Raw genomic sequence first — 225,218 nt, 5'->3', positions numbered from 1 at the left:
TCTTAATAGTCCTGGTAGTTACGCTACTTACTTTGTTTGAACATTTCTCTCACCTGTCTGGAATGTTCCTGCTGTGCAAACATCTATTAGGTGTTAGTAGTGGGAGGCAAGAGCATTCCTTAACACTTCTCATGCTTTTGGGTGCTCTGTTGATCACAGTGCTATTTACGTGGTGGTGATTTCACCTTCATTTGGATCTGTGGAAAGACACAGAATAACTCATTGCTGATACTACCTAAATCCATCCCATCCCCACATGAGGTGATGCATTCACCTTGTTGCAGCAGCCTGATTAATGTGGGTGGTCCTGACTGGCAGCCACCGCAGCAGTGTCCGCACAGAAAGGAAAGTGGGTTCTGCCTCTTGCAGCTCCACTCATGCTCCAGAGAAAGAAGCCCCATCGACTGAGTTTGCCTTCGGTTCCGGAAGGAATTACTCCCATGGTTGTGTGCGGGTTTCCAGAAGCAGTTTGGACAAGAGCAGGCGGACCTGGCCCTGCCGTGGGGCAGGTTGTAGGCCGGATGTTCTCTCAACAATCTCTTTTGGCAGAGTTTTCTATTAAAATCTGGCTCAAATCCATCTCCAGGGCTGGATGAGAGCCAGCAGAGAGGTGGGACGAGCCCCTTCCTTCTGCCAGGCTCTTGTTAGGACAAAGGATATTAGAGAAAGCAGAGCAGGTGCTTTATCACACTGAGGCTTCAGACAAGTTGGAAATCCCACATGAAACATCCCTGCTGCGTATCCCATGTTGTTCCATTGGCTGGACCTCGGGTGTTTCCTGCAGCGTTGCCCTTTGTGCTCCTGAAAACCCTCCAGGAGTTGTTTTTCTGCCTCTCCGGTAAAAGCAGCTGCCATGAGCACTGCTGGGGGCTTTCCAGTAGTTTCCCTACGCATGCTTTGGCTTTTTGGCATCCCAAATCACAGGGGTACAGTCCCAGCTCTCCCACAGCTTAAATCCGGTCCCAAGCCTTCACCCATGGCCCCCATTACCTCGGAGGGAAGGGCTGGTGATACATCTTGTAATGGAAGAAAGAAACAAATTGGCATTAAAAGCCATCAGGACCTCATGTAGGGAAATGACAGGACTGGCACAGACAGCTTGGGCAGCGCAGCCAATGCAACATCACTGGGGGAAGAATGGCCTAAATTTCTTCCATAAACCAAATGCTCCTCAAGTGGAAACCAGAGGAGGAACACTCACAGGGAAGTACTCGGTTGCGGAATTCTGCCTGACATTTGTTTCTAAGCACAAATCAAATCCCTTTACGGAGGCGGAATCTCCTCATTCCATCTCGGTTGCACTGCGTTTCCTAAACCGGCTGATGCCACACAAGTGTCCAAATGTCAGCCTCCTCTGTCAAATGCCATCTTCCCACCTCCTCTTCGGAGGCTGTCTTTGCAGCCTTTCCCACAGCCGTCTTGCCACATGCTGTCAGAAGTAGCTGTGAAGATGAGGCAGTAGATAGACTTGCTTAAGAACTCTCAGGATGAAGCATCCTTTCCTTGAAGCAAAACCCTCGCTAGATGAATATGTAATAACCTTCACTAACATTAGTAACTCGTGATGACTTCTTTATGTGCAAGTCCATAGATGGTATGTTCTTTCTACCAGCCACAAATAGACTTTCTCTACCCATCCCCCTCTTAGCTGTTTCAGCCACTGCGGCCATTAGGGAAGGAGGCACACGTCAAGGAGGAGCCCAGGGCTTAAACCCTTGTTCCTCATGGACCGAATCACCTGAAGCACAAGTGAGCATCTACACACAGGCGCTGTACTCACTGCTCTGCTTGGGGATTGCCCAGCAGCTACTGGGGCACAGCGAAGCATCATCTGAAGCGCATCCTTCAGCTGGATATCTGGATGAAGGAATTCAAACCACTGCACTTGTGGTTCCAGTGCAGTCCCACGATGTCAGGATTCGGAATACACCATAAGTGCTGCTCCAAGGAGAAACCACATTCACTGTAGGTTCACTGTAAAACAAAGTGAACCTACTGTAAAATGAAGCCTTAAAGGCTTTCCTGAAACAGAAACCGAGTTGTTTCTGTTGTGCTCCTGTTTGTGATCAAAGCGCAATTCACAGCCAGGAACAGCGCTGGTTCTCAGAAGTCAGATAACCTGATACCATCTGTAGATTTCCTTTGGCACGCACAGAAAAGGGGGTTCCATAGGGCAGTCATAAAGAGGAATAAGGAATTTGCTGTTCCCAGAAACCGGTGGTACAAGTGGCACCTCCTCACTGCCTGCCCCCTTAAACAGCAGCAAATGAGCACACAGGCACCCACTGTGCTTCACTCCCAGATTTTGCCAGGTTTTGTGACCTAAGCCCATTTGGAATTGCTTTTCCATCAGGGCACCACAATGACCTGTGAGATACCAAGGGTTATTCCTGCCCTATTGAAACACTGCTCCTCTGACACGAACAAGGCTTATTTTAACATGAGGTGGTTGCAGTTATGTGTGATGCCCACGTGAATGGAACACCACCCTTTCAACCGAAGAGCTTGGCTTTGGAGACGAAAGCAAGGGGAAGGACAAACACTGAATCCAAAGCAAGTGATCCCACGCAGCCCCATCCTCGGCAACGATTAAGCTCTCCCGTGTCTGCACCCACATCCTCAGCGTGGTGGAAACTCTGACAGCTCATCCCCGGGCCACGAGGAGAGGCAGGATCGTGGGACAGGCTTCACCACAGCCTGAGGACCTCGGAACTGCCCTGGGAGCACAAGTGCTGTGTCAGAGGGCAGGGGAGCTCTGTAACCAAGAGGTGCTGAGTCATAGCCTCGGTTGTTCCTGCGTGATGCCCTGGCAGTCACAAGAAACTGGGTGAAGGAACTTGGGTTTGATCTTGCCAGAGCTGAGGTGTTCTTTCAGGTTCAGAGTCATGAAGTGGGGAATGTACTCTCCTTATCTCCCAGATTTCCTAATAAATACTCCGTGTCTGAACTTCTGGGAAGACCAAAGTCCAATAAATCAATCACTTCCCCAGCTCCAGTATCGCAGGAGGAGGTACGGAGACAGAAACAGAAACCAGCATTAGGCCATCTGTACAGTCTCACTGAGGCTCAACCAGCTCAACCTGAGCTCTGCAAACCCCTTACCTAGTCCCTTACACCACATGGTTGAAAGCATCCTGAAGTCCGCAGGTCTGAGACTCAGCAGCAGCACCCAACGCACATCCTCACTGAGCTCACATCCTCACAGCCCTAGCTGGTAAGTCATAGAATCATAGAACAGCTAGGGTTGGAAAGGACCTTAAGATTGTCTTGTTCCAGCCCCTGCCATGAAAGTCATCATTCCCTGCACTTCCATAGAAAAAGGACCCAGTCTCCCTGCTCCACTCCCTTCTATTGCAGCTAAATCATGGCACAGCTGGGAAGGCTCCAGACTGAGCACTGGATACTGCTGACACCCAATGTGTTGCCTGCTGGATGCTCTTCTTGAGCAGGGATAAGGGACACAGCACACAACAACCAGAGCCCAGATTCTCCCCCATATCCAGGTGACACTACGAGGTCTCTGATTCCCAATGCTCTTTAGTCAGGCACAACAAGCTGCTCCTGCTCTCTCCCTAAAGGCTGTGTAAGATGGAAAAGGCCATTGTTTTGAAAGGGAAAGCAGACGGTTTTGTCGGGAAACCTGTTTTATATTGTCCCTGATGACAATACCTAACGCACTTGTGGCTCTAAACAGCCAGAGGGTTGGTAAGGACGTTATGGTGTAGTCACTGCAAGCTTCCTGACCGGGTTTCCCAGGACACTGATGCAAGACGAAGGGCATCAGAGGGTTTAGGGGTACATTCCGCTTGTATCCAGGCTAAGAGGAGGCAGTGCCAGGCGGAGCGTTACAGGCCAAGTACCTCGGGAGCAGACTCAGGGGAGGCAAACAAAGGCTGAACAAACAGAAGCGTGCTTCAGACGTGACCCCAATGCTCTGTGGATTCCCATAAGGGACTTTCTAAGCCTCTGAGGGCAAACCCAAACTCTTCTGTAAAGGGCAGCTTGGAAGCAAAGGCTGGGAATAAGCGATAATGCCCGTGCTGAGCTCTGTAATGGCCGCAAGAATCATAGAATCATAAAGTAGGGTTGGAAAGGACCTGAAGATCATCCAGTTCCAACCTCCCTGCCATGGGCAGGGACACCTCACACTAAACCATGGCACCCAAGGCTTCATCCAACCTGGCCTTGAACACCGCCAGGGATGGAGCATTCACAACCTCCCTGGGCAACCCATTCCAGTGCCTCACCACCCTCACAGGAAAGAATTTCCTCCTGAGATCCAATCTAAACTTCCCCTGTTTCAGTTTGAACCCGTTACCCCTTGTCCTGTCACTACAGTCCCTGACAAAGAGACCCTCCCCAGCATCCCTATAGGCTCCCTTCAGATACTGGAAGGCTGCTATGGCGTCTCCACGCAGCTTCTCTTCTCCAGGCTGAACAGCCCCAACTTCCTCAGCCTGTCTTCATACAGGAGGTGCTCCAGTCCCCTGATCATCCTTGTGGCCTCCTCTGGACTTGTTCCAGCAGTTCCATGTCCTTTTCATGTTGAGGACACCAGAACTGCACACAATGCTCCAGGTGAGGTCTCACAGGAGCAGAGTAGAGGGGCAGCATCACGGCGTCGGAGGCTCTGTTAAACAGGGCAATGCCACGCTCCTGTTTCTTTAGCTCCCTCTTTAACCGCTGGCTGGGTGCTATGGCAGTGGCTGAGCAGGTCTGCTGGGGGTGAGACTGCCAGGTCACTGCGTCTGCTCGGGGCTCAAAGGCTCCGTCTCCTCCTCCCACCTCACTCTGCCTTTGACAAGCGGGACCTTGCAAGCTCATCGCATTTTACAGTGGGGAAAGAAGGGCCTCAGCACAGGGAGGGAGGGAAATGGGGGTGCATGACCCCGCAGCACACACTGCACCCTGACTGATATTGACAAACTAAACCGTTTCCTTTCCGTTCGCGCTGTTCACCGGGGTTTGCACATCTTCAGCTACAGAATTCACTGGTCGAGCTCTGGGTTTGGCCAACATGAGGCAAAAAAAGGTCTCGTTTCACGACGCGAAATAGAAGAGATGAGGAGGCAGAGCTGCACCCAGCCCTGGCCGGATGCAGGTTAACGGTTAGGAGCCACGCTCAGCCCAAGAGTCCATCCCCTTACCTGGCACATGGAGCTGACAGCATCCCACTGCCTGGGCCTTGGCTCCCGGTTTCCCTGCATCCAACCAGCTCAGGCTGGGCGCTGGCCACGTCTGCTGTGCCTCTGGTTGCTCTTTGGCACATCCCAAAGCTCTCAGGAAGCTCCTTGCAAAAGGAGGGAACAGAAACCACAAACTGAGGAGGGGAGGAAACAAAGGCAGGGGGTGAGGGGAGATCCCATGGGAAGAAAAGCAAGGCTGGTGGCACCAGAGCTCGGCCTTAGCGCGTTGAGAGGGGACCCACCATGAGCACAACGGCCGAGCCCATTGGCCTGGTGCAGCCGTGGGCTCGCTGGTGCCATGGAGCAGCTCAGGGCATCTCGGTCCCGGTGTTCTGTACCAACAGGGATTCAACTTCTTCTGCTCCTGCTCGTTTTGGGGCTTCACCCCCCGAAAGCCACGGGAGGCTCGGACAGAACGCACTTGGAGACCTTCTGCAGCAAAGGAGGGCTGGAAAATCACAGCGGGGTGAGGGAAAGCCGGTGCTGCAGCACAGCAGAGCCGGGGCCATCCCAGCAGCATCACCAGTGCCACCGGTGGCTGTGGCAATGGCTTTGTCCTGAGCCGGGGGCCCTCTCTCGGGTCACTGTCACCCCAGTCCAGCTGAGCACAGCGTGGTTTGCCCTGGGTGCTTCAGCTCCTTCTCCGCTCCTGCTCGTGGGCATTTTGACCTCCTCAGCCTCCCCTCTGCTTCCCCACTGCAGCTGGTGCTCTCCATCTGCCCATCCTTGGGCCTGTGCAGACCCAGCACGTGCGGAGCACAGGATGAGGCCCAGATCAGCAGAAGGAAACCCACAATCAGAGGACAAAGAGAAGGTCAAATTGGTGCCTTTCTGGAGTGGTGACGGGCGAATGCAGCCACGTTCAGTGCGTGTTACACCACGCAATGTCCAAGCAATGCGGGTGGGCAGGGGGTGAAGGACCCGCACCTCCAAAGTAAAACCATGGGTAAATGTGCAGGCAGAGAGGGAATTTACCTGTCCTGTGCCTGCGCTGTAACCCAGCACCACGGTGGCCGGGCTCTGCTGCAGAGAGCAGGATTGAGCCTGCACCGGTCGCATCCCCTCTGCATCCCTGGAAAATTCCCATTTTGGTTTGCTCCAGCAATCCCGGCTCCTCGCCGGGTCAAGGCATGAGCCAGCTCCCTATGACCTCACCAGGAAAGCTCACACCGGTTCCTTAATCCCGTGTTCATCAGGTACCTATGACGCATCCCGTGTTCACCATTCCAGCCCCCCGGCGCTGGCTCCGCGCACGCCACCTTCTCACTGCGCCGCAGCGTGCCCGAGCGGCTCCCGCGTGGATCGAGGCGGCTCCCGAGGGTGGTTTGATGGGATGGGGAAGTCCTGACTCATCCCCACACCCGGCTGCAGCCGCAGGCACCGAGGCAGCCCCCGGCACAGACATCACCGGGTTGCGTTGGCTCTGCTGGGTTGTTTCTTGCCCCGGTCCTAGGTATTGAACACAGAGGGAAGCACGGCTCAGGCAGCACCGTGGGCTCGGTGCTGATGGCACTGGGAGCATCATCCTCTGTGTCCTATGTAAACGCTGCCACAGAGCTGCCCCTCAGGCACAGCTCACAGGGGAAGCAGCCAGTACAGGGATCAGGAAGCTGCCGACTGTTCCTCTTCTCCCTCCTGCCTTTGGAAGCTTCCCTATAAACCAAAGGGGGCTTTATCCTCTTCACCCTTTCAACCAATTACCCTTATGATCCCCCCCCAGGTCGAGCTGTGGCTGCTGCTGTGGTCCAGGTGGGAGCTGGTGGGGAATTGCTGCCCTCCAGGATGCTGTTCCAGCAAAGCCCGGTTCCTGGAAGCGGAGCAGGATGCTCGTGCCGGGCCGTTTGGATGCTCTCATAAAGGTCCACATTTACAAGAAGGATTCCCTGCTGTCCCATTGTCCGCGAGGCCAGGCAAGGAGAAACCTCGCTGTGCGGAGATCCCAGCCAACTCAGCGCAAGGGAATCCGGTTTGGGAGGAGACCGTGGATAATGGGAGCAGGAAGACCTGGAGGGGGGTCTGGCCCTGCTGATAAGGAGCCTACAGCCAGGCCCAGTGCCCAGAGCACCACCGGGTGCCTGGAAAGCCCCCGCAGGGATGCTCCGACCGCCTGTGCTGGGTTGTACAACGCCAGCACCCAGCTCGCACTGAGCCGTCGCCGGGTCAAAGTGACCCCGGCAGAGCGAGACAACGGCTGCAGCTCCTGGATAAGGCAGCTCAAGGGCAGAGCCGAGCGCTGGAAAGCGGAGTTATGGACCCCCCTCCGGTGGGATTTCAAGGCCAGGCTTGGGAAAGCCGCAGGGGCATTGTCAGGATCCGTCCTGCTCAGGGCACAGGTGGGAACAAGGGGTCCCCGCTGCTGCTTTTCAGCCTTTTGCTTCTCTGCCCCTTGGGTGAACCAACCCAGGACAGTGTCAGGATCCCTGCATTGCTCCATCCCCAGAGCCCAAAGCTGGGGTGAGACCGTTGCCAGCCTGGGATCCCCAGGTCCTGCCTGCAGCACCGGGGCAAACAGTGCAAACCCAGGGCTCCAGAGGGAGCAGCGGGGATGCTGCCCCCAGGATCAGCCCCATTCATCCAGCCTGCCGTGGATGAAGAGCTCCTTGCAGCAGGAAGAGCCTGTGCTGTGTCTATGGGCAGCAAGGGGAGGTTAAAATCCCCTCTTGTGCTTGGTTATGTTCATCTTCCTCTTGGGGCGGAGGGGGGGGAAGTGTGGGGCACTTCCACACAGCCCGTGTTTGGCAGTGCTTGAAATAGCTCGTAACAGGGGAACACTCCTCTGTCAAAGCACAGACTGTTCCTGGCAGCTGCTCACATAAAAAAGAGCTATAAAACCCCAGCCAAGCCCATTCCAGGCACCCATGGAAGCGCTGGCTCAATCACTGCTGCTAGGCTGGGAAAGGAGCGAGAGCATCACCCTTGGGGACGTCCCTAAGCCACATCCACAAGGCATCAAAAGCCCTGCCTGCAGCCAGCATCAGTGCCCCAGGGCACAGCTCTCGGCTGAGCGAGCACCTCTTTTGCTTGCTGCAGGGTCTGGGGACAGCCCTGGTGCTCCGGGTGACGCATTCGGGTTGCCACTGGTGGCAAATCCCAACGCGGTCGGGGTACATCCTGCTGCTCACACGCAGTCATGCTGAGGCTGATGGAGCTGATGTCACGGTGATGGTGCGTGGTCATGGGGTGAAGCACGGGCAAAGAGAGGGCAAGGGTGAGTGGAGGGAGAAGAGGATGGGTTGGGACATGCAGCAGCATCTTTCTCCTCCAAATGAGACCAGGAAAGGACTCTGGTACCAGAGAATCGTATAATAAAATAACTTCTTTGGCTTGTTTCTTTGGCAAGCTTCTGAGCATTGATTCCTTTGCACTCTAAACATCCATTTCTTTAGAAAACATGGTATAAAACTAGGTAGTTTAGAAATAACTTTAAGGCCAGCAGTGACTTCAGGAGCATCCTACACCCGACGTGCCTCAGAGCAAAGTCCCTTCTCAAAACCCATGACGAGTGACTCCTCCATGGGAAAACCTGTTAAATAACTAAAGAAACCCCATCAAAACCAGACCCCCACATCTAAAACAAAGCCAGGCAGGTTTCTGCCCCGGGACAAATGAGCCTGTCCGCAAGCTTCCCTTCTGATACAGCATTGACCCTTGCTGGGGATGGCAAACCCATGGCCAGCACCCCGCTGGAGCCGCGCTGGCCACCGGCACAGGGATGCTGCTGCTCCCAGCATCCCGGCCCAGAGGCAGTGCTGCAGAGCAGGACCCATCGCGTGTCCCCAAGGCTGCCCTTGGGGTTTGGAAAGATCAATAAATTAACAAAGCCACAGACCCAAAAATCAAACCAGAAACCACCCGGAAAGTCCGGTTCGTGTTCTCAGCGCAGGAGGAAGCGCTCGCGGACCTGCTCCTCGATGGAGTGCAGCTTGGCAGTCCTCAGCGCCCGCAGCAGCTCCTTGGTGACCGGGTTCCCCTCTTTGAGGTGGGTGAGGAAAGCCCTGAACTTCTCCTGCATGGCCGCCCGGGTGCCCAGCGCCTGCATCCTCGGTGGGTGCTCCAGGATCTGCTGCAGGCGCTTCAGCTTCCTGGTGGGGATGTTCTGGTACGCCACGAAGTCTATCATGGCTTGCTCACAGTCGTCATCGCCTGGAGCTGCTGGGAGGAAAGCATCCAGAGGTTAGGGGGAACAGCAGGGGAGCAGGTCCCAGCCCTGGCCTCAGGGAGGTGGGAGATGCCCCATCAGCATTCAGGGTCAGGTTGGATTTGTCACTGAGCAACCTGGAATGTTGCGGATGTCCCTGCTCGGTGCATGGGGATGGGATGGACTTTCAAGGTCCCTTCCAACCCGAAGGAGTGAATGATTCCACGATGTGGTCCTCACCTGGGCATCGCTCTCCAGCCACAGCTGGGACTGGGAGCCCCGTGATGAGGCCAGCCAGGAAACGCATCTCTCCCCACCCATCTTCCAGATTTGGGAGGGTGTTTTAGCTCCCAGGACCGCATACATGATGCGAGCACGAGCCGGGACCACCTACTCTGCCCATGCCCAAGGATGCAGCAGCATCTGGCTCACAGCGGCTGCATCCTCGGCCAAAGCCAGGGCTTGCGGTGCTGGCAGCGTGCGGTGGAACCAGTGGGTCAGAATGGGCACTGTGCAAGTGGAAAAAGTGAGGTTGGAAGGAAAAAGAATGAGGAAAGCACCGAACACGACACCATTAAGCGGTCAAGGCCGATCTCTGCGGCTCGCTGCCCTGAGAGGCTGGCGCCAGCCCTCGCTGCAGCCTGCGTTTCCCAGCAGCAGCCCATCCTATGCAGAGCCGTTGGATAACAGCTTGTTTCGAAAGGGCCTGTAAACTTGAAACCACCCCGTGCAGCTTTTCCCTGCTCCTCTCTGCGCCGGGAGCAGTGGAAAAGGGGAACTCCAGAGAGCCGGAGCTCACCGCAGTCTGTTCAAACCTGCTCTTCGCCCCGACAGCTTTTCCCATGCGGGTTTTTTTACACCTCGAGGCAGGACCAAGCCCAAGCTCAGCCCCATTTGGAGCTTTTGGAGCAGCTCTGTCCCCGTCGAGGCGCTGTTGGAGTGCACCCAACGAGGGATGAATTCGGAGTGTTCAAGAGAGCGAAGCCAAACCATTCCTGAGTCAGGTAGAGACAAGCCCAGTTTCATGCCATTGTAAACTGGGAATGGTTTCATGGGTCACAGCAGGGGTTGGTCATAGAATCATAGAATGGTTTGGGTTGGAAAGGACCTCAAGATCATCCAGTTCCAACCCCCCCGCCATGGGCAGGGACACCTCACACTAAACCATCCCACCCAAGGCTTCATCCAACCTGGCCTTGAACACCGCCAGGGATGGAGCACTCACAACCTCCCTGGGCAACCCATTCCAGTGCCTCAGCACCCTCACAGGAAAGAATTTCCTCCTTCACCCAGATTCCCTCCTCCGCACTCAGGTCTGTGTGGAAGCGGGGCATTCCAATGCTCCCTGTTGGAGCAGGGAGGTGCCCGCACTGCTCCCAGGTGGAATTGTGCTGAACCAGGGCTATAAATACACCCCGGCTCCACGGCTGACGCTGCTCTCCTCCAGAAATAGCTGGAGGCCAGGCTGGCCATGGGCGCTGCTGCCTGATCAGCATCACACGTGCTGCTGCTGCTGCTCCCGCCTGCCTGCATCCCGCTGATGACAGAGCATCCCAGCTCCCGGCCCCAGTGGGATCACGCTCCTGGCACGGAGCTCGTGGCATGAGACAGGCTCCGTGGGGAGGAATGTCTGCGTTGGCAGTGCCAGGAGAGGATGGAAAGGGAAGAGCTCCTCTCGCATGCTCAAGCATCAATAGCTTTCCATAGAATAACGGAATACCAGGTCGGAAGTGACCTCCTGGATCATCTGGTTCAACCTTCCATGGCAAAGAAAGCTTTTGTTGAAGCTCTTCTTGATGGAAGAAAGTTCTTTATCCTGGAACAACCGCCCCAGGGATGCAGTGGAGTCCCTGGAGGATTCTGGGACACGGCTGGATGCGGTGCTGGATAACCTCCTCCAGGCTCCTATTCCCACAGCAGGTTGGACCAGATGAACTTCCAAAGTCCCTTCCAGCCTGCTCCATCCCGGCACTCCAGGACTGATTGGTTTGGGAAGTTCAAGGGGCAGGTTCACTGCCACCCAGGTCAGCCACGTGGAGTTTGTGCCCCGTGTATCCTGGTTGATGTCGGGGGGGGGTTGGAGCAGCTGCCTGCATCCTCTCACCCTTGGGATGGTTTTCAGCCCCTTCCTCATCCCCTCGCTGGTTGGGGTGCACATTACAAAGCACCCCCGGAGCCAGCCCATCGCTCTCCCCTGCTCTTTGCTCTATGCTTTAGCCAAGAAAGGCTGGCCCAGATGATCCTTGAGGTCTCTCCCAGCCTGGGATTCTATGATCCGTGCCCACCGGCCTTCAGCCTCCAGCATAATCACAGTGACACAGCGGACACCACATCTCTAGCACCTAACAGATCAAAAGCCACCCCATGCTCAGCTCCAAAGAACCTGGGATGCTGCTCCAATGAACCTGGGATGCTGCTCCAATGAACCTGGGATGCTGTTCCAATGAACCTGGGATGCTGCTCCAATGAACCTGGGATGCTGCTCCATTCAACCTGCACGAGACAACGCTGTGGCCATAGCAAAAGCTCCTGGAAAACAGGCTCAAAGCCTGGGAGAAGTGGGAATGCCAAAGGAGAAGAGCCATGCCAGGAGCAGAGCTGGGCACCTCAGTGCTTCGAACTGAGCCTGTTTACATGACCCAGACCACTGGGTATTGCTGTGAGCTACCAGTTAGAGCTGAATGGCTGCCAAAACTGCCCTTGCATCCCAGAATCCGCAGTTATCCCGGTTTCTGGTAAGAACTGATGGGATTTCACTGCCAGTTCTTTGTTGTCTCTGATCAAAGAGCCTGCATGGGCTCCGGATGAGCCCTGCACCCTGCCCTTGCCCTAAAGGACCAGCCCTGAAGGTGGAAGAAGGCAGGCAGACTGGATTCTACCCATTATTATGACTACTTATGGGTCGCTCCATACTTTTACCAGCTGTTTCACCTCATTTGCCATCTAAGGAGGAAAAAAGCCTCCAGAGAGCTCACTCTCACCCTGGCAGCATCACAGGCCCGGCATCCCCACAGAGCCCCAGCTCACCTGGTCCCTGTGTGCTGTTGCCCCTCTCCTGCCCGCAGGAGGTGCAGAGGGTGTCGTGGTACTGGTTGCCCTCCACGTTGACCACCTTGCCCTGCTGCTCGCAGTCCTGGTGGGGCTGGCACGGCTCCGTGCTGGAGGTGGAGGAAGAGAAGAAGCCGCGGGGGCAGGCGCTGCAGCGGGTGTTCTCAAAGGGGGTACCTGTGAATGGGGAGGGAAGGGGAGGTCAGCCTGGGGTGAGGAGCGGGTAAGGAGCAGGGGATGATGCCAGCAGGGTGCCTGGCATCACTGAGCATGGGGGGGGGATAACGGAGCAATCATTTCTTCCCCAGAGCAATCACTGCCTGCAGTCACTGCCTGCAGCTCCCCTGGAAGCGTGTGCAAAGAGCAGCGTTTGAATCTCCCACCCCAAAGCACTTGGCGCATGCTGATGAATGGGCACCGGTGCCCAGAGACAGGAGGAGAACCCGTCTGCCGCCGAGGAGAGCCGCGGCCCGGGCCGGAGGCACCCGATGGGTGCCGGAGCCGGGTGCCAAAGCAGCCTTTGATTCACAGCGGAGTCAGGAGGCTCCCGGCCAAGTGAAAGTAAAAGGCAGGCAGGAGGTGAAAGCTGCTGCTTCCCACCCGGGCTCGGGGCCAGACCCACTTCTGTGTCACAGGGACAGGGCCACGCGAGCCCGATTGCACCAGGGCACGTTCCTTGGGAGATGGGAATGGTGCTGACAGCGGCAGGGCTCACAGCCCTTGCGCCTGCTCTTCATCCACCCAGTTCAGAACGGGGGTTCTACCTTGTCACAACCCATAGCTTTGGCTTTACCAGAGTCCCAGCCAACGATCCCAGCGCTCAGGTCTGTATTTGCAAATAGGAAAGCCAAAATAAAGCCTGTGCCCCACCAAAGGATCTGCACATGGATCAAAGCACCCATCCAACCCGTGCTGCAGGGAGCCCATCATCCCCACCCAGGCACCGCCACTCCCAGCTCTGCCTGCTCACGCCGTGTGCTGGGTCCTCGCTGGGTGTTCAGGGGTCTGGGCTGCGGCATCGTTCCCAATGCAAAGCCATTAGTGAAAAACGAGTAAAGCCCACCAAAAATCCAGCTTCTCCTCCTAGGGCATGAGCCCACATGGAGCTGCTGGAACGAGGCCAGAGGAGGCCACGAGGATGCCCAGGGGCTGGAGCCCCGTATGGAGACAGGCTGAGGAAGTTGGGGCTGCTCAGCCTGGAGAAGAGAAGGCTGCGTGGGGACCTCAGAGCAGCCTTCCAGTACCTGAAGGGGGCCTATAGGGATGCTGGGGAGGGACTCTTTGTCAGGGACTGTAGTGACAGGACAAGGGGTAACGGGTTCAAACTGAAACAGGGGAAGTTTAGACTGGATCTAAGGAGGAAATTCTTTCCTGTGAGGGTGCTGAGGCACTGGAATGGGTTGCCCAGGGAGGTTGTGAGTGCTCCATCCCTGGCGGTGTTCAAGGCCAGGTTGGACAGAGCCTCGGGTGCCCTGGTTTAGTGTGAGGTGTCCCTGCCCATGGCAGGGGGGTTGGAACTGGATGATCTTGAGGTCCTTTCCAACCCTGACTATTCTATGGTTCTGTGATTCTATAGGTCTCATTTGGCTCCTCAGTCCTACAGCCACATTTGATGGTTCATTCCAAGGGGCTTCCCCGCATCACTTGCAGACCTACTTCACCTCTCCTGCATTGCTGCATTCTGTACAGTCGCATCCCACAGCATAGTTCTAAGCATCACCCGAAGACCACAGGTATTTCTCCTCTGGCTTGGGAGCCTGGAGCGCTTCAGCACACATGGAAGGACTTCAAAAGCCTCCACATTAAAGCAAGGTAATGCTGGTTGTGCCACTGCTGCCCACGCTGGTTTATTATTGTTACACCAGGCTGTGGTTGGGGCAGAGCCTGGTCCTGGGTGAGAAAGAAACCGCTCGCAGGCAACTTGTAGGTTTAGAAAGCTTGGATGGGGACAACCAAGGGACAGGGGGAATTTGTGCTGGGGACCCACTGGAGAAATAACCCCCCTAAACGGCCCTGTGATGTACACCGCCCCAGGGGATGGAGTCTTGGAGTCAGGAGTCTCCCCAAGGCATGAATCAAAGCAAGGCTGATTCGATGCTCTCGGAACCACGTTTTGGACGCAGCCTCTCCAAACGGCTCAGTGAAACCCACAGACCCCAGCCCTTGAGGTACCCAAACCCACCAGCCCTGCCCTGGCCTCACCAGAACCTTTCCCAGCCTGGATTATCAGCAGCAGGGGGCTGACGGAGGAGCAGGAGCTGCTCAGACCTTTGCACCCATGGTGAGCACTGGCAGGGTGATCTGCTGCTGCGGGATGGGGGGATCCCAGCTCTGCAAGGAACCGGGATCACCGCGTCCCGCCCGAGTGTGGTGCTGGGGGATATCAGAGGCTTTCAAAGCAAAAACAGGGGGCAAAAAAGCAAAGAATGACTCCTTTGAGAAGAAGCCAGGAGCAGTTTCAGGCACCAGCAAGGACAGCAGCGCACCAGTGAGCGAGAAGAGAGTAACTCAGGCTGTGGGCTATAGAAAGAGCTGCTCTATTCCCCTCTGATTTTCAGCTCCAGCAGAGATGTGGGGATGTGGCAAGAGCCCCAGGAGCACACACACAGAGGCACTCACCCAGCTTCTCCACGCCGAAGCCCGGCGGACACTTGGAATGCCGGGTGCAGAATTCCATCTCGGAGTAGTACCCATCCTGGCACTGGCAGACGCGGTTGTGGGTGGCGTTGCACTGCTGCACCTCCACCTGCCTCTCCCCGCAGAAGACGTTGCAGTAGCGGCACTTCTCCAGGTAGTTCCAGTACTGTGTGTAGTGCAAATCCGGGCAGGGCTCGCACCGCGTCGGCCTGTCCCTGGTGCAGTGCTGTGCCACGAAGGTCCCCGGCGGGCACTGCCGGCACGTGAGCTGCTTGTTGGATGCAGCATCTCTCCATTGGTAAACGGGTTGGGAGCTGCAGCCGAGCCGGGCCAGGAGGAGGAGGAGAGGGGCGAACATCCACTGCAGCAAAGACAGCACAGAGAGAGCCCTTAGTGCATCCTTCCGTAGGGGAAGAAGCAACAAAGGTGACTGCTGAATCGCAGAGGCGGTCACTGGTGTTAGGTACAACGAATTGCTCTCCCAGCCCCAGGGGTAAAGCAACAGCTGTACCAGGGACCAGATGCTGCCCTCCATTGCTTCCCCATCACCCTCCTCTTGCCACTCCAGGTGACAAAGCATCCTTCCCAAACGATGCTTCCCAAGCCCGTTTCACCACGCCTTCACAACCCAATTGCCTTCACAACCCAATTGCCCTCTCTCAGTGCTAAAAGCAGCTCCAGCACATTCCCCTCTTTTCATCCCAGTCAATTCCCCACCATCTGGGGTAAGCAAAACCTTTGCAGACGTTTCCCAAACAGCAGACGCACTGCGTGCTCCAGAGGGACTCCCGATGCTTTCGACATCCAGATGCTCCGTATGAGACCAGAGAAACCCAGAGCCGCCTTCATCCCCCCTTCTCAGAGCACGCGTGCCCAGACTTCAGAGCAGACGGTGCCTTACCTTGGATGGGTGCCTTAAATCCGGCACGTGGCGGGATGACTGCATAGCACCGAGGGCTTCCGAGCGCCTGGGGAGGCACAGCGGGGTCCTCAGAGGCTGGCGCTGGCTCCGAGGGCAGCGGCTGGGCTCCGCGGCAGCACTGCCGATCCCTCCTGCTTCGGAACGGAAAGAGCGAGAAGGGCAGTCAGGAAACGCTGCATTTCCCCGCCTGCAGCCCAGGGACCCTCCCTCCGAGGACGGCACCGGCTCTCCCCGGCCCGGGCACCGCAGCAGCCTCTTGCAGCGCGGCTGTGAACCGGCTCTTCGGCGAGAGCCTGCGGCCGAGCTCCTGCCGCCCGCATCGCGCTCGGAAGAGGCGAATCAGCCCCGGAGCAGGCGGGACCCGCACGCTGCGGCCAAGGAGGGAGCAGAAACGGGCCCATCCCACCGCATCCCGTCCCACACCCCCACCCCATCGCATCCCATCCCTCACCGTGCGCGCTGCGCCGATCCCCTGCGCCCGGCGGCACCTTTATTGCCTCAGCCCACGGGAAAGACCCTACTTGCGCAAGCGGCCGCGACGCCCCGGCCTCCCCCCCCAAAACACACACCCCGCTCCCCTGCGGCCCCACAGCTGCCCGCTCGCTGCCTGCGCTCCCTTCCTGCCGGCACTCACAGGCAGCAGCGGCCGGATCTGCTCCGCAGCGATGCGGGGAGGGTTGGATGCGGCTTTCGCTGGGGAGCGGCGGGGAAATTCCCCCGAGCACGCTCTGTTCCCTGTAAACGTTAAATAACTTCCCAGTAACGGCGCTTGGCTCTGATGGGGGCACCTTTTGCCCCCCCAGCCTCAGCCGCAGCGCAGAGGGGCCGGTTCTGAGAACAGCACAGACCCCCCCCCCCGCCCCAAGCCCCGTCCTGCGGCCGCACACCGCGGGGCACCGACCCCGCTGGAGCAGCCCCGCTCCGGGGGGTTGGCAGCGGGATTCCCGCAGGATTCCTTCAGGCATCAGAGCCTCAACTTTCTCCTTTCGGGAGCGCTGAGGACATCACCCGAGTTCCCTCTCGCGGGCTAACACCATCCAGGAGCTGGTGTCAATAGCACAGGTGATAGCTTTCCATAAATCCTGGACCCCAATTTGCAGTGGAAGCTGAATTCAGCCTCACAGGTACGTGCTTATCGGAGCAGGAGTGCATTTAGCAGTGCCTCTGCTTAAGTACATCAGCCGCACGTACCTTGGCTCCTGCCCTGGCTCCCCGGATTCCCTCTGAAGGCAAGGAAATAATCCAAGGGCTCCTCCATGAAGCGCTCCATGTGCTGGGAAGGCACCACTCGTGTCCAACCGTCCCAGCTCCAATCCCTCTGTGCCACAAGGGGAAGGAGGAAAAAGCACAGAATTCATCTGCTCTTCAGTGTAATAGCAGGAGAGCTCTGCAGTGAGCCTGAAAACCAGCCAGGCACCATTGCTCCCATCAGGAATGGGGCAAAGAAGGGGAAAGCTGCAGCCAGTTCCAAATAGCTAAAATAGTTCAGCTTTTTCCTTGGTTTTAACCTTGCCAGTCAGTGGAAGAGAAGGAAAAAGACCTACAGAGAAGTCACAGTCTGACACAGGGCACTCAGCTGGGGAATGGGATGGGGTTTGTACTGCACCCCCTTAGTGCCATGGCTTGCCACCTTCAGCTGTGAAAAGGGCAGGAGAGTGAGATGTGATCACAGACTCACAGTGAATGGCTTGGGTTGAAGGGACCTTAAAGCTCCTCCAGCTCCAACCCCTGCCCCGGGCAGGGACCCCTTCCACTGGAGCAGCTTGCTCCAAGCCCCTGTGTCCAACCTGGCCTTGAGCACTGCCAGGGATGGGGCAGCCACAGCTTCTCTGGGCACCCTGTGCCAGCGCCTCAGCACCCTCACAGGGAAGAGCTTGTGCCTAAGAGCTCAGCTCAGCCTCCCCTCCCCATTCCCCACACGTAGAACTGCACAAACGTTAGGTTTGTGAAAGTCTGGGCTCTGCTGTGTGTTGGGAGCCCCAACCCCACAAGTGGCCACCTTTGCATCTGTCAGAGCTGTTACAGATGCGACCGAGCTGTGGGCCTGGACTGCAATCCCATAGAGCAGGATGCGTCTCCTTTCCGAGACCTGGGCTCCTGCTGCCCTCATCTCTCAACTTTCAGTGTTCCCAGATGCTCTTTTCACACTTGTTCCCCCCAGCTGCAGTCACATCCATCACATTAATACTACCCCATATACACAGCCCAGGCACAAACACCTTGTTTATACCCAGAAGCTGCCTTGCAGGTGTCCTGAAGAGCAGGATGTGATGTACCTCGAGCTGGGCATGGGGAAACAGAGAGCTCACCCCCACCAGCAACCCCAAGGATGCAGCAGCATCTCCCTCTCCGAGGGGCTCTGAACAGGCATTCGGGAATGGTCAAAACCAGAGCACGCACCCAAAACTGAAATGCAGAGTCTCTGGGAAGGCAAAGGAGTAACAATGAGGAGGTGAGAGGATGGGGAGGGTTACATTACAACGAGTTAACATCTGAGCATGTTAACACCAGAACCAGCCTCTCACCTCCAGCTCTCAGTCACTGCATCTGCAGCCAGTGAATCCCTTGGACTTCACTATTAACCCTGCGAAAGAGCAAACCAAAGTTACAAAGGAAGAAAACCAAACCCCGTTTTCTGTACCCAGAGGCAGAAATAAACCCTGACGGTCAGAAGGAATCCAAAGCTTCCTCCCCTGCCAAGCTCAGTTTCTACCCATCACAGCCAAAGGAAAACCTCTATCAGGAGTCAAAGGGGGCTGACAGCACAACCTGGGCTGTGTTTAGCTGTGCTCAGGTGAAGGGCTGGTTTGCACAGGCCACTCTGCAGTGGGTTTTAGCTTTCCTGCTGGTTTATCCCCATCACTCATAGCTCTGCAGATGCGTAACACTCTTTGACATCATCCCCGAGCTAAGGACCTCTGGGGCTTCGCATCATCACTGTGCATCATCCCCAAACCAAATGAACCACTTGATCTCCCTGGGACTGGGCAGGCCCTCTTGAGGGTATCTCTTCGGGGTGAAACTTGCCCTTAGCCTGAGTCAAGCCCAAAGCCCTGCACCACAGCCCCCCCACCCCAGGCAAAGACTCTCCCCAACCACACCAATGGTTCAGAGCACCCCAGGGTGCCGCAGCAGCACATTGCCTTTCCTGGCAGGCACAAAGCTCATCTCGGTGTTCCTAGCACGGATTTCACGTGGCTCTTTTGCCTGTTCATCAGCCCAGCTGCTGACACATCCGGACTTTTCCAAGAAGCTGCAACAGAAATCGGGTCATCCAGGCCTTCTGCAAACATGTGAGTCGGCTGAAGTGATGAACAGTCACACTGGGATGCTCATAGGAGGGTTACTGAAAGAGGTGATCCGAATGGCTTCGTTTCTCCTCTGTCACCCTCAGCATTCTGCTTAGACCAAAGGCAAACCACCAAAGGACACCTGCCTTTGTGCTCCCCTTGTAAAGGAGCCCGCAACATCTCCAGAGCAAATGGAGGAGGCACATCCTGGGTGGCACCTTCCCATGCGGTGGGGCCCCGCTGTAGGCTGAGGCACTCCTGTATCATACAGAGTCAAATAGACTGGTTTGGGTTGGAAGGGACCTTAAAGCTCATTCAGCTCCAACCCCTGCCACTGGCAGGGACACCTTCCACTGGAGCAGCTTGCTCCAAGCCCCATCCAACCTGGCCTAGTATCCAAAGCAGTATCCCAGTGAGGGTAACCACTGGGATGGATGCAATACACTGGGAAACTTGAAGTAAGCAGCAACTCAGCATGAAACCATCATTAAAACCATCAATTGATTTTGGTCTGAGGTTAATAATGATGAAGATTTGTCTGATTTGTATAATTTGAGACTGAAATATCCCATTAATGGGACTAAGGGGCTTCCCTGGGCACCCTCTGCCTCCCAGAGTCTAGCACAGCAACCACCTTTGATTCACCTCTTTCTGTCCTTTTACTTGCCCAACAAACCCCTTAGAATGGGTTCGCACCAGAAAGCCCCAACTCAACCCTCTCCCGACTCCGACCCGCAGAGGTAGCTCAGGGAAGGCATTCAGCATCGCATCCCCATGGCTCCGATCTCCCTGCCCCACGCGGAGCAGCGCTTCAGCCTCCCAAGAGCTTCGTGCTCTTCCAAAGCACTCTGGCAAAATCACGAATAGCCATGGAAAAACACTGAAAAGCAGAGAATTGCTCACGGATCCCAGAGGGGGATCGTCTCCTTCCCGATAGAGCAGCCCCTTTGTTGGTTTTGGTCCCTTTCCCAAGCCTATGCGGGGGGAAAAACAGTGGGAAAAGCTTTTCAAATGACACACCACTGAAACGGGAAGCAGTATTCCAGGTAGAGTCATAGCATTGCAAGGCAAAGGCAACAAAGAGAGATTAAGACCCACTCCCTCCATGATCTGGAACTCATGCGTCATTTGCTTCCCCACACCAGCAAGGAGTGTCCCTGATCGGTTTTCCTCTCTCCGAGTGTTGGGTTCTTTGGATCAGTTCCTCTGACCACTTGGAGCAACGTAGGCTTTAATGAGACAACCCCGGTCCTCGTTGCCTTCATACATAACACACCATCTGCCTCTCCCACCTGTAAATTCAACTGGGTTTCAGGAGGACAGAGGACTGCCATGGGTGACACATCCTGATGACCCGCTCCTGGACCCCTTTTCTTCAAGGCTTCCTTGGAAGCAGCTTTATTGCCGGGATGAGGGGAGGAAGCAGCACTCTAAACACATTTAGGAGCATCCTGAGGTCAGGAAAGATGCGGTGACGTTTGTCATTACGAGGATCTCAACGTTTTCTTGGAAGATGGGGAGAGGAAACGTGGTCCACTGGGAGCACAGTGCTCAGATACGGCGCAGAAGCTGGAATGCTAGGAATGGGAAGGGTGACCCCAGGTTGGATAACGCTGCTGCTGGGGGTTGGCCATAAACCAGGGAAGGATGCCTCAGCACAACCACTCTCCTAACAGGCAATGGAATGGCTGTTTAGTGACACCAAGTGATCTGCAAGGGTAGATCTGAAAGGACCTGAGACCTGCCCTCAGGTTCACAATTCCTTTGGGTTTACAGCAAACCTTGGCCAAGGACAGTCCCATATAGCAGCCTATCTGCTCATCACAGGCTGTTATATGGGATTGTCCTGGCCAGTGATGAGCAGATAGGCTGCTATATGGGATTGTCCTGGCCAATCTGCTCATCACTGGTCAGGACAATCCCATATAGCAGCCTATCTGCTCATCACTGGCCGGGGTTGCAGCAGCTTGCCTTTTGTTTTAAACGGATGGGCACAACCTCATCAAACCTCACCAAGACAGGTCAGGAACGACAGAGCTGTTAAACCCTGCTATTACAACTAGAGCTAAGTGACGAGCAGGTAAGCCAAAGGACAACCCCCTGCAGGCTGGATGCTCTCCCATCCAGACCTATACGCATCTGCATCCACCCATCCTACCCGAGAGAGCCTGGCAGCAGGGATGCAGGCTGCGGAGCTGCTGCGGTGCACTCCCCACCGCGCCAGGAAACAGCAACAAATCCAGAGCAATTCCAAATGAATTCCACAGGAGATTCACTGATGGGGATATTGCGGCATTTCAGAGCTTGGGGTCAGTTAGCGGAGGCACAGTCCCAGGTAGGAACGGTCTCCAGAACTGAACGCGCTCCAGCAGCAAGGGAAAAGCACAGGTAGGAAACTATTCCAGCTGAGGGGAAAAAGCATGGAATAATGTTTGTCCCATCAGATCACACGTACCTCTGTAAGCATCTCATTTAGTCTGGCTGGATCCAACAGCATCCCTGCAGCCCATGGCAGATGATTTCCAACAGGCAAACCTGAACAACGCCATCATTTCGCTGCCTCTGGATGTGCTCAAAGCTCATGTCCCGTGCTGGGGTTTCCCTCCAGTGGCACAAGCAGAAGCTGCAGCTCTCCTCAGGGAGAGATCTTCGCACAACAGGCAAGGCACTGAACTGTCTTTACCATTAAACAGCGTTTCCCTGCTCCCAGCCTGCACTCAGCACCCAGCCCTTCCCCTTCCATTGCCTGCCCAGGCTGAGAACTGAAACCCAGCATCCAAGAGCTGGGATCTGCTCAGAAGTAACTGTGAGGCTCCATCCCACAAAGAGAATCCAAATCCCTCCAAAGCCACCAATTGCAAAGCATCGGCATCGGCCAGCGCTGCTCCCCCTTTGAGCATCTTTTTCTCTATAGGAGCTTCTGTAATGCTCTATTAGCTGCTGTGCTGGTTAAAAACAGCAAAGGGAACTAATGATGAAGACCACTCAGGGCATAACCTGCAGAAATGCAACCTCAACAGGACCCCCCCTACCGACAAATCAAATCAGGCACCTTTCAGGAGGAGCTTTGGTTTTGGGGAACAAAGCTGCCTTCCATGATCCTGGCCTGACTTCACTCCAAATGTGGCATTCCCACCATCAAACCCAATGCAGTCTGCACGCTACAACACTCCATGTCCATTTGAAGAGCAAGCATTTAACACTATTGCTTCCTTGAGACCATATTTGCTGGAAGACTCACACAGCCGATCATTCACAGTCTAGGAGGTTCCTCGAGTGCATTGATGATAACTTCTTAATGCAAATGGTGGACGTACCAACTAGGAGAGCAGCGCTGCTAGATTTAGTACTCGCCAACAAGGAGGGTTTGGTCGAAGTGGTGACGGTCAATGGCAGCCTTGGCTGCAGTGACCATGAGATGGTGGAGTTTAGGATCCTGTGTGGGAGGAATAGAATACCTAGCAAAGCCACAGTTCTGGATTTCCGAAGGGCCGACTTTGGCCTCTTCAGTCAACTGCTAAGGGAAGTCTCATAGGAAAGGGTACTAGGCGGTAAAGGGGCTCAGGATAGTTGGTTAGCATTCAAGGACCGCTTCTTCCAAGCTCAGGATCGGAGCGTCCCAGTGAGTAGGAAATCAAGTAAGGGATCTAGGAGACCGGCGTGGTTAAACAAGGAGCTGCTGGGCAAACTCAAGTGGAAAAGGAGAATCTATGGATTATGGAAGGAGGGGCTGGCCCCTTGGGAGGAATATAGGACAGTTGTTAGAGGATGTAGGGAGGCAATTAGGACAGCTAAGGCCTCCTTGGAACTCAATCTTGCTAGTCGGGTTAAGGACAATAGAAAGGGCTTCTTCAAATACATAGCAAATAAAACTAAAACAAGAGGCAATATAGGCCCACTGCTGAACGAGGTGGGTGCCCTGGAGACAGAGGATATAAAGAAGGCAGAGGTGCTGAATGCCTTCTTTGCCTCTGTCTTTACTCCTGCAGACTCTCGCCGAGGGCCCCGGATTTCTATAGCCCCAGAAGGAGTCAGGACAAAGGAGGAGTTTGCTTTGGTAGATGAGGATTGGGTTAGGGATCAGCTATGCAAACTGGACATCTGTAAATCGATGGGTCCGGATGGAATGCACCCACGGGTGCTGAGGGAGCTGGCGGAGGTCATTGCTAGGCCACTTTCCATCATCTTTGGTAAGTCGTGGGAGACGGAAGAGGTGCCTGAGGATTGGCGGATGGCAAAGGTCACACCAATCTATAAGAAGGGCAAGAAGGAGGACCCGGGTAATTATAGACCGGTCAGCCTTACCTCCATCCCTGGAAAGGTGATGGAACAACTTATTCTTGACTCCATCACTAGGCATATCAAGGATGAGGGGGTCATTAAGAACAGCCAACATGGTTTTATGAGGGGGAAGTCATGTATGACCAACCTTATAGCCTTCTATGAGGAAGTGACTAGGTGGAGGGATGATGGTAGAGCGGTAGATGTGGTTTTTCTTGATTTCAGTAAGGCATTTGATACTGTCTCCCACAGCATCCTCATAGATAAGCTAAGGAAGTGTGGGCTTGACGATCAAGTAGTGAGGTGGATCGAGAACTGGTTGAAAGGAAGAAGGCAGAGAGTTGTGGTCAATGGCGCAGAATCTAGCTGGAGGTCTGTGACTAGTGGAGTTCCTCAGGGGTCGGTGCTGGGACCGGTGCTGTTTAATATTTTCATCAATGACCTGGATGAGGGAACTGAGTGCACCCTCAGCAAGTTTGCTGATGACACAAAACTGGGAGGAGTGGCTGACACACCAGAGGACTGTGCTGCCATTCAGCGAGACCTGGACAGGCTGGAGAGTTGGGCGGGGAGAAACTTGATGAAATTTAACAAGGGCAAGTGTAGAGTCTTGCATCTGGGGAAGAACAACCCCATGGACCAGTACAGGTTGGGGGGTGACCTGCTGGAAAGTAGCGAAGGGGAAAGGGACCTGGGGGTCCTGGTGGATAGGAGGATGACCATGAGCCAGCAATGTGCTCTTGTGGCCAAGAAGGCAAATGGCATCTTAGGGTGCATTAGAAAGGGAGTGGTTAGTAGGTCAAGAGAGGTTCTCCTCCCCCTGTACTCAGCCTTGGTGAAGCCGCATCTGGAATATTGCGTCCAGTTCTGGGCCCCTCTGTTCAAGAAGGACAGGGAATTGCTTGAAGGAGTCCAGCGCAGAGCCACAAAGATGATAAAGGGAGGGGAACATCTCCCTTATGAGGAGAGGCTGAGGGAGCTGGGTCTCTTTAGCTTGGAGAAGAGGAGACTGAGGGGTGACCTCATCAGTCTTTACAAATATGTAAAGGGTAGGTGTCAGGGTGATGGAGCTAGGCTTTTTTCAGTGATATCCAGTGATAGGACAAGGGGCAATGGGTGTAAACTGGAACATAGGAAGTTCCACGTTAACATCAGGAAGAACTTCTTTACTGTAAGAGTGACAGAGCACTGGAACAGGTTGCCCAGGGGGGTTGTGGAGTCTCCTACATTGGAGATATTCAAGGCCCGCCTGGACAAGTTCCTGTGTGATGTACTGTAGGTTACCCTGCTCTTGTGGGGGCGTTGGACTAGATGATCTTTTGAGGTCCCTTCCAACCCTTGGGATTCTGTGATTCTGTGATTGATCCAAACAGGCTGCTGTTCAGTTCTACACATAGAATCATAGAATAGTTCGGGTTGGAAAGGACCTTAAGATCATCCAGTTCCAACATCTACACATACATAGACTGTGCTGTAATTTGTCCTACCTACATTTCAAATCTCTAGTGCTTCCTCTGCATCATTTAGTCTTGTCTTCAGGAGCTAAACCCCTATGAGTGGTGGATATGCAGACAGAAGGTAAAATTCAGACACAGATTTAAATGTCAGGATATACGTTAGCCCCAAATGACCTTAATTCCTGTATAAATAGTTGTTATTTCTAATTATAAGCTTATAAAGTACAGAAAGTTCTCATTTCACATAAACCCACCACTTTTCTTGTTCTGCAGAAAGCCCAGACCTGGATACAAGCACACATTTACCCAGCACTTCAGTGCATAAGAGGCACAGTATCTCTTGTTGTTTCCATGTCCAACGGATTCCAAGCTGGAAAAAGAAACGTCTCAATGAGGACCAATATCCAGCAACTACAAGATGTGGACACCAGGTTTGAATTCTATAACCAGGGGAAATAAGAACCTTTAAAGTTTCTGTTAATAACTGATAACACAATCACAAGCTGCATTTTAACAGTTTTCCCAACTTCCCATTGTCTGGAATCCCCCTGCAGCGGAGCAAAACCACCCCTGGAACTAGTGAAGAACATATTCTTTGAGCTGTGTGGTGTCTCTGTCATCACAGAACTCATCACCAAGGGAGAATCCAATCCTTTGCTCCTCTTTGTCAAACAGCAACAGCCAAGTGTCAAAACCCCCATGGTATAAAACCTTTCCCCTTCCTCCCTGAAGAGCCATTGGGCTCCAGGCCCAATGGGTTTATACCTAATAAAAATGACAATTTTTTCTTTAAATCAAACAAAACCCAATAAAAATGGTTTATTTGGAGTTTGATTTACAGCAGCCACTGAACATTGAAGTGATACAACAGCTCGGGTTAACCCCTTGTACTCACTACTCAGAGAGAGGAACTATTTAAGGAACTTTCTTTTAACCCATTTAACTTGATTTACTTGAAGGTTTGAAACTGGTTTGTTCCTTTCCCTCCTTGGGAATTAAGCATCAGATAACACAACACAATGGAAATACCAGCCCCAAGCAGGAAATAAAACCTCTTTAAAGGCACGTTTCAGAACTCAAAGCATGGTGGAAGGAGTTTGGGCTTTGGTGCGCACAGCAGATGCAAAAGGGGGGTGTTTCTGTTCATTATCCAACACTGGATTGTGTGTAAATCACCCCTTCGGCATCTTCTGCTATGGAGACAGCAGCTGCTGCCAACCACCAAAGGGTGACCGTGAATCACTTCTTCCAAGAACACCACGGTGGTGAATGGGTGGTTTGGCCTCCCCATGTGCCAGCTCCATTCCATCCCAGTGCTACTGCTCAGGGATTTTCCAGGAGCTGGGATTACCTGCAGGGCCCATGAATAACAGCCACCTCCGGGGCATAAAACTTCAGTTTAAGCACGGCCACAGTTACGATTTACAACCTGAAATAAGAAATAAAGCTTCTTCGTTCCAACAGGGAACAACATTCGGCTTTGTCTCCTGCCAGTGGTTGTGGAGAGACCTTTCAGCCTCGATCACCTCTGTAGGAGGAAATGGTACATGTTGGTGCACACCGGGTAGTGCAGAGCCAAGGATCAAAGACATTTAAATGAACCTTCCTCTGGCTTCTGTTCAGACAGAGAACCTGAGTGCACTGATTTCTCTTTGCCAAGTACTTGACCTTTCAGGGAGATTAAGACCAGAAGAAAGCACGGAGCAATCGCTGCTTCTTCACATCACAGCAGCAGAATGGGCACTTCTTTGCTGTCTAAATAAACAGAAGAACAAAACACACAGGTAAATACGTTAGATTTCTCCATCACAGTTGCAAGGGTCCGATATGAACCAGAAGCCACACTGGTCACTTCGCAGTCCCCAGGATACCGTAATCTGCTGTTTCTCAGCCTGGAGAAGGCTGCATGGAGACCTCAGAGCAGCCTTCCAGTATCTGAAGGGGGCCTATAGGGATGCTGGGGAGGGACTCTTCATTGACAGGACAAGGGGTAACAGGTTCAAACTGAAACAGGGGAAGTTTAGGTTGGATTTAAGGAGGAAGTTCTTTACTGTCAGGGTGGTGAGGCACTGGAATGGGTTGCCCAGGGAGGTTGTGAATGCTCCATCTCTGGCAGTGTTCAAGGCCAGGTTGGATGAAGCCTTGGGTGGGATGGTTTAGTGTGAGGTGTCCCTGCCCATGGCAGGGGGGTTGGAACTGGATGATCTTCAGGTCCTTTCCAACCCTGACTATTCTATGGTTCTATGATTCTAAATGCAGTGTCACCCTGCAGGTGTTTAATTACTAGTAATGAAAGGAAGAAGAACACCTCCCAGTGAAGTGGCAACAAACTTCACAGCAGTTGCCTTCATTAATTGCAGCTATGACATAGCTGGAAGGCTAAAATACCGGAATGAGGAAATACAGAGCCTGCAGGAGCTGTTGTGAAGCATAAATGTTCTTCTTGCTAGTAAAATCCCGTAAAATGGCTGAGGACTTCCCTGAACTCCTGCTTCCTCTTGCACAGATGAGGAGGAAACAACCTCCTGGGTACACCCAGCTATCGGTGATACATGTGACCATGACCACGAGTTTTGTAAGGGAACCAAGGACATTCATTTCTTCATACCAACCCCACACCTTTCCTCAGTTACCAGCAGAAGACCTGGGGACATGAGGCAACTGTTTCTCCAGCCAGGTTTCAGTTTGCTTCTTCACTCAGCTTCAAGTTTAAAGGCTGCTCTTTGGCCATTTGACCTGCAGATAGAACTCAACCATTCTTTTTATAGCTTGCACATCACTGGTAAAACTAAAATGCCCATTTTAAAAGTGAGATGGTGAAAGTATATCTAATTGAATCTCTGTGAGAAAAGTGCCTCTGTAGGCTAAAATGATGGTTACCCACATCAGGGGCACTGTGCAGGCTTCCCAGGGGCACTGTGCAGGCTTCCCAATGGGATGGAAGTTAAATCTCTGCAACAGAACACCGGCTCAGGCACTTGTATTTTGACTCTAGAAACTAATGGATGGAGGGAGAGGAAAAAACTCAGCTTCACCTCCCAGGAGGCAGTGATTTGTCAAAGAGCTCTGAATATTCTAAATGTAAGAAGTAATTGTGAAATCTCACACTGTTTGCCCATATTACAGATGGTCCAAATGAGAATAACACGTCTCAAAAAAGAGTATGAGTAAATAATGCCCTTAAGCACTGGAAAGCAGCAGCAGACCTCTGCACAGAAAACTCAAGCCAAAAGCAGCATACGCTGGTACAGTCTCTGCAAGGCTTCTCCATAGACACTGACCCAAGATGCACCAGCACTGATCCCTCTAACACCCCTCCAGCGGCAGGGAATTCTGTCTGCTCCTCCGAAAGCTTCCAAAATCATTCACCACTAAGGTATGTCAATAAAAGAAATCGGAAAAGAGCCATAATGTGCAAAGCCCAAATCACCGCAGTTTGAGTGACAGGCTGTTAGTCACTTCCTCATAGGCCAACACGCACCAAAGTGCTTTGGAGCCGAAGAAACACAGTGAGTAACGTGTTAGCAAACACGAGATGAGTTTTCCAAGCCAGCCCAGGCAGGGGTGACAAAGCCCAAGGGCATCTGATGAGTTCCAAGCTCAGACATAAGAAACAGGGTGGCTCACTTCCTGATAAAGGCACCCCAGTCACAAACACAGCCCTTGCCACCGCTCAGCTGCACGCTCAACCAACACACAGGCAGGAATGCAGATGGAAGTGAAGGAGATGGCTCTTCTGGGACTGGTTTCAGAGAAACAGGGAATAACCTCCTTCCTGTCTGCAATCCTGTGCTGTCAACCAGGCTGCTCTTCCTTCCTATCTGCATGGCTAGCAGAGATAAGTTGTGCCTCATCACTAGGAGATGTGTCTGCATCAGGCATCAAGAAATAGCCCAAACTAGAAGACATCTGACCTTCCATTAACTGCATTACACTTAAATCATATCACAAGCACGCTAACATTAGTGAATCCTGAGAACCATTCACCACTACAAAGGTCTGTCATAGGTGTAGGTGACAAAGACCACACAGCTTCATGCTCCCCACAACAAAGGCTACAGAACATCCATCATGTTGAGCCTTGAGGACTCCTTGGACAGCAGAGCAAGAAGTCTCAGCTGGTGAGAAGATGCTTCTTACATCCCCCACGCCCAACAGGTTGCTGTTCAAAGCATAAGAATAAAGCCCCAGTTTTAGAAATAAGGCCTTTGGTGTCCGTTGTCTATGGAGGCAAATGGGTGACAGCATTGGTGAGACTCCAAAGGTGCACTTACAAAAGGCAGGGTATCCATGGGGCATTTGAGAACTGGGAGAGTGTTTTGCTTGTCCTTTTTAAGCAAGTGGGGCATTAAACTGAACTAGCAAGAAGCAGGTTCAATGTGACAATAGAAAATGATGTGGTTTTCACATAGTGGGGCTGGACTAAATGACCTTTAAAGGTCTCTTGATTCTATAACACTTGGCTATGCTGTAGAAGTACTCCTGCAGGGCATGGATGACACATCCCTTTGTGTTCAAAACGCATCAGAGTTCTTGTGCTGCAAACAGCTTCAGGGCTGAGATCTCACCTGCCAGAACCATGGTTCGTGCTTGCCATGTTCTTTTATCCCTTCCTAGTGATCCTCTTCTGGCCACTGTCAGAGACAGAAGGCTTGGGCTAGCCCAACCTTTCCTCTGACTCAGTAAGCCTGCTATTATGTTGTGATTATTCACCTCAAACTACATCTGCCTTCCCTGATCTTCCCAATTTATAAGAGTGAATGCAGCTCGCGGGGCTGTGGGGTGCTACCACAAAGCACAGCTCTGACTCGCCTTGCTAAGAAAAACACAGATACTTTCTTTCCTCTGCCATCACCTCGTACAACGTGGGATGAAGTTTCACTGTAACTTAGCAAGATTATTCGGGTAAGCGGCAAGTATGGAAGTCATTAACATCTAATGACCCATCGGGAATGACTCATTTCCCCAAATATCATTTTGTATTGGATATCTGAATAGAACAGTTGGAAAGGACCCAACATTAATCATCCATTCCAACCACCTGACCACTTCAAGGCTGAACAAACGTTAGGGCATGTTCTAATGGGCATCAGCCACCTCTCCAAAAGGCCTGTTCCAGTGTTTGACCACCCTCGTGTTATCAGTGGGATCAGTTACATCCTCTTGCCTAAATCCACCAATTTACTCAGCCAGGAAAACCAAAGGAGAGGATAACACAGGAGATACTTGAGCATGAACTTAGGATATACATTCGTAGAATCATTCAGGTTGGAAAATACTCTTAAGACCATAGAGTCCAGTGGTTAACTCAGCACTGCCAAGTCCACCACTAAAGCGTGTCCCTAAGGATGGTGACTCTACCACTTCCCTGGGCGGCCTGTTCCTGATTTGCCTCATTTCATGGCAGTGTTTTACAGTAGGTTTTTAGATGGGAAAGATTATAAAACTAAGCAAGAGAAAACCAAACCCTAAAATAAAGCTTCAGATGCAGGAAAACCACCCAGGTTGACTCCACAGCTCATTGCCTGCATAGCTGTAGGCAGGGAAACACGTGGAGGCAGCTCGGAATGAAACGCAGAGGTTTAAACCCCACGGCTTAAGGCAGAGGTCTGCCTCCAATCACCCTGCAGAACACGTGGAAGATCATGAAACAAGTGGGAAAACTTCCATCGGGGTTCGGATGTTACCCCTGTAAAGAGGAATTCTGTTCCCAGGGCTGCCCACGTGGCTCTCAAAAGCACAAAGTTCGCCTGCAGTTTCAGGGCAGAGTGAAACCAATAAATGAGATCACCTGGAAGAACTGCTCCCAGCAGGCTCTGCAGCAGACGAAGTCACATCGTGGACACTGAAAAGGCACATCACCCTCACATCGGCAGCTGGGGCAGAAGTATCTCCCTAGAACAGAGAGAGGAGGAGCAGGGAGAAGGGGAAAGAGAAAGAGAGGGAGGAAATGACTTCATTCCTGTACTTTCACTGTAATCACCTGGGACATGCTCATTCATCCACATTTCCAGTGTAGCCCAGAAAACAGATACCACGAACTACCTCACCAGTGCAGTACCTGCCTTGCTACACCTGCCTTTCACATACCTCAGTTAGCCTTTGGTGCTTCACATCCCCATTTAGAAGCTGAGGTGACATCCTCGCCTTACAAGGAAGTTGGAGAAAGATCCCCAAGTTCTCAGGAAACTCTGATACCATTGTGATAAAAACAATGAAGTGCTTTGAGAGGACATACGCTAGTGGCCTAAAGTACAACTTCTACATAGCAAACCCCACGAATCATCACTGCACCTGAGCAGATACAGGCGTCATTTCATAGAGCATTAGCAGGATTCTCATTTCTTTGTCTTCATTTCTGCATGTTAAGGAATTGCATCCAAAAAAAAAAAAAATCTCACCTATACCTACCATTCTCTGGCTCCAAGACTTGGGGAAAGAACGGCTTGGGTACAGACTTTGTGGGTGCTCTTATTCTAATGACTTCTCCTCTGGTCTCTAACAATTCACATCGGTTTTTCCGGTTAAAGTACGAGGGAATGTTCTTCTGACTTCTCCTCGGTGCCTCAGAAGTGCCTGGATCTGGGTTTTAAAGGAGATAATCAGCATACAAAGCAGTGCAGCACAGAACACAAACCCCAGGCTCTACAAAGCACAATTAGAGGTAAGTTCTCATTACACAAGAAGAAAACCACCCTTTGAATAACTATTTGTTAATGCTATACTGCTCGGTAACAGAAGTTTCTGATACCAACACATGCTTTACAACTGAAAGGGACGCTTTATATAGGAACAGCTCTGTGGAAATGCTTCTTGACAGCGCAGATCTCCATCCATACCTGCTCCCAACCCCACCTCGGTGCACAAATTCTGCCTTCACCCATAACACACTTCACAGTTTAAAGAAGGTGTCACTAGACCTGATTTTTCTCATTTCCTTGCACTTCCCATCTCACATTGCCTTCTACCTTACACCTCTTGAGTATTCAAAGAATTCAGACATGGCAAATTGCCCTGATCTTCCTTTCCACACCTCGTGCAGGGACACTACCCACCATAATCAAACCCAACATGCTGCTTGTGAATTGACAACGTTCATTCCCAACCTTGGATGTGGCTGCTTCCTCCCGCAGTGATGCAGTTCTCCACACCCGATTCACTCCATGCCTGCAGCGTCTCTCGGCACTCTTGCTTACGACGGGCCATTTCAGGCAAATTCGCACACAGGTCTTCAATAATATCTTTGTGATGAGGACGCACAAACATCTGAACTCCTGTGCAGAAGAAAACAGAGTCAAATGCATCGGGAAATAAATGCCTGGCCATAGAAGACTCCTTGCTTTGGAGGGGAGAAACTCTTTGGAAGCTAAACAGAACCAGCCATATTGTTCAGCATCCCCAGGCTGGTAGAACATTCCTGGTTTCGTGGCTTTTATAACTATGGGGTTTTCCTTACTAGGAGCCAGATGAGTACTGAAAATAATCCCAACTTCCCCTGAAGTTCTTCTGTTCTCTACAGCCAAGCACAAACACCTGACTCAGCCCTTCACCTGAAACCTGGCCTAGCGACATCAGGTGTACACACAACACCCAAAAAGCCTTTCTCAGAAGGGTGGCTTGTTCTGCTGTTGACAACAGCAAGATTCACAACACAGAATACAGGAACTCTGAAAAGCCCCAGCTGTGACTTGCTGCCCAGAACAGGCTATTCCACCACAAAGTCTTCTGAGGTCTTTACCAGGCAAATTCTTTGACACTGACTCCCTGCCTGTGAGCAGGAATGCACAGGGGGAGATTGTGACTCACAGTGCCACCCAGTTCATTCCCCTCCCACTCTTTGTTATGGCAGGACTAATGTGAGTAGTTAATGCAGCAGAAGAAAACCTCTTCTTTAAAACCATGGAGACTCTGACATCTATTCGAGGGCAGTGTTACACTTATTGGTATTTCCTGAAGACACAAAACGAAACAGCATCAGCATTTCCCAGCATACGGCCTGCAGCATTTCCTGCAGAGGAGTTCACACCAGAGACACGGGAGCAGGTAGAACCGAAGTGTTACACAGCACAAGACACGTCCATCACAGCCATCGAGACCAGCATGCAGGGGCCGTCAAGACCAGCATGCAGAGGCCGTCAAGACCAGCATTTAACCATTCTTCAACAATAAAGCCCAATTTTAAATTCTGAACACTTACAGCTTCCTAAATGTTTTCATCATTAAACCCATGAAAGGAAAAAAACCTAACCCAACCCACTCCTGAGAAAGTAAGTGTTGGCTTGAAAGATTACTATGATCAATAAAGGTACTAAATTATGACACAGTCCTAGAACTACTCCCAGATAAAGTGAATTGAAAGAGTGATTGCTTATCCTAAAACCAGGAAGTGATCTAAGACCTTAGCACCAGTAGAGCAATCAATGGTCATGAGAATACAATTGAGTCAGTTCAACAGCCAGCACTGTCGAAACAGCAACCGCTTGTAGTAACTAAGGAGAACAAAAGGTAATGAAATCATCTGACTGAAGTTAGCTTAACCGAGGGTTGGGATGGGAATTACTGAGGTCTTATCTCAGCTTTTCAATAGCCAGTTTCTAAGTGAACAAACAGAGATTAAGACTTCATAACCTTGACTTTTTTTTTTCCCCTCTCTGAACATAGGGTCTTTTCCAACCTATCTCATTCTATGATCTTTCCTGCTGCTCCACTTACCTGCTTTGCTGAAGTGAAGCTTACAAATGCCACAAGTTTTTCCTAAGAGCAGAGACCTTGCAAACTAATGACCAGCAAAAGGTCATTGCTGACATGAGATCGCAGCACCTACATCTTATTTTCAACTAAATACAAGTGATTTTTAAAACATCCCTTACTTTGCAGTAAACCAATGTGTTCTGGCTTTTCAGTGGCGAGGTTTGCTAACACCATTGCCAGAGCACCGTATCTATCCGTCTTCTGGTAAACTAGCAGAGCATCATGGAAACAGCGGTAACTGTTTTCGCCCAGAGCCATCCTTATTTCATTGAGGTAGGTGGCCTCGAGGACCTCCTGGTCATGTCTTGTAGAGCTCGAAGCTTCTGCAGTGTCTTCCCTTGGAGCTTGACCAGCAGTGCGCCCTGAGAGACAAAGCACACGTGTGAGCAGGGCTTGGGGAGGACCTGAGCCACTCCTTTGTGTCAACTTCTCATTCAGAAGGGGGTTCCTGGACCACTGTGAAGTGGTAACTCCAACACCACCTGCACAGCCACACACCTCCCCTCTGACATGACCTTGAGCAGAGCCAGTGCCTGTGCCTGGAAATGGAGCAAATCGAGTTCAGGGATGGCTTTTAGCATTGTCTGGAGGGGCTTTTTTCGACTTTTTACATGGAGAAACATGTCAGATGGTCACTAGAGAATGAGGAGAAGGTGACACAAAGACACTGCGCATGGAAGTCAGCAATAAATCAGGGTAAGTAACCTGCTGAGAGCAATTAAAGACTAGATTTGTCACCTCTTATTAAGAGAGGAGACAAGGCATGTCTGCATCTGCCTGTGTCTGTGGTGTTTCCCAACAGGAAAACAGCATCAAAAAACTGAAATGACACACAAGACAGCACAAGAGCAACGTAGGAGGACAACAGAAGTGAGGGGCAGCTGTGAACCTCATGCTAAACTCCAAGCAGACTGCTATTCAAAACATCGGTCTTTGATTTCTGACACATTTTAGAGGAAAAAGCTCTGGTTTGCATATTACAGGCATGCAAATACAGATTACTTATATGCTAAGAAACTGATTGAAATTAAACAGCCCCATCTTTTGCCATTTAGATCTCTATTCTTCACTAAAGGACCTTTTAAAGACGTCAAAGAAGGCAGTTTTAAAAGATGGGCTTAGGTCTGTTTCCTGAAAGAGGAAAAACCATGGGTGTGAATTTTACCATCAGTATCTCCTACTGCATATCTAACAGCTGACACTGTCACAGGAGCATACTCCTGTGGGCAGCAGAAGGTACACACACATTCACTGCTATTATCTTCTCATTTACTTCTAGTGGAAACAAGCTTCCGCGAGAACCAATCTCAGGATAAGGTGGCTTGGTTCAAATGCTCTTACCACAGAAAAGAAAACAGGAAATCAAAGCAAAATAAGCACCATGGCTTCAGGCACGGAAAGCTTTTAAAGCCTTCCACGAAACAGCAGCTTTCTGGTTCTTTTCTGAAAAGAAAGGATTAGCCTTTGCCTGTTCTTTGCCCTCTGAAGAGAGACTTCTGAGCTGCCCAACTGCCCTACTACTCATGGCCTTATAAATACAAGAAATTCCCAGCTGTTCTCAGGAAGATGTGTGATCAACTCACAACTGAGCCTTTGACTTCCTACATAAACACTGGACTGGAGGTCAGAGGGAATACGTGCAATCTGCAGGATACGCTTGCTGGTCTCTGTTTCTACAGAAAAAGAGCGTCCAATACCAAACCAAAACTGTTTTCTTCTTCATACCTGGACTCACACTGACCTCATCTAAAATTACATTCCTTAAATGGCTCCCTCACAAACCACGGACAAGCAGGAAGCTTGTGCTTAACTCACCCTTCCCTCCCTGACACATGCCAGCTCAGTCCTCAGTGCAAACTTCTGGCTTCAGCTGGTTTCTTTCCTATCGACCTGGCTTTAATTTAATGGCTTTTATGGTTCATTTGGTACAACCCTTGCTGAAAATGCTGAACTACCATCACTTCTACCTACAACAGAGAGCTCTCTGCTAGGTGAGCACAAAAGACATTGGTTCCCACCAGGAGGACTTAGTGACAACATCAAACATAACATGTTACCTTGCGACTGTGGTTTTATTTAACATGAAGTTACCTGCACTACACAGCCATGTTAGCAAGTGGAAACCTCCCTGGTTCAGTTGGAGCTCAGTATCTAGCTCAGCACATGAGTCCTTCCAGAAGGTCATTTCCTGCTGACTCTCTTCTTCTTCTGTTAAATCAACCCAGTGCATTAGCAGTGAACATTGGAACAATAAACACAGAATGGTGCATTTCAGAGTGCCAAGCTATGCAGAGAACACCTGAAGATGCAGGTGCATTCCTCTGATATGAGGGGCTGAGCTAACACCCTCCTTTACTCAGGGCTTTATTGTTCCAGGGTTTCAAAGAAACCTCACAAGCTCTGTGAGGACATGATTACCCTCTGTTCACAATTCTGGTGGCACTATGTGGGTAGCAACAGTGACGCACACAAAGATCTTAAATCCACAGACTAGATTCATGATTAAAATAGATCTTTAATTCCTTTTTGATATAAAATGGGCATCATACAGTATGGTAACTGTGCAGTAACCAATGCTTAGGCTCTCTGTATGCTCATGGGAAGGCAGGCAAGAGGATCATTCAGAGCAAAGACTTAGCTGAATATTGATTAAACTAAATTGGCTTCCATCCTTGCACTGCTACACATTAGACACATCTTGCTCTTACAGTTGGGTAATGGCCATCAAATGATGCAGCTGCCTGGTGCTGAAACAGGCTTCTCACCTACGTTCTGGGCTAGGATGTCTTGCTCTTCCAATGGGAGGCTGTGCTCAGGTTTGTAGCCACAGCCCTCTCCAGTCAGATTGGAACACGCTTCATCAAACTGTTTCTTATGATGAGGTCGAATAAACTGGTAAAAGTCTTTCATTGGAGAGAAGGAAGAGATGGGCAAAAGAGGGGAAAAAAGGAGAAAAATTAGTCCACAATAGGTAGCAAATGCCACAGGAGCCTACAATGGTAGTACTTCTAGGTCAGGTAGCATGGAGATAAATGGGGATATAAAGTAATGGATGTTCATGATTATCATCCTGCTTGATCTGTACTTCAAATCTAAACCACCTCTAAAGTACCCAAGTCTATTTAAAAGACAAAGGTCACATAAGGACACTGGGGAAGCCATCGTACCTCGTAACAAGACATGATTTTCTTCATCCTCTATAAAGAGAGCACTCATTTGGGACAACACGGCAAGGAAGTCGTCTCTTATCTTGTAGTTCTGAAGAGCCGTAGAGAAGAGCTTATAGCTCTCTTGGCTTAGGGTCTTCTTCACTGTTGCCAAGTACGATGCTGCTCGGGCCCTCTTATTCTCTGTCGGGTTGGGTTTCTTTTCAGCTTGCTGTGAAGACAGGAAAACATCTCAGGAAATAGCATGACCTGAGGAGTTATTCCCACAGGAATTCAAATGGAAGCAATATATGAACAATTCTGGGAGCACACAGAACAATGAATACCTTCATCTACCACGTTACTGTGTCTTGCAATTATGGTACTCACCCTCGTATCCATGTGTTATTGCACCCTCATAAAACCCACACCCCAGTTGCAGTGCCACAGAATAAACACCAGTCTAACTGGCCTACCTCCTGCAAATGCCCAATTGACAAACATCTGTCTCTGAAACAGGAGATACAAAGAACAGAATACAGTTCCTCTAAGACATTTCTTGAGGACACTATACACATGAGCAAGCCAAATTACCCTCTTGTATTGGGAAGCATCTTCAGCAATCATAAGCAGCAGGGACTTGAAAAAGATTCAGAACAACCTCTCTTTTATGGAAGTACCTGTGCATTACAATGTGCCCAGACACACATAAAAGCCATGAGACTCTTGTGACAAGTCTTCATGACAAAAACCAGCATCAATGAGGCAATCTGTTGAGGCACATGCATATTATTTTCCCAGCTGATTATTATAGTTCTAAATCCTTCTGACATCTGCAAGCATTCATTCCCTCACAGAAAAGAGATGCTTTTCACCTTCCCTACTGACAGAACTGAGTGCTTCAGAGGACTATTCCTAGAGAAGGCAGCCAAGTCTCATTGCACAACGCTATTCTTAGGAGAAGGCTTAATAAGAGAAATGGCATTTACACCAAACCTTTGAGGGCTAGACTGACTCATCATGACACCAGGTAGCAACACTGCCAACACAACCTTCTGCAATGAACCTGCTCCCTTACTTACACCTTGGTGATTATCAGCTCCAGGGTCTGTGATGACTTCTATCAGTTTCGCCTGCTGGCGGGTTTGGGAGGCTGCCAGCAACCAACGCCACGGCAGCACCTTGGACAACTGGCTGGCACCACCACAACCACCACGGGGATGCTCATGAGTTTACCAGCAGCTGGATTTGGTGAGTGCTGTAGGTCCCTTCCAACTGACCTGTTCTGTTATATCCCAATCCAAAAAGACTAAAACCACCCATCACACCCAGTCAATGGGAGAAGATGCTGCTCACAAGGCAGCCAATGCCAGAAAAGAATTCTTTCCACCCACCAGCCCTACCTGGACCTGTGCTTGATTGGGTCTGTGATGTCTGGACTTGAGAAAGAGCATGACAGGAAGACTTCAGCTGTGCATTGATGACTATTTATGGTTGGGAAGAAAGACACAGCTGTTCGGGAATCAGTCATCTGTCCGCCTGGAAATTTCCAATTCAAATTAAAGCACTCTACAGAACAAAAGGGATGACATAGACACATGGAAACACATACTGTATTGCTGACGAGCTTTATCTTCTTCCTTCCTCCTTTCTGCTCATCTGCCAGCCTCTTCTCATGCTGAATGGAAAGTGTTGACAGACGCTGCGCCTGTGAAGTTGAAAAGAAAAGAAGAAAGGACAGAAGAAAACCTTTATAATATTATTATCATAGAACCATAGAATAGTTTGGGTTAGAAAGGACCTTAAAGATCATCCATTTCCAACCCCCTGCCATGGGCAGGGACACCCCCCACTAAACCATGCCACCCAAGGCTTCATCCAACCTGGCCTTGAACACTGTCAGGGATGGAGCATTCACAACCTCCCTGGGCAACCCATTCCAGTGCCTCAGCACCCTAACAGGAAAGAATTTCTTCCTTTGAATTCTCCATTGAATTCAGCCATTTCCAGTGGTAAAGTTTGTGACACCATTCCAGAAAGTGAAACAAGTCCACCTTATTGCAACAGAGCCTGCAAGACACACGTGTTTCTGGAAGGTGACCGCTTACTGGACAAGTGAGAAAGAGAAACCAAAACTGAGCAAGCTAAAGACAAAGTTTGTCTTGAAGGTGCAGGTTCCAGCAAAGCTGGATTTACAGTTGCCTGTCTCAGGGTAGCCCTGGAGTGTGCACACATCTGTGTGAGACTGATGCCTCATATGCCCCTTCCTGCAAGTACTCATCTGCTAAAGAAAACCTCTCTCTCAAGCTTCTGGGGTGCTGAGAAGGGAAACCTAAGCAGCCTTGCAGAAAACATCAGGGCAGATGAGACAGTAGCAGAAACACTCATGGCTTGACAAGCTCCTTTAGCACCTCCCATCCCCTGGAACAACGACCTGCATCTGTACTGCAGGGACTGGGAATAGTGGTGTATCCCTCTGAAAGAGAAGTGAGCAGTCATAAGCCAGAGGAGTGGAACTGCTTAACAGCCATCCCTCCAATATCAAATCAAGCCAGAATCAACCACATCAAAACCAATTCAACTAACACAAGAAACTGTGGGATCACCTCGTAATGTCAGCTGGTTTCTACGTATCTGTTGAGAAAGCAGGTATGTGAAGTGATTTACCTCTCTGCTGTTGCCTAATAAGGGGATTTCATAGCAAGTATGGGACTATCAGTGCATTTACAGAACAGAGTTGCTCATTTGTGAGAGGAGCCAGTGAAATGTAACAGCAGCCCCACGCGCCACTGACTTCTGTCTATTCAGATCCTAAAGCTTCAGAGTCAAATTAACTACAACTAAACCAGCAATACTGAAAGTGAGCAAACCCTTAAGGAAATACCCTCAGATTTGCCATTTGTACAGTCAGCTGCTGATACTCAAATACAACCTTCAGCGCACCCATAATGCAGCAAGGATGTGGAATTCTAGACAAGCCTGGCCATGATTTAAGTGCACATATAAATATATTTAAGCACTAACAGAATGAAGAATTGGAATAGAAGCAAGAAATTAAGATATTTATGATACATCAGTAAGTCAGAAAAGCTATCAAAACCATCTTCTTAATCCTGGACTACGTAATAGCATGATCCCGAAGAAAGAAGGCTTCTAAAAGACAAGTTTCCACAAGGCCTTTCTCAATGGAAAAGGGATCAAAAGGAGCTGTCAAATCATTCTCTAAATGGACTGAGGAACTAGTTCTTGTAGTTTGATTTTTTTGAGAGGACTAATGCTTCTTTTCCTGTTTTTCACCCCAGCAAAGTGTTTCAGAATGACAGCAGCTGAGTTTCCTTACTGGGGGAACAAGGGCACAGCATAACCTTGATAAAAGAACAAATGGTAACACAAGACACTACCATGGGTGGTGAAGGGAGATACAAAGCACAGCAACCCCATTACCAGTCCAAATCTAGCGCTGATTAAAACCAGCTCAATGCTGCACTCTGAATGGAAGCTGCTCCCTCAGAGGCACTCACTGCATGTCTCAGGGCTCCGCTCCCCACATCTCCAGTGCCAGAGGTCATTGATTTCGGTGCAGCACGGGGTGACCCCACAGTTCTCTGCAGCCACAGAGAAGAGTAACACTGAATCCAGACAGTGGAGATGAGCTGCCTCCCTGCCAAGCCCTTAGGCCCATCAACTTCTCTGTCTTATGGAAATGCTGCGCTATGTCAACAGCTGTGTGTTAACCACATATTGCAGCCGAGTTACCAAAGCCCTGAAGATGTGCCAGGCTTTCCAAAGAACAACTTCTGGTGCTGACATTGTTGTAAGCATGGGTGATGGAGCCATTTCTCACTCAGCTGCAGACAAGTTCAATGCTCATTAACCTTGTTTGCTTCCCCAAGCTTGTACCTCCCCCTCCGTCTAGTCCACAGCTCCAGCCATCTCCCTTAGACCTCCTCAGATATTCTCCAGATACCTCCACATTTCCCCCCAAGGCATTCTTCTCCTAAGCAAACCTCTTAGGTATGTTGCAGTAGGCATTCCTGGAGGCCATATGCTGGGTCATCAGCCAAACTGAGCCTGCAAGCCAGCCCTGCAACACTCCTGCTCATGGTAGCACGTAAGAGAGCTGCAGACAGGGATTTTGGGAAAGTGAGAACACCACAGCCTAACCACCACTGTACTAAAAACACCAATCCAAGAGGAAAGAAAACAGCACAGAAGCGGCTTTGCTGATCTTAATGGAGTAGAGGTCTTCTGGTTCAGATAAAATATCCTGTAAGCCTACAATATCCATTCTCTGAGTTAAAGCAAAGATTTCTAATCTGAAAGTGCCATTTCTAATCCCTCACCCTTTCTGAAATCCAGTATCTGGTCACAGCCCAAGTGCTGACACAGACTGCACCCAGGAGGAGCCGTGTAGCTACCCCCTCTCTCCTCTAAGAGCAATCTGCTCTCCAGAGAGCACGGTTAACTCCAGGAATCTATGTGGTCAGCAGCCATGGAGCACACCACAAGTATGTATTGTTGGTCATCCAGACTGTGGCAAGGAAACCCTTTGATTAAGCTTAATTATGAGAACTTGCTGCTACCAGTGCTGATTAGTGAGTTTCTCTTAAAAGAGGGTTGAACTGGTACTCTTCAAATCGATGCCAAACTCATTTCATTTCAGAACCTACAATTTTCACTTAGAAGCAAGCGTTTTGCTTTGCCATTACCTTTTCCTCTCCTGACGAGTCACTCTCCTCCTCTGTACCTTCGCTGCTCTTCTCACTGCGCTCCAACGCATCCAAGAGCCCGATACGTGGTCTTCTAGGCGAGACGAGCTTTGGTTCGTATTCCATACACAGGCTGGATGCTCCATCTCCACTTGCTGGCATCATAGCATGAGAGATGACAAATTAACATTCCATGTTGTTTCTTTTGTTTTCTTTGCCTTAGTAATAGCTCAGAATCTCATGTAGCAACCTACACAGATGTGTTGGCTCATTTCATCTCCCCCACCTTGCAAAACTTACATGACTTGGTAAGACAACTGTTTTGGTTAATTACCCCTCACATTGCTCAAGCATTTGTTACCAAAATGTGGTGGACTTCTCTCAAACTATTCCTTCAGTGATGGTCATATTTAACCTCAAAATAGCTCATGATCAATGGAAAAATTCTTACTGCAACAGTAATCTGTGTTTAACTACTTTAGCTTTATAGATTCCCAAAACCTCAGTTCCTGTGTTTAAGAGATTCTGGCATGAAATATGGTTTATTATTTTTAAGCAGAACAAGGTTTTTTTGAGGCTACAATTCTCACAGTGTCAATACCTACAAGAAACAGTCACCCTCAGGTCCCACAAATACATATTCTCACTAACCAGGATCCAGGTGTATTTGGCTTCAAGTATCAGAATGTTGAGCTGTAGGTCAAGTTCGTATCAATTTGCTACTTCTAAAAGGCATTCTCTTCAAAATGTATTTGCACTACTTCGTGAAATGACTTCAACAGTCAGCTACTAAGAAGAGTCCTTTTGAGAAGGAAGTATATGACACTATACATTGAAGAAATCAGTACAAGAGGCTCTTTAGCCAAAACTGTGATTACACGGGTGGTTTGATGTCACAGCAAATGCAACTGAAAAACGTGTGTCAAGAGGCAATGCAGCTTCTTCCCTTTACCTCCAGCCACACGCTGCAGCCCATCCTTTGAGATGGGTCTACCAGTCACATGGATGAAAGGTGAATTGGTTCAGCAAGCTCACCTGCTTGCTCTCGGTTGCACAACAGATGGATTCAAATCAAGAGAAGAAGCACAAGCACAGGGTTGGAAACTGGGGGAGAAAAAGCAATGCCTTTGGACAGCCTGCAGTCACACTGGCTTCCATGTAATGTGAAATCACCCTCATGGTCACCTATAATGGCCTTGGAACTACAGTTTTAAACACAACTTCATTGTTCTGTTCCAAACCATCAACCAGTCTAGAGCAGAACATTCCCAAAGAATAACTGACATGGGAACTCTTCGTACTCTGGCATGAGCTAACCACAAATCTTGATAAGCTTCTTTGTTCCAAGGTAAATGCCAGCTTTCCGTTTTCTTAAGACAGATTACTGTGAAAGAGCTATTTGTATAACAGGATGGAAGACAGACATATGAAAGTCAGCGTTAGTCAGACACGGACTTCAGTTGTTATCTTTTAAAGAATGACATTACATCAATCTCCTGCGCTGCAGGATGGCTTTTCAAGCCCCATCTGCCTCTTTGCTCTATAGTTGCAACTGGTTCCCCCTTTTTCTCATACCAAGCTCTGTCCCCTCTGACCAGACTTTTTACATCACTCTTTGAGCCCTCCTTGCTTTCTCTCCCATTCCAGTTTCTAGTCTCTAGCTCCTTCCTTTTTTGTTTCAGTTTAAGACAGAAAAGTACATCTGCGAGGACCTACACCTACCTTTTCTTTTCCTCTGCAAACTGGGAACATGGTCATCCAAGTATTTGGCCTTTTTCAGGCAGAGGATCTGTTCAGATGAAGTAGATGGTACCGCATCGCTTTCTCTTTGGGAACCAGCAGAGCCAGAAGGGCCTTGTGGCAGGGGTAGGGGCATCTGAAAACAGTATATGAAGTGTTAGAGCACACAAAAGCTACTCTTCCACACCACTTCCTTTGCAGCCAGAAACCTCAGCAACAACCTAAAGACATCTCCTTTTTCCCCAGATAATCCTGAACAAGACTGATGAATGAAGTGTGGTAGGCAGGCTTAGCACTAAGTGACCTGTGTAACAGAAAAAGGGCCATGATGCTGCTAAAGAACAATTGCTTCCAAACACTATCCTGGCAACAGAGCTCCTATGGCAAAGCTTTTTGGGTTGTGGTTCTTATCGTACCATGAAACTCCCATTTATGATCAGAAAAGATCATCGAGTCACCCACTACCATCCATCTGTAACTTAGTATTCTGAACAACTTCTATTTGGCCAAAGCATCTTCCAGGAAGTCATCTAGGGTTGTATGTGAAATTGTGTTTGTTTTAATCTTATTCTCTGGGACAGAGAATTCCCCATTCTGTCTTCCATCCCACTTCTTGCTATGACTTTCTCCAGTCAGTTAGAAAGTCTTTTTTACAACATTACTTTTTAAAATCAAGGAACTAATACAGAAAAAAAAGGTTTCTTAATGCAAAGAGAAAAGCCGTATCGGTAAAGATGACCCAGTGATGAACTGCATGAATACTGATGGGTCTATCTCACACTCTATGCCTTTGATTTATATTTAAGGGTTATTTATATTATTTATATTTAAGGGTTATTATTTATATATTATTTATATTTAAGGGTTATTATTTATATATTATTTATATTTAAGGGTTATTATATTATTATTATAATAATAATTATTATTATTCAACTCAGCTTTGATTTATATTTAAGGGTTTGACGATTCTTCCACACATACGCCCTCTCCCTGTGTACGAAACAGAAAGCTTGTTGATGCTAACATCAGCACCAGTATTTGCACACCATCCCATAAAAGCTCTGTTTGGAAGGAAGTGGGAAAGGAAGTTATTTTTGTGATCTAGCCTAATGAGTTGCCCAGCATGACAACACATCCTGTCCCAGCTCACTCTTGGAGAAAAACGAGGCATCTCTCTTTTCCCATAAATCTTCCAGTGCTTGGAAGTGACAAATTACTCCATCGCATGTCTCACCTGGCTCAGTATTCCCGATTTCCAACACTATCAAGAAGATTTATGGAGGTTTTTTTTTTTTTCAAAGACACTTACAACTTCTTGAGCAACACGGTAGAAGATGGAGACACTTCTGACTGCATGCCCAAAGTTGTCATAGACATTCACGTAGGGGCGGACCCACGAAGGCAGCTTGCCTCTCACATTACCAGTTGTGAACCTGTGTAAGATTGGAAAAGAGGAGAATGATTTGCCACATTGGCCTAAATGAATTAAACAAGCGCTTGATCAGGGTCCAAAAGGACAAAGGAGGAGCAGCAAGACAACAACAGATTGAAACAGTGCCATAAATATGATGGGGTGATGAGTTCACTCAGGAGGAAATGGATTTGTTGAGACCACAGAATAGTGAGGGCTGGAAAGGACATTAAGATCATCCAGTTCCAACCCCCTGCCACAGGCAGGGACACCTTGTCCAACCATGTGCCCACTGTCTCCAGCTGAGCTTCAGCATTGAAGGCAACCAATTAAACTTCTGTTGCTTATGATATACATACTATATTAATTGATATTAATGGATACAAATGCAATATAATATTACTATAATATCTATTATATAGTTTCAGTAATACAATCTCTTCTTCTCACAAAATACTGCAGTGCTGGCAACTGCCTTCTCAAGTGAGAGACGGAGAAAATGCAAACCCAGAAGTTATTATCCATAACTTCCAGCAGCATTACAAACAGGAATTCAATAAATTGGCTTATTCTGCATTAATACCATTAACCTCTTCCTGCAGCTCTAAAACCAGTATATTTTGGGAGCAGAGGATCAGAATCTCATTACTTTCCTAAAGCAGTGCAGTATTTATACAGCCAATTATTTAAAATAATTGAATTACTTATGAACCATAGCCTGCTCCAAACAGTAACATCAGCAATTTACATACAAGATAAAGGATAAATACAGGGATATAAAGATGTTGATGAATGTTTATGCTCTAGAGCCCAGGATTCACCTTTCATCACAAAGGAAGATAGCACCATAGTCCTGGCGATGTCTGATGACCCTGCCAATAGCCTGGTTAACAGCCCGGGAAGCTTGCTGGTTGTACCACTCCCGCCCAGACAGATACTGCAGTAGGTGGGAGGAAGAAGTAACATTAATTGCCAGGTAAAATGTGTTCTATGAGCTGTACAGTCACTATTTCTACAGAAATAATAAATCACAGCCAACAAGATCTACTGACAAATCTCTGGAAGCCTAGGAAAACCAAAACAAGGTTGACTTGAACATTACCTGACTTATGGCACACAGCATACTCAAATACAGAATCACAGAGGGGATCGTAAGGCTCATCCAACTCCAACCCCTGCCATGGGCAGGGACCCCTTCCACTGGAGCAGCTTGCTCCAAGCCCCTGTGTCCAGCCTGGCCTTGAGCACTGCCAGGGATGGGGCAGCCACAGCTTCTCTGGGCACCCTGTGCCAGCGCCTCAGCACCCTCACAGGGAAGAGCTTCTGCCTAAGAGCTCATCTCAGTCTCTCCTTGGGCAGGTTAAAGCCATTCCCCCCTGTCCTGTAACATACATACTCTTGTAAAAACCCAAAGCAGACAGCACAGGTAACTACTCCTGCCCACTCTCTGGATGAAGCAATTCCCATAGAAAGATGGACGGATAATACAAATACGAAGAGTTTGACTGAGACCTTAATTATACCAGTTTTTAGTCTCTATTTGATTGACACCATGCCACTGGAGAAAGAATTCAGAACCCTTAACATTATCTAACTAAATGTGACTGCATTTGTGACAACCTCCCCAGGTTCTTTGACTCTTTGACATTCAAGGTCCCACAAGGCTGAGAGGATAACAAAAGCCAAAATCCATAGAGACGAGAGGGAGAAACAACACACAAAGCTGCAAACAGCCAGCAGTGAAACTCTGCCCAGTATCACCTGTGAACCTGTCCCATGTCTTCTCATCTCATCCAGGAACTGCATCTTCAAAACAACCCTGGGCTCCATCCGAGGAGGAAACGGGAGCCCGGTAATGATGACTCCCCGGCCATTTCTGTCTGCGAAGTCCAAGCCCTCGCTGGCCTGAGGAGACAGTGCTTCCCGTTATCAACAGGATTTGAAGTGGTGTCTCAGAGCAATTCAGGCTTTTCCCCCCATTAAATTTAATCCCTAGCCAAGTGTATCATATGAATATGATATGCATGGTTTCAACTAGATTTTTTTTTCCTTTTGATATCAGGACTTTAAACTTCTCCTTTTCCTCCAGGAGGCCCTGACAAAGCATATCCTCAGCCAACACGATCAATGAACAGCTGTATTCAGATGTCTGAGATATCAGTCAATACCTCTAAACCTCCCACAGCCTGAATTGCTAACAAGACATAGGAACGTGATAAAACCTTTTCTGACATTAAAAATGAACAGAATCGTTTCAAAGCAATAATGGAAAGCTACCAGAAATCTGGCTTAGAAGTGAGTTTTGGAGCTTTTGACAACACAGGTCTTTTGGTTTATCTTCTCAAACAGTTCCAGTTTTGTAGTCATACAATTAACTCTTTGACCTCAACAAGCTAAACAGTCTGCCCTTCAACTGCACATTACTGCAAAGCATGATCTCTCCACAGACCCGATTCCTCTCAGGGTAATACACTGCTGTTGGAAGGATGGGAATATCCAGCTGAGAGTCCTACCACAGAGAGCCCCGTTTTTCCTTCACTGATCTGACAGCCACTCTGGAGGCTGGGACTGAAGGTTCAAAGAAAAACTCTTGGTAAGCAGCAGCAAAAAGGCTTTAAGAGTGATCTGTGATTCTGCAAATATTCCCACTGATAAGCATAAACCCATTTATCAGCACTGCAAAGTGCAAAGGAAAAGCCAAATGGACTTGAAGTTAATGTAAATGTTTTAAAGCCAAGCAATAATTCTGGTTTTCAGCAGCGTTGTTCTAACATGTTTCATTACAAATGTTTCCTTTAGTTCTCCTCCCAGACAGTTGTTCTCATCTAATGAGCTGAGTTTTCAGTGAGCAGCAAAGAGGAAATGCAAGTGCGATGATGCTCCTCCCATTTAAGGAACTCAAAGACATATTTCTTTAATAAAGACATGAATGAGGCATACATAAACTTGATATCATTTTGAAAAGGCTTCAGGGCGTTCTACTTCTTTTAGTTTAATCTCCCCACATGTAATTACAGTCAAGTAATAGAAATGTACTGAAATCCGTATGATCTTTTCCCCATCAACTACATAATCTGAACTCAGATGAAACAAGTTCTCAGTTACGTTACCTTCCCCCGACATACTGCCAAAAAAGCAGCCCCATTGGACTTGGGACAGACAACTCTATTATAGTAGGCATCTATTACCTAAAAGGTAAACAAGTTTAAGCAAGAGCAGGAATGTTATCACCCTTTGCCTAAGCAGAAAGCTGTATTAGCTAAATTTGACTTGCACACCGAGATGTAAAATGTGATGAATTTAGTATCCTTTTCTTTACTTTTATTAACTGCAAGTGTGAGAAGCCACTTGCTCAGCAAAACCATCACTGCGAAACCTAGAACACATCTGGGTAAGCATAGAAGATTCATGTCAGATACTTCTGATAAGAAGGCGAAACACGGACTGTTGTGTGGTTCTGCCCATCCTTGAGGAAAAGGGCAAACTGGGAAAGCAATCCAAGGATATCACTTACTCTAAGAAGCAAACTGAATGGCTATAAATAAGCAAGATGACACTGCTCAGCTCCTTAGCACCCAAAGCATGACAAGCTGGGAGGAAACGTCCTGCGGGACATTAAGAGATGCTGACTGGTGAAGTGACTCCAGGATCCTAGTTTTCTAGTTATCGTTATCCTAGGATAACAGTTTGTCCTAAAATCAATTTTATCCCAGGATAAAATTTGGGTTTCAAACCCAAACACATCTCGGGGAAGGTATTTAAGCATAAAAAGTTTCTGAAAGCGTTACAGGTATGTAAAGCAAATAACCCACCTCTGAAAAGCTCCCTTTGTTCCTGGGCTCCACAAACATTGACTTCACTTCTTCTATTCTGCTAGCAAAATCATGCTCCTGATAAACAGATCATGAACACATCAGAAACAGCCACGTAAGCACACACCAGGGGAGACAGTGCATTAAGATCCTTTGGGGTTTGGTTGCTGCAATGCCGCATTTCAATGTAGTGTGATCAAAATAAAAGAAGCCTGAGCTGGGCTTTTAATTACCAGATTTTATAATTAACTTAGTAACGAAGAACTTTTAATGAGCATGGTTAGACAGCATAAGGACAAACTGTCTGACCTAGGTAACCAAACACCTAATAAAGGCAGAGCAATGAGCATACTCTCCAATATTCCAGGCTTTTATCCATGACAGGATACGATGAAAAGAACACCAACAGTCCATCCGGCACAACTCGCACCAAGTTACCTGCAGTGAGATAGATAAATGAGTAGCTGAAGGAAGACTGCAGAGGCAAAGTAACAGCATGGCTCCTTCCAAAAACTCTCCTACTTTCCTGACACCAATATTCATGTACTAGAAGTTGCTTCACATTTATAAACCAATTCAATAATCTTGTCATGAAGGTATAAACCTAAATACAGATGCCTAACTAGCTTTCTAAAGTGTAGTGTTAACAGGATAAAACATATGAGCTACACCAAACACTACATCATCTGTCACAGTGTCCCTTGTGACAGCAGGACCTAGTTTTAGATCATTTTCTCCCCTGCAGTCTGAACACTCAAAGTAATGATGAGGTGCCACAGGACTGCTTTCAAGAGTTTCCTGGTCACATAGAATACACTTTTCTAGTCAGACAGACTTAGAGCAGACTTGACACAGCTCCTTTAAAAGCACCACAAGAAACTGCACTGACTTCTTGTGATGCTCAATTGCCCTGGCGAAGGATGCCCTGCTGCTTCATCGCCGTGCATCTGCGCCACCTTCTGACAGTGTTTAGGGACCACATTTTTGACCCAAACAGAAACACCTGACAATAAAATAACTCCTAATTTGGAAACATTAAACCTAGGATTCAGACACAATTACAGTGACAGCAGCCAGCTGCCTGGGCAAACAGCAGTACACAGAACCAGAGAGCAGTTAGTAACACAATGCAATCCTTTACCTTTCTCTGCCTTACCAAGTCGTCTTTAGTATTTCTCCTTTTGGGATGCATATAAAATGCCATGCAACAACCCATTTGAAATCCACACACTTCACTTACCAAGTGTTTTCCCCAGAGAAGATAAATAATCCTCCGAAAACCTACGAGGAAAAATCAAGTAGCAGAAATGTACTTCCTTTTCTAGGTATTTCACACATATTGACGCATCTGGTGTATTTCACACTTGTGATATTCATCTCCTGCAGCATATCCGTGCTTAAAACTGCTCTCCTTCCTGTGGCAAGCACCCACAGTAAGGACACAAAACTTGTAAAATGTTGACTACACATAACTATTAAATATTCTTATTAGCACTGCAGATGACCCAAATTTGAGGAGTATCAAAGCATAACAAATAGAAATAGGCAGCATCTGAGCTCTATGATTAATACTAATAATTAAAGGCTCTGCCTGCCAACAAAGTCTGGAGATGCTGCCAAGCCTGACTAACACTACAACTGTTTAAATGAACTATTGATGAATCAGGTGTGGTGAAGCTGCCAGGCAAAAAAGGGTGAATCTGGTTACTGTGGTTATTACTTACCTGTGGCATAATGCAAATCACTTTTGGGTTGACTGAAAAAGTACTGCCCTGCAATGAGGAGTACTTCTGTGCCTTCCAGCCCTGACTGACAACTCGCCTGGCCTCTCATGCCTTTATGGTTCTTTCTTTCTTGTGCCTTGTAGTTCTGGGTGCTGTTTTCCCTGGAAACTTACATATGCAGGGATAAAACCGAAGGTATTTATTTTTATAAGCCCTAAAGACACCAGTATCACCATACAGACACTGTCAAAACACAGCACCTGCTGTGAATTCCCTTCCTGCAAAAAAGCAGGTGCTCCAGGTCTCAGGAGGGGGATCCCCAACCTTCTCCCTTCAATAGATAGCATCTTCAATGAAATACACTGAAACAGCACATGAAGCTTCTGTAAGTGAAAAACCAGTCTGAGGGGTTTCCAGTCTGCTTATTCTGTCAAATCAATTACAATTGCCCAGTCCTTTTCCAGTTGTGTGGAACATCTGGCATTCCTCCACTCTGATTTGGTGGGGTTTTTCCCAGTAACAGCTCTTGGAGATCTATTTTTCTGTATCCCTAAAAATGAGTAAGGCAGGCGTGCAGCAGGGTAAGTCATGGAATTCTCAGCCAGTGCTTTCTCTCTGATGTTGAAATTGAGACAGATTGAAGAATGATGGGAAGAAAGCTAAATGGGAGAACAAGCACATCCGACACAGAGAACCGATTCTCATTTCAAAACGCTACAGAAGGATTGCATCCCTAAACACGGTTCTAGCATCCGTGTGATGCCTCTCTTTAGTAACTGCAGAGAACTGGCAAGCAGAGAGCCTTCTGACAAGTGCATCAAAGCATGCCTTCTGAAACTGTGCGCAGAGATGCCAAAGAGATCATCACATTGCACAAGAAAGTCAATACACAAAGAAGGGAGGTTTGGCCTTCTCTGCTGGCACCAGAAGTACCAAACACCAGAAAGACACAAGCAAAATGATGAAATACTAGAGAAAAGCACGAGAAGTTATGATGAAAAGCTTGTTGACAAACATGTGGATACATTTTCCTTAAGAAGGCAATGCAGAGGTAAAAGAGAGGGTAGTCAATAAGGACTTCAGTGCAACTCAATGCTCTGCCATTTAATGTCTTCCAGCCCTCCAGCTCTCAGTTTTAACACCAGTAGTTAAAGGGTGGTGTTACTCAGCACAGTGCTTATCCAGGTAAAGAGCTACAGAGACCACTTATTTCAGGAGCATCCTCCTGTAAGCAGAACGCAAAGTGTCAGAACACAAGACATCAAGTCAGAATTCCACATGGAAGTTCGTTACCTTCTTTCATAGGTAGAAGTCAGCACAGTTCCATCAGGTCCCTTAGAAATGATCCCAACCCAGAGCTGGTGTTTATCGATAACATGTGGATTCTCCAAGCGAACAGGAAAAGGGCTAGAGAAACAGGAAAGTGAGATCCCAGACACACTCATTATGTGATTCCCTCCTCGTTGCCAGCCCCAAACACTCAAAAATCCAGATATAAAATGTAAAATCACGAGAGCAGATTGTGCATTACCTGTTCCCACGTCTCGGTACTTACATCTGCATTTCCATTGTAAATGATGAGAGGGGGGAGAGTGTCCCACTAGTAAGGATAATTGTCCTGACTCCTTGACGAACAAGCTCATGCATGCTGTATCCAGGGCTGAAACACCAATAGCTTAAGGTCTTTTCTGTATCAAATAAAGAGAAAACATTAAGAAGCAAGTCTGTTAGTGGTAAAATTGGAGTATGACACTCAAATAGCACATTCCATCTGAACTCCTGAAAGTAAGCTGGCCAGCAGCTGAAGGTAAGGTTCCAGACACACGGCATGTTCTGCTTTGGTCCATCCCAGATTTTATTGCTATGCCCATTCAAAATACAGTTTTAAAAGGTCATTGCTGCATCACACCTTAAATAGATTATACTTTTAATCAGAGGGTGGTTAAAGACAGAGCATCAAATCTCATTGTTACAGGCAGGTTGAGCAGACAAAACTACTCGGTCCTCAATCCACCGATTCACTTCCTGCTGTCAAGGATAACTGGAAGGGGAAGCATGGTACAAGAAGCGTAGAATACTGGGATAAAGGACAAATGACTGAAGTTGGTAAAATATCTCTCTACTCCTGCTCTTGCTTGAAAAGAGAAGAACCCCTTCTCCATCAGGAATTTCCAACACCCTTTCACCTAAACATTCCATTTTCTCTGTAGTCAACTTCCAAACCTTTCAACTCCTGCTCAAATCTTTTATGCGGTATGGATATAGATGTGTGACACTGTCTGGCATGCTATAAATTATCAACAGAGAGAACAAAGAAAACCGGATATATCACACCAGCCTTTCACTGTTCAGCTTCTAGTCATACCACTGTTGGTCTTGCTGAAAACTGAGATGGTCGATGAAACAATCACCTATGCTGACAACAAGATCAGACAAATAAAAACAATAGCTTTTGGTTCTGATTCTGTTTTGCACAATTAGTTTCAGTAACATATATGTATGCATCATGTACATGTCTTTTACGTGCCCATCCTTCATTACAAGATAGGCTTTCCAAAAGGAGCTGTCAGTTTCAGGAAATCCCCACTGACATGTGCCCAGTGAGTCACTGCTTAGAATTACAAGAGAACACCTATCTTTATCTAAAGTTTTATCTTTCATCTCATGTGGGCAAATCCATCCAGATGGTGTCTAGATTCCAGAAAAAAAAAAAAAAAATCATATTCCAAAATTTGGCAGAACCCGCATCTTCAATTCACACTGAGAATTGGTGCAAGTTAGTTAGGATCTGTGGAGGAACAGGCCAACGTCTACACACAGGAGCAAAGTCACTTATGTCAGGAGCCTAAGAAATTTCAGCATCTGTAGAGAATGATGCTTGAGCGAGTAACTTCCATAAAGCCCTTTGGAAACAGCCATTCCTGAAGGGTTTGCACGATTTCCATACAATCTGCTATGCCTCTACAGGGAACTGGAGACTTGCTCAGTCTGGTCTGGCCTCTTCTAGGTTTGCACACAGCGCAAGCCTCAACCATATGTCTGTTGCATGAGGACTTCCAAATACTGGTTTTATTTGAAAAGGGAATATATTGGTATGTGCCTACTAAATCCCCAAAGAATCCTGTGACTGCTTTGTATTGGGTTTGTGTCTAAATCCTCCAAAGCATGTAATAAACCTGAAGTGTTTCTATCGGCCTCCTCCTGCACATGTTTAACAAAACCTACTCAGAATTACTGCTGTGACTTCAAGCTCCAGTTGAGCAATACCTCAGGAAAACAATACTGGCAGAGTACCAAGCAGCACAGATCTTTGGGGGAACACTTCAGGGGACATTAGGTTACAACCCACTAAATTCATGGAAATTCATTCTCCAAAAAGTGTTATTTTTGGCCTTAAGAAAAGGACTGCCACGAACCCCATATTTACATTCTCAAGAGCATTTAACTGAGTAATTAAGTAGATAGTTATGAGGCAAGGTAATTACAAAGATCTTTGGAGAGAGTGCTCTTCTAAGAAGGCTTAAGGAAAGGGATGTGCATCTGTCTTCTCTAATCAGAAAGTGGTTTGTTTTCCACCTAACTGTACTTGTTCAAAAAGCATCAGAAAGAAGGAGTCTTGGAGCCAAACAAAGCCAAGCTCAGTGCTGCCTTACAGGAGCCTTAGGATAAGCCTTTAATTCAGGAGCCAAGTTTTAATTCTAAATACGTTGTTTTGAAGCACGGTGATATTGAGGTAGTCCCAGACACTAAGTTCTGCAGAGCATAAGGAAAAAATAGATGGGAGGACAGAGTCAAGGAAAGGGACAAATCTCAGATGAAGATATATATATATACACACATATACAAACACACTATACAGACACATATATACACACTATATAGATATATATACACTATATATAGATACATATATACACTATATACATATATACATACACTATATATAGATACATATATACACTATATATAGATATATATACACACTATATAGATACATACACTATATATATATAGATGTATATACATACTATATAGAAGTATAATTGAGACTGAAACTATCAAGAAGTGACAACATGCTCTGAAGAACTTAGGGAGTTGCACAAAAAGAGATCATATCTCAGAGGAGGTTAACAGTGCCCTCAGGGTATTACCTGGCTTGGCATTTTTCTGGCTAAGAATTCCTGTTCTGAAGCGTTATTTCTCTGGCTTATCGTCTGGCTTATCGTCTTCCTTACGGAGCTTCAGAATGAGCCAACCTATTTTAACTCCTCCGCTATTTATGAGAAAAAGGTAATTACAGCCTTAGCAACACTGCGTTTGTGCTGAACACATCACAGCTGCACAGGCAAATTTAGCTGGTATGACAATAACAGAACATTCTATGAACCTCAGCATCAATCCCGAAGGGGGATTTCCCATTCTTGGGCTGGTCTAAATATTTTCTCTACTCCAATCCAAGCAACCATTCCATAATGGAGGCGATTTTCTTTCACTGGAATAACTGCACTAGAAACTGTGCTTGGAAACATAAAACTGCAGAGGAACACCCTAAACAACCCTAGAATTCTTCAAACGTAAAGTCCCAAAGCCTTAAAAACCTACCCTGCTCTGGAGAAAGCGAGCTCTGGGGCAACACTAATACTCTAAGTCTCTGCATCTTATAGAATATGACCAAAAAAGCACCCTACAACCAAACCACCCACTGGTTCTCTGCTAACTAAGTGGAGGAAAAACCAAAATCTCTCCTAGTCCCACATCTACAGATGGTTTTACCTTGGACCATGGCAACAAGGCATACTAATCATGCGGTTAAGACTTTCCAGCTCTATGAGTAGGAACACTACTGTGCTATCTGGGTTTTAAATACTTCTTTTACATATAGACAGATCTGAAGTGTGCCTTCACGGAGTTATTGTTCAGCCCTTTATTTCTCAGTAGTTTTTAACATTTAAGATAACACAAGTGGTGTCTCACTCAGAATCCTACAACGAGGACCCCTCTGTTCACAGATGTGAAGTGATGAAGATCCGGATACCTTCAGATGTTCGCTCTTATTTGAATCAGAAAGGAGCAGCCGAGTAGTTTGCAACCCAGCTTTCGACTGAGCCTCCCCAAGACCGAGCCCCGTACCTTTCTTTGTAGATGATGAATTCCATAGATCTGTCCTTTGTTTCTTCTTCTGATTACTGTCATCCAGGTGAATATGCACCTGAGCAAAAAGAACAGAAGCATTTCTGGAGGTGGCAACAGAAATGAACCAGCACTTCATCCCTCAAAAAGGCTTGCCCATGCTAACGACAGTAACATAATTAGTGTCATTTTCACAGTGTTACTAAGGCTGTGTTATTACATGCCTGTCTTTCCTATTTTGTTTCCAGTCTTTCATAACATATCTAACACAAAGCAATTCAATCAGCCATTCTGAGTCAGTTTATGGAAGCAGCTTTTCATGGGCTGCCCTAAGCAAAGAATCCAGTTCTTTGGGTCTTGTCCACCAGAATAAAACACCCAGACTAGGAAAAAAGATATACTGTTGTGTTAGAAAGACTCGATTCATTGGGCAACAGAAATAGTGTCTTGGACTTAACATGAAAGCTGCCATTTATCTAAAATAGATCTTTTCCTAAAGTTCATTATATCACAGCCTATAGGTCTCAAACTCTAATTTAAAGGACTGGCTGGGGGAGGTTCAGTGGCTCTGCTGCACGTGTTTGGTAACAGGCTAAAGTCAAGAGAAGAGGTTATTGGAAGAACATACCAACTCTTGCATAATACGCAGTATCAAAGTTTTCAGTGATTCACATTCACTGCAGTTTGCCAATTTCGAGTTTCTTTAAAAAGAAGCTCCCCTTTTTCCTTGGAATCTCAACTAACCACACGGATAGCCTTGGATGCACTAAGCACAGGCATTAAATGCCAGAAAGGAAGGATGTAGAACACAAAGCATCCCATACCTTGTAGTATTTAGATATCGACTGATGTAGCCGGAAATCTTCTGCACCTTCTGGAGGATCGATGGTGAATACAGTCTGGGAAATGGATGGAAGCAAATGGAAAGATTTAATAACCGTTCCCAGCAAAACCCCCAGCAGAGCTTTGCACCAAGAAGCATCTCCATAAAAGTTACTACTGGAATAACTTCAAATAGATCTCCTTGCTCCTCTTACTCAATACAAAGAATCTTGCATGAATATATCTTTACACGCAATTCCTGCTAACCATACGGCTTTCTCATTGTTCCAACAAACACAAGCCAGTATCTCAATACATTCAAACTACACAGATGACATTATTCATGCTCTTTCTGACTTCTGGCTGCGCTTAAACACAAACTACACACTCACGAGATCACAGTCACACCCAACTGTAAAAGAACTTTCCCAATGCCCTTAAAGTTTCAGGCATGACACACTAAAATCATAATGCTTTCCTTAGAAAATAAACAGATGAAGTTATAATCATATCTAGGTGCCCAGCTATCAAATTAAAAGCTTCTATGAACACTTCAGAGTATTGCTTCTTGCCCTTTCCTGTACGTGATGCCTATGATTAAGGGTGATGCTCTTTTACACGCTTGGCCTTCCAGAGCCACTTCAGTGAGAACAGCTGTGCTTCTCAAGTATTTATAACTCCTGATAATGTTTCTAAACAAGATTTCTTCAGACTTTTAAAAGGAATTAGCTAAGCTCAGAAGAGCATCAGCTGCGTGCAGCAAGAAAGATGTTCTCCACCCATCAAAACACAAGCATAACTCCTGTCATGATATTAATGTCTGAAAAATAGCCAGAGAGAGGGTAAATGAGGATATTTTAATAAAGGTTCTTCTAAAGGAAGAAAACAATATTACCTTAAAACCAGCTTGTTTCCATTATTAAGTCTTGGCATTTAACCAATTTTAAATTATAAAGATGACCCTTTATAATAATAAAAGATCCACAACCAAGCTCAGACAGCAAGTTAATCCTTAGATGAAAAAGGATTATACTGAACAACTGATACGTGCAAGAATATTGAGAAAGGGAATGAATGAGTTCAATTATTGCTGCCAAATGCAGAGCTGGATGCTTTTCAGATGAAGTGAATTGGTACGTTCTTGCTCATTTTTGCTTTTAAATAGATTTTACTCTCCTCCTGCCTGTGTGTCCATTGTTTTTCACCTTTTGACATCCCAGTGCTTCCTAGAAGCACAGATTACATTTGCAAGCAGCATGTATTCCAGAAGAAATCTCTCTTGTCATCAAGGATCTCTGAAAGAGGCTGGCAGCTGATCTATTACGCAGGCTACCAGTGAGGAGAACAAAATCAGAGCACTCTACAAAGAGAGTGAACATTGCCAGCCAAGACAGACTTTATTTTATAGAAATTCCAGACTTTAATGCCATGGAATTTTCTTGCATCAGTGGCTAAATGACAACTTTTAATAAAAAAAAAAAAAAAGGAAATAATCAAAGACAGAAAAGCAATGATTAACACACATTAAAGTGTCATCCTTATTATCACCCACTTCCTAAAGATGGGGGGGGGAAGAGATCTTTTTGATCCAAAAAACACCCACAAGTATTTGGGAAGGTCTCACTCAACGTCAGGAAAAGGTCTAATTCAATCTGACACCCAGTAACCGAGGCCAAGACGATGCTCTGTAATCAGCCGATTCTGGGAATAGTGAGTTTAATCCCAAGGGCCAGCAAGTTTTCCAGTATGTGACACTATGGCTGAGATGCTCTTTTGCTTGAACTTTGAGCTGTCCAAACCTCACTGCCTTTCTGAGACTTACTGAAGAATCTTAGAGCTTTAGTCAGCTTCAGAGGGCACTTCAGGCCACTGGCCCATTGTACCTTCTGATTTTATGGGACCCATAATCAATGTTTTGCAGATGCATACCAGGAAGAGGACTGATGGCACCATGAGGATACCCACAAGTGGCCATAAGTTCTTGTTTTACACATTCCTTATTTAATGAAATGAATAAAATACATTTGAATTATACTTTGTTTGGGTTTTATTCCCTTTGGCCAGTCCTGTTATTCCACACGCTCTCGTATTCCCAAACATTGCTGTTAGGAAGTGAACAGCTCCATAAGCCAGCTCCACCTTGTGGAGGTTAAAACCAGACAAGTTGAAATCGAGCATCTCCAAAAGGGATATCAGAACTGTAAAACAACCTGGGTAAAACCCAAGTAGAACATCCCATTAAGCAGCAGCTTTCTCCTCAAAACCCCACCGTCTTCCATCACTGCACAAGTGTACATACAGTCAAAAGTAAAATGGATCCAATGTCTTTCCATACTTTTTAAACCAATTCTTCCATCCTTCAGGTGCATATAGAAGCAGCATTAATGATTTACCTGGATAATACCCAAGAGTTTATGCAATCCAGATGTATTGACAAATATCCCAGGGCCTAGAGAGAGTAACACAATTACTTTTACAACACACACCTACATCCATTTGTATATATCCATCCCTCATCTGAGCAGCACAACACTGAATACAATGACTTGAAAATATCTGAAACAAGTAAATTCTTTCCAGTTTTCCACCATTATTCAATGAGAAATGTTAAAAGTGGCATTCCAAAGGCAGCTTCATGCCTCTGATGTGTTGGGAAGCTGTCACCAAGACAATTACATAAACTTAAGACTCTTCTACATTAAAAGTAGAAAGCAGCTAAAGAAAAGAGAGATAAGCACACTTGAACTGTTCAGTTACTCTTCCAAAAGCTCATACAACTAACATTAGCCTCATTAAAATAGAACAGAAAACTGACTACTTATACAGAGAGCCAAAACTAACCTTTGCCATTGCTATAAACAGCCCTTTACAATGACTTCCGAGCTTCTAGCACAAGTAAGCCAGTGACTACAGAGGAGCACTTAAAAGAACATGCAAAATACACTGATGATGAGAATCCAACCTTACAGCAAGTCTTTATGAAAAGACACAGGTCCTGAGGGTCAGATTTTAGCTTTTAAAAGCTTTATCATTTAAATCTTTAAGAAGCCTTTCTCCTCGTCTCCCCAAACAATGCAGAATTCCACTTCCCTGCATTACAGAGAGAAGTCTGAACCAACTATCAAATTCACACTTACGGCCTGAAAGATACTGCAAAATCTGCTCCAGTGAATCCAGGAGTGAGGATTTAGTCTGGAATGTTATTTGGGCCTTGGCAAACAGGTCAAAGATGTAGCTGCAATGCACAAATTAAAAGCACAAATGGGAAAAGACTAAATAACAGTGGGCACAATCACTGCTACTCTTTTATGACAACAATTTCACCATCTAATAGCAAAACTTGTTCTTGTCTCCATGAGAAAGAAGAATTTACAGGAAAAAAGAAGTATTTGATTGTAAATAGCAGACAATATTGATGCAACAAAGCGCACTGACCACATCCTGCACATCGACCACGATTTCTCTACAACACACATGAATTTAGAAACAGATCTCACGCTATTTCATTATTTTGTCTACAACATACAATATGCTTTAGGTTAGAAATAGATTTACAGAGCTCTGAGGTACCTCAAGCCAAATCACTGCAGCACTCTGTTTAAATCACGATGCAAAACTGGAAGCAGGCCTCTGAGGGGCTTCTTCCAGCTCAGGATACATGACAGCTATAAACAGAGCATGGGATTCTCCACTCTTGAAACAGGAAGTTCCACCAGAAATAAGGATTATAACGGGAAGGGGATTTCAGGAAACCCAGAGCCTTGAAGAAACACTACTCCCAGAAACTGCAGTAGTGCTGCCTATCCCAACAGCTGACTCAGTTGCACAGGGTCAGGGATATTAACAATTACATTAACAAGAAGACATTTACCTTCCCTCTTTGGTGACTCCACTATCATTCGGTGGCAGCTCCACTGCATCAATGGCACTTTCAAGCTGAAGAAGAATTTCTTTAAGAGAACCAAAAGGGAAAAAAGATGGAATTCACAGAAATTCATTTCTGGGACAAATCCAAGCTGCTTTTTCAAATGCACTTTATTACTAAGGCTGTTATCAAAGGCAGCAGCCCAGCTGCTTGATTCTGTAAACGAATCAGAACCACTTTCCTTGGTCTCACCTCTACATATTCATATTTAACTTCAAGAACTTCCATGACCTCAATTCTTGGATAAGCTCAAGTCATCAGCTAAATGTTAAACTCTTCTCTATAGATGGAGAAAGTTGTTCTTAGAAATGCTTTGTAAGCATGAGCCAGCTCGAGCTCTTGCTATTAACATAAGTAGCATCATGGTCTTACAGCAGTGATGCAATTAATGCAATTGCAGCACATCACCAACATCAGAAACCAAGGGAACTTCTAGCAAGAAAGGAAGCAACGCATTCATCTGCTACATCACTCATCTTCTTGGGAAAATACTATAATTAAACATTCCACAGCATGCTCAGAACAAAAGAGACAACTTAAACTTCCGTGGATTATTCAGTTATGAGCAATGTCTGCAGAAATGCTACAGGAACCCAATTTACAGTTGTTTGCCTTCTGAAACGGTTTCAACAACAATTTTCAAGGACACAGAAAACAATCTTACTCTTTATCTTTGCTATATCCTCAAGTTCCATGTTCAGGCCTGTTGATGAAAGGAAAGATATCAAAGAGGATGTTTCATTTCTCTTTCATTCCCAGTTTCTTTATGCTTTTGCAAAAAGTATGGATATGAAGGCTAGAACTGTGTATATGGAAGAACATATTCTGTATTCTGCTCACTGTTCCCTTTCATGACCCTTATGTCACATTTGTTTGGCCAAATGTTTTCATGTTTGTCTGGCAGTGATAACTAAACAATAATGAATGTCCTAAAAACAATGGTTTGGGCAGGAAGGGACCTTAAAGTTCATTCAGTTCCAACCCCTGCCCCGGGCAGGGACCCCTTCCACTGGAGCAGCTTGCTCCAAGCCCCTGTGCCCACCCTGGCCTTGAGCACTGCCAGGGATGAGGCAGCCACAGCTTCTCTGGGCACCCTGTGCCAGCTCCTCAGCACCCTCATAGTGAAGACCTTTTTCGCAGTATCTAATTTAATCTCCCTCTTTCAGCTCAAAGCCACTCAGAAAAGTTACTTTCCAGTTCTCGGTAGCGACACCTATAATCCCAGTGAAACAATGGTTTGTGGTTGACAACACACCTGAAGAGGCCAACTCCATATTGAACTCAGCATTTACTTCATTCTGCTGAACCACTTTGGCTTGTTCTTCCAGTACAACATTGACAGCATCTATTGCCGAAGCCAAATCGTAAGGTGTCAAGTCAAAAGAAGATGACTCCTCGCACAACTTCTCCTGAAATATAAGGAACAGAAGCATCATTTGGAGTGCTCAGGGTGCTCCATGCTCACGCAGCTTCACAGGTGATGAAGTCCCGATGACCAAACTTGATTTCATTTCTGACCTCCAGCTCAGGCCAGAGGCCATTTTATGAACACCGAAAGTGCAGCACCATGCACAGCACTCAACAGCTGATGCAGCTGAGCTTCAAGAATGGATCTTTCATGATTTCTTTCACCTGGAAGAGAACTCTCCAAACAAGACAAGCAGCACCCTCATGAGGTGCTAAAGGTGGAGATCCACCTTCAGGAGGAAACTATCACCTTGTAAGAAGTCATGGTAGTGTCAAAGGACTGTGAATTTAACTACAAAGCTTTAACTGTCACAGAACCAAGAAACGTCCATGATAATGAACACTGACAACAAGGAGCTGAGCACAGATTTTACAGACTGTTTGCAAGAGGGCAAAGGTCCCTTCTCTCTGGATGAAGCCTGAGAAATGGCAACAGACCACAAACAACTCACCACATTGTGAGCTTCATCAAGTATCACCACAGTCCCCCTCAGGTCCAAGTTGTGCGCTTTGCGGCTCTGAAGATGAAAAAAGGAATGAGACACCTTATTGCAATAACTTCCCCCCTAGCCCCCACCCAAAGCCAGGAATTGCTTCCAAGAGAGATATCCAAACTCTACTGAAAAAGTTTATTCTTTATGGGCCATACTTCAAAACTAATCAAACCCCAGGTCTTTCAGAACCACAGAGGATGCCATTTTGTGGGGTTCTCTGAAGTTCTTTCCCTCCAGTTTTTCCTTGAGGCCTTGGTGGTTTTATAGAATTAGCCTTGCAGAATGGGGTGCCTTTTGTTGTTTGGCAGGTATGTGAATACTGCAAAAAACTTTTTAGTTTATTCTTTCTTAGTTTTGAAGTATGGCCCATAATGGGTTCACTGCGCATCAGTTCTTCACAGCTCACCCACTAAAAGCCAACATAAGGCAAACAGAAGAACAACTGCATTTAAAAGCAAATACATGCATTACCTTTGAGTCTAGCAAATAGTTGTAAGGCATAAAAATAATATCTGCTTGCTGCTTCAGGCTTCGAGAGAGATAATAAGGACAAGCTCTGTTTAAAAAAGAAGTACAAACTATAAAGTAAGACTTGCAGTAATATCAAGAGGGCATTCGACATTCACAGGATTTCATATGCTCAAGGGTTTCCAATCAACTTAAGGAGCTGAAGCTGGCATGTCTAATTTTAGGGCAGGTGGTTACCTCTATTCACAGAAGCAAAAGTATAGAAAATACTATCCGTGCAGCTCAACAAAACAAAGGAAGAATAAATAAATGGAGGAAAGTGGCATTTCATTACTGCATTTTCATTTCACCCCTTTAGGCTACACGCAGATGCTGCACTAAACTATTCCATCCCAGCAAATCAGTCCTCTCAGATCCGAAACAGAACTGCAGTATCCTTTGTCACGGCAGTTGATGTCGGTAGCCTCTGCTCAAGTGAGAAGTAAAACACTGGTGAGCCTGACTCTGACCTGATTCAGTCTTTACACAACAAGGATTGAAATAAATGGCTGTATGACAAAAACTGCAGCAACAGAAGTTTGGTGTATGCCTGATTTTGTTGGAAGCTGTCTCTGTGCCATATTTATCTGCTTCACTTTGCTCTCATCACTGTTCTACTCCTTTAGTGTTTGCCAAGTTCATACCGAGGTATTAATGAAAATGAGCAGAGGAATGGTTTCCACTATTTTCAGAAGTGGGGAGAAATGTCAGAGGGGATCATTCACCTGAGCTTGCTTCCCTTCTTAACCAAGTCTTCGATATCCATGATTGAGTTCATCAGATCTTTCTCTGTACTCTTTTCTGTGAAAAATGAAGTTACAACCACAAGCTTAGGTAAAGGGACCAGAGGACTTCTTGTTTCCCTGACCATCACACTCATCCACTTCCCAGCATTTCATTCTTGAAAGGCAACAACATAGAGCAAAAACCACACACACACAAGAAACTCACCCAAACTTCTGTACCCACCAGGCAAATCTCTCCCTCTCCAAAAAGCAGGGCTTTACTTCCACACCAAACTCACCTTCCACATTGCTATAGAAATGACAAGCACGAGCCATCACTTTTTTCTTGCACATGTAGATCTGTAAAACAATGTATTTTAGACAAGATTAGCAGAGCCTGAAGCATGTTAAGGAGTGAAGAGCTGTCGGTTTTCTGTAACACCAGTTAATGAATAAATGCTAATCATGGTTCTTCCGTTTTAAAATGATGTGTTCCTCTGCCCACCCTAAAAGTAAGGCTCTCTGCAACAGGACCCCTCCACATCCTCACTGTTCATGCTTTATAAGCTCTGATCTCACCTGCATGTGGTTGTTCTCCATGCGCTTCACTTCAGGATGGATGCAAAGTTGGTCTCTGGAACCCAAAACACACATCTTGGGCCTGTTCAAACAGAATGCACAAAACCGAAGGTAAAAGTCAGACAAGAAAGAAAACCAGAGTTGTACGTGTCTAGATTGGGTGGAATATATCACAAGTGAAAGGTTCAGGAGAAGTAAGTGAGCCCAAACCAAGGGTGAGAACCAGAAGCAGTAAGTTAGTCTGTAACAGCTATGTGCGTTATCTGACTTCATGGAACTGCGTTTCTCCTGGTAGCAGTGGGTGGCAACAAGCAGCAGTTTACAGCAGGAGGCAGTGAGCAGCAGCTTCTGTCACTCACTCTGAAATCTGGGTTCTGTCGTGACAGTTGAGCCAATCAGCTGGGGCCCGTCACCCCTGACAAGCTACTTCAAGCTGGCTGAGATTTCCAGAGTAAGGTTATGACAGGAACTAATGCACTACGAACATTTGCAATGGGTTTTTGTTGCCTATTACAAGGCTGTATCTGTACAAGAAACACATAAACAAATGACTACTGCCAGCTCAAAGAGCTCAGACAACACACTGGTACATCAACGGCTGGAAACTGAGACATCGGTACAGCAAAGCCACGGAGTTCTCCATAGATCGACATCAGCCTAAGGAATGAGGTTTTGCAAAGGCTTCCCACTGCCTTAAAGAAACGCCCCAGGGAAAGAAAAAAGGTAAGTTAGAACTAAATGTGCAAAGAACCAAAACCAGACCAAATTCAGGCAATTCTACGTTTAAAGGAAATAAGAGAAGCTGTGGAAAAACCCAAACCCAACAACACCGAAATCCAGGTCCTACACACGCACATTAAGAGAGCTCCATTTCACTGGGGATCATTTTTTCATACATGCAGCCACATAAACCGAAACAATAGCTAAATCAGATGGGTTTCTCCACCTCGTCTTTGAATAGGAACATTATCCTAAATCATATTTACCTGTAGACTGTGTTCTTTAACTCGTTAATGACCTGTGTAAGTTGGGAGTGAGTTCTGGAGGCATAAATTATTTTAGGGACGTCAGTGTAATAAGCTGCCAAAAAGTGGAGAGAAAAAAAAAGGCAGAAAACCATTATTAACACCGGAAGAAGAACTGGAGATATTATTAGATATTATTAGCTTCCTTTCCCAGCTGGTACTATGGTAACAGCTTGGCTGGTAGAGGCAGCAAGAAATTCTGTCACCTAACTATTCACACACAAAAAATGAGCTGAATGAGTTTCTAATGTTCTAAGAAACAACCAAAACCACATAAGAACACTTAAAAACTATGGAATGATGAAGCTGTGCTTCAGCTGCTAAACAACAGCTCCATGGCTTTTACAAGCACACAGTTATTACAGAAGATAGATAAATGCAAATGTTCATTAACATTCCTGCATGGCCCCTGCTGAGGATGAGAATGACACCACTTACTTGAGATATCATCATCGGGGGCAACGTTGCCCCAGGATGACTCTGGGAAGAGTTCCACCCCACTCAGTCGCTGCGCAATCTTGCGGGCTGAGATGGCATCTTTATAGTGCTCCTGCCAAGCCAGGGTGGAACACAGCAGGCAAAGGGTCTTCCCTGTGCCTGTGGGGCTCTCCAAGACACCATTTACCTTCTTGAAGAGAAAACAAAAAGGGAGTAACTGAGTAACTCAGAGATTCACAGTGGTACTTAGTTATCACCTGGGTTTAAACCATGATACACAGTGATCCGGATGCTGGGATCAAGTGTAGCCTGATGATGTTTGCAATGGTACCAAACTGAGTGGGGAAGAGGACACTTCGGAAGGGAGAGCAACCGTGGGGATGACCTGATCCAAGGACTGGGCAGCCACGTGAGGAAAGGCTGAGAGAGCTGAGCTTTTTCAGACTAGAGCAGAAAAGGCTCGGGGGGGGCCTTATTGCATGTTCCAGCATTTAAAGGGTGGCTACAAAAATGGAGATTCCCTTTTTGCAGGGAGTCAATGGAGGAGGGGTCATGGGCACAGGTTACTCCTGAAGAGATCCTGGTTGGATACTAGAGGAACTTCTCACACTGAGACAATCGGTCACTGGAATAATAATAACCTCCCTAGGGAAGCGGTAGATTCCCCAGTGTTGGACACTTTTAGGATTCAAATGGACAGGGTGCTGGGACATCTGGCCTAGGTCACGCTTTTCCCAGCAAGGTTGGACCAGATGACCTCCGAGGTCCTTTCCAACCTGGGACTTGAGGATTCTGTGATCCTATGAAACGCCAGGGAGCAAAGCACAAGCTGTGTGAGCACAAGGGCTGCTTGCTTTGCTTCCTAAGTGAGGCAGAAGCATCCCATCTGCGCTTCCAGTGAGTGCCATCTGCATACATCTGGGTTTCAGTAACTAAAGAGTAAAACGGAGGTAAAAGAAGGTCAGCGAGAACTTGGCCAGAGGAAAAGCAAATTGTGACGACGTCCTTTTAGAGACGTTATTTGTTGTGGTTGGAAACGGAACACCGCGAGCAACGGAACCAAACTGCCACAGGGCGTGCTCACCTTCTGCAGGCACTCCAGCACCTTGGCCATGTAGGCTTCCTGGCAGGCATAGGGCTGGAAGGGGAAGTCCACCGTGATGCCGTTCAGCTTTATCCTGGGCATGCTGCCCTGGGAGCACCTGCAAGGCAGCGGGACCCGCGGTTCACCCTGCCCCGCGGGGGGGCGCAGAGCGAGAAACCGGGACCGGGACCGGGGGGGGGGGGTGTGGTTCGTGTGCACGACAAAACACCCAAAGACCGCGTCTTCATCTCGTGTTTCGGGACGGCCCCGGTGGACCCGGGCGGGAGCCTCACAGGCACCCGGCGCCCGTCACCGAGGGCCCCCCGCGCCGCTCCGGGGCGGCGCTCATGCGGGCCCCCCGCCCGCCCCGTCGGACGCAACGAGCGCTCACCTCCCGCTCCGCCGTTCGCAAGCCTCCCGCCAAGATCACGTGGCCGCTTCCTGCCGCCTCACGCGAGAACTTATGTTCCGTCGGCCGCTCTCGCGAGAGCTGCGGCGTTGCCATGGAGATGGGGTGCGGCGGCGGGGCCCAGCATGGCGGCGGGGAGCTGGGGGTTGGAGCTGCTGTTGTGGAGGCCCGAGCGGCACCGGGCAGGAGGGGAGCGAGTCCGGGGGGGTCAGCAGAGACAGAGGATTGGCGTTTTGGTTGCTAAAAGCAGCAAAGCGGCTGCAAGGATGCTGGAGAGGGGCTCTCCATCAGGGACTGGAGTGACAGGACAAGGGATGATGGGTTCAGACTGAAACAAGGGAGATCTAGGTTGGATCTATGGCAGAAGCTCTTCCCTGTGAGGGTGCTGAGGCGCTGGCACAGGGTGCCCAGAGAAGCTGTGGCTGCCCCATCCCTGGCAGTGCTCAAGGCCAGGTTGGACACAGGGGCTTGGAGCAAGCTGCTCCAGTGGAAGGGGTCCCTGCCCGTGGCAGGGGTTGGAGCTGGAGGAGCTTTAAGGTCCTTTCCAGCCTAAACCATTCCATGGTTCCTAAAGCCTTTCTGCCCTGTTTGGGCCCCTGGAGCGTCTCTCTTCAGAACGGCTCAAGTGGGATGAGTGACCAGCAGTGCCCTGACCAGGATTTGTCTCCAGGTCACTGCTGTGCTTTGTGCTGCGCGTTGCTGCCCTTCAGCACTGCTGCCTAAGGAGGAGGCAAAGCACTGCAGCGTTCGTTGTTGAAACTCAGCTTGGAAGGTACAAGGGTTTCTGTGTCCTTAACACTGAGCCTTGTAGCATCTGCATTCAGAACAATGGCTCTTGTTAGGGGTGAATGTGCAGCCCCTTTGTTCCATGCTTTCCCTCAATGTGATTCTTGCAGCTTTCAGCTCCCATGCGGTGTCGAGGCCGGGAGCAGCCGCATCGGTATTTCAGTTGCTGGTTCCGGATGTGTTGTGGTGAGCCCTGAGCTGCTCTGGGCTGGTGAAAACGCAAAAGGGTTTTAATAAATGGGTCGCCGTTGGCTTCCCCAAACCCCATCGTATGCAGTTAGATGAGGAAGACACGAAGACAAAATACGCGCATCTCTATGTACTTTCTATTACTTGTGAGATCTCACCTGGAGCATTGTGTGCAGTTCTGGTGTCCTCAACATAAAAAGGACATGGAAATGTTGGAACAAGTCCAGAGGAGGCCACAAGGATGCTCAGGGGCTGGAGCACCTCCCGTATGAAGACAGGCTGAGGAAGTTGGGGCTGTTCAGCCTGGAGAAGAGAAGGCTGCGTGGAGACCTCAGAGCAGCTTCCAGTACCTGAAGGGGGCCTATAGAGATGCAGGGATGGACTCTTCATTAGGGACTGTAGTGACAGGACAACGGGTAACGGGTTCAAACTGAAACAGGGGAAGTTTAGATTGGATCTCAGGAGGAAATTCTTTCCTGTTAGGGTGGTGAGGCACTGGAATGGGTTGCCCAGGGAGGTTGTGAATGCTCCATCCCTGGCAGTTTTCAAGGCCAGGTTGGATGAAGCCTTGGGTGGGATGGTTTAGTGTGAGGTGTCCCTGCCCATGGCAGGGGGGTTGGAACTGAATGATCTTCAGGTCCTTTCCAACCCTGACTATTCTATGATTCTATTACTGCATCTCACACCGTTCGATGGTGACCACATAGATGTAGACCAGGACGTGGCTTGTTTTATGCTAACTTGAAGATGCATTTATTCCCAGCGAGCTGCACAGCTTGTTCCTATGTAGGAGTGTTCTGATATCTAAAGAAAAATAACTATTGAAAGGAATATATGGAATCTGTTCTCAAACTTCTGGGACATTGCAGGTGTTGGGATAGGGGAGCTTATGGATGTTGCTGTTGGGTCACCAGCCTTTAAGCGCCTTGAGCTGAACTTGCCCGGATTGCAAACTGCCTTTAACTGTAGCAGCTGGGCTTGAGAGCACCGAGTTATTCCTCTGGATCTTCCTGGCGCTCCATGCAGAACGTGACAGCTGATTTTGCTCCTGTTTCTGCCTGTGGACTCTTTAACTTGACACCAGGTGCGTGAGATGAAGCTGCAAAAGAAACGGCTTTGTAAAGGTTGTAAAGTGAGAGCGTGGGATGAGGTATTTGTAGTGGAGGATAAAGGTTTAAAGCTCCTAAATACATGGAACACTCTGTCATTATTTCCTGTGAATGCCCCTTTCCTTCATTGAAGGATAACACCGTAGTGTGTCACATCAGATTATTTTAACGTATTTAAGTGACGATTGAAGCAGCGTTACCTCTGTGAGAGGCGAGCTGGAAGGTTACCAGACCCAAAGAGGCAGTGTGAGTCAGCAACACACCGGTGTCCAGCAGCAAACGTGACTCAGCGCCGGCTGAGTGCTCCTTACCCTCCGGGAGGGTTCTTCTCTGCACCACTTACCTTAGGTGACCAGGGCTGCAGCATCGGCATCGGTGAGGCTTCGTCAGCACCATGTGCCAGTTCCTTCTGAGAACAGGGGAAACTGAATTTGTGAGTTTAAAGGGGAATATCTATCTCTTATTAAGGTTGCAAAAGAATTGGGGAGGTTTACTGAAGATACAGCTTCTGCTTAGGTCGGCATACAGACCTGCTAAATAAAGGTGTTGGTCTTAGAGCTGGGTTGTTGTTGTGGCATTTGTGTCCCTAGGATGAACCTTGAGTTACTGTAAGGATAGAGTTTGGAGAGCGAGGAAGAGAAAGAAGAGGAAGGGATCAAAAGAAAATTGTCAGAGCAGCACAGAGGATTGGAGCACAAGAAGCACACTTGTAATTACCTTTTGGGACTGCAACCACATCCAGCTCCAACCCCTGCCCCGGGCAGGGACCCCTTCCACTGGAGCAGCTTGCTCCAAGCCCCTGTGTCCAACCTGGCCTTGAGCACTGCCAGGAATGGGGCAGCCACAGCTTCTCTGGGCACCCTGTGCCAGCGCCTCAGCACCCTCACAGGGAAGAGCTTCTGCCTAAGAGCTCATCTCAGTCTCCCCTCGGGCACGTTCAAGCCATTCCCCTTGGCCTGTCCCTACAGGCCCTTGTCCAAAGCCCCTCTCCAGGTTTCTTGTAGCCCTTTCAGGTATAGTAAGGCTGCTCTAATGAGGAGGGTGGTCTTGAACCATGCACACTTCAGCCTGCTAGCTTTAAGATAACCTTTCAAACCTGAAAGATTCAACCCAAGGAGAAAGTACAGGGTGTTGCAGCTACAAAAGAAGCCTTGGACAGAACTGGGAGCAGTCAGGGGTAATAAAAAAGCTCCAAACATGCACTGAAGATTTGTGGATAGTGTTAACATTAGTCTGAATTAGACCTATTTTCTATAATATGTCTTCATTTATATACACCATTGTAGGAATAGGCCACACGGAGATTGGGGAAAAAATAAGGAAAATCTCTGTCTTTTTCACTGAATTTAGTAGTCGCTGCCAGGGCCAAGGCAGAGCACCAGCAGCTACACACACAACCTCTAGTTCCCTGCAGCACTGGGATTGTTTGGGAGTGTCTGCATTGCAGCGTGCTGGGAGATTCAGGATGTTCCTGAGCAGAGGGGACACGCAGCAGCAGGATAACACCAGGGCCTGTGGGGGGGATTCCAGACCCTGAGGTGGGCTCAGTGCAGCTGTGTGGCATAGGGACTGCAAAGGGTCCCTTGGTCCCAAAGGTGTGTGTGATGCTCTGCAGGCACAGATGCACTGGTCCCTAGCAACAGCCGCTAATGGATATTATAGAAATGATAAAAAACAGAATAGAGAAGGAAAAAAAAAGAGGTTCTGGTGCCTGCAGATGGGGAGAAGAAACCCAGAGCAGCCCCACTGACATCAGAAGGCTCCTTTCTGCTCTTCCTCCTCTACTTTTACAGCAGTTTCCACCCCAAAAACTGCAGCCCTTTTTGTGCCCCGGTGCAAAAACATAGATATCTAAAGATGCTGAGCCTGCCTGGGATCCTTCCTCCCCTTGCTGTCTGCCTAAAGCTGCTGCAAGGTTTGGGGTGTGTGTTTTTCACCTCAGCCTAAGCTAAGGCAGAGCCCAGCCCTGGCCCTGCAGGTGGGCACCACCTTGGAGTGGATGGTTTAAAACAAAAAAAAAAACCACCCTTATTTCTGCTTATTTTTGCTTTCAGCAAAGGAAAAAGCCCATTGAGAGCAGAGAAGAAAGGAAGAGGAGGAAAAAGCATCTTCCATCAGCGCTGGGCTGGGTGTGTCTCTGCCCCCCCCTTGCTGGGTCTGGGTTTCTGGCAGGCATCTTTGCCTGGGAGGGATCTGCTGTCAGAGCCACCCAGGAAAGGAGGCCCGATCCACTCATTAATATTCCAAACTAGTGACCCTTCTTCTTCTTCCCAGCCCTTCCCTTTCTGTGGGCTCTCCCTGCCGCGGATGGCTGCAGCCCCCTCCAGCTGAGCCGATCCTCCCTCCCCGCAGCATTGCAGCACCTCCGCAGCTCCCTGCGCTCCTGCTCCTGCAGCACCCGCTCTGCTCCGCCGCAGCAGCATGGCCAGCACCGTCTCAGGTAGGACAGGCATCTTTTAGGGTGCTCAGCATCGATGCTCTTCTAGAACCATCAAGGTTTTGAGAGGGTTTTCGTGTTATTCTGTGGGTTTGGGGTGGTTTTTTCCCCTGTGTGTTTCAGGGGAGTTCTCTGAGGAGGAGGCAGCGGGTATGGCAGCATTGTTCCCCTTCCTCCCCCATACACACACCCCTCTGATGCAAGATAGCAGGTGGGCTTTTTATTTTAATATGAATACACATGTGATAAACTTGCCACTGTAAAATATTGCTGCCGTTCCATTGTGCTGCAGGAGGATGCTGCTGCCTGATGGTTATTTGTTATCTCTGTATCGTGATACAGCTGGGTTTCCCCTGAGAACCGTTTATATGCTGTGTAGCTGGATGCAGAGAAATGAGAAATCACATTTTGTTTTGTGAGGAGCTCGTATTGCCTAAAGGGGAAATGGAAAAGAAAGACACAGACAAGAGACTGACTGCAATACCCTAGAAAATCCCCCAAACCCAAATCCTGGATGGGTTTCTGTGTATTCCCCGGGCTTCCCATCCATGGATTTCTTCCGCAGCTCCCATTTCTGCCTTAGAAGGTGCTGTAGGGGAGCGGTCCTCTGATGGCGTTGGGAGAAATGAAATGCTGCAAGGGAAGCCCTTCCTCCCTCCTGCAGCAGTGATGGGAATGGCAACGCGGCTGCCCAGCAGCCTGGGGCTGGGCTGCAGGATGGCAGTCTGCCCTCGGGATGCTGCGCTGCTTCGGTCCAGCCGGTCCCTAAAGACCTGGCTTGTCCCTTTTAGCTGGAAAAGAGGGGTTCAAATGGCTGGAATTGGGAATGGGGGTGAAGGAGAAGAAAAGCCTGCAGTGGTACAATGAACGGTGGGTGGGTTTGGTGGGGTTAGAGGGTTCTTTTCTTGAAAATACCCAAGTTTCCTCTTGGAATTCTGAATTCTGCAGTGTATAAAGAGGAGCTTGGGTGGGGGAAGGTAAATCCTGGAGGGCTGGGCTGGAGGACTTGAACAGGAGCTGCAGACAAAAAGGAAAAGCAAGCAGTGCTTTGTGCCCCCCCAGGCAGGGAACGAGCCAGGAGGAGACCAAGCAACACTTCTTGCTTCCTTCCCTGGCCTTTGCCTTGATTCCTGCTGTGCATTTTCTATCCCTTTCTCCTTTTAAAAGACTGATAGACACAGGGGAGAGAAGGACAGAGAGATGGAGGGGTGTGGGGGATGTGTGAGGATGCAGCTGATCCTGACCCTGAGTGGGCTTTGCATGCAATGGAGGATGATAAAGCAGCGCTGTAAAAACGTGTCTCTGATGGAAAAGCTCTGGTTATTGAACACGTTTCTGTAAGGATCTGTGTCTTGGTGAACGTGAGCAGCGGTGCCCACACGGGAGGTCCCACCCATCCTCCTGCCTTCTCTATGGAGCAGGATTGGACCTTGTTTGCAGGGTGGGGTGGGAGGGAACGGCTCAGCCTCACCAGCCATCTAACCCAAGGTTGCATCGAACTTGAGATGGACGAGGGTGAAACACATGGAGGTGTAATGTGCATTATCCAGCTGGTGCATTCTCACCCTCCCAACCTACTGCATATTTCATCTTCCCAAAGATGCAGTTTTGCTGTCAAAGGAGACTTAGGATCAGGAAGAAGGGTGTGTTTTAGGGAAACCACACTCCTTATGGCTCAGATCAAGTAGGGAAACAGTTCCAAGGGGTAGGAAGTCATGAGAAACCAGTGGCGTGGCAGGAGAAAGGAGAATAGGGCAGTGTTTGCCAAGGGGGGAGCAGGGCTGAGCCTCGCCCAGCTGCCTGAGGGGGATCAGCTCCCCATCACCTATGGCACTTCAGAGAGAGACATGGAACAGCAGGAGAAAAAGGTGAGCAAATCCATCCATTAAGGATGGAGTCTTATTGGCTTTCTTTCTTATTTCCTTCTTTCTTCACAGCAAAAGCAAATCCGTGCCGAGGGGAGAGCAGCTGCAGTGTCTGCAGCTGATGCCCAGGGGCTCATCCCCCTGGGGAGGATATTGGGTTTGTTCAAACACACACATCCCGGGGATGAAAAGAAAGGGGGAGCAGCCCCTGTCTTGTCTCCCCACCACCACGGGGGCTGTGGCTGGGTGTTGGTGGCTGCTGTGGGTGCAGGAGCAGTGGGTCGGCAGCACATGCTCAGTGCAGGCTCAGCTGCGGTGCTGGCCTTGCTGCCGGGCAGCCCTTGCAGGGCAGAGCCCTCACACCTCCTCCCTGAGCATCCTCACCAGGCTTTGTGCCTTTGTACCCCATCAGAACTGTGTCTGGTTGGATCCTGTGGGGCTGTGTAACCTTCCCCATCATTTGTAGGCATCTGGGTTGAACAGAGACAGGAGGTTATGAAATGATGCGGTAAGGTGACAGCCTCGAGGGCTTTTCTCTGACAGTGGCACGTCTGAGAAGGTGGAGCCAAGAGCCAAGAGGAAACACTGGTTTGTCATTTCTGGCCTCACGAATGGGCATGGTGAATGTGCTGTGACAGAGCCTGAGAGTTTCCCTGCCTACACTGAAGAGTTGTGTGACTTTGTGCAGGTCTGGGTTACCCCTGCAGTCCCTTTTCTGGATGGTATTGGTGTGCACCCAATGGCATTGACCTGTGCTGACACTTCTGAAGATTCAGAGTCTTTTCTGTCAAGCTCTCCATCTTTCTATTCTCAAGAAAATCACTGTTTTCTTCTTCTTCAGGTGTTGATGGAGTCTGTATGGCCTTAGAAATGTACGGTGCTTTTATCGGGATTTCAGTTTTACAAGCCAAAAGAATCTATTGTAGGCACTTTATAGATATAAAAAATATATCATTTTTATATGTTTTGTTATAGAAAGCATATTAGCACTGTATCCAAATGAGGGATCTAAATCCTTAGGTAATACTTGTTCTTTGTAAAACATAAATCATATCTTCCCTGATGGCACCATGTACTCTGTGAGGATCAGGACAAGGCTCCTGTCTTTGTCTCATGAACTGTGGCCTTACCCGGTCCCCAGCTCCTCTGTGGCTCTTTGTCTTATCCAAACCAACCTGTATGAAGTTATGTTTGCACAACCACTCTGGGGCATCTGCCTCCATTTGGCTTCTTCATCTGCCTTCTCAAGCACCCCAGGCCATGCTTCCCTCCTCCTTGACAATCCCCTCCCAGCCCAGGGTCTCTGCAGCACAACCTGGGCCCTTCTCTCTTCCTGAGCCCATGGAAGACGAGATTCCCAGGTTATTTTCCAGAGAGCAGCCCACATGTTCCAGAGCTCCACCTTGAGTGATTTGCTAATCCACTGGCTGTGCTTAGCGCGGTTGATGTGTTCACAAGCTGCCAATGAAACCCAGAGGGGAGGGAACCAGTGGCTGGAAGCTGTTCCTGGGTGATAGTTTAGCAGATGCCTGACAGAAGGCAGAGTAAAGCCACGCATCTGCCTGCTCCCATGGATGATTCCACATGAGCCCACAGTTAACTTCTGGGCCTCGGATCTCATGGTGAGATGGTGAATGGCATCAGTGGGGGGCACAACTGCTGAGCTGAAGGAAGCCCACGAGTGTTTTCTGGTGGTGTGAGCTCGGCTGATGTGGTTTTTGGAAGTTGGGGAGCAAGAAGAGGGAGGTGAATTAGACTGAAGTGAAGGTCTGGCCCTTGCTTTTAGCATTAGGTGAGAACATTTGGAGTCTGCTGTTCTCACAAGGCTTATCAAGCCTATGGTTGCTTTGGTTGTGTATGTGGCACTGCAGTCTTTGTGCTGATGGACCTGGTTCCCCGTCTCTGCAGCTTCTCCACCTTCTGTTTGTGCTTTAGTGACATTTATAATTGGGCTATTCTCATTATTTCAGGATATATTATTCTTTATGGAAGCAATTATTTCTTCACCAAAGTTATCTTTGCAAACCAAATTATCTTCTTGTAACAACCTTCCTTTGACCTTGCTATCAGACACAGCACATCCAGCCTCATCCATTGAAATTGCCTGAATTCACATAAATGAGTCCTGCTGTGCCTCTGGTTCATTACGAATGACTCAGTATCAGTGTTGTGCTTCAATGGCTTCGCTCTGTTTTGCTGGATGTCATTTACCACTGAACAAAAAGCCAGGCTGCTCAAGCAGTCTGTGGCTTAATTTTATCTGGTGAGGAAGCAGAGAAGAAAAGCTTTCATGATTAATAGGTGCTGATCCCACTCTCCAGACACATCACGATTGGGAAGATGGTTCCCGTTGCTTCTGTGCCCTTCCCCGGTGCATCTCCTGCACTGGAGCTGCTCTGGAAGCCGCTGGGTAGGGTCCTTGGGGGGTTAACATGGAGATAAACGCTTGACATGGATAAATGCTGTATATAGAGCTCATGCGAAGCAGCAGGGATCTGGATGTGCAGTATGTACTGTGCAGCACTAGAGGGAGCACAGGGAAGGAGTCATTGGAGGGAAAGGAAGCTGGGAGCATCCCTACCCTCCTGGGGAACGGTAATCAGCCTTCTTGCCCTTGCAACAGGGAGAAAGTAGTTTTGTCCACACAACGTGAATAGCACAGAGAAAGGTTAGATGAAAAAGCTTCCTACAGATGAATTGTTGCTTGGTGTGTGCAATGCAATATGAGCAGAGCAGGACACGACTGTGCAGATTCCAGGGCATAAGTATTCAGAAATGCTGAGGATCTGACTGCATCTTTTTAGGTAGGATTGTAGCTTAATCATAGAATCACAGAATCCCAGCCTGGTTTGAGTTGAAGAGACCTAAAAGCTCCAAACCCACTGCCACGGGCAGGGACCCCTTCCACTGGAGCAGCTTGCTCCAAGCCCCTGTGTCCAGCCTGGCCTTGAGCACTGCCAGGGATGGGGCAGCCACAGCTTCTCTGGGCACCCTGTGCCAGCGCCTCAGCACCCTCCCAGGGAAGAGCTTCTGCCTAAGAGCTCAGCTCAGTCTCCCCTCGGGCACGTTCAAGCCATTCCCCTTGGCCTGTCCTTACAGGCCCTTGTCCAAAGCCCCTCTCCAGCTTTCTTATCGACCCCTTTTGTTATTGGAAGGTACCTAATTTTCTGTAACTCCTGCAGTTTATTAACTTCTTAATTTATACAGCTCCAGTATTTGTGATGTTCCACCCCAGTTCTAATACAAAAGCAGTGAAGCGTTATGACTTAGTGGTGAAGAAGATACCAGAGTGAATGAACCTTCTACTAATCCTTCTGTTGCAGTGTTTGCCTAAACAGAAACATGAAGTATCAGTAATTCACACCTGGGTGAGCAGCCTGGCCCAGTACTCTACGCATCAGCAAGACAACGCTCTTGTTGCACCTCTGAGACCCAAGTGATGCATTGGCATGAAGTCCCTCAGGAACTGAGTCAGCCTTTCTAATTCATACACATACACAATATTTGCTCCGTGTAAGCTGAATTTTTACTGAATTAGCAAAAGTAAAAATGCAAATAGATGCTTACATAAGAAGTTCAGCATTTCCTGTCTAATTGTTCTTAAAATATGTACCTTTGGGCACTGGAAGACACACAGTCTTTCCTGGAAGGGACTTGTTGGCCACGTCATTTTCTGTCCAGTCAGCTATCTCGTATCTGGGTTCCAGGGTTTTGTCCACTGGCATAAATATGTTCTCAAAACCTTCTATCTATTGCAAACATGAGTGCAGACACTTCTGAAGTATGTTTTAGCGCTGAGGTTTGCAGTGCTGATCTTGTACCCCTGAGAGTTTTGAGCATGCTCCTTCTGATGCAGCTGTGCTTGAGACATGGCCTTGCTTCAGGAGATCTTCGGTTTGATCTTCATTGACACAGTCTCCTAAATAGCGAGCTGGGGGTTATGTTTCTGACTTTTATTTCCCGAATCAGAGGATCTGCTTCTCTTTACGGGATGCTTTTTCTTATTTTAGCCTCTTAACAGAGTGCTGGACATAGGTACCTCCTATTGCCTGTCATGGAGTGAGTCACATCAAAAGCATGTGAGGGCAAGGGCATCACTGTGGCTGTTTCTGTGTCCCAGGGGTGTAACCTCCTGGACTGGGGGGATCAGGGTCCATCTGTTTCTGGGGGCATGGATCAGGGTGATTTCTGCTGGGGTCGGTTCTTCCTTTTCCTCATGCTGGACCCCAGCTTGGGGGTTTCCCCGGGGGTGGTGCTGAACGGACAGCTCCGGGCCGGGCCCGCGGACCCCCCCGGTACCGGCCGGGGGTCCTCGTCTGTTGCTGCCATTCCCGTTCATCACACGTTGTCTCTGCTGCTTCTTCCTCCTCAGGGAAGGACCCCTCACACTCCTCCACTGCTCCAGCACGGGCTTCTCTCTTCATGGGGCCACAGGTCCTGCTCCAGCGCAGGCTTCTATGGGGTTACAGCCTCCTTCGGGCATCCCCCTGCTCCAGTGTGGGGTTCTCCATGGGCTGCAGGTGGGGATCTGCTCCACTGTGGACCTCCATGGGCTGTCTCGCCATGGTCTGCACCACAGGCTGTAGGGGAATCTCTTCTCCGGTGCCTGAAGCATCTCCTCCTCCTCCTGCTTCCCATACCATGGGATCTGCCGGGCTGTTTCTCTTCCATATTCTCCATCCTCTCCCTGGCTGCAATTGGTCCTGTGCAGCAACTTTTCCCTTTACTTAAATTTGTTATCGCAGAAGTGCTACCATCACCACTGATGGGCTCAGCCTTGATCAGCAGTGGGTCTCTCTTGGAGCTGGCTGCATTAGGTCTGTCAGATGCAGGGAAGCTTTCTAGTAGCTTCTCACAAAAGCCACCCCTTTGGCCCCCTGCTACCAGAACCTTGCCATGCAAACCCAATGGCTCTTTGGGATCTTCCCCCACTCATGTCCAGGCCCCTGCAGCTCCCAGCCCTGTTCCCCAGCCCTGTGCCCACATGCAGCTAATTGCATCTGATGGCTGGCTCCAGTGTCGGGAGGAGGATGAGCAGCACTTGCACAGCTCATTAAAGCGCTGCCGCAGCTCAGTGGAGCCGTCTCCTTTTGTCCTCTCCCTCCTTTTCATTCTAATTGACAGCAAGGGATGGTCAGTTTGCTCTGCAGAAGGGAAAGCGGGGCAGGGAAGATCCCAATGGACTGGAGGCAGCTGTGAAAGCACTACAGCAGCCCTCCTGAAAGGCAGGGACCACTGCAGCATCCACTCATCTGCACCTAGGACCATGAAATCAGCATTGGGCAGACCTACTGGCATCCAAGTAATGAAATACACAGCACTGTGCTCAGTACCGAGTGCTAGGAGATGATTAAATGAGTCGGGAGTTTGACACATCTCTTAACGTCTTGGTTTCACCCAGGAGCAGACATAATGGTGGATCAAGGACCTCAGGTTTATATTAAATGATGATGTCTCTCATTTAGTGCAGGGGACCCTCCTCAGGGCTCTTGGCAGCACAGCGTGAGGCACATTAGCTTCCTGCTGCACACTGCAATGTGTAGCACGATGCAGCACTCTCTGAGGCTCTCTAAATACTTTTTATCATTAAGAACAGCATCACAGATGTCCTGCTCTGTGGCTGGCACTGCTGATGTAAATGTTCCTGTTTGGTTTGTGTTTAACAGCAGGACTGGGCAGGGTGTTAAAACCAGTGTGGAGCAAGCTAAAAAAGTGATGAGTAAAGATCTGAGCTTCAGGGACTGTCGTTAGCAAAGGGAGGGTGTTAACTGGGATGAGTGCCTCGGGGGAAAAACAAGTCCAAGTTCTGAAGCAGGCATGTGAACCCAGCCTAGTAGCTGCAGGAAGGCAGAGGAGACGATCTGAAAGATGTTCCTGAGTGGCACGGAGGATGATGCTTCTTTCAAAGTCATTCTGTTTAATGGCTCTTCCTATCACTTAGTTCTGAGGATTTCCCTACCCTGGCCTGTGGAGGGTTTTGCTATGCAGGTGGCTTGGGCAGCCAGGCTGCAGGGTCCCTCTGGCTGGAGGTGGGAACTGGAGCTGGGTAAGGAAGGGGCAAACCAAGGCCAGAAGCACAAGGACATGCGGGAAACTCGGGGGCCAAGGTAGAGCAGGGGAATGCTGTGCCCTGTGGTGCCAGCAGGAGGAAGGGCAGCACAAGGATGCTTAGGACAGGTTTAGCAGGACACCCAGCAGTGAAGGCTGTCCCCGTGTGCCTGGGTGCTCCCAAAGACTCAGCCCAGGGCAGAGGCAGCAGCCCCCACTGCCGAGCCTCAGGTACTGACCTGCACCGTAGCAGTGATGCTGTGAAGGCTACACTCATGATAAAGACCATGACAGCCTTGACAGAGCACTCTGTGTTATCGAGTCCTATTCTGAGGCTGTCAGGTGTGTGCTATCTGTTCACTGTCTTAATGTGCGAAACTCCAAAGATACAAGGTGAGGTTTGCCCCAGAAACAGACCCACCACGAGCTGTGGGTGCTGCTGATCACTGAGCCCCAGGAATGAGATGCAAACTGGAGAGCTCCCAGCCTGGAGAGATCGTGTGTCCCCCCCTCCTTTGCAGAAGGTTGTGGGAATGGCATTTCCTGTGACTGCAGACCAGTATCGAGCTCTGCCTGCGGGGGCCAAGGTGGTGACAGAATGCGCTGCTCTGCTTCTGCAGGGAAGGAGGAACCTCGGGAAGCTGGTTCCAGCACGTCCCCCGTCAGCAGCACCCTGAACCATTTCTGCACCCAAATGCCCACGTTGTTCTCCACGTTGCTGCCTCTTCTCCCTGCTGGCAGAACTGCTGAACTGTGAAATATTCCTGACTTGCCAGGGGTTAAGCAATGTTTCCAGGCATTGCTGGGCATCACTTCACCTCTGAGCCTGCAAGTGGGATGGAGGAAGGGTCTGTCCTGGTATGGTAACTGCACAGGCTGCAGCATTTCAGCTCCATTGGAAGGAAAATCCTGCACTCGCACCTTTAGCGGTGCTAAATCCCTGCTGCATGTCTTCCCATGGCATTCGCCACCCTGGCAGCTAATTTGATCCACCCTAGAACAGATGCTCCTTGGGCACCTTTTTGCAAGCTACGGCAGCCTGGAAAAGCCCCCATAGAGTCTGGTAGCTACGAATGGGTTTCCTTGTGTCTACTTGCTTCACTTCTCCATGAAAAAGAGCTGCCCCTGCCATTAGACTCTGTTCTCATTGCTCCTTTGTCTTTTTCAGCCTACAAGGAGAAAATGAAGGAGCTGTCTCTGCTCTCCCTCATCTGCTCCTGTTTCCACACCCAGCCCCATCCTAACACCATCTACCAGTATGGAGGTACGTACCTGCAGGCAACATGGGAGCTCATCCCAGAGGAACAATCCATGTCTCAGCCTGGGATCCTGCTGTTCAGTCTCCTTTCACAGTGCATTTTATTAACCTTAGATGTATTTTCCCAACTGCCAGCTTGCAGGGTCTGCCTGCTTCAAACTGGGGTGGTATCCAAGGGGTTAGCAGCAATAGGGCCTTCCTGTACTTATGCTGTGAATCTTAACTATTGCATTGACATGGGGGGATGAAGCTGATCACTAATGGAGAAACTCTGGGGATAGAACAAAATCACCAAGGTCAGGACATGGGAACCCCTAATTCCTGTGCGAAGAGCTCGGTGCCCTCAGGTAGATGCTCTCCTGAGTGTCACAGATCCACAGAGTCTCTGTTTTTCCCCCTGCAAAGATATGGAGGTGAAGCAGCTGGATAAGAGGGCATCAGGCCAGAGCTTCGAAGTGATCCTGAAGTCCCCTTCAGATTTATCTCCTGAGAGCCCGATCCTCTCCTCCCCCCCCAAGAAGAAGGACCTGTCCCTGGAGGAGCTGCAGAGGAGGCTGGAGGCTGCAGAGGAGAGGAGGAAGGTAATGAGACATCCTGCAGCAGCAGCCTGATGGGTCCTGATTGCACCAAACCCCACAACCGGCTCAGCAGGACCGATCTAAGATGGGTGGGGAGAGTGTTCTTACACTTAGCACCATATCCCACTGTAAACTGTCGGGTGAGACGTGGGGTCATGGAGTGAGGTTCTGCAGCCTGGTTGAGGCAGGGAATTAGACCCCATCACCATCCTCCTCCTGTTCCTAAAACCACACACTATGGGGCCTCTCAGTCCTCAGAACTTCTGCCTAAGAGCTCATCTCAGTCTCCCCTCGGGCAGGTTCAAGCCATTCCCCTTGGCCTGTCCCTACATCCCTTGTCCAAAGGCCCCTCTCCAGGTTTCCTGCAGCCCCTTTAGGCACTGGAGCTGCTCTAAGGTCTCCGGTTAAGGAACCTTCTCTTCTCCAGGCTGAACAACAAACGAGGTGACCCTGTGCCCACCCACATTTCACCTCAGTTTTGCATCTCGTGCTCACCCAGCGCATCGAGCTCCACAGACATTGCCCCATGGCAGGAAAAAGGGCCCAAAGCATCTACCAAGCAAGAGCATTATGGGATGGAGGGGGGTGGCGTAGTGGTTTTGAGCGCAGGAGATGGTCAGGAAGCCCCTCTGGGGAGTCAAGAGGCTGGAAGAGCCTCTCGGGTTGCTTTATGGCTCTCCTGATGCCTTGCCCTGGCAGACCCAGGAGGCTCAGGTGCTGAAGCAGCTGGCGGAGAAGCGGGAACACGAGCGGGAAGTGCTGCACAAGGCGCTGGAGGAGAACAACAACTTCAGCCGCCTGGCCGAGGAGAAGCTCAACTACAAGATGGAGCTGAGCAGGGAGATCCGTGAAGCACATCTGGCTGCCTTGAGGGAGCGGCTCCGCGAGAAGGCGAGTGCAGTGCCCCGGGAGAGGGCTGCGGGTGATTCCCAAGGGCTGGAATTGGGGGTCTGGTCCCTGCAGGGTTGTCGCAGTGTGATGGGCACAGGGGAACAGGCGTTTCACTGCTGGTGGAGCAGAAATAGGCGGGATGTATCCTTAAACTCAATGGAGAAAATACTATCTTGCTGATAAGCACAAACTCAAAGGCACAGGATCAGGCCCATCCCATGCCCATGGGCTGCATGGAGAGAGGGCTTTGCAGAAGAGGGGATGTGAACATGTTCAGTGTCAGTTCCCATCACCTTCAGGCTCCTGCAGATGCGCTGCTTTGCTCCTTGCAGGCATAACCCGCAGCCCTCCTGGTGTGTCAGATGGGAAAGTGGTCTCTTCTTTTGTTTGATGCAAACCCAGTGTGCAGGAGAGAAGGGAAACAGAGATCTCCCAAGCAGACAGTATCATCCTGGTGTCGTCTCTCCCATCTCTGCAGGAACTGCACGCAGCTGAGGTCCGCAGGAACAAGGAACAGCGGGAGGAGATCTCTGGATAAAGGGCTTTTCTACACATCTAGCACCTGATTCCTGATTAACAAACCAACCAATCGACCAACCAACACATTTGATTTTGTTTGTCTAGATGCGACCTTCGATCCTCCATCCTTCCCCCCCCACTCCCCTGGTGTTCGTCCCCCAGCTACACGCTTCTCTATCTCTGCATCCTTAATGTCAGTACTTGTGAGGATTCACAGATCATAGGGACCTCTAAGCAGAATAGCAACTAGTTCACATGAAATAGAGAATCAATCGATCGATCAGTCAATCAAACAGCTTCTTTGGAGGGTTTTGTCCTTTTTTAAAAACCAATATTTCTTAAACTGATGTAAAAAGAAGAATTCATAAGATATTAATAAATTCAACCAGCAGTGTCACAGAGATACGGATTTCTTATCCGGGGCTTTTACTCCTCTTGGTGTTTGCTCTGAGCCAAATAGCAGTTTCAGACTAAGTGGTAATTTCTGTGTGTGAGGTGGAATAGGGAAGAGCCCCGTGTTTGCCAGTGGTAGGAGAGAGGAATGAGAGGGATGGATGGTGCAGGAGCCGTGGTGTGCAGAACCCCCCAGCTCTTGGCTGCATCTGGAGCCAGCCCAGGCAGGCAGTGACCCAACGTCCTCATCTTTGCATGGTCCTTTGGTAGCCCGTGAGGAAGGAGGTGAGGGTCTCTGCCCAGAGCTGGTTGGCAGCACAAGGAGCCAGTGGACTGAGCCACCCTCTCCCCACAGAGCAGGGACTGAGAGGTCTTGGCCAGGCAGCCTGGGAGACCCACAGATGACGATCGCATCCCCAAATCCATGGGAGCCCTGGCAGAGGGTGCTCGGTCTGCAGGTCTCCAGTGCTCCCACAGCATGAGATTTCAGTCCAGTAGGAAAGCAAATCCAATAGAGAGGGTGCGTGGTTGTGAAATAGCCTTTCAGTGAACAGAATCATCCTCTTTCCCTTTCCAAAGATGTGTAGGACTCTTCAGTGCCGTTAGGAGGCAGGACACACCAGCTGCCCGGTACCTCCAGACCCGTGGCTTCAGATGAGGTGGAGCTAAGGGGGAGCAATTCCACAGTAAGGGCAAAGAGATGTCCCCACACTAGTTCCTTGTCTAACTTTAGCTTTTCCAGACCTATTTATAAGACAAAATTGTCTCTTAATGGAGGTAGGGATGAGCAGAGAACGTGTGAGCATGCCAGTGATGTCTGATGTAGATAGGTGATGGACTTCCTCATCTTCCAGTGTCACAGCTTATGGAGGTAGCCAAGGCCCCAGCAGCCACCATGCACTGCAAGGGACCCTGTGCCGAGACCCACAGACCTGCTCACCCTGCCCCAGCCTGGAGAATCTAAATGGAGATGTTGCATCTGGAAAGCAGGGAATGGCCACCTTCCGCAAGGACACAGTGCTCAGGATGCAGCCCTGCTGGAGCACGGCCCTGCCGCAGCTTTTGCAGAGGATTCAGTGGAAGCTGCTTCCCTCTGAGGCACAAGGTAAAAGAATTCCCACTCTGAGCAGTGCTCGAGGTCACTGGGTTGTTAGTTCCTAAAGGGAACAGGGCAGCGGTTGGGTCCCTCCATCCCGGCTGCCCTCGCAGACCCTGGAATAAACCAAAGGGGCATCCACGGCACTGAGATGTGCAATTGTTCATAACCGGTGTCCTCTGCTGTGCCTCCAAAGAGCCGCTCTGGGCACGGGATGCAGGGTGCTTGGGGAATGGTTTAAGCAAACAAGGGGCGCAGCCTGGGGCTCCCCGGGGCTGTGCTCTGCTGGAAGCGATGAGGAGCTAGAGCAGAGGAAGGGTTTGCCCAGGGAATAACGATCCCATCGCCCCTCTGAGAATGGAATTATTGCTGGGTCTGGTCAGAAGCTGAAGTTTCTGCCTCCCCTGTGCTTTAATCAGGTAAAGAATCGATTTCAGCCTGGGGTAGGCACCAGGCAGGCACAGAAACCCCATGGAAAGCCAAAGAGAAGAAACCCCGGGGCTCTTTGCTAATCTCCCCAGGATTCCCAGCTGGATTTGGCAGGGATCCCTCAATGGCCAGAGTGTGATGGTAGGGAATTCTGCTCCTAAAAGGAAGGGCTACCGTATTCCCATACCCTCCGCCTGGGCCGGGGAGGGGACAGGACTGTTAGAAAGCCCCAGTGCTGTCAGTGACTAAAAGCAAATCATAGGATTTAGAGCAAAGAGGGCAAAGGGAAGGAAACTGAGGGTTGAATTTCTTAACAGTAGCTAATGATCAGTTTATAGTAGCAGCTGTCTTAGATGAGCATCATTGTAGAGCGGCATCACCTCCAGCATCACCTCATCGCGTAGTGGCAAGAACTTCTAAAGTGTTGAAAAACAAATGCTAATAATTTAAGAGTAATTTAAACAAAACTGTTTGTGTGTCAGAAATGGTTGAAGCTGTCAAGTGTCTGTGTCCCTGGTGGGACCTCAGAAGGTATCTGCGAGATATTAACCCTGTCCTACTGTGGTGCTGAGTGTTTGCTTGGTGTGTAATTCTGACCTGAGGCTTGTTGTAAATACTGTTTTTAGTACTATGATTATGATGATTATGATGATTATTATTACCAGAAATGTTGTACTCATGAGCAGGGGTTTAAAACAAGAGAAACGACCGGTCCCACTCTCTCCTGGGGGCTCAGATGGAGTCGGATGAGGGCTGGCTGATGGCGCGGGCAGGGCAGGATGCTGGACCACGGAGCCGGAGGCAGCTGAGTCCTGCGGGCAGGGCGGTGGGAGCAGGGACAGGCTGCTCCTCAGGAAGGGCTGAGCGGTGGAACAGAGGTGATGCTTCAGTTCTAGTACATATGGTTTAGGGTAAACCCAAAGCTCCCGGTGCGAGGGGTCCCGGCTGTGCCCAGGGGAAGCAGGAGGAGCCAATGAGGTTTGGTGCGAGCCGGAGGAGAAGTGGTTGATGGTGGCTTGTGCTGGTGAGAGCCATCCCCCTGAGCCTCCATTGACTCTCTGGGCTCAGTTCCTGCCTGGATCTCCCACCTCAGCCCTTTGCGCTTCCCCCTGCTTCCTGGAGGCCAGCCTGGATCTCAGGCAGGGACTGATTCTTGCAATAGCTTTGCCTGGCAAAAAGTAATCCCATGGGAAACGCACAGGAGAGTGGCCTGGCACACGGTGTGAGCATGGGAAACTCATTCGTTTCCCCTCCGCCGGGCCGGTGCTGTGAGGGACAGCGGATGCGGCTGGAAAACGTGTTCCTACAGGGATGCACAAGGAGAGGTTTGCACCGGTAACGTCAGGTACCTGCTGCCGAGATGCGTTGTGCCAAGGAAACCACCTCATCCATAGGAGAGGCAGAGCGATGTTTGCCCGGTGCAGATGCACGTGACAGGGATTTAGGGAGCTCGGCGTTTGTCCAGGGCCACTGGACGCTATCAGGGAAATGTGTGATTGCTTTGGCTGCACCAGTGCCCACGGCTGGGGCTCTGTGCCCGACTGGCAGCACGTGCCATGGGCAGGGATCACGGTTGTTCCATGCCTTTCCATATCCCAGGGTTGTTAATGGTTGTGTGCAGCAGCATACTTCACACCTCAGTTGAGACTAATCAAGTATCCTCATTAACATCCTTACTGCCCCAGCCTCCCTCATTCCCGGCCCATTCCCATGTACTGCGGTTGTGGACACGGCATGAACCCCCCCCCATTCCCAGGACCACCTTGCTTATGATAAAGGCTTGAAGTTCTCCCTTGATTCCCATAGATGTTTATAATCAAGCTTTGTAACTCGGCAGCCCCCTTTCTGCAGCAACACATGGACACGAGACTTTGTGCCTGGTAGGGAGAGCATCCTCGAGGCGGGCGGCAGCATCCCTGCCTGGACCACGAAGGTGAGGGAGCAAAGAGATGGTGACAGTTTATTCCATGCATGCGTATACCTTCCAAAGAGCACTCCTGGAGAAGGGCCTCTCATTTGGGCAGAGAAGCTGAAGCTGAATGAGCTCCCAGTTGAGCAAAGAGCTCAGCTCTCTCTGTAAATGGGTGCTATCAAGGATGCTGCTTCTAGACTGAGCCTATTCCTTGTCTTCTTTCCGAGTCATTACAACCCCTCGCTGTAACCCAGACCTTTGAGCTGACCTCCCAGGGATGGCGGCACTTCACTGCATGCATCCCACCCGGGGGGTCGGTTGGTATCGCTGCTCCCTTTCCACTGTAGCCTTCAGCTTGCTTGCTTTTGCTTAGCCCGGCGTGACTCCGGCCTTGGCTCTGCAGAGCCTGCCTCCTGGGGTTCCTGGTATTCCCTCCCTCGCCGTGGCTGCGCACACAGACGCAGATGTGGAAAGGAGATGTGCACATACACCCTTCACGCCACTTGAAATGAGTCAGGGAATGGCTGTTTACGGTGCTAGAGATTTCTTACTGCCCATGCTAGGGATGAGAGGACAAAGCAAGACCAATGAGCTCCACCTTTGTAGTCAGTTGTCTTTAAGTAAAGCAGAAGAGGGGCACTGGCCAGTGGTTGAGTGCTCCAGGGTCCCCAAGGAAGCAGCGGGACCCACTGTGGCATCCCAGCACCCCTGGGCCTCAGCTTCCCCATCCCATGACAAGGGGACACTGATGCTGGACCACGGGAGAGCCACCGCATCCAAACAGCTCTGAGAATGGGAAGTCTCAAAGGACGGGGTCGCGGTTCACAATTGGCCACCCCAGGAGGAACCAACCGGCCCACAGCCACAGGCAGAGGATTGGGAGGCTGAGCTGTAACCCCAGGGCTCAGCACCCCAGGCAGGATTCACACCTTTGCGGGGTGGGAGCTGGCGCGGGGTCGTGGAAGGGCTTTCCATCCCTCACAGAGCCTTGTCCGGTTCCCTTTGGTCAACCACGTGCATTTCATTGTCAACCTGAGGTTGTTGTTGTGCAAAAGAAGTGATTATGAAACAAAGAAAAAAGGAAATAAAGTTGGTACGAAACCTGCGTCCATCTCTCTCCATCGCTTGGTTTAGTCCCGAGGCTTCTCTTTGTATTGTGAGAATACCAATAAACTGCATTAAATGGAAAACTGACCTCAAGGTTGGACAAAACGGACTCTGAGCACCTCTCTGCTAAATGAGTTCTTTGCCCCCAGCGTAAAGGCCCAGGGACACACAGTTTCTCACTGCTTTCATAGGAAAAACATCAGCAAGTGCTTAAAGGAGGGTGCTGACATCCCTTACGGAAAGGGGAGGGAATGCCAAGCCTTTACAGAGGAGGACTGAAAAGCTGTAAGGCAAAAGCTGTAAGGCAATTGCAGACACAATAAACCCAGATCTGGAAAACGTGCGCTTCTGTTTTAAAAGAAGCTTTTGCTGCCGGAGCTTTTCCCAAGAAACAAACTCCAGCACAAACAGGAATTCTATTTTTGCAGCGTGCCCTTCCTGATTTTAGAGATAAACCCCTAACTGCAAACGCAGCATCGCTCGCTTTTCCTCTGAGGTTTCCTACAGACACTGACCTGGGCTCTTAAGACTGGACTGGGTAAAGCAAAGCCTCCGCATTTGGCTTAGGAAACACAATCCTCGGTGCCAGGAAATTCAAGGTGTCTTAGAGACACCAAGCGCGGTCACCCTCTAACCAGTTAATTCAGGTCAGATCCTTCGTCCCCTTGTGAGCTGAAGGATAAAAAGGCAGAGGAATGGGATGTGTCGGGAAGAGGCGGATGGGTGTTGCAGTGATGCTCCCACCACCCTCAGCCTCTGCCCACATGTGCAACCCTGCGGGGCCCAGCTCCCACAGGCAGCACCGAGAGGGTTTAGGCTCGATGCTGAAGCTTGGAGCAGATTTGTAGCGCCCACCAAAATGCTTCTTCAAGCATCAAAACCAGGCCAAGGAAGCAAAATATCATCAGGAACTCTTGGAGCAATCCCTACAAAGCATCAGAACCCTACAAAGCATCAGATCCCTACAACGCATCAGATCCCTACAACGCATCAGATCCCTACAACGCATCAGATCCCTACAACGCATCAGATCCCTACAACGCATCAGATCCCTACAACGCATCAGATCCCTACAACACATCAGATCCCTACAAAGCATCGTTGTCCCATGTCTGAGTGAGGGGAAGGTAAATGCAAAAGCACATCTGGGCAGGCCAAAACCAGCAGAGGTTTTCGCAGAGTACTTTACTAAAGGTTTAACCATGCTGAGGCTGCTCTCCCTCAGCAACGCGCCTGGCACTAAGGCTGTGAGCGAGTCCCATCAGCTGATAAAGGAGCTGTGAGCAGATAAGGTGCCAGGAGATGAATTTCTCCTGCTGTGGGTGCTGGGGAGGTTCCTGTTGCTGGTGCCTGGTAGCAAAAGCAAGGGTTTGCTTTGCAAGAGGCCACAGGCTGATGGAAACCGGAGCAGGGCAGCATCGCTGTGGGTTTGCTGCCTTCTTACCCTCTTTATAACCCCTCTGCCGTCAGGCTCTGGTTACGGTGGGAGAGGGAGCTTTTATTTGCCCCATCTGGCCCTATGTAGGTCACAAGGATGGAGCTGCCTGTGTAGGTCCATAGGGAGCTGATGACCACGGTGCTGGCTTCCATGGCAAAGAGCATCACCCTTTCCAGTGGGTGAACTGACATCGCTGGTTACTGCTGGTTATCTTGGAGAAGGAAAAGAAACACAGCTCCTTGTGAGGCATCACTTGTATTAGCTGGGGTAAACTGGAAAGCAAAAAGGAACAGGAAGGAAACAGAGCTGGCAGATGGTTGGATTGCATGGGGAGGATGGGAAAAGATAAGAGGCTTGGGACAAATAAGCATTAAATAAATCACTACAAATCAATCCGCTTCGTTAGAAACTGCTATGAAAAATGCCACCGAGCAGATCAGAGACGCACCTGAACGCCAGGCAGAGAAAGCCACTTGTCAAGGAGGTGTGAAAAGCTGCTGGATCTAAACCACATGGGGAGCGTTTCAAAGAGGGATTCACAACTCTTCGGGTCCCTGGTCTGGCTCTTCCTGTCTCAGAACGTGTTAACCACCCACTTGCAGAAGAAGGGAGATGTGGCAAGAGCGTGCGAGAAGTGTGTGTGTCCCCCCCCCAACAAATCACTGCAGCCTCTCAAAGCCTGGACCCCCGTGGGCACAGCTCACAGGGCAGAAATGACACCAAACCCCATGAGAGCTGCAGGCAGCCAGGGGGAACCCAGCGAGCAGAGTATATATACTCTCATATACATACAGAGCACTGCATATATGCTCTATATACTCACATATATGCTCATATATACTATATACAGCATGGTATATAGTGCTGAAACGCAGCATGTCTTGGGTGCAGCAACTCGGGGACGGCTCCCGAGCTCTGCAGTGAGCAGGAAAATCCCTGATGCGGGGTCCAACGGCAGCACTGGGGTGTTCTACAGGGCCCATACACATCACAGCCCCTGGGTACCACTGTGCAGCCCCGCTCCAATCGCACCGCTCAGTGCCTTAAAGGCCTTTGAACGTGGCACCCGACTAAGAGTTCACATAAAAGGGCAGCTCAGGTAGGAGGGAGGCGTCCCCCCAAGTGCAAAACACGCTCTTTTATCTCCTCTTCTGTAATTTATTGCTGATAAGGACAGCAAAAGAGTCCCCAGAGAACATCGTTCAGGTTTTATTACACCTTTCCAACCAAGTGAAAGCAACGCTGCCATCCTGGCTGCAAACAGAGTGAATCCGGATGCCTGAAGCTCTCCCTTCAGGGACGGAGGGGATGGAAGGTCGCCTGGATGCGTCCTGGCAGGCTCCAGCCTGGCTGCTCCACGATGTGTGCCCACCGCCGGCCACAAACCCCTCGGCCACCCCAAAACACACCGTGCCCGGCAGCACACACAGGACCCAAAGCTGCTCCTTGTCCCAAAGCCACGCTCAAGCCCAGCTCCGCACCCCCAAACCGCACACACACACACACACACACACAGGCCCCATCCGCACACACGCACCCGTCGGGTCGGGCCGGGTCGGGCCGGGCCGGGTCCGGTCGGGTCGGGTCAGGCCGGGTCCGGTCAGGCCGGGTCCGGTCGGGTCGGGTCGGGTCCGGTCGGGTCGGGTCGGGTCCGGTCGGGTCGGGTCGGGCCGGGCCGGGCGCACGCTGCTCCCGTGGCAGGGGTCCCTGCCCGCAGCAGGGGCTGGAGCTCGGTGGGCTTTAAGGGCCCCTCAACGCGGCCCAGCCTGTGCGGGGCCGCCCAGCCCCGCGCTGCGCTGGGGCCCGGGGGCGGCACCCGGGGGGCCCCCGGGGCTGAGGGGCGCACACGGGACCCCGGGGCGCGCTCGGGCCGCACCGCGAGGCGCCGGCCCCGCACGGCCCGGACCAGGCGATGCGCACGGAGGGGGGGGGGGGGGGACAGACACGGGACACACGCAGGGGACCCCCCCAAAACACGGGCACACCCCCCCCCAGGGAGCGAACACCGTCGCCCCGTCCGCGCGCATGCGCACGGCGCCGGCCCGGTACCTATTTCCCAGCCAGCGCGGGCCGCGGCGCCCTCGCCAAATAAGTGCCGGGAGCCGGGCCGGGCCGTGCGCATGCGCAGCGGGGCCGAGAGTCGCGCGCGGCGGAGCCCCGTTTCCCTCCCCCCCCCACCCCCCCTTCCCCTCACACCCCGGCCCCGCCGCCCTCCTCCTCCTCCTCCTCCTCCTCCTCCCTCCCTCCCTCCGGCCCCGGCCCGCACCCACCGCCCAGCCCGAGCGGCGGCCGCCGGAGCCGGCAGCGGGGCCCGGGGAACGCCGGCCTCAAGGTAAGCGCTGGGCCTTGGCGCCGCCCGCCGCGGGGCCTCCGTACGCGCCGTCCGGCCGCAGGGTCCCTGCGGAGCGTCAGGACGTTACGGCAGCGGCAGGAGACGGCGGCGGCGGCAGCGCCCGGCCGCCCCCCCCTCCCCTCTCCTCCCCTCCTCCTCCTCCTCCTCCCCCTCCTCCTCCTCCTCCTCCCTCCCGCGCTCCCGGCGCTGCCAGCGTGAACGCGCCCACGCGCACCCCCCCCCCCCCGCACCCCTGTTCCTTCCCCCCCCCCCCCCGCCTGCCTCGCGACCGGCGCCGCCACCGGGAGGTGGGGGGGGGGGAAGGAGCACACCGTGTCCGGCCCTTACAGCACCGAGCGGGGCACCCCGGGATTATCCCTCCCCCCCGTGCACCCCCGGTCTGGGCATCCCCCCCCCCCCCCCGTGTGTGCTTTCATTTCCCCCCCGTGCTCTCCCACTTTGGGCATCCCCCCCCCCATGTGCTTTCATTTCCCCCCCCGTGCTCCCCCGCTCTGGGCATCCCCCCTGTGCACCCCACACACCTCCCCCCAATCCGCACCCCCTTGCACTCTCTTGCAGCCCCTTGTGTTTTCTGTGCACCCTCACACCCACTCCCCAACCGCCCTGTGCACCCGCTGCACCCCAGTGGAGCCCCCTCCCCACGTAGCTCCCTCCCCATGCACCCCCTTCTGCACACAGCCTGCATCCCTTCTCCCCATCCATCCCCTTCCTGCGACCCCCATGCAGCCGTGCCCCCCCACCCCGCTCTGTGCCTTCCTCCACTGACAGCGCACCCCAAACTCTCTCCTCTCTCTCCCCCCCCCACAATGTCTCCTGCAGCCGCTGAGCCTCGCTCAGCACCACCCCATGTGCACCGGGGGGCTGCAGAGCCCTGGGTGAGCCGGGTGCTCCCTGCCCTGTTCCCCCTCCCTGCACCCCACTGCTGGTCGTTGCTGGTGTTCTCAGCCTGGTTTCAGGCCATCCCAGACTGGTTCCTGCCTGGAGGCATGTGAGTGTTTGGGCAGTTGAAGCCTTCCCATGGTGCTGGTGGGATGCCTGGAGCATCCTGAAACCAGGCACCGGGATAGAGGCCGTTGCGGGTGATGCTGTGGCTGCAGGAAGGGTTTTATCCCAAAAGGAAAGATGGATGTAGGGATGGAGCAGGAAGGAAAAGCACAGTGCTTGAACCGTGCCATGCATTGCATCGTTCACCAACTGCAGCACCCAGCACAGGCTTTTATCCCGATACAGGGAGTGAAGGGACTGGGAGCAGCTTGTGCCCTACAGCCCGCCCGGTCCTGCAGTGGTTCAGATGCTGCTTTGTAGCAAACGCATTTGGTTTCTCTCCCCTTGCCCTCAGTCCAGCTTGTTCCTTGCTCCTGCAAACACTGCAGCTCTTGTTGGCTGCTTCGCCTTTAGCTTGGCTGGGATAAACCCTGTGGCCTCCGTGCAGGAGAAGAGCATCCTGTGGGTCAGGCTGGAGTCTCTGCAGGACAGGAATTGTGTTGCAGAGTCACACCAGACACGTCAGGTCCCTGCATGGCTCTGATGGTGGCTGGGGAGGGTAATGGGAGCCGAAGGACTCTGTGTGTGGATGGGCAGACCTGGCCGTGGGGAGCACTTGATGAGCTGAAGGCTCCCTGTCTCTATCGGGGCTGCGCTGGTGCTGTGGGTGCTATGTGTGATGTGCTGGTGTGATGTGATGGTGCTAAGGGAGATGTTTTGGGGTCACCTACCTCTCCATACCTGAGCATGCGTGTGCTCTCTGGTGTGAGGGGTTAATGCAGGCATAGTTCACTCATGGAACAGGGCTGAAGGTCCCATTGGAAGCTGATCTGCAAAGTTTTATGCCTCTAAGTACTGAATTTTATGCTAATTTTATTGTGCTATCCTCATGACGTTAACAACAGCAGGGGTGTTTGGAGGGTGCTTATACACGCATGTGTTCCTAAAGGATATTTATTTCCCTTTCTGCCCTCTCCTATTGCTTAAATGGCTTAAAACCTGCTTTCCATTCCAGAGTCACCTGGAATTCCTGGGGAAGCAGGCCCGCGGGTGAGCTGGCAGCAGAGGCGGGCGATGGCATCCCTGAGCAGCGGGGCTTCCCCCGTGTGTCGCGCTGTGCTCCGGGTGCGGAGGCTGCAGCGGTGGGGATGGAGCACAACCATGAGTGCAGGAAGGTGCACGGCTCCTTGTGCCTGCAGTTAACCAGGATTTGAGGTTTCCCCCCAGGTTCTTCTTGCACATGAAGCACAGGACGTGCAGGGTTTCAAGCACTGAAATCTAGTGCTGGTTTATCGCACCTTGATTTGGTGTTCAGGTGTCACATTGTGGTGCAGGCTTGCAGGGCTGTTTGAGTTTGAATCTTTTTGTATGTGTGACTTTGGAGGAGGGGACAGTCCCAATTTCTGCCATGGAGGAGGCAGTGATGAGCTCCTGAAACCCTTCCAAGGCAGTTTGGAATACATTTGGAAGCACACCTTCAAACTGAGTATCTTCAGAGAGCTTCTGGTGAAGGCCGGGACCAGTTTTTTGCTTCGCGTCTGCTCCCACACTTTGTCCCTCACCACCTGTGGTCCCTTACTGTGCCCATCACCTTCACCCAGCCTGCAGTGGCTGCTGGATTACAAGCCTTCCGTCATCCCTCCTCTTGGGATGGAGCAGTGGGGGATTTGCTAATCCCTTCTCTTTCAGAGCACAGATTCCCTGCAGCCTCCTCTCCCCTTACTCCCACCGCACTGATGGTCCTTCCATGACTGATTTTAGCAGGGAGACCTCTTGACAATGGGGTTTCCCTTCATGTTTCCACAGGCAGAGACCTCGTGATGGCAACTCCGGATGTCAGTGTTCACATGGAGGAGGTGGTGGTGGTGACAACGCCTGACGCGGTGGATGGAGGCAGCGTGGAAGAGGTGAAGACAGTGCTGGTCACCACCAACCTGTCCCAGCACAGGTAAGAGACACGGCTGGTGTTCACCGGGGTGATGGGCTGGGAGCCCTCCCACCCTGGTTGTGCTGAGCAGGGCTGGGTGTGTTTAATCCCCTGCTCCTTCCTCCTGCATCACTTCTCACAGCGGGGACCTCAGTGATGCCTGGGCAGACTCTGGTTCCTTGTTAGGTTCTCATTGATGCTCTCTGGATGGTGGGGATGAAAGGCTCCCTTCTTTGCTTCCTGCCCCATGGTAACTTCCTTAGCTCCCTCAGTGGAGAGGCAGCCAGATGTGAAACTTGGGATGTGGCTTTGGATGTAGAATGGTTTCTGGTTTTAATGTGGCTCTGAGCCTTTGCAGACCCCTGGGCAGCAGTGTGGTGTTGGCCAGGAACACAGAGGCTCGCTCAAGCAGTTTGGTTTCCTTTCTCTCTTATTTCCCCTCCTGTTTTTCTCTGGAAACCTTTTCTCATCCTCTCTTGGATGTTCCGTGAATGGTCGGGAGCCATTCAGCCCTACACAGCAGAGAGAGGATGAATTTTACTTAGTTGCAGCACGGTGGAGCGTATCTTAGCAGGCTCCAAGAGATTCCCTGGGTTTTTTCCATGCATCTCTCTGGAGAAGAGCTGGTGGGCAGGCTCCTTGCTCCCCCATGCTCCAGGACAGTAGCAGGTTGATGGGAATGATGTGGATCTTGGGCTCATGGAGCAAAACCTGCCCAACTCCTGTTGTGCCAGCTGCTGGGACTCCCCTCACAAAGCAGGGCTGTGGGGCTGGTGGGGGGCAGCAGGAGCCACCAATGGCCTCTCCATAGCCTTGGACAGCAGCACTGCCTCCCTCTCCCTCTGTTTCCTCTTTGCAGCCCCAGCTGGTGTGGGAAAAGTGGCTGCAAGCAGAGGCTGGGATTCCTCTGCTTTGGCTCAGTCACTGCTCACACGGACAGAGGGCTTTCAACTTGTCTTATGTGGTACTTAGAAACCAAGCTCAGCTTGGGGGCTGCCTCCTCCTTTCTAGTGCTCCTTTGGGTAGGGTTTTGCTATTTAAAAAAAAAGGGATTATGCAACCAATGGTGAAGAGCTTAATTAGTTCATGTGTTCTTAAGATTGACTGGAAAAGGCAGAGGGGAGTGGGAAAACAGTAACAACCAGCAAGAAGCTTTTCTCTTTCGTCTGCGATTGGAAGGGGTCTGTCCTTGAGGCTCTAATGAGGTGCTTGTGTTCCTGAGCAGCGTTCCCAGTGCAGGTTTCTGGTGGAGGCTTTGTTTTCTCCCTCAAGGTTCCAGGCAAGGCAGGAGTGGAGGAGACAGGGGACAAGCCCACTGCTTCATCAGCACACACTCTCTCCTCTTCCATCTGGCTGATGGATCCTCCCGGGGAGGAAGATGAGAGCCATCCTCCCCTGGCTTCGTCATGGCAACCAGCAAAGGCAGGACCAGCTTGGTGGGATGCACTGCTGGGGCCTGGGAGGTGTTTGAGTCTTCTCCTGCTCTTCCATCTGCCTCAGTCTGTCCCTCTGGAATGGGATGGGGGAAGCAGGGTGGAGAAACTCACCCTTCTTTTGTGGTTTTCTCTTCCCCACCCAATTACATCTCCGTAGCAGGCACAGGCTGCTTTTCATACAAGCTGTAGAAGCTTGTTTCTCTCTGGAGGATGGGGTGGCACATGTGGGCTGGGTTATTTATCCCAATCCAGTCATGCCTTTTGGTTACTTTTTGGAGTGATGTGGATGTGATGGAGTCCTGGAGGAAGCTCCATTTCAGGTGCTGGCTTTCTGCTGGGGTTTTTCTTCTGGGTAAGTCAGTGGAGGTTTTTGATCTGGTGGGAGATCAGAGTCAGGGAGTGCGGGGCTTTACACATCAGATGTGGCTGCTGCCTTTTGTCACCCTGCTGGAGTGGAACTGCTGGCTTTTCTCCAGATGCACTTGGAGAAATGCAAGAACCATGCAGCAAACTGAGGAAGAAAACCCAGGTTACAATTCTTCCCTTTTTCTCATGTCAAGTTGCTACCTCTAACACTCACCCATGTCCAAATGCCCATCACCTTTCCCTCCTCGGGGTCTGTGTGTTAGGGCAGGGGCAGTGTGATGTCCCACCGGGCCTTTGAAGCAACATCCCCCGAGTTACTCACCCAGGGAGGCTGAGCTCTGCCCACACCGATGCCCTTATCTCGGTGCTGCTCCTTACCAGGTACCTGCTCTGCAACTGGCAAGGGAAGGGTGCTTTGAAGCTGCAGTTCCACCCTAGCTGTGTGTTAGGAGGCGAGGATGGAAAAACCAGTTGCTCCTGAATTTGTTTGTCCCTGTGGCACCACAGGTGGGGAGTGTGGTTGCCAGTGAGTCACTAGGTCCAATCTTTTAATTCATGTGGTACCAAACCAGGGTAGATTTCAGGTTTGTTTTCTCCTTGCAGTCTTCCTTGGGAATTTTATGTGCTGAAGTATGTGAAGAGTTAACTGTTGCTTCCTCCCCACTCTTCCAGGACAAGCTTGCTACAGTAATTGGACATCTTCCATAGCAAAACCAAATCTTAAAACAGATCAGGAATGGTCCCTGCTGAGAGTTGGCTGTGATGCACAGGTTGGATCATATGGGTATCAGCATGGGACACCTTCCACTGAAGCAGCTTGCTCCAAGCCCCTGTGTCCAACCTGGTCTTGAGCACTGCCAGGGATGGGGCAGCCACAGCTTCTCTGGGCAACCTGTGCCAGCGCCTCAGCACCCTCACAGGGAAGAGCTTCTGCCTAAGAGCTCATCTCAGTCTCCCCTCGGGCAGGTTCAAGCCATTCCACTTGGCCTGTCCCTACAGACCCTTGTCCCAGGCCCCTCTCCAGGTTTCCTGTAGCCCCTTTAGGCACTGGGGCTGCTCTAAGGTCTCCCTGGAGCCTTCTTCTGCAGGCTGAACAAGCCCTAATAGCCACGTACTAGTTACTAATGCATGGAGTATATCGGGTATATCAAGTTGAAAGAGGCTCAGAGGTTTATCATGAGGGTCTATAGCTCCTATTATCTCTGCTCTTGGATCTGCTGTTTTAGGGTTTGCCAAACTCCTTTGTAGTGTGTTTGCAGCTCTTTGAGGTTCCGCTCTGGGAGCATCCCATGTACCAGGGGATTCAGGCAGTCCATTGCCCTGGCAGCAGCAGCGTGTTTCACACATGTTTGTTCTGGGGAGTTGTTCTCAAGCAAAGTTGCCGGAGGCTGGCAGCAACTTCTGAGCAAGGGGCTGTGCTGACAGCATCCCTCAACAGCAGCTCCCGCTGCACTGGAGGCTGCTCGCTGGGGCTGGGATTAAAAGGGAGGCAAGGCAGAGCCAGCCGGGCTGCTGGCAGCGGTCCTGCTGCAGGGCTCTTCATCTCTGTCTGGAAGACTGGAGCTGAGCCTCTCAAAACCAGAGGTGACTTCAAGCTCATGGGAAAATGCAGTGTGAGTGGCTCAGAGCAGTGTCTCCATGGGGCACTGACGTGGGGGTGGCATTTCCGTGTGGCTTAACTCTGTTTCTCTGACTTTCTTACCAGTGGTGACATAAATGAAGACACATTGGAGACTGAAAATGCAGCTGCTGCAGCTGCTGCCGCCTTTACAGCCTCCACGCATCTGAAGGAAGCAGTCCTAGGTAGGTGTAGCCCCTTGGTTGAACTGTGCCAGCTCCACCACCCCTACGTGGCACAACCCTGTGCTGGTGCTGCTGGTAGGGTCCAGCTGCTGGGGATGCTCTCTTGGGGTACCAGGGATGCTCTCCCCAGCACCCAGGGGAGCCCAGGAGGTGCAGGGGCTGGCAGCTGCTGGCTGGGCTGCTGCTGCCCTCTCCTGGTGCAGGATGAGTCCCTGAGCCTGGCTGTTGCTCCTGGCTCCTGCACATCTAGTTCATGGTGGGGATCTCAGCTTTGCAGCAAGCTCACTGGATTTGCTTACCAGTGAATTTAATGAGCAAAGATTGCGGCCAGCTGGGCTGGAGTTGACTTGAAACAGTTTAAAACCAAGGGTGACTTTGTAATTACCCAAACAGCCAATTCCTTTTATCAGGAACTGATCTTTTTTCCATCCCTGGCTGCTGATTTCTCACATTTCACATGCTCAGCTGCAGCCAAATCCACCTGGGCTGTTTTGCCTGAGAAATGGGAGTGGTTGGGTGCTTTGGTAGCCAAGTGCAAGTGAGCGGTGGCCACAAACCCCATTGCACCTGACCATGCACTGAGTACACGTGTGGTTTTTAATGCTGAGCTTTAAAACTGCTTTATCATTGCATGTGTTGGGTGGTGAATCGCGGGCTGTGACTCATGTTCCGTTTTGATCTGTCCTGTCCACTGTTCCCTGTGAGAAGTGAAGATGGCTGAAGATGAGGACAGTTTGGAGGCAGAGATTGTCTACCCCATCACCTGCGGGGACAGCAAAGCCAACCTCATCTGGAGAAAGTTTGTGTGCCCAGGGATCAATGTGAAGTGTGTGCAGGTGAGAATGAAACCCTGCGGTGCTGGACTGGTGCCTTCCCTTGCCTGTGTTGCCAGCTCACCTGGCTTGTCCTGGTTTTGATGAGCTTTGGTGAGCTGCTTCACATCACAACCATGTCATGGTGGGAAAGGAGGAAGTTTTGGTACTGTGGGACCTGATACTTGTCTCTTCAGCCAAGTTGAGCAGTCCTGGTTGGAGAGATGCGGCTTCAATTCAACTGCATTATTGGAAAGATTGGGAAAACTGGGCACTTCCAGTGTCTGCTCTGTTTGAAAGTTGAAGAGTTTATAGGTAGGGGGCCAAGTGAACAGCTTCTGCTGTGCCCTGGATAACTCGTGGTTAAAATTTGCATGAATTCAGGACCATACCATGGGTGAGGCGTTGCTGGCATTTGTACATGAACTAAACAATACCCTGCTGAGGGAGCCTCTCTTCTGGGCTCTGTTGGAAAAGGGCTTTCCAAAGGTCCTTGCCATTCATAAGAGATGGTCTTTTCCATCCCCAAGGCAGAGGACAAGTCCTGCTGCAGCTAATGTTGCTGCTGCCTAAAATCACTCTTCTCTCTGCACTGAAACCCATATATGTTCAGAGAAGCAGTTTCTCCTGTACTAATGATGAGTAAGCTCCATGCCAGTCAACATGAGCATTGAAAAGAGGAGGCCTGGACTTGGGAAATCATTAGAGATGGGCTTTATAGCAACTCTTTAGAAGACTGCCTGATTCTTCCCAATGTTGAACCCTTTTAAGATTCAGCTGGACAGGCTGCTGGGCCGTCTGGTTAAGATCACGCTTTGTCAAGAAGCTTGGACAAGATGATCCTTGAGGTCCCTTCCAACGTGGTGTGCTATGATTCTGCAGGTTGCCTTTAGGGCAGCGCATGGGTTCAGGCACAGCTGGGTGTGTAGGGCAGTAAAAGGAGGTGGAAGAGCTGGCTGCTGATACAGTGTGTGCCAACTCCCTGCAGCTGGTTTTCGGTGGAAGTGGGTGTGAGCTGTGAGAGAGGCCAGAGGTTTCCCTGATAGCGATGGTTGTGCGCGGTAGCAGGAGGCCAAAGACCACTTGGGCTCCTCCTTCCTTCACTCATTGTGGAATGTAGAGTGCTCCTGGACTGGAACATCCCCAGCGACAGCCTGGGTTTCACTGTGAGCCTGCTCATGAGTGGAGCATGGGCAGGTCACTGCTGTTCATGGCAGTTTGCACAAGCTATGGGGTGTTTTTCCTGCCTGGGCTTGGTCATGCAGCAAATTCCTCTGCTCCACACCCTCCCAAAGCCTTGGCTTTGAGCAGCTGTTCACCAGCCATCCATGAAAGCAGTATTTGGCTTTAATAATGTTCTCTAAGGTGGGGAAGTGTGCGTCAGCCATCTGGTTTGGTGGTATTCCTTAAACAGCACGTGGAGGCTGTGATGTGGCTGCACCCCACTGCTGGGCATCAGGAAATGCCATCGGGGCATCCCGAGCTGTGGACTCCTGCTCGCAGGGCAGCACTTTGGCTGGTTTATGGCTTGTGACACTGATGTTGCACTTCTGCCCTTTGCAGTTTGACGATCACCTCATTAGTCCCAAGGAGTTTGTCCACTTGGCGGGCAAGTCTACCCTGAAGGATTGGAAGCGGGCGATTCGGATGAATGGGATCATGCTCCGGTTTGTATCCACAGAGGAGCAGTGGAGGCTTCTTCTTCCTGGGGGATAACGGTGGGGTAGAACAGAGCCTTTGGCACAGTTGTTGCGCTGCTGATGGAGCAAAGGCACCACTGGATGTTTGTCTTAACAGCCTGGCCCCAAGTGTGGTCTGTCCAATGGTTTCGCTTTATCCTTGTGCCTAGGGAATAGTTTGGGGTAAGAAGCATTTCCCCAGTCCTTTTAGGGCTTGAACCACATCAAGTTCCCAGCTGGCATAAAACCATTGAAGATTTTAATGGCTTGTGGTGGTTAGGCTGTGCTGTCTACAGGTTCTCCATGTCACCCATCAAAAGGAAGTCTGTCGGTCATCCACCAACACTCCCATTGTAGCATGTCTGCTTCATGTTGCTTCCCTTTTTTTCTGCACCGAGGAATTACTTAAGGCTTATTTATGCAAGCATTTCTCTTCTCTAGACTTAACTACAGTAATGTAATTCTTCTATGGTCTTCATGAGCACCAGCCTGAGACCGTGGTTTAATTAAAGTCTGGCTCTTGTTGCAGGCAGGATACAAAAGCATCACCTCTTTCCCTGGGAGTTGCTGGTGGGTTTGCACTCATCTCACAGGGTGACATTGCCTTCGCCTTCATTCTTCTGCTTCAATGCAGACATCTCCCATATTCCTTCTAAGCAGCTTTTGCTCCACGTAGATTTTGCATAATAGGCTTATACTTGCTTTGGCAAGGCAGGTCTTTCAAGGGAAAAACTTCATGAGGAATGTGTGGAGGCAAACCCATGAGAGCAAATCTTGGGAAGCTCAGGTTGTTGTTGGCTGGCAAAGCCTGGGGATGCTTTGGAGACAACGTGCTTACTGGGAAGATGTCATACACCGATGTCGCAACCTCCTCTGCTTAAGCTGAGAGGCCTTATTTGAGCTTATAAATAGGGTTATGCCCCATCTATTTTTGAGGTGTAGAGCCAAAAAGGGAAGGAGGAGACTTTGTGCTGTCTCACCCTGAGCTGAGATTTCACCCACCCTTCTGCTGGAAGCTGCAGGTGTGCACAGGGGGAAGGTGCTGGTGGAACCAGTCTGGGACCTTCTTTTCTTCATCCCTCAAGAAGCCAGGAGCTCATCAGTCCCAGCAAGGGAAATTCACTCTGTTGCCCCTGCCTGCTCTCCTGGCTTTTGCTTTTCATCTGGAACTTGGAGAAGTTTGGGGGTGAAGGCTGCCAGGAGCTGCATCTCGGAGCTCTCTGCTCCTGCTGATGTGCCTGTCCCTGTGCTTGCTCCCTGTCTTTCAGGAAGATCATGGACTCAGGAGAGCTGGATTTCTACCAGCACACAAAGGTCTGTTCCAACACGTGTCGGAGCACCAAAATCGACCTGACTGGAGCCAGGGTGTCCTTGACCAGCCAGACGTCAACTGAGTACATCCCTCTCACTCCCGCCTCTGCGGATGGTACGTCCAGCCGTTCGTCACCTCCAAAACAGGGGCACTGAAGCACTAAAGCACAAAAATGCTGCCTAACCAACTGCCCATACTGTTGCCTCTTCCTGGCTTTGTGGGTTGGTTCATCCTCTGCTTCCTTTCCCTGCTCTGTTGCAGGATTCCCCATAGCAGAGCAGTTGGTAGAGCATCTCAGCAGAGGTGCAGTAACTCACCTAGTTGCTCTGTAACACTGCATGATCCAAAGAGCTGTCCTGCCTTACCCCTAACTGTGTAACTGAAGCAGAAGACTGCAGTTAGTCTGTAAGAGAACAATAGTGGTTGCTCTATGAAGTTCCCTTCTTTCCTTGGAACTGTGTCTGTAGGGCTCATCCCGGGAAGCAGGGGTCAGCTTGGCTTCTCCTGCCATGCAGGGCGCCAGAGCAGGAGTCCCTCCTCCTTCCAGCAATAACTTGACTTCTGGAACAATTTAGAGGTTTTCATTTAGGGCTCCCTGGCTGCTCTGTCTGATGAGAGATTAAAGAGAACTAGGGGATACAATAGAGTCTTATTTCAATCCACGCTCATCTATGCAGTTCATAAAACTGGATTTAAATGCTGTTGTGGCTGCGCAGCTGTAGACCTAACTTTAATTTTACCTATAATTACAGGCAGCTTTATTATTGGAAAGCTTTCTAATTTCTAAGTGCTTCTACGTTTCTTAACTCCTATTGCTTCGGAGCCCCCAAGGAGCCCCACACCCCATGCTCCTCATGGTGTCTGGGAGGAGAGCAAGGACAGAGTGAGCCCCTAGGGACCACGGCCTGGGGTTGTGGTGGGGATGCTGGTGCCAATGCATGATGCAGCCTGTCCAAGCCTCCTCTTAGACATGGACATCTGCTTGCTAAAGGGGAGATGCTTCCCAGGCTGCTGGGCTGTGCTGGAATAACCAGAGCCCTGAAGGCTGCAGGGTAAAGGAGTCAGAGTAATTGGGTTTAATGGCAGCGGCTGAGCATTAAACTCTCTGCAGCACTGTGGGTCTCTGGCCACATTCCCATTCATCCCGCTTCTGCCACGGCTCAAATGACGCTGGTTCCCTTGGCTCCGTGGTAACAAAATCCCTGAGATTTGGCAGAGCTGGAGGGAAGGGGGGAGCCCCCCTGCATGCCATGGGAGGATGCTCTCCCCTTCCAGGCTTTAGAAACCCTCCAGACATCCCAGTCCTACAAACTCAGTAAAACAAAAGGATAGCCAAAAGGAACGAAGAGTCTAAATCTGTTTGACTTTTGCCCTAAGCAGTTCCTGTGTGTGTGCAGGGACTGGGAGGGAAGTGTTGCTCGTGGGCATGTGTTCTTGTGCAAGGGTTGCAGAAGTAACCCCTGGGGTGCTGCACTCCACTGTGGAAAAAATAACTAGTGCTGGCACAGCAACCATGCACGTCTCGTTCAGCTCTGAGAGCTCTGGTCAAATAGAAATGAAAAGGAGAAGTCACAGGAGTGAGGGAGGCAATGCTTCCCTTGGAAAGAGCCCGTGAAGAACACAGGAAAATCAGGATTTGGGGTTTTTTCTTCTCTTCTTTTGCTATTGGTTGCAGTGAACGGATCCCCAGCTACGATTACCATAGAAACATGTGAGGATGCCAGCGACTGGAGCACCAGCATTGGAGGTACTGCTTAGGATCTGCAGAGGATGGAGGAGATGTAGGGAAAGAGGGAAACAGCAGGGCTGAGGCGCAGGATTCCTCTTGCTGGAGCAGCTCTGCTTGAGGATCCACTGGGATTATCCGGTTGCTGCTTACAGGCACATACTGCTGTGTTACATCCTGCCTGTGTGAGGTGTGACTGCGGCATTGTCTTGGGATGAAGTTTTCCTCAGCACTAAGATGTCAAAGCAAAGGCCAAATGCTTGGTGTGGCTCTAGGGGAAAAACAAAACGAAATCAGAGGAGTCATAAAATCCTTCTTGATGCTCTGGTGCTTTCTGAGCAGTTGTAGCATCGGTGTCCTCTTTGTGTGTGCCAGAGGATGGGGAAGGCAGGTCCTTTTCCAGCTGCCCCTCCTTGGGCTTTGCCCCAGTACCCTGTGCCTGCAGCCAAGCAGGTCTTCACCCTTAGTGGGGCCAGAAGGGGAACCCAGAGCAGATTACTGTTAAAACCCCTGTGAGGCTTTTGAGGTTCTCTCTTGCTTTCTCTTTCTCCAGATGACACCTTTGCTTTCTGGCGAGGCCTGAAGGACACGGGGCTGCTGGAAGAAGTGATCCAGGAGTTCCACCAGGAGCTGGTGGAGACCATGAAGGGCTTGCAGCAGCGAGCACAAGATCCACCACTGCAGCTTGGTGGTAAGGGCCTGGGCATGGCCCAGGGTCATTTCAGGACAGGGGCCTGTGGGTTTTTCTCCTCTGGGATATCTGGTGGCACTGCAGGGACATAGTTTTCATCACAAGTAAATCCCACTTCTGGCTGCTCCCCAGGCAGGCTCTTGGCTGCACTCGGGGATGCTTCAGGTGGCCTCAATTCTCCAGTTCCCTGTGCCTGGGGATTCCAGTCTGCTGGCTCTGGGTCTGGACAAGCGCTTGGCTTGGGAGCTGAGGTGGAATTTAAGCCTTTAGAATAACGATGCAGCAACCAGCTACTGTGCCAGCAGATTCCTTATCACCGCTGCTAAGCAGGAGAGGACTGTTTATACTCTAGTGACCTCTTGCACTTTCTCATGACTTCTGTCCTCTTCCCCAGCCTCCTGTGTTACCCTCCATCAGCTTTTGGCTGTCTCAGCTGAATGTCTTCGCTGTCATGTGGCTTTTTACCAAGCTGCAAACTAATTTGCACGGGGAATTTTTGCTTCACTCAAAGGTCTCTGTCTTGTTTTTAAGATGCTGTTTTACTCAACAATGTAGTCCAGAACTTCGGGATGCTGGATCTGGTCAAGAAGGTCCTGGCCAGCCACAAGTGTCAGATGGATCGCTCGAGGGAGCAGTACACACGGGATTTAGCAGGTAAGTACAAGGACGTGGGGGTCATGTTAAAGCTGGTGCATGGTAAACCAGCCGTGGTGGGACTGGCACTGCCATATCCCTGCTGCTGATCCCTCTTCCCTCTGCAGCTCTGGAGCAGCAGTGTGACGAGCACCGCAAGCGAGCGAAGGAGCTGAAGCACAAAGCACAGCATCTCAACAACGTCCTGATGACCCTCACACCTGTCTCTGTCCCCGCGCCTTTGAAACGTCCCAGGCTGACCAGGGCCACCTCCGGCCCCGCTGCCATCACCTCCCAGGTGCTGTCGCAGCCGGCACAGCTCGCTGTCACCCCCGGCGTGCCCGTCTCCCAGCTCGCCAACCTCCCTCTCGGCAAAGTGGTCTCGACCCTCCAACCCCCGGTGCTGGGGAAGAGCCCATCCCAGCCTCCTGCCACCAGCTCCCCGGCCTCCCCGCTGCTGGGGGGGTACACGGTGCTGGCCTCCGCCGGCTCCACCTTCCCGGGAACGGTGGAGATCCACCCGGACGCTTCCAACCTGACGGTGCTGAGCACGGCCGCCGTGCAGGACGGCAGCACGGTTGTGAAGGTGGTGAGCCCCTTCCAGCTGCTCACGCTGCCGGGACTCGGCACAACCATCCAGAACGTGACTCAAATGGCTCCCAGCGGGAGCACGGTTGTGACTGTCCCCTCCGGTGCCACCGAGGCCACCGGGGATGACCACGCCGCCGCCACCATCGAGGTGAGCGCAGTGGCTGATGAGGCGGAGCAGAAGTGAAGGGGGGACGTGCCTGGAGGGACGCTGGCCGTGCTCTGGGTGGAACTTGCCTTCTCTCTGGCTGCGCTGTGGGACGAGGAGCGGTGTAACGAGGGGCAGGGGTTAAGGAGACTCAGGGCAGCTCAACATCGGTAACCAGGGGCAGGTCAGAGGGAAGGAGGGGGAGGAAAGATGCCTGGAGAAGGGAAAGGTGGAAGTGCCCTGTTTGGAGGAGAGAAAAGAAACCAAAAGCTTACTTCTGTATAAAGCTTTCTTCCCCTGTTCTCTTGCGATAGTTACTCTGCTCTGGCTCATCAGCCCTGCCTCATCTGCAGGCGGACCTGGAGCAGTGTCCATTGAGGAGCAGGGATGCAGGGCAGGGAGAAGGAGGTAGCAGAAGGAGGAGCAGGCGAAGCACTGAGCAGGCACCGATCTGGCTGCTGTGGACTGATGGGAGCCAGGGAAATGCTGCTCCCCATCCCTAAGGGCTGCAGGGAGGGAGAGGGGACGCCGGGAGCGGGTTGTCCATCAGGAGCAGGAAGAGGCTGTGCATGGCAGCACGGGCGCAAGCCCTGGGAGCTTGGCTTCTGCGTGTGACGCTGGCTTGGGGTGGCAGGAACAAGTGGGAGCTTGTGATGGTGGTCACGATGCATTGCCCAGCTCTGCTGGGGGAAGGAAGGAGGGAGAGAAACGCGGAGAGCCGGAGGAGCTGTAACTTGTGAGGATTTAGGGGCTCGCTCTTGTTTTCTCTAAAAATCCATTCTTGGGGATTTTTTTATGCAAACAGCAGTTTTTAAGCAAAGCCCTTTGTGAAGGATGTGCTGGGAGATGGAAACATTGGCTGTGCGGAGCTCAGCTCGACAGCGCTCCAAGGACCTTGCACTTAAGAGTGCAGGAGCAGGCTGGTCCCCAGCATCTTGTTGGGGTGCCTCATCCCATGGGAGCCGGGTGCTGCCGTTCCCTCCCTGCTGGATTTGAGCAGCTATTTTGGAGCGGGGGTGGTCGATCCCCGGGACTTCTTCCACCCTTTAACTCGCTGCGTGTCTCAGGGCCCCGTTCCAGGGCCCACGTGTGGCTGCAGCGATGCTCACGCTGCCTCCGGCGGGCAGGAGTCGGGTGCTGGATGTGCTGGGGTCTCTGCCCGCTCGCGCCGGCGGCAGCAGCGATAAGAGGTCGCTTCGGTGAGCTAATAAATATTTTTGTGAAGAGAATGTTGCTGCTTTCATGTGTTCCGGCGCTGCAATGGGGGTATAGGACAGGACAGAGCACGCTGAGAATGCGCACGTTACCGTCCACATGTGCGCGAGGATGCTCGGGATCCTTTGGATGATGCCCTAAATGCTTTGAGGGCACATTGTGATGCTCTTGCTGCGTGTGAGGTGTTTAAGGAGTGTCTGGGTCGGGAGGCATTGCTGTGTCTGGGGGGAGTTGGGTCTGAAGCTGGCCTGGTGATGCACTGGGAAGGATGGAACCTGGGGGCGGAAAGCCTGGGTTTGTTACAGGGAGACGAGCAGAGTTTGTTAGCAGAGGACGATTCTCCTGTTGGAAGAAAAACCCCTTGGCACGGGTACAGACCCTGGCAAACACATGAACTGAAGTGATTTTGGTGCTGTCTCTGGGAGCGCTTTCATCCCAAACGTGTTCGTGCAATAAGGGTTTTATTTTGGTTTTCTTTGCAGATGATGCTTTTAATTTCAGGAACCGGGACGGTCGGAAGCGTGGCGGAGCAGCAACCCCATGGAGATCATCGTGGCTGAGGGATGGGGCAGCCTGTGCCAGTGTCCCACCATCCTCAGGGCTTTCAGGAGTTTGCATGGAATGAGTTTTGTTCTCGATTCCATCCCTGGTGAGATGGATGTGGTCGTCAGGAACAGGAATGTTGTGAAGGGAGCGGTGCCTGCAGTTGGAAAAGATGCTGGGGTGAGGTGGGTGAAGCAGGAGGGTGTCTCTGTCCAGCCTGCCCTTGTGCCCACTGACCACCACTGGTCCAGCCTGTGCATCCCCAGGCCATGGTGGATGCTGTCAGCCGCGGAGTCTTCCTGGAGGTAATTCAGGAGTCTCTATAAAAGCTGGGGTTTAGGGATTCTGCATCTGCTCTGCTTCAGGGATGCTCGGATCACTTTAGGTTTCCTTTTCCACCCTTTGCCTGGGATGTGAATGTGGGTGGATACAGCAGCATCCTGGGAAGAAAGCATCCTGGGAAAGAAACGTCCCTGCAGCAGTGCCTACACCAACATCCATATCCTGAAACGGAGCAGGAGGCGGTGGGGTGCTTGTGGCACTCAATAGTGCCTCCATCCCCAACACAAGCAGCAAACTGGGTACCAGGCACCCACTGCCGTGCTGCCCATAGGGTCCCATTGCAAAGTACCAAATTTAGCGTGGACATTAAGCCGAGATGAGTGATTTGGGCGAACCGGGCTGTCCTTGGAGTGCCCCCAGCACAGGCAGGGTGTGCATGGGGCTGGGGAGCCCCAAACGTGGCTCCGAAGTCTGGTTTTCCATGGCACGGCTGCAGCCAGTGCTGGTTACACCTCCTCAAGCTGTGTTCAGAAGAGTTCTGACGCGTGATCAGCAGGAAGAGGTGTGTTCCTCTAGGGTGTTAGGTTCTGTTTTGTTTTGGCTGAGCCTGAACCCAGGACTTGCAGCCCTCAAAGAGCCCTGCCTAAACAGAGGCTTTTCCCTCCCTGCTTCCTGCTGTTAAGGTATCAGTGTCTTTTCTCCCTCTTATCTTTGTACCTGGGACAGCCTTAGACCAAGGAACTGTAAAGGGTTGTGGTCACCATGAGCCTCGAGCCTCTCCAGTGCAAGCAGTGGTGCTGAGCTGGATCTGGGGGTGCATTTCTACCCCAAAGCCCCAGTTCCTGCACTGTGACAGTGAGTGAAGGTCCCTCTGGTCACAGGGTTGCTGTCCCCAGCAGCGCCAGGCACTAGAATGCATTGGTTCACCTGCCCACCTCTTGAGAGCTGTGGGTTGAGCATCCTGCACCAGCCATCTCTGTTTAGGACAAACCCATCCAGGTTATCCAGCGGCTCTGGGTTGGGAGGAGATGGCCAGGTTTGAATGGGAATATGGCTGGAGGGATCTCCTGGCTCGTCTTTATGGATACCAGAGAGTGGGCATCTGGCAGGGGAATGAATTCAGGTTTGTGGCATCCCCGTGTTGGTGTGCGCAGTGATGGGGTTGTGGCAGTGGGCAGCGAGTGCCAGGGCAGAGCAGGCAGCAGCTCTTCCCTGGCTCCATGCCCCTTTACCTGCTCCGGAGCCTATAGATCACTTCCCTAGTGGGGCATTCCCAGCATGGATGTCCTTTGCCCTGCAAGGCAAGGCTCCCTGGGGATGTCAACAGTTCTCCAAGTAATAAAAGCTCTTCGGGCAGATTAGGGCTGGGGCAATCCTCCCCTCCCTTTGCAGCACCTTTTGGGGAAGCCCCATATCCCTGGAGAGATGAGCTGGGATGCTCTGGGATGCCCTGGCAGCGGCTGTACCGATCCTGAGCGAGCTGCGGTGCTTCCCTGCTCTGTGGAGGGCATCTGGGTGCTTGTAGGGCTGTTGGTAACTCGTGGTAGGGCTGAGGCTTGTGGGGAAAGCAAGGGGAAGTCACCTGCAGCAAGCTCTCAGCAGGGGTTGTCAGTTACCGTGTGGGTCACTGGCGTTGGGCTGATGCAGCAGGGATGGGACCATTGCAAGATGCTCTGGTCAGGGTACGTGTCCCATGGTGTGCACGGCTGCTGTCTCCTGGTTCTCCAGCCCAGGTTTCAGCAGTAGGAGTGAAGCATCACTACTGAAGCACGGCAAGCGCATCCCACCTGCAGATCAGAGGGAGGGTCACCCCATGGCACTGACAGCAGCGCTGAGATCTGGGGCTCTGCTGGGGAGCCTCCAAGCCCTGTTCTCCCCAAGGGGGCTGCACTGCCACGGACCTGGGGTGGGCTCCCAGAGCTGCAGTGGGGGGTCGGGCACCCCACAACTGGAGCATTGGGGTACATCCCAGTGGGTCAACTGGTGTGTGAGCCGGGGGGCCCTGGGGCCTGCTCCGCCGGTCTGGTGCTGCCTTCAGGGCTTTTCAGCCGTGCTTCCCTTTTCCTCCCCATCACGGGGCCGGGCAGCATCCCGGGGGGAGCCAGGGCTGCTCCGTTTGCAGCCGCGTGTGCAGGACTCGCATCCACAACTTACGTAAGGGCTGCGGATGCCTCGTGCCAAGTCCCTGTTTTCCCTGGATTCTGTGGCGATGGGGGCACGACCGGTTGCGTTTTCTCCTCCAGGCCCCCTCGGAAGCATCCGGCAGCATTTGGGGAGGCTCCCGCTGCATCCCTCCGGCAGCGGTGCAGGCAGAGCCGCGCCGTGGTCCTGCCTGTGCTGCTGCCGAGGACCGGTTCCTCTGGGCTGCTTTAGGGGGGTTACCAGGGCAGGAGATGCTCCAGCATCCTCATGGGGAGCCCTCCCGGGGCCCAGCTTGGCCTCGGACCGTCACCCAGCAGCGTGCCCGGGGTTGGAGGAGCTGCAGCCGAGGCAGGGCAGCAGCGAGGGCTTCATGGGGTAAACGCGCTCCCCCCCCGCCCCGCCCCGTGGCTGTTGACGGCATCGCTGCAGGAATGGAAACCAAAACTCGGGGCTTGCCCTCGCGGTGCGTCCGAAACGAGCAAATCCCGGGTTTCGGCTCTCCCCCGCCCCGACGCGGTCGCTGCGGTGACGCGGCGCTGCCTCCTCCCCGCTCCGGGCACGGGGCAGCAGAGCCCGGCTCCTCCCTGGGCTGCTTCCCGGCCCCTGTCGCCTTCGCACGCGTGCTGGAGGCCGTACGTGAGGCAGTGAAAGCCGTTTGCTGCTGCAGCTGCGGGGGAACATCCCGCCCGTAGAACTCCATCCATCCCCCCCGGAAAACACGAGCAAAGCCCCGGGGCCGGGGCGAGCCCGGCTCTGACGCCGTGAGGGGGTTTAGGGGTGCTTTGTTTCTGGTTCTTGCTGCTGCCTGGGCTGTTACAGAGGCGTTTGCTGTGGTTTAGAGTCAGTGCTGGGGACAGGGAGGTTTCTGCCCGCACTAAACCCGGGGCCAGGCTCCGTCGCTGTTGCGCGTCCCGGTGCCTGTGCTCACTTCCTGAGCTGATGCCTTCCCTTTGGCCTCACTTGGCTGTGGAGCTGCATCTTCAGAGAGGCAGGGACCGCTCCTTTCCGGGGCAGGGACGGGGCTCCTGCGCTGCCCCAGCTGAGCAGCTCCCATGGCAGCAGTGAGGGAAAAGCTGGGAAGCGCCTTCCCGAGCACGAAAGCCGATGTGGGGGCTCCATGGGGTCACCTCCGGCTGTGAGGCTGAGCCACCCGCTTGCTCCTGGCCGACAAAACACGGAGCAGATCATGGTCCTGCTGCTGGGAGCTGGCGCGGCCTCGGCTCCACCAGTGACAGGGCCTCTGATGCCTGGACCAGGCGGGTTTGCTGCCCATAGGCAGCCGGTTCCTATGGCTGCCCATTGCTCCGGCGGTGTCCATCCGGTGCCTCCAGGCCTGGGCATCCCTGATGAGAAGCCCCTCTCCCTTGGGGCACCCTGGGGTGATGCTGGATGGGGGCAAGTTGGGGGCTCCCTCCAAGGCTCCCAATGGGTGCAACCACATGGAGCTGGAAGGTGGAAAGCATCATTTGACAGACATGCCAGGAAATGGTCCCTGCCCTCCTTCCCCCTCCACTCCTGGCTCCTCCGTGCTTCCTCCTCCTGCTCCAAGGACGACCTTTCTTTTCCCCTGCTGACGCTGCCTTTGGGTCGGGGCATGGTGTCACCAAGCCTGAAGTGCTCCTCCCTCAATGGAAGGATTCAACAGCATTGCTGCCAGTGGGAAAACTTCACCTTGGGTGCGTGCAACCTTTCACAGCCACTTGTGGCAGGAGGTGTGTTAGTTTTGTGCTGCTGCGTTCCAGGGTGTGCAGGAATGAGGATAACATTATTAGGGGAGGCTGGGACCTGGCTGCATTGCTGGGCACAGCCTCTGCTCTACAGGTCTGTGCTTTCTGAGGCCTCATGCCCAGGCTCTGCCATAGCTCCAGTGCTGTGGTGTGGTCCTGGGGCTGGAGGGGAGTTAGAGGAACCTCCTGGGCCTTTTGCTTGGATGTGTATGTTCTGGGGGGGGGCTTGGGCTGCTGCACTTCCCATCCACCCGTGTGTGTCACCCTCAAATTGACACCACCACCACTTGTGCCATGCTAGGGCTGTGCTGAGCTGCTGCAGGACTGGCTCAGGGGGCTGCGACGGGGTGATGCTGGAGGGATGAGGAGGCCCCTGCATCCAGGGAGCTCAGCATCGGGTGATGCTGCTGGTGCAGTGTCCTGCAGGCGGGGATGCAGGTCTTGCCACCAGAGGTGGGGGTGCTGCAGCCCCGCACAGAGCACGGAGCCAGCTCACCTCGGGGCACCCTCGTCGCCACCAGGCTCCTTTGGGGGCTGGTGTTGATGGGTTTTGGCTTGAGGTTGGACTTTGTCAACCGGGAGTACCTTGGCTGGGCAGCAAACGGAAAACGAAAGTGATGCTGATGAACGGAAAGGAAACCAGCGCGGGGCCCCTCCCGGAAGCCCTATTTAAGCGGAGGCTCAGCCGCTGCCGGGTTGGAGACCGGGGGACCGGGACCGTCGCTGCTCCGCTTCGTCTCCGCTTTGCTACCCCCGGAGCCGGCGCCGAGCGCTGGAAGAGACCGAGCGCGGGTGAGCAGCAGCGGCGGCGGGGCAGGACCGGGATGCGCGGTGGGGGGGGGAAGACCAGGGTGGGAAACCGGTACCCCCGGGGTGGGGGGGGGACAGAGCTGGTCCCGGTGGCAGCGGGTGCGGGCAGCGCTGCCCTCGCCCAACGCCGGCTCCCCGCGCCCCTCCGCCGCCCGGTGCCGGTACCGGCTCCCCCCGGTGCCCGCGGGCGGGGCGAGGCGGAGCCGCCGTGATGCAATTTCCGCGAAGTCCGGCCCCGGTTTGAATGCGGGGAGGCCCCAGAAACGAAACCGCCGGCGGCGGCGAGACCCCGGCCCCCCCCCCCCCCCCCTCCCCCGAGGCGGCGGCGGTGAGAGCGGCGCGGGGGGCTCCGGTGGACCGGGGCGGCGGGGAGGGGGGGATCGGCGCTCCCGGTAGCCCTGCAACGGGCTCTGGGGAGCTGCACGGCGCGGGGGGCTCCGGGGGGCTCATCCCGGTCCTGCCCCGGCTCGCAGCATCCCTGCGCCGTGGGGGGGGGGGGTGGGTCACGGTGTTGGGGTGCGCAGCCCCGGGCAGGGGGACAAGGAGCATCCCAGCAGCGCTGCCGTAACGGGGGATGCGGGTGGGAGCTCCCAGTATAAAGTGAACTTTTTATACTGGGGTAATGGGAATGCGGTAGTGAGGGGAGAGGTGCCTGGGCAGCGGCGTCACGGTGTCACTTGGCAGCAGCCAGCACGGTGCCAGCTCCCTGGGTGGGACGCAGTGATGAATTGTGTTGATGGATAAGACTGGGGCGAGGAGAGGCCGCGGGAGTCTCTAAGGTTGCTTTTGCCCAGGAGGCAAATACCAAAGGGGGTGCGATTTTCGTGCAGCCAAATAACTGGAGGTGATGGGGTGGCACCAGCGGTGCCAAACCCCTCCAGCCCTCCTGGTCGCTGATGGGGAGCTGGGGGATGCTGCACTGGTCCCACATCGCTGCTCCCAGTGCTCACACTTGAGAGAGCAAAAACTCCCCAAGTCCCAGCTCCGGTGCTCGGCAGGGCCCAGTAACCGGGTCCTATCCCTGGGTGCCAGTCCCCGTCCCAGCACTGTGACCCCCTCACCGGCTCTGATCGAGGGGCACTTGGCTTACTCCAGCGTAGCGTTGCCTAATCCCTGTTAATCATTAAGCAGGCAGGACCTGACAAAAGGCCGCTGGGATGGCGGCAGGAGCCGAGCGGCAGCGCTCGGTCATGGGGAGCGTTCCTCCGCCACGGCCACGCTTCCACTCGCCATTCCCGGGGCGATGTGGTTATTCCTGGTGCCAGCGCGGGCCTGGGGATGGTGGTGGGACACGGCACGGCCTGGCCCTCACCTGGAGCATCTTCCTGAGGGCGATGGTGTGGGTCGGGTCGGGTTGGTTTGTAGGGAGGCTGCAGCGGGTGCTTGTGGCTGTGTTGGTGCCTGCTGAGGGCAAGTGCAATTGGAGGAGACGGGGCTGTGCTTGGTGAGAGGTGGGTGTACAATAAACACCCACAGTGACTTGTTTCACCCATCAGTGGGTGCAAGTAGCTTTGAACACCAGGCTGGGCTGTTCAGGACCGCTGGGAAGAGGTTGCTTTGCTTGAAAGGTGCAGAATTCAGCTTGCAGACCATGGCTGGTCAATTGTGAGCTCAATCGGCTCCCACTTTCCTCCGGGCTCTTGGATTTTGCCCTGTTGATATCAGAGGTTTGTTATCAGGAAGACAGCCGTCCCCTGGTACACCTCCCCACGCTTCCTTGTGCCTGCATCATTCCTCCACCCCGGCCTGGACTGCAAAAGCTCCCGTAGCTTTTCCCCCTTTCTTTCCTGGTAGAAGATGGTTGTAGAGAGGAAGAGGCTTTAAGTTAACTTCAGTGCTGGTGCTGTGCGGAGACTTTAAGAGGGGTTTGCACTTCCCCTTCCTCTTCCCTCCCACCTCCAGCCCCAGAGCGTGTCCTGGCAGCTTGCTCCACATCCAAGGCTTTCTTCGACAAAATAAACAGCAAGGGAATTGACCCTTTGAAGGCGGAATGCTCCCTCTTGGCTTTAGCAAGCTGGGATGTCCTGCCTAGGCATGAATGCCAGCAAGAGCCCAGCTCTCCCGTATGGTCCTTATGTAGTTCTTAGAGCTTTTAACCATCAGGCCAGCGTTGTCGCTGCTGCAGGACTGCTCCTCCTCTGGGCCCTGTGGCTGTGGACGCACCGGGACCAGGAAGCTCGGCTCCTGCTCCATGGAGCTGAGTGCCAGCGGCCAGATTCCATCCTCTCTTTGTGTGCTACCGAGGTATTTTGGAGTTGTGCAACATCTGTGCAGCTGGTGACAAATCCGGGCCCTGAGGGCCTTTCCCAGGAGGGCTTGTCCTAAGGAAGAGAATTCCAGAGGAAGGAAGGTGAAGCTGCTGTTGGAGGGAAACTGCAGTGTTCCCCAGGCTGCAGATGTTAGCCCTGGTTCAGCTGGGAGTGTGCTGCTCCCCCCTGCTAGGTCCAAAGGAGCTGAAACGTACCCCAAAAGGTGCAGGGGTCTCCCTCCTGCCCGCAGCCAGGCACGGGGTGTGCTCAGGACAGACCATGTCCCCCCAAACCTCTGCCTCGGATCCCAGGGCCAGGGGTTTGGCAGGAGCAGCCTCGGATGCAGGATCTGCATCCCCAGTGCTGTGTTGCCTTTGTGGTCTCACTGGGGACGAGTGGAGCATCCCTTGGGAAGCATTCACAGTGTCCCACTCCGCCCCCTGCCTCTTTACTGTTTAGAGCCGCTCTCTTATGATTTGGTTGTTTCCCAAGTTATCTCGGTGCAAAGCATCTTCTTTATCTTTTTAAGGGGGATGGCTGTAACCTGCCCGCTTGGCTGGGGCTTTGGGCCTGGGTACCCACAGGATGCAGCGCAGGGGTGAGGATGCTGCCTGAGCAGGCCCGCGCTGGTCCCTGCAGATGCTGCAGGTCTGGTCAGTTCCTAGCTAAGAGGCCAGGCAGAGCCAGGGCAGGCCCATGCTGCCCATCACACTGCTGCCTGCATGGGAATGCTGCAAGTAAAGGTTTGGAAGCAACGGCACAGAGATGGGGGGGGGGGGGATTTAGGTCTCGGCGTGGCCCAGTGATCCAAACCATGGCATAGGAAGTGGCAGTGCTGCTATAAGGCAGCTCGCCAAAACAGACACCACAATCGTGCCCAGCGCCAGGCCCGCTGCCAGGCCTTGGGAGATAAGGAGGGCTGGTGTTTACCCACCGAGCGCGTGTCCAAGTTACGGAGCAGTGGAGGAGTAGGATTAGGTGATTTCTCCATCGCTTGGCAGCAGTTGGGTGCTGTGGTGCTGGGATGCGATGTGAGGGGCTCGCTAAGGATGAGCTGGGAGGGTGGGTGATGCTGTGGCTGCTTCCCCCTTCGGTCCTGGCTCTGTGTTTGCTGCCTGGAGCTTCAGCCGGAGCAGCAGCTTCAGCACTGGCCAAGTTGGACGGGGCTCAGAGCAAGCCGCTGTAGTGGAAGGTGTCCCTGCCTGCGACAGGGGCTGGAGCTGGAGGAGCTTTCCCACACCAACCAGGCTGTGGTTCTGTGCATTAAAGGTGAGCTGGGTTTCTGCAGGAGCAGCGCAGTTCACCCCCTGCAGCTGCGAATGCTGCTCTTCCCTGTGTCACTGGGGAGCTGCTCCTTGGAGCCTGCGGGTCAGAGCTGGAGGCGGATGCTCGGCACGAGGCTGGTGGCTTTCCTTGGCCGCACACCCTGCCCACAGACCTGCCCCAGCGTGCTCCCTGCATGGCCCAGCCACAGAGCCCTGCAGCAGCATTCCCAGGGATGCTCCTGGCCTCCGGTTACCCAGGAAACTGCCCCAGTGCGGCCGGGGAGGGCAGGGAGCAGCGAGTCCCCTTCCTCCCCTTCCTCCCCTTCCTCCCCACGGGGCCAGGGCTCTCCTGGCTGGGTGGTTACCGAGATGCCGGCAGGTCCCGGTTCCAGCCTGCCAGTCCCTGGCCTCGGGTGCTGCATCCGAGGAGCGAAGAGGGCGGCTGCTTCGTTACTGAATCCCAGTTAAACCTTCCCTTCGTGCCACAGGGGAGAACGGGCTGGGGCTTGGAGCTGGCTTTGTCCCGCTCGGTGCGGAGCTGCCGGCATGGACCCAGGGAATAAAGCAAGGAAAAGAAAGTTGGCAGGAGCCGGCCGGGGCGGGGGAGCCGCCGGGAGAGGGAAGAGGAAATCGGACGGTGTGGTCGGGGAGGAGGTTGATGGGGACCGTGCCGGGGCCTTGGGGACAGGCTCCTGTGCTGGGTGGTAAACGCTGATGGGCTGCGGCGCACCCAGGACCGAGCTGAGCCCCGTGGGGAGCCCTCACTGCTCAGCTGCGGGACGTGGTCCCCTGGGACCTGTGCTGGTGGGTGAAGGGAGCTGGGTGATAAGGAGGGGGCAGACCCAGGCGCTTGGGTGCTGATGGTGCGTGCTGGGTTTGGGTGCTGGGTGAGGCTCGTGGCTGCTCGGTGGTGAGCGGGGCAGGGCTGTGCGCAGCCAGGGACCTGCTGATGCTTCCTGCTAAGTCTCTTGTTCCTCGTTTCTTTGCCAGGCTTTGTGACCCCGTACCAATGGCTGGCAGGTACGTAGCGAGCTAGGACACGGCCGCCCCATGGCACCTCCTCCCCCTGGCATCGCCTGCTAGGAGCTTCCCACCGTCAAGTTTTGCTCCACTGGACCCAACGCTGAGGATGCCGACGGCGAACGGCCCCGCGGTGCCGCTGGGCAAGCTCCAGCAGGAGCTGGAGCTGTGCCTGGTGTGCTCCAAGTGCAGCGTGAAGGAAAACGAGATCACCTACCACCTGCGGGAGGTGGAGCACAAGTGCATGTACGAGATCCTGCTGGCGCGCTGCCGCGGCCGCCGCGGCTCGGCGTGGAGGAAGGTGTCCCGGCGGCCGGGCTTCCCCACACCGGCGCGCTACGCCGTGTGCCGGTACTACGTGATGGGGCTGGGCTGCTGCAAGCACAAGAGCCAGTGCACCTTCGCCTGGAGCCCCGAGGAGGCCGCGGTGTGGAACTTCGAGCGAGAGCAGCAGCTGGAGCGGCGCTGGCTGAAGGCGGCCGTGCTGCAGGCGCAGCTCGGGGGTCCCCCCGCTGCCACCGCGCACCCCGCGGCCGGCGCGGCTGCCGACATCGCCAGCGAGTTCGGGGGGTGCTTCCAGGAGATCTGCCGGCGGTGCTTCTTCAGCTGCCCGCAGCGCATCGCGACCGGCGGCCAGGGCCGGCTCTGCGGCACGCACCGCGCCTGGGACCCGCTGCTGGTGCACGTGGTGTCGGACAGCCGGAGGAAGCAGCAGTACACGGCCGTCCGGCCCTGCCCCGAGTTCATGTCCACCTTCAGCTACTGCCGCTTCGTGTGCAGGGGCCAGCCCTGCAAGCACAGCCCGCAGCGCTGCCAGTACGCGCACAGCGACGTGGAGATGGCCGTGTGGCAGGCGGAGAGGGAGCGCGGCTTGCTCCGCTCCGAGCTGCTGCCGGCCGCGGGGAGAGACGGCGGCGGCGCCGGGGGCGAGCCAGCGGCAGCCGCGGCGGTGCACTTGTACTGCCGGTTCTGCATGGTGACCTTCGGCTCGCAGGAGAGCTTCGAGAGCCACTGCTTGTCCGTGGAGCACTTGCAGATGCTCTCGGCGGACACCTCGGTGCAATGGGCGCACCGCGCGCCGCCGCTCGGGCTCACCAAGTTCTCGCTGTGCAGCAGGTAAGGCACGCACGAGGTGCAGCGGGGAAGGGGGGACGGGGGCTGGCTCCATGAGGACCCCCATGGAGCACCCGGGACACCTCTCTCCTGGCAGAGTGGACGTGTGTGAAATGGGGAATAGCTGCACCAAGGCGCATTCCGTTGAGGAGCTGCAGGAGTGGATCCAAAGGGTGAAGGTTGCCGTGAAGAAAAAGAAGCAAGCGCTCAAGGAAGGGCTCTTGTCCTACCAGGACCGGCTCATTGCTGAGTATAAGACGTGCTCCAACGAGGTGTTGATTGTGAGTCGTGGCCAGGGTGGGAGTGGGGTGATCTGGCACATCACAGGAAGCCTCTTGTGTGAGAGCATCACCGGCATAACGGTGATGCAGAAGGGGGTGTTGTGATAGGATGGGGGGCGATGGTTTTAAACTGAAAGAAGGGAGATTCAGGCTGGATACGAGGAGGAAACGTTTTACAATGAGGGTGGTAAAACCCTGGCACAGGTTGTCCAGAGGTGGTGGATGCACCATACCTGGAGACACCCAAGGCCAGGCTGGATGTGGTTCTGAGCGACCTGATCGTGTTGAAGATGTCCCTGCTCATTGCAGAGAACCTTTGAAGGTCCCTTCCAACCCAAACCATTCTATGCTTCTGTGTGGCATCCCCTTTTGAGAAGGGCCTGCTCAGGGTACTTGGCCACGCTGCTGTGAGTCCTTTTGTGCCCCAAGGCTGCTGCATGGGGACACCGAGCAGAGGATGAGGACTGAGCATGCGGATTTACCAAGAGTCCCCTCCGGGGGGGATGCAGGATGAAGTCAAGGGATGCAGCTGGCCCCAGGGAGGGCTCTGCAGTGGGTCCCTGAGGGGCTGCCTTCAGTCTCACTCCTCTTGTGCCTCCCCTACAGATGTCTGAGCACGTCGAGGGTGTCAGGGTGGTGTGTGAGCAGCCCCTGCTCGTGCAGCTGGAGGACAGGCGGATGAAATACCAGTGGCAGTTCCGGGTGCACTCCCAGGTAAGGCCAGCACAGCGGGAGGCTGTGAGCCGCTGCCAGCACCTGCTCCTCCGCACAGCCCCGGGGCCTTGGGGGATGTTTGGGTTAATTCTGGTTTCTGGAAGGGGCACCGGGGTTGGGATTTGGGGCTGCCCCAATGAGGACGCGTGGTGGGGATGCGGGAGCAGCTCAGGCGTGGGTGGTGGCTGAGCTGCGGCCCTGTGCGAGGGACGCAGCCGCTGTGCCTCCTGTCTCACCTCGTGGCTGCTCTCATCACCTCCCACGTGTCCTCACAAGTAACAAGGATCAGCTCCTTTCCTGCCCTGGATTTTGTGGGTGTTGAGGGCGAGAGCCTGGCTCTAGCTCTCCTCTCCAACCCCAACGCTTCCTCTTGACAGCAGACTGGCTCGATTGCCATAGAACTGAAAGCTGAGGTTCCTTAAGACCTCAGAATAATTGCTGTGGGGTTGCACGAGGAAAAAAAACCTCCTTTAAGGAGAATTTCAGGGGCTCTGTAGGTCCAGCATAGCAGCAGCTTCCAGTAGGAGAAGCTCATCCGCCGCTGGGCTTCTCCCATGGGCTGCCCTCACCGCATCCCTGTCTCCTCCTCGCCTGGCAGATGCCTCTGCAGCACGTGGCACTCCTGAAGAGGGAACCCGGAGTCAGCTTCTACCTCTCTGGGAATGGGCTTTCCCGGGGCCTCCACTACATCCGTGGGGAGCACGTGGCCAGGCTGCCCACCTCGCCGCCCACGGCGCTGGTGGAGGTCTGCATGGAGAGCTGCACGCTGGGCGTCTTCGAGCAGTGGGTGGTGTTCGACTTCGGCAGCCGCCCCGTGCTCATACAGAAGGTGAAGGCGAAGGTGGGCCGGCGGGATGCCCCCCAGCACATCCCCAGCAGCAGGGAGAGCAGCCGCGTCGTCAACTTCGTCCGATGGGATAGGGGCAACCGCATCATCGTTCCCAGCGTGACGAGGACTGCTGAAGACGTGGTTCTGCTGGCCAAGTACAAGCCTCCTGCTCTGGCGCTGGAATACCAACGGGAGGGTGGTGCAGCCGTTCCCATCACCCGACTCAACTATCGGGAGAGGATGCACAACTTCCTTTTCCGCGAGGAAGAAGCTGAGCAAGCTCTGATTGCCAAGTAAGTGCCAGGTTTGGATCCGGAGGGGGTCCTCGTGGCTGTGGACCAAAGGCCCGTTGCTACCCTTTGGGGCTGTGCTGCTACTGAAGTCTCATCTCTTCTGGGTTGGGTCCTGAGGCATCTTCCCAGGAAAGCGGAAACCTGCCGAGAAAGATGGCTGGTTGGGTACTGATAGCAGGGGAAGGGCTGGGTCTTGTCCTGTGGCCGTGGGTTAGCTCGAAGCACAGCTTCTGTCTCTGCGTGCCCAGGGGCCAGCAGACCCTGCGTGGGTGCAGGTGGCAATCCCCTCTCCGCAGTGGGGAGGGCGGTTGCTGAGCTCAGGGGCTGGTTCTCCGCTGTTCACGCGGGTGTTTCCTCCTTGCAGACTCAACCTGCGGGTTGTCGTCTCGCTGACCCCCATGCTGCAGAGCCTCTCCATGGGGATGAAGTTTGCCCTCTCTGGGGAGCTGTTTGCTGAAGTGCCTACCCCTTACAACCTCTCGCCGGACACAGACGAGGGGTATCTGCTGAGCAGGTCTGTGCCCACTGCTTTGCTGGCACTTGACCCACCCGCAGACAATCGGGTTTACGAGGTTAATGTGGAGCACAAAGCCACCACGGAGAAGACCATCTGGCTGCAGATACCGAAGAGGTGCTGCTCAGAGCTGGAATTCCAGCCAAACACGTCCCACAAAGTGGAAATCCAGTTCCAAATCGACCAGCTGCTCTTCCGGCAGTGGCACCAGGCTGTGGACCGTCTGCTGGATGAGAAGCTGGTCCTGCCTGACGTCGCCAGTTGCTCTATCCCCTACTCTCTTGGCTCACCGCAGAAAGGGAACAGCAAGCAGAAACTCGCCATCTCCTTGATCACAGGCCAGACAATCAGCAGCCGGCAGGTCCCACCTCTTCTCATCTATGGCCCTTTCGGCACAGGGAAGACGTTCACCTTGGCCATGGCCACCATTGAGATCCTCAAGCGGCCCAACACACGGGTGCTCATCTGCACGCACACTAACAGGTCAGCAGGGGTGAGGGAAGAGGCAACCAGAGCTGTGAGCCAGGTCCAAGCGAGCTGGTCTGTTGCTTGCCTGGCGGGATGAGAGGGAGCCAGGGTGGATGAGATGGAGCCGAGCTGCCCTTCCTTTAGTATTCATTTCAGTTACTTGTTTAAATAAGTTCATTTTTATTTGATATGCCTTCAACTGCTGTAGCACTTCCTGCTAGGAAGAAGCCTGGCATGGGTGGAAGCCTTTGTGGAAGAGACAACATGTTCCTGCCTCATTATAAAATGGGGATAGACAGTTCTTTCTAGTCCTTGCTGTACACTGGAAGCAGTTGGAAGCTGTTGGCTGACCCTGCTGGGATAACACGGTGCCCTGCTTGCCCCTGGGGACCGTTGTGCTCTGTGCACACGCCAGTCTTTGACTTTTCCAGGGAGACTTTGGGGAAGAGGAAATGCAGGTCCACTGTGACTGCCGTTGATTCTGCCCTGGGAGAAAGCAGGGCAAGACTTAAAATGAGAGCAGTTGTGCTCAAAAAGTGTCCACATCCGGTCCCGCAGGCTGGTACCGCCTTCGTTTGCCATGTATAATAGATGGGTGGCTGCTAGTCTTAGCCTCTTTCAGGCTGTCTGCTTGCACTGAAGCTTCTTCTGCAGATCCTGTATCACCCTCCTGGGCTGTCAGAGGGGAGCTCTGTGTGACCTGGCCCTGGAGAGCAGCAGGGCCACAGGTTTTGTGGAGCACAGCGCATCGAAAGATGCCCTAGTCTGAACTGTCAGCTTCTGGTTCAAACCATACTCAAAATAGGCTTGGAATTGGTGGCTGCATGAACAGCACCTTCTCCATGCCTATGTGAATATCTCCTGGGATGAGAATATTGTCAGCCAAATCTGGGAAGAGTTTGGGTGTGTATTGGTGAGTGCCGAGATAGCGCATTGGGATGATGGTCACAGCATTTGGGAACAAGCCCTTGATGGTTTCCCCTCTTGTTCCCCTCCAGTGCTGCTGACATCTACATCCGGGAGTACTTCCATAACTACGTGACCAACGGGCATCCATGGGCTGTTCCCTTGAGGATTATATCCACCGACCGTCCCATCAACCTGACCGACCCCATCACGCAGATGTACTGCTGCCTCTCTCCAGACCAGCGCTCCTTCCGGCACCCCACGCAGGCAGAGATCGACAGGCACCACATCATTATTACCACCTCCATGTTATCCAAGAACTTGAAGGTTCCCCCAGGCTACTTCACCCACATCATGATTGACGAGGCTGCTCAGATGCTGGAGTGTGAAGCTTTGGTTCCACTCTCCTATGCTACTTTTGAGACCCGGATTGTCCTTGCTGGGGACCACATGCAGATCACCCCAAAGCTGTTCTCTGTTGGAGGGGGACAATCTGCTGATCACACTCTGTTAAACCGACTCTTCCAGTTCTACCAGAGAGAGAAGCATGAGGTTGCCATGAAGAGCAGGATCATCTTCAATGCGAATTATCGTTCCACTGCAGGCATCATTGAGTTTGTTTCCAAGCACTTTTACGTTGGCAAAGGCAATGCTATCACAGCCAGTGGGAACATCCCACCGCATCCCGAAATATACCCACTCATGTTTTGCCATGTGTCTGGTGTGGCTGAAAGGGATATGTCCATGATTTCTTGGCACAACACCTCTGAGATAATACAAGTGATTGAGAAGGTGAAGGAGATCTATCGGAGGTGGCCGGATGAGTGGGGTGTCCGAGATCTGAAGAGCATCTGTGTGGTCTCCCATGGGATGCAGGTATGAAGGAGAGCCACATGTTCCCCACTTGAAGGGGCTGCACATGCACTGCTGACCATGCTATGAACACTCCCTGGTGAATGCTGGACTCTATTTGTGATAAACCCATCCCTCGTGCTAGTGAAAACGAGGAAGCTGGGGTCTTGCATGCCACCAGTGGCTTTTTGCGGTGCTCCCCATTTGGATAGCATGTCATGGGTGCTCAGAGCAGGGCTGCCTCATGGTGGCATGGTTTAGTTGAAGGTTTCTTTCAGCATCTTGGGATTGCTCGGAAGGAAGAAGTTCTTTCCTGTCAGGGTGCTGAGGCACTGGAATGGGCTGCCCAGGGAGGTTGTGAGTGCTCCATCCCTGACAGTGTTCAAGACCAGGTTGCATGGAGCCTTGGGTGCCATGGTTTAGTGTGAGGTGTCCCTGCCCATGGCAGGGGGTTGGAACTGGATGATCGTCAGGTCCTTTCCAACCCAAACTGTTCTAGGATTCTATGATCTTCTGGGCAGGTTGACTATGGGGCAGGCTCTGGGCACTGGGGACAGCCCAGGACGTGTGGCTGTTATGGAGTAACTTGCTTGGGGAGCCTGCAGCTGAGAAGGGTGAGGGACCTTGGTGCTGGATGGGGACATTTCTGAGCTGGAACCGTGCTCAGCTGCGCCTCTTTCTTTCTCACCAGGTTTCTGCAACAAGGCAAGAGCTGAGGAAAAAGCAGCTGCAAGACGTGGTGGTAGAAAACTATGAAAACCTGCCAGGTTTGTGTCCAGGGCAGCAGCTGGTCAGGCCTGGCCGCGTTTGAGCTCTTCCGTGGGCTCTTTCGCAGTCATGTTGGGCGACAGGAGAGTCTGCAGCAGCTACAGCCGCTGTCAAGGGCAGAGGGAAGGGATGCTGGGTACCTACAGTCTGCAGCAGCTACAGCCACTGTGTCAAGGGCAGAGATGCCGGGTAGCTACAGTCTGCAGCAGCTACAGCCACTGTGTCAAGGGCAGAGATGCTGGGTAGCTACAGTCTGCAGCAGCTACAGCCGCTGTGTCAAGGGCAGAGATGCCGGGTAGCTACAGTCTGCAGCAGCTACAGCTGCTGGCAAGGGCAGAGGGAAGGGATGCTGGGTAGCTACAGTCTGCAGCAGCTACAGCCGCTGTGTCAAGGGCAGAGATGCCGGGTAGCTACAGTCTGCAGCAGCTACAGCCGCTGTGTCAAGGGCAGAGATGCTGGGTAGCTACAGTCTGCAGCAGCTACAGCCGCTGTGTCAAGGGCAGAGATGCCGGGTAGCTACAGTCTGCAGCAGCTACAGCCGCTGCCAAGGGCAGAGGGAAGGGGTGCTGGGTAGCTACAGTCTGCAGCAGCTACAGCCGCTGTGTCAAGGGCAGAGATGCCGGGTAGCTACAGTCTGCAGCAGCTACAGCCGCTGTGTCAAGGGCAGAGATGCTGGGTAGCTACAGTCTGCAGCAGCTACAGCCGCTGTGTCAAGGGCAGAGATGCCGGGTAGCTACAGTCTGCAGCAGCTACAGCCGCTGCCAAGGGCAGAGGGAAGGGGTGCTGGGCCGTTAGCAGAGGTCTTTCCAGCATCTCCATGTTGTCCTCATTAAAACGGAAAACACGGGCTGACCCCATGGCAAAATACCTCCCTGGGAGGCTGCGTGTGGTGCTTTGAGGCAGAGCTCCTCTCCCTGTGGCTCTGCCAGCACCACAGCCCAGGGAATGGTGGTTAGGAGGGTGCCTGGAAATCCTTTGGCTGATTTCCATCCCCTTCTGGCTGGGAATTCTTTGATTTCGCCTTAGTGAATAAGATTTCCCACTGAAGTCAATCTGCACCCAGCTCCTCTCGGATGCAGGCCCTTGCTTTGTGGGAGGGTGAAAACCCCCTAAGTGAGATCCCAGGGACTTGGGCATGTGTGAATCATGTGAAGCCTCAGTGGGAGAGGCTGATGAGGGAAGGGAATTGAAACCAGGATGGGCTGTGGGTACCGGTCACAGCAGAAATCCCAGAGCAGCTCAGTGAAGGAGGAGGCTGCTGCTCTGATGATGGGAGAGGGACAGGGCTCGGTTTGTCCTCAAGGCTTGAGTTTCTGATTCATCCATGGATTTATTATTATTATCTCTTTATTGTGCAGCCGGGACTCCTCGTGGTGAGAATAACCAACCCCTGGGGTGTGTTTCCGACCTCCACACCCTTTCTTTGCAGCCTCTTCCCAGCTCTGAAGTCACCAGGGTGCCTCTCGCTGTTTGTCCTTTGTCCTTGAGGGGAGAGGGATTCTTGGCACTGCTCTTGTTCCCCTCGGTGCCCTGAGGAATCTGGGATTCACAGAAAACCCTGTGCTTGCGAGGAGGGGCTGGGGGGGGCTGCTCCATGGGCTGCCCCAGTGCCTTTCTCCCGTCTCCAGGCACGCGGGTGGTGATGGCCTCGTGGTGTCCATCCCGGTTCATGCCTGGCGGCCCTCACGATCCCCAAGAGCTGCTTGGTCACATCGGGTCACTCCCATGACTCAGCCCATGGCCACGTAACGCAGCGTAGATGGGCAGGATCTCCTCTGTTGAGGTCCCGTGAGTGACTTCTCCCTTGTCCCCTCCGGTGCAGGGCGGGAGTTCCGGGTCATCATCATCAGCACGGTGCACACCAGCGAGAGCCTGCGCTCCTTGGCCTCCCACCACCTCGAGTTCTTCAACGAAGCCAGAGTGCTCAACACGATCATGACCCGGGCACAGTCGCTGGTTGTTGCGGTGGGGGATGCGGTGGCCTTGTGCTCCCATGGGCAGTGCAGCAAGATCTGGAAGCGTTTCATCCAGGAGTGCATTGAGAAGGAGAGCATCTTCCCAGAGGAGCTGACAATGGCCCAGATCAAACAGGCTGCGTGCGACAAGGAGAGCTGGAGCAGGAGGAGCCCGGAGAGGGATGAGGATGACAGCGACACGGATTCCTGGAGCTCTGAGGCTGAGAGCATGAATCCCGACGATCCCATCCTCCAGGAGCTCTTAGATGAGAGCAAGAACGTGCTGGTGACGGTGTCTGAAGAAGGGCTGCTGAATGTGAAGTCTGAGGCTCCAAGCCTGCGGGAAGACAGGCAGGAGTACGTCAGCTTCTCTTCTCAGGTGATGCAGGAGTACCTGCACATGCACCCCAAAATGTACAAGAGGTGCGAGCTGGTCAAAGAAGGGTTTGACAGAGCCTCTGCCTTCACCCTCAACGACTCCCCTGCCATGACCATTCAGATCAAAGGCAGAGTTCACTGTGGAACTGCTTTCACCGGGGATGAGGTGCTGGTGGAAATGCTGCAGAGCAGCACATCTGACAGCGGCAGCCACCGTCCGCAGGGGAAGGTGGTGGGCATCCTAAAGCGCGGGGACAGGGAGCGCACCTTCATCTGCATGATGGATGAATTTGACCCCCGCGTGATGATACCCATCGACCCCACGGTCACCAAGATATTCGTCCCAGGGCTGAAAGAGAAACCCAACGTCATTCCCATCCGCAGGCTTGTCAATGGGAAGTACAGGGTGGTCAGCTGCGAGAAGATCAGCCCGGAGATGAGGAGATGCCAGTTGTTCTGCGTCCAGGTTATCTCCTGGCGGGAAGGGTTTTACTACCCTCTAGGGATAATAACGGAGATTATGCATGCAGCACTGACTTTGGAGGAAGGCTTAGAGATCCTCGGCTTAGAGTATGGGCTGGAGAAGAAATACCCAGGTGCTGTCACCAAGGAGGCAGCCAGGTACCTCTCCAGCAGCAAACTGAGCTTCAGCAAGGAAAATCTGAAGGACTGCCGGAGTTACCTGACCTTCACCGTTGACCCCGAGGGTGCCAAGGATCTGGATGACGCTATCAGTGTCAGGGATCTTGGGCATCACTATGAGATTGGCATCCACATTGCAGATGTAGCTGGCATCGTTCCCAAAGGCAGTGCCTTGGACCTGGAAGCAAAGAAGCGGGGGGTCACCTACTACGCTCCCAACCAGGAGCCTCTGTGCATGTTCCCGCCCCACATTAGCCAAGACGTCTGCAGCCTCCTGCCGCAGAAGGACCGTCGGGTGATCTCCTTGTTTGTCACCATAGAAAAGGGGACTGATGAGATGCTAAAGGAAGTCTTCGCCCTCTCCGTGATCCGCTCGGACAAGCGGCTGTCCTACGAAGAGGCGGAGCTCTTCATTAAGGACCACTACAAGGGGGCAGCAGGGGCCCTCTCTTTCCATACCCTGGAGGACTGCGTAGCCGTGGCTTATCACTTCTCCAGGATCCATCGGAAGTTTCGGCTGCAGGAGGACTGTTTCTATGACCGGCTGGACGAGGAAAGCTCCCCGGGGAACAGGGGGTCCCATCAGATGATAGAGGAGTTAATGATCATGTTCAACAGTTTTGTGGCCGAGTTCCTCACCAACCAGGAGGACACCAGAAGTGTCACTCCTCTCCGGTGTCAGTGCGAGCCGAACCCTCAGCAGTTAACACACATGAAAAACAAGTACAGCCACATGCTCCCTTTGTCCATCCACCTCTCGCACCACCTGGGAGAGGTGGCTCCTGCCCAAGACTCCTGTAGGAACATGGAGTTCAGCCTCCTGGTCCCCATCTGGGAGCACCTGCAGTCAGCCGCCACTGTCCGTGACTTCCAGAAGATGCTGGACCTCATTGCTACTGATGACATCCACCCAGAGCTGGCCCCGGTGGCCCTGGAGTTCAGGAGGCTGCTCAGCCGCTCCTATTTCAGTCGCTCCAACTCCACCGTGCAGTCGAAAGCGGGCCATTACTCCCTGCACGTGGACTCGTACACGTGGGCTTCCTCTCCCATCCGTCGGTACGTGGATGTCGTGGTCCAGCGGCACCTTCACTCCGTGCTCGGCAATAAGCCCATCGCCTATTCTTCGGACGACATTGAGTTTCTCTGCCACGACTTCAACAGGAAGAATTCCCAGGCGGTGATGTATGAGAAGAGAGCCCGCTGCCTGCAGATGACCACCCAGCTGAAGGCTCAGGTGCTGCAGAAAGTGGCCTTCGTGGTGGATGTCGAAGGGGTGAACAAATACTTTAAAGTCCTGTTTCCGTTGAACAAAGAGAGTCTCCCAGATCCCCAGGTCATTAACTACAGGTCTCTCCAGCTGATAGAGCAGCCCACGTTCATGCAGCAGCAGGGCAGCATCAGGCTGACGTGGAAGAGGAGGGTGTACTCTGCGGAGAAGATGAAGGAGCACAGCCTGCGGGAAGGCCGCCTCCTCAACCGCAATGTCACCCTCTTGGGCGCCCAGACGTGGCAAGAGGTGCTTGCAGCCATCAGGAGCGAGGATTTTCAGAAGGCTGCCTCCCTCCTTCAGAAGAGCAAGGACCTGTGCCAGAGGGTCATGGGCTGGGTACAGAAGAGCCGGTGCTCGCACTACGTGGAGCTCTGCCTGGAGCTGAAAGCTGGTGACACGCTGCAGCTCCAGCTCACCACTGATGTCTACCGGGGCTTCCTGGTGCCCTTTGTGCAGTTGTGGTGTGTGGCACCGGGGTTCGATGTCTGCCTGCAGCACACGGAGAAGCCGATCGATTGCTTCTCTGCCTACGCCACGCTGCCGTCCAAAGACAAGTACAAGAACGCAGCGGAGTATAACAAGGTGTGGATGCTGATGAGTGCCATGGAGTCCGCTTCGTGTGCCGTGGCTGAAAACGACTCCATTGTCCTCCACGATGTCAAAATAACCTGGGCAGAGCAAAGGACAAGCAAAGGGCAGCTGCAGGGGAGCTTCCTCCTCAACAAAACGTGTTTGGAGGAGTGCTCCATCGAAGTGGACTTCAGCCACTGTTACTTGTGCATTCGTTTGGGGGGGCTGAAGCTTCAAAGAGATGAGGAGAGCCTTAGCCACAGCCTCCAGAACCTGACTTTCCTTAACAAGGGCAGGTCAGAGAGCAAACTTGTGGTTGATCCAGATACCTACACGTGGGTGGCTCACGGGGTGACCGAAGAGTTCAGCGACGAGGAGAAGTCGGACAGGTCGACCCAGCATACGATGAACTTTTACATCCACTATATGTCTATGGAGAACATCCCTGCGGAAATCTTGGAGGCCTCTGCCAGGTTCACAGTGGAGCTCATCCCAAAGATGCTGCCAGACGTGTAAGTGTGCTCAGTGGTTGTGCTCTGGTGAACGTGTCCATGCGGAGCAGCGGCTTCCTGCAGGACTCCTTAGCTGCATCCACACAAGGCTTTGCTTGCCGTTGTGGCTGGTCCCCTGACAAATCCAGATGGCCGCTCGCTCTTCTGGCTGACCTTGAGAATGGGGAGATAGGGGAAATTTCCCCCGGCATCTGTTTCTAGTGGGTTGCTGCAGTGTGTGCCATAAAATGCAGTGGGAAACACTGGGTCAGGGTTTGCTTACAAGTGCTCCCTGATTTCCCAATCGTTCCCCTTTGTTGTTGCTGTGAAGTGAGATCTGCTCTTGTTGAAGCCAAGCTGATGTCTACTTCGCCCTTCTCTGCACACAGCATGGGCTCTATGTGCCCGTGACCGCTCCACCTTCATCAGGACCAAATGCGTTTCCTTTTGTAGTGTGAATTTTAGGAAATAATTGGAAGCGAATCCAATAAAATGGGGCAGGCCACAATAAAACGGAGCTGGGACGGAAGCTGTGCTCCTTGCTCTCAGCATCTTTACAAGCTCAGCTCTTCAGACAGTTGAGAAATAGTCCCAGATGCAAAAGAGCAGAATAACAGTTGGTTTGGTTTAAGTTCTTTATGGAAGGATTTAATGCAACACCATAGCAGAGAGAAAAGGATAAACAGGGCAGTTGTACAAAGCTGTGTGCTAGTTGTCAGTAGTTTATGCAATGTTCCATTCATTCTCACTTTGCCCTGTCAGACGGAAAGAGAAGGCAATCTGGAAGCTCAACTATGCCTCTGAGCTCGCTAAAAGCATCGCCCTTGGCCACGAACCTCCTAAAAGAGGTAGGTGCAAATATTCACCTTTCTTACCCTGTGGCTGCTTGCTTCTGGCCAGCCTCTGGGGGTCATTGCCATTGGGGTTACACTCCCAGAGCAGGAGGTTTCCCTGGGAAGGGGAGGAGAGGAGCTGCTGGCCTGGCAGAGGGAAGGTAATAGGGAATGCCCTGCGGAGAGTGGCACGCGTGATGTTTTAATCCCCCGGGCTCACAGAGAAGGCTCGTGGGCAAGAACATCTTGGCACGGGACAAGGATTCTTTTTGGGTGGTCTTGTAAATGGGGCACGCTCGGTACCTGCTGCATCCCCCTGTTGAATCACCCGTGTGTGTCTCCAGTAACCCTCTCTAAACTTGTTCTCTTGGCTCTTTGCTGTAACAGTGGCAACGTCCAAAATCCTGCAGCAAAAATCCTTTGATATCCCTGGCAGCAAGAGGAAGCTGAACGAGAGTCAGAACCAGGCTATTCTGAATGCTCTGAGGAAGCCCTTCACGCTCATCCAAGGCCCACCAGGTAAGGCTGGGGGGACAGCACAGCTATGTTGTTATGAGAGACAGGTTCATCTGCTGCTTTCCATAGGACCTTTGGCTACAGGAGGAGGTAGCGTGGGTTGGCATCACCCAGAGCTGTTCAAGGCAAACCCCACAGTTCTTGGTTTTATTTCATGGCTGATCATCCAGATGCTGGTCTAGAGCGTGGGTGTCATGGTTAAAGTGTTCTCACAACCTCCTTGTTTTTGTAGGCACAGGGAAAACCGTTGTTGGAACTCGAATTGTCTACTGGTTCCATAAGCTGAATGAGGATAGCGTTGAGAAGGAGAAAATACTACCTGCTGATGAAGGAATGGCCAAGGGGAGAAAGTGCATCTTGTACTGTGGCCCATCCAACAAGTCTGTTGATGTTGTTGCCGGTAACTGTTGGTTTCAAGCTCCTCAAGTGGCTGTACTGGTGGGAAGGAGAACATGTGGCTGTGAGCAGGGGTAGGGGGACAGAAAGCAGGGCTGGTCCTTACAGAAGACCAGAGGTGAGGACCAGAGAAGGTGAGGTTGATGAGTGAGGCTTGGGGAGAAGAGGGCACCTCACCGGCCATGAGCTTTCTGAGCATCACCAGTGCCTGGTGCTGTCTGAGCAGACCTGTTCTCTCTCCCCAGAGATGCTGCTGAAGATGAAGAGCCTGAAACCACTGAGGGTCTATGGGGAGGCCATTGAGGCGATGGAATACCCGTACCCAGGGAGCAACCGGCACCTCTACCGCAAAGCCCTGCGGGATGCAAAACCAAAATATGAGCTCAGGTAGGACCTCGTGGCCCTGCAGGCTCTGAGGGTGCTGGGGAGGGATGTGTTCTGCACTGGTAAAGCTCAACAAGCCAGAACAGATGTGGTTTCCCGCTGTGGAGCAGCATTATTAACCTGCTTCGTAATTATTTTTTCCACGTTGGAGGTGGATAGTCTAATGCAGGAGCTGGTCAGGAAGGCCAGGTTGTTGAAAAGATCCTAGAGTTTTCACCTTTTGGTTTTGAATGGCTCTAAAAGTCACTGAGTTTATAGAATCCAGGACTCCCAGACTGGTTTGTGTTGAAGGGACCTGAAAGTTCAACCAGTCCCAACCCCTGCCACGGGCAGGGACCCCTTCCACTGGAGCAGCTTGCTCCAAGCCCCTGTGTCCAACCTGGCCTTGAGCACTGCCAGGGATGGGGCAGCCACAGCTTCTCTGGGCACCCTGTGCCAGCGCCTCAGCACCCTCCCAGGGAAGAGCTTCTGCCTCAGAGCTTCATTCCTCCTTGCTACTGCTGAAGAAAAGTGGGTGCATGTTGTGTCCTCAAGGGTGAACTGCGAGGTCTGTAGAGATGGGACAGTCTGGCTGTGACTGTTTTAGCTAATGGGGTTTCTCTACGTAGCAGGTGAGGTCTGCTTCAGTGTAGAGATCACTCGGGTCTGCGTTGGGGGAAGTTATTTATATGCTGGCTCTTTATGCAGTGAAATAATCCTGCACCACCGCATCCGCCGGCCACCCAACCCTTACTGGCGGGAGATCTGCAACTTCGACTCCCGCATGAAGAAAGAGGAGCAGATAACAGAAGAGGAAACCAAGAAGTGAGTAGAGAGCCTGGTGAGAGGTGGCTGACGCTGGCCATGTCCCACCCCTCAGGCACTGCCTGCTGCGCAGCGCTCATCCATCTCTTGCCCCTGTGAGAAGAGGTTTGGGCTGTGCCTGCTGAGGCTCAGCTGACACAAGCTCATGGACGGGGGGAAACTCAGCGGGTTTGTCCTGGCTTATGGAAGCCAAGGACACTTCTGCTCTGGTGCTGTTGTCCATCTGGACCAAAAGCCCTATTATGTGTTTGAGACACGTGCATCCTCCGCCATAAGCCCAAGTAGGTTTCCTACAGCATCCATCCAAAACCCTTCTGTGGGTGCACCAGCTCGCTCCAGGGAAGGAGATGGAGCCGTAATCATTTAGGAAAGCATAGCCTCTGCCTGGTTCCTGCAAGAGGAGCCTTCAGCTGTGGTCCTTATGCATAACCTGGTGTCTTCTGCATCGACCACCAGGTACAAAATCCTGCTGTCGGCTGCTCGTATGTACGAGCTGAGACGACACGATGTCATCCTGTGCACGTGCTCCGCCGCATCTGCCCCCTCCCTGGAGCAGCTCAATGTCAAGCAGATAGTCATCGATGAGTGTGCCATGTCCACGGAGCCCGAGACCCTCATCCCCTTGGTCAGCCACCGCCACGCTGAGAAGGTAAGTCCCCTCCAAAGATGTGCCTTTAGGAGGAGCTGCTCAGGGCTCTCAAACCTCTGCATTACTTCCACCCCTTACCACGCTGCTCTTCCAAGTTCTCCCAGGTTTTAAGGTTGTTCTTGGTAGTATCTGTGATGGTTTATCAGTGTTTCAGCCTGGTTCTTCCTTACAGGGTGGGTATCACTCCTACCAAAAATGTCCTCACGCACTGGAATGGGTTGCCCAGGGGAGTTGTGAATGCTCCATCCCTGACAGTGTTCAAGGCCAGGTTGGACAGAGCCTTGGGTGACCTGGTTTAGTGTGAGGTGTCCCTGCCTGTGGCAGGGAGGTTGAAAGTAGATCTTGGGGTCCTTTCCAACCCAAGCTGCTCGATGATTCTATGTACAACGTATTAACGTGACAAGAAGCATAGAGCAGGTCTCAGTGGGCTCACTAGATGATGTCGTTCTCCTGTCAGATGGGATCAAGACTCTGCATTATCCGGGTCAGGATCTGTATGTAATGCCCATCGCGCTCTTTGCTTGAGTTTGCTGTCACCATAACATAAATAGGTAGCAACAAATGTCTGCGTACAAGCAGCCTTTTAAAGGGCTGGTTGCCTTCAGCAGTGCCTCCACCCTCACAGCTGAGGTATCCACTCTTCTCTCCAGGTCGTTTTGCTTGGGGATCACAAACAACTGCGGCCTGTGGTCAACAACGACGTCTGCAAGACCCTTGGCATGGAGACATCTCTTTTTGAGCGCTACCGCAATCAGGCGTACATGCTGGACATGCAGTACCGCATGGTGAGCTCCTCCGGCGCGTTTCCTTCTTGCCAGCTTCAGCACAATGGCACTGCAGGCACAACCTGCCCAGAAAGATGCTGCGGGTTGAGGAGTTCCTTGGGGTTTCTCACCTCAGTTTCTCCCCTTTTCTCTACCAGCACAAAAGCATTTGCAAGTTCCCATCGCAGGAGTTTTATGACATGAGGCTGAAAACGTGCCCCCAGCTCTTCCGTGAGCCCAGTGTCTTCTACCACAAGGATAACAGCTGCTGCCCCATCATCTTCGGGCACGTGGAGGGGAAGGAGCAGAGCCTCATGATTTCTACTGAGGAAGGAAATGAGAACTCTAAAGCAAACCTGGAGGAAGTGGAGCAGGCGGTGAGGAGGGTCCTGGGGCACTGCTGGAGATGCAAAAGCAGGGGTTGTTGTGCAGGGATCATGAAGGGACGATGAGTAGCCATATAGGATAGAGATCAATGGGGTGCAAGTGTCCGCCTCGGGTCTGGAGCACACCAGGATGCCCCTGCCCAGAGGCTGATACAGGGAAGGGTGACCCAGGGCAGGGGCAGCAGCACAGCCAGGCACCATCAGTGCTCTGGGGTCAGGGTGCTGGAACGTTGGGTCCCTCTGGCCACCGCTCCCAGGTGAGGAAGACCCTGGTCTCCCCAGGTGAGGCTAGCGAAGCAGCTGACACTAGATGGCACCATCCGGCCGGAGAGCATCGCCATCCTGAGCCCCTACAACGCTCAGGTGTCCGAGATCAGCAAGAGCCTCCAGAAGGAGAGGATCCGCGGGGTGACCGTCTGCACCATCATGAAGAGTCAAGGTGAGGCTGGCAGGAGAGGGGAGGGCTGGTTCTGTTCTCTCCTGCCTTCCCGAGGACTGAAGAAACACCTCACAGAAAGGGTCTTTGAGCAAATCTTACACCAGGGTCATTTCAGCCGTGGAGGAAGCATCCCTGGGCCCGATTTCTGCACAATTTGTGATTATAACAAATCCTTTGGAAGACTTCAGAGTGCTCAAACAGGGTGAGATTGATGAAGATGCGAAGGCGGAGGATGCCTGATGGGGTGTTCAAGAGCTGCTCTCTGCGGAGAGCAACGGTCAGGAGCCTGCTGGCCTCCCAAGCTGGAGAAACCCAAAGGGTGGCAGCAGTTTTGTGGGTCTCGTTGTAGAGACCCAAGTGTTTTGTAGGGTTTAGGGGTGGCCGGATGCTTCCTTCTACAAACCCATGGTTCAATTCCGCTTTCTAGGAAGCGAGTGGAGATACGTGATCCTGTCGACTGTGCGCTCCCGTCCCCGGGCAGAGATTGACAGGAAGCCCACCAAGAGCTGGCAGAAGAAGTACCTGGGGTTTGTCACTGACCCAAACCAGGTCAACGTCGGCATCACGCGAGCTCGGGAAGGACTCTGCATTTTAGGTGGGTCTCTTGGAAGTGAGCACAGGCCCACGGGGAAACAGGGTGCTAGTGTGAGACATCGCTGCCCAGGCACGGGGCTGGAGCTGGATGATCTTCAGGTCCTTTCCATCCCAAACCATTTTATGATGAAGGGGTGGAGGTCCAGACTAGTACAACTGATGGCCTTGCTTTATTCTTTTAGGTGTCTGTGGGTTTGAAAGCGGTGCGTGTGGGCAATCTGGGAAGTGGAGATCGTGCACGGCTCATACGCAATGTGTACTATTGCTTTTTCTCACCCTCTGGTTGGGAGCACATGGTTTCTGTCGCTCGCAGGCTGGAGCAATCTCCTAACAGAATTTGGCTGCTTAGTTCCCTCCTAATCACGAGCAGGCTGCGATGTGTAGGGAAGCTGCTCACAGAGATGACAGCTCGGAAAAGGGAGCTGGGATCTTGCAGAGCTCTGGCTCAAGGAGGTGTCCCTATGAGTTACCCAGCACCATTAGGCTACAAGGGTCAGACAGGAGTTTCCATTGCTGGTGTGTGATGTTGTTCAAGCCTCTTCTGGCCACTAACCTGCTGCCCCCCCGCTTTGTGCCACCAGGAAACCGGTACCTCCTGGAGTGCAACCCTTTGTGGAGGAGACTGCTCCAGCATTACAGGCAGCAAAACTGCTACACCGCAGGCCATGGCATCTTAGTCATGAAGACTTCAGCCTTCCACCGGTGAGGATGGGCTGTACCTCCACGAGCTCCTCCCTCTCTACCTGAACTGCGTTACGTGTGCCTTGGGAAGGACGGGATCTTTCCATTATTGAATCACCCATGGAGCCAGATGCCGTGTGCAGGACGTTTCCTGCACAGCCACAGCTCCACTTCAGTGCATGTTTGGCACCTTGGGGTGTTTAAATCAGCGCAACCTTGGATAGGAACTTTCAGCTCCAGCAAACCAAAAACCATTGGAAACGGATGGATGGGGATGTGACTTGATCGCTGGTGATGCTGGTTTTTAACCAGAAGATGCTCAGCGGAGCCTCCATCCTACCTGCCAGCGTTAGCTGTGCTTTGGGGACCAAATACTCAATCCATTCGCCGAGGGTGGAATTCCTGCGTGCAACGGAGCCACGCAGCAATGTGCTGTTTGCCATAGGGGACCAAAGCTTCTGAGTGCTACCACTCCTTTGGAAACCAAGGCCAGGGGATTTTTAAGGCTTCTCGTTTCTCAAAGCAGAAAACCAACGTGTTTTGTTTTATCGTTGTTTTTAAGTGAAGGAGGAAAGCAAAGCGAGAACCGTGTTCTGCTCTTTGTGCAGCTGAAACGCTGTTCTCTGACCGTGTAAATACCACAGAGCCAAGGCCGAGTTGGTTTTGTAAATAGATCTACTTCTTCTTTGTACAAAGGAGGTCGTCCTCAACAGAGTAACGTTAATGAAAAGCAAGGACCTCTTCTTCCAGGAAATGCTGGCATTTGTAAGCGTATTTTAACCTCTTCTGGGTTCCATTTGGGATCTCCTCCTGGGGGATACCCCCCCCCCTTTTCCTACCCCACGTTTTTTTAAAGCTGCTTTTAATTTATTGACTTTTTAACCCTGTGAATTTGTTTCACAGTTTTATGGCCTGAGTTTTTAAGGGCGGTGATGGAGAACTGGTCAATGCGCCCGCAGCTTACGTGTGTATCATGTACTTTTGTTGTGCGTAGCCAAACTGCTGTGAACTGGAAGCTGCGATTCACGAGGGCAGGCTGCTCTCGCCCGGGAGCGTGTGGCTGACACCGGTGTAGAGCTCTCTGCTGAATCACGGAGCTGCTTTTCGAAGCACGGTAGTTTGGAGGGAAGGGGGCTTTTATCCCATTTCAGTCCTGAATGTATGAAGTGCCTGCCTCAGCTCTGCCCAAGACCACGCGCGTGGCTGTCTCTGGATGTGGGATGGAGCCAAGGTGAAATCATGGTTGTTTTAGACCAAGTCTATACAGTGCTGGGAGCTGAGTCCGCCTTGGTACAAGCGAGGGGTGCCCAGGACTTCACAGCACCACAGCCGGGATGAATTCTGTCCTGTGCGTGCAACCGAATATGTAGCATGGCTCTTTCCAGTGTGGAGGAATGTGCAATAAGGAAGCGTTGTGTCTGGAAAAGTCCTTCTTGAACGCGGTGTTTCTTTCTTCTCCTGACTGTGTTAGACTTGACTCAAGAACTACGGAGGAATTCTGTTGTTCTCTCATTTTAAACTACCTTCCTGCACTTGTGCATCTGGTGGGCTTGATCTGAACACTAGAGCCCACCCAGGCTTGCTCTTGTCTTATTGAAGCACGATAATAGGCATATGGCTGGTGGTTCCATGAGGGACAAAAGCCCTTAGGAAGTATCTCCTGCTGGTTCTAAACATGCTCGACGAAAGCTGGGAAGAAGCAAAGTTCATTGTTCCTATTTGAAGTCATCTTGGTTGGGATCTTCTTCTGCGCCAGCCTGGGTTTTGCAACTCCAAAGTAAGCTTGCACAGGAATCTTTTTGTGGACTACTGAAATGCAGTCGTGTACCTCCAAGGCGATGTGGAGGGTTGCAGAAGATGCTGGAATTGTCGGGCTGAATACCTTAGCACGGTGCCAGCATTGTTCTGACAAAGTCACCTTGGTCTCTTTAGGACCAGAGGGTCTCATTTTCCTGATCTAAAGTAAGCGCGGAGGCTCCTCCCTGGTGGTTTTTGCTGGTTATTCCATTGCGTGTAACACAAACTCACCCCAAGAGTGGTGGCTTAGTCCAGTGCTGTTGTGTGGAGTTTGCCCATGTGTTTGCATAGACCAGGAAAGAGACCTCGCAAAGCATCTCCCTCGCCCTCAGTGGGGAAAAAGTGTTTGCTGCCGCTCCTTGGAGGGTCATGAGGTGCTTTGCTTGGTCACCTCTGTGTTGCAGGACAACATACGTCTTCTTTTTCCCCTCTGAGCGTGCGTTTCATAGGCATTGCTTGGAAAACACTGCCTAGGCTACCCGAGCTGGGCCGGACTTGGGCTGCTTGGGCTGTGGGCAGGTACCTGTAGAGTTGGTCCTGCAGCTGCAGGAGTCAGGGATAGCTGGAAGTGCAATTAATCCAACTTTTTATAGACTGTTAATGACAGCTTTATATCGTGTCCTTGTCCTTGTGCTCACGGACAGAGAATCACTGACATGAGAAAAGAGATTTCCAGGTAGTCCAATTTCGTTTGCACACAGAGCTTGGAATTTACTCCTGAAAGAATTTTCTGTTCAAGCACATGTTCTTCAATGACCAAACCTTTGGTAATTCCAATAGGAATCCACTGGCAGCACAGGGTACCTGTCCAATCCCAGGCTCTATGTTTTCTGCAGCTCACAGACAAAAGAACCTTGTTGCAGGACACAAATGTGGATTCATCCAACAGGAAAACTTCCTTTCCTTGGCACCAGTTAGAGTTTGGGCCTGAGCTGAGCCAGGGGAACCTGTGCAAGCAGGAAGCAATGTGCCAGGCATCAGGCTGTGATGGTCCATGGGGTTGTAGCCATCCTCCTTGGGCTGGCCATGACCCCATAGCCATCCAGAACAGGGAAACCTCTCCTTGGCTGGCAAAGGAGAGGCCCGTAGGACCATTCCTGAGGGATTGGACAGATGTGTGTAGGACAATCAATTTACTGCAATAAATTGCTGGGGTTTTTTAAATAGGAATGAAACGTTAAGTGTCATGACGTGTAAAATTGAGGAACTTTCGATGGGGCAGGCTTTTATCTTTTGTACGTCTGTGACTTGCAGCAAACCTCAAATGATGTTTTGGATACCGATTTTTTTACCTGCTTCTACTGTTTGTAAGAATGAACCTCAAACATTCCTGGGTTTTTTGTTTTCTTTTGATATTTAAGCCATAATTGTAAACATGATTTGGATTTATTTAAAGAATAAATTTTATTACGAAAAGCTCTGTTTCTGGGATGGTTTGACTGGAATTCGTGTGGGGATGGCTCTATCTGGACCGAACCAAATGGTACTGCATTAACTGCAACACATGCCAGTGTGTAGAGGGTGAGAGGAACCAGAGATGGAGATAAGACAAGGGGAGTGGTTTGAGAGCTTAGGATTCAGTTCAGGTGTTTTAGAGGACGGGAAGCAGGGGGAAACAAAGCATCGTTGCAAGAGCTTGCACTGGGCATCTTCCAGGGGATGGCAAGCCCTGGTTGATGGAGATGCTTCCATATCCATATATCCATAGAATCATAGGGTGGTTTGGATTGTAAGGCACCTTAAAGATCATCTAATTCAAAAGTGTCTGCCTGCTTCTTAGTGCTCCCACCTGTGAGTCCTGGCAGGGGAAAGTGTTGGGTCCTGAATGCTGCCAAAGGATGTGAGAAGGTTGGAACCCAGAAGGACCTGGGAAAGATGCTTCTAAAATTGTTGAAAACAAGAACGAGGTTGGGTTTAGTCCTAACACTTAAAAATAAGGCTTGTCTTTAATAGTTCTCATTCGCATGGTTTAATTTAGTTCTCATTCCTATGGTTTCAAACGTATCAAACGGGAGGCACACTCTTGTGTGTCACCTCATCCTTCCGGGGCGCAAGCGCTGCTCTGCACGTCTTCGGCGGTACCCGTTGTCAGAACGATGGTGTCGCGCCACTCCTCAAGGACAAGGGTCTGTTTGGGTAACCTTCTAATGGTGAACTCATAGGATCTGCCGGGCTTCAGGTTCTGGACTATGCGGGAGTTGGAGCTGACTTGGTGGGTCCTGCCGAATCCCACTTCCACCCCGATTGTCAGTAGCTTAAAGCTCAGCTCGCACTGTTCCAGGTGTGACTCCTGGTTCTCAGTAAACCACTTGAGCCTGGCCCAGTTCTCGAGGGCGAAAGATTCTTTGCGATCAAAAACCACTGGCATCTTGGTATAGAGGGAAAACCTGATGCTGGGGGGTCTGGTACCCGTGAGGTCCGCATGGGACACCAGGCTGTGCTTGACACAGATCTTCCCGGGGAACTCCAAGGAGAGGAGAGTTTCCATGAACCCAGTGAGCTTGGACAGTTTCTGCCTGATCCCATCCCACTGGGCGAAGAAAGTTGCCATGTCACAGACCTCTACATAGGAGTTCAGCTCCTCCCAGCCTTGTTGCAGTTGTTTCAACAGCTCCGTTAGGAGCAACAGCTGGATTTGGGTCTGGATTTTTCCCATCTTCCGCACCCTCTGGAGCCGCTGGTGGTCTATGAGCTGCAGGGTCTCGGTGCGGTGAATCTCGTGGTTCTGGTCTGTCACATTCACGTATTTGGGCTCAACATCCAAGTAAAAGGAGCACCTCTTCAGGATGTGAACCTTGTCCTCCTGCTTCTGGAGGTAGCGGAGGCTCAGGCTGGAGCGCAGGAACTGCTGGATGAGCCTTCTCCGTTGCAAGTACAGCTCCCAGGTGCCACTGCCTTGGTCCTCCCGGGTGCCACTGCCTTGGTCTTCCCGGGTGCCACTGCCTTGGTCTTCCCGGGTGCCTCTGCCTTGGTCTTCCTGGGTGCCACTGCCTTGGTCTTCCCGGGTGCCACTGCCTTGGTCCTCCCGGGTGCCACTGCCTTGGTCCTCCCGGGTGCCGCTGCCTTGGTCTTCCTTATGCACAATGCGCTCCCGACTGCTTTTAAGCTCATTGGAAACTGCAGCCATGATTCCAAAGCTCGGTTGCTGTGTAAGAAGACAGCAATAACAACATTAAGGACCACAGGAAGAGCAGCTGTGAGGGAGTGTAACTGTGACTCCTCTCTCTTCAAGCTTAGCTTATCAGTTCTAGATGGGAAAGAGCCATTAAACTCCATGGAGTTCCAGAGGAATTTTCCTTTCTGGTTGTATGCTGATGTTTTGTGCAGTCTGCTTTTCCATATTCCAACTAGCCGGGCTCCTTCTGCCCTCCCCGTTTTGAGCATTTCTACCTCTGCTTAATAATAGTCACTGTCAGGAGCTATGCTCTGATATAGTCTGCCAAAATTCCTCTGTATCTTATTATCTTCTGTTCCATTCTAATTAGATGCCTTTGTACTCCTGTAAGCAATTGCTTTCCATTCTTTCACATCTCTGGGGATGTCTGTTTTTCTCTCTCTGGAATCTGCCAGGCTGTTGAGGCTTGAGACCCATCCTCTAACCCAGTTCTACAGCTACATAATCACCTTGGTGATTCAAATTAACCCTCTGCCCCCCACGTGAGCTGCTATTCAGCAGCCAGAGCCACGCGGCACACCGAGTGCCGCCTCACAACAGCTTTCAAGGGGAAAGCTGGTGTTTTTCCTTGCTCCTCTACCTTCAGCAGTGGACTGACAGCCATAACTTGGTGTTTTCAGTGCTTTATTGCTTTCCTTTTCTTAGGTTTTAGCTTATGTCATCACCTCAGACCATGATACCTCCTTGCTTTCTTGTGGGATGCTATTAGTGTCTAAAGGATGTACAGTAAGAGAATGAAACACGTGGGAAGCAACTGTGAACTGATCACAGCTGGCTGTTGAGAAGGCGTTTAGGCGATGGTCCTTCCCAATGCCTTATCTGCTGCCTCAGCCTTCAGTGTTTCATTCACTGGCAAGGGCTTGCCCTGGTTGGTGGTGCCAGGGCAGAAGGGGTTTCTCTGTGGTGCTCCTACAGCCGATGTCTCATAGAAATGAGCTAAATAAATGCCCTGTTGTTGGTGACACCATCCTGAGAACCCAGCTTGACATCGAGAATGTGGCTTTCACAAGCTGCACGCACTTGACTTGGAAAGGAAGGACATAGGGAAACCTGGAAGCAAGATCTGGTGTCCTCGATCAGCCTGTGCCGACACAACCCAGCAGCAGGTAACTCTCCTCCTATGCGATTTTCTGCTTGTACTTATTGAAGTGCTTGTACCTAACCGGGGTGTTTCAGTTCTTACCTCTCTGGTAGGAGCCGGCTGGTGCTATCGAATTGGCTGAGCCACTTTTCTTGGCCTCATTTCTCCTAAACATGTAACAGAACCAATAACACTGCCTTGGAGGGGTTTCAAGTGTTTGTAAACCTGTCAGCTGCCTGGCCTGCGCTGCGCTGTGATTTAAGCTAATTCACTCCTTGACAGCAACCTGTTCTCCAAGGGAGCTGTCGGCTTCAGAAACAAGCGGAATTTCCTTTTCCTTTTCATTCCACACATCAAAACCCCACCTCACCCAGAGCAGAGCCAGCTCCCAGCATCCCCCTATGGAGCGCATCAGGCACAGCACATGCCTTGGGTTATGGTACCCTGCTCTCAGAGTGATTTGGCTCTCTGCAGCAGCCTGTTTGCCCGCAGACAGAGCTGGGATTGTGCGTGTTTTCCCTTTCTGTTTTCATATCCCTTGTATTTTCCTTGCCATGGCTGGTTTCCCGGTAGCCGCACTCTGTTTGCAGCCAGGAGGCTGCAATTGCCCAAGCTGGAGCCGCGTTGCCTTGGGATCCCCCAGAGTTTGGATGGGGTGGAAAGAGGCACCCACAGCAACTGGGGGGCACCCAGGGGAGTCGGGGCATCCCAACACTCAAACCCAGTGCTGTGGCTTCCTCCCGCTGCTCTGGTTGCCATGGTGATGCATTGTGGTGTGCGGTCCTGGGCCAGGGCCCTCAGCATCCATCATCTCCCCCAAGCCTCTGCTTTTCACCGTGGTGCTTTTTGCTCTTGGTGGCAGTGGTTTAATCACAGCATCAAGGGATGATTCCTCCAGCTCCAGCCCCTGCCACGGGCAGGGACCCCTTCCACTGGAGCAGCTTGCTCCAAGCCCCTGTGTCCAACCTGGCCTTGAGCACTGCCAGGGATGGGGCAGCCACAGCTTCTCTGGGCACCCTGTGCCAGCGCCTCAGCACCCTCACAGGGAAGAGCTTCTGCCTCAGAGCTCAGCTCAGTCTCCCCTCGGGCAGGTTCAAGCCATTCCCCTTGGCCTGTCCCTACAGGCCCTTGTCCCAAGCCCCTCTCCAGGTTTCCTGCAGCCCCTTCAGGCACTGGAGCTGCTCTCAGGTCTCCCCTTCAGGAGCCTTCTCTTCTCCAGGCTGCCCCAGCCCAGCTCTCTCAGCCTTTCAGCCAATGTCCCCATCTGTAGGGGCAGACCCCAAGGATCTACAGGACCATCGGCCCCGCAATCATTGGTACCCTCACCTCAGAAACTGCTTCTCCGATCCCAGAGGAAATGCAGCTCCCGGTGGGTGCGGGGACACCCGGGGCAGATGTGGGTGCACGGGGTGAGGAGCGCGGCCGCGCTGCCCCTCTGCCTCCTCGATTCCACTGTGGCTCTTATGCGGAGCACAGGCAGCACGGAACGCCCGGCTCTTGTGATCTCAGCGTGATGCTGCTGCCGGTGCGGGGGATTTGGGTGTTCTGAGCACTGCAGGGCTGTGTTCATTTGATTTCCAATGCTTTGCTTCCCCATAGGAGACATCCCCATTGTGCTTCCAGCGTGTTTCACCTCTGCTCCATGGGACCAGGCAGCAGCTTCAGTCTCCTATGAGCCCCAGCTCCAAGGATGGGTTAAAGCTTGGTTCTCTTTCACGAAGCCTGGACCTCAACAGCAAACTGCAGGGATACGGCCTCAGGACAGGTCCCTTCAAGGTCTCTTCCAACCCTCTTCAAGGTCCCTTCCAACTCAACTTTAAGGTCCCTTCCAACTCTCTTTAAGGTCCCTTCCAACTCTCTTTAAGCTCCCTTCCAACCTTCTTTAAGCTCCCTTCCAACTCTCTTTAAGCTCCCTTCCAACTCTCTTTAAGGTCCCTTCCAACCCTCTTTAAGGTCCCTTCCAACTCCCTTTAAGGTCCCTTCCAACCCTCTTTAAGCTCCCTTCCAACCCTCTTTAAGCTCCCTTCCAACCCTCTTTAAGCTCCCTTCCAACTCTCTTTAAGCTCCCTTCCAACCCTCTTTAAGCTCCCTTCCAACCCTCTTTAAGCTCCCTTCCAACCCTCTTTAAGGTCCCTTCCAACTCTCTTTATGATCCCTTCCAACCCTCTTTAAGCTCTCTTCCAACCCTCTTTAAGCTCCCTTCCAACCCTCTTTAAGCTCTCTTCCAACTATAACCACTCTATGACAGCCAGGCAACGGTAAAAGCTAGCTCAGCACAAGGTGCAATGGGTGCAGCACTGAGCAGGGAAGCCGGCTCCATCCTGGGAAGCCTTAAGGTCATGCATGGAGTGGACCAGGGACACCCACAGATGTGCTTTGCTCTTTGCTGCTTTGCCGATGTTAGTATTCACCCAGGATGTTCATATTCATCCATTGGGAATTCTGGAGCACTGATGGCACCTGCTGGGCTCCTTGGCGTGCTGTGGGTGGGGGGATTTTCACCCAAAAGGGGGTGATTTTGCAGTCTTTACATCTGAGGCCAGACGCCCTCCAGTGCTTGTGCCCGCAGTGAGATAAGGCTCTTCCACCAAGGGTCAGGAGTTCTGTGAACCTGAACACAGAATCCCTATCAGAGATACGTTGAAACAGGACATAAACTGCTCCGTGAAGCGCAGCGGCTACCATTTGGGTGGGAAGGGCTTTCCCTGCTCTGCTTTGCTGCAGGACTGCCCCGCTGGTTGGTTTATGATGGAGAAGAGACCGGCTCGACTGGCTCACAGCAACAAGCTCCATACACGCCTGCTGTGCCCATCAGCAACCTGGCCAGGCCTCCTGTGTCTGAAGGTGCTTCCACACTCCCTGCGATGAGATCTTCGGATCAGGGCTTAGCCTTGGTGCTGCCTCATGCGCTCACCCGGTGCCTCCCTGCTGAGCCTTTTTAATTGAATGAGAGGCAAGATCCATCAGAGCGGCCCCGAGCTCCTGCTTGAGCATCGCGGGAGGAGGCGACCTGTCAGTTTAAGCAATCAATGCATCTTCCCAAGGCAGCTGGAGCTTCATTCCACAGCTGCCAAGAGATTAACTCGGCACTTGTCAGGTGTGATTTCTAACAGGGAAGATAACAAATGGCAATGACAGGAGGTTGATGGCCTTGCTTTGGAGGGGGGGTTAGCAGGGATCCGTGGTGGGTATTCATGGCAGGTTTCTGCAGGAAGCTCATGTCATGCATCCCCACCCTGTCGCTCGGGCTGCGTGTACTGGGAGCTGGGTCTCTCCTTTATCCCTTGGCCTTGGTGGTGTCAGGGGTTAAGGATGTAGGAGACTCCTGCGGAGGTCTGGGTAACCCCAGCTCCTCTTCCAGCCATGGCCAAGGCCCAGAGGGAGGTGTTTAAGCTTCTGCGCTGCTGTCTTCCTATTGAAGAGCTCTGTCTGCCTTCGAGCTGGTGAGCTCTGTGCTGGTCACGGTGCTCCTGTGCCCAGCACTGACCTGAAAAGGCTCAGGTACAAGACGAAAGTGCTGCAGAGCCGAGAGCAGCATCTCACATAGGTGAGGTCCTGGGCTTTGCTCCTCACTTTGGCAGGGTTTGGAAGTCAGGGTTTAAGCCTGGAGCTGTGCAGAGACTTCTGCATTGAGCTTTTGTCAGAAACACTAAACTGCATCCCACATTTAGCATGGAGAAATGGGATACCCAAACAGCCCAAGCTGCTATCCTGGGTTTAGGAATATGAACTTCAACCTGCCCATAGTCTGCAGCTGGAATCGTGCTGTTTTCAGCACCGGGGATCGATTCGACCACCGGATGTTACAGCACTCCATGAACCTCTTTGCATGAATACAAACCCAAACGTGTTTGAAGCACCTTTCCCCCCTCTCCAATCAGCCGAGCTGCCAGCCCTCGTCTGTCATCGTGCCCTGTCCTGTCCACAGCCTCAAAAGGAAGCACTCATTAGCCCTGTCGCTGGGCTCCAGATAGAAGCAGACAATTGATTTTCCTCCCTCTTCTCATTAGTGAGATCTGACACTTAATAAAACACATATTTCCGCTCTTGGGGTAGGCAAAACACCCCGATAGCGCCTGTCAGCAAGAGGAGGGAGCGGGGACTCATCTTTATAGGAGGATCAATAGCTGGAACAGAGAAATCGGCCGAGCCCAAATTAAAAGTCTCTGGCAATTTCCATCTCCATATTTCACGTCTGCTGCAGCTCTGAAACGGGCGTTTGCTGCAGAGGAAACCAGCGCAGGGACGGGGAGGAGGATGGACCCTGCGCCCGGTGCTGCCTCTTCCACACGGGACAGTGCGGGCGATGGAGGGTGCAGGGGCTCGGAGCAGCTCTTTGGGCTCTCCTGTTGGACATCGCAGAGCTTTCTGCTGGTGGTTGCGTGCCCAGGGCCACTGCTGGCAGGGTCCCTGGGTCACCACCTCCTCCAGGGCTCCCGGCAGCAGCCCTGAATCTCACCAGCAGCTCCTAATGCTCCCGGTCCCATGGGAGCGGGGCTTTCAGCACCCACCTGCTCCAAAGCCCATTATCACCAAGTGTGACTGATTTACTCACTGCTCGCTCCCCGCTGCACTTGGTGCCTCATATACCTCAAATAAATCCTACGTTCCAGATATATCCCGGCTCTAAATCATCGCCACACACCGGCGCTTTGCTGTCAGGCCGTGATTCAGAAGGAAGAGGGATGTTTCCTAAGGAACCTGGGATGGAGGAGCTGCTGTCCTGGGATTCACAAGCTCCAGCTGGGCCAGGGCAGGAAGGAGTTAATTGTGTCCCGGAGGCAGCAATTATCCCCAGCTCATTACACCCGACAAGGGCAGCCCCGGAGCCGGGACCTGCTGCGGTTTGGGGCAGAAGGTGAAGTTTGTGGGTTTGGGGTAAGAATCTTCCTCGGTTTATGCCCATCCTTGGGATGTGTTACCGCAGGGCTGAGCCGTCCCCTGTTGCTCTGCTTCCCTCCCCTGCTGCGCGTTGATGGGTGGGCACAAAGGGAGTCTCAGGGCACAGACCCCGCTTCCTGCAGCGGTGACATGAGGGGAGCCGTGTGTGGGATGCAGGCTGCAGCAGGGGCTGGTTTCCTGATGAGCCAGCGCAGGAGCTGGACCGGGGTCATGGAAGCTCCTTTATGGCGCTGGGAGCGCATCAAAAGCCCGTTCAGATGTCCTCGGGCTCTGCTTTGCAACGCAGACATCCTTGAGTTCAAGGCTGTGGCGTCCCACGTCCCATGAGACAGCCCTCACTGGCAGGGGCTCCGGTGGCTTGGATGTGGGACAGAGCAAAGCCGGGAAGTGGGAAACCTGCTGGGCCTGAATCCTTGTCCCCTGTTGTCACCTGCTTGGGGCTGGCCGGGAGCGCAGTCAGGATAATGCCAGGAGCCCTGCGTCCACCCTCCCTGGGTATGAAAAGAGCTCCAAAGTTCCAGCATTTATCCCACTGGGATCACGGCGACCAGCAGCACCTTTGGGACCAGTGGGGCAGAGCCCACCGCAGGGCTGGAGCCACGTCCTGGGCTTTATTGCCTGGCTCCTGCTCCCTTCCACCCCTTGTGCTGCTCTGCAGTGCCAACGGGCAGGAGAAATCAGCCCGGAGCATTGGTTCCTACAGCAGCCTCCAAGCAAAGGTGGGGTGGGGGGGGGGCTGCAAACCCCCCAGGGCATGAGAGAGGCAGGGGCACTGGTTTCTTGCTATTGGAGGCTATGGTGGGTTTGGGGACGTTTGTCTGTGTTCCCTAAGCACAGGACAGGGGCGAATGCTGTGTTATGGAGGGACTGAGGCTCGCGGTAAGGTAATGACCTGCTTGGGGGTGTGGAAGAGGGGAGGTGAAGCCTGCACGGCCGGTTTAGTGCCTCTCACTGATTCCCACCGGGCTTTTTAAGAGGGAAACAAGCATCTTTCGCAAGACTGCAGATACTGGCCCCTTCCTGGGTTAAACCAGGAGCAACCACGGGGCTGGATCCATGCAGAGGGAGCAGAGTTAGAGCCTGGAGCCATGGCTTTGCTGCTGCTCACAGGGATGCTCACCCCAAGGACCACATCCAGCCCTGCCCCTGGGCGGAAGGGGCTGCGGCTCCATCGGGCAAGGGCTCCATGTGGTTGATCCAAGGGGGAGCTGGGATCTGCCAGCACGGTGGGGGGGGGCTCTGGGCATGCCGACAGCCCCTGGCTCCGGCAGCAGGGGTAAAGTCATGCCCGTGTCAGCTCATCCATCTCCGCTGCTCACAGGCTGGTCCCGGGGGAAGCAGGAGCTTTGGCAGCTCTAAGTGGGGCTGGAGGCGGATGCAATTCTGGAGAACAAGATCCCCTTTGCACAGCCTGCGAGGAAAGAGAAACGGCATCAGAGTTCTGGACTTGTTTAAAGAGCTGATCCCTGCAGAGGAAATAAGGGCTCCATTCCCCCCCGCTGCTCCGCTAAACAAGAGCCCCAGCCCCGGAGGAGCTCAGGCCATTAATGAGCTGGGGATGGGAAGTGCCTTTTGTTCCTGAGCTGAGGCTGCCCTGGGTGGCTCTGGGGGAAGCTGCTGCCCCTGCCATGTGCGGTGCTGCTGTGGGGAGAGGCAGGCGCAGTGTGTGTGGGGTGGGTGCCCTGTGCAGCCTCACAGGGGCATTCGGGGCAGGCGGCAGGCAGAGCGTGCATTGGGCTTTCTGACTCGGGCATCTTTCTTTCCTGAAGCCTTGGTTGGAACTGGGAGGTGGCTTGGACGATGGTGCTGGCCCTAATACAGCCCTGGGATGCTGGGAAGGGCTGCATCCTTGCAGCGGCATCCCTGAAGATGCATCCTTGGGGCTGCATCCCTGGAGCTGCCTATGTTTTCAGCAGGAGGAAGGATGGGGTGTCCACAGCCATCCCACACACATTGGTGGCTGCACTGCTGCTGCCTGAGTTGGGATGCGACGTGCAATGGGATAGAAGGTATTTGGTAAGTGATGGCTTGATGCCATCTCCACTGCGTGAGGACCCCCGGGGCTGTCCTGCAGCAGAGCAGGGTGAGCAGGGCCCATCCTCCCCAGTGGCCGGTGGGGAGAGCAGAGCCCCCACTTGCTTCCATACCCTCGCGCTTCATCGTCACCTCCACCCGCACAAAGAGCCTCGTCTGAGTCATCTCCCGGCTAAATGGAGTGTGTGGGCTCAAGCGCAGCTTTAGTGTTCATCCTCTGCTTTGCTGGAGCCTGACACGGGTAAACCAGAGCTATTCATCAATGCAGAGATGAGGCAGACGAATGTCCTGTCCCCATACAGCAGGCCTTGCTCTCCTCCTCCCAGCTCAAGTAGCTGGTGCTGAAGTGGCTACTGCTTGAGGAGCTCAAGAGATCTCACAAGAAAGATGGCTTTGACTTCAGTGCTTTGCTGTGAGACACAAAGCCAGAGCTCTGCGGAGAGGAGGCTCTTGACAGCCTTCCTCCCGTGTGTGAGAGGAGGGAGAGGAACAGCAAAGGAGGTGGCTGCGGCACTCACCTGATGCTGACCCCCTCCGGGGTGAGGATGGTCCTTGCCCAGCTGGTACCCGGGACAAGCCTGGCCTCGTGGTGGGGTTTTCCTGCCTGTCCCATGCTCTGCCTGCCTGCGGCAAAGCCACGTGCGGCTCTACCCCAGCACGTGCCCGCTCCCGGTCCCCACGGAGCACAGGGCTGGGGCTGGGGTGCTTCTGTCAGCGATCACGTACTTGAAGCATCTTCGTGGCGTTCAGAGAACCTCTTTGCATAGGAAATGCCAGGTCCCCAGGGAGCGAATCCGGAGCGCGACGTTCCTCCTGGTGACTGACACCAACCTCCCTGCTGCTGCTGCTGGTGAAAGCCGCTCAGGTGCTGTGAGGTCACCTGCTCGCCCGCGGCACGCGTGGGGCATGAGCCAGCTCCCAGCCCAGTTCCTGCTGGATTTCAGCTGCACCACATTAGGAGGGGCTGCAGGAGCTCAGGGAGCACATTGCGTGTCCGGCCGTGGGGATGGATGGATGGATGCCATCAATCTGGAAGGTGGCAAAATGATCCTTGCCACCGATGCAGCTTAAACCAGACGAGTCCTGAGAGCAAACCCAGCCTTCTGGGAGGTGCAGCAGCAGCGTTTGTGCTGGGGAGTTTAGAGGTGACTGGAGGGGGGGGGACAGCAGCATCACGCAGCCACTCTGCATCCGCACTTGTCACCAGGGTAGGGACATCAGGGATTGTCCCAATGCAGCTGGAGCCCTGCCTGCAGGAAGGATGCTCTGGGCAGGACCAGGGCAGATGTTTGAGTACCCAGCGCTGCTCTCACAGTGGGTGCCATGATGCCCTTCAGCCCTGAGATAACTCACCTGCAAGCTGGGGATGCACTGGAAACCCAGTTTGCCCCCCATTTGCTGCCTGTGGGTGACCAGGGCAGCTCTGGCCCCTCAGCATCTCACTGGTTGTGGCCAACCAGCCCCAGTGAGGCCCCACTGCGCTGAAACCACCCATTTCAGGTGCCTGTCAGCAGCGATTAGGGAGCACAATGCTGATGCGGTGCCGGGGGTGGGGGGGCAGCAGGAGGGGACTGGCTGCTGAGCACGTCCGGGTGCAGGCACTGGGGCTGTTACACAAGGAGTGGTGAGCACAGGGCACGGCCCCGTGTGCTGGGACATCCCGAGTCCCACATCAGCTCCGGGGGCTCGACCCCCGGCACAGCCCTGGCTCTGCTCCCTGTGCAAAGGGAACCTTCTCATCGCTGCAGGACGCGGCTCAGCCTCGCTGTGCATTTCCCATTGTGGGTGTCAGGCACAGCACTGGGATTCCGGCTGGAAACGGGGCTATGGGGGGTCCCAGCTGCTGTGTGCAGCCTGGTTTGGGTCTGTGCATCAGGGATTTGGGATCTGTGCAAAGGGATTATCTGTGGCTCCTGTGGCAGCAGCTCTGCAGGGCATCTCCCTGCTGGGTTTGCAGCCACCTCCGGAGCGGGTGAGCAAGAGGCTGCTCATCCCTTGGCTCCCAATGCACAGGGCTGCCAGGAAGGGGCAGGACAGGAAGGTGTTCCACAGGCAGCGTGCAGGCAGAGGCTGAGCTTGCCTGTACCACTGATCGCTGTGGCCTACTTGGTGAGAACAGGGCTAATCCTAATCCCGGTGAGGATAAACGGCAGCGGAGCCACACACCAGGGAGCCACGTTCTGGTTGGCACCAGCCACTGTGCTTTGGTTTAGTGCCCTAAACCACCGGGGTCAGGCCAGATAGCCCAGCATGCGCTTAGCCGAACCCAGGCTTAGCTCCGCAGCATGGAGCTGGTGCCAGTTTAGAGCCCTGGTGTGTCCATCACTGCTCAGGGACTCCCCTTGCTTACAAACCCGGCGCTGGTTGAGGAGCAAACACACAGATCCGGTGTTCAAGTTGCGTGTGGCTTTTCAACCCCATCAAATAGCTTTTATTCACACAAACGTCTCTTTAACTTACAAAGCCTCTGCCACTCATACACACCAGGGTATCCACAGTGTTCAAAGAACTTAAATAGAATGTCTCATACCAATGCGAGTAAACCAAGTACAAAAAATATGTCTATAAAGTTGTTCACACGTAGGTCCTAAATCACCAGCTTCTGTGCAAAACAAAGAGAAATACAGATTCCTTTACTAAGATCATTATCGTTAGGTTGGAGTCTGGGTTTAAACCTTGGCTCCCACTTGCTTGGCCCAGAGGCTGCAGGGAGAGCCTGGGCGAGCCAGGGCTCACTCTGGGCTTCCAGCAGCTCCCTCCATAGGGAAGCAGCTCAACTGCCAAGCTGTTTTCTGAAGGAACAAGCTGAAGGCAGCTGCAGGAGGGGACAAGGGGAATGGGGACACCAAGCACTCCTGTGCACTCCTCCAGCAGCCTGGGCATCACCCTCGGAGTTAAAAGCACTGGGGCAGGCTGCAGGGAAACAGCACTTGTCACAGCTGGAACACAGCAGCTCCTGGGCTTCCCTTCCAGCAGTGCCCAGTGCCCTGCTCCGAGGGGTGGAATGGGTTGGGACGCGAAGGACCCCATGCTGGAATGTGCTGGTACCAGCTAAGCAGAGGAGCTGCAGGCGCTGCTCTCCCCCCCACCAGCAACACCTCCCTTAGTGATGGAGCTGTTGCTGCAGCAGCACAGGAGCAGGGGCTCCACTTCCCAGCTGCTGCCCCTCTGTGGAGCATGGCTGATGGGATGGGAGGCTGGGAGGATAACGGGTAACACACTCCCATCCCACCCCATCAGCACACCCATCCTTCAGCAGCACCACCAAAAAGGGACCAGGAACCCCCTCGCCCCAGGCAGCTGAGCGTGATGCTTGCGCCTGGGGTGATGAAGGGAAGCAGCAATGTTTCCCTACTCTCATGACCTGCAGAAAGTGCAGGGAAACATATCCCAGTTTGTGCCCTGAAGCAGCTGCCCTGTGGCTCTCGGCAGGCTTAAACCCAGACTCAGTACTGCATACGGAGGAGACAGACAATGCACACAACAGAGGATTTCCACAATGATGGTAATGCTCGATTTCAGTCTTATTGCTCCAGAAAGGCTCTGGGAGCCTCTGATATGTGAAGGAGCTGGGTCCTGAGGAGTAAAGGAAGACCACAGGGGTAACTCGTATCTGTCACTAGCACTGCTGAACCTCAAACATGGCAGCAAGGGGACAAGGGGGAGCTAATCTAACCCCTCTAGGCCAGAGCCACCTCTGCTCTCTCCTCCCCATGGACCAAAGCTGGCTGGAAGATCCCCGCGACACCTGCGTGATGCCAATGGTGCGGGCCTGGCTGCAGGCTGGTGCAGATAACACGTTTCCCAATCCTCCTGAGGCTTGGCTTGTTCCCCCCCCCACCCCACCCCACATCCCTCTTGTAAACAGCATAGTCAGAAGTAAACAGTTTCACACAATCACTCCCTCGGCACAGGCACCGGCTGGGGCGCATGAGAGGGTCCCCCAACACTGCCCTGGATGCTCAGGCTCAGTGTGGCCAGGAAGAGATGGAAGCAGCCTGGCCCTGGGTTGAGCAAGGAGCTTCAGGCCTCAGTGCTGCTGTCTTAAGCTTGAGTTTTCCCAGCGGCGCATCCTAATGTCAAACACGGACAGCAGAGGGAGAAGTTCAGCCTGGAGGAGCTGGGCAGAGGATGCCCAGATAGACCCACCTGGAAAGAGAAGCCTAAACATCCTCCATCCCACAGCACAGGCAGGTCTGAGCTGTTCCCACCTTGGTTCTAGACGGAATGCTGGTCTGGGGCAATGTAACTGGGAGGAGAGATGCTGGGAGCTGTAAACAAGGCAGGTTCCTGTACAGTGGGGGGAGTCGAGCACAAACAGCAGCAAAATCATCAGGGAGAAAATGCTCTTCATAGGACAAACTAATGAGGGGAACATCCACGTTGGAAAGGTTAGCAGCCCCGGGACTCATCCTTGGAAGTGTTTGCTAAATCCTAAGTAAGGCACTACGGTCTAGCTCACTAACATCAAGCTTGCTTGAAAAACACATCTGCAATGCAAAAGCTGAGGTGGAGATGTGTGGTTTGAAGATGGCCTGGAAAAAGGCGTGGAGCAAGAGGGTTGCCCCTCCCAGCGCCTGCCTGGATGCTTCCTGCCCGCTTCCATATGGGAGCTGCCTGCAGGGTACAGGCACCTGGCTGGAGGCAGTGGTCCCAGTGAGCAGCTCACTCACCAGCTTCCATGTCCCATGTTTCAGGCTTGGTTTCCACACATGGAAACCTCCTGCTAGGAAGCTCCCTTCAACTGGGATGTAACGCCTGGTGAGGGGCTCTTCCAGCAGGGAAAGCCACATGAGCAGGGCTGGAAGGGTCAAGAAGCCCTCTTGCTGCACCCGTCCAAGCCAAGGTTAAGTTCTAACAGTTGTAACAGTCAGGAGCAAAGGCTTTGTCAGGTGAAGGAAGGATGGTCCAGTGCTCAGGGCATTAACACTGTGCTTGTGGGTCCAGCCCTCCCATGGGATGCAGGGTTTTGGAGCTTGGCACGGCCACTGCAGGGATCTGCTGCTCATTAGAGAGCAATGAGAGCAGCCAAAGCCCCTGAGAGTGCAGCTCAGCGCCTGCTGCCCAACCCCACACTGCTCACACCCCAGTGACCAGCCTGGTCATGGGTACAGGCATGGGCTGGCTGTGGCTGGCCACAGACCACAGCAGCATCTCCACAAGAGCAGTGTGGGATCAGAGGCTTGGTGCTGAGTTTGTGCTGTCCAAACCTTCACAAGTCACAGACAGATGGTCTGGAGCCTCCTGGCATCATCCTCCTAAGAGGGACCTGGCCTTCCTGCAGTGACAGCCTTAGCTCTGTGTCCTGGAATAGACGGAAGACACCAAGAGAAACCCATCCCTCCTTTCCCTGCTTTAGCCCTGCCTCAGCCCACCTGAATTTCCTCCATTCCCATTCATTCCCATGAGGTCAGCAAGGTAACACTGAGGAGATACAAGGAGGTGCTGCCAGTTCAGTGATCCAGTGATGGCACAGGAAAGCTGCAGCCTGCACAGAGGCAAGGAGCAGTACCCACAGCCAGGGATGAGGGGTCACAGGGGCCCTGTGCTGCCCATGGCCCTGGCTGAGCACCCAGGTCAGACCAGCCTGGTGTTTTAGCCTAATGAGAAATGGCTTTAGTTGGTTCAGAACCCGCAGGGTGGTAAAGAGGTGCTGCTTTACATTGCATTTACAGTGAGCAAAGTCTGAAGACCATCAACACGGGGTCAGCCCCAGAATATTAGTGTTGCTCTAAATATAGGCAAGGAAATCGAGTATTAACTGCTCAGCCTGAGGTTGCAATCTCCTTACCTGAGCTGTACTGTACATAACCAAACCTAAACAGCAGCATTTGCTTCCTGGAGATGGTTAGCTAGCAGGGAACAGAGTTTTATGGGAGGCTAGAATCCAGTCCCTGAGCCATTTAGGCCAAACCTCCGCCTTTCCTAAGTTCCTAACAGCTGAAGGTTGGCATTCAATGGATCAGAGCAGTGGACTGCTTTGTTTCTGTCCACTGAAAACATGCTTATGGGCTCCCCATCACCCTCTGTGAGGTACCAAGCACGATGAGCAAAATCCAGCCTGGGGAGAACAAACGTCTGCCCATCACAACTAAATGCCTTCCCAGCCTGGTTATGCTACTCTATCCTAATGTCAACTGCTCCCAGCCAGGGCAGCATCCCCCTGGTCGGCAGCTACCTGGCTATGCAATGATTTAGCTGTTTGTAACACCTGATCGGAGGGACTCTGTTTCTAAAGCACTGCACTGCTGGTACAGACCTGGCAATCACTTTGCTCCCATTTCCCTTCCGCAAAAGCAATAGCTTCAGACCCAAAGCTGTGCCCAGCCAGACCCAGAGCTGGTGCCTGGCGGCTGATTCCCACCCTCCTTATGGAACCGTATCTTGTCTAGAAACATCTACGGAGTCAAATGGCAACACAGGAGACAGGGGAGGGCTGGGCAAGGGCAGCTCTGCTCTCTGGATTGTGTTTAAGTCTCATGAGCACGGCTGCTGCTCTCCCATAGGCCCCTGCAGCCCCCTCCTGCACCCCCAGAACACCCCATCCCAACAAAAACACCCAAAGATTTCACATTGCCAGAGATCTTCTGTATCATCATCATCCTCATCTTCCCTTAGCTTCAGCTTCCCTCCTTGCACGTAAATAATGGAAATCACGGGTCCCTGGTAAATAAACCTGCAAGAAAAGCAAGAGAGGAGAAAGAGGGGTCAGGTATGTCAGTGGGTTTGTGCCAGTTACTGCACTGTGACAGGGCCCTGCCAGCCCTCCCCCGCCACCAACCCAGACTGCATCAGCATCGCTCATTCCACATGCTCCCTGCACCTCTCCTTTCATTCCCAAGCCTTAATCAAAGCATCCTGAGGGTCTGGGAGGACTCAAAGTGAGTGCACAGCTTCTCATTACCCAGCCCCAAACAGCAATGCCCACACCAACTGCACTGGGTGGAAGGTGCAAAGGTAACCGGATTGGTGCTGGAGGCAGCCTCATCCCATGGGATTCACTGCAGTGACAGCCCTGCTGGAACAAGGACAAGTGTTACAGCCTTGAGGTTCCACGTGACGCCAGCGCCAGCTCCGGGTCCTTCACTGGGAGGTGGAACAAGCTGTGACAAGAGGGACATCCTGCACTGCTCACCCTGTGCATCAGCAGCAGCTCAGCTGCTCAAGTGGCTCTGCAAGAGGAGGTGAAAATCCATTTCTGTGCAATGGAAAGAGGAGCAGGATGGGCTGTACCAGTCCAAGAGGATGCTCAGTGCTGGGGATTTTAGGGAAGAACAGGCAGGTCTTTGCTCCGGTCAAAGCTCCAGCACACAGCATCCCCCCTGGCCATGTAGCACCCTTGGTGCTACATCCATTCACCCACAGCCCTGGCACTGCAGCCTCCTGTCCCCCACATCAGGGATGCAGAAATACCCCAACTCTGCACATAAGCCACCAGCATTTTCCACCTGCTTTGTCTGCAACCCAGCCAATTCCCTGTGACATCCCATGAAGCAGCAGGGCTGGACCCAGAAGAGGAACACGTGCCCAAATGTCACTCCTGTGTTGGAAATGCATCATTCAGGGTGTCACAACCATCAGAGGAGGGACCAGCAGAGCTGAGGCCAGGGAGCATCAGGGGTGGGTTGATGAAAGCTGAGACCCACCTGATGGAGGGAGTTCCTGAGCTAAAAGGAGTTCCATTTTCCCCCAGACCTAAGCTCTGAGCTCAGTTACATGGAAAGCAGCAACACGGGGGCTGAATTTAGCCCCCCTTTTGCAGGAGCAGATCCTTTCCTATCAGGAGCAGGCATGGGGCTCTGCAGAGACACCAAACAGCAGCAACAGGGCAGACCTGCTGAAGAACTGCCACTGCCCAGCAAACTGCTCAAATCCCTTTGCCTTCGGGAATGTCATCAAAGGAATCCAGGCCTGAGGAGCAGCATTTCTAAAGGGAGAGGCTGCCTCTCTGCTCACAGCAGGAGCCAGGGCCACAGGCACATTGCTGTTCAGCAGAGGTTAACCAGGAGATGCTGCCTTTGCAGGCTGCAGGCAGGAAGAAGCCACTCTAAGAAGATTTGAGAGGCACCAGGACACCGGGTCAGGAGGAATCTTCTCCAAGGAAAGATTTCTCCAGTGGTGTGGCTCCATTGGCAAACAGGGCCAAGGCTTCCACTTGTGCTTCCCAGGAGGGCAAGCGCTCTGAGGGGCAGCACTCGCAGCTCTGAGGCAGGGCAGCTAGCCCCACTGACGCACGTTGATTCAGGGGCTGGCTCAAGAGCTTTCAATCCCTCCACTGATGCAATTTAGAGTGTTTAATCAGCTCGAATGTTCATTCAGCATCAGCAGGATATGAAGCAGCAGCAGCCCATGGGGTCCTCATCCAGCACCAATGCGGATGAGGATGACACCAATGCGTGGGGCACAGCAGTGATGGGAGGTGGTGGTAGCAGAGGGCTCAACACAGAGGACACCCAGCACTTTCACAACTACGGCTTGTCCAGCCCACACTGCACAACCCCACAGCATCAGAGGGTCCCAATGAAGCAGCATCCATGGAGGGCTCAATCTACCCAGGGGAACTCAAGAGGGCAGCTACCAAAAAGACACCCAAAGATGCTCACATTGCAGGAAAGGAGAGAGGAAAACAGCCCCAGCCTTCTCCAAAGGACAAGAAGGGGGTGAAATACTCCTTAGAGTGGGGGGCAGTCACAAAGCTGGGCCATCACACAGCCATCAACAGACCATTATCAGCCCAATACAGCCATTGCCTTATTGTATTAGACAGGCTTTTGTCCTTTGGCATGCCTTTGGGAACAGCCTTAGGCACAGCGTGCAAATGAAGAGAACAACTTCATTTTGCCCAGGGAAATGCTGCTCACCTCTACTGGACCAGAGCTGGGAAGGGGAACAAGGTGATAAGAGGAGATAACAGGTTCATCTCCAGCAGAAACCAAGCCAGAAACACTTCCCTGGCTGAGAACTGACACCCCACACCTGCGTTTTGGAAGGGTACCAGAGCACAGAGCCTGCTGACTGGCTTGTGTGCAGCATCCATAGCAGAGCTGAAGGCAAAGTTGCTGGGACATGAAACAAAATCAGAAGAGGTCGGTGACACACCAAAGAGCAAACAAAATTCCTATTGCCTGGCTCAGGGAGGGTTACAGCTTTCCAGGTTATGACATAAACCAAGGCTGAGCAGGGGCTGAAGCTGACCTAAGAACATGACCCACTGCATGACCCGGCAGCATCATAAGCTACGCATCAGTGCCACAATCAAGTTAGGTTACAGGAGTTTCTTGGCCAACTTAAATTACCTGGGAGCAGAATCCAAGCCCTGCTCTAAATCCCATTTTAAGCTTCTCAAGCAGGTTTCCAATTTAAGATCTGCCTTTAATAACAGCCAGAGGTCAGCTGATTTGAATGCACAACTACACAATGCATTAGGAAAACCCTATAGGAAGCACACCAAACATTCTGCCACCCCAGAAAGAAGGCAGAGGAACGTTCTGGGTGTGCAGAGAGCAGATGGCTGGTGCTGGGCTCCTATCTGGGCACACTGTTATGCAAGTGCATCCATCCCTGCTGCAGCTGCGTCATGGACTGTGTGATCAGTGCAGACTCAGGGCTGGCTCTGGCTGCAGATAGAGGGGGGGGGGGGCTGCAGAAGGCAGCTGGGTTTTAAGCAAACAGCCCCAGGGTAGGATTGTCCCTCGGTGTTTGTCATCCCTGCATGTACTATTCTGCAGGACGAAGCTTCCCCGCAGGGCAAGGGCTGGTTGCATAACTGAGCAGCATCAAGTCAGCACAGAGCCACTGCACACGGGCACAGCAAAGCCCGACCAGACCCTCAGCCACACAACAGAGCCGCTGCCAGCAGGCAGAGGAGACCCACGCCTGGCCCTGGGGCACAAGGAAGGGAGCCTCAGGACATCTTCACACCCATTACATCTGCAGATTCACTCCCCACCCTAATCCCCAGCCCACACTTGCACTGGGACCAGCCCCAGGCAGCAGCAGTCCCATCAATTCCTTGTGCTGGAGATCTTCAGGGCCTTAAATATTCCATTTTATAATGAAAAATTTTATAACAGGGATGGTCTGTGGGCCAGTTTGGACAAAGCAGCAGTGACAGAACTAGACCCACCCCATGGGCCTTTCCATTTCTATATCCCTATTGCTCTGCATACGGCACAAAGCTTATCTGGGCACACACACACACACACAGCAGGGATGGGCAGGACATGGCTTTACATAAGCTCAGGAACTCTCAGGTAGGCAGCAATGAGGCTTTTTTTAGCAAAACCTGCCCAAATGCCCCACATTCCTGCTGCTGGAGGCTCACTCTTGGGCACGGGCCAGCCTCCTCGTCCCTCTGTGCTCCCCTGTACCTGTGGTCTGCTCTGGTCCAACAGGCTCTGGGTGGTTTTGGGGTGAGGGCAGGGCTGGGAACCGGAGCTGCAGCACCGGCACATGACAGGGGCAGGCTTTCAGAGGCCTCCTGTGACCAGCAATGCTCAGTCAGCTCTGCAGCAGCTTGAGAAAGAACCAGGCTGGGAAGACCTCACCCCTTGTAATCAGTCTTTTGTCACTTCAATTGAAGCCTTGGGCCAGGACAATCCCTAGTAACAGCTCCTGTTTACACACTGCTTTGCCATGCAGACAGCACCTCCCCGCCCTGCAGCATCACTGCTTAATGACACAGCCAAATACCCCATGTCCCTGGGGTCCCTTCCAGACCATGTAGGAGCACCCAGGCCTCAGAAGCAGGACCTCTGAGTTTGGGGCTATTTAGAAACCAAGCTGGGGAGAGAAGGGAGGGGACTCTGCTAGAACAGAGCTGAGCTCAGGCTGAGCACATTTGTAAGCAGACACAGGTCTAGAAATGAGATGCTACACTCCACACAGCAGAGGAGGCAGAACTGGCAGCTCCCTCCCTGCCCCTGGGAGAGATGGAAGTACCCAAAGCTGAGGTCAGAAGGTGCATGCAGATCCCTCTGCCACGCACCAGCAGGACCTCAGAGGAGCAGGATGCCTGCCCGGCCCTACCTGCTCTGCTGGTCCTTTGGGCAGCAGTGGGACATGTACCTGCTAATTCTGCTTCCCACCTCTATTTTTGCAGGAGAATAGGTGGAAAAAAACCTCAGCAGCAGTGCTCTGATGAGTCACTATAGAAATAGCTCCGGGAACATAAAAGCCTCCTTTGTGTCACTACAAAGTACATTATCGGGCTGGTACAGGGGACAGAAGAACACAAAAACTGGGGATCACTTACCCAGCTGCAAAGCACAGCAGTGCCCTGCCCTGAATTTAAGCAGCACATGTAACCTGGTCCATTCTGGTTTCAAGCTCAAAGGCATCAGGTCGATCCTGCGGGTTAGCAGCCAACATGTCTTTCAAGAGCTGCTTGATCCCCTCAGACATGGAAGTCCTGCGTTTCTGAGGGATGTGCAGCTCCATCTTTGGGTTTTCTAGCAGCGCTTCCCCAACAGGCACAATCTCAGTCCCCTGCTTGATGTAGGTCCCCAGCAGCTCCTTCTTGGTCTCTGCATCAATGAAAGTGATCCTCTCAATCATGGCCCAGATGATGATGCCCAGAGCGAAGATGTCAGCCTTGGCAGTGTAGTGTCCCTCCCAGACCTCGGGGGCCATGTAGAAATCAGAGCCACAAGCCGAGGACAGCCAGTACTTGTTCACATTCACATTCCTGTTCCCGTGCCCCCCCTCTTTGCCCCGAGCAGTGAGGCCAGCGCAGACCTTGCTCAGGCCGAAGTCGGCCACTTTGAGGACAGGGGTTCCAGACTTCTCTGTTATCAGGATGTTGTCTGGCTTCAGGTCCCGGTGGACAATGTGGTTCTTGTGCAGGAAGGCAATGGCACTGGTCAGCTGCAGCATGAAGCTCTTGTTCGTGGCTGGGTCAGGTCTTCGTGAGAGCACGTACTGGTTGAGGTCTCCTCCTTCACAGAACTCCATGACGAACCACAGGTAGCAAGGTTCCTCTGCATAGCCCAGGATCCTCTCACCTGAGAAAGGACAAGAGCAAACATGAGCTTATTAGGCACAACACAATGTCCACACTAACTCAGCACAGGCAAGGAATGGACCTGGTTTGTGTGGATAGTAAGGGCTTTAGGAACATGACTGGGATCTACTGCACTTGCAGGTACCAGCAGTGATGATGGCACTGCTGTGGCTTCAAATGCTCTAGGTTTCCATGGAGTGTCATGCACCAGCATGACCTTTACCTGAGCCCACTGCATCAGGGACCTGCTCCAGGCAATGCACACACATGTGAGTGAGATCAAGCACGTATCTTCTCAGATGCTCGCAGGGAACTTGAACCAGAGGGTTATTTTCCTGTGCTACCATCAGGCAATTCTCCCTGTGCTCCGACAGCCAAAGCAGCAGAGACCAAAGGCACAAACAGCAGCAAGTCCATAGGAAAAAAAACCAGTTCTATGTGAACAAAAGTTCTCCCACCTGAGCTCTGCTGCAGGAGGCAAAACTGGCTTATACCTTCCTATATAACTGTGAGTAAATACATGGCTTAACACTGTGCCAGTCCAGCCTGGCTAAGAACAGACACCCCAGTGTCAAAGCTGGCACTTCTGGTGTGTTTAAGCATTGTGTTTGTGCTCAGAAACACTTCATACAGCTCTTATAGTGCCAACAAGTCTTTAAAGAGAGGAAACTGGAGGCCCAAGCAGTAAACAAGGTTTGCTGGGTGCAATCACAGCCACACTCATGGATATAACTTGCTGTGCTCAATGTTACCCCCCAAGCAGCTTCTTCCTTCATTAGACATCCCACTGAGCTCTTCAAGCTCAGAGCATCTCGGGTCCAATTCATCTTACTCCACAAGCCCCCTGCCAAGGCAAAACACACTGGCACATAACTAGACACAGAGAGAAATACAACAGCATCGCATCAGCTGATGGGGCTGGGTCTGCCACTGGTATTCCCCAGGACAACCTGGCATTGCGGTCGCAAGGTTGCCCTAGGGAATACCAGTGGCAGACCCAGCCCCATCAGCTGATGCCAGGATGCAAACCCCACTTCCAGACCCATTTGCCTGCACAGAGCACTGCGAGGACCGGCAGAGCCTGCACACACAACCAGGGCTTTAGGAACTAGGGTTTGTTCCACTCTCAAACACGTTAAGGGAGAGAAGCTGGAGGCCACCACTCGCCTCTGCCACAGTTCAAGTCACCCAGAGGAACCCTGAGTGTTTTGAAAGCACTTAAATAACTCCACCCGTTTGACAACGTTGGGTTTTGTTTTAGCAAAGCCCTAGAGAGCATCTGGGAAAAGGAGAAACTTCCAGGAGCAGGTAAAGCCAAGGGCTCTGATGAACACCGAGCCCTGGGTTGCCCTGTGATGGTCAGTGATTGGTGTGGGTGGGAATATTGGTTATTTGCACAAACAGTCTGTATCCATGGCTACTGCTATGGAAATGGAAGTCTGAACAACAGCAAGATTTGGCTGAACCTCCTGCCCTCAGCAGTCTTCTAGGTCTGGATGTTGGGAGGGAGCATGAACAGGCTGGAAACACAAAGCACCGAGCGTGCTAAATGAGACCCCTAAAGTGCTGGAGGGGGACTCAGCACATGAACCCAAGGGCCAAGTGAGAGCAGCACAGGACAGATTGGCTCTGGAGGCCAAAACACTGCCCAGGAAAAGCAGCTTCTCTGGTGTGAGCCACCCCCTTTCGCAAGGCCAGTATGACAGCATGGAAACTGAAGCAGAGGCTGCTCGGCCCCCACAGCCAGCATAGCCCCAACTCACACCACTCGGGTTTGCTAAACCCCAGTGACATCCAGCAGGGCACAGAGCTTTTTTTTCCTGCTCCTTTCAGTATCCACAGAGCCCCAGCATGGGGAGCAGAAGGGTTTGGGTCTTCTCAGCCAGGAACCGCACCATGATGGGCACAGCAAGCCCCATGCCCATCACACATAGCCGGGGTACGTAAGTGGGAGGGTGAGAGCATTCGCACAGCTCAAACACCAGCTTCACCTGGACAAGCCAAGGTTTGGTTTTAGCCTAACAAAGGTTCTGATGTGAAACTTGGCCCCTGAGCCTCAGCAAGCAGAGGGAGGATGCCGCTGACCCAGCAGTAGCTGCAAGCCCCATGCACTTCACTTTGGGTGGAGCGCTGCTCACAGGGGCTGCAGCCAAGAGTAATATTTCCTCGTTTTCTTTCTATAATCAGAAAGTGTTTTAGTTGTTAAATCATCTTCCTACCTTCAAAACAAACAGCTTTAAACATAAAGAGCTGGCAAGGCGCTTCCTAAAGATGAGATGTTTGCAAACTGATGTCAAGCAGCCAGGAGCTGAAGAGATGCAGACAGGCCAGAGCTGCTCTCCATCACAAAGAGAGCATCCCTTGCCCAAACAGAACAGCACTCACCAAGCTCTCCATCCTCACAGCAGGCCTCCCACCACCTACCCTGGGAGCTCGTTAGCAGCTTCTCATTTGCTTAGTATCACAGGTAGAAAATAGCGTAATGACAGCAGACCCAGCATCCCACTCCCTACAGGTAACCTCTGACTCCCTTTGTGCAAAGAGGCTACACCAGAGAGATGGGAGCTGGCAGCACAAAGCCTGGGTGCTATGGGTTAAGAACAACAAGAGGAGCACAGAGAATCATCCCAGACTGGTTTGTGTTGGAAAGGACCTTTAAGTTCCTCCAGTTGAGACCCCCTTCTATGGGCAGGGACACCTTCCACTAGAGCAGCTTGCTCCAAGCCCCATCCAGCCTGGCCTTGAACACTGCCAGGGATGGGGCAGCCACATGGCCATGCACAGCCCTGAAGGTACACGTGTATCATGGCACCAAGCACGCTGCTCAGGGATGTGCCTCTCCTCAGGCTCATTCCAGGCTTCCAGCTTCCTCTTTACACTCTGCCCTTAAATTCTTCATTCCCCATCATTAAAACGATGAGGGGCTGGGCTCTGCTGTAGCTGAGCCCCAACAGTGCCTGGTACCCCGGCAGTGGTGCTCCTGATGCAAGGCTGATTAATCCCCGCCGTGCCCTGAGCCCCGGCACGTTGGCACAGCATCTGTGCTGGCCTGTAAATAGCCCTGCTGCGGTCGTGCCGAGCAGCACGGCAGCACAGCACAGCAAAGCCCTGCTGCTGCACATGGGGAGGGACACACCAGACCTGGAGGCTCCTCTGGCCCCAGCTTTTGCTCTGAAAAGCCTTATAAGTGCTGTATCAGACCCAAAGGAAGGCAGCGAGCACAAGGCCAGCACAACACAGCCCACAGGGCACCCAGGAAGAAGGCAGATGGAGGGGAGGACACATCCTGATTTGGGGAGTGAAACTGCTGCTCTCCAGCCTTGTGATGGAGAGCTCAGCTCTGCTCCCCTCTTCAGAGGGCTGCAGCAGAACCAGGGCAGCAAGTGGCAAGGGAAGTTAAGGGGTTCTCTCCCTACCTACAGATGGGGGACCTACAGGTACCCAAGAGCTTTCCCCAAGCCTCTTCATAGGGTGTGAAGAGGACAATGGGAGGCAGCAACCTTGTATCTGCAGACAGAGCATGACTTGCTACAGCTGGACACAGCCAAAGGGAAGAGCTGGCTCCTCTCTAGGGAGCTGTGCCTGTGAGAGCACATGAAGGAAGCACCCAGGCTATGCAGAAATCAGGACACTGCCCTTGGGGAGCCTCCCGTGGGTGGTTGTGTGTGGAATGCGCGGGGAGAGCAGGATGAGGTCCGCACGGGGGAGAGCCAGGCAGGTCCAGACATGTTCCCCCAGGAGTGCAGAGGGGACAGGAGAGGCAGGGGCAGGCTGAGACCCTGAGGGCTGCTCAGAGGATGGGAGTCTTGGCAGCCCTGTGTGAAGTCTGTGCCTGGCACAGGGTCTGGAGGCTGCCTACATGAAGGGGCTTGGGGAGATCAAGCTCCTCAAGGAGCATATGGGAGTCCCAGCACACAGGTTTGGGGATGGAGGATGTGGGGTGAGCTGCCTCTGGAAGCTGGAGGCACAGACGCATTGAGGAGACAAGGGTCCTGTACTTTTCCACATCTTTACCACATTGGCAAGAGCTGGGTCTGACAAGCAGCCGAAGGAGCATTTCGGAGATGGCACCATCACAGTTATCGGCTGTGAGAGAAGAAGGTGACCCCTGACAGCCCCGTGATGCTGCTGAGGGACCCCAGGGGAAGACGGGGGCTGTCAGCCCAGGCTATGGGCACTGGTGCTTCCAGGGCTGTCCCCATGGAGCCAGCACAGGGGGAGCCAGGAGAACACAAGGAATGGTCCCAAAGGTGTAAGAGCTCAAGGGAGCAGACAGGGCACCAGAACGGCTGCAGCCCTGGGGGCTCCGAGCAGACAGGACTGTGGGTCAGGCAGAGACAGGAGGGATGTCCCCTTGGTGCGACCAGGGCAGAGACCAGTGAAGGTCCCCGAGGGACATGTGTGTGCTGTGGCGCAGGTCAGGGGCTGTGTGGCTGTGGCGCAGAGCCTCAGGAGAAGGGGTGTACAGGAGAGGGGGGTAAGTGCTGGCAGGGATGCAGGGAAGGGCTGAGGTGAGCACACAGGGATGCTCCCCAGGGCTGGGTCCAAGCCTGGAAGTGACAACAGGGTCCCTCGGGAGAAGGGGGTCAGGGATGGGGTGCTGCAGAGATGCAGGGCAAAAGGAGAGAGCCCACAAGGAGGGCGCAGGGCTGCTAAAGAACAGGGTGAGGGCTTCAAGAAAGGTGCCCTTGCGAGCAGCATGAGAGGGAAGGGGAGAAAACACACAGGCAGAGCCCAAGGGCACAGCACAGAGCAGGGCCCAGCAGAGGGGATGCTGGGTGGGGGTCCCACAGGGGTCCTTGGGGTGGGTGGCAGCAAAAAGGGGGTGCTGGGGCAGTGACGGGAGTGTGGCTGGGACAGAGGGACAGCAGGGCTGGGAAGGAGCAGGACAGAGGAGCCGTGGGGTGTTACACAGGAGCAGCAGTGAGCTAAGGGGGAAGCGAGGGTGCTGGGCGCCCCAAGGAGGGGTCTGAGCAACGGCGTGGTGCAGGGGAGCACGGCTGGGGGTGTCCCAACGGGCACCCGCTGCGGGTAACGGGGGTGCGGGAGGGTGCCGGGGGTGCGCAGGAGGCCCGGGGGGGGGGGGGGGGTCGGGTACCTTTGAGGGAGGTCTCCACGAGGCGCAGGTAGAGCTGGCTGCGCTTGTTGCCGTGGCTCATGCGCTGCCCCAGGCCGTGCCGCTGCAGGACGCACTCCTCGAAGCGCACCACGTTGGGGTGCTGCCGCCGGAGGCTCGTCAGGGCCCAGAACTCGGCCAGCGCCAGCTCCACGTTCTCGGGAGCGTCGCAACGGATCCGTTTCACCGCCAAGCGGGCGCCGCTGCGGCCCGACACCGCCTCGTACACCACGCCGTAGGCCCCGCGGCCGATCTCGGCCAGCAGGCTGTACCGCGGAGCTCCGCCGCCGCCGCCGCCGACCGGGCCGGGCCCCGGCGCTGCCGCCGCCGCCGCCATAGGGCCCCGCTGAGCCGCCCGCCGCCGCCGCCGCGCCGCCCTTTGTGTCCCGCGGCGGCCGCCATCCGCCGCCTCCATGGCGCCGCCGAGGGGGGGCCGCGCGCCCGCCGCCGCTGCCCCCCCCGCCCCGCGCACCGGGATGCGCCGCGCCGGCGAGGGCGGAAAAGCGCGCGCTGCCTGCCCCTTTAAGCGCTCGGCCAATCGCGGCGGCGCGGGACGAACCATCGCGGCGGCGAGGGGGGGAGCGCGGGCACGGAGCCGGGAACCGGAACCCAACCGGCAGCGGGATGGGCCTCGGTGAGGGGAACCCGGTACCCCCAACCCCGTGCTCGGTAACGGGGTCGCCGCACTGCCAGGGCGAGTCAGCGCGGAGGGGGCTCAGCGCGGCTGCCACCCGCCTTGCCCCCCCGCCGTTGTGGTACGCGCCGCCCCGGTGTAAACAGGCCGGTCATCGAGGCGGGCGCCCGGTGCCACCGCCCCGGCCCCGGTGTCCCCGGCCCCGCCCCTCCGGGCCCGGCGCGGGCCCAGCCCACGGCGCTCACCTGGGCCGCGGCGGCGGGGTCCGGGCCGGGGGACCGGGAGGGGCGGGGCTCCCTGACGTAACCCTTATGTAACGGCCGGGGTGACCCGCCCCCCCCCCCCCGGTGCACCGGGAATGGGGGTGACCGGGAGATCGGACCCCGCAGTGCCCGGAGCCCCGCGGTGCGGGGGCTCGGTGCGCCGGGGCCGTGCGGCCGCACCGCGAAGGGCGGGCACGGGGCTTGGGGTCGGTTTGAGACCCCCGAGCCCGGTCCCGGGGCTCCCCGCGGGGGTTCCAGCTGATCCCCGGGTGCCCGTGGGGTGGGGAACGCACCGATGGCCAAAACCGGGACACGGCGGCGGCTGCTGCACGGCTGGGAGCCCTGGGGCTGCAGCGAGTCCCCCTCCCCATGGGGGCACCGTGTCCCCCGGAGCTCGGGTCCCGGCTCCTGTGGGGCCGGTTTGGCCGTTGCTCCCTCGGGCAGGAGGTGTGGGGTGGCCTTGTCCCCACACAAGGGTCCGTGTCCTGCACACAGTCCCCAAACTGCTCTTCATCCCCCGGCCGGGGGCTTCATGAGCATCCATCCACCCCAGGCAGTGTGCATGGGTCTAATCCTGCCACCGTGCTGCTGGGCCTGCTGCTGGGGCAGGGCAGATGGATTCGGGGGGGGGGGGGAAAGGGGCATCAAACCCCATGAGAGGTCATTTTCCAGCCGCTTCTCCCCGCCTCTCCCAGCCCCGGCACGGGTGACGTTAGCAGCAGGCAGGGATGGTCCAGGAGAGCATCTGCGGAGCCGGTTTACGGAGGAGCCTGGGTTTGACTCACTCCCGAGGCATGTGCCGCTGCCATCACGCAGCAGCTCCGGGCTGCATCGCGCTGGTCCCCCCCCCCCCTCCCCGCCGCCCAGGGAGGATGGAGACCCTGCGAGCCACCAGCACCGCTGTGCCGGGCAGGTGATGGCTCCACGTCAGAGCTGACCCTCTGCGGCTCAGGCTGCAGCTCCCGCAAGCGCTTTGAACTCAATTTGCTTTTAAATGGAGCCGCTTCACCTCAAGGCCGGGGGAGGCGGGGGCCGTTCCGCAGCCCAGCGCTCCCGGTGGGGGGTGATGGCAGCGCCGTGACTCGCTCTGTTATGCGGGCTCCCCTCTTTGAGCCGCATCGAGTGGCCACTTGTGCCCCTTTGCCCATGCAGGGAGGTCACCATGTGCCCGCCTGGGCTGCGCAGTGACCTCGAGCCACCGCTGTGTGATGCAGGCAGGGGCTGGACCGGGTCCTGGTCCCCACACTGCAGCAGTGACCTCCCCCTGCCCACCCCGACATCTGCCTCCAGATCAGGTTCATCGGGGGTGCTGCGATCAGTCAGAGCGAATGACTCCAAAGGGAGTTTGGGAGCATCCTCCAGGCTCAGCTCACCCCCGCAGTTCTCCCCATGTTGCTACCGGGGTCTCTTGCAGCCCACAAAATGCATCCAGTGCATCTCTTACCCTGCAGCAGCCGCAGGCATCCCTTGCCTGCATCTGCCTGCAAAACTGCTGCTTCCCTACCCTGCCTGCATCTGCCTGCAAAACTGCCAGCTCCCTGCCCTGCCATGGCAGCCTGGCGTTGATTTAGGGCCTGGAGGGAGAGCGAACGTTTAGGAGCTTCTGGAAAATCCCTGTAGGATAAAGCTCAATAGGAGCCACAGCGGAGCGGCCGCCTCCAAAAGCTCCCCCAGCAGCATCCTGCCTGCAGGGATGCTTTTCCCCATCCCAGGGTGGGAAGGGGGCACCTTGGCGGGGGGGCCCTGTGTGTGCTGGGGGTGTCGGGCAGAGTGGCAGCTCTGTGTGACGTTGGTGCCATTACCTCCCACTTGCTCTCGGTGCGCAGCTCGTCCCCCTCCTCGCCGAGCCCGCTCCTCACTCATGTACTTATGGAAACTTAACTTTCCTATTAGTGCTCATTTCTCTTACCCAGGTGCTTAATTCCCATTGTCCCAGGGAAATGTCAGTGTGACTCACAGACACTTTCCCATTAGGAAGCGACAGATGAATATTAATTAAACTTGCTGGTGGGTGGGCTCGCTCCCAGCTCCATTCCCAAAGGACCCCGTTATCCCCCCCCCCATGGCAGCCTGGACCCCAACCAGCCCCAGTGAGGACCCTCTCGCCCAGCCCAGCCCACCTGTGGCACACACAGAAAATAAACCAGCTCTGCTCCGGGGACAGGAGTCACTCAGCCTCCCCCCGGGGCAAAGGGAATCAGCCTTGATGAGGAATATTGTGATCAGGAAGAAACCTTATCACAAACAAGTTCTCTCTCATGCCTGTGGGGTTTGCTCCATCATCAGAAGCACTTGTCCCTCCTGTGCAATTATCCTGCATAGGAGGTGGCTGCACCCGGGGCTGTTTGGTTTAGGGGGTGCTGGAAGCAGCTTTGCTTTTGGGCTCCATGGCCCTCGGGCAGGCACCAGCCTTTGGGGCAATGCTGTTGCTCCTGCATGGAGCCATTTGCATGCAGAATAGGAGGCTGACCCCAAGAGACCTGGCTTTAGGGATGGATTCATGGATTTGGGAGGGCTATTGGATAGAAAGGATGGGTTTGGTGTAAGAAATGCTCCCCACCCCCCAGTGGCTGTGTTGCCCCTGGGACCACTAATCCCAGCAGCAAGGGTTAAACCTGCCCGGGGGATGCCGGAAGCCCCTGACTGAGGGTAATCTGCAGCTTTTGTTCTTCTCTGCATGGTTCTGTTCCTGCACAGCCCAGCTCAACACAATGAGGGGGGCCATGGATGCCCTCTGCGCCCAGATAGGTCCCACAGGGGATATCTCCTCCATCAGTGCTGGGGAGATGCAGGATGCTCTGCCCTTGCCTTGCCCCTGCTCCCTTGGTCCCTCAGAGCTGGTACAGCCCCAGCCTAAATCCAAGCTAAAATCCACCTCCAAGCAAAAGCTGTGGGGTCCCATGTGCTTTCTGGGGAGCAGAGCCTGGCACCCTCTGCTAGCGGAGATGCCACCAGCCATGGCGATAGGGGGCCACAGGCAGCTGGCACAGGCTGCTCTGCCCATCCAGCCATGGTTGCTGGGTGCCCAGTGGAGGCTCCTGGCCATGCCGGTGGCCCCTGTGCCCCCTACCAGCACTGGGAGGATGAGCAGGGGCCACCGGGTCCGGCAGCTGCTGCTGGAGCCGGGGAGAAAGGCAGGTTGCTGGGAAACATTCCTCTTGAGCTCCGATAAAAATAGCTCCATCTTCAAGGCGAAGAGGACGGGGCTGCGCTGCCAGCGGCGCAGGAACAGGACCGGCTGGCCCGGCACCATGGGGTCTGTGCCCTGGACCCCCAGCCACACACGTCTATCGTGACATGGGGCAGGAGGACAGTGGTGCATGGGCTGAGGGTCTGGTATTGCCCGGTGCTGCCCTCCTTTGCCCCCAAATCTGGCCTGGAGATGTTTGAACAGGAATTGGGGCTGAGCAGGGATGCTGGGGGAGGGGTCTCCATCCTCCCACTCTGCTCCCCCTGCCCCTCTGACTCAGCTCTGTGGGCTTGCCCTCAAGAGGAGGAGGAACAGAGGGGCAGTCTGGTGAGTCCAAGCCCCACGATGGAGTGGACATGGGGGGCTTCTGTGCAAGGGCTTTGCTGCCTGACAGCGGCCAGGCTGGGTGGGCTGGGGGGGGAGCAGCCTTTCCCAGTGTGTTAACACCCTCCTTTGCCTATCCTGGTCACTTCGGATGGGCTCAATCCTCTCCCCAACATCTCACCAGCCTGGAGCGCAGGGGGGAGTCAGGGCTTCATCCCCCTTGGGCAGGATTTGAATGTGGTGCTCAGGGGGGATTCACACCCCCAGCAGCAAAACCCCTCCAGCTCACAGCCAGGGGGGCAGATGGACCCCCAGCTGCCACCTCCTGTGTCTGGGGCTTAAGTTTCAGCCCTGACGGACGAGGCTGGCCCCGACGGGGGTCCCCGAGGGATGCTGTCGGTGGCAGTGCAGTGATGGGACGTGCACCCCAGTCCTCGGGGCAGCCTGGGGGCTGTGGGGAGCCCCTGGCACAGCGGGAGAACCTGCTCGGGAGGTGCTGAGGATGCTGCGGGGCTGATTATTCACAGCCTCCCTCGCCCCGATTGGCTCCACGGCGCCGAGCGCAGCCGGGCCCCGCCGCAGGAGGAGACTCCGTGGCCATAAAAGCGGGGTGAGAGGCGGCGGGTGGCGAGTCCGGCGGCACCGCGGCCCTGCCGATGCGCGGCTCAGCCTGACGCCCGCGGAGGGAGCGCATCCGCCGGTCCCGACCCGGCTCGTCGAGGGCACAGCGCAGGTAGGACTGCAGCCGGGATCACGGTCCGGCTCCCATCGCGTGGTGTCACTCACCAAAGGGGGACTCGAAAAGCAGACCTGAGCCGTGGTGCCGGGAGCGGGTCACGGTGGGGCTTGCGGCGATGTGCTCCTCGTCCCTCGAGTGGGCTCGCAGCCCGCGGGCTGCTGTCCAGAGCTGGGCTTTGTTTCTATGCTGATGCCACGTCTGGCCTCGGGTCACACAGGGCTAGGAGGGACAAAGGGAGCCAGGGGAGAGGATGGAGGGAGGTTTCTGTCTCAAGCAGCAGCTTGGTGTTTGCTGTGATTCTGTCCCAAAAGTCGTTGTCTTTTAGGAAGAGCCTTGTCCCGAAGGTGCTTCCAGATCGCTTTGAAAGGTGAGGAAAGGAACTGCTGGAAAGGGATTCTTCTTCTCCACCAGCAATACGTGCAGGGTCCCAACCTGCCTGGGTTAGACCTGTGTGGGAGGAGAGATCTGGGAAAGCTGTTCACATCCCACTAGCAGTAACCACAGGTTAATCAGGATGCAGGGTCGGTCCTTGTGCTTTCTGGCACACACCAGGGTTCCCCATCCCTCCTTGGGTCTGTAACTGGCCCTGGGGTGCGTGTATGCAGCCTGGGGTTTTCCACACACAAGCAAACGTGGGCACTGAGCACTCGAGTGGAAGCAGGATGTGGAGCAGGGGATCCTAACAGATGCCTGACACAGGTAGGATGTGCTGGGACCCACTGCTGGCATTCCTACCGAGGTGTCCCTGCAGGAGGGACGGCTCCGGAGCCTCGGTGCTCCTCCAGGTAATGCAGGATCCAGCTCTAACTCTGCTTTTCTTCTTCCCCCCTTTGTGTGCTGCTGCTTTTTGCTTTTATCCGAAGCCCTTTGCTTTTCTCCCTCTTCCTGTCCCAGTTTTCCCAGTCACCCCCTGCTTGGCTGCGGGAGCAGGGAGATGGACAAGGTACATTTGCAGTGAGGTGTTCTGGGGTGCCTGGGCATGGAGGGTCCTTGGCCACGCTGCAGCTCCCCTGAGTGCCATGGAGTGCTCCGGATGGAGCTGGGTGACAAGGATGGGCCGCACCATGTCTGAAATGCCAGGGACTGAGCTGTGCGGTGCCGGTTGCACCTGCAGCGTGGGCTGAGCACTGACGGTGTGATCGCCGCACGCTGCTCCAGTGACACCGGCACGCGGCACAGGCAAGGGAAGGGAAACAAGTGGGAAAAGAAGAAGGGAAAAGATTCCCAGTGGAGCTGCTGGAAGCAGCGGGTGGTTCTTAGGAGCTGCGTTCCCCTCAGTGCTGCAGCCGGCACTTACCTGAGCGGGTCCTCGCTCATCAGTGCCGTCTCAATGCGGTACCAAGGTCCCATTGCTGTGTCTTGGTGGCCGGGGATGGCTGAGGTCCTTCCGTGCCCATGCCGGTGCCAGGACTGGCAGAGGTGCCACGCTCCAGGCTGCGCGGTGCAGCCGAGGAATGCAGAGAGCGCGACACACGGCGGTGTGGATAATTCAAATGAAGTTTTAATCTAGCCTGAATTAATACCGTGGCATTAACACTTCTTCATCAGGACCAATTACAGAGCATTAGCAGATAGTGCTGGAGAATACAATAGTCTCTGAGATGCGTCATTAATGTGTAACAGATCCCTCTGGGTCATGTCTTTCCACCCTAGATGAAAGCAGGCAAGGAGGTAGGCAGGGGCTTGCTGGCAGCGCATCCCGTTGGGATTGGCACTTGCACCCAGGGCTGCCATGGTCCCGGTGGCACCATGGTCCTGTGGCACCGCAGCCAGGGCTGGCACTGTCCCCTCCAGCCTTGCTGAGGGGTTCTGGAGCAGCACAGCCCCTTTCCCAGCCATTGCACAGAGAGTTCAGCCCTCCCTAGTCTCATCCGTGGAGGTGAAAGGCTCTGGCTCGGCTCTGGGCAGGCTGGGAGGTGGTGATCCTCATTTGCAGGTAGGCTTGAGCCTGGAATCCAGCTTTTTCCCCTTTCTTCTGCTGCAGCAGCCCAGCAGAAGCAGTAGTGGGAGGCAGAGGAACCAGGGCTGTACAGGTGTGGGGTGGCTTCATATCTGGTGATGGCATCACCCTGTCCTCTTTCTGCCGGTGGCTGCAATTGCGGTGCTTTTCTTCCCCAAGGCCAAGAGGGAGAGCCCGTGATTAATCTCCGTGCTAACGTTGTGATTGCAATATTGCAGAGAAACTCAACAGTGAAGACAAAAAGGGGCTTTCTAATGGTGTGGAAGGAGAGAGGGATGGGATGGGATGGGATGGGATGGGATGATGGCCTTTGGGGACCTCAGTAGACCTGGGGCCCTGAGAGACTCCGGGCTTGTGCTAAGGAGCAGGCTGCAGCCAGGGTGAGCGATCACATCCCGCAGCATCCCCGCAGTCACTCCTGTCCCCTTCTCTCCCTGCCTGGACCCAGGAGCAGCACCCGGCGGTGAGTTACATGGGCACGGTGTCCTGGTGCCTGTCCGCAGGAGCAGCCCTGCGGGTGCAGATGGAAGGTGCCCTGCACTAAGGGTGCTGGTGTGGCAGTGATGGGGCCAGCACAAGGAGGGTGATGGGCTCTGTCTCTCCCACTCCAGGCAGCAGCTGCAGGGCGCAATGGCGCGGAGGGCGCTGGTGCTGATGCTCTGCCTCTCCCTGGCTGCGGTGGCATCAGCCGACTGCGTGACCCAGTGCTCCCTCTGCGCGGCACAGACCCACGGCACCGAGACCAGCATCCGGCCCCTGGTGAGTCACAGCATCACGGGTGCTGCTGCACGGGGCGGTGGTGCGGGTACCGCAGGGGGATGGGAACGGGCAAGCTGCAGCTCCTCGCTAAGCTTGGGATCACAATGGACACGGACTCCCGGGCTTGGGTTGGGGGAACCACAGAGCAGGGTGGGATGGAGAACAGGGATCACCCGGAGCATCGAGGTGATGCCAGTGGGGGTCCTGGGGCTGCTGTCTTGCAGATGTGCCTGTGGGAATGCCAGGGCTCCTCACCGCCCGGCCCCGAGTGGGACACGTGCAGGAAGGCGCTGGCGCTCTTGGCCCCGCTGGTGGCTCTGGCTGAGGGGACAGACCCGTCCCCTTGGGAGGTGGAGGAGGAGGAGGCAGAGCCGGAGCAGGAGCTGGGTCCCGGGGAGCAGCCGCTGGTGCCGGCCAAGCGCTACGGGGGCTTCATGAAGAAGATGTCCAAGGGGAAGCTGCTGTCGCTGCTGCGCGAGAACGCCCACAGCAAGGGCGGCCTCAGCAAGAAGTTCGGGGGCTTCGGCCGCAAGCCCGGCGAGAGGGAGGCCCCCGAGGACTACCCGGGGCTGGCAGGGGCTGGGGGCGAGGAGGAGCCCACGGGCGCTGGGGCCGAGGGGCAGGAGCTGCACAAGCGCTACGGCGGCTTCATGCGCCGCATCCGGCCCAAGCTCAAGTGGGACAATCAGAAGCGCTACGGGGGCTTCCTGCGGCGGCAGTTCAAGGTGAACACGCGGGCGGACGAGGACCCCAGCGCCTACTCAGGGGAGGTCTTGGACCTATAGAGCCCGGCCCCATGGTCCCCACGCTGCCAGCCTGGACTGTGCCATCACCCCCGGCCCCATCCCTTTCCCAGTCTGGTGTGGCCGGCGTCATCCCTGCCTCATCCACCCAGGGGACCACAGGTCTCCATCCCCAGTGATCCCTCCCTGGTTCACCTGCTCATCCCTTAGGGACCCCAGGTACCAAGGGGACAGTGCCACCCCTCTGGCTGCTGGTGGTGCGGCTGCAGGTCCAGCCCCAGGGCTCCTTGGGGCAAACCAAGGTGGGGGGACCCATATCCTGCACGCTGCCACAGCTGCAGAGCGCAACAGGGTCTGGGAACCATCGTGGCTGATGTAGAGGGCAACAGCCTCTGAGCACCAGGAAGGATGATCTGGAGCATTAGACCTGTGCCCCTTCTCCCCACCACCAGCCAATAAAAGGCAAATGCCAACAAAGCCAAAGCTGTGCTGAGCATCCTCCATGAGCCATTCCACACCCTTGGCATGAGGGGACCATGCACCCCAAAGCTGAGGCCTGGTGGGTTGGCGGGGGGGGGGCCATGGGTGCCAGCTGAGACCATTAGGCAGCATGCAGTGGTACCCTTCCTGTGCCATGGGTGTTGACAGGGATGCAGGACCCCATGCACCATCACTGCTGCCCCTGGAGCACGTAAGGATGCAGGAGGGCCGCAGGGGGAGAGGCGCCCAGGGGGACTGGTCCTATAGCCCTCATCCTAACCTCAACCTCCTGCTGCTCTTCCTCCCTGTGCAAGCTGAGATTCCGCCCTCCCTGCTGTGGGGCACGCAGCCCCCAGTGCACGGGGACACGCTGATGGGGGGGAGCAGCACAGGACTTTCCACTTTTATTATAAAAATATCTCGCAAGCAAAAAGAAGAAGAAACCAAAAAAGTTCTGTACAAGCAATCCCACCGCTCCCAACGCACCCCCAGCCCTTGAAGCCCCCCCACCAGCAACCATGGGGGGCCAGCCCCATGCCGCAAGGCCACCCGGGTGCTATGGGTGCCAACGCAGGGTGGTGTCCCTGTGTATTGGGGTGCAGGGAGGGGCCACATGGAAGACACTGATCCCCACGGATGGGCTGGGGGGAGCCTGCCTGGCCCCCGGGCAGAGCTGCGGAGGGGTTGTGCAAGTCCCTTTAGAGCTCTGTGGGGTTTTGGGGTCTTAACTGAGGCCTCGGTCTTCGTTTTGCACATCTTAATTCTAGTGTTAAGTACACAGCAGAACACCCACGTACAGCACGGAACATTGGGGTTTAGCTCGAGAAATTAACAGTTACATGGCAAAACAGTCAAAACATGTTACACGGTACCTGCGGGGAGCTCCCGGGGGGAGCCGGGCTGGGGGGGGCACCGGCCGGGGACGAGCTGCACGCGTTGTACAAGCCTGGGGCAGCGCTGGTGGGTGCCGGGACAGGGCAAGGCTGTGTAGAGGGTGATGAAGAGGATGCTCGGTGCCGGCGGGGGCCGTAGCTGGAGCCCCCCTGGGCGGTAGGATGGGCAGAAGCCTGCGGGGGGGGGGGGGGGGGTGTCGGCTCGCTGGCCTTCCCAGCATCATTGGCCGTGGGGCGAGACCGAGGTCCCGCAGAAGGGACACTTGGGAAGAGAGATGCGGACGCTCCGGTCCTTCCTTTAAAGCCAGTTTGGTTTCCAGGCAGCAGAGCCCCAGAAGGCAGTGCAGGGGCTCCAGCCCATCCCTGCGGGGTCAGGGTGGCAGTGGCATTCCCATAGGAGCCGGCGTGGAGGCACTGTCGCTGCTGCTCCGCTGGATTAACCCGCTCATGGGCAATCCCGGCACTCCGAGGCTGAGCAGTCCCCATGGCTATGGGGGGATCCCCAAGGGATGGAGCCGGCAGCCCCGGGACAAAGCTGTCCCCCCAAAATCAGGTCTCTGCGGATGGGAGCCAACCCCAAAGTGCAGGGGGCTCCATTTCCATCCCAAAACGCGGGTACCGCAGCGCATCTTCACATCGCTCCCGGTGCTTCCAAGAACATCCTCCCGGGAAGGAGCAGGCTGGCTCCCCGTGACGCAGGGGTCCCGCTGCAGCCCTGCTCACTTCCTTGGGATCTGGACGCTGGCGTACTCAGAGCCGGCCTCCTCGGGGCGCGGGGCCGGCCGCGGGGGTGCCTTGCTGAGGTGCACCATGTCCAGGTCGGCATAGGTGAGGTTGTCATCGCCGTTGGGTGCCCGGCTGCTCTGGATGCAGGCGTACTCAGACTGCTGGCTCATCTCCACCATGCGGCGGATGGTTTTCCTCTCTTTGTCGAAGTTCAGGTCCGCGTAGGTCAGGTTGTTGGGGTCGGATTCCTGTGGGGGACACCGGGAGTTCTTCCTTTGGAAGGATGAGCGAGGAGCCTCCCCATGACCACCCATGCACCAGCCCAAACCCTGCACTGGAGTCAATCCCACTGCAGCTTGCTCTCTGCTTGTACAGGGGGTACCATTTGCAAGGGCTTGTAGGGCCAGGCCAAGGGGAATGGCTTGAACCTGCCGGAGGGGAGACTGAGATGAGCTCTTAGGCAGAAGCTCTTCCCTGTGAGGGTGCTGAGGCGCTGGCACAGGGTGCCCAGAGAAGCTGTGGCTGCCCCGTCCCTGGCAGTGCTCAAGGCCAGGTTGGACACAGGGGCTTGGAGCAAGCTGCTCCAGTGGAAGGGGTTCCTGCCCGGTGCTGGATGAGCTTTAAGGTCCCTTCCAATCCAAACCAGCTTGTGATGAAGGGAAGCGATGCCAGCAGCCGGCTGGGACAACCCCACAGCAATGCTTTACCCCACGTTACATCCTCAAACCACCAACCACCGACAGGCTTCAGCGCCAGCACCGTGACTCGAGAGCCACCCCATCACCCTGGATGCAGGCGTAACTCCGAGTGCAGGGACAAGCAGGGGCCAGGCTGCCCAGCGATGCCCACGCCGGAGCTGGCAGAGGCTGGGTGGGATGGACAGATTGCTGCTGATCACGACTTTGCTCGTAACTGCGTCACCGAATGCAAAACAACTCCACAAATAGCCTGGCTGGCTATCTCACAGCTGGCTCTCAGGCACCACAAACCCAGACTTCCAGGAGGAGGAGGAGGAGAGGGCGAAGGCACAAAAGATGCTCTAAGTGGCTACCCCATTGCCAGGGCAGCGCTCCTTCCCTCTCCTGCCGCTGTGTGGAGACTCGGATGCTTCACAGGGGAACCACCACCCTCCACTGGAGGCACGGAGATGTTTCAGGCAGGAGCCACCCTCCTCCTGCCTCTGGTGCCTCCCCACTGCGCTCCCCCCCCGGGGTCAGTGCATCACCTGGGTATTGGCCTCGCTGCTCTTTTCCGGCTCATGTAACCTGAAAAGGGGAACAAAAGTCACATCAAGCAAACGCGCCGCTGCCTCTTCCCTTGTGATGGAGCAGCTGGGGGGGTCGGAAGCAGAACAAGCTCCTTGCAGCAGCACCCAGCAGGATGAGTCCCCACCGATGAGTGTTTGCTCACTTGCTGGTCCAAGCTGCATCTCTGCAGGCTGGAATCCCACCTCCCACCCGCTTGCCCAGCCCCACCAAGAGCCAAGTGTTTGGGTACAAGATCACCGCAGGGGCAGAACCACAACCAGGTGGATGGGCAGTGCCTGTGCTCCTGCCTTCCCTTTCACAACAAGCTTTTAGGGATCCAGCTGCATCCCAGCCCCAAAGGACCCTGTTTGCAGGCTGGGTTGTCCAGCTCAAAGTGCCCATGGGTTAATCAGTGACTAGAGCTTTGCACTTACCTAGCTGATGGTGAGCTTTTACCTGCCGGAAGAGAAATGGTTTAGGAAAGAAACAGACCAGGAAACAACGGGACCCCCCCTCCTTCCCCATGGAATGCCAGCCCCCATGCAGAGACTGCTGCAGGAGCAGATACACATCTTTTCCCAGAGGCAAGTGCCTGCAGTTGGCTGGAGTTTCGCTCCATTCAGTGTAGGAGCGCTCCTGGCAGAGGGCAGGAGCTGCAGGGGAGGGTCAAGTATTTTAGGTACAATGAACAACAAACAGGTTTGACTCTGGCAGCTGTTGGCACCCAGCAGCAACCGGGCAGAGCTCTCCCTGCAACCAACCCAGTCAGCTCTGCTCTGTCCCCCCCTTCGGGCAGGAGCTGCAGGAGCAGAGCTGGGAACTCAGCATCCCCAGATGCTCAAGATGAGGGAAAAGGGGGTCAGGAGCAGCTTCTCCTCTGCCATTGGTTTCCTTACCTTTGCTCTGCTTTGCCCGGATGAGGTAAAGAATTGCAGCCACCAGCAGCGCCAGCACCGTGCAGACCACCCCCACCACGATGTAGATGAGGACCAAATTGTCTGAAACATGGATGAAAAAGGTCACCATGGGCCTGAAAACACTGGTACTGACCCAGTGCCTGCAGGCTCACGGTTGGGTGACAACTGAAGCACTGATGACAATAGGTCGGTACCTCTGAAAACCCCCAAACCCCAATAGAGAGATGCTGTGTCCTTGGACCAGACTTGGTGGGATTTCAAAGTGGGAGGGGGGCCTTTTACAGCATCCCTGCAGCTCTCACGCACCGTTATCAGTCTGGGACCGGTCGCTCAGCCCGCCCTTGGCCGGGGCAGCGATCCGCAGGGTGCTCGTCCCGCTGATGGGGCCCTGGGCGTCGTGCACCACGCGGCAGGTGAACACGGACCCGTTCTTCTCCTCCGTCGCTTGCACCTCCACCAGGCTGCGCAGCTCGAACAAGCCCCGCGGGGTCTCCGAGGGCGGGGGGGGGCTGCCCACGCTCATCTCCGTCCCGTTCTCCAGCCAGGCGACGGCCACGGCTCCCGGGTAGAAGCCCTTCACGAGGCACGTGAAGTTCACCGTCTTGTTCACCTCCACGGGGCTCGGCGGCTCGGCCACCACCTGCACGCTGGGGGGCACTGGGGAGAGAGGCAGCGCCTGGTGCGGGACATCCCCGGCCCCGCTGCCCGCAGCGCGCCCCGGGCCCCCCGGCTCCCCCGGGCCCCGCGGCAGCCGCACAGCCCAGCGCGGCCCCCCCCGGCCTCACCTCGCAGGGCCCGGCTGAGCTGGAAGCTGCCCCGCAGCGGGGCCGGCAGCGTGCGGTGATGAACCTCGCACTGCAGCTGCGAGCGGACGTCGCCCTCCTGCAGCGTCACCGACACGGTGCTGGACGCGTCGTAGGAGGATTTCGTCTGCCCAGGGCTGACCTGGGGCTGCTGAGCCGAGATCTGGGCCCCGTCCTTGAGCCACTTCACGGCGATTTCTCTGGGGAAGAACCCTCCGGCCGTGCAGGTGAAAGGCACCGACTGCCCCGGCCCCGCTCTGCTCCCTGGCCCGGACACGACCGGGCTGCTGGGTTTGGCTGCGGGGGGAGCAACGGGGCCGTCACACCGGGCTCTGTCAGCCCTGCCCGGCCCCGGGGCTCCCATGGGGACATGGGCATGGCCAGGGGTGACCCCCGGGACCTGCTCCTGGGGCGGCACCGGCCCCTTCCGCTCTGGGAGCCCCACTCACCGTACACGGACACCTCGGTGCCCTTTCCGTGCTGAAACACGAACAGCCCACGCACAGACTTGTCGTACTTCACGCAGTAATAGGTGCCGGCATCCTCGGGGCGGACGTCCCTGATGTGGATGGTGAAGTCTGTGCCGGACCCAGTCGCTGTCCTCGTCACACGGGGGAACGTGCCCGTTTGCTCATAAATGGTCTCGTTCTCACTGCCCCAGCCCTTCAGCCACTTCACAGGACCAACGGGACCATCTCCAGATGTGGTGCAGTTCAGGGTGAGCGTCTCCCCCGCTGTCACTGACACATTGCCCTGGGGCTGATGCAGCTTGAAGCCCTGGACCTCCTGGGCACCGGTACCTAGGGGTGAACATGAGCCGACATCACATCTGGCACCGCACACCCGAGCAGGTTCCCTTCCCCACCCCTGGGCCAGGCTGAGCACACAGCTCTGGGTAGTGGGGACCAGGGTACCAGGGAGCCCAGGGCAGTGGTTGCAGGTACAGAAGCATCAGACACCTCTGTGCTGCCAGCCAGGCAGAGCTGTGCCAATGAACACCCGTGGTGCTCAGAGAGCTCATACATGAGGCAATTCCCGGCTGCCGGCATAGCCGCAGCCTCCCATCACCTCTTGGCTCTGTCACACAGGAGGAAACAAGGGCACAGGATCCGAGGCACTCCGGAGCACAAGCTCCCCCCGCAGCTGCAACACCACGAACCGCACTGAGTGTCCCACTTCTGCAGTGACTCCAAGCCCTGATTCCCTCCAGCAGAGCACAGCCATGAGCCAAAGCTGGTGCCAGTCAGGCCAGCGCCAGCCCTGCTCATTGCCAATAGAGGAGAGCACTCCCCTTCCAAGCATCCCTCATCCAGCCAGCATCACCGCACCTCCCCACACAACCAGAGACCTGCTGGTCCAAGCGATCCCACATGGGTGCCAATACACCTTCCTACACACACGGAGAAGCACCTAACAGGAAAACTTCAGGAGTTCCGCTCTCCCTATGGGCAGGAGATAACAAACTGCACCTCCCCAAATGCCATAAAGTGCACCAGAGTGGGCAGGGATGGGGCTCCAAGCCCACCACTACGCAGGTGGGATGCACCAGGAGCTGCTCAGCCCCATGAACCAGTGATGCTGCTGCTCCTTTCTCCCTAAAAGCAGCTACAGCAGCAGAACAAGCCACCCCGTAGCCTCCATGGCTCTCAAAGGGTTGGTTTCGGCAGTGCCTGCCGCGTCAACATCATTACTACAACCACACTGAATGAGATTTTGATACAGGTCACTGCTTAAAGGAACAGTTTTAAGCAACATGGGAGAACCACTTAAACCCTGCTGATAACAGGGGCCAGGCACTGCCGACTGTTGCAACCCCAGAGCTGGCAAGTGGCACACGGAGCCGGTGTCGTGGTCATGCAGAGAGCATCGGGCTCGAACAGGTAGCTCCTGCACCCCACCACAGGGCAGAGACTCCTTGGTCCCCTGCAGCCGTCCCCAGGATGGGACAAGATCCTTGGCTGGATGCTCCCAGGAGAAGCCACTGCAGGACAAGCTGCTCTGACCCTTCCCAGCCATGGCTGGCTCCAACAGAGCCGGGAGAGGGATTTTGGCAGCCGTTAATCCCTCCTGACTTCCAGCAGTATTTGATGCACCCGCAGATGTTCTCACTGCACTGTCTCGATCTCAACGGCCAGAGTGACCAGTTCATCTGGGCTCCCCAAATTAAAGGCTTTTTGCCCAGGGCATTAGGCTGCTGCATCCACATCATAGGCAGATGCCCACAGACAAAACCTTCGGCTCTTGGTGTTTCCCTTCAAAGCCACATCAAGAACAACGTGTTAGCGGCACTCAGCACCAGACCAAGCTTGCCCCATAAGACAAGTGCAGGAAGACAGAAGCCTGGCTTGTGTCACATCCAAACTGCACCGCTCCAGCTGATCCCTGGTCTTGCATCTGGGCTCTGTAAGGCAAATCCATGTTTCTTGCATGACACCAAACCAGAGGGCAGAGAGTCCCTGCCCTCCATGGGGAGTTGTGAGCGCCATGTGCAGAGCACAGTGACACAGGGCGCACGCTGCTGCTGCGGCATCTCTTGAGCTTCTCCACTGCCTTCTGCCTCAGACCTTCCCCAAGAAGAGGGTAAGAAACACACAGAGGAAGTTTGAAAGCACAGAAGCATTATCTGCCCCTCATCATCCACCTCTCGCCATGGGGATGTGACCCAGACCATGGACCAGGCTGCTGCGGGCACAGGGACCCCCAGCCCCTTCACATCCCCAGGGTGGCCACGTTGCTGGTTGCTCACTCTGCTCATCAGCATCCGCTGCCTGCTCCCCGCTGCACCCCTGTGTAACAGTGACCTGTGTGGGGCAGTGCCCCCCCTGCAGCCCCTCAAGGGTCCCCCACTTGAAGGGGCCAGCGCCGCCCCGTGCAGCACAGCCCAGCCTGCAGCAAGCCAAGCGCTTCCTCTTCATCCTCCCTCTCTCCATCTGTCCCATCTCCCCATGAGCCACGCGTCGTGCCGGAGGGGGGAACGCGGGGGGAAGCGCCTGCCTTGGGGTCCTGGAGGTGACCCCGGCACCAGAGCAGGGTTGGGGTGAGCACAGAGGCGTTGCTCATCCCTGAAGCATGTTTCTTGGGTGCAGCGATGGGGTCTTGGGGCACTTAAACTGAGCTGAGAGCAGCCACCCCTGGTGCTGTAGCTCCCCAAGGCTCCTGGGCTCACAGGGATTTCTCTTCGCAGGCAGTGGGGTTTGGAGCGGGGCTGTGGATGGTCCGTGCGCATCCCGCATCACCCCCTCTCCAGGCAGCAGCGGAGGGATCTGCAGGCAGGGCCCGGGCTCTTGCCCAGTGACAGGATGCTGAAGGTGCTGCTGCAGCGGGGCCCTCGCCATACGGGGCTTCTCTGTCAGTGCTGCTGCTCCCAGAGCAGGCAGGGAACAAAGGGCTTCCCACTGCTCCCATGCTGCCTGCCAGGAGGCTGCACGGGCAGCGCCGGTCACTGCAGAAGGCACACGTGGCTCTCGGTAGCCTCTTAGATAGGACTAAAACGTGGCTTTGGGGTATTTTCCCATGTGTTCTGCTATGAGCCGCCTCGCTGCTTTGGAGCCTTTCACACACAGCTCTGTTATTCAGCTCACCCCGCTCAGGGTTTGCAGGAGATCTATTAAACATGAGCTTCAGCCATGATACAGCACGTTAACAACACGTCACTTTACCAGGACCCGCTCCTGCCTCCCACCGAGGAGCACAAGTCGCGGGCAGAGCACCCGGCATCTCCATCTGCTCACCCAGCACCCAGCAGGGCCATGCTGACCGAGCCCCCTCCAAGCTCCTGCAGCAGCAGCCACAGAGCGATGCAACACCCCCCCCCCCCCCCCCGCCATGGGAACACACAAAGGGGAAGTTGTCAGAAAACCCCAGAATATGCAAGTTCGAAAATGCAAAGTTTCCACTGTGGCTCCTTCCCTCCTTTCCCCCCGAAGGCAGCTTCTCCTTGCACCCGGCAGCCTCCCTCCTTCCTCTTTCTGTGTGCTCACCCCAGGGCCAGTGAGCCCCTTCCCGGTCGCTCTTTGCCAGCACCGTGTCTGCTCTCAATGTGCCTGTGCCCTGCGAATGGGATGCAGGGGGGGTCCTCGTGCTGCAAACACAAGGGACACGGTCCCATCTCTCACCATTCCAGCACGAAACTGCTTCCCACCTGCACACTGACGGTGCCGCCCCATGGCAGGAGCTCCTGAAGACTTTGCTTTCAAAGTGACTCTTCTTTTGCTTCCGAGACCCAGGGCAGCTCAGGTGCTCTGCCCCCGCAAGCTGCTCTATCCCACACTCCGGAGTGAGCAAAGGGGATCAGAGCCCCGAAAAGCATCGCCTGACGATTCCTGTGTAGGTGGGAGCACCGTCGCGAGGCGGACCCGGAGCACTTCCAGCCTGGAGCAGCGGCACGAGCGCGGGCATCGTGCTGCGCCTGGCCTGGCAGAGCCTCCCTGCTGGCATTCGGTTTAATTTGGGAGCAGCATCACCCCCAGCCCTCCCGCTGCGGCGCAAGTTTCCCATCTCGGTGACACATTTTCCTTCCCCCTGTATTCCACCTTTTGAAGTATTTGATACGGAACAGATTGCGAGAGGCTGGGGTTGAATCCAGGAGAGGCTGCTCGGATGCTTCCTGATAAAAATAGAGCTTTTTTTTCCCCCTTCCAAAGGGGCTGGGTGAGCAGCTCCAGGGTGGCTGCGTGCTCCAGAAGCAACGTGCAGCTGGTCACCGGCATCCAGAGCCCTGTGGGCACTTGCTGAAGGGCAAGAGAAGCCCCAAAATAATCCCATTGGAATTTCACCTGCAGCCGGGCTGCCCGTGGGGGAAACTAACAGGTGCTGCCTATAAAAAGGGCCTGGAATCTGCAGTCTGGGGGCAGCCAAGAAGAGAGACCCCGGCATAAGCTGCTGAGCCACGCAGATCCCGGTGCGGCTCCGGGAGGGTTGTAGTAAAGGCTGTATCTTACAGACATGACATCAGAGGAAGCCTCGGATCACACACAGCCACCATTTGCGAGCTTCCCTCCTACAGCCTTAGCAGAAATTCAGCTCGAAAGCCAGAGCCCCACGAGCAAACAGATTTCCTCTTTAGGAGAGGGCTCTGAGAAGCGCCTGCACAGCACAGATTTTGCAACAGGGCTTTGCAACCCGGCTTCCGAGCACCTCGCTTCTCTTTGCCCTACAGGAAGAGCTCCAGCAGGACCTTCCCTTTCCCCTTTGCTTCTGCAGAAGCGCTGTGGAAGCAGCAGGGGCCTGGGTCAGCCCTCCTGCAGCCCAGGCTTCACTTGAGCCATGGCCCCGGCGGGTTCACCGCATGGAAGTAAAGACTTGGGATCCGCATGCTCGCGCCCGCCATCAGGGATGCAAAGCACGGCTTCCAGCCCCAGGATGGCTCTTTCCCTATGGCTGGCTTGGGAAAACAGGGCTCTTACTCCCAAGGCCACGTTTAATTAAACTCAAGCGCATTGCTGGAGCCATTCTCCCGTGGCAGGAAATCACAGCGGTTCACTGAGAAGCACCGCTCGCCGCCAAAGCCTTCTTGGCTCTCAGCAACTGGGAGTTTTCAGCTTGGGGCCAACACTTCTCAGTTGTGATCAGGCAACTCAAAGCAAGGAGTGTTGTGCTGAAAGCATTTGCTTTCTGCTCAAGTTTGCGCTCAACTCCCTGCCCAAGGAAAGCTTTGGGGGTAAATAGTCCCGATGGGCCTGGGAGAAGATGGGCTTCCCCCACACGGGAGCCTGGGCTGGGTTATCCGTAGTGGGATCCCACTGGAAGGTGGGGATTGTGGACTGGCCAGGCAAAGAGCTCAGGAGCAAGGTGCTCCTGAAGGCACGTTGCTATTGCCCCATCATCCCTCCCTGGAGGTGGGCAGGAAGGAGAGCTACTCCTTCACGTGAAGAGCACTGAAACGAAACATCCTAGAAAGGAAACCTTGAAAGCAGCAGCCACCACAGGGCTTCGTTCCTGGTGGGGCGAGAAACTTCCCACTGCTGGTAAGGGAAGGGAAACAGCCAGAGAGCAGCACAGACCCTGATCACCTCACGCTGCAGCACCGGGGGCTGGTGGAGCCCTGGGATGCGCTGAAGGCCGGCGGCAGCAGGAGTCCAAGGAGGGCTGGGGGACACAGGGGGTAGCAGCAGGAGCCCACAGTGCCCCATGGCTGATGCTCACAGCAGGGTTGGGTGGTGCAAGGTGCCCGCAGGGATGGTGCAATCCCACCGCTTCAGTGCTCAACAGTTGGGTTGGAGCAGCAAGAACTGTACCGGGGGGGGCAGGGGGGTGGTGGTGTAAAGCACAGGGGTAACAAGAAAAACAAGTTCATTGAATGGTTTGGGTTGGAAGGAACCTTAAAGCTCATCTGGTTTCAATCCCCTGCCACAGGCAGGGACACCTTCCACCAGAGCAGGGTGCTCCAAGCCCCGTCCAACCTGGCCTTGATGGGGCATACCTGAAGTTAATGGCAGAGGAGGCCGGCAGCCCTCACGGCAGCCTTCCCCACTGCCTGCTCCACCATCCTCCCCATCAACCTCCGAGCAGGAATTTGGGCTTGCAGAGATTTTCCTCTCACGTAGCTGGCAGGGGGTGCTAGCAAATGGGTGGAAACAACATGCCGCTTCACGTCCCTGCCTAATTCCCTCGTCTGGCTGCGAAGGGGAATGTCTGCCTTGAAGTTTGCTGCTGGAGGAGCCGCGGAGCGAGGCCCCTGCGGGAGGGGAGCCCATCACCGCGCTCTAGGTCACCGCGGAGAAAGGTCAAACCGAACGGCATCATGTCGCGGTCGGGAGGTGCGCGGCGAAGCGGGGAGAGAGGCGAGGATGGAGGGGAAAGGAAGGCGGAAAAGACGGGAAGAGCAAAGGGAGCTGCAGGGCCGTGGCTTACCTGGCAGGGAGAGCAGCACCAGGCAGGTCAGCGGCCAGGGGCCCCGGGGAAGCGGCTCCATCGCCGGTGGTCTCGGGGCAGCGGGGGCTGGAGATGCTGCTGAGCTCCGCGCTTTGCTTTTGGGTTTAATAACAGAAGAAAAGGGAAAAGGCAGATTGCGGCCGGAGCGGGCGCCGCTGCCCCAGCCCCGAATGAGGAAGGAGGGCTGGGCTCCCGCCTCCCGGCTCCGAGCGCACGCACAGCCCGGCCCCCCCCGCCGCCGCCCGCGGGCACCCACCGGGCCGGGCCCCGGCACCGACCGCTCTACGGGGCCTCCCCGCCCGCTCCGCGCCGTTACCGTGGCACCGGGGAGGGTGGAGGGGGAAGGGGGCGGCACCGGCTGGAGCCGGGGGGGGGGGGGGGGAGCGGGGGGGGGGTGTCCGTCCGTCCTCCCCGGTCTAAGGTCGCTTTCCAGCGGCGGGGGCGAAGCACCGAGCACCGCCCGCCCCGCAGCGCGCTTGGCTTTCGCAAGGTCCCGCCGGTGCCTTAAGGTGGGCTGGGGCTGGGATCCCCCCGGTAGCCACCGGCCACTACGTGCAGCCCCGCATCGCTGCGCTGGAACTGGGGTGCTGGGGACAGCCGGCCCTGGGGGCTCTGAACGCGATGGGGGGGGTAGGGGGGATGTGATGCCCCTGCCCACAGCAGATGCACAGGCAGCATTTTGGAGGTGCCACGTGGATGGAGCAGCTCAGGTTGGGGGGTCAAAGTGAAGAGGGGACCCTGGGGTGGCACAGACAGGAGGCGGATGGGGAGAGAGGAAATCATGGAACCCCAGCCTGGTTTGGGTTGGAAGGGACCTTAAAGCTCCTCCAGCCCCAGCCCCTGCCCCGGGCAGGGACCCCTTCCACTGGAGCAGCTTGCTCCAAGCCCCTGTGTCCAACCTGGCCTTGAGCACTGCCAGGGATGGGGCAGCCACAGCTTCTCTGGGCACCCTGTGCCAGCGCCTCAGCACCCTCCCAGGGAAGAGCTTCTGCCTAAGAGCTCAGCTCAGTCTCCCCTCGGGCAGGTTCAAGCCATTCCCCTTGGCCTGCCCCTACAGGCCCTTGTCCAAAGCCACTCTCCAAGCTCCTTGCCTGCCCCTGCACCCCTGGAGCACGAGGACATTCCCATGATGTCCCCTCAGCAGGACAGGATTAGCAGGAGCCCGTGGCAGGCAAGACCCTGAGGACGAGGCAGCTGCAATGGGAGACGGGTCTAAAGAAGGGGATCTGGACGTGAGCATCCACGGAATGCAGACCCCGCACCACCCTGCCTCTCTCTGACACAAAGTCCTCCCCAGGGATGCACAAGGACACATTCCCCACCGCACCTGCAGCAGCTTCTCCCACCACACACAGGAACCTCAACACCAGGGCCCAGCTTCTTCCTCCACATGGACGCAGTCACCTACAGCCAGACCCGATGCTGGCAGCCCCCAGCTCCAGCGCATCCCCAAAGCACCCCCTTCCCTCTACCCGCACTGGGATGGGGCAGATTCTCTACAGCCCGGGGCTGAGTGGGGTCTCCCAGCGCCCGCAGGTAGCACCCATCCAGCCCGCAGCTCACACTGGGTGCTGGGGGAGCGTCTGCCGGCTCCCTCCTCCTGCCCAGGCAGCCGCTGGGGCTGTCAGTTTATTTCGAGCCCCGCACAAACAAACAGCAGAGCTTCTGAAGGGACTTGGCACCAGCAGCCTGTGCGTTCCCAGCCCCACCAGCCTCCCCCTCGGCCCCAGCTACGCCCATGTGTTGCATCCAGCCTTAATTTAGCTGCTGGAAGCCAGGACCAGCCCCTCCAGGCATCTGCACCTCCTCCTCTGGGCACCCCCCTCCCCTCCGCCCCAGCTGCCCTGAAGCCGCAGCTTCTCCTGCTGCAAAGCACCCTGTGGCCGGTGCTGCTCCGGGGAGCCCAGCGCAGCCGTTGTGTTTGTTTCCCCTTCACACAGCTGGCGAGGGCGAGAGCCAGCAGCAGGGACCCAGAGGAGCCCTTGGGTTTGGCTTTTGGCCTTCTGCACATGCAGCATGACATGGAAATAAGGAATTGCTTTGCGCGGCGGCTGGACATGGGATTAGCGGTGGTTTGTGGGGATCTGGGAACGGGGTGCCCAGAGGAGCTGTGGCTGCCCCATCCCTGGCAGTGCTCAAGGCCAGGTTGGACACAGGGGCTTGGAGCAAGCTGCTCCAGTGGAAGGGGTCCCTGCCCGTGGCAGGGATCGGAGCTGGAGGAAGCTTTAAGGTCTCTTCCAGCCTAAATCATGCCGTGATTCTACAGTGCATTGGGGCAGCACATCCCACCCAGCCAGAACCCAGCAGCAGGCACCCGCAGGGCAAGTGGGTACCCCAGCAAGAGGGAAGGTGCTGGGGACACGCCGCAGCCATTCCCAGCCACTTCCCTGGTTATTTTTAACTGGAAGCACAGCTCCCGGGGGCCTGGCTGCCTTCAGCCTGTCTGGGCTGTTCTCCTGCTCGGCGCTGAAGGTTCAGACAACCTGTTTGGAGGCGATCACAACGTGGAGACAAGCCCATACGCAAGCACCAGCCGCCGCGGAGCACTTGGGAAGGAAAGTTAGAGCTTAAAAAAGCTCCGCAAGAGAAGGTACCACAGCAGAGCAGATGGCACAGCGAGAGCTTCCCGGGAAGAGCTGCTATTGCTCCCCATTAGGAAGCATATGGGCAGGCTCAGCTGCCTCCCCTCCTGCCCACGGCCCTTCCACTTGGCATCGCAGGGACCTGCGCAGGGTTTGGAGGATGCCCCCCGAAGGGCACCCCCTGCCCTCCTAGCAATGAACCTGGGGGGAAAAGAGTGCTCGGCTCCTTCCCATGCCCAAGAAGAGCAAGAGCAGAGCATTTCGGGAGGTGCAGCGCCATCATTAGTAGCTTCCTCCTGCACCAAACACCCACAGCGAGCAGGAGGCTGCTTGGCAGGGCGGGCAGCGCTGCCAGACTCCTGTGCTGCGGCGTGCAGCCAGGCTGCACTCGCTTCTGCAGCATCCTCACGCTCCAGCGCGAGCCCACAGGGATGCTTTAGGAGCCCAGGTCTCCCCAGCCCCAGGAGCAGGCAGCGTTGGGGGGGGCAGCAGGGCTGTTTGAGGAGAGCTTTTCAAGAACAGGTTGATTGCCAGAGCTTGGAGCACAGCGAGGAGCCTGAATCATGCAGCCAACACCCTGCCAGGGAGCGCACGTGCTCCGGCCCGGCTGCGATCACTCGCCCTGGCGGGTTCGGGTGCTGGAGGGAGGCAGGGCTCTGGTCCCCATCCTGGGGGTGAGGGCTCCAGCCAAAGCTATCCCAGCTCCAGTGTGCTTCTGCACGGCCCTGTTGCCAGCTCTGCATGGGCAGTGCGAGTGCTTCCTCCCCAAGAGGAGATGGGGACCTCTCCCTACACAGGGACCCCCGGCTAGGGCAGCAGCATCCATCTGTAGAGGGGCCCAAGATCCTCTTGTCTGAGCCTGGCAGCACCCAACAGGGCAATTGGAGCCTCGCCAGGGTGATCCCAGCCACAAGCTGGGATCTCGCAGCATTGGCTTTGCCCAGACAGCTCCTTCATCCTCCAATGAGCTCCTGTCTCATCCCTCCCAGCACTGACAGCCCAAGGGGACAGCAGTGGCTTCTGCTGGAGGGGGTCTCACAGTGATGGGGATGGAACAGGGTCCGGTTCCTGCCTCTGGTGCCAAACCTAGGCCTATCAAGGAGCCACATTTCATTCCTGATGGAGGGGACTGCATTTCCTCCCCTGCTGGGGACTTTCTCCCTTGGGATCCACACTCCCCAGCCTCAGACGAGCACGGTACAGTGCAGTGGTTACCTATGGCCCGAGCGACCAGCACCAGAACACAGCGCTGCTCCAGAGAGCTTGTGGGCTCAGTCCAGCCTCAAACCCAAACCAACAGGGAAAGTTTAGAGATAAACACGGGGAAAACACCAACACTTTGGACATCAGCCTAAAAACACCCTAAAACCAGCATCCCACAGGGCTGGTTTGGGGCTGCGGGTGTGGAACTGTGCTTGAGCACCAGCAAGCAGCCAGCACCCCTGGGAGCCCTCCACAGTAACCCAATAACAAACGGAGGCATTTGGGGTTGCAGATCCTCACTGCCCCAGGGAAGCTCGGAGCTGCCTGGTTGCATCCAGGCCCAGCCCCAAACACAGCCCAGCCCCAGCACCCTGGGAGATGGCTTCCATGGCTCACCACAACAAGCCCGATGTGTGTGCGACCGCATCAGAGCCAAGCCCAGCCCTGCTCAGGATCTGCTCCAGCGCACAGCACAGCTTCCCTGCAGCCAGGGAGCAACCAGGCACAGGACACAGAGCACTTATCCCGTCCTTCCCCCAGCTCCAAAGCTGGATTTCACGACCTCCCCAGCCCATGAGCCAGGCAGACACATCCTAAAGCCCTCCTGCCTCTCCCCATCATCCCTCAGGCTTCGAATCATCGTCCTCACAGGGCTTTAGGCTGGGGAAAAAACCACACAAATGCCTTCTAAAGTAGGTAGCACCAATTACACTGCTGATATTTAGGGCTTCCAGCACAACAAATGGAGCTTCAGCTTCATTAGGTACCATGCCAATTTAATCCAAGACATCCAGTACAGAAAGAGCTTAAATTAGTTTATCTGATGTTAACTTAGAACAGGCAATATGTTAATATGAGGAGGGGAAGAAGTGACCCACAGCCTGTTTGCAAGGAGAAGCCAAGGCAGGCCGTGACCTGGAAGGAAGGGACAGAGGCAGCAGCACCCACACCAAGAGCACCCCAACACTAAGAACCCTGGCTTAAGGGGCAGCGGTGTGTATCATACCTGTCTGCTCGCTGCATGCTCCCGCAGCAGCACCCAGCACCATCAGCAGGGAGGGATGGGTGTCCTCAGCTCACCCCCTTATGTAGGAGAGGGCCTGGAAGGGGAAACGAGCTGCAGGAGCTTCGTTAAGGCTGTGATTGCTGAGTCAGGGGTGGGCTGTGCAGGATGCTGAGTAAGCAGGGACCTCAAAGAGCCTCTAATTCCAACCCCTGCTATGGGCAGGGACCCCTTCCACTGGAGCAGCTTGCTCCAAGCCCCTGTGTCCAACGTGGCCTTGAGCACTGCCAGGGATGGGGCAGCCGCAGCTTCTCTGCTTCAGTCAAGCATTAACTGTGATTTAAGGTTGAGCTGAGCTATCTCAGGTCCTCATCTGAGCCCTGGGCCCCGCCGGTCGGTGCAGATGGTGCCGGGGAGGTGCTTCCCGGCGCGGGGTATTCCAAGGAAGCCGCCTCCGCCGCCTGTCACCGCAGCCTCCGCAGGGAGCCGCGGCCCTAATCACAGCCCACGTAGTTCTGTGGCCCTCGAGTGCTCTGCCAGCACCAGCCTGTCCCCTCCCAGCCCATAAACTGACTTTCAGGGCTCACAAGGGAGGGATGCGGGCGCTGCCTGTGCCGCACTGCACGGGTGTGGAACGATGCTCCGAGTGTCCTCATGGTGCTGGTGCACCATCGTCCTGGGCTGCTGCAGCAGAACCGGGCTGTCCACCAGCATCCACTGAGCGAAAAGGGATGCAGTGAGCTGCAGCAGGGACTGTACCTGCAGCACAGCTCACCCATCCCAGTGCCATGTAATGCAGTAACTCAGCCAGGCTTCCTTAATGCAGCCCTGCACTCCTCCGACTGGGGGAATTCCTCCTGCCTGTGTCAGAGCAGGAAAGGTGGTTTATATCCTGTGCCTGGCCTGGAAGTGGCCCTGGCTGACCTGGAGGCGATGGGCAGAGGGGGTTTAGGGTGAAACTGCTGACAGGCCAGGAAAACCCGGCTGCGAGGGGTGGTTTGGAAGCACAGACCTGGCCAGGCCGGTTTGGTGCCCATTCACTGCCCTGAGCACTCTGCAGGCTGCGGTGACCTTTGTTCACTGGCAGGATCCTGCTCTGGAGGAGGCTTTGCTCATTGCTACGTGTGCAGGGGGTGAGCAAAGCCCCAGCAGCCCCACACTGCAGCCTCCTGCATCCGCAGCACGGGCCCAGCACAAGGATGTGGACCAGGGTGCAAAGCATCTGCCCGCCCAGCGCAGCTCATTGCGGGGTACAGGGTGGCCCCAATCCTGCACCCTGATTCATGCACTTCCTGGGAGCTGGGGGGCTGCCTGGGGCTCACCCCAGCTCTCATGGGGTGCCACGGTGGGACCTGAGCCGTGCCTGCCCTGCAACACTTCCCTTATCCCAGTCTGGGCATGGGGGGGATGCTCAGCCCCGGGAGCAGTGGGGCTGTTGAGGCAGGGAGCCAGGCAGCTCCAGCCCCGCAGGGGCCATTTCGGAGCTGGGTGTTAATCATTGACAGGCTCCTGGGAGCGGCTTGAGCCAAAGCCTCCATCCCGGCTCCAGAGGGGAATGCTCTGCATGGTGCTGCTCCACAGGGGTGGCAGTGCCGGTACCCAGAGCCCCACAATGCACAGGCAGCTCCCCAAAACCATGGCTGCGTTTAGTCCTGGGAGGCCTTCTCGCCCTGCCACCAGACAAATTCACCCTCTCAAGCCCCCACAGCTCTGGCTCTCACCAATGGGTCAGATCCCTGCCAGAGCTGCTGATGGTTCCCTATATAAGATGCAACCCATCCTTCTCCAGCTGCCCCTACTCTTAGCTTGGGGCTGCCGGTGCCATGCCCGTGCCCAGGGCTGGCCAGGGACCGTGTGGAACAGCCTGGAGGGCTCCTGGGGTGCTGCAGTGCATGGATGGGCTGCAGGATGCACGTGAGAACTGTGGCTGCCTTTGAGCCTGCAGCCCCATGGAGCGATGCTGGAGAAGACCTTGGTGTCCCCTTGGCGGCTCCGCTGGCACCGTGCGGGTGAGGAGTGTGGCTGAGGGAGGAGCGGCACCGGCTCGGTTTCCTTTTGCCTTTTCGTCTTTGTGCATCCTCTCCGGGCTCGTCGCTGATTGCGGATTGTTCTGATGAAAGCACACCCGATGCTGCAGGAGCAGGCTCCCCGCTCGCTGCTGTAGCTCACTGCAGGCTGAGCGGCCTCATAGAGGCCCCATGGCAGCTGCAGCTGGGAGTGAAAATGCTAACGCGGGGGGATTGATGGTGTTAAACCATCCCAGCCCATCGCTTCCAGCTCCCCACAGCTCCCATGGGAAGCACCGGCGTGGGTGCAGGATGTTGAAGCCCAGGCTTGGCTGGGGGGATTTGTGCTGGACAGGCACTGGTGGTGCTGGGGAAGGGGAGATGCCCCAGGGAAGGGTTGAGCTGGGGTGCAGGAGACCAGGTACCACCCCATGTCACCCCTTATTATCCCCCAAAACAGCGAGACCCAGCCCTGGACGGGGGTGCTGCTGTCTTGACCAGCCCCCAGCACCACCAGCGCCATCCCAGCCCTGCCATTCGCTGTCCCTGGGGTGCTGTCGCCGCACCATCCCCTTTGCAGCCTCACAACCTCCCTGTGCCAGAGCCGGGGGCTGTTTGCATTGGTCCCATTGAGATCAAGCAGAACCCAGCACTCCCAGCTCCGTGCTGGTCCTGCTGCTGGGAGCTGGAGGAAGATGCTTCAGTGCGGGGTCTGTGCTGCTTTGCTTTGTGGTTTTGTTCTGAAGCTGAAGGGCAACGCAAAGCACGAGGATTAATTCTGTCTGTGCAAGATCCACCGTGCTCCCGGTGATTGCATCAGTCCCAAGGGTCCGGCCTGGCCCTGATAAGGAGCTGCACATCAGAGCTGTGTACCGCTGCCATCCTGCCCCGGAGCTCAGCCTGCGGGAGCCGCGCCGGGGATCAGGGATCGAGAGGGTCCGCGCGACGTCTGACGGGGTTAGAAAACGTTCCTGGATTATCCGTTAGCAGCAGTGACCGGAAACCGCGGAGCCAGGACACGCGTTTGGCACCAGCTGATGTCTGCTGAGGGGGGGAAACCTGTTCTGCCCGTGCATGTGTTTGCATGCGTGTGCGCGACAGCTCCAGGGTGGGCTGTAGGTGTGAAGGGGGACCCTGGCTGCAGGGTCTGGTCCTGGTGGGCACCAGCCCCACGGCTGGGTCTTGGGTACCAGGAGAGCTGTCAGCAAAGCATCTCCCCTGCAACACGCACGAGGGATGCTCCGGCTCTTGAACAGCAGCTCCTGGCCGCCAGCATTAATGACATCCACCCAATTAGCCGCTGCGAGCTCAGCCTAGCCCGAAGGATTAGCAACCGAAATCATCATCCCAAGGCATAAGCAGTTAACACCACTAATTACTCATGGTGTGAATCCTCACCCAAACACTAACCCCTGCGCAGGCAGCGGCCGAGGCAGTGCTGAGGGCAGGGGGATGCTGCGGGCAGGGGGATGCTGCAGGCAGGGGGGATGCTGCGGGCAGGGGGATGCTGCGGGCAGGGAGGATGCTGCGGGCAGGGAGGATGCTGCGGGCAGGGGGATGCTGCAGGCAGGAGGGATGCTGTGATTCCCAGAGACCGGCGCTGTTTATGGGGAATTTGCCGGGCTCGGGGATCCGTTATTTTTACACGTTGCCATAGTGACCGATACCATTATAAAATTAAGCTGAACCTTGCGGAACAAATGGATCTGTCAGAAGCAATTCCTGCAGCCCGCGTGTCGCTGCTCCCGCTGCGCTGCCCACCCTGCGGCCGGCCCGGCCGAGGCGATGGAGCTTCTCAACGGAGGCTCCGCATCCTGCCGACGGGCACGGTGCTGAGCCAAGGCGCTGGGCAAGCTGCCGCCCCACGCTGGGAGCCGCTGGCGCCGGCACAGCCCCTCCGTGCTGGCAGCACCGCTGGGCACGTCCGGGGCCAACAAAAGCGCCCTGAGAGCTCGCATTGAGCCCGTCCCGGCTCCTCCCGCAGCGGCTGCTTTGCCCCGGCTCCTGCCTCTCTAAACGTTGTTCCCCTCTCCCTGCTCTCCTCAAGCGCCGCTTGTGCCGCTCTCGGGGCTCTGCCAGCGCCGGGACTGCAGCCAAGCTGGAGGTTACTGCGTGCCGGGAGGAGCGGGGAGCCCCGGGGACCCCCGCAGCGCCCTGCCCTCGGGAAGCGGAGCTCCCGAAGGGCTTTCCCCTTCCCAAACCGCAGCCCCGGCTCTTTCCCCGGGACAAAACCCACGGAGCAGCCCAGCAGTGCGAGTGCCCCGCTCCGGGTGTGATGCACGTGTGGATGTCAGGGTCCAGGACCACCGCAATGGGTGACCCACCAATGGGTGATCCATCAATGGCACCCCCAGCACACACAGGACATCCTTCCCTGCCACCCTGGAACCTTCTCTGGGGCGCTGGCTGGACCAAGCACCGCAGCTGGATCCACCTCCGGAGTGGCTCCAGAGGGTGATTGTTCCTGAGCAGTGTCCCGTGAAACACCGGACACACAAAGTGAGTCTTTCTTAAGCACTGGATGTTCCTGTTCGTCCCACGGCCCTGGAAATCCCTCTTTAGTCATTGCCAGAGTCTTGGCCTCCACGACATCCCGCGGTGAAGGATTGCACAGGCCAAAGGAGTGTTGGGCACAAAGGATTCCCTTTGAAATGAGGCTGATGCTTTCATTTTCACTGCCTGCCCCCTCTGCCTGCCATGGAAGAGATGGGGAAGGGCTGGAGGGCAGCCCCTGATCTGCCCCACGTCCCCTCAGCTCCAGGGATATAATGAAAATCATTCCAGGTCGGACAGAGAGCATCCCCGTAGTAACAGCTGCAATAGCACAACCTCCCATCAGACACCAGAGAGTCCACACTGACCAGCAGCATCCTCCATGCCTCTCCTCAGCTTAAAGCCCACGGGTCCTGGTTCACTTCCCCATGGCTGCAGGTGTGGGCACGGAGCCCACGTCCCCCAGGGACACCCGGGGGTCCCACAGGGTGCCCCAGTGTTTTGGGGGGCTGGAGACACCTCTGCAGGGCCAGTGAGATCCTCACTGCATGAGGAACCCAAAGGGGAGGATGAGGCTGGCGGTGAGGCTGCAGCACTGAAACAGTTCCTATGACAACCCCAAGTCCCAGACCTGTTTATCCCCTTTAACAAACCCCACAATAACTGTGAAACCGGGGAAGAAGGCTCAATAAGATGCAAAATAAATCAGGAACAGCATCAAGCTCATGTCACTGTTTTACTTCAGCTTCTTTCCTGGTTTTCCAAGGAAAAACCTGAGGAATGGGGAGCTGCGAAGGGGAAAACTGGTGGGTTTGGAATTGATGGGATCAGGGTCTGGCCATGCAGCATCCCAGGGCTTCTCCCTGCCCCGTGTTCCTCTCCCAGGAGGAACACAGCACTGGGCAGCCAGCGGGCACAGTCCTGGGGACAAGCAAAGCGTCTCTGTGTGCCTCTCACCCTTTCCAAGCTGTGCCTCCAGCCCCTCATGTTGGTCCCCACCGGTGTCCTGGCACCACAGCCCTATGGCCATCACCTGCATCTCACGGCACATGGGGTCCCCACGGCATCACCTGTGGCATCGTGGGGATGCTGTGGGGTCCCTCTTGGACCTGTGGCTGTTTGTCTAATGCTGATGTGCAACGGGGCCAGCCTGTCTGCCCTCGGGGATGGGCTGGTGGCCACCACATTCTCGCAGTAGCAAAGACAGGGCTGGGCAGAGCAGGAGCACAAAGGCATCTTGGACAGAAACAGCCACAAATCAGGGCCTTGGCTGGATGGGGCGAGCTGGAGCGATGCCGGGAGACACGATGGCCCCAGGCTCCAACCCTGCGGGAGGCACTGTCAGCGGCCGGGGGGGGTCTCTGCTTCTCACCATGGAGCTGGAGCATCCCGGGGCAGCGCACAGGGCATTTATCCCCATCTCCCCCCTTTGCTCCTTGCTCAGGCCTGGCTCCAGCACAAGCTCAGCTTTGTCCCGCTGCCTGCGAGCGCTGCCAAGCCCCCTCCTGCCCCCCAGGGCTCCAGGGAGACCCCTGCACCCCCCGTTTCGGCCGCCCCATCGCCAGCAGAGCCCCTGCTCTTCCTCGGTGTTAATTAAACCCTTGCTCCTCCTGCCGCGGCCGCTGGGGCCAGCCTCCCGCATCGCGCTCTCTGCACTCATTGCTCTCTGTTATCCTGTGTTTTCCATTGAGGCTCCTGCCCCCCGTTGGCTCTTGGCACAGCCCGTGCCCCCCCACGCTGGCTCCCTGGCACGGCACTGCATGGCATGGCACACGGCACTGCATGGCACTGCACGGCACTGCACGGCACTGCATGGCACTGCATGGCATGGCACACGGCACTGCATGGCACTGCATGGCACTGCACGGCACTGCATGGCACTGCATGGCATGGCACACGGCACTGCATGGCACTGCACGGCACTGCATGGCACTGCATGGCATGGCACACGGCACTGCATGGCACTGCATGGCACTGCATGGCATGGCACACACCACTGCCCGGCACCCCCTGCCAGCCCTCTCACCTCGGCATCTCCCCCAGCCATTTCACACCTCCCCAAGCATCCCCTGGCCCTTCCCCACCTCCTGCTTCCTGCCTTCTGCCCACCCCATCCCAAACAGCCCTTTCCTTGGCTTTGCCATCCCACGAGGTCCTGGCACCGGGCTCACACACCGCATGGAGGAAAAGCCCAGCTAAAGCCCCACAGCACCCATGTGCCAGGAGCTTCTTGCTGTGGCATGGGCTGCTTTGCTAGGATGCAGCACCACAGCCTCACCCGCATCCTTGCCTTGGCAAGGCACCACCCTGGCATGGCCATGGATGAGGTCCAGTACTGGGATACAGCCCAAACCACTGGTGTGTCCCCTCCCCGGCTTGGACACTGAGCCCCACCATCCATCCATCCATCCATCCATCCATCCATCCATCCATCCATCCATCCATCCATCCACCCACCCATTGCTTCTGTACCATGGGCAGGAGGAGCCTGGTGGGTACCAGCCCCAGCATCACCCACGTCCACCCCGCCGCAGCGCAAGCACCCGCCTCTCTCACTCGAGCACCCAGCGAGCGGCTTAATGGGACACGACACCCAGCAGCAGCAGGAGCCCACCACAAGGACCCCCCTCCACCCCGAGCGAGGTGCGCCCCGACACGCTCTTACCTTGTGTCCGTGCTCGGGCGCCTGTTTGTGCTTTCACTGCCGCACACCCCAGGCTGGTGGCTTAAAGGATTTTCCTATAATAACCTCCAAATCCCTCCCCTGGGCACTAAGCTGCAGACCTGGGCCCTTTGCTAGGTGCAGAGGGCTCCACGGTGCTCTGCTCTGCTTTGCATATGCTTGTACCAGAGTGGATTTCCCCCCTCCTGACCCGGCCCTGACCCCGAAAAGCCCCGGATCCCCGTGAATTTCATTTCCCCGTGGCTGCGAGGTCTATCCCCGGCTTCGGTTTCACCCCCCCCCCCCCCTTTACATGCTCCCGCCCGCGATCCTGATGTGAGCTCGCAGCGAGCTCTGGCATCCTCCCCTCCAGGGGCCAGGCAGTCCCGGGTCCTGCTCAGGGACAGGAGGGAAGCCACTGCCTGGCTCCACTGAGGAGCTGGTGCTGGGGGAGGCTCACCCCAATACCCCCCTCCCCATGGCCCCTCACTGCCCTGGGGAATAAATCACAGCATCCCAGAGTGGTTTGGGTTGAAGGGACCTTAAAGCTCCTCCAGCCCCAGCCCCTGCCACGGGCAGGGACCCCTTCCACTGGAGCAGCTTGCTCCAAGCCCCTGTGTCCAACCTGGCCTTGAGCACTGCCAGGGATGGGGCAGCCACAGCTTCTCTGGGCACCCTGTGCCAGCGCCTCAGCACCCTCACAGGGAAGAGCTTCTGCCTAAGAGCTCAGCTCAGTCTCCCCTCGGGCAGGTTCAAGCCATTCCCCTTGGCCTGTCCCTACAGGCCCTTGTCCCAAGCCCCTCTCCAGGTTTCCTGCAGCCCCTTTAGGCACTGGAGCTGCTCTCAGGTCTCCCCTTCAGGAGCCTTCTCTTGTCCAGGCTGCCCCAGCCCAGCTCTCCCAGCCTGGCTCCAGAGCAGAGCTGCTCCAGCCCTCGCAGCAGCTCCATGGCCTCCTCTGGCCTCGCTCCAACAGCTCCACGTCCCTCTTGTGCTGCTGCCCCAGCGCTGGATCAGGACCGCAGGAAGGGTCTCCCCAGAGCACAGCAGAGGGGCAGGATCCCCTCCCGGATGTGCCCCAGGTCGGGTCCCCCAGAGCGGGGGACACTGATTCAGGCATGCAAACAAACCCCAACCATGGCTCCTCTGGCCCCATGGCACCTCTGCCCCACGGTCTGTGCCGGCAGCGGCGGCTGCCCCGGGCACACGCAGGCTGTGTCTTGTTTCACTTCTCTTTTGGTGTTACAAGCCAGAAGTGAGCAGCCGATCGAACTGGAAAGCAGCCGCTGCAGCAGCTTTCAAGGGTACAGCGGCCACCGCAGCACCTTCCTCTGCTTGAAGAGCGTGTTTCCCCTGCAGCACCCGATGCGGGGAGCGCCGGCCAGCACGGCTGGGCACAGGCATGCGTGGGACCCCGGGTGCACTCAGGTGCGCAGTGCCGACCGCATGGTGCATGCACCCTGCATGGGGCTTCCTGTGGTCACCGTGCTCCAGCCTCGGCCACCGGCCTGCTCCCCTCGGAGCTGGGCACTGAGCAGATGTGCACGGAGCAGGGGATGCGCATGGTGCAGATGTGCACAAAGCAGATGTGCATGGAGCCGGGGATGTGCATGGTGCAGATGTGCACAAAGCAGATGTGCATGGAGCCGGGGATGTGCATGGTGCAGATGTGCACAAAGCAGATGTGCATGGAGCCGGGGATGTGCATGGTGCAGATGTGCACAAAGCAGATGCACATGGAGCAGGGGATATGCATGGTGCAGATGTGCACAAAGCAGATGCACATGGAGCAGGGGATGTGCGTGGACTGGCTGGAGGTGGAGCAGGGGATGTGCATGGATCAGGGAGAAGGGGTGAGAGAGCTACCACAGCACCATGAGCCACGTTCCCAAAACCCAGCCCGAGCTGGCACAGAGCTGTGGAGGGCACCGTGTCCCCGGACCTCACAGCACCAGGACTGTTTGCTCTGAACACAGCGGGACTGGGTGGCAGCGGCTGTTTGCTGCCTTTAATGAGGATGGGCTCGGTGTGGAGAGCGGGTACCACAAATCACGGACCTGCTGAGCTGGGGAAGTGCCAGCGATGGCACTTGCTGGTGGGAACAATCCTCCTGGCTCAGCACCCAAGAGCCTGCACAAGGCAGAGGTGCTCAGCCTCACGGCCTGAACCGGTGCTTGAGACGGCCGCTGGGTCCTGGCAGAGCTGCTGCTGAGCCCCAGCACGGCAGATCCAGCCTGAGCCTCACCCAGCCCCGCTGCCGAGGTGGGAATGAATTAGGGAAGCTTTGGCAGCTCCGAGCCCAGGGTGCAAGCCTGGACGGGGTGTGCCACGCAAACAGATCCACTTCTCCTTTATTGAGCCCTGCAGAAATATCCCAGCTTCCTCCCCCAGAATGGGCTCTTTGCAGCCTGTGGTGCCACACATCACTTGGCAGCAACCCTGATGCTGGCGTACTCGGAGCGGGCTGTGCCGGGGCTCCTGCTGTGCTGCGGGGCTGCGGGCAGGGGCTGCAGATCAGCGTAGTGGATGTCATTGTCCTCCTTGCTGCTTTGCTGTGGAAGGGCACACGCGTGGGGAATGCTGTCCCAAGGGAAAGCTTCTACAAGTAACCCTAAGGGCAGGTTCAAGCCAGGATGGCAGCACTGTGGCTGCATGGATGGCATCATGCCATGGTGGTGGCTGCTGCTCACCCATCGCCCATCCTGGCCCCAGAGCCTGGTGGAATCCCCGCAAGCCAGAGCATCACCGTGGGATGCTCTTCCCCACAGTCACGGCTCGCTCTTACCTGGCTGGGCAGATGGGAGGTCTCTGGGTCCAAGGCTTGGCTGCGAGGGGGAAGGATTGCTGTTAGTGCTAAAGGCAGCCGGGTCCCCTCCACACCCAGCCTTCCTCAGTTCCCTTCCCCAGCTTTAGCCGGGGTCTGCAGCATGCGGCCACACGATGCCCCCACCGAAGGCAGAGAGAGCCAGGATGCTGTCTGTGCGCCTGAGCTGGGCTCAGACACTGCAGTGAGGGGCTGCAGGGAGCTCCCACCCTTGAAACATAGGGAGAGGCAACCCAGTGCAGCGATGTGCCTGCGAGTGAAGGAGCTTTTTGGGGAAAATCACTGCTCCAGTGGGAGAGGAAACCAGGATATGGGAGGTGGATAGGGCAGTTCTCAGGGTGCAGAATGATGAGTACAAACCTGGGGGAGCTGGGGGTCCCTGCACAGCACTGCAGAGGGATGGGCAAGAAGCTGCCTCCGGCCACTGGCCCGGCCGGCTCCCGGCTCTCTGCCTCTCCTCTGAACTTCCTCCTGTACATGCAAAGGGCGATGAAGAAGCCGAGGAGGAGGAAGCACAGCACTGCAGCTAGAGCCACCATGCTGGGAGCCAGGGCTGCCTCTGCGGAGGTACAACAAGAGAGGGTGGTGGGTGCGAGGCAGCGGGCAGGGTGCAGGCTGTGGGACGGGGTTCTGGGGAGCAGCATCCCGCTGGGAGCCCCACTCACCATTCAGGGACACCTCGGTGCCCTTTCCGTGCTGAAACACCGAAACACCATGCACAGACTTGCTGTACTTCACGCAGTAATAGGTGCCGGCATCCCCGAGGCGAACGTCCCTGATGTGGATGGTGAAGTCCGTGTTGGACTCACCCTCTGCCCTCGTCACACGGGGGAACGTGCCCGTCTGGTCGTAAATGGTCTCGTTCTCACTGCCCCAGCCCTTCAGCCACTTCACAGGACCAATGGGACCATCTCCAGATGTGGTGCAGGTCAGGGTGAGCGTCTCCCCCGCTGTCACCGACAGCTTCACCTGGGGCTGATGCAGCTGAAAGCTCCAACCCTTCTGGGCACCTGCACCTGGGCACAGGACAGGAGGGTTTGGGGCTCCTCTCAGCCCAGAGCAGCCCCGGATTGCGCCGAGTTTGCAGCAACTCAGCTGAGAACTTTCCCAGGGTTTGGCAGAGAGAAGCCGCAGGCGCCGGGAGTGGCAGAAACCACGTTCAAAATGAACAAGAACGGGCAAATATGCATCCATCCCCCTGTCGTGCTGTTAACAGAGCTGCTGCGCTCGCTTGGAGTCCGGAGAGGTGCAGAGGGAGCCAAGGGGAATTCCTGGCAGGAAAAGCTCCCGAGTGCTGTTAAACCTTAACGCCCCAGTGCTGCGTGCCACGGACCAGGACCGCTGGGGCTCTGCGAGGAACTGGGTTCACAACCAGGGCGTGTGCGCGGCCGGCCGGGAGCCGGCTCTGAGCAGGGGAGGTGCAGCCCTGGGGCCGAGCACAGCCCCGAGGCTCCTTCTGCCCCCAGCCTCCTGCCCCCAGCCCTCCCCAGCCCCAGACTCCTGTCCCCGAGCGCCTCCTGCCCCCAAACCCTCCTGCCAAAGCCCCTCGCTACGTCCGGCACCCGCTCAGCGGGGCTCGGCGCTGCCCGTCCCGCCTTGCCCCGGCAGCCCCGCAGGCGGTCGGAGGAGGAACCCCCGCTCCTCGCAGACCCCCGGGCAGCAGGAACGGGGCAGCTGGGGCGGGGGGGGGGGAACCGCAGCCCCGCTCCGGACTCACCCGAGGGCCGCGGAGGGACGAGGCCGCGCTGCCCGGACGGGAGCGGAGCGGCGGCGGCGGGGCCGGCCATGGGCACCAGCTGCGGGAAGAGGAGGAGAAGGAGAAGCGGCACAGGAAATGGAAGCGAGCGGCCGCGGGCTGCGCCAGCCCCGGGGTGGGCGGGGACCCCCGACGGGCTTCATCCTCACCGGACAGCCCCGGCGGGCTGCGCCGGGCAGGGGACACAGGGAGCCCGCCGGAGACCCCAGCCCGGGCCCCGGTCCTGAGGGCGAGCTCTGGGCGTCCTTCCGACGTCCCAGGCTGGCCACGCGTGGGGCAGCGGCGGAAAGCGGGCGCTTGCGGCTGCCTGCCCCGTGCCGTGGCCGTGGCACACGTCGGTGGGGACAGCGCGACCGGCACCGCGGTGAACGGCGGCGACTTGGGCAAGGGTTTCCTGGGGGAACTCGGCCAGAGGCGAGTCCCTTCCTTCCCCTTTGCCAGGAGGAAGCCCAGCGCCCTGCCGAGCCGAGCCGTGCTGAGCCGAGCCGTGCTGAGCCGTGCTGAGCCGTGCCGAGCCGAGCCGAACCGAGCCGTGCTGAGCCGAGCCGTGCTGAGCCGTGCCGAGCCGAGCCGAGCCGAACCGAGCCGTGCTGAGCCGAGCCGTGTTGAGCCGTGCCGAGCCGAGCCGAACCGAACCGAGCCGTGCTGAGCCGTCGGAAGCTGGCCATGGGAAGCACCACGGTCCCAGAGATGCGGGCGCTGCCTCTCGCCTGCCTGACGCTGCTCCTGCTCCACAGATCCCCGCGTGAGTGGGGCTCTAGAAGCGGTGATGGGAGGCTGCGGCTGTGCCGGCAGCCGGGAATTGCCTCATGTATGAGCTCTCTGAGCACCACGGGTGTTCATTGGCACAGCTCTGCCTGGCTGGCAGCACAGAGGTGTCTGATGCTTCTGTACCTGCAACCACTGCCCTGGGCTCCCTGGTACCCTGGTCCCCACTACCCAGAGCTGTGTGCTCAGCCTGGCCCAGGGGTGGGGAAGGGAACCTGCTCGGGTGTGCGGTGCCAGATGTGATGTCGGCTCATGTTCACCCCTAGGTACCGGTGCCCAGGAGGTCCAGGGCTTCAAGCTGCATCAGCCCCAGGGCAATGTGTCAGTGACAGCGGGGGAGACGCTCACCCTGAACTGCACCACATCTGGAGATGGTCCCGTTGGTCCTGTGAAGTGGCTGAAGGGCTGGGGCAGTGAGAACGAGACCATTTATGAGCAAACGGGCACGTTCCCCCGTGTGACGAGGACAGCGGCTGGGTTCAGCACAGACTTCACCATCCACATCAGGGACGTCCGCCCCGAGGATGCCGGCACCTATTACTGTGTGAAGTACAGCAAGTCTGTGCATGGTGTTTTGGTGTTTCAGCACGGAAAGGGCACCGAGGTGTCCGTGTACGGTGAGTGGGGCTCCCAGAGCGGAAGGGGCCGGTGCCGCCCCAGGAGCAGGTCCCGGGGGTCACCCCTGGCCATGGCCATGTCCCCATGGGAACCCCGGGGCCGGGCAGGGCTGACAGAGCCCGGTGTGACGGCCCCGTTGCTCCCCCCGCAGCCAAACCCAGCAGCCCGGTCGTGTCCGGGCCAGGGAGCAGAGCGGGGCCGGGGCAGTCGGTGCCTTTCACCTGCACGGCCGGAGGGTTCTTCCCCAGAGAAATCGCCGTGAAGTGGCTCAAGGACGGGGCCCAGATCTCGGCTCAGCAGCCCCAGGTCAGCCCTGGGCAGACGAAATCCTCCTACGACGCGTCCAGCACCGTGTCGGTGACGCTGCAGGAGGGCGACGTCCGCTCGCAGCTGCAGTGCGAGGTTCATCACCGCACGCTGCCGGCCCCGCTGCGGGGCAGCTTCCAGCTCAGCCGGGCCCTGCGAGGTGAGGCCGGGGGGGGCCGCGCTGGGCTGTGCGGCTGCCGCGGGGCCCGGGGGAGCCGGGGGGCCCGGGGCGCGCTGCGGGCAGCGGGGCCGGGGATGTCCCGCACCAGGCGCTGCCTCTCTCCCCAGTGCCCCCCAGCGTGCAGGTGGTGGCCGAGCCGCCGAGCCCCGTGGAGGTGAACAAGACGGTGAACTTCACGTGCCTCGTGAAGGGCTTCTACCCGGGAGCCGTGGCCGTCGCCTGGCTGGAGAACGGGACGGAGATGAGCGTGGGCAGCCCCCCCCCGCCCTCGGAGACCCCGCGGGGCTTGTTCGAGCTGCGCAGCCTGGTGGAGGTGCAAGCGACGGAGGAGAAGAACGGGTCCGTGTTCACCTGCCGCGTGGTGCACGACGCCCAGGGCCCCATCAGCGGGACGAGCACCCTGCGGATCGCTGCCCCGGCCAAGGGCGGGCTGAGCGACCGGTCCCAGACTGATAACGGTGCGGGAGAGCTGCAGGTCCCGGCGGGGGCTGCGGGGTGCCCGTCTGCGCGGCCCTGCTGCTCACATCCCTTGTCCCTAATGCAGATATGAGCCTCCTGTCCAGCCCCGGCCTGTGGCTTGGCATCCTGCTGGAGAAGGGGCTGCTCGGCGGCCTCCTCTTCTTCTTCTTCCGGCACGGGAGGGCGTGAAGAAGGACACCCCGGGGCTGCTGCCCCATGTCAGCCCCTTGATCCTCGGGTCTCGGTGCCGCCAGCGGGTCCTGGGGCTCGGCCGCTGTCAGTCTGTGCCTGGCAATAAAGGGGCTGGGATGTACAGGCTGCCCCGGGCTGCTCCGCGCTGCCGTCCCCGCCTCGCCCGGTGCCCGGCGCATCGCACCTCCCCGCCGCCAGGGGCCGCTGTGACGGGCAGAGCTGCCCGTGGCGGTGGGGGGGGGGGGCCGTTTCCTCCCGGGCCGGGTTTAGCGGCGCACACGGCGGGGCCGGGCGGTGTCTGCGCGGGTGCCGGCGGGGTTTGGGCGCTGCACCGCGGCAAGATGGCGGACAGGGAGGAGGCGTTGAGGGAGTTCGTGGCCGTGACCGGTGTCGAGGAGGGGCGGGCGCGGTTCTTCCTCGAGTCCGCGGGCTGGGACCTGCAGGTAGCGCCGAGCCGCGGGCCGGGGCAGCGCCGGGCCCGGGAGGCCGCGGCGGTGGGGGGGGGGGAGCAGCGCTGGGCCGGCGCTCGGGGCCCCGCTCCGGGCCCCGGGCTCAAGGTTCACCTTGCGGCCGCGTCCCAGCCGCCGGGCTGCGGGGGTCGTGCTCCGGCGGGGCCGGTCGGGGCCGAAGCTCGGCCTGGGTCTCTCGTTGCTTTGGACGTAGGTGCTGTGCAGCGCGGGGAGCGCAGCCCGGGGGGGTTTGCACGGGCAGCGGCAGCCCCAGCTCCGCGCAGGGCAGGGGGAAAAGAACCGGCCTGGGCCGCTCCTGGCTGCGGTGCCCTCGGGCTGTGTTGGTGGGAGCCTGGTCGTGGCTGTCACGGAGCAGCTGTTCCAGAGCAGTGCTTTTGGCCTGGCCCCTGTAGAAGCAGCCCAGAAGGAGCGAGGTTGCGCTGACCCGCCTGTACCAGCCAGTGCCCTCCCGCAGCAAAGCCGAGCGTTAGGAGCTGCCAAGGGCTCGTCTTTGCAAGGCCCCCAAAGCAGGGGGGTGACTTGAAGCATCTTCGGTGTGATGTGCCTGAGGAGGGCCAGTGCTGTGGTGTCTGTGTGAGGAGTTGCTGCTGCTGGGGAATGGCTGCTCGCACCCTGAGGAGCTCCCGTGTGTTCCTTTCCAGATTGCGCTCGCCAGTTTCTATGAGGACGGGGGGGACGAGGACATCCTGACCCTTCCCCAGCCAACACCCAGCTCCGTATCCAGAGGCTCTTCAGCCAGGTGAGGAGGGAGCTCCAGCGCTCGGTTCGTTGGTGGCTCGTAAAGGTGACAGTGAGAACTGGCTCATCCTGCAGTGGTGAGTGAGGTGTATTGGTGGATGGTGGCCAGGTCGGACACAGGGGCTTGGAGCAAGCTGCTCCAGTGGAAGGGGTCCCTGCCCGTGGCAGGGTTGGAGCTGGAGGAGCTTTAAGCTCCCTTCAACCCAAACGAGTCTGGGAGTCACATAAAACCTCAGCTGTACGTGAAGCACTGATGTGTGTTAGTTTTCAGGAGAAACAGCTCTGTGGTTAGACCTGCTTCACCTCATGGCTCCCTGGGCATTGTGAAAACCTCCGTATTTATAAATGCAAGCACAGAGGTTATTGCACAACTAAGCCAAAGATCAGCTCCTCAGCTTGCCTCACTGCTCAGGAAAGCCTTGATTTGTCTCTTGAGGTCAAAGGCAGTCGGTTGGTGACACTTTTCATTTGAGCAGGTTGTGCCTCCACAGGAAAGACCTTCTAATGTTAGGTGACGCCTGAGCCATTTTACAAGGAGAAGTTAATTTCGCCTTGCCAAAGCCCTGAGCAGCAGGGAAACACTGCCTGGGTTTAAAGAGGCGGAGTTACTGACTCTGTTGTGAGGGAGAAGTGCTCTCGGTTCAGGCTCTGGTGAACAAAGCCCCTGTTGCAGAGGAGCTCTGCTTCAGTTTGGACCACGGATAACGGCCTCAGCAGAAACAACCAGAAGGGGAAGGACGTGGAGGCTGGAGGAGGGCTCTGTGCAGGTTGGAAGAGGTGGCAAAATGCAGTACATGAACAGACTGAGGGCTCCCCACTCTTCCTGTGTTGCAGCCCCCTCCAGTGCACCCACCTCCTCTTGACTGCTGTTGGTGGCATTGGCGGAGAGGTCCAGGAGCTCAGGTCACCACGTGGTTATGCACAGGGCAGCACTGACCTGGCATTTCATCGAGTAATGAATCACAGCCTAAAGCAGAGCAGCATCAACCCAGAGGTTTTGCTTGTATGGTTTTGCTGTGTCATGAGGGTGATGCGCTTCTCTGACTGCCTCTTGCAGTGACCACAGAGTAACGTCGTTTCGCGACCTTGTTCATGCACAGGAGGATGATGATGAAGAGGAGGAGGGGCAGAGGTAAGTTCTCGGTGGGAGACTCAAAAACCTGTGTGTTCATCCCTGCCCTGCTGTGATGACTTGCTGCTTCTGTCCAGGGCTTTGTAAGAAGCCGATTGGAGTCGATACGAAACTCCTGTAGTGAAAAACCTCAGGTTTGACAGAACAGGTTTGGTCCGTGCAGAGTCTGGGCCCACGCATGTGCTCAGCGTGGCTGTGCGAGCACCACATTTCACTGCTGAGCTCTGCTGGTGAGAGGGGGCTTAAGGCAGAAGGTGGAAGCCCGAAGTTCAGAGTAGAAAAGCCTGGTCCCCTTTCCAGTGGGAACATGGTGTACTGCTGGGGAAGCTGGTCACTGTCTCAGCTCTAAGTAACTGGATACCCTCAGGGTTAACAGGCAATGGAAGTGGAATGGAGCTGTGATCTATCTTAAAGTGGCTCAGCCCTCAGTAGACTGCGTGGTCTCTGCAAACAGATGTGGGTTTGCTCTGTTTGTGTTACAAGCCATCTGGAAGCTAATAAACCCAGTCTTCCAGAAGTGCTTAATTGCACTTCACTGACTGCATTCAGTGCTTCCAGTTCAGATCTGTTCTGTGTGTGGGGATCTGTCAGTGTGGCGTGAATGTGTGTGCCTTCCCTCACACTGCCCACCTTCTTCCATCTGACAGGTCGGAGTTGCTGGAAGTCTTGTTGAGCTTGGAAGCAAAGCTGGTGCTGGCATTTGAAACTGAGCCTTGTCAGTCTGGGCTGCTGCTCTTGCTGGGTCTGAGAGAGTTATCGATGTATTGCTGTTGAGCAAGGATAATGTTACAGTAACTGACATAAGGAGATGCTGCAAGGGCTGGAGCAGCTCTGTTCTGGAGCCAGGCTGAGAGAGCTGGGCTGGGGCAGCCTGGAGAAGAGAAGGCTCCTGAAGGGGAGACCTGAGAGCAGCTCCAGTGCCTAAAGCGGCTACAGAAAACATGGAGAAGGGCTTTGGACAAGGACCTGTAGGGATAGGCCAAGGGGAATGGCTTTAACCTGCCAGAGGGGAGACTGAGCTGAGCTCTTAGGCAGAAGCTCTTCCCTGTGAGGGTGCTGAGGCGCTGGCACAGGGTGCCCAGAGAAGCTGTGGCTGCCCCATCCCTGGCAGTGCTCAAGGCCAGGTTGGAGCTGGATGAGCTTTAAGGTCCCTTCCAACCCAAACCATTCATTCTATGGTTCTGTGAAGAGGAAGGTCTCTAGTAGAGGAGCTTGTGAGTGGCCCCACTAGAGGCACACTGGTAGTAGCTAATATTTGTAGATCCAAGCTGTTCCCTTAAGCTGCAAAACCCAGACAAGTGAATCCTGGTATAAAAGCAGGTGCTGTGACACGCATCTCCCGCAGAAGCAGCAGCACTGTCTCGCCCAGGAACAGGAGGTGAGCACATTTCCCCCTGTGCTGTCTGCCAGGTTTTATGCTGGTGGCTCAGAGAGGAGTGGGCAGCAGATCGTTGGTCCCCCGCGGAAGAAGAGCCCCAATGAGCTGGTGGAGGATCTGTTCAAAGGAGCGAAGGAACACGGCGCCGTGGCGGTTGACCGGACGGCCAAGAGCGGCGGCGAGACCAGCAAGCCTAAAGTGAGGCGTTCTTCCTTCTGTTCCCTGTTTCAGTTACTGTGGAGTCCTGGAATTGTCTTTAAAGGACAGCAAAGTTTGGGTTCTTTTAGTGTAGCTCCAAGTCGTGTATCACAGTGGCAAGAAAAGGCACTTTCTTGTGCTGTATTCATTAACTTGCTCAAGCTGGTCACTGTGCCTGCAGGACCAGAGATGTTCTTGATGCCCCTCAGCCCCCATTCAGCCGCAGCAGTGTTGGGGAAAGAGAAGCAAAGCTGTCGTGGGTTTGTGTCTTGGTTTGTGCCGTTCTATAACCTCTTTGCTGCCCTCTCTTGCAGCCCTTTGCAGGGGGAGGGTATCGCCTTGGTGCTACCCCAGAGGAGGAGTCTGCTTATGTGGCAGGAGAGAGGAGACACAACTCTGCTCAGGATGTGAGTATCAATCAGTTTGGTGTTGTAAATGTCAGCTGAGGGATCTCTCTGCTACAGCTGCACAGCTTGAGAGCCTGAGAGTTACAAAGCCCTGTAGAAATCCAGGAGGACAGAAGAATGGTAGATGCTGCTTCTGGTGGGATTTCTGATTAGAAGATAGTAGATGCTTATTAGAGCGCTGGGTGATTAACTCTTCATAACCATGGAGAGATTCGGAGCTAACAGCACCAGTGCAGGATTCTCCTGCGCTTGGTTTGTGACCAAATACTCACCTAGGCCGTGGTGGGAGCTTGATTTTGGCTCCTCTCCTGGCACACTCTTGGCTTTCCAACCTCATTTATCAGAGGGCATCTGCGGTGCCACCTCCTAGGGACTGCTGCATGACTGTTGCATAGCCAGAGCTGTGGGGTTTTCCCTCAAGCCAGAGGAACCTGGCTGGAATGTTTTCTGCACCTTGAAATTCCTCTGCCAGTCTGGAACACTTCATTCTGCATCTGCTTGTCATTCTTACCGAGCTGCTTCGGTGAGGCTGACTGTTGTCTGGGGCTGCTGCAGGTCCATGTTGTGCTGAAGCTCTGGAAGAGTGGATTCAGTCTGGATAGTGGAGAACTGAGGAGCTACCAGGACCCGTCCAATGCCCAGTTTCTTGATGATATCCGCAGAGGGTATGTAGGGAGAGGGGAGGGAAAGAATAGCTGTTTTCTGCAACAGAAGTGCCTGTGGAATCCAGGATGCTGGATCAGTGGTACGTTTCAGCTGAGCTGGATCCTTTATATGGGAACTATGGAAGGGGAGACTTGCACACTTACTTTGGATAAATGGGAAGTGGCTTTGGTTTGGGTGGGGCTTGGAGAGCTTGAAGTGAACAAATGTTAGTATTTGGGCTGGGAATCTCTGATGCATCTTGTCATTCCAGGTGAGGGCTAGGGAAAGGTGACCTTTATTCTGTGTCTGGTAGTGGGAGGTGTGCATCTGCCCTGTTGGTTAAGCACAGGCCCACTGCAATTCCCAGAATCCCTGAGGTCTGCGGCTGGCACTTTCCCTTTGTGCTTTCCCAACTGGCTTCTGGAGCCAGCAGCCTCAGGACGGTCTCTCTGCAGGGAGGTCCCGGCCGAGCTGCGCAGGCTGGCGCGGGGTGGACAAGTGAACCTGGACATGGAGGATCACCGCGACGAGGAGTATGTGAAACCCAAAAGTGTCTTCAAAGCTTTCACTGGAGAAGGGCAGAAGCTGGGCAGGTGAGAAGGCAGCAGCTCCCCAGCAAAGAGCTGGCTTTGTGTGTGATGTAAAAGTGGTCACGCCAGAGTTTCGCTGGGTTGATGCATCTGTCAGTGCCTGTGGTGTGGGAGGTGTTCCTCCCAGAGAGGAAATGAGGTTTACTGGCATGTCCTGTGAGGTGGCTCAGCCTTTCCAGGCCAGGAGGTGAATCCCTGGTTTGGAACATTGTGGGATGTTACACAGAAGTAGTGTCTCCAAGTTACACTCCCCATGTTTCCTGTGGGGGTATGAAGACCCATGGTGTGTGCTCCAAAGGGATATAGGGGATGTTCTAGACAAGTTCCTGCTCAGTAGCTGACTCCTACATCCTCATCTCCAGTTGTGTTGGTGCCTCTGGCAGTGGGCCCAGTGGCTCATTCGGGTTTTACCAGCTCACCCTGTGTCTCCCTGTCCTCAGCAGTGCACCCCAGGTGATGGGCACCAGCTCTCCAGCCCAGCAGGCAGCCAATGAAGCCAAAGCCAGCTCTGCCATCGTGATTGATGAGTCGGAGCCTGTCACCAACATCCAGATCCGGCTCGCCGACGGCGGGCGCCTGGTCCAGAAGTTCAACCACAACCACAGGTACAGACACAGTGTGAATCACAGGTAACTGACTGGGAAGGCCAGGATGCCACTGCAGGCTGTGCACAGAGGGAGCTGAGGTTAGGCTCCTGGCCAGCCTGCTGAAGGGAGCTCTGTGGGGATCCTTCTGTATAGGTGAAGAGGAGTAAAATCATTGTGGGGTTTTAAGGCAGTTGTTAACTGTTGGAAGGATTAGATTTGCTTTCTGAATCATGATGGATTATAGCCAGGGATACTGCACCTGGAAGCATCAGTACTATCAGAGGCACTTTCCTTGATGTCACTTATAAAAAGCCTGAATTTCTTCTAAGGGCTTTACAAGCTGTCAGATAACTGTGAACTTGTTCCAGTTATTCTGACTCCAGTTCAACTTTACTGGCTGTGGCCTCTTGTTAGCTGAAAGCCAAATGCAGCAGCTGCAGGGTTGCATACTCTGGAAAGATGAATTCAGGCTGTCGCCGTGGTTTTAGGATGCTCAGTAACAGGATCATCCTCATGTGTCTGATCCCTTTGGACAGGATCCGTGACATCCGGCTCTTCATAGTAGATGCCCGGCCAGCGATGGCTGCCACCAGCTTCATCCTCATGACCACCTTCCCCAACAAAGAGCTGACTGACGAGAACCAGACCCTGAAGGAAGCCAACCTGCTCAACGCTGTCATCGTCCAGCGGTTGACATAAGGACCCCGCTGTGCCGCGCAGGCTCACACCTCCTCGTAGCTCTGGGTTCTTAGGTCTCGGTTGGACTTTATTTCTCTCTTTAGTTGCATTTCCCATGGGGGGTTTTTTTGTTGGTTTTGGGGTTTTTTTTGTGATGATGATCAGTGGACTTGGAAATAAATAAATGAGATGAATCCATTTTGAAAGGAGCTGCAGCCTCTTGTGCCACAGGTTCTCCAGGAGAGCTGAGCTGAGTTACATTTGTGGGTTGTGTTACTGCTGTGAGGGGGGTGAGGAAGGTGAGGGGGAAGGGAGCTCCCAAGGAGCAGTTTCTGTCCAGAGTTCCCAGCTGACTGCTCATCACAATCCTTTTGCTCTTCCCTCTCCTCCAGGGTCTGCTGTAAAGTGCTCGATTTCCCCACCTTAACTAGAAACTAGATGAGAATGGGTGATCTTCTGATAATGGTTGTGGAGGGAAGGCTTTGGGAAGCAGCCTTTGCTCACTGTGGGGTGCCAGGTTTAACACTTCTTGGCCTTTTCCAGAGAGGAAATCCTGACTTTCCTTCCCCCAGCAGGACTCGGGGCTGTTAAGTGCAGTGCCTGCTCCTCCTGCACTTCCTCCTGCAGTCCAGGCTGCCGCTTGAATTTGCTGTACTGCATTCTCTGAAGCTCTGCTGCTGACCTTTCCTTACCAAGAAGGCACAAAGCTGAATCAGCACAAAGTGACTGAAAGTAAAAGGCAAATGGAGTCTGTCTTACTGGAAAGCAAGTTTTGTTTTGAGAGGTGAATTACTGAGATGATGGAAACAGCTCAGGTGGGAAAACTCAAGCCTGTAGAACCCTTTGGTTTATTTCCTCTGCTGAGGGCTAGCGTAGCTGCATGGGGGAATTCTCCAGCTTCGCTCTGTTGTGCTGGTTGTGGTTTGGACTCAGGTCTCTGCATCTTTCTCTCCTTTGAACAGAATCGTCTGGGTGCTTTCATTAACACCTTGATGTAAGGGCCTGGTAGCAGTCGCATGTACAAGTTGCCGTCTGTAGCCTTGTGCCAGGGCACTTTGCACCAACCCACAACGTGCTCACTGCCCTAGTGCTGCCCTCAGAGCAGAACTGGAGAGCTGTGTGGAACTGTTTTGCCTCCAGACATCAGCCTAGTGGGAACTGATCCAGCACCATCCTGTCCAGAGAGGCTGCACCACTGCCATGCCCAGGGCTGGAGCACCCCAGCTGGAGCCCTGCGCTGTGAGTCCAAGCCCTCAGTGTTCCAAAGCTCCCAGGTCCCCTCGTGGGCACAGAGGACAAGCGGTAGGGCCGGGAGGTGCAGGCTGGGGCAGGGCAGCAGGTCGGTGCAGCAGGTCAGGCAGGTTCAGCGTGAGGAACTCGCTTGGCTGCCTGTATTAATGCACAACGCAGGAGGAGATTCCAGACCTCAGCAAAGGGCAGTTTTATACCAGTTCCTCCACCGAGAGCTGAATTCCCTTCACTGTTCATTCCTAACTGGAGACATAATGTGAGTAACAAGGAGTTTGTAAGTTGTTGTGAAAATTGCCATTAAAAGCCCACAAAAGAGGAAAGCAGTGTTTGAGCCTTTGTAATGGCTGGTTCTTGTGGCTGGGATGGTGTGCATGCCGTGCCTGCTCTCGCTTCCCTTCAGCCCTCTGCAGCTCAGTGAGATTCAGTCTCAGCAGTGGTTTGAAGGTGTTTTTCTGCAGCACTTGGTGCTTTATGACCACTTGGTAATCAGCATGAACCTGTACAAAGAGAGCTCAGGAAGGGGATTTACCTTGGAGCTCAATAACTGCCCTGTGGGAAGTCACTCATTGGAGTCATTCTTTGGAGGAGTTCATAGAATCTCACACTGGGTTGGGTTGGAAGGGACCTTAAAGCTCATCCAGTTCCAGCCCCCTGCCACGGGCAGGGACACCTTCCACTAAAGCAGCTTGCTCCAAGCCCCATCCAACCTGGCCTTGCTCTTGTATCTTGTGCCATTTTGGGGACCTGGGATAACATCTTCCTGACTGCTGGACAGGATCTGCTCCTAAACATAGACAAAGGACATCTGTGTCCTCTTCTGCCTTGGTTAACCAGTGCCACCAGAGGGCTGAGGTGACAACCAGCTGCCATCCATGGTCCTTGTGGTCCCTGCAAGTGAAACGAGCACCGGCGGTCAGCGACTCGTCCAGCTGCCGATCCCAAAGGTTCTGTTGTGCTCACCGATGGCAACTTCCACATCCAGGTTTCCTGCCAGCTCTCTCCTTGGCACCGGGGTGATCAATTCCGGGTTGCCCTGGGCCTCAAGACGTTTCTGTGCCAGGAAAGTCGCTTTCCCCCCCCCAAGCCGGAGGGTGGCAGTGCTGCAGAGACGCCGCTCTGCGCCTTGCAGGCTCCTGCTGAGGAGCTGGGAGCTCCCTGCTGCCTGCAGGGGCTGCCCCTTGTGCTCCGTGTCTGAGCCCTCTGTGACACCGCTGCCGCCTCCTCCTTCCTCTGAGCCTCTGCTTGGGCTTTGTTTGTCAGTACCGAGCAGTCCTGATCTCCTGGTGCCCAGATCAGCTCCGCTGGGCTCCCGGGAGCATGCCCGATGGAGCACTGAAGCGGTGTCCGGAGCAAGATAGGCACATCTTCTTCCACAAAAGAGCCTGTGGAACGAACTGGAAGCCACATACATGCAACCTCCTGTATTAAACTGTCTCCTTCTGTGAGCTGGTGGAATGTGTCACCGTGAAACAAGCCTTAAAGCAAAAATGACAGGCAAATTGACAGGGCTGGGATAGCCCATCAGAGCAGGGAGAAGGGCTGGGGAGACACCTTGGTTCTGCGAAGAGCATCACCTTCCTCATCACTCTTGCAGCTCTTTGGTGCTTGACGTGTCCCTGCAGGAAGGTAAACGCTCATTTCTGACACTCCTGCAGTCCGTGGTGGTTGCTGGGGAGTTCTTGACTTGCAAGGAAGAGCTCTTCCCTTTGTCATTCCCTTTCTTTGTTCTAGCAGAGTCACAGGCTCAGGTTGGGCTCTTCTAAAACTGGCCTTTACGCTCACAAGAAGGTGTCTCTGCCCTGCCCTGCCTGGTGAAGGGTTTCACTTTGAAACGTTCCTTTCCCTCTGATCCCTCCCTCCTGGAGGAAGCCTTCCCCAGCTTCCTGCCTCCCACAGCCGGTGCTCGGCAGCGCTCCACCTCCCGTGTGGAACCTCGCTCCTGTTCAACGTCTGCTTGCTGAGATAGAGCCCCTTTCACCAGGTGCTGTCCTGTCTGCGGCTGATGCGTCCCCTCCGTCCCAGGGGTTCCCTCCGGTTGTACCCATTTCCTCAGATGGTGGTTGCAGAACTTCCTTGGATTCTTTCCCTTTTGGGGCAATTTGGTGTTTTCTCTTCCCATGTCCTGGCTGCTAAGGTTGAGTTCCTGGGTTTTCTGATGGCGTTTTCCATCACTGCCTGGGCACTTCACCTCCCCTCTGTGGTGCTGCCTTTGCCATGGGGTGTTTCCTGGTCCCTCTTCCATGCATGGTCAGTGATGGTGGTGGAGGAACATCCACTTGCAGGCGTAGCTGTGCCTTCAGCTGCCCACAGAGGTCAAACAGCGTGGACAGCACAAAGCACAAAGCTGGTTGCCGTGTTCTGGCACAAAGCTCAGGAAGCTCAGCTACAGAGAAGGGGAGGAAGCGACCGGAGATGATGGGGAGCAAGGGATCTCAGGGCACCTGCAGCTGCACGAGGACGTGACTGTGAATTGTGGCCAATGGGGGACGGACACAAGCACACGATGTCTAAACCAAAGGAGGTGTGTATTGCTGCTGCTGACCAGGTGAGCTGCAAGGCTGGGGCTCCATGGGGATCCCACCGAGTTCCACACAACGGGAAGAGAAATCCCATCTAGTTATTACCTGTCAGCAGCTCTTCCAAACGAGTCCCGCATTTCCCAATTACACGCTTCTATGGAGAGCAGGGTAACACTAATGCTGCAGCAGGCTCAGAGCGCTGGCAGCCAAACAGCTCCTGCGTCAAGCACCTCTTGATTTACCAATTCATCATTTTCTGACTTATTTACTCCATTCCTAAATGCTTATCTCACCGGGATGTCTTGCCTGCACTGCTCCTGTCCGTCCCAGCGCTGGCAGGGCCTGAAGGGATTCCAGATGTTCTTATTTACTCAGGTACATCTCATGATCCTCATGTCAACTCTTCATTGGCTTATGGGGCCTCCAGCAGCAGCAGCTCTTCTGCTGCATCCACCTTGGTGGCTCTTGAGGCCGTGGCTCCTGTTCCACCCAGAGAAAGCAGCTGTGCTCAGGGGAACACGAGAGCTGTTGGAGCAAAGAGGGGTTGTCAACCTTCTGAGGGCTTGCTAGTGGAAGGTATCCAACTGCTGCCGCTTGCTTCTGTGCCAAAAAGTCCCATTTGCTGGCTTCAGACTTGGGTTTTTGGTTGGGCTTGGTTTTTCAATGTGAGCAGCAACGGAGCTTCCCTGTGAGGAGGAGAATTGAGCGCTGCAGTAGGCAGGGAGTGAGGGCTGCAGAGCTGCCCTGGGAGGCAACGGAGGGGCCTCTGTTGGCTTCCTGCACCTATGAGCACCTGGAGAGTAAATGATGCCAGGCAGCCAGAGGATTAACTGCTGAGTACCATCTCCAAAGGTACCCAACCACCCACATTACAGAATGGCCTAGGAAAAAACCCTATCAAAATCAGGTTTTTCTGTTTCCTCTTGAGTTTTCCCTTTCCCCTGGGCTGGGGAGAGAGGTATTGTGCTTTCTGATAGAGATGTACACTTAGATACGCCGGTGGGAGACAGGGATTTGGCTGCCCTGCGCTGGCTGCGGTCCAGCGTGAGTGATATTTGTTATCTGGGATGTCAGCAGAACAGCAGTGAGGAGAGATGCCGCTGACTCAGTCCTGCTGGGGCTTAGGAACCGAGTTCTGACTCAGCCTGGGAGATTCAGGGGTTTGAGATTAACCCCCACTGGGTCAGACTGAGCTGAAGACAACCTAACAGCATCGGGATGAGCCCTGGAGATGGGTGCTCTGTTCCCTTATGGGTGGTGGCACAGGGACACCAGCGTGGATTTAACCCTCCCAGTGGCTCTCAGTAATGTGGAGGAGAGCAGGGAGAGGGCTTTGCCTGGGTTCCTCTGCCCTGCCTCTGCCTCTGCTTTGCCCGGAGCTCACTGTGGCGATGTGCTGTGTGCGGGGAGCACCAGGGCCTTGGGAGCTCAGCTGCTCCCAGAAGCTGGGCCCCCACTGCTTTTAATGCAGGGGAATTTGGGGTTTGTGATGCTGAGATGCCGGGCTCTGGGGCTGTGAGGGGGGACAGAGAAAAGCACGTTTCTTGTCACAAGCTGTGTGGGGTCTGCATTGTCACGGGGGAACGCTCAGGAGATCGCAGGCTGAAAGAGGTTGATAATTGCAGGTCTTGCTTAATAGAGAAAGGAAAGAGGACTGGAGCAGCTCTGCTCTGGAGCCAGGCTGAGAGAGCTGGGCTGGGGCAGCCTGGAGAAGAGAAGGCTCCTGAAGGGGAGACCTGAGAGCAGCTCCAGTGCCTAAAGGGGCTGCAGGGAACCTGGAGAGGGGCTTGGGACAAGGGATGTAGGGACAGGCCAAGGGGAATGGCTTGAACCTGCCCGACGTGAGGCTGAGATGAGCTCTTAGGCAGAAGCTCTTCCCTGTGAGGGTGCTGAGGCGCTGGCACAGCTCCTGAGAGCCAAGTACGTGGTGCCCTGTGCACCCTGCCAGGCTTCCTGTCCCCATGGGCAGGCTCTGGCCGTGCTCCTCCTTCAAGGCCACTCACTTCCCCTCCACCAGCTTCCCCTGGGGCCCTGCAGATGATGTATTTCACTTGTCAAATCTCTGTCCAGCTCCGCTCTGTGCCTGTCGTGTGCTCTTTGACGTCTGAGGCCAATACTTCCTCTCCCTGGGCCAGGAAGTTGCTGCATCCCTGGCACATGTCGCTGCGGGACACTCGTCCCTGCAGTCATGCTTCCAGCTGGTCACGAAGATGCTGAGATGCACAGGTCCAGCCAAGGAGGAGCTCTTCAACAGAGCAGAGTGGTCTGCAGGGAGGTAAGACACCTGTAGAAGTCCTTAGGATAAAGGCTGAGAGAGCTGGGGCTGGAAGCTGCGTGGAGACCTCAGAGCAGTGTCTGAAGGGGGCTGCAAGGATGCTGGAGAGGGACTCTTCATCAGGGACTGTAGGGACAGGACAAGGGGTGATGGGTTCAGACTGAAACAGGGGAAGTTCAGGTTGGATCTTAGGCAGAAGCTCTGCCCTGTGAGGGTGCTGAGGCGCTGGCACAGGGTGCCCAGAGAAGCTGTGGCTGCCCCATCCCTGGCAGTGCTCAAGGCCAGGTTGGACACAGGGGCTTGGAGCAAGCTGCTCCAGTGGAAGGGGTCCCTGCCCGGGGCAGGGGTTGGAGCTGGAGCAGCTGTAAGGTCCCTTCCACCCCAGCCCATTCTGATTCTAAGCTCAGTGTCCAGGGAGCTGGCTCCTCACATGCAGCAGCGCTGGCACACGTGCTCGCACCCACGCCGAGCCCGCCTGGCGCAGCAGCCGCGGGCTGTGGGTGTTGTGAAGTGTTTCTGACTCAGGCTCCAGATGCCATTGTTCGAGCAGAGCTCCGCGTTCTGTTGTTGCTGCCTCCCAAGCGCAACGGGCAGAGCCGTGCCCGGCTCCGTCCTACCTGCTGCGAGCAGCACGGCACCGAACGCTGCCGCAAAAACCTTCGAGCCCACAGAAAGGGCTTTTGTAATTTTAGAAGCAGAATTGCTGTGGAAACGAGCGGGTGGGGGATGAGTCAATGCTGAGAGCACAAGGCTCCTGCCAGCCCTGCGGGACCAGGCTGCTCCGCAATTTGGAGCGCAGGGGACCTGTGCTGGAAAGGGCAGGGAGGAAAGCGGAGGCAGAAGTTGGGAGGCTCGAGCAGGCTGAGGTTGCCCAGCACGGGGGAAGCAGGAGCTCTGCTCCCTGGCTGTGCTGGGGACATTGGGCCTGGTGGGCACAGCAGCGTCAGCGCTTTATCCACGGGCTGTGGAGGAGTTATTGCTAATGGTTACGTGAGGGAAATGCACTCAGTGCCTTCTGGAATGCTGCTTTTCGGGGGGTTGTGCCTGTCTTTTCAGAAGCTGCTCCCTAAGCACCGCTACAGTGAAGGTCTGTGACCCCTCAAGGGTGGCTCTTGGGGCTCTCCACGAGCTCCAGGGTTCTTGGTGGCACAGCCAAACAGGGACGGTGCCCAGAGAAGCTGTGGCTGCCCCATCCCTGGCAGTGCTCAAGGCCAGGCTGGACACAGAGGCTCGGAGCAAGCTGCTCCAGTGGAAGGGGTCCCTGCCCGTGGCAGGGGTTGGGGCTGGAGGAGCTTTAAGGTCCCTCCAACACAACCCAGTCTGGGGTTCTGTGTTCACAGGCTGCAAACAAACGAGATCTAATCTAATGCGAGCCGCAGTGCTCTGCTGAGCTGGTCCAGCACTGTCTGTCCTTATTCTATCGAGCCTCCATCCAGTGCTTCTATTTCTGTCACATTAAAAAGTCCAAACTGCATCAGACTTCAGGCGACTGTAACGGGGGCAGTCAGAGGAGAGGCTGCAAAGGCCAGCGCCCAGGGATTTCTATAGATAACAGGGAAGGCACAAGGAACGTTTCAGCACGCAGGAAGAGGGCCGATGGCAAAGCCTCTGTTTAATTTGGATGTGGTTACCTTCAGTAAATACCCAACCAAGCCTCAAGGAGCTGGCAAGCTCCCAGAGGCAACCTGCAGCCCTGCCTTCCTCCCACCCCAAAGCGATCTCGCTGTCAGCAGTGATGCACCTCTGTGTTGCACAGGAACAGGAGGCTACTGCAGGATGAGACCACAGAGAGAGCAGCTGATCCATCCGGTCTCAGCTTGTGCTGAAGCAGGGACACCTTCCCCTAGACCAGCTTGCTCCATAGAGGCTGGCAGCATGCTTATAGCCCCTCGAGCTCATACCCGGAAGGCTTATGAAGGGCAGCAAATGCATTGAGCAGGACCCCAGGAGCCAGGCTGCCGCCCAAGAGCAGGTCACGGGTAGGAAACACCATGGCCCGATGCACTAAGATCACCAGCAGACAGGGAAGCACCCCACAGCACCCCAACTGCCATCAGCACCCTGCTTGTGGGTGTCAAATGGGGTTTAAATGGGCCTTGGAGAGCCCTGTGGGTGGGATAAGCTGGGTGTTTGCTGTCAGCCCGAGGTGTGCATTGCTTCTTAGGTGGGCTTGTTCCTTCTGGCTGCAGGAGGAGCCGGGGCTGCCGCTGTGCAGGAAGGTTTGCTACGCTGTTGGGGGCATTCCCTACCAGATGACAGGCAATGCCCTGGGGTTCTTCCTCCAGATCTTCCTGCTGGATGTCGTGCAGGTGAGTGGCCACTTGAGATGGGGTTATCTGCAAAGGGGCTTAGCATAAGCTCAGCACAATGGGGCAAGGACAGAGTTTGGTGGGTGGCTAAACCCCTTGGAAATGCTCATTAGAATTAGATGTTCAAACTGCATCAAAATCACATCATGCAAATACTGGTGGGGGTGCAGGAGATATTTCTGGGCCACTTCAATGCCCGGAGTGGTCTCTAAGGGATGCAAATGAAACCTTGGCTCAAGGGAGCTGCCTCGTGCTCACTGCTCGCAGCTTTTCACCAGGACTTCCTTCCCTTTCGAGCTGCGGTTTCTGTTTCCCCTTCAGCTGGAGCCGTTCTATGCCTCTTCGATCATTTTCCTTGGAAGAGCCTGGGATGCAGTTACTGACCCAGCCATCGGCTTCCTGGTCAGCAAGAGCCCGAGGACAAAATACGGCAAGCTGGTCCCATGGTGGGTGTTGGGGCTGGAGCTTCAGGAGGGTCTTTGCTGGGCTTAGTGAGTACTAGCACCAGGAGGCACTGGGATGCTTCACTGAGAGATCAACGTGATTGTGGCTTCTGGAGAATTCCAAACCTTAACGTTGCAAGGACACAAAAGATGACACAACTTGCAGCGGGGTCCATAAGTCATTGCAATGAAACAGGAGGGATGTATTGCAAACCTCTCTGCTCGCTGTCACTCAGGGAACCTCATGTTCTCAAGAGCCCTGTGCGGTGGCACATAGAGTCTGGCAGTCTGCTGTGCCAGCAGCAATAACCACAGGCAGATCTTCCACGCGAAGGGTTCCTGCTGCCCCCACAGTTCTGCTGCAGGGCAAGGGCTTGAAGTGGTTGAGCAAGAGAAGAAGACATGTTGGGCCATTACTTTTTCACTGTGATGGACACTCACCTGGGCAAAGCTGCCTCCTCTCACGTGTCCTGATCTCAGGGCTCCGGTTCGAAAGCTGGGGAAGAGGCTGTGCTACATAGCTCAGCTTGTGCAAGGAGAAGTGCGACCGCTGTGTCTGAGGGTCCCATCTGAGCAGCTCCATTCCTCCGCAGGATCGCGTGCTCCATGCCCTTCGGGGTGCTCTGCTACTGCATGATGTGGTCCAGCCTCCCAGATGCCACCCCCGCCGCCCTGAAATTCCTGTGGTACCTGTTCATGTACAGCTTCTTCCAGACCTGCATGACTGTAAGGAACGTGGTGCCTGGGGCTGGCTGTCTCACACAGCAGCCTGTACCGCAGGGGATGGGGCCATGCTGGGATGGAGGGGTCCCAGGAGGGACCTGGAGGAGAGCAGTAGATGGGGGAAGCAGGATGGTGCAGGCCATGCCAGCAGGGATTGGGGAGATGAAGCAGTGGGTGCATTTGAATGCTGGGGATGCGGCTGGGCTGCCTGTGCACGGTGATGTGATCTTCTCCAACACTGCTTTGTGGGAACAGAGCAAATCACAGGAGAAAAGGGTACCACTGAAGGTAGCATCATCTGCTGCGTGTAGGGATGAGGGGGGTGATGAGCAGCAAACCAGGGAAGCAGCAGCCGGGGCTGTGTTTGAACTCTGCTCTCCCCAGTGCCACCACGTGCCATACTCTTCCCTCACAATGTTCCTGGGAGGAACCCAGGGAGACCGTGACTCAGCCACTGCCTACAGTAAGTGTCTATGCCCTGAGCCCCTGTCTGCCTGCTTTCCTGGGAGAGCCTCCCCGGAGGAGGGAGGAATAAGGTCCTTTGGCTTGGAACAGGCTGCAGAGTGGATGGGGTAAACCGGGAGGTGAAACCAGGGATGAAACCAGTCATCTTCTGCAAAGAATATACCTGCAGAAGCATTTCTTAGCTCTGTATCATCCAAGAGAGGCTCGGGGGGCAGATTTATTGGTTCCAAACATTAAAGCATTGACTGCTGGAGCAAAGGGGGAAAAAACAGAGCAGGTAGAAACAGCAGGTCTCTGCTTCTGGGGAAGCTCTGGATAGTGGTGCCTCCGATTCTATTCCCAAAGCCAGCCCTTTACCCTTAGGGCTGTGTCCCAGCAGCCAGGGAGTGGGCTGAGGTTTCTCTCTGGTTGTCCTGGCAGGAATGGGGATGGAGGTGTTCAGCACACTGCTCGGGTCAGGAATCCAGGGGCAGATGGTGGGCAGTTACCATGCCCGCATGAACGGCTGTTCCACGTCGAATGAGACCCTGTCCAACACCAGCACCTCCGGCCTCACCGGCTCCCTGGACAACACGGTACGGGCTGGCCTGGCACAGCCACCCTTCTGCTCCACATTGTACCCAGCCCTGGCAGTGCTCAAGGCCAGGTTGGACACAGGGGCTTGGAGCAAGCTGCTCCAGTGGAAGGGCTCCCTGCCCGTGGCAGGGGTTGGAACTGGAGGAGCTTTAAGGTTCCTTCCATCCCAAACCGTTCTGTGACTCTATGACTGTCCCTCTGCGCTGTCTCTCATTTTCCAGCGTAAAGCCTATCTATTTGCATCCCTGGTCCTGGGCTCAGTCTATTGCCTGTCCTGTCTGGTTCTCATCTTTGGTGTCAAGGAGCAGCCAGGTAAGGTCCATTTAGATGCAGTCTGGAGGGTGCCCAGTGGCAGCTGGGTGATGGTGAGGATGGGGCTACAGAGGAAGGTGTGAGGCAGAGGGAGGTGGGCACTTGTCTGGATGCAGGGCTCAGAAATGCAGCAGATACTTGGATGCTGTTGTGTCTGTACCGACGCAGTGGAGCTGCACCCCAGACGCAGCGGTGCAGCCCCCCTGTGCCGTGCTTCTTCTGGCAGCTCCAGTGCTGTCTCCTCTCAGGGCCCCTCAGGCCCCTGGGGAAGGTTGAGCTGCCCTTTGCCAGCTGCCTGAGGATGCTGGTGGGACACAAGCCCTACACCCAGCTGCTCTGTGCCTTCCTCTTCGCATCCTTGGCTTTCCAGGTGAGAGACCTGCTGCCACGGCAGGCAGAGAATGCAGGGAATGAGGTGTCCAGGCAAGTTTATCCAGACGGTGAACTGAGGCCCCCAGCCATGAACATCCCCGTGTTGTTTTCCCAGATCACACAGGGGATCTTTGCCTTCTTCTGTACCCATGCTGCGGGGCTGGGCGGGAAGTTCCAGCATTTAGTGCTTATCATGTTGGTAAGTGAGCCCAAGCAGACCTTCCTGATGGAGGGGCTGATCCCTGGGCCACCTCAGCCCCTGGAGTGATGTGCTGCTGTTTCTGCCCACCAGCAAGGACATCACCCATTGCTGAGACTCCCCTCTGGTTCTCTCCTCAGGTCACAGCTTCCCTCTCCATTCCCTTCTGGCAGTGGTTTTTGGGGAGATTTGGAAAGAAAACAGCAGCGTCCCTGGGCCTGGCAGTGAGTTTGCCCATGGCCTTGGATTGAGACACCCTGTGAGGGGACAGCCTTGCCCCCAGCTAACCATGGTGTCTGGGAGCAGAGCCACATCTGGCTATGGTGTCTGGCCAGGGCTCTGGCTGGGCAGATGGGTGCAGGCTGCTGTGAGCAGCAGGAAGGGCCCATGTGCTTTGGTTTTCCCTTTCCCCCTCTGCCCAGCTCATCATCCCAGCCCTGGTAGCTGTCACCCAAGTGATGCACAACTTCCTGGCCTTCATCTTCCCGGTGATGGTAGCAGGCTGCAGTATGGCTGTGCTCTACCTTTTGCCATGGTGAGTGCAGGCACCTCCAAGCCTCCTGTCAGGCAGAGAGGAGGGGAAGGATTTAGGGAAATCACCACCCTTGATGTGCCAAGGGTGCCTGTTTGCTCAGTGCGGCAGCTTTTGAGGGACGTGTGGAGATGGGACAGGGAAGGGACACGGATGGGATCCATGGTCCTCCAGCAGCATCCTTCAGTCTGTGCTCAGGTTTGGCAGCAGCATGCGCAGGGCACTGGTTCAATTCTCTTTTTCTGAAGCATTCCGTCTCTCTCTGCTGCTGGGAGCAGCTATGTCTGTGTTCAGCTGAGTGGGTGCCACTGACGTGTCCCTGGGGCTGTGTCCCCCCAGGTCCATGCTGCCGGATGCAGTAGATGACTTCATGCTGAGGAACCCCGGCTGCCTCAACCTGGAGGCTCTCTTCTATTCCTTTTATGTCTTCTTCAACAAGTTTGCCGGAGGCCTTGCCGTGGGGATATCCACACTGAGCTTACAGTAAGCCCCACATGAGCACCACCTCCGTCCTTGTGTAAGCCCAGCACAGGCAGCTTCCACTGCTGTTCTCTAGAGCATTGAGAGGAGGCGCTGGAATCAGCCACAGGGGAATCCAAATTTGTCTTTCCAACATCTGTTGGGAGCAAGAAAAGCAGAAACCCCCTAAAACCTGAGCCCCCAAGAGCAGGCTCTAGAGGAGAGCAGCAGAAGTGCCTGCTTGCCCTCTGTGATGCCCTGATGGGGCTGGGGGAAGGAAAACCATTCTCCTCTTTAGTTTTGCAGGTTACCACGCTGGAGACTGCACATCCAACCCTTCTGTGGTCCTCACCCTGCAGCTTCTCATGGCTCCAGTCCCAATAAGCCTGCTGCTCATTGCCATATTCGTCTTCTGCCTCCATCCCATCGGTGAGGAGAGGAGGAAGGAGATGAGAATGGAGATGGAGGCAATGGGGTAAATTTGAGCTCCTGGAAGCCTAGCCCAACATGAAACGTTTATGGGGGAGACTGTGTGTCCTCAGTGCAGCTCCCCATGTCTGGGCTACGATCCCCTCAAGGGGTGCACTTTGCAATGGGTTTTGGGGTACTTTGGAGGCTCAGACCAGCTTTCATGTCTGTTGCTGTTCACAGACACCAGGTACAACCAGAATAAGCCCTGGCTGGCAGCGGGTGAGCTCACCGGGATGGACGTGGAGCTGCTGCGCTCTCAGGATGTGCTGCTCTCAGGGAAAGCCATCGCTTCCTGTTGTTTCCTGTTCCCTGTCCCAAAGGCCTGCTCTGCATCCTGCCCCCCTTCCTGTCCCGCTGGACAGATACAGGGAGCTCTGACACCTCACCAGGGCTGCTTTCTCCAGGGCTTGGCCTCGCTGGTCTTTCGGCAGGTCCTGACAGACCTGGGCAAGGCAGATCCATGCTGTCCTCCTGGGACAGGCTGCAGTGCCAGCGAGGAAGGGCACTGGGGTGCAGAGGTGTCACTTCAGCTGTGGAAAGCACACACAAAGAACACCAGGGTTGTGTTCAAAAGGAAGCTCTTTTTGACCAGATTTTAGGGAAAATACAGCCAATGCAGCACAATCCTTGCGCTTACACTGCCCTTTCACAGGGAAAGGGTGAGAA

At 54.5% G+C, this 225,218-nt stretch overlaps 13 protein-coding genes and 1 long non-coding RNA gene across 40 annotated transcripts; 7 read left to right on the top strand and 7 right to left on the bottom strand.

Annotated features, from left to right (window-relative positions):
- Positions 1 to 8,474: 8,474 nt before the first annotated feature.
- TNFRSF6B (TNF receptor superfamily member 6b) lies at positions 8,475 to 17,216 on the bottom strand. 9 transcript variants are annotated; one of them, XM_065691811.1, is made up of 5 exons: positions 17,123 to 17,216; positions 15,911 to 16,065; positions 14,992 to 15,370; positions 12,352 to 12,549; positions 8,475 to 9,338 (listed from the first exon to the last, which is right to left on the bottom strand). In XM_065691811.1, exons 1-5 carry the CDS (start codon positions 17,199 to 17,201, stop codon positions 9,061 to 9,063), a joined length of 1,089 nt encoding a protein of 362 aa, XP_065547883.1. In that variant the 5' UTR covers positions 17,202 to 17,216; the 3' UTR covers positions 8,475 to 9,060. The 9 variants fall into 9 exon arrangements, with proteins under 9 accessions (XP_065547883.1, XP_065547886.1, XP_065547885.1 ...); XM_065691814.1 differs by having other exon boundaries at positions 8,475 to 9,335; XM_065691813.1 differs by having other exon boundaries at positions 15,911 to 16,062.
- An 8,517-nt stretch (positions 17,217 to 25,733) lies between these two features.
- On the bottom strand, positions 25,734 to 66,903 carry RTEL1 (regulator of telomere elongation helicase 1). Of its 4 annotated transcripts, XM_065691753.1 has the most exons (37): positions 66,843 to 66,903; positions 66,452 to 66,569; positions 65,368 to 65,557; positions 64,891 to 64,984; positions 63,905 to 63,986; positions 63,625 to 63,685; positions 63,326 to 63,401; positions 62,565 to 62,649; positions 62,052 to 62,117; positions 61,388 to 61,541; positions 60,797 to 60,835; positions 60,079 to 60,157; positions 59,345 to 59,442; positions 58,601 to 58,656; positions 56,210 to 56,284; positions 55,386 to 55,464; positions 51,811 to 51,943; positions 51,549 to 51,662; positions 49,772 to 49,812; positions 48,884 to 48,969; positions 48,532 to 48,609; positions 47,830 to 47,907; positions 46,481 to 46,624; positions 45,541 to 45,656; positions 44,618 to 44,741; positions 43,288 to 43,441; positions 41,566 to 41,720; positions 38,469 to 38,564; positions 36,878 to 37,088; positions 36,476 to 36,613; positions 35,802 to 35,918; positions 33,830 to 34,072; positions 32,066 to 32,233; positions 31,371 to 31,541; positions 30,751 to 30,854; positions 26,628 to 26,714; positions 25,734 to 26,487 (listed from the first exon to the last, which is right to left on the bottom strand). In XM_065691753.1, exons 2-36 carry the CDS (start codon positions 66,551 to 66,553, stop codon positions 26,640 to 26,642), a joined length of 3,882 nt encoding a protein of 1,293 aa, XP_065547825.1. In that variant the 5' UTR covers positions 66,554 to 66,569; positions 66,843 to 66,903; the 3' UTR covers positions 25,734 to 26,487; positions 26,628 to 26,639. The 4 variants fall into 4 exon arrangements, with proteins under 4 accessions (XP_065547825.1, XP_065547824.1, XP_065547828.1 ...); XM_065691752.1 differs by having other exon boundaries at positions 25,734 to 26,714; XM_065691756.1 differs by lacking the exon at positions 35,802 to 35,918 and having other exon boundaries at positions 25,734 to 26,714.
- Positions 66,904 to 71,008: 4,105 nt separating this feature from the next.
- Positions 71,009 to 82,937, top strand: STMN3 (stathmin 3). Of its 2 annotated transcripts, XM_065691845.1 has the most exons (6): positions 71,009 to 71,073; positions 71,219 to 71,384; positions 80,463 to 80,558; positions 80,958 to 81,133; positions 81,830 to 82,021; positions 82,500 to 82,937. In XM_065691845.1, the coding sequence occupies exons 2-6, from the start codon at positions 71,366 to 71,368 to the stop codon at positions 82,557 to 82,559; spliced, it is 543 nt and encodes a 180-aa protein (XP_065547917.1). In that variant the 5' UTR covers positions 71,009 to 71,073; positions 71,219 to 71,365; the 3' UTR covers positions 82,560 to 82,937. The 2 variants fall into 2 exon arrangements, with proteins under 2 accessions (XP_065547917.1, XP_065547916.1); XM_065691844.1 differs by lacking the exon at positions 71,009 to 71,073 and having other exon boundaries at positions 71,141 to 71,384.
- An 8,206-nt stretch (positions 82,938 to 91,143) lies between these two features.
- GMEB2 (glucocorticoid modulatory element binding protein 2) lies at positions 91,144 to 106,602 on the top strand. 5 transcript variants are annotated; one of them, XM_065691777.1, is made up of 11 exons: positions 91,945 to 92,256; positions 93,268 to 93,302; positions 94,059 to 94,200; positions 97,687 to 97,784; positions 98,490 to 98,620; positions 100,160 to 100,263; positions 101,544 to 101,701; positions 103,263 to 103,334; positions 103,867 to 104,004; positions 104,536 to 104,658; positions 104,766 to 106,602. In XM_065691777.1, the coding sequence occupies exons 1-11, from the start codon at positions 92,075 to 92,077 to the stop codon at positions 105,410 to 105,412; spliced, it is 1,830 nt and encodes a 609-aa protein (XP_065547849.1). In that variant the 5' UTR covers positions 91,945 to 92,074; the 3' UTR covers positions 105,413 to 106,602. The 5 variants fall into 5 exon arrangements, with proteins under 5 accessions (XP_065547853.1, XP_065547849.1, XP_065547850.1 ...); XM_065691778.1 differs by having other exon boundaries at positions 91,946 to 92,256; positions 98,493 to 98,620; XM_065691781.1 differs by lacking the exons at positions 91,945 to 92,256; positions 93,268 to 93,302 and adding an exon at positions 91,144 to 91,247.
- A 430-nt stretch (positions 106,603 to 107,032) lies between these two features.
- LOC136020608 (uncharacterized) lies at positions 107,033 to 109,886 on the bottom strand. The gene is made up of 2 exons (XR_010615420.1): positions 109,568 to 109,886; positions 107,033 to 109,200 (listed from the first exon to the last, which is right to left on the bottom strand). It is a non-coding gene; the product is annotated as an uncharacterized LOC136020608 (long non-coding RNA).
- A 2,101-nt stretch (positions 109,887 to 111,987) lies between these two features.
- Positions 111,988 to 138,329, top strand: HELZ2 (helicase with zinc finger 2). 3 transcript variants are annotated; one of them, XM_065691749.1, is made up of 20 exons: positions 111,988 to 112,074; positions 116,597 to 117,742; positions 117,837 to 118,020; positions 118,627 to 118,734; positions 119,333 to 119,856; positions 120,221 to 120,853; positions 121,837 to 122,620; positions 123,288 to 123,363; positions 125,187 to 128,691; positions 129,433 to 129,518; positions 129,891 to 130,022; positions 130,252 to 130,419; positions 130,661 to 130,802; positions 131,487 to 131,603; positions 132,060 to 132,252; positions 132,903 to 133,037; positions 133,175 to 133,393; positions 133,685 to 133,841; positions 134,269 to 134,436; positions 135,017 to 138,329. In XM_065691749.1, exons 2-20 carry the CDS (start codon positions 116,736 to 116,738, stop codon positions 135,139 to 135,141), a joined length of 8,463 nt encoding a protein of 2,820 aa, XP_065547821.1. In that variant the 5' UTR covers positions 111,988 to 112,074; positions 116,597 to 116,735; the 3' UTR covers positions 135,142 to 138,329. The 3 variants fall into 3 exon arrangements, with proteins under 3 accessions (XP_065547821.1, XP_065547823.1, XP_065547822.1); XM_065691750.1 differs by lacking the exon at positions 111,988 to 112,074 and adding an exon at positions 112,383 to 112,420; XM_065691751.1 differs by lacking the exons at positions 133,685 to 133,841; positions 135,017 to 138,329 and having other exon boundaries at positions 134,269 to 134,375.
- Positions 138,330 to 138,948: 619 nt separating this feature from the next.
- FNDC11 (fibronectin type III domain containing 11) lies at positions 138,949 to 140,040 on the bottom strand. Its single transcript, XM_065691825.1, has 2 exons — positions 139,977 to 140,040; positions 138,949 to 139,808 (listed from the first exon to the last, which is right to left on the bottom strand). Exons 1-2 carry the CDS (start codon positions 140,038 to 140,040, stop codon positions 138,949 to 138,951), a joined length of 924 nt encoding a protein of 307 aa, XP_065547897.1.
- Positions 140,041 to 150,496: 10,456 nt separating this feature from the next.
- STK35 (serine/threonine kinase 35) lies at positions 150,497 to 165,844 on the bottom strand. The gene is made up of 3 exons (XM_065691802.1): positions 165,205 to 165,844; positions 159,360 to 160,107; positions 150,497 to 154,781 (listed from the first exon to the last, which is right to left on the bottom strand). Exons 1-2 carry the CDS (start codon positions 165,782 to 165,784, stop codon positions 159,395 to 159,397), a joined length of 1,293 nt encoding a protein of 430 aa, XP_065547874.1. The 5' UTR covers positions 165,785 to 165,844; the 3' UTR covers positions 150,497 to 154,781; positions 159,360 to 159,394.
- A 4,434-nt stretch (positions 165,845 to 170,278) lies between these two features.
- On the top strand, positions 170,279 to 174,550 carry PDYN (prodynorphin). 2 transcript variants are annotated; one of them, XM_065691827.1, is made up of 4 exons: positions 170,360 to 170,366; positions 172,781 to 172,795; positions 172,944 to 173,091; positions 173,316 to 174,550. In XM_065691827.1, exons 3-4 carry the CDS (start codon positions 172,963 to 172,965, stop codon positions 173,874 to 173,876), a joined length of 690 nt encoding a protein of 229 aa, XP_065547899.1. In that variant the 5' UTR covers positions 170,360 to 170,366; positions 172,781 to 172,795; positions 172,944 to 172,962; the 3' UTR covers positions 173,877 to 174,550. The 2 variants fall into 2 exon arrangements, with proteins under 2 accessions (XP_065547900.1, XP_065547899.1); XM_065691828.1 differs by lacking the exon at positions 172,781 to 172,795 and having other exon boundaries at positions 170,279 to 170,366.
- Positions 174,551 to 174,688: 138 nt separating this feature from the next.
- LOC136020579 (tyrosine-protein phosphatase non-receptor type substrate 1-like) lies at positions 174,689 to 190,989 on the bottom strand. 2 transcript variants are annotated; one of them, XM_065691793.1, is made up of 9 exons: positions 190,565 to 190,989; positions 185,753 to 185,868; positions 179,350 to 179,700; positions 178,883 to 179,197; positions 178,404 to 178,754; positions 178,077 to 178,178; positions 177,615 to 177,636; positions 177,159 to 177,198; positions 174,689 to 176,181 (listed from the first exon to the last, which is right to left on the bottom strand). In XM_065691793.1, exons 1-9 carry the CDS (start codon positions 190,579 to 190,581, stop codon positions 175,927 to 175,929), a joined length of 1,569 nt encoding a protein of 522 aa, XP_065547865.1. In that variant the 5' UTR covers positions 190,582 to 190,989; the 3' UTR covers positions 174,689 to 175,926. The 2 variants fall into 2 exon arrangements, with proteins under 2 accessions (XP_065547865.1, XP_065547866.1); XM_065691794.1 differs by lacking the exon at positions 190,565 to 190,989 and adding an exon at positions 186,030 to 186,600.
- Positions 190,990 to 200,052: 9,063 nt separating this feature from the next.
- Positions 200,053 to 202,722, bottom strand: LOC136020594 (tyrosine-protein phosphatase non-receptor type substrate 1-like). The gene is made up of 5 exons (XM_065691826.1): positions 202,261 to 202,722; positions 201,209 to 201,559; positions 200,904 to 201,102; positions 200,505 to 200,544; positions 200,053 to 200,271 (listed from the first exon to the last, which is right to left on the bottom strand). The coding sequence occupies exons 1-5, from the start codon at positions 202,328 to 202,330 to the stop codon at positions 200,143 to 200,145; spliced, it is 789 nt and encodes a 262-aa protein (XP_065547898.1). The 5' UTR covers positions 202,331 to 202,722; the 3' UTR covers positions 200,053 to 200,142.
- LOC136020586 (tyrosine-protein phosphatase non-receptor type substrate 1-like) lies at positions 201,905 to 204,944 on the top strand. The gene is made up of 5 exons (XM_065691805.1): positions 201,905 to 203,044; positions 203,334 to 203,684; positions 203,837 to 204,151; positions 204,280 to 204,630; positions 204,717 to 204,944. Exons 1-5 carry the CDS (start codon positions 202,966 to 202,968, stop codon positions 204,818 to 204,820), a joined length of 1,200 nt encoding a protein of 399 aa, XP_065547877.1. The 5' UTR covers positions 201,905 to 202,965; the 3' UTR covers positions 204,821 to 204,944.
- Positions 204,940 to 211,855, top strand: NSFL1C (NSFL1 cofactor). Of its 2 annotated transcripts, none has more exons than XM_065691801.1 (9): positions 204,940 to 205,266; positions 205,935 to 206,032; positions 207,089 to 207,163; positions 208,574 to 208,739; positions 209,054 to 209,146; positions 209,702 to 209,811; positions 210,247 to 210,384; positions 210,825 to 210,986; positions 211,505 to 211,855. In XM_065691801.1, exons 1-9 carry the CDS (start codon positions 204,940 to 204,942, stop codon positions 211,665 to 211,667), a joined length of 1,332 nt encoding a protein of 443 aa, XP_065547873.1. In that variant the 3' UTR covers positions 211,668 to 211,855. The 2 variants fall into 2 exon arrangements, with proteins under 2 accessions (XP_065547873.1, XP_065547872.1); XM_065691800.1 differs by having other exon boundaries at positions 210,822 to 210,986.
- A 5,682-nt stretch (positions 211,856 to 217,537) lies between these two features.
- LOC136020575 (sodium-dependent lysophosphatidylcholine symporter 1-like) lies at positions 217,538 to 225,176 on the top strand. Of its 6 annotated transcripts, none has more exons than XM_065691771.1 (14): positions 217,538 to 217,691; positions 219,881 to 220,000; positions 220,322 to 220,446; positions 221,037 to 221,169; positions 221,422 to 221,629; positions 222,052 to 222,206; positions 222,429 to 222,519; positions 222,768 to 222,889; positions 223,007 to 223,090; positions 223,231 to 223,314; positions 223,513 to 223,625; positions 223,962 to 224,105; positions 224,380 to 224,510; positions 224,733 to 225,176. In XM_065691771.1, the coding sequence occupies exons 1-14, from the start codon at positions 217,605 to 217,607 to the stop codon at positions 225,149 to 225,151; spliced, it is 2,016 nt and encodes a 671-aa protein (XP_065547843.1). In that variant the 5' UTR covers positions 217,538 to 217,604; the 3' UTR covers positions 225,152 to 225,176. The 6 variants fall into 6 exon arrangements, with proteins under 6 accessions (XP_065547843.1, XP_065547847.1, XP_065547844.1 ...); XM_065691772.1 differs by having other exon boundaries at positions 217,539 to 217,691; positions 221,551 to 221,629; XM_065691773.1 differs by having other exon boundaries at positions 217,539 to 217,691; positions 224,380 to 224,556; positions 224,733 to 224,841.
- Positions 225,177 to 225,218: the final 42 nt, after the last annotated feature.

This window comes from Lathamus discolor, chromosome 11 (assembly GCF_037157495.1).
Source record: "Lathamus discolor isolate bLatDis1 chromosome 11, bLatDis1.hap1, whole genome shotgun sequence".
Classification (NCBI taxonomy): domain Eukaryota; kingdom Metazoa; phylum Chordata; class Aves; order Psittaciformes; family Psittacidae; genus Lathamus; species Lathamus discolor.
Note: the sequence above shows the minus strand (reverse complement) of the source record. Positions and strands in the feature narration are given on the sequence as shown.

Coding starts and splice junctions, on each gene's coding strand:
- NSFL1C (XM_065691800.1), top strand. CDS start 204,940: ATGTACAGGCTGCCCCGGGCTGCTCCGCGCTGCCGTCCCCGCCTCGCC. Junction 205,267..205,934: donor CCGCGGGCTGGGACCTGCAG/GTAGCGCCGAGC, acceptor GTTCCTTTCCAG/ATTGCGCTCGCCAGTTTCTA. Junction 207,164..208,573: donor GAAGAGGAGGAGGGGCAGAG/GTAAGTTCTCGG, acceptor GCTGTCTGCCAG/GTTTTATGCTGGTGGCTCAG.
- GMEB2 (XM_065691777.1), top strand. CDS start 92,075: ATGTCTCCTGCAGCCGCTGAGCCTCGCTCAGCACCACCCCATGTGCAC. Junction 97,785..98,489: donor TCTGAAGGAAGCAGTCCTAG/GTAGGTGTAGCC, acceptor GTTCCCTGTGAG/AAGTGAAGATGGCTGAAGAT. Junction 103,335..103,866: donor CTGGAGCACCAGCATTGGAG/GTACTGCTTAGG, acceptor CTCTTTCTCCAG/ATGACACCTTTGCTTTCTGG.
- LOC136020594 (XM_065691826.1), bottom strand. CDS start 202,330: ATGGCCGGCCCCGCCGCCGCCGCTCCGCTCCCGTCCGGGCAGCGCGGC. Junction 201,560..202,260: donor CGTCCCTCCGCGGCCCTCGG/GTGAGTCCGGAG, acceptor TCCTGTGCCCAG/GTGCAGGTGCCCAGAAGGGT. Junction 200,272..200,504: donor CCTCCCATCTGCCCAGCCAG/GTAAGAGCGAGC, acceptor GCCCTTCCACAG/CAAAGCAGCAAGGAGGACAA.
- STMN3 (XM_065691845.1), top strand. Junction 80,559..80,957: donor CACCATCTACCAGTATGGAG/GTACGTACCTGC, acceptor CCCCCTGCAAAG/ATATGGAGGTGAAGCAGCTG. Junction 82,022..82,499: donor GGGAGCGGCTCCGCGAGAAG/GCGAGTGCAGTG, acceptor CCATCTCTGCAG/GAACTGCACGCAGCTGAGGT.
- LOC136020586 (XM_065691805.1), top strand. CDS start 202,966: ATGGGAAGCACCACGGTCCCAGAGATGCGGGCGCTGCCTCTCGCCTGC. Junction 203,045..203,333: donor CCTGCTCCACAGATCCCCGC/GTGAGTGGGGCT, acceptor GTTCACCCCTAG/GTACCGGTGCCCAGGAGGTC. Junction 204,152..204,279: donor GCTCAGCCGGGCCCTGCGAG/GTGAGGCCGGGG, acceptor CTCTCTCCCCAG/TGCCCCCCAGCGTGCAGGTG.
- TNFRSF6B (XM_065691811.1), bottom strand. CDS start 17,201: ATGGAGCGCTTCATGGAGGAGCCCTTGGATTATTTCCTTGCCTTCAGA. Junction 16,066..17,122: donor GAGCCAGGGCAGGAGCCAAG/GTACGTGCGGCT, acceptor TCCGTTCCGAAG/CAGGAGGGATCGGCAGTGCT. Junction 15,371..15,910: donor ATTTAAGGCACCCATCCAAG/GTAAGGCACCGT, acceptor TCTTTGCTGCAG/TGGATGTTCGCCCCTCTCCT.
- LOC136020579 (XM_065691793.1), bottom strand. Junction 179,701..185,752: donor GGTGCTGCTCTCCCTGCCAG/GTAAGCCACGGC, acceptor GTTCACCCCTAG/GTACCGGTGCCCAGGAGGTC. Junction 178,179..178,403: donor CCGGTCCCAGACTGATAACG/GTGCGTGAGAGC, acceptor TCCATGTTTCAG/ACAATTTGGTCCTCATCTAC.
- LOC136020575 (XM_065691771.1), top strand. CDS start 217,605: ATGCTTCCAGCTGGTCACGAAGATGCTGAGATGCACAGGTCCAGCCAA. Junction 222,520..222,767: donor TGGTGTCAAGGAGCAGCCAG/GTAAGGTCCATT, acceptor GTCTCCTCTCAG/GGCCCCTCAGGCCCCTGGGG. Junction 223,626..223,961: donor GTGCTCTACCTTTTGCCATG/GTGAGTGCAGGC, acceptor GTGTCCCCCCAG/GTCCATGCTGCCGGATGCAG.
- PDYN (XM_065691828.1), top strand. CDS start 172,963: ATGGCGCGGAGGGCGCTGGTGCTGATGCTCTGCCTCTCCCTGGCTGCG. Junction 173,092..173,315: donor AGACCAGCATCCGGCCCCTG/GTGAGTCACAGC, acceptor GCTGTCTTGCAG/ATGTGCCTGTGGGAATGCCA.
- RTEL1 (XM_065691752.1), bottom strand. CDS start 66,553: ATGCCCAGGATAAAGCTGAACGGCATCACGGTGGACTTCCCCTTCCAG. Junction 46,625..47,829: donor TGGCAGTATGTCGGGGGAAG/GTAACGTAACTG, acceptor CTGTCTCCTCAG/GCCAGCGAGGGCTTGGACTT. Junction 36,614..36,877: donor AAATCATGTCTTGTTACGAG/GTACGATGGCTT, acceptor CTCCAATGAAAG/ACTTTTACCAGTTTATTCGA.
- STK35 (XM_065691802.1), bottom strand. CDS start 165,784: ATGGTTCGTCCCGCGCCGCCGCGATTGGCCGAGCGCTTAAAGGGGCAG. Junction 160,108..165,204: donor CGTGGAGACCTCCCTCAAAG/GTACCCGACCCC, acceptor GTCCTTTCTCAG/GTGAGAGGATCCTGGGCTAT.
- FNDC11 (XM_065691825.1), bottom strand. CDS start 140,040: ATGGCTGCAGTTTCCAATGAGCTTAAAAGCAGTCGGGAGCGCATTGTG. Junction 139,809..139,976: donor TGTGCATAAGGAAGACCAAG/GCAGCGGCACCC, acceptor GGGAGGACCAAG/GCAGTGGCACCTGGGAGCTG.
- HELZ2 (XM_065691749.1), top strand. CDS start 116,736: ATGCCGACGGCGAACGGCCCCGCGGTGCCGCTGGGCAAGCTCCAGCAG. Junction 119,857..120,220: donor GAGCAAGCTCTGATTGCCAA/GTAAGTGCCAGG, acceptor TCCTCCTTGCAG/ACTCAACCTGCGGGTTGTCG. Junction 130,420..130,660: donor GTCTGTTGATGTTGTTGCCG/GTAACTGTTGGT, acceptor CTCTCTCCCCAG/AGATGCTGCTGAAGATGAAG.